The sequence below is a fragment of the Thrips palmi genome, unplaced genomic scaffold (assembly GCF_012932325.1).
Source record: "Thrips palmi isolate BJ-2018 unplaced genomic scaffold, TpBJ-2018v1 HiC_scaffold_18, whole genome shotgun sequence".
NCBI classification, from domain to species: domain Eukaryota; kingdom Metazoa; phylum Arthropoda; class Insecta; order Thysanoptera; family Thripidae; genus Thrips; species Thrips palmi.
In genome coordinates, this window is record NW_023144627.1 from 14,637,696 (window position 1) to 14,899,596 (window position 261,901).

A 261,901-nucleotide genomic window follows, 5' to 3' on the forward strand; every position below is an offset into this window, starting at 1 on the left:
CGCCATATGATTCTCAAAGCGCGGCAGCGTCCTCCCACGCTCGGATTCTTTGCCACTCCGACAGCGGCGAGGGTAAGGCTGAAGCGGCAGCAGGGCCCGAGAAGCACACAGACACAGACACACACACAGACACACCTCTCGGCACCAGTTGTTCCTTCCTTATGAATAAAGAAAAATTGCCCCATCCGTCAGCAAGTTTTGAGTAAACCCCTGCAGAGAGCGCGCCGAGCGGTCCACAGAGAAGGCTTCTGCCGGCAACGCGGCAAGCTTATCCCGCTTCGACTTTGCCGCTTCAAATCTCCATTTTTTTAATTCCGTTTCGGTTCCTCGTTGCTTCTTTTTCGCTCGGCCTTGTATGGGCACTGTGAAAATTTGAAACCACGCAAAGCAGCGGATAACATTTTTACCGCTCTATGACGGTCATAGTTTTATATTTTGTAGCGAACTGAAAAACTTTTCTTGTTTCTTTTTTAATTACCTTTTTTCAAACTATTTTTAAAATTTTGTCGTGTCAAAGTTAATTTTTTTTTCTTATAACAAACAAGAAAATGAAAAAATGCCATTTTTCTGGACGTGCATGGGCATGGGCGCATCATCTAGTTTGATCAATTTCTTGTCAGGAGAATTGGCCTTTGAAGCCCTGAAAATCTGGTCTTGAGCTGACGGCAACAATTTTTTTCACAGTGCTGTTCTGGTCCATTTGTTTGTTTTATGAGTTCGCTGCTCCACCAGCCCCCCCCCCCCCCCCCCCCCCCCCCCCCTTTGCTGCGGTCCACCTCCATCGCGGCATCCGCGGACCCTATCCGTCTCGCCTTATCTGTATCTCTGACCGGCTTTCCGTTTTATAGCGTGCCAGAAGCGCAACAGGACCCTTTCCTCCCCTCAGCTCCCTCCCAGGCCTTCCAGTGTCCCCGACAGGTATGACGCGATTAGCTCGACAGTCGAGATCTCGATCCTCCAGGCCCCGCGTCGCTCTGTCTCTCTCCCACTCACGGGGAGTCCCGCGAAGGTGCGAGAGAGACAGAGCGACGAAAACAACTCTCAGAATGAATCTGCTTGCCCTGGCCTGGTGGTTCCCCACTTCCGACTGCCACGTTGCTGTCTCTCTCGCACTCACGGGGCTCTCCGTAAGCGTGCGAGAGAGACAGATCGGTGGAACAACGAGGTCGGCGGGGAGCAGCCAGACAAACTTCCATCAAAGGAAGAAAACGGATCAATCTTCGCGAGCAGCAACAACGACCCTCACCGGAGCGAAAATCGGAGAAAAGTCCGTATTCGCACAAAGGAGATTGGCTTCTTAGAAAAACGCGGTGCAAAATATCGGCAGCTGGTTGTCTGTGGCGCTCGGAAACATATTAGCTTGGCAGTGGCGGAACCAGAGGCGGCCTACACTCTAAATGTCTTACATTGAAATTTGCCCTATGTATTCGTATGTTACAGTGAAATCGGCGCAAGCATAATACGAAGCAATATTCCTTCGTAATACGAATCTTTTTAGCTTTTTCATTGTAAGATACAAAGAAAAACCTTCGTAATACGAAGAAAAACCACCTTCGTATTATGCTTGCGCCATTTCCTTCGTATTATGGGAAATTTCTTCGTAAGACATTTAGAGTGTACGGACTGGACCGTTCGGGCTGATTTCGATGAGTAAGACGAGTAGCTTAAAAACAAAACAGACAAAAACAAAAAAAGACGCGGCTTTTCAAGTTTTCAGAAGTCGTGACGTGCTTTCGTGGAAGCCGTCTGCGCAGTCGATGTGAAAAATGCATCCGGTGGCGGGTAGCACTGAAGTATGACGACTTGACAGGACCGCGAGTTCAAACTCACTGACAAATTCCCGGGTTCTCGGTAGTAGTTCCTCGAGTCGCCGCGCTGGCGTCCGGAGGAGCGCGCTGGTGGAGAGCGACCGACGCGTCCACTCGGACCCCAGCCCAGCGGAGCGCGGCGCGGCGCGCGGCGAGCGTGCGCGTTCTGAGATATTCCCTTCCCGCGGCCTCAAAGTTTCTCCGAAGGCATTGCTGCAGCGTTCCGCGCGCTCAGCCGTTTCCGTCCAGGCTGTTGCTGCTGCGCTGGGCAATACGCAGCGAGGCCCGGCGCCTCGGCCGCCGCCCCGCTCGCCGCCTCGCTCGCCGCACAGCGCCGCACAGAGGCTGTCCTGGCCAGCGCCGCCACGCCGCCCGTATATCAGCGCCAGCCACGGCGGCAGCCGCGCCGCCAGGCGCCGCCAGGCCGCCAGGATGAGGGCCATAACGGGGACGCTCAAGCACAAGGTAGATCTCGCGCTGCGTCGCGCGGCCCACAGTGGGCCAGAAGACCGGCGCAGGCGGCCACAAACTCCAGCCGCGTTATGAGCTCCAGCGTCGCTAAACAGGACTCGAAGCGAGCGTGTGGCCCCACCAATGGATTCCTCGTTTGGAGAGCAATCCATTGGTGAGGTCAGACGTTTGGTTCGACTCTGGGGCTCAAAACGCGGTCGGGATTTCCCACCGCCTCCGCCGGTCTTCTGCGGCCCACCGTGCGGCCGCCCTAGGTCTCTCGTTTGTACTGTTCATAAAACTCTTCGCGCTCTCTGTCTCTCTCTCTTGCCTTGTCCTTTCATCATCCCACTGTCTCTCTCTGTCTCTGTGGGACGACACGCGCGGAGCGGCGGGCCACCGTCGATAATGCAGGTGGAATATCGTTAAAACTTGTAACCCGCACATCAGCGCGCGTGGGCCCGCAAGGCTGGGTCGTAACGCGGGGATTTAGCGCGCATGCTTATCCCAGGTAAGTGCGGCAGAGAGAGAGAGAGAGAGAGAGAGAGAGAGAGAGAGAGAGAGAGAGAGAAGAGGAGCGGTGCGTCTCCCGGCAGGGCGTCGTCGTAAAAAAGCCAGTGGGACATTGCCTCGGCCAACCCCGCGGCAAAAAGATAATAATATTTTTTCGGCGCGGGAATTCAAAAAGAAAATATAATCTTTTCGAAGCAGTGGCTGGCTACCCCGTTACCCTTCTCCATCACCAGGCACCTGGACACCTGGACGGTTAAAGGAACCAAGGGGGAAATAGCAGTGGAGGCACAAAAGAAACGGGCAAAAGTTGAAAAACGATTATTTCACCCAAATTGGCTGCCTGGCAGGAAGGCAGCCCCCACAACGCCCCACAGTGGGCCAGAAGATCGGTGGAGGTGGAGAAAATTATAGACGCGTTTTGAGCTCCATAGTCGCCAAACAGGACTCGAACCCAACGTGTGACCCCATCAATGGATAGCTCTCCGAACGAGGAATCCATTTAGCCCCATTTAGCGACTCCGGACCTCACAACGTGGCTCGAATTTCTGCCGCCTCCACACCGGTCTTCTGGCCCACTGTGCGCCCCAACGCACTGAGGGCAGCCAAGGCCGGGATCGAGTCCATCACGGCAATCCCCACACGCGTTAGAGGCGGTGCGTTTTTGGCCGTCGGGAACCTTGCCGGGAACGGCGGCCCACCTCCAGCACGGCCTCCGCCACGACCTCCACCACCACGACCCGGCCTCAGTCCGTGGGGCGCCGTGGGGCTTAGGGCCGAGGCGGTGCGAGTCCCGGGACGTCCCGGTCCTTGCCGGAGGTCGGCCTTTCAGCGCGTTCAATTTAGCCGCTCGCGCAGTGAGAAAGTTAGAGCCTCTAATTTTGAGTGTGTGGAGTTGCGGTAACACCCCCCTCCCTCCCCCTCGACGCGTCGCGTCGCCATTGCAACCGACCGCGAACAGAATGCAGCGTGATGCCGGTCGGCGGGGGATTAGCCGGACTGTTTGTCAATGGCGCCCTCGGCGGGCAGAGGGACCCCCGGCAGCACCCTCGGGGGGCTGTAAGGACCACAGGGAGAGGGGTGAAGGCGTCGGTGGTGTCTGACACGGAAGAAAACCGGAGGAGAAAGTGTGGGGGGTGAAAGGGACGGAGCAGCTAGTCAGTAGGCGGGCCGTGGCGCGGCCGCTGGGCCGTAGGCTGCCCACGGGGGCGCCCTTCCCCACGGGGGGCCGCCCCGCATCGCCAGGCCTGCCCCCGCCTCGCCTCGGCCCCGCCGACTCCCAGTGAACCTCATATAATGGATGGTGTTCGGATAATATGACGGCGGGGGCTGCGGGATGGACGGCTGCGTGGCGGGGCGGGGCGGGGCGGGGCGGGGCGGGGCGTCGGGGTGCCGTTAGGGCCGTCAGTATTCGAGTCATGCAGCGCGGGTTCGGCCAGGCTGCAGGACGCGGTGGGGTGGGGCGGGGCGGGCAGCAGAAGGGCGCAAGGTTGGGTCAGAAAAGAAGGGCATGAAGAGAGACAGGGATGCAAAATAGGGATCGATGAAGGCCGCCGCGCGAGCTCCGCGGTATTGACAGCCCGCTCAGGCAGACAGAATTGTCGGCGAGAAACGAGTGGCGGACGAGTCTTTTGCAGTGGTGCGCAGTGGACAAGGAGACCCGTTCAATGTAAACACAACAAATCTAAAAAAAATGGCCACGCAAAAAAAATAATTCTAAGTGAGTGCTGTAATGGGATTGTGCAGGTCAAAGAGAGCCCGTCCCTTTCCCTCGGCTGTGCACATACCACGTAACGCGCTACTCCCTCGAGAAACAACTCTTTCGTCGCGTGGCACGGGCCGGGCTTAGGCTAAATGACAGACACGGCTCAGCCCTCGTGCCACAGACGGGGCGGGGCGGGGCAGCCGGAAGGCTAAATGTGCGCTCCCTGCTCCGTAACACAAACTCGGACCGGTCGGGCTAAATCCCCTGACGGACACCACAGGCGCCAGCAGCAGAAGCGGGTCAGAAAAAAAAGCTTTCAAAACAAGCGAAAGCAACGAGGAAAACAGCGGGTGACCGCCGGAGGATTTTCGGATGTGCATTGCGCTGTCCCCGCCCGGTCTAGGCAGCGTGGCTGGCGAGGGGCCCCAGCGGCTATGCCCCGGAATTAGGATGTGGCTAACGAAGACAAAGCAGGCGGCAAGCGACCGCAAAATGGATGCCATCACACGCACGCTTGTCCGCCGTCAAAAGGTGCACCAACTCGCGCAACCTCCCGCCGGGGTCGGGCCCCAGTCACAACTCTCTCTTCTCTGTCTCTCTCCGTCTGTCTCTGACCTCACCCGTACTCCTCCCTCCGCCCACCCCCCTCTCTCTCTCTCTCTCTCTCTCTCTCTCTCTCTCTCTCTCTCTCTCTTACTCTCACTCTCTCCGAGAACAACGTGGTCCCAAAACGGTTTCAAAAGGCGGTCCTGTGGAGCGGTCCGTCACAAGCCGGTTCGTTCCGTCCAGTTCCGTCGCCGCGCCTCTCTCGCACTCTAACGAGACACCCAACGAGCCAGAGAGAGACAGGCTGGCTGCCAACGCCGCTTCTTTTCCCACCTTTCGCGTTACTGAAATTTCCGGCGCCGGCGTTCCGCGCTGGCCGTGGTGATTCAGCAGGTGCCGGTTCACAAAGAAGGCCGTGTTTGCCTCGTCTCTGAATGGCGAGCAGGTCTTTCTCGGGCCCTTCCTGCCCACAGCAGGCAGGCAACCCTTCGAACCCTGGTGCACGGCGATGCCCGGCAAGCGTATAATACCAAAAAAAAAAAAAAGAAAAAAAAGCCGGTGCCACTGCACTGGCGGTGAATGCTCGGAATGAAGCGCTGCTTAATTTCTCATGAGCGGCGCTGTCGCGGCGACGCCGTGCGAATAACGCGATGCGGCCGGAATAAGGAATGGCGGCGCTTCGGCTGGATTTTTCATGGCGGTCGTAAAACGGACAAATTTGCAGGCGCGATCCCGCGCACGTGAAGGCGGAGAGAGAGAGAGAGAGAGAGAGAGAGAGAGAGAGAGAGAGAGAGAGAAGGGGAGAAAAAACAGCTTTCGCCGGCGGCTGCGCGCTGCTGCTGCTGCCCCTATTCGCACGGCCGGCCTATCGGCGGGGAGATTATTCACAGTTCAATTTTTAAAGCGGTATTTTATTAACAAGATTGACCGTCCGATCCGCCGCCGCGGCGCCTTACCGTTGCCATGGCGACGCCTCGGCGCCGCGGTGATGGATGCGGTGGCCGTCGCCGAAAGGGAAGGAGGGATCACCGGGGTACAAATCCCGCGGTAAAATGTAAACGTGTCTCATAGTGTAAAGTTACTTAAAAAAAAAACAAGCTTTTATAGATCATAAAAGACCTGTTTTCTTTTTCTAACTCAATGGATTAAAAAAAAAATGATCACAAAAATCTTAAACAAAAGACCTGTTTTTTTTTTACCCTCACTCGGAAAAAAAATGTTTGGAAAAGTGACGGACCCCGAAGTTTTAAAATTGAATGTAGATGCGTGAATCTTATTTTCGGGGTCGTCGTCTCCGAGGCGGGCTGCTTGAATTCTCGCCAGGGACTAGACAACTGGAATCGGAGAATATGGCAGGGGCGTAGCGGAAGCCGGGGCAAGAAAAAAAAAACTTTTCCCGAGGAAGAAGTTACGCGTCAACCAGTACAGGCAGCGCGGTGGGCTTACAAGCGGCGCCCCGCCCCGTCCCGCCCCGCCTTGATTTGAATTAATGCACGTGACTCGAATCCGTCTTTTCCGCGCGCACCGCCGAAATTATATAAAACGTATTTTTTCAAGGAGTAAGAAAAGGAGGCGGGCGCAGGTTGCGCAGAGCGGCGCAGAGCGATACAAGGTACGAGGCTTCCAGAATGGAGCGCTGGAAATCCATGCCCTGGAATATGGGCGAGGCTCCAAGGCCCGACTGGAGAGCCCCGCTATCCCAACAGGTGAGGGGAGGGGGGCAGGGGCTGGCGGTTTCACTCACAGCTACTCCCCTCGTGCTTTAAGATGAAAGACAAACCACCTTGGCCGCTAAGGAACACAGAGTGAGTGAGAGCGGGCCGCAAGGAGGAGCGGCAGAGGGCGATAGAGTGAGACGGACGACGGAAGGAGAGAGAGAGAGAGAGAGAGAGAGAGAGAGAGAGAGAGAGAGAGAGAGAGAGAGAGAGAGAGAGAGAGAGAGCATCGCGAGGCGCAGCCTCAGCGCAGCCTTGGCAGTTGGTCTGGCCAAGGCTTGGGCCAAGGTGCCCGCATAACGGGCCGCTACACCAGTAGAAAGAGGGGGAGCTTATATGGCGGCTGCGGGAAATGACAGCGGTATCCGCGACAGGGGGAGGAGCCAGCGAATATGGGCGCGCGCCTCGACTGGGTAAGATGCGGTCTACTCAGACACACACGCACGCTCGCACACACACTCGCACACTTATGCACGCACACACGTCTCACTGTCCTTCTCTCTGTCTCTGTCTCTCTCTCTCTCTCTCACACACACACACACGCTGCTTTGTCACTCGCTGAGTTGTTCGAGTGCCCTGCGAGGGTTGCTTTGCGCCGCACTTTCCCCCCGCTACCCCTCCCCTTTTCCACCGTGATTCGATTACTGCGAGGTGAGATGCACAGGCGCCAGTGTACGTGTGAACAAACAGCCTCCCCCCCCCTCTCTCTCACACACACACACACACACATGCACGCGCGTGTCCGCACGCATTATCGCGTTCATGTTCCATTTGCCCAGTCTTTCGACACTCATTGGGATTGATGGTGGGCCTCGCAGGGCGGGCGGACGGGGTGCAGGTGCAGTGAGAAAGGGAGAGAGAGAGAGGGGGGGAGTGGAAAAGGGAGCAGTGTGTCAAACAGATGCACTGCCAAAGAATGAAAACAGTAGCCAGACAAGAATAATTATGCACTCGCGAGGAGTTGCGTTTGTCAGGGTCGTGAGTAATGCAACCGTGAACTGCACTGTATGATAGCGGTGCAGGGAGCACTGTGCACTGCACTGTCAGCCTGGCGCCGGACCACGCCCGGCCGTACCGCGGCGCGCTCTTGCAAGGTGCGCCGGGAATCACTGGCGAAGGGGCGGCGGCGAAATTAACTTTCATGTTTGTGTTTGCCTCGCGAATGTACTTTACCCGGGAGGCCGATGGGATGGGAGGTGGCGAGATGTTATTGCTTCACTCGGGCCTGTTTTCGCTCAACCCAAACAACGTCGAATTAAAATTTGAAAGTTTCGGAGTAGTGGCGCGAGTGGTGGGAGCAGAGGATGCGTGCTCGACTCACTGTGAAACGACGAGTCAAGTTAGCTTTATAATGTTTTTGACCGGCTTTCACTCAGCAAGAAAGCTGTTTCAATTCAATTTGAAAAAAAAAATTGTAGCATTGATTTTAAGTTTGATCAAAGGCGCAAATTTAGCAATGCCATTATGCCGTTTTCTGAGATCAGAGATTTTTCATCAGCTCAATAAAAACGTGTCTAAAGGCTGTATTTCATCAACAAAAGAAAGAAATAAAACTCGATGTTCGGAAGATAGTTTTGTTTTTGTTACTTCCGCGTGGTGAGATCCGGCCTCGCATCCAAGCCGGGACCCTTGCAACCACCGAGCATAATGGGGCCCCCGTCAATTATACTCGGAAACAAGTTCGACCTTAATGGCGGCAAACTTGAACACGGCGCGGATGAATGGAAACAATACCTTTCGCAGGGCGCGGCGGGGAAAGGCGGGAACAGTGAATGCCACCGCCAACACAGCGTCTTGTTATTTTTCACGTCCAAGTTTTCTTTCGAAATCGCGACTAACTCGCAAAATGAATCGTAGGGAAAATACACATTTTCCCGTTGACGCGTTTCGGCCGGTTCGCGCGCGAAAAATAGCCGGACGAAGACTGCAGTGGCCCTGTTGTCGTTAGTAGGGGATCATCCCCCCTCCACTCCCCCTTTTCACGGCACAGTGCACAACAAACCATAAATCAGGCCAGGGAATCAGGATCGGAGCTTACTAATGATCTACGAATCGGTTTTGTCTCCCTTGTCCCCCCTTTCCCCACCCCTCACTCTCTCCCCCACACGCTCTCGGCGGGGCCGGCTGAGGGATGACTGTGGCGAGTTGCCCCGTCCCCCACCCCCTCTCAAACCATTCAAATGGACGCACGAGTCCGCCGGTTGGGCCGGAGAGGAGAGGCTGCCGGGCCAGTCTCCACTCCTACACTAGTTTCGAAAATCACCAACTAATTTAACCGTGGGCTTAAAAATGCTTAAAATACTTATTGTATTTTTCTTTCCAAGGATTCATTGTTGATGGCGTTCAGACTGTGAAGGATGGAAGAGAAGTACCAGTCACCGCACCAAAGCCCTTTAGCTCCCTTTGGGGATGGCCAATTTTGTTGTTGTTTTCAGGAAGTCTCCACATTGACCCGTGAAACCACTCAGACGGTCGCAACGAGGCGACGGCGTCCGATTGCAGCAGAAACGTTTTGATTCCATTCCCGTGACACACTTGGACCCATACACATACATACTTTTTTTTTCGCGTGCTGTCTCTCACATCACGCGATATAGCGTCTCATTGTGCAGAAGGGATACTACATGAATCTCCACTCCACGTTCTTTATACTTCCTATCCCCCCAGCGTCGCACGCTCATTCTCGCGCCAACACACACACATGCACACGGACACACACACACACACACACACACACGCGCGCGCGCCGCCAGCACATACCAGCACACTGACACACAAGCGGCACCACGCGCGCCCATACACGCAGACTCAAGCACACACACACACGCACAAACACATACACACACACACACACACGCACAGACGCACACACGCACACACACCTGCTGACAGCTTCCTCACCGCTATCGCCGGCATGCAGGCTCCCTTTGGGCCCCCTGAAGGGCTGCTTCGAGCCTGGCGTCGCCTTCCCCGCCAGCCGATTGGTTCAATGATTGCGCCCCTCTCTGTATTCACCACTTGCGCCTCTCGTCACTTTCACCCCCCTCTATCCCTCCCATACCTCCTACCCCCCACCCCCTGTCTCGCTCTCTCTCACGCAGGTCCTTCCTTCCTTGTGCTGCGCCTTACTCATGCACTCTCTTTCTCCTCATCCCCTCCCTACCCCTCCTTCCCTCCCCCTCTCTCCTTCTCTCCCTCTCTCCTTTTCTCTCTCTCTCTCTCTCTCTCTCTCTCTCTCTCTCTCTCTCTCTCTCTCTCTCTCTCTCTCTCTCTCCCTCCCGCTCTATATTCCGCCTCCTTCCCCAGTGCCGCGGTGTTCTGCTCGAATTGAATCAAGGCGAGGATGGCCTCGGCGGGTTCATCCCGGTTCATCCGAGGACAGAAGGAGGCAGCGGATCGACGCGCGACGCGGAAGACGGCGGCCGGATTCGCGGACTTTCCCGTCACTTCAAATTTCGCCGCGGTTGCCAAAGTCTAATTGGGTGGCCGAAAAAAAAGGACGAGCACCAGCCGGCGGTGGGAGTAGAACCCGCGACCCTTACCCCTCCAAAACGCGGCCGCCTCCACCGGTCGTCCAGCCCACTGTGCGCCGCCACGCGAAAATTTTCGCCTACCCGAGGCGGGACTGGCTCCCGTGCAGCCCAGTAACTTCCACCCGCTCACGAAACAAGCGCGGTGACTTGAAACTTTGAACGCGAGGGGTGTGCGTTCAACAGCAGTCTCGCGTTCGGGAACCGCTTCGGGAACCGCTTCGGCGGCCATGTTGCCGCCAAGATCCGGCGCGGCGAGTACTCATCTAAACCAATTTAGCTCCGCCGTCCCCGAAGTGCGACGGCGCTCCGAGACTCCTCCAGAGTCTTCTTCGTCGCTCTGTCTCTCTCGCACCCCTATGGGTCTTCCCATGAGTGCGAGAGAGAGGGAGCGACGAAGACGACTCTCGGAATCAGTCTGCTTCCAGAGCCAGTCATGTGGTCGGCGCGGGAGCCGCCAGCCCTCCACCGCGCAATGGGATCACAGCGCGCTGCCTGACATCTGACAATGAGGATGAAGCCCCTGAGACACTGGCAGATTGCTGTTTACGCCAGTGCTTTGCCTCCGCGTGTGTGTCGCACTGTGTGGCAATGTGTGCGCGCGCTGCCGAGCAGAGACACTGCCAAATAACAGTAGCTGGCTCTGTGTGTGTGTGTGTGTGTGTATGTGTGTGTGTGCGAGTGTGCATGCATGAAATAGAGTCAAGGAGGAAGATGTTCCTTTGTGAGCAACACAGCTATTTCAATACTGCCTGCCAAATTAGCAAGACAGGAATACTGCCTCCTCTCTCTCTCTCTCTCTCTCTCTCTCCCTCTCTCTCTGTCTGGTGGCGGGGACGAGTAGGAAGCGGAGAAGCTGGACAGGAAAGCGAACTGTGTGCCGCTAGTTGCAGCGAAATACGAAAGACGGGGTAACGACCATTATGGTGTTCGAGGTGCAGGCTTGGGGGTTACCACACGCCCCTGTACTTATCCGCGTGCACTCACACGTACTCTCTCTCTCTCTCTCTCTCTCTCTCTCTCTCTCTCTCTCTCTCTCTCTCTCTCTCTCACGCACATCACCGGTTGACTCAAAGGTGGGGAGATTTCAACATCAACTCTCATCAGAAAAAGAAAGGGAAGGGTATACGCGAAAAGAAATCCGGGCCCCACGCGCATTCGGCTTTGCGAGGCTGAGGGCACCTTGAAACTGAATCGCGCAAGGCAGGTAGGCCTGCGTGGGGAGCAGTGGGATGGCCAAAGACGAAAGGAAAGTCTGTGCCAGGCGGTCTGCAGCAGACTCGAAACTGGGCGCAATTTGGGGCACCGGGCATCGAACTCGGGCGCAAGGTAGAGTTAATCGAAAAAAAGGAACAAAAAAGGAAACAGAAAGTGAAATTACAGCTGCCTTTGTATCGAGAAACAGTCCAGCTTGCGAGGCGCGCTTGGACCGGTCCGCCCGCTTCGCGGGCAGTACGACAAATTTTTAAGGCTTACAGTGGCACCGCTTGGAGGACGCCTCAAGAGCGCCGTCGCGAGGCACTCGGTCCCCTATTTTCAATCTAGACGAGGTCACTGGCCAGCGGACTCGTTCTGAGAGTCGTTTTCGTCGCTCTGTCTCCCTCGCTCATAAAGGGGACGCCCCGCGAGTGCGAGAGAGACGGCGCACATATATACGGTTCTCCGAATCGGTCTGCAGCGAGCACGAAGACTTGGCGGTGATCACGCGAACCGTCGCACGAACCATGGGCCGCAGGCCGCAGGATGCCTGCCTGCCAAGCCGTTTCAGGACGTTTTTCAAAACTTTTCCTCGCTAAAAAAAATCCTCCATAACCATTTCCACTTCAAACCCTTTATTAAATTGTGTTAGTATTCATGTAATTTTTAAAACTCTCAAAGTGTTAAAGATTCCAGCAACATTTTTTACTTACTACGAAACAATCTTTTTAAAAATTTTCCTTTTTTAGCAGATTTATTTCTACTGGCACTTTTTTCTGTCCTTCCGGATTTTCCAGGATTTCTGGATTTTTTTGGTTTTTCGGGTTGTCCAGCCGAGGGGAGCGTGTAGAGGTCTGCGTCCGCGAGAACACTCGACCTCTCGACGCTCAACGGGCCGTGCGTACAAAGCGAAGCGAGGCGACGCGAGGCGTGGCAAAGAGCGACAAAGCAGTTTAATTAATTTAGAGCAAACGACTCGCATCATTAAGGAGAATGAATTGGGAGCGGCGTGCCGACACACCAAGTTCTAAGAAACCTGCAGGCTGAGAGTCGTTTTCCGCTCTCTCTCTCTCTCTCTCTCTCTCTCTCTCTCTCTCTCTCTCTCTCTCTCTCTCTCTCTCTCTCTCTCTCTCTCTAAACCTTACGGGACGGCGCGATGGCCACGTTACACTCCAAACGACTAATAAGGAACCGGACGTTGAAAAACGCCTTATTTTCCAGTGTGTGAATTCACGGGGCTCCGACCACTGCATTACAACTTCGCACTCAAAATAATGTTTCTTTTCTACGAGTATTGTGTGAGTGCTTGTTGAAAATACATTTTAGTTCGACGAGTAAGGCTGAGATCAGACAATCGCTTTTTGGAGACGTTACACGTTTCCTACTTTTGCATTTTCCATGTGGCGCCGAAAAATATCAGGAGGGGAAAAGGGCCATTTTTCCGGCAGTCACTTGCACGCGTGGCACCCCACTGTAAGGGGTGGTCCGAGCGATGGGGCCGCAGATTGCAGCAGGTTCGAAGCGGAATGCGGTCAGGTCCGCCAGGCCAGCCGATCCCGAGAGTCGTTTTCCTCGCTCTGTCGTCCTCGCACTACACGGCGCGCCCAACGAGTGCGGGAGAGAGAGAGACAGAGCGACGAAAACGACTCTCGGAATCAGCCTGCTGGGCCGGCCAAACGAGATAACGGTAATCAAGCAGAAGGAAACTAATTCGACAAAGAACTGCACATACAACACGCTGCCGCGGCTGGCTGGGCACGCCGCACCCCAGCGCCAGCCAGGCCATAACTCTGGACCATCCGATGCTGCTGCCGCTGCTGCTACTGCTGCTTCATGCGGCTAACCGGACCGACCAAAGCGTGGGGCCCGCGACCTGCTTGGCCTTGACCAAGTGTGTGTGTGTGTGTGTGAGCAAAACACGCTTGTTCCTGCTGTGGTTTTGCTACTCATCTCACGTCAGAGTGATGCCGGTGGCGAAGGGGATGCACACGGGAAGTTTCGGATTCACAAACATCGGCACATGTGCAGTCGGGCCAGCTTACTCTGACTCGGGGACGTTTTTAATTCTCTCATGTTATTTTTTAACGTGTAATGGTGACTGTTTCGTGCGGACAAGGCAGCAAAAAAAAAAATTTGAATAGGAACGAGCTGGTTTTTGACCCCGCGACCTTTCGCCCGGCAGTCAGGTGCGGAGACCACTCGGCTGAGGCGGCGACGGCGCACGAGTGTGCTCCGTGAGGGTACGTAGCAGACTGCCGGCACTCGGCGAAGAGAGGCGCTCCGTGCGCGCGTGTGTAGGGATGCAAAAATACCGGTAAGATTCAAAGTTACGTAAAATACGGTAAAATACGGTATTTTACCGTATTATACGGTAAAATAGGGTAAAATTGATTTTTCTTGACTTTGAAGGGTAATTGTGGTACCTCTGTGAATATAGGGGGGAAAAGGTACATTTGGGTGAGGGTGTATCGGTTACATCGTTTCATACATACTTCCAAGCCAACATGACTCAAGAACAACGTCGCATTTTGAAAGACATGGACCCAACACAGTGTGGGTTAAAGATATGAACTATTCTCCGACTTACTGACCCCTCCCCCTAATGTCTGAATTTTGTGTACTTTCCCTGTTAGTAAATAAATTTTGATTCTGCCTGGTTCTTTTGACCGTAAATTAACAGCCCAAATATACTGAAGTGCAAAAATGGCTTCTTTTTTCTTGTTGTCCATGTAAGTTGGCTCAATTTCATGAAGACTCTATTTCCTGAAAGGCACCGGCGGCCCTATGGTGTCCAATCATGTCAATGTTTATTGCATTTTTCAGCTCAAATAACTAACAAGTATCTACCCCTATTTTTTCCTATTTTCTGTTTTAAGTTAGTTTACATTATACTTATCTTGGCAACAAAGAAGTTTCTGGTTTGGCTCGTGTAGTTAGATTTTAATATCCACAAGTTTTGCAAAAGAAGAGAACATTGACTTCTTGCTTTGTTTTAAGTGCCCAGAGATGACGTCTTACACGTACATGGGGCGGCGCGAGGGGCAGATACAAACCAAGAGTTCTCAAGAGGCGCTGTTTTCAGTCCCTACGTCCCAATTCATCGTGTGGAAGCAAAAGAAGGGCAAATAAGTCAATATTTCAAAATTACCGAAAAATACCAATTTTACCGGGGTCTCCGTAAAATACCGTATTTTACCGTATTATACCGTTCTTTACCGGTAATATTACCGGCCTTTACATCCCTACGCGTGTGTCCCCTCGAGTCGTGTTCGGCACATCTTGCGGTGTATCGTCAGCGCGTACATCAACGAGCCGAGGGAGGAGACAGGGGGAGAAAGGCGAGCGGAGAAGTGGAGGGAGGTGGAATAGTGGAGGCGGAGAAGTGGAAGTGGAGGACGAGAAGTGGAGGCGAAAAAGTGGAGGTGTAGAAGTAGAGGTGGAGAAGTGGAGGTGGAGAAGTGGAGGAGGACGAGTAGCAGGGTGGCGAAGCGGGGGCAGAGAAGTGGCGGCGAAGAAGTGGAGGCGAAGGGTTCGCGGCGTCGCGTCGCCGAAGTGCAGCGCCCGCGGTGCGTCACACGGCCGTTCCCCCATCCCGCGAGGGTCATTCCGCCGCGGCGGACACGCAGCGCGTGACTACCCCCCCCCCCCCCCCCCCTCTACCGACCCCCTTTCCCCAGCCCAGCAACGTGCTGCCAAGGAAGGAGCTTCCCCGCCACGCAGCGGCCAAGCTTCCGAAAAGACCGCACGGACATGCTTTGTAACGTAACGCCATTTTATTCCCATCACACTGCTAAAAGGTGCATCACCGTCAAAGAAAAATACGCGTCGAAGAATTTTGAGTGAGGCCGCGAGAGCGGCAAAGAGTCGCCGAGGTAGCCTGATCCCATAGCGCGTTCGCGCTCCGTCTCTCTCGCACTGTGGCGTCACGGGAGTGCGAGAGAGAGAGGCAGAGCGACGAATGTGCGGCATCAGCCGGCAGGTTGACTTGCACACGTCGACCGCTGTCGTTTTCCGACAGCGTGTCTGGGCACGGCGGCACCCAGCGTGTGGGAAGGGAAGCCGGTTCAGGAACCAAACCCGAGCAGCAAAGGACGGGGAAATATGTCGCGACTTTGTTTGCTCTCGTTCTGCAGACACACATCAGTCCGTTTACCGTCCCCTGCCAGTCTGTCTGTCCTGCCTGCCTGTCTGTCTGTTCGTCCACCTGCCCGCCGTGCACTAGCGTGGCTCAAGTGCACTTGCCCGAGATGTCTCCATTCCAGGCAGGCAGGCAGGCAGGCAGGCAGATCCATCGTGTTCCCGGGAAAACAAACCGCGCCGGCGACGGTCCGGACGCCCAGACAACATGGCACACACTCCACGCCATCGGCCCGCTAGTGGTGGGGTGAATAACACCCCGGACTCCGGAATCCTGGAGGCGGGGAGTGATGGCCGCCATCTGGGCAGCACGCTGAGCCCCGGCAGCGCTCTCTCTCGCACGCGGGCCACAGACAGACGAGTCCTTACCATTGTGAAGGACGATGAAGCCCAACACGGCCAGAAGCACCGTCCAAGTCATATTGGCGCTCGGCGGCCGGCGGGGCCAGGGGCGTAGCCAGGGGCGGAGCCAGAGGCGAGAGCGGCGGGGCCGGCCGGTCCCTCAGGGGGCCTCGGGACGGACAGCCCGGGGACCGCCATGGGGCCGCCTGTGAACAAAAACAAAACAGATTAAAACAAAAAGAAAACTGTTACGAAAAAAAAAACGGGGGCACAGCCGCCACAGCCGCCTGTGAAGTCGAAGATAGGCAGCCGGGTGGCCTGCCGTGTTCGGCGGGCTGGCCTGGCCGAGACCCATTACCATTAAGGGCTAGACCACACATGATCGTATGCCATTCGGGCCCGACACATGCCGCCTGCACTGCAAAACGAGACATGGCCGTCCTTACCCCGCAGGCGGTGAGGTGTCTCTCTCGCACTCATTGCGCGTTCGGACCGGTGCGAGAGAGACAGCGCTACGCCTATTGGTCAGGTTTTCACCGCCGCCGGCTTGAAACCCGTTTACGTTTTCCCGGCGCGCTCTTTTCCAGCGTAGTGACCCACGGCACATTCCTCCACTCGCGGAGCCTATAACTCACAAATAATTAATTACGATTACGGCCTTGATGCGGCCATGAAGGCCGTGGAGGCCGTGGAGGCCGTGAAGGCCATGAACGAGAAACAGATTGCGGCACGGCCACCTCGTTAGGGCGGGACTCCCATAAGGCGGTGTAGCCAGCGTCAGACCGATTCCGAGAGTCGTCGCTCTGTCTCTCTCGCACTCGTGGGGCGACCCGTGAGGGTGCGAGAGAGACAGAGTGAGGAAATCAGTCTGCTATGCGAAGCAGCCTCCACGCTCAGTGACGCGACATGCAGCAGCGCCGCGGAGGGAAACCACTCCGGAAGAACGCCAAGAAAGTGGGTGGGTACGCCGTTAAAAATGTCTTTGACTTTCTTGGCACAAAACAAAGCCAGAGTCTGAATTGTTTTAAATTCGCGTGAGTACAGTACAATTTTTTTTTTTCGAAAATCGAAATTTTGGGGAAATACTTGACAGAGTTTCAAGGCACATTTTTAGGCATATTCGAAATTATTTTTAACAAACGCAAAACAAGTATATTTGGTTCATATTTTTGGAGAGGATGGCTGGTCCTGCTACCAAGCCTTTTTTTTTCGCCGGGTGCATTGCGCTGCTACTATCGCTCGCTGTCGAGGCAGAACGGACGGCACACCGACAACGCGCTAATTTATGGAGCGCGCGGACGAACGGGGCAAAGTATGAGAAATAACAGCACGATTTGGCGGTGATCGCGGCAATCGCGCGTAAAGCAGTGTAGGGGGCCCGGGGCCGGCGCCATAAAGCAAACTCGCGCCGCAAATTTGTCGAGATAACGCCCTGGATAACGGTCTTGTAACGAAACACAAAGGGGCTAAGCCCGGCGAACGGCATCCGTACCGCACACGCCACGCCCGCCCGGCACTCACAATGGGCTCTGGGTTTGGCAGATTCGACTATAGTGGCTCCAATCCACACTCAGCTGGAAGGATAAAGTTGTGATAGGGTGACTGGGCAACAGGCCTTTATTGCAACACTGAAGTGTGTTCACTCCAAATTTGGATTGCCCTGAAACTGGCCGCATTTGATTGTAGTCCGCTCTAGTTTTTGGAGCGCCAAATGGCACCAACTTTTAGTGTGCAAATACCCCTTTTCGGGTTTTGCAGTGCACGCTGCACGCTGCTCACTGCACAGTGGGCCAGAAGACCGGTGGAGGCGGACAAAACTCTAAACACGTTTTGAGCTCCAGAGTCGCTAAACAGGACTCGAACTGAACGTGTGACCCCAGCAATGGATTCCTCGTTCGGAGAGCAATCCATTGGTGGGGTCACACGTTCGGTTCGAGTCCCATTTAACGGCTCTGGAGCTCAAAATGCGTCTAGAGATTTGGCCGCCACCGGTCTCCTGGCCCACTGTACGCTGCGCCCCCCTGTGTGCAGTGCAGTGCACACCCTTTGTCGACTGCAGGCACAATACACCTCCGCACCGTGCCCCACTGAATCCTAACCCGTTTATTCCTTGTTTGGCCCCATGATCACGGCAGCGTCCAAAAGGACTCGCTGTCTCTCTCGCACTCGTCGGGGACGTCGCCACACTGCGCTGCTCGCCACGGCCAATCCCACGAGGGCCATTCAAAGAACGCGCCAAACCGATGGTGCGCCGGCCAGCAGACTCACCATTTTCGTCTCTCTCTCTCTCTCTCTCTCTCTCTCTCTCTCTCTCTCTCTCTCTCTCTCTCTCTCTCTCGCACCTACCGTATCGGTACGAGAGAGGCGGAGCGACGAAAACGACCCTCGGCCTGCTGCGTTCGGCCGGCGCGGAGCGTACAGCCGCCCCGCACGCAGCCTGATGGGTTGGGTTGGGTCAGCACGATAAATCGCCCACCAAACACCCATTGGGGTAGCCGAGGCCTGCATTGCTGAGGCGCGAGGCTCGGCCGAGGCAAACACGGGGACATTTTCGGGCGCGCTCTCGGCCGGGCCGGGGCGCGTTTGACGAGTTCACATCCCCTTTCGGCATCGGTGCTACATTGTAGCAGCGCGACCCAATCGAACTATTTACGGAGGATAAAATGTTGCTTGGCGTTTGACGCGCGCCTCGCCAGACTGGCCGCGAGTGGCATTCCCTGCAGCGAGGCTTTAAGGGGCCCGTTTCTCGAGAGCGGCAAGGCGAGCTACACGTAGTTGGCTACTCCTCGAAAATGGCGGGAGATACAAGCAGTCGAGCTATTCCTTCAAAATGGCGGGGGATAGAGGTCAGCTTGCATACAGGACTACTTTGTGTCCAGATCGATTTTCGTTGTTATTACTTGGACACCGTGCTGTGACCGCGGGGCGTAGCTCTAGCGTGTAAAAGTTGAGACGGGTCCTAAAATATTTTCCGCGGCTACTGCGTGAGTACAGTCACGCAAGTCTGGATTTGAAACACAGTCAAATCAACGCGAAGTAAACGTTTTCCCCGCGTCGCGGGCGTCACCGCCGTCAGATTGCTAAACGGCGCGTCGTTACAGTAAATTTCCCCGGGAAGCGGCATTCGACTCCATTACAACAACAATCTTGGCATGAAACTTCGACAGTCCCCCTTGCCGCGCAATTAGTCATGGCGAGAATTAAGACGCGTGCTTAATGATATGGGACGAGCCAATGGGCCGTGCGGCGCGGGGGAGAGAGAGAGAGAGAGATGGGGAGGGGAAACCTGTCTACCCACGGCGGGAGCCCAACTCTTCTTCAAGCAATTACCGTGAAATCAAAGCTGCGGATGGATGGCCGGCAGGAGGAGGGGGGGAGGGGGGAAGCAGTGGCTATGCGGAGGGGCAGTTGGAACGTACAAGACGAAAAAGGGGTAACCGAGACTGCTAAAAATAAGTTGGAAAGTCACAAAATGTGCAATCTTCCAGGAATTTCCAGGGTTAAAAATTACCTTATTTAAAATTGAAACGTGGGGAACGTGAAATTAAGAAATCAAACACCCGAAAATCAGATGGAAAACGTTACCTATGCATCGAAAAAGAATCAATACTTTCGCAAAACTGTAAGAATCTTTGCGAAATCCCACAGCAAGCTTTCTAGAGTTGAAGTTGTTATGAGTGAACGGGACGAAACTCGCCACAGATGACCGTTCTTCCTCGTCGGCCCGGAGTGGCCGCCGTCTTCGACGGACGCCCTCGGACATAAAGGAGGAGGTTTTTCCGGAAGGCCCCGTCTTTGAGGAGGTCCTCTGGCCAGTTTCTCATCACCGTGGTCGACGACGGGGCCTGATGGGGCCCGATGGGGCCGATGCGCCGTGGGGGGCTGCCCTTGGTCTGCCACCCGCAGGGCCGCAGGGCGCGCCCGGCCTCGGCCTCGGCCAGACTCCGTGCCCTACTTCACCGCGGTCCTGTAGGCCACTGGACCAGGCCGGCCAGGTGGGGCCTGGCACAGCCACTGGCACTGGCCTTGGAAAGCCAGGAGTGTTGGCGAGTCGTCCCCACTTATGGCTGAGTTGTGTCCCGCTCTCTCTCCCTCTATCATCCTTTATTTTCTCCCACCCAATGTCCTCTCCCTCATTTTCCCCCTCCCCCTTTCTCCATACATTTCGCACCTCGGTCAGTCCGCATCCCGCGCAGCTCAACGCCCCCCCCCCTCCCGTCCTCTTGACCCGCCCCTTTCCGCCACCACTCTGGTTTTATGGCAGCATTTTTCAACACAGTTGTTAAAATGAAACTTTATGGCAGGTGCACCGGGACAGCTGTCTCCCCTGCGAACCGCACAGTGCAGCAGCCGCCGTCTTGCTCAACGTGCGTGGCGGGGCGGGGCGTGGTGGGGCGTAGTCGGAGTGGGGTGGGGCGTGGTTACCGCGGACAGAGCTTTCCGTCGCAAACCGGGAAAAATTTCAGAGCGTGCGCTCGTCGAAAAAAAAGGGTGGAAATTCTGGTGCAGCCGCTGGCGTGCTTTTTTCCTCCTGGCTCTCCACCTCACACGTGTGTTTGTGGTGTGTGTGTGTGTGTGTGTGTGTGTGTGTGTGATAGTGGAGGAGGTGGGTGCTTATGTATACATGTAGAGAGTAGGTACGTTCACTCACATGTGTGAGTGTGAGTCTGTGAGAGCTAGAGAGAGAGAGAGGGAGAGAGAGAGAGAGAGGGAGAGAGGGAGAGGGAGAGATGTGTAACCACGACTTCAAGGAGCTGAGGAGCCGCTCTCGCCTGCCGCTGCCTTCTGCGCGCTCACTGCTAAAAGTCAACACGACATCCCACCTGGAACCGCAGGCACCGCAGGCGCCACTGGAACCGCGGCACAGCCGCAGTCCGATTCAGCACTGCCGGCGGGGCGGCCGAGGCGGCCAGGGCGGTCGGGCGGTGGTCGGGGTGGCCCTATCAAGCCACCGACCCTCTCCATTACGTTGAAGCCACTCCTCCACTCCACTCTAGGATATGAAAGAAGACCCGGTGGTGGGGGCAGGATGGGGTGCGGATATGAGCGGCAACTTCCCCCTGCTGTTGCTGCTGCTGCTGGCTTGGGGTGCCCCCCCCCCTCCCCCGCCGGTGGAAATGTCAGCAGGCACCTGGTCTTCGTGTCTGCAGGTGCTCCAGCTGGAACGCCGTGGAACGCCGTGGAACGGGGGGTGTCCCTGGGTCGGGTCGCCTGCAGTCGCCTCGAGATGTCAACACGGGCCCTCCGGCCTTGATGTGCTGGAGGGACAAGTGCCTGGCGCAGTTGTCAAAGTCGGAGTGCTGGAAAAGATTCGCAGAGCAGGGACCGGCCCGGGAAAAACGGGGTGACCAATTGGCTGGCTTTCTCGCGGGTTTCCCCCGGGCTTTCTCCGGCCTTCCCTTGCAGCGCGGCTTCGGCCGCCGAGCGGCGCGTCCGCGGGTACACATTGCATATTGCATAACCTCCCGCCGTTCCCCCCACCGCGCGCACATACTCGTGAAGCGCCACTGCGATTCTGACCCGAAATGGGAAAACTTGGCCTGGTCTTCCTTCCTCCCCCCACCTGCTGTTGCCTCTTTTCTTGTCTCATTCGCTGCAACCGAGGCGGAACACCACTCCTGTCAGGTCAGTGTGCGTGCATTACGCAGTCACAAACCGAGACGGGGAACACACACTCACACTCACACACACACTCACACACTCACACACACACACACAAAACACAAGACACACACACGAACACATGCCAACGACGCGGCTCTAATGCACGACGGCAAACATGCATTAATATGATTGGGCACACACTAACACACTCGCACACAGTCATTGTGGCGGTCCATTCACCACGGGAATCGCCGCCGAATCGAGTCCACCAGCTCGCGAGTACACTGTGTGAGTGACCTTCTTTTTTTTTGTCGGGTGAGTTTGGCTGGAGCAGATGGGACAAGCAGGTGAAGACGGCGGGGACCAGCATTATCCACGGCACTCGTAAAACTCGAAATTGGGCTTCGATAAAGTGGACATCCTGCGCTGGGGATCGGGACCCCTGTTTTCGCTTCGGGTTCGGATCAAGCAGAGTGCCGCTGTCCGTCACAGGGACGGGTCGGGCGCGGGTCAGACGGCCGCTCGGCAGGTCACAGGTGCAGGGACTTCTTGCGACGAAAACCGAAAAAGACACAACGAGGGGGAAAATGGCGAGTGAAGTTGGGTATTTGAACCCACGTTTCACAGTTTGCAAAACTGGTGCCCTCATGGTGTGCCTACCCCTTACTGTGGCCATGAAGATCGGGCTCACTACTAGGGAAGGCTGAGATTCTGTTTCGTTTCACAAAGCGCGCAAAAAAAAAAAAATTGTGGAGTATTTGAACCCGTGTTTTGTAGATCACAAACCGGTGCCTTTAACCATGCGGCCACCGAGGAAAAATTCTTTCGCTTTCCTTGACCACGCACGCGGTGCGCCACCAGGCAGACAGAAAGATCGATACACCGTGCTGCCGTACCGCGGCGTGCAGCGGCTTGGCAAATCTGCCAATCGCACGGAAGAACGCAGTGAATACACCCTGAATTGCCCGGAACCGCGCGGCGCCATCAAGGATGTCGACGAGACTGGCGGTCGGATACCACCTGCCAGTCATTTACCTATTCCACCTCTCGCTCTCTCTCTCTCTCCTCGTGGAACGAAACAAGGAGAAACTTTGCCCTCAATCCGGACAGTGTCAGTTTTCTTTCTTTCTTTTTCTCTCTCTCTCTCTCTCTGGTCGAAAAGAAGTGTCGAACGCTGACCTTCCCCTTCATTTTCCTTGATTCCCACAATGGCGCTCCCCCTTCCCCTTTTCTCCGCTTCAATCCTTCCCAGCCGCCGCGGGCCACTGCAGGGGCGGAAGGGGGAGGGGGGAGGGGGGGGGTGATCCTCGGGGCACTGGGATAAAGCGGGGGCGCGTGGATTGGGGGAGGGGTGGCTGATGCAGTAGCGTGATGGACTGAGGCGGCCCACATATCATTGTTGGCCGGGGGGCATATCAGAAGGCGGGCCCGGCGAAGGGTCTCGGAAACTCCGGCAGGGCAGGCGGGCTTCAGCTTCCACCAGCTCGTTGCCCCTGCAGGCCAGCCCACCCGCAGCAGACTGTCGTCGCTCTGTCTCTCTCGCACCCATGGAGCGTCCCGCATCGGTGCGAGCGAGACAGAGCGAGGAAGTCTCCCGGATCGGATCCCAGTGTGCTGCGCGGCTAGCGGCTCGGGGAGTACTTCGGCGAGGCAATGGTGATGAATGGACGGGACTCGAAGGATTGATTCGGCAGACTGATTCCCAGAGTCGCTCTGTCTCTCTTGCACCTGCACGGGACGCCCCACGAGTGCGAGAGAGACAGAGCGACGAACACTCAGTCTGCAGAGCCGCAAGTCACGAGGGGAGGCCCTAGTGGCAGCACCGGGCGGCGGTGACCGGTCGGGCCAGACTGCCCCTCAAAGCCAGTGCTCTCCGCCCGCAGTGGTTTCGGCGAGAAAACGGGCCTCCAGACGCTCTAAGTGCTTCCCCCTGCATTCCTGCCGTCTCTCCAGGAAGGCCGGGAAGGCCGAAGGATTGACAGCCACAGGATGCGCTGCGTGGCGGGGCGGGGCGTGGCGGGGCGGGGCGGGGCGTGGCGGGGCGGGACGTGGGTCGCATGAGGAGGCCGTGTTTCGGCAAGAGTCGGAAGCCGACGGCAGGCCGCCAGTCAGTCAGTCGAGCGGTTCGTCGCTGTCTCTCTCGCACCTCCATGGAGAGCCCCATGAGTGCGAGAGAGACAGAGCGACGAAACGATTCTGCGGAATCGCTCGGCAGGCAGTCAGTCAGCAGCAGGCGAAAGCCTCGGCGAAAGCGCTCCGCCGAAAGCATGCAGAGCAGACGACGCTACGAAAGCCGGATTAAGGTGGCAAGCGCGGCGAGAGAGGCAAGCCTTTAAAAAATAAGAAAACAAAGAAGGAGGCGCCCGAGAAATGCCAACAAAAATGTGGGAGTGCGCTGAATATTTCTGAGAGCGCTGCCGCGCGCAGTGGGCCAGAAGACCGGTGGAGGCGGCCAAAACTCTAGGAGCTCCAGAGTCGCTAAACAGGCCTCGAACCGAACGTGTGACCCTACCAATGGATTCCTCGTTCGGAGAGCAATCCATTGGTGGGGTCACACGTTCGTTTCGAGTCCCATTTAGCGACTCTGGAGCTCAAAACGTCAGGGATTTGGACCGCCTCCACCGGTCTTCTGGCCCACTGTGCCGTGGGGAAGCTCGCGCGTCGCGTCGCGTCCGAGACTCGGACTGCGAGTCGCCGTGTTTTGGCGGCCAATTTTCGCCCCTCGGATAACCCGGGCCACTTTTTTCCCCGAGGGTTGTTGATGAATTTCTGCGCGCCACTTCCACAAGCAAGCCACCCCGCCGCCTCGCCCTCGCCCCCGGGATAACAGAGGGTTTGGACGGTGAAGTGTATAGCCAGCAGCCAGGAAGTCAGAGGGGCGGGGAGGGGGATGCTCTCCTCTTCTGAAAGCCCTTGAGCGCGCGAGGCGTGGTGAGGCGTGGTGAGGCGGGGCGGGGCGGGGCGTGGCGGGGCGGGGCGGGGCGTGGCGGGGCGGGGCGGGGCGCCGAGCGCATTTACCGTTACCGATGCGATATTGAGGGTTGCCTTCGGCGGCTATACGGAACACAATAATGTGAAGAGGCGCGTTGAAGACGTTGAACGGAATTCGTATAAAAGGGGAATAATGATAATGGCAATAAGAGGGGCGGACTCTGCAGCGCAACAAGGAAACAGTGGAGGGCCGGGCCGGGCCCCGGGGGCCGAAGGCAGGCCCGCCCGGCCCGACGGAGACGGACTACCGTCTGCCAGGCAAATGGTGGGGGGCGGGCCTAGCCAGAGTCACAGACCACTTGTTCTGCAGAGACAACTATTTCCGCCACCGCTACCCGCTGCGAAGGACAGCGGGGTGGGGTGGGGCGCGGCGGGGCTAGGCACGGCAGGGCGGGGCGCCAGATAAATTGAAGACAACTAACTGCCACAAAAGACTGGCCCAGTCGGGTCCAACTTGAGACAAGGGACACCGGGCGAGACGGGCAGCGTGGCACAGCGCGTCGACCCGGCCGTACTAGTTCACATTAGCAGACTACAAGACGAGCATTCCGGAGTAGCCGCGCGGACAAAGGCGCCCGTTTCCCACTCCACGAGCGCGGGTTCGAATCCCCCTCCTGGACCTCGTTTGGACCCAAGGTCGATGGAGACGCATAATCTCGCAGCAGGCACTTGCTTTTTTCATCGCCGCCAACTTCCCGGCAGCATTCTAAACGGTCCAGCCACTTAATTATCCGTCCCCTCTCTCTCTCTCTCTCTCTCTCTCTCTCTCTCTCTCTCTCTCTCTCTCTCTCTCTCTCTCTCTCTCTCTCTCTCTCTCTCTCTCTCTCTCGCTCGCTCTCTCTCTCTCTCTTGGAATGCCCAAACTAGCACGGCAGTCCGTCTGTCTCTGTCTAGTCCGCATTGTGGTCAGTAATGACCGTCTGCCGACGGCGCCTCAGTGATAATGGCTATCGATCCGCGTTCGAGACTCTCGAAGGCGGCCGGACGTCCGGTCACTTGCTGCCACTTCCGTTGCGGGGGCAATAGTTCCGCTGTCACACTGTGAAACCAAACCACGCGGCACAGTGGGCCAGAAGACCGGTGGAGGTGGTTGAAATCCCGGACGCGTTTCGACCTCCAGAGTCGCTAAATGGGACTCGAACCGAACGTGTGACCCCACCAATGGATTGCTCTCCGAACGAGGAATCTATTGGTGGGGTCACACGGTCAGTTCGAGTCCTGTTTAGCGACTCTGGAGCTGCAAACGCGTCTAGAATTTCGGCCGCCACTAGCCCACTGTGCGCCGCGCGCCGGTGGGGTCAGTTTTCAATCCGGCTGATAGTTTGAGAGTCGATCGACAGGTCTGAACTAACTGTCTGGCGTGGGATTCGTGTTGCCCGCCGGCCCGCCGGCTGCCCGAGGCGTGCCAGCACCACTGTAAGAAAAAAGTCATAACATTTTCATAACATGTTATGAAACTATTTTCATAACATTGTTGTGAAATTGTTATGAAAAAGTCATAACACATATGTTATGAAAACTTATAACGCTGTTATGAAAAAACGTGAAATGAATAACAAAAATGATTTCGTCATACTGGTAGCCATTTGATGCCATTGGTTGGACGGAATCATTCCGAAACTGGCTTTTGTCGATGCTCTACTACCGGGATTCGAACCTCCACTCTTGTGGTTCGGAGTCGAAGGCTGAACCACTGAGCTACACCAAGTGCGTTGGAGGAAGAAGGATGGTGCAGGTATATGAAACCCCGCCGCGGCGGGCGAGTGTGTTATGAAAATTCATAACAAAATCATAACTATGTTATGAAAACTCATTACAAGCGACTTGTTATGATGGCGTTATGAAAAAGTTATGAATCGGTCCATGTTATGACTTTTCACATCAATGTTATAAAATTTCATAAAAAAATCGTTATAAAAAGTCATAACCGTTTTTACAGTGACACTGCGAGTCGTTTCCGTCGCTCAGTCTTGCTCGCACTCATGAGGCGTCCCGTACAGGTGTGAGAGAGAACAGCTCCCAAAAGGCGACTCTGAATTAGTCTACTGCGCACTGACTGACACACAGCAGCCGGCCGGGGCCACGGACCGGTAATCGACCAACAGAAATTAACCGTGCCAAAAGGAATAAAATAGTTTGTAAGGTTTTAAAAGTGTAGTGCCATTTCCGGGTACGGGCGACCCCGTTACGCCGCGTCGCGTCACAGTGCAGTGTGGAGGCTCATTTTTCGCCGCCCACGTCCTCGCGGACTCGACCACCTGGGCTCGCTGAGCCTCGCTCGGCAATCACCGAGGTGCTCTACGCTGATTGTGGCAGGGAAGTCCCGCCTCCGTCTCTCTCGCACTGCCGGGGCGCCGTGGTGGTTCGAGAGAGACAGAGCGACGCCGGCCCGCGGATCTAGCCAGAGAGCGGCCCGCACAGGTGCGCTGCTGGGACGCTCCACCCACCGGCACACTGATTCCGAGACACGTTTTCGTCGCTCTGTCTCTCCAGCCAGTGTGGGAGAGAGACAGAGCGACGCCTGCTCCAAGCACACAATTTCGCCTCCGTTTTACCAGTATATGAAGCTCGATAAAACACGAGTCTCGCTACATAGGCTTTTGATGGTGCATGCCGCTCGGTTTCGCTCTCTTTTTCCGGTGTGGTTTTCGCTCGGTTCACTTTGCAGCGGCCTTGTTCGGCGACGTCGCCGCGCCTCGCCGGGCCGCGGCACCAACGCGGTGACGCCGCCCTCTCTTTTAAAAGCAAATGGAGTAGCAAGGATTTATCGGCCCGTACATCAGCGCCTTGCATCGCCAAATGAAATCCATCCGTGGCGGGGCGGGGCGGGGCGGGGCGGGGCGGGGCGGGGCGGGGCGGGGCGGGGCGGGGCGGGGCGGGGCGGGGCGGGGCGGGGCAGGGGGGCGGGGCGGGGCGGGGTGCAGTGCCGGGCCGCGGCCCGGGCGAAACGCAAACGGCGGAAAGATGGTTCGATTCCGCGAGTACCGCGTGACTCTAATGGCGCTTTCACGCCGAGGGCGGGGCGGGGCGGGCTGCACTCGCACACGAGCAAAATGGAGCCGAGTTTAAGTGGCGACCCGCGGCGCCCCCTTGCGGCCAGAAGCGTGAAATAACGGAGTGGCGCGCCGAACCAAATCGGAAGACGACGAGGGGGCGAAAAACCGAGAGACGCCAGACCGATCCGTCTTGTGGCGGGGAGGCCGACGTCGGCTGGCCTCCCCTCCCCCACCCCTTCCACCCCCAGCCCAGGCCGGACACATATCTTAACGGGGGTCGAGCAGGAGGGCATGTCACGCAAGAGGGGGTGATACCAGAGTCAAGCAGGCGTGACCACCTTATCAAAAGCATTCAACAAAAATATTGAAATTTTTTTTTTTTTTTGAAAATGAAAATTTTAAAATTTTTAGCCAACAACATACCCTTTCCCTACATCCCCCCCCCCCCCCCCCCCCCTCCCCGTCTGGCGCTGGCTGGCGCTGGTCCACGCACCTGGACCGCGGCCAGCATCCGCCGCAGCAAAGATTACCCTCGTCCTGTTACCCTTAACCCCTTATCCCGCTCCTTCCTTGGCATTGCCCGGCGCGGCCTGGCAATGCCGGCCCGATAGCCAACCTTATGATCACGAATAATTTGACAAGGGGCGGGGCTGGCGGGGCTGGCGGGGCTGGCGGGGCTGGCGGGGCGCGGCGGGTGCAGTCAAGAGGAAACGTCCCAGGCCAGTGCACTAGGAATCCGGCCCGACGGTTCGAGTCTGGCGACACGCCTAACTGCATCGCAACGTTCGAGCCGCGTTCGTTCTACCTCTCGCACCGTCGACTCCCCCTCCCCCTTCTAACTCTTTCTCCCTTTCCTTTCCTTATTTTAATTTCTGACATGCTGCTGGAGCCTGCTGGAGCCTGCTGGAGCTGTGCGTGCTGGAATGCCGCTCTCCTGCGGGCCGATTCCGAGGGTCCTCGCTCTGTCTCTCTCGCACCTTCACGGGCCGCCCGCGAGTGCGAGAGAGACAGAGCGAAGGACTCTCGCAACGGCGCCCTCCAGGTGCTCCCTCTTCTGCTCCCCAGGGACCTCGTTGACCAGTCCCGGCGGGGTCCTTAATATTCCGCGGCGAATAAAACGAACTAAATTCCCCAGCCGTCGCAGCCTCCAGCCACCCCAGCCGCTCCACTGGCAAACGCGCCATGTCTTTCCGGCCAGAAACTCATAACAGGGACGCCGACGCTGGAACTATTTTCTTTGCGAACCGAACGGAGGGCAGGCTGGATTCATCTTCTTCAGGAACCACACTGATAAAAAAGGCGTAGTGTCACAGGATTCGCCTCAGCTCCTATCGCGCGGTGTCTTACAGTGTGCCGAAAAATGCTCGAAAAATCAGTACTTCGCTGGGTTTTTTTTGCCGTGCTCGGAGCGCAAAGAAAACATCGGACACTTAACCTCAGCACTGCGGCGTGCCCATCCACACACTCACGTCTGTTTTGACACAGCTCCTTCCCTATACCGCAACCACCCCACTGGCGACGCGGCGGCCGCAGCCCTTCTTCATTATAACGCCAAGCGGGCGCAACGACGCGCATGGCTGCACCCCCACTTCATGCTCCCCCACCCCTCGTCCGGCCTGGACGCCCGGCCTAGGCTTAGGCACGGTGCCGGCTGGGGCGGCGGCGTGCAGCCGGTCCACTCTCCGAATGACCGCCTGTCTCTCTCGCACTCACGGCGAACCCCGTAGCGGTGCGAGAGAGACGGAGCGACGAATTGACCCTTTCGGACCCGGACGGCAGCCAGTGAGGTTAGACGTCGCACGACGTGCACTGAATGGTTCACGAATTCGTCCCGCGAGCAGTAGGTGGCGCCGGGGACACGCAGAATCGAAGGGGTGGAGCAGGGGAGGGGGAGTTGGGGGGAGGGGAGCCGAGTGGATTTTTCGACCTAAAGCGCCCAGCCGTGCGACTTTACGGTGCCTTCACGTTCCCTTCGAGACGCGACGCGGCGCCGTGAAAATATTACCCGGACCGACCCGACCCAAAAGCCACGCGCCGCCGGGTTCCCCGTGTCTCAAAAAAAAAAAGAATAAAATAAAAATAGAGGGCGCACTTGTCGTGGGGACCATACCGTGGGTGCTTTCGTTTGGGCTGGGGAAAATGTGCCCTTTCCTGACTAACTTTTAGTTTCTACTTGCTTTTCCTCAATGCTTTTCTTGATTTTTTTTAAAACCTTGATAGATTTTTAAGAGTAGTATCCGAGTATTTCACTTGAAGCCTCACACTCTTAATTGCTTACCTGCGATAAGTATACCCTTTAAGAGCATACTTGGCTTTGTAAAGACTTAAAACTGAATTTCGTTTCATTCAACTTTGCATTTTCTGTCCATACTTTGTTCCCAGGTCCTCCACTTCGAGGTCGTTTGTGGGGCAGTGCAAGGGGCAAGTGGGGTCCGGATTCCGGTCCGTCACTTTTCCTTTACACGCCCATTGCCCTGTTTGGGTTCGCAGCGCACGCTCCGTTTGGCTCGAGTAATTCCTTCATTGGGCGTGCACAAAATACTCTGCAAAAAAGGAAAGAAGAAAGAGGGAAGGGAAAAGGGGCCAGCCTTGAGAGAGCTCCTCTGGCATGCACAAACGAGTCGAAAAGACGAGAGGAAGGAAACGCGACCCGGGCCGAGGATCAGGGCGAGAGTGTGTTGACAAAGCTTGGCACAGTCAGGCAGCCACCGAGGGCCAAGCAGGTCGCCTAGCAAGTCGGCTAGGAGGTCGCATAGCAGGCCGCCGAGCAGGTCACCTCTGATCTCAGACATTCCGCACCTGTGGACTGCGTGTGGAAAGGCTAAAAGTCAGCAAGCAAAAAAAAATTTATACGGCGTCAATCTCAATTTTCAACTTTTTTTTTTTTTTGGAAACATTGAAACAATGAATCATGGGTGCACTTTTTTTTTTGGACGGCGTGGAGCGTTTGGGAAACAGTTGGGTGGAGCGCGTATGACGATGCCTCCCCGTGCCTGCTGCTGTTGTTCTGTGCAAACCAACTGTACAGTGGTGCTGGCGCTAAACCACGGTGGGGCTCGATACCCATCTCCCGGCACGTTCGCAGTGCAGTGCCGTGCCTTGCCCCACTCGAAGCGTGAAATACACCGCCCTTTGTGTCGTAGGGTGTGGATTGCCGTTCACTGTGACTGATTTTCAGCGCTCCCGTGCAGCGAAACGCTCGCTGCCCAGCTCACGCCCTGACTAGCTGCTAGCTTGCTGGCTGCTGGCTGGCTGGGCCGCGGTGGCCTCTTATTATTCCAGTCAGTTCAGCTCAGCAGGTACTCCACTTCTGACGGGCATATTGAACAGGCTGTGTGATCGTCCACCGCATGGGCTCAGTTTCTTTTTTTGTTTTATGAAAAGCGTTCCACGAGTTTTTTTTTTAAGGTGTTACAGTCCTGTGTGCAGAAGGCTAGTGCAGTGTTTCCTCCAGACGACCACATAGTGGTAATCGCCGTTTAGGACATATTCACACCTGTCGTTCGGTTAAAACTCTATACGAGCAACTATTTTCTCGGTTTTTCGTAAATCTGTTGGGTCCAAGACTAGATTAAAACCGTCACTTTTATCGCTCTGAACTCGAGACTCTGCTTCTCTTTTTCGCAACATCTTTTCGCTGATGATGACCAGGTCTTCGGGGGGCGCTCAAGACTGGCCAGCCAGCCCGCTGCTCCGCCTACGGCCACGGCGCCACGGCCAGGCCGGGCCTCGCCCATCCATCACAGGATCCATGACTTGCCTCCATCAATTTCCCGGACGCGAATTTGTCGGGCCTCCCCGTCAGCAGGGAGGCGATCAACATGTTGTGCATCTCAAGCGTCCAAACAGCCACCAGCAATCCCCGGCCTGGCTGGCCTGGCTGGGTCAACTCAATTAGCAAGGCACTTGAAAAAGCGCGTGCTTCGGCCGCCACAGGGACGCTCAGTGGGCCGGAGGACCGGTGGAGGCAGCCAAAGCTCTAGACGTGTTTTGAGCTCCAGAGTCGCCAAACAGGACTCGAACTGACCGTGTGACCCCACCAATAGATTCCTCGTTCGGAGATGGGGTCACACGATTGGTTCGACTACCATTTAGCGACTCTGGAGCTCAAAACACGTCTTTAATTTTGACCGCCTCCACCGATATTTTGGCTCACTGAGGGACGATGACCTGTGTTTGGTCAGCCGCCAATGACCGTATCCCCTTCAGCACTCCACGCTGTCTGCTTCAAAAGCTGATCGGAACACGGCGATTCATTAACTCAATTTGACTGCCGCTAATAAGCAAAGGGTTTGAAACAACACGCTGAGTGCAAACAGTATCGATCACGACTCACAGTGCACGCCCATTCATTATGCCATCAATAATTCACCAACTTAATGGACCGAACGCGAAACAGTTTACTCATCGACGAAACGGCAAATTCCATCCGACCGGACTAGAACGGACCAGAAGGTCTCCCAGCTCGCCCACAACTATGCTAGCTGCTGAAGCAACGTCACCAAAATTTTTGTTTTTGGGTCTCTCTTTTGGGGCGTTTGTGTGTCGCTCTCTGTGCTTTGTTTCCGAGGGGTAGGTCTCTCAGCGGGAAATGCATACGTTTATTCAAGTTTCAGGTCCCGACGTGATAAAAAAAGCCCCACTTGCATGTTTATGTTTATTCTTCTGTCCTGTCAACATTGTCTCGCGCGGCCGCGACGCGTCACCGCCACGCGACCAGGTGCGGATCCAGGGAGGTGTGCAAAGGTAGCCTCCCCTTCAATCTGTAGGAGCGAAGCCTGGCAGGTAGGCAACAAGCACTACTATCCCTGTTCCTTCTCAGAGAAACCCTGAATCCACCCGTAGCCTCAAAAGCAACCCGGAACGCAGTGCGTACTCTAGTGGAGGCGCGCACAGAATGCACGCGAACTTCCTGGCAACAAGTTCGGAGTGAGTCGGAATCGCCCTTTCCAATTTCAGGGTGCCGAAGCAGGGCGGGGCGCGGCTAGCCTCGCAGAGGGGGCGGGGTGTCACACACGACGCGCTAGGAGGAAATAACAACTTGGGGAAATTGACTTACAGGTTCATGGGAGAGAGAGGTGGTGCCCGGGCCAGTCCACTGGGCGTGGGCTGTGGGGCGTCCGGCGGCTTGTATCCGTTTCGAAACGACGAACGGGGTCACCACAAAAACACAGTCACTGGACGGGTATCAACAGGACGCACTCCAACTGCTGGAAACGCGCACCAAAAAAAGTTGTGGTGGTGGGGACGAGTGGGGAGCGTAGAAGCTAGAGAGGAGAGCGAACTGTGTGCCGCTAGTTGCAGCGAAATACGATAGACGGGGTAACGACCATTATGGTGTTCGAGGTGCAGGCTCGGGGGATGCCACACGCCCCTGCACTTATCCGCGTGCACTCACACGTACACTCTCTCTCTCCCTCTCTCTCTCTCTCCACGAAATGCCTGGGCGCACACCTTCACGCGCCCGCTACTTCCATTGTGGCCCACGGGACGGGGCCTCCCCGCTCTCCTGCAGGAAACAAAAGGCAGCGAGCCTGGAGGGTGGAGAGGCTGTCGAAAACTAAATTTTGAATCCCGCGGGAAATACGCACAATTATATTATTCTGTGCGGGCTCGCGGCAGTCCCTCCGTGGGGCCTGGCGCTGGGCCTACTATGTAGGGCAGGACGTGCCTGGCGCAGGGCGCGCAGGGCGAGCGGGGCCACGGGAAGGTGGACGTCGATTTGGCGAGGAGGCACGAACGTCCCCTGCAAAGCGTTTCCATAACGCGACTGGTGTCGTCCCCACCACCACCGGCTGAAAACCACACTGTACTGCTGACACACCTACGGGACGGAGGGTATGCACTGTACGAGGAAACTAGCACACTAACACAGACACACGCGAGGGCGCGGTGGCAAACGCGCTATGGCGGAAGGGCGCGGACCGCCAGAATGGGGCGTGCGTCGTGCCCCACGGGGTGCTCGCGGTGGGTCTCGCCGGCTCGACTCGCGCCGTCGCTCGGCTCGGCTCGCGCTGCTCGCGCCACGTGCGACCGCTCGCTGCTGCTGCCGTGCCCCGACTGCGCGGAGACTGAGACGCCGCCGCCGTCGCCGCCCCCACCCTGCCGCCCCCACCAGCGGCGGGTGGCGGGCCACCACCACCAGGCCAGCGCTGGGCCAGCGCAACCCGATCTCCAGGATGTTGATATGATAGTCGACGCGTTCGCGGGGTCCCTGTAAGGACGCGTGATGGGGAACGACTGGGAATGCTCCAGCAGCGGCATGTGGCGGCCGTCTGGCTGGAGTGATATGGCTCGGAGAGGCTTCCGGCGGACTGATTACGAGAGCCGTTCTCGCCGCTGTGGCTCTCTCGCAGCTCTGCGGGACTACCCATGAGTATGAGAAGGCGTTCAGGACCTTCAGAACTTTTTTGGAACACTGTCTGGCTGTGGAGTCGTCGCTACGGTCAGGTTCCGTCGCCATTCGAGGGAGGTAAGCGGGCCTGGCATGGCGGTCACCGGTCGAGCTGCCGCCTGATTGGTCCGGGCGGACGAGGCTCTCGAGAGCAACCCCTGTTGCCTGCCGTTGACTGCTGTTGACCGGCCGTCGGCTTGGTCGGCACCTTGCGAAGGTCGGAGCGTCGTTCGGAACAGTTCGGGATTTCAAGGGACTGCCCTAATGGAGGTGTCAGAAGCGATGAACGCCGGACTGGCGGGCAAAGTGAACGGCCCGCCATTGTGGCGATCACGCCGCGTAGAGGCCGTGGCGTTGCGCTGGAGGGCAGTGCGTAGAGGGCGGACGGAGGACGCCGATGACACTCTGAGGACGCCGACGACGTGCTAAGGACGCCGATGACATCTAGAGGACGCTGATGACACCTCGAGGACGCTGACGACGCACCGAGGACGCCGATGATGACACTTGGAGGACGCCGATGACGCTCTGAGGATCATCATGCCGGCGACGCACTGAGGACGCCGACGACACTTGGAGAACGCCGACGACGTACCGAGGACGCTGACGACGCGGATGAACGACAATGGTGACTTCTGTCGGGCTTGAACCTACGGCGCGCACGCATCCATGCGAATGTTGTGCGTGGGCTGGCCCCGGGCTGGCCCCGGCGTGTCGGGCGGTACAAGCCAACAACTCTCATCCATCATGTCGGGATGTCGGCCCTCCACCGCGGCATCGCGGCCCGGGCTGCAGTGCCGTCAATCTATTCAGGCGAAAGTTTCCCCCCAGGTGCGGCTGGAGATGCGTCGTTACACCGGCGGTAATTTCGGGAGTGGGTTTCGGACGCAGTCGCTGCTAAGGGTCGGTCGTCGGGGCGGTCTCGCTCACGGCATTGTCTTCTAGTGCGATGACGCGCCGGCGGCTCCCATCAACCACAACATTTCCCGAACTCTGAATCTTAAACTCTGAACCGCGAACCTTCCACTACACCTTGCACCCTCGAAATTCCACTCAGCGCCGCCGCCACGGAGAGCCGCAGCTGGCCGGCCGGTCGCAAAAACTCCCCTTAACAGAAAATCATTCCTCCTCACCGCGCGCACCGCCATAAATCGCGATGCGCGTTGCATGCTGGACGGCAATTCGACCGCGGCGTCGACACCGTGTTTCGCCCCTAAGGTTGATTATAATATTATGCACGCCGCCCCGTCCCGGACACATATTTCTCCCGAGATATCCCGGTTTTATCACGCTATTACTTGGTGGCCGCACACGAAGGGGCCGTGCCTCGGCCGTGCCGGTGGATGGCCGACCCGGGCTTCGGGCCTGGGGCTTCGGGCCAGGGGCTTCGGGCCTGGGGCTTCGGGCCTGGGGCTTCGGGCCTGGGGCTTCGGGCCTGGGGCCGCGGCCGGGCGGGGCTGCGGGCTCCCAGGAGCCATCCACTGCGCCGTCTAGCGGCCGTTCCTCTGACCAGAGGCGTAAACACGGGCGTGCTCAGACGCACGCCGCATCGCGGCCAGCGAGCACACTGTCGAAAAAGGATTGCTGCAGCATTGCAACCAAAGGCACCCGAGCGCCGAGGCACATAGTGGGCCAGAAGAGCGGTGGCGGTGACCTGAACTGTAAACTCGTTTTGAGCTCCAGAACCGCTAAATGAGACTCTACCCGGACGTGTGACCCCATCAATGGATTGCCCTTCGAACGAGGAATCCATTGGTGGGGTCACACGGTTAGTTCGAGTGCTGTTTAGCGACTGTGGAGCTTGAAACGCGTTTGGAGTTTCGGCCGCCTCCGCCGGTCTTCTGATCCACCGTGCCACGGGGTTCCGCCCGCCTCACAAGGCGGCATGGAGTGCCGGTCGCCACGGCTCCTCGAATGAAGGAGGAAGGTCCTGGGGGTCCTTTGAGGGCGCGATGAGTAGGGAACAAGATTTCAGTTGGGCTAGGGTAGGGAGGGCAGCAGTGCAAATGGCCTGGGGGCGAGACTTCCGACGAATACCGCAAGGAACCACCCCCAGGGGGGCGGGGGAGGGGGATGGGCAGTAGCTGCCTGCGGGGTTATCACCCCATCTGATTTGTAGCACTCGGAGCATCCACCAGCAAATCACCCGGCCGCACTTCGCGTTCCGCGCCCTTCCGAACCAGACCAGCCTTCGGGCTGGCCTTCGGGCTCGCCTTCGGGGTCGCCTTCAGGTCGGTCAGCAGGGCCTCGGGGGCGAGCCGCGTCAGAGATGTTGTCCGCCCTGCCAGGCACTGCCACCCCACTGCGAAAGTAGCACTGGAGTTGGGAGCACTGTGCGTGGCAGGACATCTGGCAATTCGTTCATCACGCGCTACAGTGTTTCACCCCCCTCCGCCGATTGCCCAGACGGGCACAATCAATGCGCCTCCTTGATTGCGTTGACTGCTCGCTAACCGTTCATGTTTTATCGCATTTTATTCCAATAACCAGAAAGGGGGTGGGAGGGGGGATTCCAGGGAGCAAGCGCTCCAGCAGCAGACAAGATGCCGCAGCGTGTTGTGCCCATGAGAAATGTTCGGGTGAGGGATGACCAGGGACCGAGCCAGGGACCGCAGGACATGGGAGCACCAAGGGCACGGCTCAAGGACGGTCAAGAGCCAAGGCCGACAGACGCCCTTCGTTTGCTGGACCCTTGTCATCATGGCGGGAGCGGCAAGATGAAATCGGCTGCAAAAATCAGCAGCGTTTCCCTGCCGCTTTTTCGAGCCGATGTTGATTTGTTTACATTTGTGGCGGAGAGTAGTAATGACCGTTCCATACTACTGAGGAGTTGCTGCATCTTCATCGCCGCGTCGCCCGCAAAGTTTCCTAGTCTGAACGGAGCGAGATGAAACGATCTGGCGAAGCAGTCTCGGGAAACATGCCGGAGTGTTTGTGGTACAGAACGGACATAAACAAGGCAGTGGACAAAACTCATCAATTACTGGCCGAGCGGGAGGGAACTTTTGAGCGGCGATTCAAGTCAAATATTGGCGCGAAAAGTGCGGACCGCAATCACGATCCCTCTTCTTCCTTCATCGATTTTCCCCGCTTCCCTGTTTACACTTTAATTTGGGCTCGCCTCACCTCCCGGGCCTTGTTGCCCCGGCGTTGCCGTCAGTCCGATACTGTTTAATGAAATATTTCGCTGCGATGGGCTCCTTCTCGCGGCTCCCGCTGGGGTAATTTCGAGCACAGGTTGTTCGGGCTCCGCAGGAAAAAAAAGGAAAGAATTAATCGAGAGAAGGAATGTATGCGAGGAACCGCTGCCGGCCCGGCCCACCCGCTCCCCGCAGACTTGAAAAAATGTCATTTAGGCGCGTGGCTCGTCGCTCTGCGGTATGCAAAGACGATTCCAACGGCGCAAAAAAAGAAAAAAAGAGAATTAATAAAATCTGAGACCTGACATGGCCACGGCCTGGAGGAATGGAATCCAAACCTTTCCAGAATTCAGGAGTCAACTTCCTCCTCCTCCTCCTCCTCCTCCTCCTCCTCCTCCTTCTTCTTCTTCTTCTTCTTCTTCTTCTTCTTCTTCTTCTTCTTCTTCTTCTTCTTCTTCTTCTTCTTCTTCTTCTTCTTCTTCTTCTCCTCCCCCACGTCGTGGAGGCGCGGTTTCATTACACGTTGGCGTCACACCAGGGCCCCACCTGGTCTTGGTGAGATCAGCGCGTCGCGAGCTGTCACTCAGTTCGTCTCGGCGGTTGCGGCGAAGGCTGCTGCTCCACTGCCTGTCTTCATCCGCCCCTCCCTGTTGCTCCGCCGCTCTGCCGTGCTCCGCTGTGCTCTGCCGCTCCGACGTCAAAGTAAACAAACCCCCACGATAAATCCGGCCTGTTTCCTGCCGCGCAAGCGGCTTGCTACGCCACTGAGCTTTGAGGGAGGCGGCGCTGCGTGGGTTGAGTGGGCCGGCTACGCCACTGTCATGGCGTTTGCAAGGTCACTGTCGTGGTGTTAAGTGGGCCGCTGTCCTCGGCGGGCTCGACGTGGGTTAAAGTTTGCCAGCCGCTGTGCCAGTGCCCCAGCAAGCCCCAGCCACGCGGGGCCACGGCGCCCAATGCTGCCCGCGCAACACACATGCGCGCGGGGTGGCCCGCCCCGCGCTCCGCAGGCGTCGCTTGGTGGGGTCAGGCGGCCGCCTCGCCAGGCCGCCACCGGTGCGAGGCAGTGCGAGGCAGTGCGAGGCAGTGCGAGGCGGGCATGCGCGCCGTGCCGAGCCGCGCCATGCCTCACCCTCCGGACGGCATTACAGTAAATTTGGCCGCCGTGCCCGACATTATTGGCGGTGCGAACAATGCTTCCAAAGTGGCGGCGCGGGTCGCGTATGAGAAATTCCTCCTTGGCCCATTACGACGTCGGTGGGGAAGGGGGAGAGGACCGAAGCGGACCACCGGTCGGCAAGGGCTATTTAGTATTTAGCGTTACCCCAACGTGGCCGGGCGGACCGCACCACTAGAGCGGGGACGATTTGCCCGCATTGAGTGCTCTGTAACCAGGTTACTGTGCCTTCACCGCTCGGACCAAGGACCCAAGTGGTTAACGACATTCATCGCCAACGCAAAATAAAAATTTTAAATATAATGAATCTTGTTACAAAAGTGCACTTTTTTTAAAAAAAATTTCAAAGCCAATTTTTTTTGTAAGCACCATCCTAACAGGAATCCAACACCGAGTACTGTTAGCGTGTCCAAGGTCAGCGGGTTGGGTGGAGCCTTAATAAGGCCCTGCTTCGACGCAACGGCACGCCCCCGGGCACGCGCCCCACCCCGCCCCGCCCCGCCCCGCCGCGTCCATCGTGTTCGTCACGCTTGTCGCGTTATTGATAGGAGACTCGCGCCCGCCTCTCTGGACCCGTCCCAGCACCATTTCATTTTTTATCTCCCTTTCCTTATTTCCCACCTTCTTTTTTGCGGTGACCCTTTCCACCTCACCCTTGCGCGCATTCATCGAATCGGTCGCGTTGAAATGCGCATTTTGTGCTCTTTTCTCTCGATTCTGTTTTTTTCCCAATCCGTTCTTCACGTCCTTTCTTTTTTTTCGCCGTTGCCCCCCCCCCCTCCCGCGTACCGGTCAATCCTTTATTTGGCGGTGCATTCCTTCTCTAACCGAATCAGCTTGCCGAGGCCAGGTGGAATTCTGGCCCCCCGATTTTTATTTCTGAGAGGTCCTTTCTGAGAGACTGGCTGTAATTTTAACGCATGTCGCTACGGAGGGCTCCTCTTGGAACGAGGAATCCATCATTGGCACCATCACCCGTCCGATTCGGATCTTTTTTTTTTTCGAGGACGCTGGGACGTGCTCAGAGCCCTGCCCGGCCAAACAGGCCAAACAGGCCTCCAGCAGTTCGAGAGTCGTCGCTCTGTCTCTCTCACAGGGGACGCCCTATGAGTGCGAGAGAGACAGAGCGACGACTGTCGGAAGCAGTCTGCCGAGTGGGGTGGCTCTGATCCGAGGTGGGGACAATCCGTGTGACCAGCGAGATGCAATTACAGCCCGATAATGGGGCGGATTGCTTTTAATTGCGATTTCATTACGAGAGTGAGAAGGAGGGGGGGGACAGGCAAAGGGGCAGGGTGGTTAGCCTGTCTGTGTGACGCTACGCACCGTGCGTCCCGTGATAAAACCCCTGCAGCCGCTAATAAAAGCCCCCCTCGCCGAACGAGAGCGAGAGAGAGGGAGCGAGAGGGGGAAATCAACGGCAACGAAAAGAAAGCACGTCTTTTTAGTGTCTTGCATGAAACATGAACACATTAAAAGCGGCGTAAAAAGCGGCGCAAGTTTGCGTGCTCTTCGAATATGATTCTTCGGCCCTCACGGCCCATCCCACTTTTATGCCTTGTTCCATCGCGCTACAGTCTGTACCCCCGCCCCACGTATGGCCCCCGGATCCAGCCCCGGCTGATGATTCTGTCTCTCTCGCACCGCAACGGGACCCGCTGTGCGTGCGAGAGAGACGGAGCTACGCTCAGCCTGCAGGGCGGCGCCGCTGACCTCGTGGCGATGAGAAATGAGTAGCTAATTGCTTCCTGGTCCTTTCCCTACCTCAGCCCCAAATAGCACCGCACCTCACAGAGAGAGCGAAAGAGAGAGAGAGGGAGAGAGAGAGAGGGGGGGGGGACCACGTTAAGGGGTTAGGGGATTGTTGCTGGGCCGTTTGGTGCGCCGAGCTCTGAATCGGGAATGGGTACCATCCGTATTCTGGCTGCCACCGCTCGGCACCAAAAAAAAAAAAACAAAAAGAAAACAACAGTGCGAAAAAACAACAACAAAAAGAGGGCCTCCCGGGCTCTATACTACTTGTATAATGTGACGCGAGGGGGGAACAGAAAGGGTGCCTCCGGAACACGATTAACTAATTTGAGGGGCGCAACGGTGCAAACGCAGTTTAAGGGGCTGCAGCGGCGCCAGCAACGGCAGCCAGACGGAGACACTGCATCAAGCGTGCCCGACAATGAGCTCGAATTGTTGAACGAGAACATAGAGGATGGTTCTTGTCTCTCTCTTTCCCTTCGCCTTCTAAGTGCAAGAGAGTCACAGCGACAAACGCGCCTTTCGGAAACAGGCTGTGGGTCAACATCACTGTTTGCGCCTGGAACACTGTAACCAGTTTCACACCCCAATCAAAATTTTCAGAGTGTAGTTCCACTGGGACGTTAGTTTGAGTACACCGGTGCACTCTCCCTGAGGTTCGACCCACTCTTACGCGCATTCCCAACCCGAAAACAAGATGGCTGAGCCAAATTTGGGCAGCGCCTCCTCGCCCTCTTCGCGAAAGGAGACGATGATGTCGGAGAGGATAGGGCGGGCGAGTGAGAACAGTCGGCGTAAGCGGAGGAAGGAGGGTAAAGGGAATAAGCATAGCAGTGGAGGAATCACACACGAAAGATCGGTGAACGCACGTGATCAGCATATTCCCTGGGTGTCTTTCACCTCCCAGCGTCCCTGCGCCAAGCCACGCCCTCTGCGTCCACGCCACTGCCTTCGCTCCGCTCCCGGCGCCTCGATCCTCGCTGTGCTGCAGCACGCTTCACGCCGCATGGCACCCACCACACCGCCAGCCACCACACCGCCAGCCACCACACCGCCAGCCACCACACCGCCAGCCACCACACCGCCAGCCACCACACCGTGCAGCGCACTGCACGGAAGCACGCAGCAGCGCGGCAGCCGCCAGATGCCGTCCTGTCGCACCAAAGGACGTCCCACAGCGGTGCGAGAGAGACAGAGCGACCAAGCGACCCTTCGGGCTCGGGCGGCTGCACACCTCGGGCCCGGTTTTGCACCGCTTCTCTGAAGGCTGATTCCGAGAGTCGTTTTCGTCGCTGTCTCTCTCTCCCACACCGATACGGGACGCCCCATTTTTGTGCCGAAAAGAAAGGATCTTCGAGACATTTGCAGGCTGTGCGTAAAATAAACATAAAACTAAAAAGTAGTTTTCTCCTTTCTTGGAAAGCGCATTCCCGGAGCCATGCTCCGGAGGCCGGATATGGCGGGGAAGGTACGCCTTTCCGGTAAACAGCCGCCCGATCCGAGGTCCCGCGGTCGTTTCCGCGCGGCCGGCCTGCCTATCTCGCTCGCCAAAGAGGTGATGGCTACGGACTCAGAGTCGTCAAGTGGCACGGCAGGAAGGCGGGCGGGGTGGGGCGGCGTGCGCGCGGCGCTGGGTCGAAATCACGTGCTCGGCCGAACGCATCACAGCATTCAATGAGTGAGTGTGGGGAGGCCCAGGGAGGCCCCGGGAGGCCATGGCCCCGGCCAGGTCGTTCTGCGGCGGGCTAACACGGCCGCCCTTGAGGCCTGGATGTCCTCCGCCAGGACGTCCTCCGTCAGTGTGTCCTCCGCCACACACGCGCCGTCCAACAGTAACTTGGCGGCGAGTTTGAAAAGGCGGCAGATTGGTGGCGGCCAGCGCGAATACAATTCCGTATCGCGGCAGCGGCGGACTGACGCTCCGCCTCTCTCGCACTCGTGGGGCGTCCCGTGTGGGTGCGAGAGAGACGGAGAGCTGAAAACGACTCTCGGAATCAGTCTGCAGGCGGGCGGCGGCGGGCGGCAGCCTGCACAAGAGGCGCTCATCGAAAAGGGTGGCGCTGGGGGCAAGGGGAGGGGGAAGGGGGGGGGAGGTGCATCGCGAGGCCAGCGGTGAATATCAATGAAGGCGGGAGACTCCCGAGAGCCCGCCGCGCTGCCCGCTGCCGCCCCGACGGCCCCGAAGGCCCTGACGGCGCTAATGGAAAAGCACCGGCGCGGATGAACGGATCAAAAATGCACCGCCGCCCAAATGCATCCTCACCCGATTACGGCGACGGCTCATTCTGGAGATGTGGGCCACGGCCGGGCGATATCTCACCCCGGGGAGTTCCTTTCCAGTGCGGTGGCCGGGGCCGCGAAAGAAAAAAGGGACGGGAGGAAAAAAAGGGCAGACGACGCCGGTCCCACTCCAGCGCACAATCCGCACAAGAGACAACCAATCGTATTCGTCGTGTGAGCGCGCTTGGAAAGTAGTCAGGGGCTGGTTCGCGCCGAGGCGTGACTCTCTCCGGGGAGCTCTGCCACTTGAGGACGGCCCTAAATGTCACCGACAACAACAACAACAACTGCGGTGGCAACGTAGCCAAGACAAACAACAATAACATGACATTGGCGCGTCGAACGGTCGCGGTACTTTTTGCACACACAACAGCCTCCATGTTTGCCCAAGAGGAGGCAGGAGATGCAAAGGCAGTGGAGGAGCGGCCTTGGCCGCGGACGCCGGAGTACCAGGCGATCTCATGCAGTAGTATAGGATGCCCACTTTCACGGGTCGCTATTGCCTATTACCAACCCGCGGGGTCACTCGCATACTGGCCTGTGAGAACGAGCTACGAAGAAGATAGCAGTATGGATACCGGGACGAAAACGAGCTTCCAAGATGGGTGCCCGCGGCAATGGGCCGCCCGTACTACTGACGCCGACCAGGTTGCTCGTTGCCTGCTTGGGTGCCTCTTCCTCCACGAACCTCCACCTGGCCCTGGCAGCCGAGGGGGTAGACGAACAGGTGCCTGCGACGCCCGCGACGCGCCGGCTGCCTACCCGCCGCTCCGCAGGCGCAGGCACCACCAGCAGGCTGGAGTCGTCGCTCTGTCTCTCTCTCACCCTCACGTGGCGCCCCGTGCTGGCGCGAGAGAGACAGAGCGACGAAAAGGACTCCCGGAATCAGTCCCAGCCGCCCCAGGCCTGCCAATCGCCTGTCAGCCTCGGATTGCTTATATTCCACATGAGGGGAGCGGTTGCCACCGCGGAGGTGTATGCAACCTTCATTGGGTGCCAGCCGGGTTTGGCTGACAGCGACCTCGGAGGGCCCGCCGGGCCCGCCAGGCCCGCCACGCCCGCCACGCCCGCTAGGCCCGCAGTGACACGTGAGTGAGAGAGAAAGGGGGGCTTCCCCGCGCGGCCGGCCGTCTATCCATACGATCCATTCTCTGCCCGTCCGTGCGCATTACGGGCCCGAGGCAGAGAGAGAGTGAGAGGGAAAGTGAGAGAGAGAGAGAGAGGGGGGGGGACGTGACGCAAGCCTAGGTCACCACCAAGGGCCCGTTTTAACCCCGTTTTCTTACTCCGGAGACTCCAGGTACAAGCGGCAGTCCCCAGGTACTGCCACCCGTTCGATTGAGCGGCGTGTCAGGGCGAGGGGGTAACCACTCGCGTAATACCCTGTACACCAAAACCGTGTATTACGCGTAATACACGTGATCGTAATACCATTTTTGGGTCAAATGTGCCAAATTTTGGTATTTTAAGGCCGTAATACACGTGTAATACACCGTGACAGCGTAATACCGAGTAGTCTGTACACGATTTCTTGAAGTGTTTACCCCCTCGTGTCAGGGCTCTCGAGCTCAGAGCCCGTCACCACTGCGAACAAGGAAGCGAAATGCAGCTGTCGGCGGACAAGTTCGGATTCGGGTCGAGGTGCCCAGCACACTGATTTCCGAGTGTCGTTTTCGTCACTCTGTCCCTCTCGCTCCGGTAAGAGACGCCCGGTGAGTGCGAGAGAGACAGAGCGACGAAAAGGACTCTCGGAGCCAGTGTGCTGCCCGCATCGAACCGCCGTGATCGGTGCGAGGTGCCCGGGGCCGCGCCTGGGAGGGGCGAGGGGTGAAGGGGGGAGGCTAGGAGGTGCTGCGCTCTGCGCTGCTGGGCTCTGTCCACTGCGGGGGGCTTTTTATTTTGTGACGTGTCGATTTGGGCAGTTGCCAATTTTCTTTTATTGTTCTCGGCAGGGCTATTAAAACCACGGACGCGATGCGGGCTGCGTGGAAGGGGCGGAGAACAGAGAGGGGGGAGGGGGAGGGAGGGTCCCGCGCGTGATAAAATGTGTGCAGCACGGTGAGATGGGTCTGCGAGATGCACTTTATCAGGGGAAAGGGCGCGTCGGCTGATAGAGCATCGCAAAAGAAAGTGTGTGTGTGTGAAGGTGTGTGTGTGTGCTTCTACTCATTGCACCTACAGTGTAAACGCAACCGAACCGACTCCCTCCCCTCCCCTCCTTGGAGGCCAGCATGCCCCTCCTCGAGGTAAGCACGAAGGCGATCCGGCGCGCCGCCCTCCCCGGCACGAGTTTGGTGTCGGGCTGTGGGGCCCACACTGTGGGGCCTACACAGTGGGGGTGACACAACGAACAAGGCGAAGGCGGTGAGCAGGACGAGGCGTGCTAACGGGCCTAACGGGCCTAGCGGGCCTAACGGGCCTAGCGGAGGGACGGGGCGGTGACATCTCTGGCGTCGCGGCGGCGGAGGGCGGGCGCGGCCGGCGGGTCGGCGGGTCGGGGACGGGGCATTCCAGCTCAAAATCCAGTTTATTGGAATACCAGGCCGCGGATGTGACCAGCCGAAAGCCGACGAGCGGCGAGGACGTGTGACGTCACACTCGTTTCTCGCAATTTCGGCCCCCGTTCCCTTTCAATCAGATTGGTCCTCCCTCCCGTTTGTATCGTCCCCTCGCAAGGCGCAACAATGTCGTAAATGTCTGTGCAGCCAAGCACCCTGGTTCGAGTCCCCCTCGGTCCTTAATTTTCATGTCAGCGAAAATTTTAGTGTACCAACCATCTGTCTCCAGACTTAAAAAAAAAAAAAAAACACAATCAGCAAACGGCTTGTTAACTTCCCTCAAGATAAAGTGATTTGTGATTCTTGGTTTTGGCATTTTTTGTTGCAGTGTGCTCGCTTTCCTGCACACCCTCGCTCTAGAATCCGGGAGGTTTTTCTCGAAGGCTGTCCCTGACCGGGTCGATCCAGGCTGCTGCCTTTCTCCTATCCTATCAGATGTGGCTGGCTGCTGGCCTGTCTCAATTCGTGTGGTGAGGCGGGGGAGCCGGGGGCAAGGTCCTACCTGCACGGCCAGTTTTTTCTCAAACCAGGCTAAAAATAAACCCTGCACTGCTGCATTGGAAAGAGGATGGATTTACAGCAAAATAAAAGCCAGGAAGAAAATTTGATTTTCCGTTTTAATTTGTCGTATGTTTGCAACGTTTCTGTTGTCAGATGGTTACTGATGAACACTCATACAAATAACAACTGAACCAATGGTCTAAGCGTCAAGGAAACGTATCATAAATAAGTTTAAGACTAAAATAAGGCTCTATGTACAGTACAAACAGAGTTACAGTTTCTTTGCAATTATTTACAAACAACAGGCAGAGAGCACTCAGTTCAACACTAAAGTTTAAAGCTCCTAAAGGTTTAATTAATAGTCAATTAACTCGTCTTGTAGCCAACCCTATGCGTGTTTTAAAAAATATATAATTTAACATTATTGATCCCCTGTTAGGTTTTTGTAAAAAAATATATATATATATATACACATCAAGATTTAATTAGGAATAATTATCACATATTTACAATCGACACTGGTGCCTTTACGTATGTTCAGACTTTGGTCACAGCAAGTACAGCAGACGACAGGGATGCGGCAAAGGAATTTCGTTGTTTACTGCCGTGTACACTGGAAAAAAAACGACACTCCTTGAAGTTGGCCTTATCTCACATCAGAGACGACATGTATAGTCCGATCCAGTCAGCTGGGACTGGTCAGAGTTCAGCCACCGCACAAAAAAGGAGGGGGACGGGGCGGCTCGAGTTGAATCAGCCTTGACTCATCGTACCCCCGAATAAACAGAGACAGACAGAGTTCCAGAGGGACAAGGAAAGTTGAGGGAGTCAATCCATCCACGTCGCCTCGGCAGCATTTCTCATTTTAAAGCGGCCACGTTGAGTCCGGCATTTAGGCCGACGGTTAAACACATCTGCTGGACAATAAATAGGCAAGGCGCGAGCATCCGCCCACCAGATGCTGGGGATTACAGGTGCAGGAACAAACCCCCCCAACGAGACAAGAACGCCTGCTCTGCTACGGCTTTTACTTAGTGCGTAGCCCCATTTTCGAAATTTTTTAATACATAAATTATTACTACACTGATATGGGAATCCGTCACAAATAAATAGTGAAACAAAGTTTACTCGTCAGACGGGGTTCGAAACCAGGGGCGGTCGCATACGGAAGCCGCTACCGTTTGGCACGACACTGTACATCGTCTGAGCAGAGGAGCGGGACTTCCCTGCGACCGCCGATGGTTCAACCACCGGGCATCACAAGGCGCATTCTTAAATCCTTTCAAAGTGTTTCAGACTCGCGAAGTAGAAAATTGCACGTTTTTACAAAGTATTTTGAGCACGCGTGCGTTTGCGAAGAAAATTGTTGTCAAATTTAAGAACGAAGCAGGACGGCATAAGCGGTTACTGGTTTTCGTAGCAAAGACATGGGTGGTTTCTAAGAGATACCTGGGAAAAACCAGAAACTGGTTTCTTTCGGGAGTTATTTGTGATACAAAAGAAATGGTGTGACGTCATGCTTGTCGGCGAAGGCCTTGGCAGTGTGGGCCGCGCCTAGATGAAGTCGGACACGAACACGCGGTGCAGGTCGGGCTGGCTGAGGTGGTGGCTGCACACGTCGCCGGTGTCCAGGTAGGACACGGCCGCGTCCTGCAGCGCCAGGTGCAGCGAGTCCAGGGACAGCACGCGCGTGACGGCGGCCTTGCGCTGGGCGTGCGTCACGCGGCGCCGGCTGGGCGGCGTGGCGTTGGCGGCGTTGTTGCGACCCGCCGCGGCGTGGCGCTGGTAGCCGTGGTGGCGCTGCGAGCCGCGCTGCTCGGCCCGCCGGTGGTGGTCGTGCCCGATGAGCGGGTCCCTGCTGCCGCTGGCCGACGGCACGGACGACATGGAGGACATGGACACGCTGTGCGGCGGCGGGCGCGCGCCGGACGGGTAGTACCGGCGGCCCGGCGCGTCGTCCTCAGCGTCGTCGTCCAGGCCCACCGAGCTGCTGCTGGACGCGGCGCGCCGGTGGTACGCGTCCCGGGCGTCCTGGTGCGCCGGCGCCTGCCAGCCGCGCTCCAGCTGCTGGACAAGAAAGGGGAGGTTCAGGACAGAGTATCACACATCGCGCAGTGGGCCAGAAGACCGGTGGAGGTGGTCGAAATCCCGGAGGCGTTTTGAGCTCCAGAGTCGCTAAATAGGTCTCGGACCGGACGTGTGACCCCACCAATGGATTGCTTTCAGAACGAGGAATCCGTTGGTGGGGTCACACGTTTGGTTCGAGTTCTGTTCAGCGACTCTCCAGCTCAAAACGCGTCTGGAGTTTTTGCCGCCCGCGTCGGTCTGCTGACCTACTCTCTCGCACTCACGGGACGTTCCGTCCACGCGTGAGAGAGACAGAGCAATAAAACACCGATCGGAGCCCACCAAAAATAACTCTCTGGGCCGAGATTGGAAATTTGGCGCCGCTAAACGGGGCGGTGGGGCGTCGCTGAAGCTGCGCCGAGGCGGGCGTGGAGCGGCGTGGAGGCGGGCGCTACCGGACACTGACAAATCTTGGCGCTCTGGCGGCAGTGCCCGGACCACTCCCCGCCGCCCACACCTCGGCCTCCGCGCCTGTCCATCTCCACAGCCTGGCCGACGCTGGTACACCGCTAAATCGATAATGGGACGAATCCAGGGCCACTCCCCCATCCCCTCTGCGCCACCAAAAGTCCCCATCCAAATTAGAGCCAAATAACATTTTTCCTCTCCGTCCTCCCTTCCCCCCCCCCTCTCTCTCTCTCTTCCCCCCCCCTTCCCCCTTCCCCGCTGCAACAGATGGCCTTGTCTGCCGTCCGGCCCCGAGCAGAGGGGTAATCATTATTAAGCTTCAGGTTGCCCAGGTGAGAAAAGAAAAAAAAAGGGGGCGGGATACTGAAGGGGATCATCGACGCTAACGCGGTCATCAGCCGCATACACTGCGATCCGTCTCTGCCTCACTCTCCCTCTCTCTCTCTCCCTCTCCCTCTCCATCCCTCTCTCTCTCTCTCTCTCTCTCTCTCTCTCTCTCTCTCTCTCTCTCTCTCTCTCTCTCTCTCTCTCTCTCTCTCTCTCTCCCTCTCCCTCTCCCTCTCTCTCTCTCTCTCGCCGGCCTCTGGAAGGGTTGACGGCCTCGGGCGACTCTGACTGCGACACATATTCTTTCGTTTTCACAGCGGACTGCCCCCCTCCCCCCCCCACTCCGCGCCCTTTTCTCTTAATTGAAAGCATTTCCGTTATTCTTCCGGCGCCACAAAGGGAATGCCCCCGTGCATTCTCATTCATACACTCCAAAAGAAAAGGGAGAGGGCTTTAAAGGGCTGCGCGGCGGGCCGACGGCGGGCTGTACAGGGACAAAGGGAAGGAAGGGTGACTTTGACTGTGCACGCCCAGCCTGTGGCGGCGCCGCCCTGAGAACCTGGTCCGTGACCCGCCCCTGAGACGCACTCTCAGAAACAGACACAGACAGACTGACAGACAGGCAGACGGACAGACTGTCAGAAAGACATGCAGGCAGACAGAAAAGGCCCGGGTTCGTGTAAGCGCTTCCCAAGCTGGGTAGTTCCCCCCCCCCACTTGGATTCATTTTCCTGCTCGTCCAGTGTGTTGACGGGACGGGGGCGGCGGCGACGGCGGTCCCCGCACAGCCGCGCCCACAAATTACAAAAAGCAACCCGAACACATAAATATTTGAGCGGGCATCTCAATTTTAAAACAAACCGCGAGCACAGTGTGCACACAGCCCCGGGCGTAGCGGGCGCCCCGCCTGGCGGCCTGCAAAGGCGGCGGGGCCCGGGGGCGGCAGGGGGCGGCCGGGGGCGGCGAGGCGAGGCCGCCTCGGAGGCGGCGGGGCGCGGGCAGCCCATGGACGCCCCGCCGGGTCCCTGCCTAACTTTCTGTCCACCCTGGAGGCCCGGCGGCCCGGCGGCCCGGTGTGCCGGGCGCCCTCCATGTCCCCTCCCAGGGAGCGGCCCGCCCCTGCCCGCGCTACAATGGGACTGCCCCCGACCCACCACGATGCAGGCAGCCCCACGCTTCGCCTGCGCGTCTTTTGTAACCCCATCAGCCGGCATCAGCCCCGTCGGCCGTTAGGTAGCCCTCCCTCACCATTTTCCGCGTCGTCTGCAAACAGGCGGGCGGACGGACAGGAAGACAGACCGACCAACAGACAGATAGGCCGACCAGGTTAGCCAGTAGACAAGCAAGGAGGCATGCAGTCGAGCAGGCAGACAGACAGACAGACAGATAGACAGACAGATAGACAGGCGGACGGACAGACAGACAGACAGGCGGGTTGCATATCCCTCGCCATTCATCGCCTCAGCGAAGGCGGCTGCCACGCGACACCGCGCCGCGCCACGCTCCGTCATGATTATTTTTCAAGTAGTCGCCGAACGCAGCGCGCGCCGTGAAATATGAAATCCACTCGAGCTGCGCGAGGCTGCCGAGGCCGCCGAGGCGGCGCGGACCCCAAAGCCGCTGCTGCGCGCTGCACCGCCCGGCAGACCTTGATGGTCCTTATTGCCTCAATAAATTGCGGGGAGGGGGAGGGGGTGCGCGAGAGAGAACGAGGCAGAACGAGAACGCCGCCCCCGACGTAGGCAACCCTTCGACCGCTGGCCGCAGCCAGCACGTCTCGAGCCCCTCAATGCGACCTTCATGCCCGGAGCAGCAGACTGATTCCGAGAGTCATTTTCGTCGCTCTGTTTCTATCACACCTATACGGGACGCCCCATGAGTGCGAGAGAGACAGAGCGACGGAAACGACTCTCGGAATCAGTCTGCAGTGCACGGTGGAACCAACGGGCGACGAATCTATCGATATCCTCATACGTGAGATTCCGCGGGCCTGTTTGATGACCATGCAGCTCGTAAAGTGCCCAGGGTGTCCGGTTAAACGGGCCCTCTGGGCACCCTAGACGAGCGTGAATGGACACTTAGCACTGCCTAGCCCGGCCCCATCCAGAATGCCGAGAAGAACGTGGCGCCGGCGCGGCGGCAGTGCAGACCGCGCCGGCGGTTGCTTAATTGCTTACACAACTAATTGCCCAAACATTTACCCCCTCCACACCCTTTAAACCATGGATAACCAGACCAGGCTGCGGCCGGCCCTGCGACGCTTAGCGCCGAGGCCCCCCCTCCCTCCCCCCGTCGCCATCTCACACGCAAGTAGTACGACAACTATCTCCTCCAGGCTGGAGTGTCGTCATCATTGCCGGCCGGGCCGCTTTTTTCCAGTGGCTGGAATGGCAGACGAGCTGGAAGTGGTGTTAGTGGGGCCGCGCGGGGCCGCGAGGGTGGCCCCCACACTTTGTGGCGCTGATACGGCCAGCCCGTGTCCCCGCGAGGGGGGCGGGGGAGAGGGGGCAAGCACGGCGTCCTGGCAGCCTTCCATCCCAGCCCCCCTCCCCGACGACGCCACGACGCACACCCCGCGCGCGGGCTTCATGACCACAACCGAAAATCATTTGGCCTCTTTCATTATTATTGGGCTTGTGTCTGCCAAAATGTAATTGGAAGAAGAGCAAGCGTCCCCTCGATCACGTCGCGTCCCCCCTCCCCTTCCTCTTCCTTTTTCCGTGGCCGCCCGAGCTAAATCAGAGAGCCCGGCCGCCGCCGCCGTGCTTTTGTCGTGACAGGTCGCTCTGTGGCGGCGGGGCGGCGGGGCGGCGGGGCGGCGGGGCGGCAAAGAAAAACATCCGACTTAAAAACGAGGGGAGAAGGCGTCGAAGAAGGCGGTGGCGCGAGGACTCGCAAAAAGCGGAGGCCTTGACGTGACACCGCGGGCCGCGGCGCCGAACAGCGAGACGCAGGATTCGGTTTGGAGCCCCAGCCACCTGGACGGCCGAGCGCGATAAGATAAAACCTACAACCGCTCGATTTGCAAATCGGAAATTTCGTGGGGGGATTTTTTCAAGAGTGTAGAACAGGTCCTATTTTCTCCATGCTTAGCATACTATGCGTGACAAAAGTAAGCGACCCCTCCGGCCGGGCCTGGCGATACCCCGCGCCCAGGCCGCTGCCGAGACAGGCGGACTCCTCGGCAGATGGACCGACGCAGGGCTGCACTGTTGTCAAACTATCACTGCAGGTGCCGTGAGGGGGAGGGGGGCAGCATGTGCCAAAGTGCAGAGGCAGAGGACCCGGCCTGTGGCCTGGGAAGTCCGATGCGCAGGCCACTGGACTTGGCCTGGAATTTCGGTTCAAATAGTCGTAGAACAAAATTTCAAGATATCACTGGACTCGCAGCTTCGCAAGGAACCCATTTCCACTCAATTCGAAATCCAAAAATAAGTTGTTTGAAAATTTTTATTTTGAGTCAAGGGGCAATAAATCAGCTTGTCAGCACCCTCACGCCGGTGCAGCCAGGCAGTGAATGAGACCCGCGACACAATACGTAGCCTGCAGGCAACCCGGCTAATTCTAGAATGCAAATTTTCTAGGGCGTTATTTTGACAAGTTGGGAATGTTGGCCACTGTATTGAGGACTCAATTTCCGACTTATACATGTAAAAATTAATTTTCTAAGATCATTTTGATGAAGTAAGAAAAAGTTTACTAGATACCTTACAATGAAATAATCAGCTCAGATGAGACGCACTTGGGAGCTATGCCGAAAATCATTTGGCCTCTTTCATTATTATTGGCTTGTGTCTGCCAAAATGTAATTGGAAGAAGAGCAAGCGTCCCCTCGATCACGTCGCGTCCCCCTCCCCTTCCTCTTCCTTTTTCCGTGGCCGCCCGAGCTAAATCAGAGAGCCCGGCCGCCGCCGCCGTGCTTTTGTCGTGACAGGTCGCTCTGTGGCGGCGGGGCGGCGGGCGCGGCGCGGGCGGCAAAGAAAAACATCCGACTTAAAAACGAGGGGAGAAGGCGTCGAAGAAGGCGGTGGCGCGAGGACTCGCAAAAAGCGGAGGCCTTGACGTGACACCGCGGGCCGCGGCGCCGAACAGCGAGACGCAGGATTCGGTTTGGAGCCCCAGCCACCTGGACGGCCGAGCGCGATAAGATAAAACCTACAACCGCTCGATTTGCAAATCGGAAATTTCGTGGGGGGATTTTTTCAAGAGTGTAGAACAGGTCCTATTTTCTCCATGCTTAGCATACAAGGGTCCGTAACGCGCCAAATCCCAGGGCCGGCCGAAGCCATTGCTCTATCTCTGCTTACGTGCTGGTGCAGTGTCGGGGCAGAGCGGTGCGGCCCCGAGGGGTGTCCCGTAGGGTGGCCCGTGGGGTGGGTCGTAGGGTGGCCCGTAGGGTGTCCCGTAGGGTGTCCCAGGGCGTGCCCCGAGGCCGGTCCCGGACCGTGGCCCGGCGCGTGGCTCGGAAGGTGGCCCTGAGGGTGTGCTTGGAGCTGGCCCGGGTGAGGGCGTCCTTGCGGGTGCCCGTTCGGGTGACGCGAACGCCGAGGCCCGTGCTGGCCGTGCTGGCCGTGCTGGCCGTGCGGCGGCCCGGGGGGTTGGTGCTGGAGGTTGCGGTGGCCGTGGTGCCGGTGGCTGCCGTGGTGGTGGTGCGAGGGGTGCCCCTGCCGTCGGCCGGGCGGTGCGGCGGGCGGCGGGTGCCGGCCGGTGTCCAGGTCGTCGAGTTGGCAGCCGCGGATGACGTCGTGGTAGCTGTAGATACCTCTGCCGTCGTCGTCCGAGTCCAGGGTCCGGCCCGATGCCGTCTTCTTGAGCTGCTGCTTGGGCTGCTTGGGCGGCTCGGCGCGTGCCGCGCTGTCATCGAGTGGCGGCGCGGTGCTGTAGAACTCGAGCAAGTCCGCCGTGGTCAGGTGGTCGCGGAGGTCCACCTCGTGGAACCCCTGTCGCTTCTTGTACGCGGGGGGCGGCGGCGGGGGCGGCGGTGGCGGCGGTGGCGGGCGGAAGCATCCTCGGCTCACCGCCTCCAGGGCGGCCTGCTGCGCCGCGGGCAGTGGGGGCGGCGGGGGCGGCGCGGTGCTGAGGTCGGGTCCGCGCGGCTTCTTGCTGAGCTTGTGGTAGCCCTGCACGCCCTGCGCGGCCTGCGCGGAGTGCTGGTAGAACTCGAAGTCGTCGTTGGCGGCGGTCGTCACGGAGCAGCCCGACGACAGCGTGGCGTAGATGGGCTCCTCGTCGTCGTCGTCCTCGTCGTCGTCATCGTCGTCGTCGCCCGCCTCGTCCATGGACGGCTCCGTGGCCTCGGCGTCGGCCTCGTCGGCCAGGTTGCGCCGCAGGTGCGCCAGGTCGTCAGAGCCGAAGCGACGCCGGAGGAGGCCATCCTTGCCGTCGCGGACCTCCCTGGCGTCCAGCTGCTCGCAGCTGGCGGACTGCCCCGCCGAGTGGCTCAGCGGCACGGCCTCCTCGTCCTGCGGGGGCGTGGCGGCGGCCGCGGGGGCCACGGGGGCGGCGAAGTGCTGGTGCGGCAGGGGTGGCGAGTGCAGAGTGCCTTCGTCGGGAACGGACGGGCCCTGCGCGCGGAAGAAGCCCCCGTTGTGCACGATGACGGGCTGGTTGGAGTGCACCGGCACGTAGGTCGTGCCCATCTGCATGTCTGCAACACGACCGGGGGGAGAGAGGTGTCACTACACTGTACTTCACTGTCGTTGCTACGGGAAATAACTCTCTCTCTCTCAAAAAAAAAATCTTACGTAAGGTACAAAATATAGAGCTTGGTACACGCGGGATTAGTTCGAAAATTTCAAACTAATTTTTATTCAAAAATTTTTGTATGCTCAAATTTTTACATAAGACCAAAAATAGTTTGTCAGATTTTGATAGTGTGCGCGCCAAACCCAAGCCGGAAGGCTGTCAGATAAGCGAATAAACTGTGCACGTACCACGCCGCCGTCGGTAGTTGTGCACGATGGGGATGTGGCCGTCCAGGCTGGTAAACAGCGACCCATTCGTGATGGGGAACTTTGGGTGGTGAACGTTCTGGTTCTGCAGCTCGGCCTGCTGCTGCTGCTGCGGTGGCTGCAGGAGGTTGTCCGCCTGCTGCTGCAGCTGCTCCTGCACGGCGTGCCCCATTAGGTGTACCTGCGACTGTGACTGGTACAATTGTTGCGGGGACGGCGGGGGCAGTTTCGGGGGCGGTAGGTGGTGGTGGCTGTTAGCCGCCGCCCCCGACTGCTGCTGCTGCTGGAATTGCTGCTGCTGCCGCAGGGCCTGCGTGACGCCCTCCAGGTCGTAGGGCCGGAATTTCCCTCCGTGGGCTGTAACAGTGTAGCAGTGGAAAAGAGAATTAGCGGACGAAACGGCGCGAGATTTACTCTGGCTGCGCTTACGGCGGGCCGCACAGTGGGCCAGAAGACCGCCTCGGTCAAAATCGCGGATGCGTTTTGAGCTCCAGTGTTGCTAAATGGGACTTGAACCGAACGAGTGACCTCACCAATGGATTCCTCGTTCGGAGAGCAATGCATTGGTGGGGTCACACGTTCGGTTCGAGTCCTGTTTAGCGACTGTGGAGCTCCAAACGCGTCCAGAGTTTTAGCCGCTGGCGCCGGCCTTCAGGCCCACTGAGCACCCCCTCCGTCTCCCGCCTCCCCCACGCATTTGATTCCGCGACAAAAAGGAGCAGTCGGAGATTGACAGACTGTTAATAGCGGTGGGAGGCGGGGGATGCTAACGGGGTCCTTGAGGTACGCGTCCCCCCCCCCTCTTTTCCCCAGGGGCGGACCACCACGACGATGGAGAGGGTTAAGACAAGGCCAGCGAGGGAGTCACGGAGGGAGGGCCGGGGTGACAGAGGGTGACTGGAGAAATGTGTGGGGGCCGGGGTTGGCCCGGGTTGAGCCGGGCGTGCGTCCTGCTACGCGGCGGCGTGGCGGCGGGGCTGCGGGGGCTGCCGGGGCTGCGGGGGCTCTACGCAGCGCGCATCCCAGAGCGACCTCTTCAGGGACGCGTTGCGCGCACCGCCATTTTCTTCGACTTTGAATACGGAACGGTTACCCTGCCCGTACTCTTCAAGATGACGACGCTGCTGCGGCGATCATCACCGTTCGGATTTTACTTGGAGGCAAATTTTGAGCGTTTTGAATTAAAGGACGGCGGGAAGAGAATTCAATTTTGAAACGACGCCACACGAGATAAGCGACCAGTTCCTCTCGAGTTTCATTAGATTTCGGCCCCCCGGTGCTTCCGTGCGGGGCCCAGATAATCTCGCATGTTCCGTTGTGTTGAATTTCTACTCGCAGCAGGGAAAAAAAAGGACTACGGGGGAGAGCGGCGCGGCGCTGTGTTGCGCTGTCAGATGGGATTGCTGTGGAAGCGGACCTTTGAGTGGCCGGTGACCCCCGCCCCTCCCCCACCCCTTCCAGGCCATCCGTCGGGTTCTAAAGCCTGCGACGCACTCGGACGGATAAAAAGTTAAGCAGAGGACAGGAATGTCCGATATATCTGATGCTGGGGCGCCCGCTCCGTCGCTGACTCTCTGACCCTCTCCTTGTAGGGCTCGGGGCCGGACAGAAGGACGGCGGCGCGCAGCCTGCGCGGCAAGGTGCGGACCGGACCGTTTCGGCGCAATTTCGCGCCCGGCCAACCGTACTTGTCGCGAAGCGCCATGGCGCTGACGTAGACCGGAGCGGGCTCACAGTGGGCCAGAAGACCGGCGCGGGTGGCGAAAACTCCAGACGCGTTTTGAGCTGCAGAGTCGCTAGGCAGGACTCGAACCGAACGTGTGACCCCACCAATGGATTCCTCGTTCGCAGAGCAATCCATTGGTGGGGTCACACGTTCGGTTCGAGTCCTGCCTAGCGACTCTGGAGCTCAAAACGCGTCTAGGGTTTCGGCCGCCTGCGCCGGCCTTCCGGCCCACTGTGGGGCGGCGGAGAGGGGCGCTAAGCGGGGCCGCCCGGACGGCGAGGCCGGCCGGCTGAAGGCAGGCTGAAGGATGGGGAAGCTCGGGGCGCGCTGCAGCGTCACGGAGGTTTGGGAGGTGTGTTAGGGAGACTTGACGGATGGCGAGGTGCGTGGCCGTGCCTGGCCGGGCGGGGGGAGGGGAGGGGTGAAGGATGGGTCGCGCTTCCGTCGCGTCAAGTGCACTGCCAGCATGGCGGCGCGGCGCGCCAGGCCACCGCCAGCACCGCCAGCACCGCCGCGGGGACGACCAGACGACGCCATCCCTTGTGCGTCAATTTCTCTGAGTGCAGTTTTATGCCCGGCCCGCTTGGTTCGCCTGCTCTTTCCTTGGACACGGCAGAACGACCTGCCTGTCCCGCTTCGCCTCCGGGGCGCGTTGCCTCCACGGCCCCTTTGGGCAGCAAAAACCCCGGCCAGTGATCCGAGGAGACCCCGGGTCCCGCTTTTCGAAGCGCATCTGTGTACCTTCCCAGGCGGGGAATCCGCCGCAAACGGCAGGGGAAAAAGCGGATCATTTAACGTCATCTCTGCAACTGTTTTGGTGCGGCGAGCACAGCAGTGCCGGTCGTTGGCTCGACGCGACAGACCTGACCTTTTCTACTCGCGTCATGTAGAGTGTGGGGCCCACAATAACGGCTGGATTTATCGCCAGAAATTTGGCCGAGCGATCCACGCCACTGCAATCTGGGCCTCGGGGCGGAGGGCCTGGGCGGCCTGGCCGGGGGCAGCGCCACGCCACGCCACGCCAAGCCAGGCCTTTGGAACGGCCTCACGTCGCGACCAGCACGACCGCCATGCCACTGTCATTTCGGCAGACAGCTGCCGGGCTACAGATGTTTGAATATGTGCTTTTGATAGCGTACGTGGCGCTGCTGGGCCTGGTGGCCCTGGTGGCTCTCGTGGTCCTGGTGCACAGTGGGCCAGAAGACTGGCGGAGGCGGACAAAACTCAAAATGCGTTTTGAGCTCCAGAGTCGCTAAACAGGACTCGAACCGAACGTGTGACCCCACCAATGGATTGCTCTCCGCACGAGGAATCAATTGATGGGGTCACACGTCCGGTTCTAGGCCCATTCAGCGACTCTGGAGCTCAAAACGCGTCCGGGATTTTGACCGCCTCCACCGGTCGTCCGGCTCACTGTGCGAAGCGGTGCTCAGACGCGAGGAGACAGCGATGGGAAGGAAAGGGGGGAGTTGGGGGTGAATATTGATTAATGGCATTAATTTTATTACTTTGGCCGTGACGGGGAGGCCCCAATTTGAAGGGCCGACCGCAGGCTTGGCTGGACCTTCGCCCTTTGGTGCTGGAAGGGGTTGACGGCCGTCCGACACAGTGGGCCAGAAGACCGGTGGAGGCGGCCAAAACTCTAGATGCGTTTTGAGCTCCAGAGTCGCTAAATGGGGACTCGAAGCGAACGTGTGACCACACCAATGGATTGCTCTTCGAACGAGGAAGCCATTGGTGGGGTCACACGTTCGGTTCGAGTACTGCTTAGCGACTCTGGAGCTCAAAACGCATTTTGAGTTTTGGCCGCCTCCACTGGTCTTCTGGCCCACTGTCCGACGGCACTCCATCTCGGCCAGCAGGCCTGCTAGGGAAAGGGACGGGCCTCCGCCGAGTTGGCTAACTGGACTTGATGGAGGTGTAAAGAATTTTTATGACTCCGGAGAAGCCTCAGCGGGTCTTGACGCGGGCGGGCGCGTCGCGGTGGTTCCCTCCGGGGTCCTGGCGGCGTCCTGAGCCTGCGGGGTGCGCCCAACAGGACCTCCAGATCACGAAAACCACCTCGTTACAGTGGGCCAGAAGACGAGACGAGAAGTCTAGAGTTTTGGCCGCCTGCGCCGGTTATCTGGCCCACTGCGCGTCGTCAGCACGCTTCATCCATGGAGGTGCAAAGTGTTACAGTTATTACGACTTTATCGCGCTGGAATCTGTCATTGTTCGTGTCTGTGTGCGAGTTTCAACCCCGTGTGCATGTGAGTGTGGGTGCGTGCGTGTGTGTGAATAGGGGCGTAGTGTTAGTGCCGGCGTGAATCACGCTTTCATGTCTCGCACGTCCAACGAGATAATGACGAGTGATCCGAGGTCGCTCTGCTTCCCTCTCTATCCCTTTCGCTGCATCTCTCTCCCTGTCTCTCTCTCTGTCCCTCTCTGCTCGCACCTCGGAGAGACGCCCTCCTGAGTGCAGCGACACTGCTCGGAATCATCCTGCAGGAGGTACGTAGACCGGGGACCGATTTCGGATTTGAGCCGGAGCGACCGCCTGCGTGTCAGGCAAACCCGGCGGCAGGCGCGCGCCGCGGGCTGGCCTACCAGCTTGTTCGCAGGCGCTTGCCGGCCGCCTGAGAGGTAGTCAAACCTTGCACCAAGCGTGCGCGGCGGGCTGGCCTATCCACTCGTTCACAGGCGCTCAGCTCCAACGCCAGACGCGTTTCAAGCTCCAGAGTCGCTAAAGAGAACTCGAACCGAACGTGTGACCCCACCAATAGATTCCTCCTTCGGAGAGCGATCCATTGGTGGGGTCACACGTTCGGTTCGAGGACTGTTTAGCGGCTCTGGAGTTCAATACGCGACTGGAGTTTCGGCCGCCCACGCCGGTCTTCTGGCCCACTGCGCGTGTTGGGAAGTTGAAGGAATACTCACGCAGAGCGCGCTGGCGACGGTGGTTGGCAGCCCTGGCGGAGCGGGCGGCGGCGCTGCCAGCGCGCGCGTACAGCTGGGCCACCCAGGGCCCGAAGCGGTTGTCGAAGACGGCCAGCACGACGGGCAGCAGGCACGCCTGCACCTCGCCGCCCCACAGCGCCAGGCCGTGCAGCGGCCACGAGGCCGGCACCGAGCCGGGCCGGATCAGCAGCGCGCAGCTCGCACCCTGCAACAACAACAACGCCGTCAAGCTGGGCGCAAAGGTCACTGTAAGAAAGTGGAGCGCAGAAAAATACACAAATTTTTTGTCGATTTGATTGTTTTTCTTTTTTACAGATGTGGTACGAATCGGAGGGCGTGGTGGAGAGCGTGTTGCGGTACAGAGTCGGTGATGGATACGGCGGATGGTGGATCTGAGATCCCGGATCTGAGTGATGATTCCTCGCCAGGTGAATGGTGTGTGCTGCGCCGCGTGCCACGCTGTGTGCACGCTGTGGGCGGGCACACTGTGGGGCCGGCGCGCCGCGGCGGTCGGGACGGATGGAAGCATGATGGCAGGTGAGGGAAGGAAACGGGTACGATGACGACGTCCGTAACGTTCGCGTGGGGGCGGGCTGCAGGCGGTCGCTCTGTCTCTCTCGCACCCGAGCGGGACGCGCCGTGGGTGCGAGAGAGACGGCCTCTCGGTCGGAATGAGTCTGCTGGCGGGGCAGGCTGGCTGCGGCAGGTTAGTTTGGGGCGGCTGGTGCTGCTGCTGCGATCCCGGAGGGGCCGCCGGGGGCTAAGCGGATAGAGAAGAGAGGCTAAGCGTGGAGCCGCGCCCCGCCCCGCCCCGCCCCGCCCACTCCGTCGCGCTTCGGACCTATCTAGGCCCGCCCCTCCCTCCCTGCGTGCGCGCTGCGCGTCTTATCGGCCGCTGATGGAAAAATCCATTTCGGTCGGAACATCTGCCGTCTGGCTGCCTGGCTGCTCAGTGCGCGCGCGGCCGGGTCACGTGGTGTGCACCCCCCCACCCCTAACAGTGGAGGCACCACTCGGATCGCTCATTTGCAAAGCCAATGCAGCCTCTTCCTGGCACGCTGCCGGCCGCCATGTCCTTGGCGAGGGCCTCGTTGACGGCCTCGACGACGACCTCGGCGACGACCTCGGCGACGTCCGCCTTGGCCATCGACGTCAAGGTGCACGGCCGCTGCAGTCGGTCCGTCTTTCCCGTCGGTCACGCTGAGGTGAGCTGAGGCCAGCGGGGCCCCCCCCCCCTTCACACTATTCGCACGTCATTTCCACAGTGGCGCGACCGGCCCTTTCGCTGCGGGGTCTTCTTGTCCCACAGGATTGAATCCCCGCCCTTTCCTACACCGCCAGACTCCCTGCCGTCCTGCCCCGGGACACCATGATATACACACAGGAGCGCACACGGCCCTGGCCCTGGCGCCGGTCACCCGCGGCGTCCCGCGTCGCGCGTCCCGCAGCCAAGCGGCGAACGGCACGCCACTGCTAAACCTGCAAAGCGTACAACTACGCCGGAAGACCGCTCGCACGAAATCCAAAACGGCCAAGCCGCAATTTTTTCCCTCTTTTCATTTGTTTTTGTTTCGCCTATAAGCAGAAACGAAAAGCACCGATAATTGAGACGGATGCTCGATACGCGTGGTTTAACCATCCGGGCCGCGTCCGCTCCCCGACCAAACACGCCGCGCCGCCCCCAACTTTCTGGAGGGGCGTTCAAATTAGTCAGCCGTCTCGCGTGGACAGGCTTTCGCATCGGCTTTCGCGCACACCCGCCTCCCACCCGAGGCACGCGGCAGCTACCGTCGTTAGGTCGGACAGATTCGTTGATGAATAAGAGGAAAGACTCCCGACGGACGCAAAGTACGGAGTTCGTTATCATGTTTTGCGATGAAACTCAAATTTTACAGCGCAGTTCACCTGTCCTGGGCAGAGCACACCACTCGGGGTGCAGCGCAGATTAAAACCGGAGGCGACCTTCTCTGCGGACTACCCCCATCCCCCTTTCTCTCTCTCTCTCTCTCTCTCTCTCTCTCTCTCTCTCTCTCCTCTCTCTCTCTCTCTCTCTCTGTCCGAATCTCTGCATCGTCGGACGCGCCAAAGCCACCGAGCGCCCCAAAGCCCTGCATTTGCAAAGCCCGGCGAGGTGTACAGTGTACACGCCACCACTGCAGACGCTGCAGCCCCCCCCCCTCTCCAGGGGTTGCGCCACGTGCCGGCTCTCCATAGAGAGACGAGACAAGGACGGAGAATCGGAAATCTCGAACGTCGCTTCGAGTCCAGTGGGTCTTTGGCGCGCCGCCGCCACTGTAGGGACTCGGCGCGCTCGCGTCACTTTGACGTGGATGTGTTAGCCGCCCTTTTAATTTTGAATGAAGCGCCGTGCCCTTCGAACGGGAGGCGGAGAGAGATAGAGAGAGAGAGAGAGAGAGAGAGAGAGAGAGAGAGAGAGAGAGAGAGAGAGAGAGAGAGGGGGGGGGGGGGCAGTGGAGGAAGGACCGAGCGTGTGTGCAGGCTCCGCCATCCTCAAGCCCAAGCCGAGGGACCCAAGCCGCCCCTGCCTCCGCGGGGGTCCCGCCCGGTCCCGCCCGGTTCAGCATTAGCCTAGACGTTAGGTCGTAAAAGACGGAGTGGAGTGGGCCGGTTTTGCGGCCGCCCCCGCGGGGCCCCGGACCAGCCCGGCCCGGCCAGCCCGAACACGGTACGAGGGGCCGTGGCGTGGCGGGCCGCGGAGGTGGGTGTGGTGGTGGCCGGGGACGGGAAGAGGCCACGCAAGGGTTTAAATCTAATTCATCGAGAACATACCGCGACGGGACTAGGGGCCCCCAATCCGCACACAACGGGGACCGGGGTTACTTGGGTTTGCGCTTGCCTAAAAATGTGCGTGTGTGTGTGTGTGTGTGTGTGTGAGAGAGAGTGTGTGTGTGTGTGTGCGCGCGCGCGCGTCTGTGTGTGTGTGTGTGTGGGGGGGGGGGATGCGCCCGCTCTTTCATCCCCGCCTCGCTGCCGCCTTTGTGAGTCAGTCTGCACGATATGTCCACCTGGACTGCTGTTGCTGTTGTGTGTGCAGCCCGGGAGGGACCTACCCCCACCCCCTCTCCTCCGTCCTCCCCCAGGCCGCTTAGCCTCGCAGCCAGCCAGACGGCCTGCCGAGCGATCCCGCGGAGCTTTTCTCGCTCTGTCTCTCTCGCACTTCCAGGGTGTCCCGCGGGGGTGCGAGAGAGACAGAGCGACGCGAAGGTTTTTCGGACCCGGCTCGCGGCATGGAAGTCTGCCCGCCTTCCTCATTCGCATTCACAGCTAGACGCGCCGACGAAATGACGTCGTCTCAAACAAAACAAAGGGCGGGCGGGGCGGGGCGGGCCTTTCAGTGTAGGGACGCGCCGTTTTTCTCTCTTCGTTTCACTCCACGTGTCCGTCGCTGCTCCCCCCCCCTTTCTTTCTCTCTTTCTCTCTCTCTCTATCTCTCTCTCTCTCTCGCCCTCCCTCCCTCGCACACACAGCTACCTTGGCCTTGGCCCTTCCCTCTTCGCATCGAAAAATTCATCACTTTGCTTCGAAACAAAACACTAGAGCCAGTAAATTTCAAGGAGAAACAAAAACAGAGGGTAAAATGTAGATCAACAGGTGAAAGTTTACATCATTTCGTTTTGAACTGAATTGACACACCGCGAAAACGTCGACGAGGGTCGTTTGGAGTCTGGAGCCGATCAGAACTTTATTTTTCATCGAATGCGGCCGTGAAGAGGGAGTCCTGCAGGAAAGCGTCCTGCACCTCCCGGACTTGAATAAGCGAGGCGAGGAGACGAAAAAGAGGGAAATAAGAAAGAGAGAGCGCTGGTCGTTAAGACGGCTGGGCTAATACCGATGACATGGTAATTCCTCGTGGGCTGACACATTTTTCAGGTCCCCGGCTGCGGCTCCAGGCGCCCTTAGGCCCTTCCAGCATGCTAATCTGGAGCGTCCGTCTTGCCCTGAAGGCCTAAAGGACCTAAACCACCGCGAGCCCAATGATTATTCACTTCTGTAATTGCCGGAATCAGTCGCTACTTCCGCTGCCGGCTTTCTCAATGATTACCCAGGTCTAAAAATCCGCTCTGTTGACAGCGGATCCGGTTTGGTTGGAGCGGATCCGCTGCGACTTTACGGGATCCACTGCGGCCGTAGTGGATCCTCTAAGTGCTTAGTGGATCCTCTATGGGGTCACAGCGGATCCGCTTGGGCCACACCGGATCCTCTACGATCCGCAGAGGAGAGGATCCGGTGAGTACAGGATCCATTAAGCCATACCGGATCCAATGAGCGCTTACCGGATCCACTAACCTAAGCGGATCCACTGTGAGTTTTCCAAAATGAAGTGGCTATAAACTCCAAAGTTTTAGGAATTTTGACCTCAAAATTTATACAGGGTATATTGAAGAGAATTCACTAGGGCCATTTGAATTTCATTGCAATCGAACAACTTGATATCGCTATCTTGTAAACCGCTGATGATAGCGAGAAACGGATTGCAGATTTGGATCGGACTCGGTTTCATTATGCAGGAGTTCACTTTTCAAAATTCAAATCCCTTTGGTAGTTTTCCAAATAAAGATTTCATGTTTGTTTAGAGGATCCACTAAGATCATAATAGATCCGCTTAGGCCATCCGCTGTGGTGACCGCATCCGCTTTGGTGACACCGGATCCGCTGTGGTGACAACCGGATCCGCTGTAATGACAGTGGATCCGCTACTAAGGGGTAGAATTCGCGTCCGCTTAGAACGGGATCCGCTACCACTCACCGGATCCGCTTCGATACCGGATCCTGTATAAAAGCGGATCCGGTGTGCGGTAGCGGATCCCGTTCTAAGCGGACGCGAATTCTACCCCTAAGTAGCGGATTTTTAGACCTGGGTACAGCACACTGTGGAGTGGGCCGGAAGACCAGCGCAGGCGGCCGAAACTCTCGACGCGTTTTGAGCTCCAGAGTCGATAAACAGGGCTCGAACCGAGCGTGTGACCCCACCAATGGATTCCTCGTTCGGAGAGCAATCCATTGGTGGGGTCACGCGGTCGTTTCGAGTCCCATTTAGCGATTCTAGAGCTCAAAACACGTCTGGGATTTTGACCGCCTTCACCGGTCTTCTAGCGCACTGTGCACTGGCAGTGTACCTTGCGTTTTTCTCGTGTTTCCTTTTTAAAAAAATAAAACTTTTTTTTCTTTTCCTACTTTATCCTCTTATCCGATTAAAATTGGGGCCCGGCTCCCTGCTGTGTGGGGCCCGGCCCTGCTCTGCCCCCAGCCGCCCACGGCGTTTGGAATCCTGCACGATCGGCCCATATGCAGAGTTTATTAGAAGACCTGCCGCTGGGGGCAGGGCGGCCAGGGCGGCCAGGCCGGCGGGGTTCGGCTGCGTGCGGAGCCGTGCCTTCATCTAGGCCCTCATCTGCAGGCTGTTTCCGAGAGTCGTCGCTCTGTCTCTCTCACACCCACAGGGGCCGCCTGCGAGTGCGAGAGAGACAGAGCGACTGCGGACGCCCTCGGCCGGCCCCACTCCAGTGGAGGCGCAGAGAGGGAAAAATGCGGGCCGCCCCATTTAGCGAGGCGGCAGGCCGATTCCGGGACGTCGTTTCATCGCTCTGTCTCTCTCGCACTCACGGGGCGCCCCGCAGCGGTGCGAGAGAGACAGACGCTTCCTCGGAAGCGCTAGCCGGCCGAATGCTGCCCGTGCGATATTCGCCTCACTTCGGGGAAACACTTCGGGTCCGTGGAGCCATCGCGACAAGCCGGCGATCCGCGCGTCTTTTCGTCGCGCGGCGAGCCTACCACACTGAAAAAATATTCAAATCGCGAGATGTTAATTAAAACAACAGCACAAACGACCTGGAGGAGGGCCGCCGCCGTGCTCCGGCAGTATTTCCGCCCCGTTTTTGCGTTTACGGTTCTGCAAGCCAATATGGCGCGCAATATTTTTCCGGCGCCGCGTGCCTCAAATCGTGCGTGTTAATCCCGGTTTATGCACAGGTGGCACACAAAGGGATAAGCACGGCCGAGCCGAGCCGAGCCGAGCCGAGCCGAGCCGAGCCGAGCCGAGCCGGGCCGAGCCGAGCCGAGCCGAGCCGAGCCGGGCCGAGCCGGACTGGGTGCGGATTAATCCACGCGGCATGAGGCGTAATTCGGACGCAGCTAGGAATGAGAGCGTGAGCACTGCACGCACAGTGGGGCAGAAAACCGGTGGAGGTGGCCAAAACTCCAGACGCGTTCGAGTCCCATTCAGCGACTCTGGAGCTCAAAACGCGTCCGGGATTTCGACCGCCGGTCACCTCGCCCACTGTAAGCGCACGGCGTGCCGGATTGGCTGGATGCACGACGAGCACTCGGGACGTCACCTCCCCGAAAAGCTCGAAGCTCGAAGCGGCGGCGGCGGTCCCGGCCTCATGAAATTCAATGCGGCAGAATGTCCCGCCTCTGACTGGCGTTGTTTTATTCGCACGATAAAATATTGCCCGGGCGTGTGTTAGGGAAGGTGTTTGTGCCGCACGCCTGTTCAAGCCGCCCGCCTGCCCGCCTGCCCGCCTGCCTGGCGGGGACTCATCGGATGCCATTTTTCCAGCAGGCTGCACTGCTCCCTCTTCTGTCTCACTCGCACCCTTGCGCCCATCCGAGACGCCCAACGAGAGGGAGAGAGAGGGGGAGAGAGAAGGTTGTGGCAGCAGCCTGCAGTCGGGTCGCTAGGCCGCGGCGCGGCGCGCGGGCACGTTGGGTGGCCTACCTCCCAGGCGTGGAGCGCCGACGCGCGGCCAGTGGGCGGCCTACCTCCGCGGGAAGCTGCGTCTCCGAAGCTGACAAAGGATGCGCCACGGTGTGGTGGCACACTGCGATCTGAGGGCCGCAACAAGAAAGCGCGGAAGTGCACCGCAGCCGTTGTCCTCGCGTTTCCGCCACGCCAAGCCACGACGCGACGCGCGAGGCGATTCGAGATCCGCTCCCATTCATTGACAATGTATCTCCGTGTCGGCGTAAACTTTTTCAATCCGCCAAGTTTTGTCATAGGTCCCGGAGGCAAGCGCCCTGCCCTAGTCCCGCGAGCCTCGCCGAGGGGGGGGGGGGGCCTCCCCGGAGGAGGAGGAGGAGGAGAAGTTGTTGAGACGGTCGTGCACCGTGGTTGTGGTGGTGATGTTGCACCTCGTGTTGTTGTTGTTGTGGTGGTGGTGGTGGTGGCTAAAGGGACGGGAGGGGGGCGTGGTGGCCGTGGTGGCGGTAGGCCCGCGAAAAATGATAAATTCGCCAAGCAATTTAAATCAGACATGAGAGATGAAGGACGAGAAAAGATGAATCCAGGATGGTGTGCTGCAGGCGAGGCTGGCAGGGCAGGCAGGGCAGGCAAGCTGCAAGGGAGAGGAATGGTGCCCTGGAGGGGCCGCCTCGGCCGCGCCGCCCCGCACGCACGTCGCTGTGTTGTCGTATGGTAATGCGTTTCGAATAGTCCGAGACGGAGGCGAGGGGGGGGGGGGGCTAAGGGAATTACGTACAGTGTACCGCCACCCCCGCACAAGGTGCGCGCAGGGCAAGGTTATACTTATCGTTTGGTAATTCCGCCCCGGGCCCTCCGCACGCTGCACACACACGCACACACACACACACACACACACACACACACACACACCAACACACCTGCAACGAGAAAATAAACGCGGCGTGAGACAAGCCAGGCGAGCGTCTGCGCAGCGCGCTGCGGCGTCCTCCTAGGGCGTCTGAGGCGGTGGTGGGGCGGGCAGGGCTTGCCCTCGCCGCAGCACCCTTCCGAACCCATCTCGTCTGCGTGGATTCGCCGGGACAGGGGCAAGGCAGCACGCGGCGCAAGCAGCAAGCAGCAAGCACGGGGCAGCACCCCAGGGCCTGGGCCGGGCCGCGCGCCGCCGCCGACCCAAAGTCTACTTTAGGTCCGCGGCCCGCTGCCGCTGCGCCCTGCATCCCCGCCACCCTCCCGTCTCTCTCTCTCTCTCTCTCTCTCTCTCTCTCTCTCTCTCTCTCTCTCTCTCTCTCTCTCTCTCTCTCTCCCCTCCCGAGATGAAAAAGAATGCCCTCCATTGTGCCGCTGCGCTGCTTGCATGGACCCCACTGCAGCTACGTGTAATATCAGTGATTAAGTGCTGGTGTAGTCTCGAGAGGTGAGGGGGAGGGGGAAGGGGTCGACGCTGCGCCACGCAGTGGGTCAGCAGGTGGGTCGTGCCCATCTCCCTGCCAAAATAAAAGAGTCCGTCCCTTTGAGGGGCGTCGCGGCTGTCCTGAAGGGTCGAAAGTTCCACCTGACTTCAAAGCGACGAGTCCTTCGCGGAAGTCCCAGTCTTTGTCCCGAGTCGCAGTCCTTCGTGGGGCCCCGACCACCCCGGCGTCTCGCGGCGGCAGTGGCGTCGCCTCGACGTAGTCCGGTTACAGTTTGACGGTCGAGGAAATCATTAGTGTGCTGTGACCGAATTCATTTGGCGAACGGCGACTTCCCGCCACCCTTTTTCAACATTCTCTTCTTTCCTGCTGACCTCCTCCTCTCTCCCCCGCCTCTCCCTCACTCGTTTTTTTCGGTCCTCACTGCTGCCAACTTTGAGGAAAGTGAAAATAGGAGTTTGGACAGTTTTGCGCCCTAATGTTTATTCCGGGGCTTTTGCTTTAACCGCACGTGAAGGGCACCGTTTCCTGATGGGACGACGGGCCAGGCAGCCCTTGCCAAGGTCCGAGGGTGGCCTAAGGGGGGGGGGGGGGATGGGAGAGAGGGGGTGAGCCCGGGACACTTCATTGCAGTTCGCGAAGCCAAAGAGCCAATACTGTAGCCGTCTCAATCATTGTTCCCCCGACCAGCTGACTGATTCCGAGGGTCGTTTTCATCGCTCTGTCTTTCTCGCACTCACGCAGCGTGCCGTGTGGGTGCGAGAGAGACAGAGCGACTGCAGCACAGCGTTCATCGCCATGAAAAAGAAAAGAATCGCGGAGGGGTTTTGAACCCAGGAACCTCGAGCCGCGATCCATTCTAGCGCGTAATAGCGGCTATGCAGCGGCTCGCAGGTACACTGCACGTAGCCGATCAATCTTTATGCTAATACTGCCACTGCCGGATGGCCGGGTGCCAGCGGGGCGGCCGGGCCTGTGCCGCGCCATCCCAGTGTAAGGCCATGCAGGGCTGGCTTCTGGTAGGGGGTGGGCGGCCCCGCAGCCGCTGCCGCCAGGCGCTGCCCTGCCCACACTCGTATCAAAACGGCTTGTGCCAGGCCCCGCCGCCCCCGGCCCCAGCCGCCCCCAGGCCCCGCCGCCCCCTCGCGACGACGCCCGCCCACCCTAAGCGCCCGCCGCCCCCACCCTGCGACGCCCCTGTTTCCGAGGCGAGCGCTTCTCTGCACAATTCATGCGTTAATTCTCCGCTGAATGGCTGCGGGGCGGGGCGGTCGGCGCGTGGATGCATTAGAAGGCGTTTAAAGGGCATGTATCATTAGCAGAGACACAATCTCGCGTCTTATCGGTGTGGGCTCGGCTCGGCTCCGCTCGGCTCGGCCGAGGCGTGGCGGATGCGGCTGCGGCGCCGCATCTGCGACGCACGCCGTCCTGAATCCGACCGATAGCCAATAAACTTTTCTTCGACATTCTTTTTTTCCCCTCATGTTTCCTGTTAAAAAACTCGAAGCATAAGGATGTCAACCGCGAAACAGCAGTGCAGACACCAACTGTTTTCTCCTTCACCTTTTTTTCTGCCACTGCTTCCGAACAGATGTTATTAATGTTTGCACCTGTTCGGTTCGCTTTGTCTTTCACACCAACAATTTATAACTCGACGAATCAAGGACCGGGTTCCGAATCGCCAAGTGCGCGAAGTGGGTCACGGTTGCCGTGCGACCGCAGCTCCCCGTCATCGCCGTGGTGCCGCCGTGGTGCCGCGTCGGTGGCTTCCGAGTGAAAAGACCACCGTTTCGGTGGCGAATCCGGAAGCCCGGTGGTGTGAGCGCAGCCCCGCCGCGCGGTGCCGAGCTGTGGTGAGCCCAGCCAGCTCGGAGGGCTCGGTTGTCATTTTTTCGGGGTGGAGGCGGCGTTGGGTGCCCGCCGGACAGTCCATTGTGCGCTCCAGGTCGCTAACTCGATGTTCCAGGTGCTCTAGGACGTTCCAGGCAGCTCCAGGACGCTCTAACTGAAGAACGCTCCCCAGGACGTTCCAGGAGGGCACTCGAATCGCCCCACTGGCCGAAAAGAGTCAACTGGGACGCGGGGAGGTCAAACTCGATGTAATCCGGGCCAAATCCAATCCGGGCCCAGCCCATGGCGCCGGTGCGTGTGGTGGGCCGCGCCGTGCCGCGCCGCGCCATGGCCGCCGGGCCGTGGCGAGCCGCGCTGATTTATCGCGCGCCGTGGCGGGCTGCGTTATTTGGCGCGGGGTATCAGTCTTTCTCCATCGATTCGTGACGCGTGGCCAGCGCCCGCCCAATTCAGAAATTCGCCGCATAAAAAGAAGGAGTTGTCTGCCTGTATTGATGTTGACCCCCTCCCCCACCCCCTCCCCCCACCCAGATTCGATCACCTGGCAATTATTCACCTTGTGAATTGGTCGGCCCACATGGCGTTAGAATTGATTGCACCGTTTCGAACACCGGCTGGCCGGCTGTTCGTCATGCGAGAGGCGACCCGGCGTCGCGGCCGCCGCTGCGACATACGACCTGCCAATTCCTCATACACACTCGACCCCCCGCAGCGTAAGCAAAATAACCTTGCGCCACGACCGACCCAACAAAGCGTGTGAACTCGCGTGGCGGTGACTTTCGGGCTGATATTATCGGTCCACACTGTAAGGGACGGCTCCATCTTCCGAATGAACGACGCACAGTGGGCCAGAAGACCGGTGGAGGCGGCCAAAAATCTAGACGCGTTTTAGACTTGATCTAGACTTGAGCGCTCCCTGGGCACGAAGTCGTATACTTAGGCGTCATTATCATTGGTGTATTTAGTTTTGAGCTCCAGAGTCGCTAAGCAGGACTCGAACCGAGCGTGTGACCCCACCAATGGATTGCTGTCCGAACGAGGAATACAATGGTGGGGTCACACGCTCGGTTCGAGCCCCGTTTTGCGACTCTGGAGCTCTAAACGCGTCCACCGGTCTTCTGTGGCCCACTGTGCGCGGCGTGGCGTGGCGCGGCGTGCACGAGTTGTACGGTATGTGGCGGTTATGCCGGTCGGGGCGTATTCATTGCGACTCGCAAACCCGCCCGTTTCATTATGGAAAGCAGTCCCTGCAGGCTATGCCTGGCTATGCCGGGCCGGGCCCCGCGTCGGCACTCTCTCTCGCACGCACGGGGCGTCCCGCACGGGTGCGAGAGAGACAGAGCGATGGGGCCTCACCCGCCTCGGCCGGGGCCGTGAGGAACAACCCTTCCACCAGAGTAGGCCAGGGAGGGCCGGGCCCGGCGGCCGGGGCTGGCGCGGGGGTGGGGGCTGTCTAGTCATTCGATCCCCCTCCATTTCCCAGGCCTGCCTCCACCGCCCTCTCCAAAATAATCGGAACAAATAGCGAGTAAAAAAAGAGGAGACAATAGTCGTCGTATCGAATGAGTGGAATCCAGTTGGCGGAAATTCCCACGATGCACCAGGGTTGCCAACTATCGCCCTGCCAGCTAGGCAATGCCTGGGCTGGACGCTCGAGACATTGCCTAGTAGGCACGCAGAGGTTGGCAACCCTAGGGGATTTTCACCTGGCTACGCGGCCGTTGATAGAATCAATGCAACCGAAGTCAGCCCTCAAAAAATCAATTTGTTTAACCGGGGCCTTTTCCAGGTACGGAAACTAGTTTCGAGCCTCCGCACTCGGCGCCCCAGCCCCAACCCCTCAGTGGCCGTCGGGCCGGGCCGGCCGGGCGGGCGGGACTTTGGCGGCTAGAGCATAGTTCAACGCCCACGGAGGGCGGGCGGCGCAGTAACCAAGCCGCGGGCTGGGCGCCGCCAGCACACTGCTTCCGAGAGTAGTCGCTCTGTCTCTCTCGCACCGACACGGAACGCCCCGTGAGTGCGACAGAGAGAGCGACGACGGAGCTCGTTCCGATCGGGGTGGTCCCTCTCACACTCGCGCGGGACGCGCTGTGAGTGCGAGAGAGAGGAAGCGAAGCGGCTCGGAGGAAGGACGCGGCGCACAGTGGGCCAGAAGACCGGTGGAGGCGGCCAAAACTCTACACGCGTTTTGAGCTCCAGAGTCGCTAAACAGGGCTCGAACCGAGCGTGTGACCCCACCAATGGATTGCTCTCCGAACGAGGAATCCATTGGTGGGGTCACACTTTTGGTTGAGGCCTGCTTAGCGACTCTGGAGCTCGAAACGCGGGTAGAGTTTCGGCCGCCTCCACCGGTCTTCTGGCCCACTGTGCGGCGAGGCGCGCAGTCAGCTGGGAAATTTTCTGGTGCACACGCACGCCGGCGGCAGCGTGGCCTCCAACAAGGGTGTGGCTGGGCGTGGCTTCGATTTCAGCTTCCAGATAAATTGGACCGCCACTTTTTCTCTGACAGACCAATTTCCCGGGCGCCTCGCGTTGCCGTGCGTCGCCGTGCGTTGCCAGCACGCGTCGGGGTCGGCAGGGAGGTGAGGCCCAGCGAGACGGTCCCAGTCATCGGTGGTTGGTCGCACTTCCTCCACAGACTAACGAGTGAGTCAGGAGCAAGCAGGTTATTGACACCGTCGCTTTCAATTTTCAGTTGTCAGGCTGCCTGCCCGAATGACATTTCTGTCTGAACTGCACAAAGAGACTCTTTATTTTTTTGTTTGAGCGCGAGTTTTCCTCTTCCGGGACTTGAAGCGAGTGCCCCGTGTAAACGCGTCGGGGGATAGACCCGCTCCAGTCACGGCGAGTCGCCCCCTTACAGTGTGTCGCCCCACTTTACGTCATCGGCCGCGCTATCCACTTTCCGCGGGGAAGAAGGATAAATAAAATGGGGAAACAAGCCGTTTGAAATATTCATGAGCAGCGTGTGTCGTCATTTCGGTGAAGATTCCTCCGCCTCGGCCTTGGCGCCCTTGTCGTCGCGCTGGGAGTGGCACAGTGGGCCAGAAGGCCGGCGCAGGCGCAGGCGGCACAAACTCCAGAGCTCCAGAGCCGCTAAACTGGCCTCGAACCGAACGTGTGACCCGACCAATGGATTCCTCGTTCGGATAGCAATCCATTGGTGGGGTCACACGTTCGGTTCGAGTGGTGTTTATAGTCTCTGTAGCTCGAAACGCGTCTAGAGTTCTGGCCGCCTGCGCCGGTCTTCTGGCCCACTGCAAGCGGCCCTCCACGCGTGGGGCGTGTACTGCGAGGCGAGGCGACACTCGAGCATCCTGATTCCAAACGTCCTTCCCGTTGCTCTGTCTCTCTCGCACCTATCCAAGACACGCCGTGAGTGCGAGAGAGACAGAGCGACGACTCTTGGAGTCGTCGGTCCTGAAGCAAGCTGCTGACTTGGTTGACCCTGCGGCCCGTTCAATGAAACATTACAGCGCCCTGGCAGTGCAGTGCTCTGCAGCGCGGCGCACTGCAAAATTTCCTCGCCGGCAACTGTGACTGCTGGCACTGCCGAAGACGCTACACTGGAGCAGTGCGCGCGTTTCGCGTGAATAGCGGAACTATTTGCGAGCGTCCGTCCGCTCGAGAGGGCGGGGAGGAGGAGGACGAAGACGACTGTGCCGGCCGACGAAAAGCAAAGGAAAAGGGAACGCACACGAAGCAGCAGGCGAAGCTGGCCTAGTTCCCTCCGTCCTGCCCCGCCCGCCAGCCGGCTCGGTCGCCACCTGACCCCTGGCTGCGGCACGGCGGGGCACGGCACTGTCATCTGACAGGTGGGTTGTGTGCACGTCTCTGCATGTGTGCGAGAGAGAGAGAGAGAGAGAGAGAGAGAGAGAGAGAGAGAGAGAGAGAGAGAGAGAGAGAGAGAGAGCTAGCTTGCGTGAGACCACGCTGGGTCGTGGGCAGCCAGGGCATGTCCCCACCAAAGTATGAGGAATCGTTTCGAACCCGCATCACCCGCATTGGAAAAATATGTATGGGAAATATGGACCTGTTGCGACGCGGCTTCTCGTGGTCGACCGCAACCAAGAAGGAAAGAAGAAGCAGCGCCATCGCCCCTACCCCTCCGGCGCACACACACACACACACACACACACACACGCCACCCCGTGCACAATAAGGCCCCTAAGTGCCGCATGGTTTGCCGGCGCTATCTCCCAAATGGGATAATGGGCCACACAAGCTTGATTATGGACTGAACGGCCTGGTTAAACACAAGCCCATAATTTACACACGGTCACGACGGAGACGAAGGAAGGGCAGAAGGAGCCGGGCACACCGGCTGGGACCCATTCGGGCAGCGTGCAGTGTGGTACCGCGTTGTGGACGCGTTTTGAGCTCCAGAGTTGCTGAGCAGGACTTGAACCGAACGTGTGACCCCACCAATGGATTGCTCTCCGAATGAGGAATTCAGTGGTGAGGTCACACGTTCGGTTCGAGGCCTGCTTAGCGACTCCGGAGCTCAAAACGCGCCTGGAGTTTCAGCCGCCTGCGCCGATCTCCCAGCCCGTTGCGCGGGTGGCCGGCGGCGCCACCCACCTCAGCCGCATGGCCAAGCATGGCCGAGCTTGGCCAAGCATACGCTCGCGGGCGGCCCGTCTGAACCGCAACAGGCACTTGATGAAGCCGAGGACGCAAAAAGCAGAGCGGGCAGTGCGGCGGCGTGGCAGCCTGCACACACGGCGGGGCGAGTCATCTCCGGCTCACGGTGATGAGGGTCTGGTGGGGCGGTCAGGCAGGCAGGCAGGCGGCGGGGCCAGAAGAATCATTTGCCATGCATTGCTAGCTCGCCCCGCCCGGCTCACCACCACCTTAAACCCACAAGAGCGGTCAGCCGGGCAGCCCTGCTTTTTCCAGGTTTTGTTTTGCAGGCGGGACGGCAGAAAAACGTGGCAGCTCCGTGTAGTCGCACTACTTGGCGGTGTGGGTTTCACGACGGCCTGCAGTGGGCCTTTTAACGGCTGTCGCCCTCAGGGATAGACGGAGAGGGGGATATGTACGGGACGGCCGCCGGGCCGGGCGCGAGAGGAGGAAGGAGAATTTCAATCTGGAGCGGCAAATTAATGCTTTCATCTGCGAGCGCGCGTCCTAATCCAGCGGTGCTATTAAGGAAGTTTATCGGAGCACAAGAGGGGAGGGGAGGGGGCGGCGCTCGGAGGACGGCGGGGAGGGAGGGGAGGGGACCCTCTCCCTGCATGCCCCACGTGCCAAACCTACGCGCCGCCGCCCAGCTTCTCCTGCCTCGCCTTGCTGTGGTTGAGCGTCCGAAAGTCTGGCACGGCCTTCGGGCCGCCTTGCCGCCTTGCCGCCTTGCCGCCTTCTGGGCGAGCGTCCCCGTTGGTCGTCCTGCCGTCCGGGCCGGGCGGCACGAAGACGCCGCGCTTTGAGGCACTCCCAACGCGGCGTTAATTCACCAACTATTTCCTCGTGCGACGTCCTAAACAAAGTGACTATAGACAGGCAGGCGGCGGACCGCGCGCGATAGTTGCAACCCCAGGTACTTATCGCGGGGCTTGAATAATCACCAGGCTGGTATGAGGAAAATGGGTTAGCTGCGTGTTGTGCTACAGATTTTCCCCTGTTTTTTTGCAAACGTCTGCGCCGGCCAAGACCGCCAGGACGGACGCGACTGCCTGCTCGGTCTGCCCGGCGGCGTGGCGCCCCGCCCTCTCCGCCTGGGCTGGCTGGCCTGGCTGGCAGAGACAAGGAGACGAGGCCCGCGCACCGTAGTCAGCCTAGTCGGAACCAGTCGGGCAAAAAATTGGTATCAGCGGGAAAGTTGAGTGTATATATAGGCTGGGCGGGCACTCCGGGGCACTTCGATGTGGGTCCCTTGGCAGTGTGCCGCCGTGCCCACCCCGCCCCGCCCCACCCCGCCCCGCCCCAACCCGCCCCACCCCACCCCGCCCCGCCCCACCTCGCTTCGCCTCGCCGGACACGGACACAAATATACAGCCGAATGCACCGGCCAGACTGAGATCTGATCATTCCCGTGTCACTCTGTCCGCTTCAAGCACCGCTAACAGGAAAAAGCGATGCACCGGAGTCATGAAGCAGGCTTGCTGAAGTTTGCAAACCTTTTCGACACTGGCGCGTCGCGGGATTTTCGCCTTTTTCTTTTCGGCGACACTTCCGCCAGTGAGGGTCTTTCCTCTATCTCGGCGTGTGGGGCCCACTGTGGGCCGCGGCAGGTATTTCCCTCGGACCTTCCGTGCAGCGCCACTGCACTATCTTTTGGAAAGGGCGCTGACGCTGAGCCGCGAGTGCCCTTCCTATCGCAATAAGCCCTTCGAAAAGTGGCGCGAATCCTCTTTGCGCTGCCTGGCGTGGCGTGGCGTGGCGTGGCGTGGCGTGGCATGGCGTGCCTCGGCCCCGCGGGGCCATCCCACCGGAGGCCAGGCCGGGGTCGGAGGTCCGTCAGGGGCCCCGCCCAGGACTATGCTGATTTACCGCTCGGATTTGTTACTAGCGTCGTCTAGGTGTGCGTCGCCCTATCTCTGTCACTCCACCGTCCGCCCGTCTGTCTGTCTGTCTGTCCGACTGCCGGCCCGCCTGTCCGTTCGCCCGCCGCGACACTGTAGGCGGCCAAAGGTCAATCCTTGCAGTGCCACTGCACGCGTCCACACACAACGCGCGCGCTACTGAGCGCGCTCCACCCGTAAGACGTTCCTCGCCTCAACACCGTGAGACCTCTCTCTGCGGTCGCGGGTTCAAAACCCGCCGCCGCCGGCGCGTTTTATATTTGCGTGCCGCGCATCATCAGCGCGGTCGACGACTCTTAATAAGTGCTGTCGGCGCCAACACACACACACACACACACCACACACACACACAAACACACACACACACGCGCCATTACCACTTCGCGTGTCGCTAATGCCGAACGAGCGCGCCGAATCCGTGCGAAAAACGTCCTAACGACTCGCGCGCCAATCTCTTTGTAGCCGCCGGTATGAAAAATTGGACAGCACCGCCGCTGTTCTTTCGGCGAGTTTGCAGTGTGTTTGTTGCCGGTCTCCCCCCTCCCCTCCTCACCCCTCCACGGCCTGGCCTGCAGGACGCCCTGAGCCCCACAGGAGATCAGCCGCCGTCCCCGGAGCCCCCAATGTTGCAGCCTGCGGTGGCACTGTGGGCCTCCCTCTCCCCTGGGCAGGACAAGGAATAGATCCAAAGGGCTGGATAGAGAGAGAGAGAGAGAGAGAGAGAGAGAGAGAGAGAGAGAGAGAGAGAGAGAGAGAGAGAGAGAGGCCTTTAGAGAGGCTGTCGGATGCGTCCGGAGAAATCGGGGCCTTGTCTACGCGGCCTTGGAGTCGAGGAAGAATGGTGCATCCTTTTCTGCCAATATTGACGACACGCGTGATGAGTGATGAGTTTCGAAAGCTCTCAGTAAATTGGACCGCCGGTTCTGTGTAAAAGTAGATAGCAGATATTTTTTTTGGCAAGTGAAGCAATGCAAAGTCAAGTCAAAGTAAAGACTTTATTGAGACTGGCTTCATTTTCCGAGTGCATATCTCCGCGAAACTGGATCTTCAACAACCCACGCCGCGGAGACTAAGTGAAGCCCGCCCGAGTTACAAATTCGTCGCAAACGCACAAGCCGCCACGCTAGTTTAGCGGGACAGCGCGCGGGAGCGTAGAGGCACAGTTAGCCTGCCAGGCCGCCTGCCTGCCTGCCTGCCTGCCCCGCCAGGACGGTCACATTTCTCATACGAGCCATCCCGACACGGACTGACCCGGGCCGGCCAGTGTGTTACCGGGTGCACACCTCTCTCTCTCTCTCTCTCTCTCTCTCTCTCTCTCTCTCTCTCTCTCTCCGCATATTTATAGCCAGCTCAAAAGCGCGACAGTTATGGAGTCGGTGGGCGAATCCCAGGTCGTGATTAACCTCCGAATTTCGCTGTCCGTTTCAATGATGCCCTCCCCAGGGCGCTGCCGTGCCATGGCGCTGCAGGGCGCAGCGGCCAGCCAGCGACCCGAACGGCAACCCGATGGAAGGTTTTTCTACAGCAAACGGGGCTATTAGATGAGCATAAAGAAGTGGGCTCCGAAATGGCGGAGCCGACACACTCGCCCACGCACGCTACGCACGCTCCCAGAGCCGAACATGATCCCGCGGGCTTATTTACTTGATGTTGTTTACCTCTTGTTGTTGTTGGAGTTGGTCCCTCTGAAAAACGCGTATAGACGCTCCAGTCTCTGACCGGCTGGCTGCGGCCGTCTACGCCTCTGCTGGCTTTTTTCTGGCCTTTCAAATCCCACCGAACAAGCCCAGTACTCTTGAACTCGATAGGCCGGGATGGGCCGGGACTTGTCTGTGTGTGTGTGTGTGTGTGTGTGTGTGTGTGTGTGTGTGTGTGTGTGTGTGTGTGTGTGTGTGTTAGTCGCGGACCCACCGCCCCATCCGACCAAGATTTACGCGCTCCCCACCGCCATATTGATGTACTTGGGCGACACACATTTCTGGCGAATCCCAGAAACGGCCAATGAATGACCGTCCGAGAGACTTATGAATACGATAAATAACGCCGTCTCGCTCTACGCGGCGGCGACGACCGCGTCGTCATGTCTCTGTCCATCGCCGCGGCTGGAACGTCTCCATGCCGCCTCATTAGCTCTCTCTCTCTCTCTCTCTCTCTCTCTCTCTCTCTCTCTCTCTCTCTCTCTCTCTCTCTCTCTCTGATGAGACTTTGCGTGGGAGGCCTCAAGTGAGTAGAATGAGGCACGGAGGAGGAACAAGTGCAGAGTGGAAGAACATAAGATTAAGGATGAGGAAGGGGGGTAAAGAATGAAAGAAAAGGGAAAAAAAGGAAAAATAGAAAATAGAAAAGGAGGGATAAAGCGCCTGCGAGCGGCGGGATGGGCCAGCCCGCAACACAGCAGTGTCACGCGGTGTTGCCTATCCCACCATTCGCAGGCGCTTGCAATGTAGGCAAGCCGAAGAAGAAGAAGAAGAAGAAGAAGAAGAAGAAGAAGAAGAAGAAGAAGAAGAAGAAGAAGAAGAAGAAGAAGAAGAAGAAGAAGAAGAAAAAGAAGAAAAAGAAGAAGGAGAAGGAAGAGTGCCAGGTCGAGAGGGATGTGGCGTCCGATCGTGCCCCACCAGGACCTAATGACCTAATGGGTGGAGTCATTAAGTGGGAATCGCGGCATGCAAAGTGGAGCGGAGTTAAAAGACGGGGCACTGATGGAATCAAGTGCGGGGCAGCCGGTGCAGCGTCGCACGCAGTCACTCCGTTCCATTTTTAAAGCAGTAAAATGGGCGAAAATTTTGCGCTGCGCTTTCGGTGACCGGAGTGGCGGCTCGCCCGCAGACTGACTCCGAGAGTCAGTCTCTCTCTCGCACCCGATGCGGGACGCCCCCATGTGTGCGAGAGAGACAGAGCGACGAAAACGACTCTCGGAATCAGTCTGCAGAGAGGGCACCTCGGAGGGCCCCGTGCAGATACTAGGGGCCCGCTGCATATGAATGAGTGGGCACCGCGGCCCTGTTGTTGGGACGATACACACGCCTGATAACGCCGTCATACGGCTGTCTCTCTCTCTCACGGGGAGAGGGGGGGGGGAGGAGATTTAGGGATGGGAGTGGGGTGGAGCGTTTATTACAGGCGCGATGCGACTATGTACCCCGGTAGTCAACACTGCTACGAAAACAAAATTAAATCTCGTTTCGTTTTTTGGTTGCAGAATTTTCGAATGAATGGTGAGGCTTTTTCGTACCGCGGTACGTAGGGCAATGGCTTCCATGCCAAAAGCAACCAGAGGTGAAGGAAGTCTCTCCCCCCCCCCTCTCTCTCTCCAGCTAGAGTAATCAAATTAGGGAAGATGACTCAGGAAAACCCAGCGGGCCCTGCATGGCACCTGCAGAGGCAGCGATTGATGGCTGCGCAGCTGTTCATTCACTGGATCGCTGGAGGCATCACTGAAAGCATCGCTGAAAAGCATCGCCGAAAGCACGGCTGAAAAGCATCGCGCAAAGCATCGCTGGGGGCATCACTGGAAACGTTCTGTTAAAAAAATAATAGAAAAGTCGTGAAAAATGCGTTGGAAAATTACGGAGGCTTCGAAGTTCAAAAAATATTTTTTGCGTCCTCGCTGCAAGAAATATTCGAGATGCTGGATTATTTCCCGATGATCGGATGCTTATTATTCCTTACAAACTATCCATGAATTTCCAATGGAAATATTTTTTTTTCTAGCCGTGTAATTAGCCTTATTCGCTTCTTACTCTCATTTCTCTCGAGGCCGGCGGCGCGATCGTCGGGGAATAAAATAGGGAGCGGCTCGGCTCCGGAATTAAAGGGTGGATTAATTAGGGCAAACAGGCTGCACTTACTTCGCAGATTTGTGGATTTGTGGATTGCGCGTCTCAATTCATTATCCCGGCCTCCGCGCTCGGTGGGGAGAAACATTCCCGGCTCGATGCAAATCGAATTAAAATTCCCTGCAGGCCAGGCGGAGTTGTCCGGGATGGATTCCTCTCGCTCGCTCTCGAAAAGTGGGCCAGAAGATCGGCGCAGGCGGCCAAAACTCTAGACGCGTTTTGAGCTCCAGAGTCGCTAAGCAGGGCTCAAACCGGACGTGTGACCCCACCAATGGATTCCTCGTGCGAAAAGCAATCCATTGGTGGGGTCACAAGTTCGATTCGAGTCCCATTTAGCGGCTCTGGAGCTCAAAACGCGTCTAGTGTTTTGGCCGCCTGCGCCGATCCTCTAGCCCACTGTGCGCTGCCGTCTCAGGTAAACTCTTTTACCGGATTTGGCTCGGAGATGCTGCCGAAAGGACCGAAAGGGGTGTGCTGTACAACACGGAGGGCGAGTCCGAGGTGAGCAACAAAGACGCCCTGATCCATATTCATTCTCATTAGGGAATTCGACAAAGTAGGATGAGGAAGGCCGCGGCATGGAGATGAGCCTTCCTATTGTTTTCTCTGTCCCCCTCTTGATCCCAAGCGATTTTCTCTCTTTTTTTTTTATTTCCGAGCCCTTTCCGAGGGCCGATGCAAAAGGGCTGGCCGGTCAATGCGGAGTGGTTTGATCAGCGAGCGGGAGTCGCAGCGGCAGCCGAAGATCGGTTTGTGGCTCTGTCTCTCTCGCTTCCTTAGGGAGAGCCCCGTGAGTGCGACGGAGACAGAGCCACGGAACGACTCTTGGCTGGTGCCATGATAAAATTTGCACTGTCTGCGTGGTAGCTGTGTAGCCGTGTAGTAGCCGGCAGAAGAGTCGAGTTTTGAGCACCCGGACTCGGGTTCGAATCCCCGTTTGAGAACACATATTTCAACGGATTCACCACACCATGGTGTATGTATACGACGTTTTCAAGGCTTGTGAAAACTTTCAACACTCTGTTAAAAAAAAGAAAAAAAAAACTATTTTGCCTGAAATAGTTTATGTGGATTTATGAGTGTTGCTACTGAACCCTTTCCCATCCCAGGCTGTAATTGGCTGTTGGTGGCTGGAGTGTACTCCCACATACCCACACAACCCCTTTCTTTTCGTAACAAAAGTTTTTTTTTTTTTTTAGCAGAGTGCAGCCGGGCTGGAAAAGGTCACTGCGCCACGCCCTCCCAGCCCATGCACACGCAACTTTGTACGAACACACTCCTTGAACCGCGCCGGCCAACTTTGCTGATTACCCTCCGAATATAACAAAACTCTAAGCTGGCCCATTTTTAGCAAAAGCTGCGGCGGCGTCCAAGTTTTAAGGACCGCGGCTGGCTGCTGCACCAGCCAGACAGGCAGACAGGCTGGCAGGCAACACAGACCTTGACTTGAGGTGTGGGTCGCGTTCCAATCGGCGTGCCAAGCCAACAGCGTCCACCAGCAGACCCATTCCAAACAGTGCTCTGTCTCTCTCGCACCCGAGAGACATGAAAAAACCATAGAGAAAGCGTTTGAACTGCAAATCGCATCCAGCTACCTGGCGTTGAGTTCATTTTTCTGGCTTCAACTTAACTTCAGCGCGTCGCATTCCGACAGTGGGTGCTCCGAGAAGTCGACTCCGCTGGTTCGATCCTCTGCGCCGCGCCGACCGGCCACAGGAGCTCCCTGTGGTCGGCGACGTCACTGGACAACAATTGTGACTACTTGAGAGGAAGTAGCGGTACCGCAAGCCACTACCCCTCCGCCGCAATTGCGGCCGGCGCCCTCCGAGGTCAGGACACGAACGATAGTGTTTTCGTGCGACCCAAACCGGGCGACGCTGGAGCAATCATGGTCCGGCCGAACGGACGAGACGGACTCTGCCTCGCTGGACTCGCAGTGGAGGCGCCGTGATGAGGGGCCGTCTGCAAGCCACCAGGGAAAATCGAAAGGGCACACTGATTCCGAGAGTCGTCGCTCTGTCTCTCTCGCACCGGTACGGGGCGCCCCGTGAGTGCGAGAGAGACGACTCTCGGAATCAGCCTGCCGGGCAGGAAGAAGGTTAAATAGAGGGGCGTCCCTCCACCCCAAACCCGCGCATCTCCCATCTCCCGCGGGGCGCGGTGCGGCCGCTGCCCGGTCCCCGATGGCCCGATGGCCCGATGGCGACCCTGCGGCTTGCAGGCTTTTAGCATTGCCGCAATCGGGGAGCCAAATGAGGGGGCGGGCTGTCGCGTGTCTCTGCGCATCTGTCTGCCTGTCTGTCTGCTGCCTGTCTGTCTGTCTGTCTGTCTGTCTGTCTGCCTTTCTGTCTGTCTGTCTTCCTGCCTGTCCGTCTGTGTGTCTGCCTGCCTGCCTGTCTGCCCACCCGCCCGTCTTTTTCGCGGCGCTCGTCAACCAATTCCTATCTGGCTCGCATCCCATCGCTTCGCAATAAAACCCGGCTGCTCCTGCAGCAGCTGCAGAAGCAGATGCGACCGCCGCGGCGGAACGCGAGGGCAGCAGACTGATTCCGAGCGTCGTCGCTCCGTCTCTCTCGCACTCACGGGGCGTCCCGCATCGGTGCGAGAGAGACAGAGCGACGACTCTCGGAATCCGTCGAGGCGGGGGTGCGCTCCGAGGCGCCGCCGCGTTTCTCGGCACGAATTGTTATGAGGCGACCGAGCTATCAATCATAGTGCAGCGACCTGCTCGGGCAGAATGATGAGAGCTGGCGGGGCGGGCGGGGCGGGGCGGGGCGGGGCGGGGCGGGGCGGGGCGGGGCGGGGCGTGGCATTGGCACAGACCGACGGCCTAGCCGGGGTGTGAATGGCGAGTGATGACCGCTCCGAATGTGTCCGACATGGAGATAGGCCCTATCGGCCCCAACGGCCTGCCTACACTGCAAGGGAAAAGGACGCCGCGACCTAGCCAAGTCCGTTGCGAAGGCACTTCCCGGCGCACTACGCTTGCACTCGCACCCGCACGGGACGCGCCACGAGTGCGAGAGAGACAGAGCGACGACTCTCGGCATCGGTCTACAGTCCTCGACTTTTCCGCCAGTCACAGCGTCGACGCTCGGCGGCGGTAACGGTGCCCGCTGTGAGAAGAGCAGCGCGGAGCGGCGGACTCTGTCTCTCTCGCACTCACGGGGCGTGCCGGACAAGCGCGAGAGAGACGGAGCGACGAAAACGGCTCTCGGAATCGGTCTGCAGTGGAGTGGCGGCGTAGCGGATAGCGCTCCGCGGATTCAGCGTGACACGCGAGGCACGGCCCGGTGCGTGCGTGGGCGAGGAGGGAGAGAGGGAGAGAGAGAGAGAGAGAGAGAGAGAGAGAGAGAGAGAGAGAGAGATGAGCACCTCGCCGATGGCCTCCACAGGTTGGCCCGCGCCGCTCCGCTGCTCTGATTGGTGTCGTGATATCCTTGCAAGGGTCCGAACAGAAAACTAATCTCGCGGCGCGGCGACTCTCCCTGTGTGGCGCTCCCTCCACTGGGCGTGGCGTGGCGGGGCGTGGCGGGGCGGGGCGGGGCGGGGCGCCCAGGGCAGCCCAGTGCGGCGATTGATGAAAAAAGTTGACGTTCACGCCCTCTGAAAAAAGGAAGTGGCATAGCCTCACCACCGCCGCCCCCTGGTGGGACTCTGCTCGGCTTCAGCCCTGAAACCTCGAACCTCGAGCCTCGAACCTCGAACCTCGAACCTCCCGCCTCGCGCCTCGTCAGCAGCCCCGCCGCCGCGGCCTGCGAGGTTTCGACGGTTCCACGGGGTTTCCGTGCCGCAGAGTCTTTAGCGAGTAATTGGCTTCTTACAAAATGTTTGTTGATTAAGGAGGGCAGAGCCGCGCTGGCGTGGAGGCCGTGCCGGCGAGTTTGGTGAGGGGGGGGGGGATACTCGCGCAAAGTTGGCTGGGACGCAGCGAGCGCGCGATGGAGGTGTTGACGGAGGCCGCTGATTGGTAGTTGGTTGTTGGCTTGTTTAGGGCAAGGTGAATCGACAGGCCTCGGTAAGTATCCCAGCCCGCGCAGCCGCCGGGCCTCGTTGTGCAAAAGCAAAATCTCCAAATATTACTATCAGACTCTTTTAAAAAAAAAAAAAAAAGATTGAGTACTTTATTGTGAAACATGTTTTTAAAAAAATGTTTGAGGAAAGTGAGTGAAACGTGCTGTTGAAATGAGACGTGACAGTGTAAAAATTCGTCAGAGTGAACGGCAAAAAAAAACGTCCTGCCAGACGAATAAGAGTGTGGTCGCTACCCGTCGCTGTAATGACTGCACTGTCTGGCTGACGCGGTTGCGGCCGGACGGGCCCTATGCTTCCCACCCTCCCCTTCAGCCCTCTTCGGATCCAATAACTAGGCTGTTGGCCGAGCTATGTGGTGGCGCGATGCGAGCCATCGCCCCCTCTTTACAACCCCAGACCCCCATTTTTTCCCCACTCAATTTTTTTTGTCCTTATTCATTTTCATTCGAAATGCCCGCCGTGCGGGAGAGCTGGCTGACCTGCTGATGCACACACGGCCCCGTGATTCCAGAAAAAACAACAAAAACAAAATCAGCATCCCCCGGGATCTTGTTGTTGTTGTTTTTGTAGGGGAGGACGAGTGGCTGGCAGCCACGAAAAAGAGCGAGGCGCGTTCCGAACGCGCCTAATGAGGCCGTCACCTGCGTGCGATCAAAGGCAGTGCGGACGCACGGGCAAACAGACAGACAGACCCACAGACAGACACACAGACAGACAGACAGACAGACAGACAAACAGACAGACGGGCAAACAGACAGACAGACAGGCAGACAGGCAGACAGACGGGCAAACAGACAAATAGACAGACGGACGGACAGACGAACGGACGGACGGACCGCGACGCGAGAGCACGGAGCCGTGCTGCGCTATACGCCATAGGACGAGCCCGGCCAAGCAAGCCGCAAATTACTGGTCAGGGCTGAGCTGCGGCATGGCGCCCCGTGATAGCGCGGGGGGAGGGGGGAGGGGGGAGGGAAGCCCACGAATGCACAAGTGCAGCGGCGGGGATTCCGATTCACCACGGGGATTATCCGATGCATCTCTCAGTCAAGATTACACCGAAAAAAGACTCGTGGAGACAAAAGAGGATAGTAACACGCTGCAGCTCTGCGTGTGACACCAACCAGTGTGCTATTTTGTGCGATTTTGTGATATTTTCAATCCCCAAAAAGAGAGGTTACAGGTTACTCTCTTTGTGAAAACCGTGTTATTAAGACTAAAACCCTTCTAAATCCTTTTTTTTTTTTTTTTTGCAGTGCTGTCACGGATCATTTGCGAGGCGGACATCGCGGCGCTCCGCCGAGACGCGGCAGGACGGCCTCCACAAAGGGTCCAAATGTATGCAGATTTCTGCACGCGCCGGGGCAGGGCGAGGCAGGGCAAGGCAGGGCAAGGCAGGGCAAGGCAGGGCAAGGCAGGGCAAGGCAGGGCAGGGCAAGGCAGGGCAAGGCAGGGCAAGGCAGGGCAAGGCAGGGCAAGGCAGGGCAAGGCAGGGCAAGGCAGGGCGAGGCAGGGCAAGGCAGGGCAGGCAGGGCAAGGGCAGGCAGGCAGCAGGGCAGAGGCAAGGCAGGGCAAGGCAGGGCAAGGCAGGGCAAGGCAGGGCGAGGCAGGGCAAGGCAGGGCAAGGCAGGGCAAGGCAGGGCAGGCAGGCAGGGCAAGGCAGGGCAAGGCAGGGCAGCGCGCGGCTCGCTGCGCAGATTGCCGCTCCACGCGAAGACGTGCCAACATTATCACCGGCACGCCCCCGCGGCCTGCGGCAGGCAGGCGGCCAGGCAGGCAGGCCAAAGGTTTCCCCGGTCACTCCGCGGGATGCGTTTTCATAAACGCTGATTCGTGCCGAGCCGAGCCGCGCCGAGCGGAGCCGAGTCGGGTCACACTCCTGCCTCCCCCGCGCTCAGTGCGCCTGGACTTTCCCACGCGGCTAGAGCACTGCAAAAGAGCCGGCGGATTGAGCGATACACCTCGAGAAGAACAGCGCACAGTGGGCCGGAGGGCCGGCGTTCGCTGCTGAAACTCTCGACGCGTTTTGAGCTCCAGAGTCGCTAAACAGGCCTCGAATCGAACGTGTGACCCCACCAATAGATTCTTCGTTCGGAGAGCAATCCATCGGTGGGGGCACACATTCGGTTCGAGTACCCCTTAGCGACTCTAGAGCTCAAAACGCGTTCGGGATTACGACCACCTCCACCGGTCTTCGGGCCCACTGTGCCGCTGGCTTCGAGTACAGTCCACTAGAAACCCCCTCAGCCGCTGTTCTTGGCAGTGTACTACTCGGCCGACGCGGGGAGCGGCTCTTCTCCAGGCTCTCCATAGTCACTCCAGGAAGGAGGCCGACGAGCGCCAAAGGCAAGCCGAGCCAGGCCGAGCCAGAGGCCACCCGCCTCGCCGCTTATTGGCTGTCCAGTAGAGCACGCCTGGACGAGCCAAGCCCGACAGCCCGGCCCACCACGACCCGGCCCACCGCGGGCCTGGTGGGCCACTTAGATACCTGGAGTGGCCCGTCGTTCTGCCCCGAGTGGGCCAGTGAACGTGCAGTACACCCAAAAACAACGTCGTGTCTCGAACCGAGAAAAGTTCCTTGCAATCTGTGTCCCTGTAGGTGTATTTTCTCGGTTGAAGGAACGTCTTTCTGGCGCCTTCTGCAGGTGCTTGTAGGTCCAGGACGGACGGTGGGGCTCCCCGGAGGTGGCCCACAGGTGTGCTGCCGAGGTGGTCAGCCCAGGCGGTCCGTCGGAACGACTAGGCGAGTATCGCCATCACCACCGGTTCGTAGTGTGGTGCTCTTTCTCCTTCGCCGCGGCGGATCGCCAATTTATGTGTCTGAATTCATAACGAGGTTTCCGGGCCGTCTTCGTGTTTGGCGCTTAGTCACGCACGGCCCCACGGACAAAAAAAAAAAAGTTGGCGTCTTGCTTCCAGTGTGCTTCCGGCTGGAGCGGCTACTTTCGTCGGCCCGTGACAACAGAGTGTGCTTTACGGTGTGCCGAGCCCCTCGAAAACAAGATGAGATTCACTCTTTTGGACCTTCGGAGGTACAAAAGCGGGGATTATCACGGACGAGGCGGAGTTGAATTTACTGCGCGATTCTGCTAAATAATAACACCCTGCGCTCCCCTTGCCTGGCCGCGGTAGATACTCCTCGCAGGGCGGCGCGCGGGGTATCGCCGCGGAAGGGCGTATGCCCCGCGTACGCGCGTTCAACAGGTGGCGGCGGACATACTCCGCGCCGCCGTCGGTGGGGCCGCGAAGGGATCAGTCATGGGTTTCAAACACACTGATATTTGACTTACGTAGATTTTGAGGTTCCAGAGTCGCTAAAAAGGACTCGAACTGAACGTGTCACCCACCAATAGACTCCTCGTTCGGAGAGCAATCCAGTGGTGGGGTCACACGTTCGGTTCGAGTGCCCTTAAGCGACTCTGGAGCTCGAAACGCGTCCGAGATTTCAGCCGCCTCCGCCGGTCTTCTGGCCCACTGCGCGCTCCCAGGGCTTTTGCTGCCTTTGATCCGTTCCGCGTTTCCGTTTTGATGGACGCCAGTAATTGGTCTGGCGTTCCATTTCCCGTATAAAGGTTGCAGGCTAATCCCCCCCTCTCCCCCAGCCGCCCCCTCCCCTTTCCCCCTCCCCCCCCCCTCTGTGCGGTGTTCTTGTGCGGCTTTGCGGTCTCGCCTTCCGTTAGGTGAGCAACATGTGTGTAACTGCCTGATGCCTCGCTGCGGCGCGCCGCGGCGGCTAGACCACTGCCGGAGCATGTTCCTCAGCCTGGGGATGCCCTTTTTTTGCACTCCTGTTTGTGTTTAATTAATATTCTCTCTCTGCTCTTTTTTGTCGTACCCACAAGCAGCAGGGGAAAGACACTGTGAAAGAGACTGTGAGGCGCTGCTACTGGTGTTACATGAAGGACTACAAGGAGAAAATATCAATGCAAATCCTAAGTGCCCTTTAAAAAAAAAAAAAATTACCGTAATTTGACCTAATGTTACTCAATCTGAGCCACGTTTCATTGAATTGGGATGAAACAAATAAGGTTGAAATAAACCGCTAAAGAGAGTTACGTGCAGGAACCAGTCACAAAACAAGTTAATGAACGGGAGAAAAGCAGAAAGAACAGACCACCAAACGAGTAAGAAAAACAGAAAAATCCGAAAGCGAGAGGATGAGTCGATTCGTCTTCGCCAGAGACAGCCCGCCAGCTTCATCGATAGCACATTCACTTTGCTCTATTTCTTATTTTCATTCCCGGAAAACGGGTCAGGCGCGCCATTTGCATACGCGGCTCCCAGCAGTCCGGCCGGAAGAAAGTGAAGCAGCGAAAGGGACGAGAGGGTGGCTGGGAACCGAGTGACGACATAATGACACAGTTAATTTGTTTTCGTCAGTGAATGTAATATTGTGCCTGAAGTTCCTCGGTTCACCATAGTCACCGGTAGTATAGACACTCCATAGTCACAGCTCACTTCTTCAGATCCCCAAAGTCACCAGTAGTATAGACACTTCATAGTCACAGCTCAGTTCTTCAGCTTCGCTAAGTCGCCAGAAGTATAGACACTCCAACTCCATAGTCACAGCTCAGTGCTTCAGATCCCCAAAGCCAGCAGTAGTATAGACACTTCATAGTCACAACTCAGTTCTTCAGATCTGCATAGTCAACACGAGTCAACTGCAGTAAAGACAGACACCCCAAAATCGCGGCTCAGTTCGTCAAATCTCCCCAGTCGCCAGTAGTAAAGGTCCCTCCAGAACCTCAGTTCCCCGAAGCCAGCCGCAACTAAGAAGCACCTCTCCAACTGGCGCCCGCCTTTCTAACAGGGTCAATCATTTCTATCGGGCGGCGGGCGGGCCGGCCAAACGAAGCGTTGGACAGGTAGAGGAACTGGGACGCGACCCGCCGCAGAGATTGACAGATACAAACAGGTGGCGGTGGGGGGAACCTCTGAATGGGGCAGGGCAACATACGACGGTGGCACACGGAAATGGGGATCAAGGCCAGCGCCTACCCGATGGCTACTCGGTTTTGAATTTCGGCGCGGTGCGCGTAAGTGCTCCGCCCGGCGGGTCAAGTTGCGAGGCTTTGGAGAGAGGATCGCCCTGGCCGTGGCAAGCCGGCCACGCCGGGACCCTCGGGCAAGCGAACGAGTTTGGAATATCGCGGGGAGCGATCGGTCGTGGCGCGGCGTGGCGTGGCGTGGCGAGGCGTGGCGTGGTGAGGCGTGGCGTGGCTTTACTAGGGCGGCGGCGGTCCGCTACAGTCCGGCCGGACTCCGGCTGCCCCAACAACATCCAGCCAGACCGCCATCAACAACATCGCGGCAGCTGCAGGCCCTTCCACTGCACCTGCCGCGCGTGCCGCATGTTTGCTGGCCGCCCAAAAGGAGGAGAGATCCCTTACAGTGGGCCAGAAGACCGGCGCCGGCGGCCGAAACTGCAGACGCGTTTTGAGCTCCAGAGTCGCTAAACAGGACTCGAACCCACTTGTGACCCCATCAATGAACTCCTCGTTCGAAGAGGAATCCATTGGTGGGGTCACACGTTCGGTACGAGTGCCGTTTAGCGACTCTGGAGCTCAAAACGCGTCCTGGATTTTGACCAACTCACCGGTCTTCTTGCCCACTGTGCGGTGCGCTGGCTCGCCGCTCGGAATTGGGTTAGCCGTGTCGTATGAAAAGCACGCGGAAATGGGAGTCGAGTTTAACACGCGCTCGGCGCAACCGGCGGTAACCAGAAACCGGGAGAGGGTATCCGAGTAGCCGTGTGGACACGTAAGTCTGCGAAATCGATACCAAGGGAGTTGTGGTTCAAATCCTCACCTTGTGCTTTTGGTTTCTGCTTGCTCTAATTTTTTTCCGGAAGACTTATTTTTCTTCGAAGGAATTTCAATAATCCCAACCATCTCCAAAGCGAAAGAAACATTTCTAATTTTGGCACTGGAAGTCACAGAGCTGCTCCCTCAAACTAGGGTGCCCAGGACACTCCTGGACGTCGTACAGTGCACCGCACCCCCTCGTTGCCTCTTTACGACCCCACCGCCTTCCATCAGCGCCGCGGTCGGCGGGGAATGTGCTAATCGGAGGGCGGTGGTCGCGCGGCCTTCAAAGAGCGCGCCAAGAAAGCAGAACCGAACGACGTCCTTCAGCCACTTGGTGGGACTCCCTCCGCGGCGCCGGACTCCGACACCGCGGCGCCGCCCAACCGGATGCCGTGCCGATGGTGCAGACACGGAGGAAGTCCGACCGATCACAGGGCGCCGTACTGGGGCCCCTAGTTCAGCGGCTCTCAACCTTTCTCGGCTCGCGACCCCAAATTTGAAGCCAAAAATTTCCGCGACCCCCAGGAAAAATTTCGCGACCCCACGGGACCCCTCCTTTAACATGCCACGGCGTCTGATCCGAGGCGGGCATTTTGCTCCCTCAACGGGCAGTTGGTCTTTGGACCTTCCTTTAGCATGCCTTTGTTACGGAGTGCAATTATCAGTCTTAGTTTGGGAGCAGTATTGTCTCAAAGTTGGCCAAAACGCTCAGAAATGTCTGTGAAAAATCGTGTTTTGGGCTGATTTTAAGCAGCCACAGCGTCTGATCTGAGGCGGGCATTTTGCTCCCTCAACGGGCAGTTGGTCTTTGGACCTTCCTTTAGCATGCCTCTGTTACGGAGTGCAATTATCAGTCTTAGTTTGGGAGCAGTATTGTCTCAAAGTTGACCAAAATAGTCACAACGGTTTTTCAAAGACACTTGCGACCGTTTTGATCGACTTTGAGACAATACTGCTCCCAAACTAAGACTGACAATCGCACTCCGTAACAAAGGCATGCTAAAGGAAGGTCCAAAGACCGATTGCCCGTTGAGGGAGCAAAATGCCCGCCTCGGATCAGACGCAGTGGCTGCTTAAAATCGGCCTAAAACACGACCCCAGCATCGCCGCGACCCCTTAAAAAAATTTCGCGACCCCGCTTGGGGTCGCGACCCTAAGGTTGAGAACCACTGCCCTAGTTTCACACAGCGCACAGAGGGCCAGGCGGCCGAAACTCCAGACGCGTTTTGAGCTCTAGAGACGCTAAATGACACTCAAACCGAACGTGTGACCCGACCAATCGACTGCTCTCCGAACGAGGAATCCATTGGTGGGGTCACACGTTCGGTTCGAGTCATGTTCAGCGACTCTGGAGCTCAAAACGCTGTGCCGACCACCCATTTCCCCGGCATAGCGGGATGGTGGTAATTGCGGCAGCCTACTTTTTTCTTTCTTTTTTCTTCCAGCAGCTCGTCTCGGCGATGTCTCGGGCGCATTCCTGAGGCTCTCTATGGTCTGCGAGGAGGTCGCCCGCCAGGAGGTCGCGGTGGCACGCATCCCTTTGCACCTGCCGACGCGGGGACTAATGACCCAAGGACTCCTCCCCCCTCCCCCTTCCCCTTCCCGCGCCGCTGGAAGCAAGGCTGGAAGCCCCCTGGGCGTGATGCAGGCAGCGGACGGAGAAAGTGGCGGTGCAATGCCAAGCTCACGTGGGGCTACTGCAGGAGTGCATCGGGTTGCCGCGGAGCCACAGTCAGGCTTAGCTTGGCGACACACTGTGGGACAAAACTCCAGACGCGTTTTGAGCTCCAGACTTGCTTAGCAGGCCTCGAACCGAACGTGTGACCCCACCAATGGATTCCTCGTTCGGAGAGCAATCCATTGGTGGGGTCACACGTTCGGTTCGAGTCCCATTTAGCGGCTGTGGAGCTCCAAACGCGTCCGGGATTTTGACCGCCTCCGCCGGTCTTCTGGCCCACTGTGCGACAGATAGCGGCCGCCAGACGAATAATGGGGAGCCAGTTAGCCACGCCAAGATTTTTAGAGCAGACATTCCCACTAGCCTCGTCCGCGTTTTGATGAAGTGGTTTCTTCGGCGGCGAAAAGAAACCGGAAAATTGGTCCCCGCGGGGCGGATCGACCCTCTGGCGGCCGGGAAATGCACTTGGCCGATTACCAGTGCGGGGCCGTCGCCAAGCCACGCAGGGCTTCCGGTGAAAGCAAATATAGAAGGGCGCGGCAAATGATCCCGGGGCGCTTACGCGTGGCCACTCTGTCTCTCTCTGTCTCTCTCGCACCCGCAGCCCGCGGCCCGCGACGCCCCGCGAGTGCGAGAGAGACGGAGCGGCCGGTCCGCGACGTGTGCTGCCCCATCATGGCGCCAACGGGGCCCACAGTGGCCCCGCGAGGGGTCGTGACTGGCCAACAAATGGTTATCTATCCCGGCCGCTACTCACCGCTTTGGCGAATAATAGAAACACGACCCGACCTATCTCGCCTCGCCTCTCGCCACGGCGTCCTATGGCCTTCCCCGGAGGAGGGGCCGTTGGGTTTCCTTTTGCAGGGAGAGCGCGATTTAAACAGATGTGCCCCCGATGAAGCCGCGAGCGAATTAACGGTCCAGTGTACAACTTAAATCGCAAAAAAAAAACAGCAACATAAAAACGCTGCAAAAAAAAAAATTGACCTGCGATATTTGCTTTCCTTTTTTGCCATTATTTTTTCGGTGGTGAAGGAGTATGAAAGCCCATGGAGGCACTTCTCGCAGGGTGCCGCTATTTCGTTTTTTTTTTTTTGTTCGAGTGTCACGTGACCTGCCCCGTTACCGCCGGCATTGCGTTCCTTCCTAAATGTCACTGCTTTCACGTCCGGTGCCCCCTCCCCTCCCCTCTCGGCGGCGAGCAGGGCGAGCAGGCAGGCCGCCGCACTGGACTCGCGGGGCACTTTTGCCGCTTTCCGCGCCGCGATGACAGAATCTGCAGGCGTCGCTCCCTCTCTCTCGCACTCACGGGGGCGTTCCGTGCGGGTGCGAGAGAGACGGAGCGAAGGAAGGAGGAAGGCGGCGGAGAGGAAGCGCGGCTTTGGGCGAGTGGGCGCGCGGAGCGAAGGGAGCAGGGCGCCCGGCATGACCGTCTAGTTTAGCCGGCATAACCATCCGTAACCTGCCGCCTTTGCACGGACACACTGCTCTCGGGGCAGAGCGGAGAGGAAAAGAAACTAGCAGAAATGACTTGCTGGACACGGCGGCGCTCTAGGAGGACCCTTGCTCTTGCCCGGCCTGTCCGCTGGGTGCATTAGCACGGCGCGAATTTTGACCGACTGCTTTCTGTGCGGCGATCTTCGTGCCTTTGCTTTTCCATGCCACTTCACGCGTCTATTAACGCTGTATGCAAGCGACCCGGCCCGAAAAAAAAATCCTCCTCTCACCAAAATTTAAATTTATGAATCATTTCGACTTTGAACGCCTACCCACGGCCTGTTGTCAGCATAACCCTTCCCGGAAGGCCGGCTCGTCTGCTTGAAATGCGCGCGCCGCGTGGCACCGCGCGGCAACGCCTCATATTTGCCCGCATTATCCGATCCCGTTCCGCGGGGCTTTCATATCCGGTCCTAACGCCGCCATCGGGGCGAACGCGGCTGGCCGACGCTTTCTCCCAGTGCCGTAACGAGTGCCCCAAGTGCGGCGCATCTTTTGCTCGAGTATCACGCAGCCTTGGCTCTGCCTTGGCTCTGCCTCGGTCGAGCCGGACCCGCCCGGGCCTACAGTGCAGCCCCACTGCGCACGGAATACCGAAAATGACGCCGGCATACTTGGGATTGTGTAAGGACCGGTGGTGGTGGTGCGTGGCGCGAAGCGAGCGGACGGACAGACGGACACACACACATATACCCCCCCCCCCCCACACACACACACTCACGGCCCGACGCACTGGATCGCGAAACAGCACCGGTAATGAATGAAAGACTCGGAAACGCAGCACCACCACACCAGAAGCCCAGAAAGACGGACACGGCGGATCAAGGTGCTTTTCACGCAGAGCCGACTCTCCGGACTCGGGGAGGTCCGCCTCCCGGACGCGCGGCACACTGTGAGGTGCGTGCGCTTGCAAAGAATACGTCATAAAATAATGACTAAAATTTTGGCAAAGTGGAATGATTTTTTTCTTGCATTTCCGGCTAACAATCCATGTGAAAATTGTGGTGATGTCAATTCTTATAGTGTTGTCAGGAAAATCCGGGAAAATCTTCACCAGACAACACTTTTCCAGCAAACTTCTTCTTCTTCTTCTTCTTCTTCTTCTTTTTTTTTTGGCCTCTGTTGTGCATGGTTTGGATTTTGGATCATAGTGATTCCATTCCTCTGGTGGTAACACAGGGGCATTGGCATCAGATACCGTTGCCTCTGCCACAGATTGAGTGTGTTACTGTGCAGTGCGTGCGCGTGTGCGTGTGTGTGTGTGCGTGCGTGCGTGTGTGTGTGTGTGTGTGTGCGTGCTGGGGCCGAGGCGGCGCGAATCGCTACATGTGAGCTCATCACGGCCGCCACGCACGGTGGCTGCCGAACAGACAGCAGTTCCACCACGCCCTGCTCTGCCCTGCTCCAGTATGTGCCCGGCCAGTGCACCGCGGTGCGCCCACGCCGTAACCGTGCCGGCCGCGCGCGTGCTTCTGCGCAGCCAGAACGAGCTAGACGCGTTTTGAGCTCCAGAGTCGCTGAAAAGGGCTCGAACTGAACGTGTGACCCCACCGATGGATTGCTCTCCGAACGAGGAATCCATTGGTGGGGTCTCACGTTCGGTTCGAGTCCTGCTTAGCGACTCTGGAGCTCAAAACGCGTCCGGGGTTTTGACCGCCTGCACCGGTCTTCTGGCCCACTGTGCGCCCCGTGCGCCGCCGCGACCGCAAGGCTCGGTACGGACACGACGCGGTTGCCCGCCAGTGCAGTGGCCAGCGCGGTTCGCGGTCGTGACTAAAATCCGTTTAGGGTTTCGTTAAAGTGCCATTATCTCGAGAGCGGTGCGTTTTACAGCCGCGGAGAGCACTCGGTGAAAAACGCACGAAATTCATTTCAGAGTTATTTAATGCATGACGCTCGTGGCTCGCACCGTACACGCCTCGTTCGGCGAGGCGCTTTTTCGGTGTTTACGGTGTGCTGGCTCGTTCTGTTGCGCGGACCAGGAAGGCCACGGTGCGCCGCGCCTTGCCGCGGATCGGGGGCAAATTCAATGAGACGCTTTGAGAATAAATAATAATGCGATCCGCGTGCGGCTCCAGCCTTCCAGACGGGTGCTTTCGTCGCTCCGTCTCTCTCGCACTCACGGGGCGTCCCGTACGAGTGCGAGAGAGACAGAGCGCCGCCCGGAATCGCTCCACAGTCCGCAGTGCCAGTGGCACAGTGAACGGGCAGACCGGCAAAAAAGCGGCGCAGGCTGCGCAGGCGGTGAGTCGGGACAGAGCATTCCTGGGATGGCTAGCGCTGCCTTCGCCAAGCCTTCGACGGACCGGTACCCTGCCGCCGCCTGGCCGTAGCCGCACCGGTAAGATGATGCGATTCCCACTTCAAAATTCCTGGTTCAAATACTGAGAATGTTTTCGTTTTCGATGATTGATTTTCGTTTTTGAGTTAGATCTTTTGTGTTTTTCTTTGCTGTGGTTATTTTTGAATCTTTCTTTCTCTTAGTTTTCATTTTTATTTTTTTGCAGCGGTTCTGCCAGGTTGTCGGCCCTGGATGGATGGAGGCAGCGACTGCTGGAGCCGCAACACACTCCGCAGGCTTGGCACTTGGGCACGACTCGAGTCCCATTGTGGCTGTTTGAAGCACGGTGCTGGGCCGGGCCGTACCGCGCCGGGCCGCGCCGTGCAACGCGATGTCCGTCCACTTTGCCATCATCATCCTTTATGCCAGGCCTAATGCCTCTGCGGCGCGGTGGCACCAGGGTGGAGCTAAAGGAAAGGGGGAGGGGAGGGGGGCGAAGCGAAAGGACGCCCCACTGCAAACCAAGCGCGTCCGATCGGCACCCGGCTCTGCGCGCTCCCGTTGGGCCCCTCTCTCTCTCTCTCTGTCGCACAGCCCGGCGTGGCGTGGCAAGAGCGACGAGGACGGAGCGACGCCCGGCGACGTGATGACAGAAAAATGAGTTTGGATCTCGGGACGAGCCGAGCGCCGGCGGGGCGGATCACGCCCGAGCCGAGTCCAGCGGACCGTGGCGCTGGAGAGCGTGGACCTCACGAGGCGCCACTGATTACGCCTCTGTCTCTGTCACACTCGTAGGGGGCTCCGTCGGGTGACGTGTGACCCCACCAATGGATTCGTCGTTCGGAGAGGAATCCATTGGTGGGGTCACACGTTCGGTTCGAGTCCCACTTAGCGACTCTGGAGCTCAAAATGCGTCTAGCGTTATGGCCGCCTCCATCACGGTCTTCCGACCCACTGTGCTTCCTTGAAAGGCTGTGGCTCACCAGGATGGGGATGTGGTTGGTGAGGTAGCAGAGCGCCAGCACGGCCAGGGCGGTGGGCAGGCGGAGGTCCTCGTCGTCGTCCACCTCCTCGGGCACGGCGCACGGCAGCTGCAGCGGCGGGCCCAGCGGGCGCAGCGGCTGGCGGCTCAGGCAGGGCGCCCGGCTGTTGGTGGACGTCGGCGACGTGGTGGTGGACATGTACGAGTTGTCCGACGTCCAGTTGTTGGCGCGCAGGCCGAAGTCCCTGTTGAGGGTCGAGTCGCTGTAGTCGCCGCCGCACAGCTCCCGGTACCTGCAGCAGGGCGTCGTGGGTCAGCTCGCTGGTGGAGTGCTACTGTTGGGCCAGAAGACGGCACAGGCGGCCGAAACTCCCGACGCGTTTTGAGCTCCAGAGTCGCTAAACGGAACTCGAACCGGGCGTGTGACCCCTCGTTCCCTGATTCCTCGTTCGGAGAGCAATCCATTAGTGAGGTCACACGTTCGGTTCGAGTGCTGTTTGGCGACTCTGGAGCTCAAAACAACGCGTCTAGAGTTTTGATCGTCCGGCCCACGGTGCTCGGTGACGGCTTACCTGTGCTCCATGGAGTTGTCCAGCGCGCGCAGGGCGCTGAGCGGGCTGCCGAGGCCACTACCCAGCGGCCCGGGCCGGCCCAGCGTGGACTCGGCGCTGTAGGGCCCCACGTTGTTGAGGTTGAGGGGGCCGAGGGCCTTCTCCAGGGTGTCCGACGGGTAGCCGGGCGGCAGGCCGTTGAGGAACGTGATGGAGGGCGGGTCGTCCTTGCCGAGGGTGCTGGGGTTGGAGCGGCTCGGCACGGCGTAGTTCCAGAACGTCTTGCTGCCCTGCGGCCCGTTGCCCAGCGTGCCCATGGCGGAGGCGGACACCGAGGAGAAGTCGGACAGCGCGGAGGACAGGTCGGACGACGACGTGAACAGGGCCTGGTTCTTGTGCTGGCGGCGGCGGTGGCGGCCGGGCAGCGGCAGCCCCTGCAGGCACATGCGGCGCGCCACGGTGGAGTTGTCGAAGGCGTGCTTGTCGTGCTGCGGCGCCTTGAGGCAGCAGCAGACGCCGGCCACCAGCACGGCGGCCAGCATGAAGGCGGAGTGCAGGGCCAGCGACAGCACGGCGTAGCGCGGGTCCAGCTCGTGCGGCAGGAACGCGCAGGTCACGTCGGCGGCGACGTCCTCCTCGCGCGCCAGCACCGCCGTGATGCCCACGCACGCCGACAGCAGCGTCAGCGAGATGAGGTGGTAGATGACGTGGGTGCGCGTGACCGCCGTCACCCGGCGGAGCCGCAGCAGTCTGGTGACGGCCAGCGTCACGAGCGTGCCCGCCTGCAGCGTCTGCCCCGAGGCCAGCAGCCAGGTCGCCGCCGAGCACCACTGCAAGGGCCCCAGCAGCGACATGGCCAGCATGGAGTAGAGCAGCGCGGCGGCCTGCTGCACCAGGCCCTGCCACGCCAGCGCGGCCAGCAGCACGTCCAGGGGCAGCCAGGCCGCGCGGTGGCGGTGCAGCACCAGCAGCGTCCAGCACAGCGGCACCGCGGCCAGCGCCGCCCCCACCGCCGTGCCCAGCCACGACGACATCACTGCGGCATTCCTGCAACAATCACGTTCACCAGTTAGCGGCAGCACAACACAATCACCCACAAAAGTGCAAGAAAAAAGACCCTGTCAAATTCCGCACCAGACCAAAAGGAATTTGGGCGCTCCCAACATGTGCTAAGCCCTCCACGGCCAGAAAAGTTGGTTGTTCTACATGGCTCGTCGTTGACGAGGTACAACCACTTGCAGTGTGGCGGTCGTTGTTCTGGTTTCGCACAGTGGGGTGGTGCGGCGACATTAGCATGCGGTTGCCCAAGGGATGGCCTCGCCTTCCACGGCGCGCCCGCTAATGCTAAATCGTGACAACGACGGTGCGTGGGCGGCGGACTTGATGATTCCGAGAGAGTCGACTTTTCGTCGCTCTGTCTCTCTCGCACTCGTGGGGCGTCACTTATTGGTGTGAGAGAGACAACGACGAATCAGTCTGCCGGTGGGGCGGACGGTGAGAATTAGGCTGCGTGCTGCAGTGTGCTGCAAGCGCGTCGTCCGTCACGGCGGCCTTGACGACGACCAGCACAACAACAACAACAACAACAACAACAACAACAAAAGGACCCGGAATCTACATGCTATTGGCCCCTCTGTATCACGACCCACGCATGGGGCTAGAAGAATTGGCCCGAGTGATAGGACCGAAAGATTAATTTGATTTCTTTTTCTATTTGGGACTAGCCCGTTAGGTGGTAGGCCTGGTGTTTTCACGCGCCTTGCTTCGCCTTGCCTCGCCCCCTCAAGTCCGCGCGAGCGGCGAGGCGAGGCGGACCGGACCAGGCGTGCCGGGGAGGGGGGGGGGGGGGGGCAATGCCGGACCAGGGCCTTTCGCTACCACTAGGCAGGTCCCGTTGCGGCGTGCGGTCGGTCGGCCCTTCGGTGCCGCACTCCTCCAAAAGGGACACTTTTTGCCGGGGAGGTACGGCCAGCGCCCCAAAGTAGTACAGTCACTGCAAAAAGCGAAGCTGCGTGTAATCTCCAGGATAGGCTGGTGCGGTCCAGCGTGCAGCAGACTGCAGGCGATGAAAACTCTAGACGCGTTTTGAGCTCCAGAGTCGCTAAATGGGACGCGAACCGAGCGTGTGACCCTACCAATGGATTCCTCGTTCGCAGAGCAATCCATTGGTGGGGTCACACGTTCGGTTCGAGTCCCATTTAGCGACTCTGGAGCTCAAAACGCGCCTAGAGTTTTGGCCACCTCCGCCGGTCTTCTGGCCCACTGTGCGTCGTAAAGACGGAGATGTCCGCCCAGAGAGCGGCGAGCGCGGGAAGCGGCGGCCACAAGCATCGCGGCCGCGCCGGCTTGGAGGCCGCGACGCGTGCATCATCCCCAAAGCACTATTGCATGAAAAAGCGACCGGCGCAGCTTTACGGCCGCGGCTTCCGAGGCACGCAGCACAGTGTGCAGCACGCAAGCCTCGCAGGCAAAGGCCACCGCGAGATGAGTCGCGGAACGCGCGGAACGGCCGGAGAAAGCATGGAGAAGGACACCGAGAGCGTCGGGCAGTGCCAACTCACTCCGTCTCTCTCGCACCCATACGGGACGCCGCATGAGTGCGAGAGAGACAGAGCGACCGCGCCATGCCATCGCCGGACCGACCGAGAGGCGAGGAAGAATAGAATTCGCTGAGAGCCGCGGCGGCGGCATGGGAGAGTGCGGGGTGCTCGCCTGTCGCCATCCTGGCGGACTTTCCAGCAGAAAGGGTACAGCCCTGCCTGCAGCCTGCGGGGCACTTCCCTGGTTTTGTTCCACGGCGCGGCTGGTCCAGGACGTCTCTCTCTCTCTCCCACGCGCATCCCGACGCTGACCCGTGCGCGCACCGCCCGGTCCATTGTGCGACCTGGCTCTGTCTCTCTCCCACTCACGAGGCCTTCCATACGGGTGCGAGGGAGACAAGCTCTCCCTCTCTGGATCAGTCTTGCAGATCACCTTGAAGAAGAAGAAGAACGAGATCGAGTCGATAATTACCTCTCAACGTGGAAAAACAAAAATGAGCTAAAGGCGCGATGGGTTCGTGGTTGCGGGCTTTCGGCACCGCCCACGCACTGCAGCGTGGTGACGCAAGTTGTTGGTGAGCACATCCTTTTGTGGCCGGCCTGCCCCGGTACCGCACTGCCGTGCCGTTTTACAGTGCTCCGTCTCTCTCGAGCGCACGGGCCGTGCGGTGGGGGCGCGAGGGAGACGGAGGCATTGTGGCCGGTACCGTCTTGGGTGCCGCACAGTGGGCCAGAAGACCGGTGGAGGCGGCCGAAACTCTAGACGCGTTTTGAGCTGCAGAGTCGCTAAGCAGGACTCGAACCGAACGTGTGATCCCACCAATGGGTTGCTCTCCGCACGAGGAATCCATTGGTGGGGTCACACGTTCGGTTCGAGCCCAGTGTAGCGACTCTGGAGCTCAAAACGCGTCCAGAGCTTCGGCCGCCTCCACCGGTCTTCTGGCCCACTGTGTGCCGTGCCGGGACGCCGTAACGCCGAAGCCTCGCGGACCGCGGCGGACGCGGCAACGTCCTCGCGTTGCGCCGATGGTGTATGTAACCGCGCACGCCCAGGTTCAACACCCCACCATTGTTCTGTTTTCGTTGAAAAATGATTTTTCGTAAGTTCTTTGTTGGCATTGAGTCGGTGGCCGTCGCTGAGCTTCAGGTTCGTTCCGTCTTGGAGCCCCGTTGAGTTAAGTCATGACAGCGGGTCCAAAGAGACGCGTCTCTCTCGCACCTCTCCGAGACGCCCTGTGAGTGCGACAGAGGGAGCTACAGGCGTTCCGGAGCGAGTCCGCGCCGCGCGGTGAGCCCTGCACAGTGGGCCAGAAGACCGGTGCAGGCGGCCAAAACTTTTGACGCGTTTTGAGCTCCAGAGTCGCTAAATGGGACTCGAACCGAACGTGTGACCCCACCAATGGATTCCTCGTTCGGAGAGCAATCCATTGGTGGGGTCACACGTTGGGTTCGAGTCGCATTCAGCGACTCTGGAGCTCAAAACGCGTCTAGAGTTTCGGCCGCCTCCACCGGTCTTCTGGCCCACTGTGCGTCTGGAAATGACTGAATGAATGAATGGAATGACTGATCCGCGCGGCCTGGTCCAGACCGCGGGTGGTCCAGTCCCTGAGCTGCCTGCCCGAAGGCCGCCGCGTCCGAGGCACGACAGTAAGCCGACGAAGGGGCCGAAGGGGCCCGCATTGGGGGCCCAAAGGGGCCGCAGAAGGACTATTTCTCGTTGTGTCAACATTTCGACCAACTTTGCGGCAAAGTTGCTCCCAAACTAAGGCGGGAAATCGCACTCCGTAGGAAAGGCGTGCTATGGGTCCACAGACGACCTACCCTTTAAGGGAGTGCCATTTTCCGCCTTGGATTAGACGCTGTGGTCGCTGAAAGTCAGCAAAAACCACGATTTCTATACATTTGTCCCCGTTTTGACCAATGCCTTAAGCACACAGTTCTTGGTACAGTGTGCACAAGCGTACGTCCGCATCCTCTCCGTTCGGCGTGCAGCTTGGTGCCCTCCGCTCTCCTCTCCTCCCCGATTCAATAATAATAATTTCGTTTCCCCGTGTTGAAAAAAAAAACCGCGGCAGCCTGATTGGAAGTTTCTTCCCGCGCCGGGTGAAAACGACGGTGACGGACGGGCTGGCTGCGCTGGCTTCGCTGGCTTCTCATCGCGGGGGCGTCGGGCGTCCGTCCGGCGACGATGTCCGTGCGAAAGGTGTGACGAACAATCAGAACAATCAAGCAATCATGTCGTGGCGAGAGAAATCGGACCAGTTTGGACGTCATCGATAAACTAGCAGAGGCGCTCTCGTGGGGCCGCGCGTTTGAGTCACCGGCCGCGACTTTCTGCGTCGAAAAAAAAAATGAAGTTGAGAAAAGATTCCCATGCCGTCGGGTTTCGAACCTTGAACACCAAGTTTAGAAGTCAACGCCCCTGACCGCTCGGCTATACGAGAGGCTCATTAACCAAGGTGCGTTTCTGGGCTCCGGCGGCGGCGTGCTCAGACTCCAGAGCGGCCTGCGTGGACTGCGGGTACCGAGAACAGGCAGGACTAACTCACGACTGTATTTGGTCCGATGGGTTACGCAAGCGGCAAGCCGGCGCGCCACGCCACGGCACGACGCTGCAGGGGAGCTATAGCGGTGTCAAATCGCAAGCGATAGGCGATAGCGCCGGCTGCCTTGCCCTCTCTAAAGACCTTGGACCCAAAGCCTTGCCCCGCCGGGCACGGCTTACATTAGAAGAGAATTATTTCTGTCCCGTTCCTTTTGCCGCGCCGCGAGCGATCGGTGCCGTGACGACCCCTCTCGCAATAGTCGGTGAGGAGCGTCGCCTTGGAAACGGGAGACATGTGACAGTGTGGCTGCGTGTGGTTTGCTGGGATTGGGTGAAGGGCGGCCGGCGAGCGCCGCAGCGTAGAGGGGCTTCCTGACCGCCGACGTGCAAGCTGCACGGAAAGGGGGCACAATGTCAAAGTTCCGTGTGGTTTGCGCGGGGGCAACTCTTACTCCGCCAGCAGCGGTTCAACCAGGTACGCGAAGCCCGTGACCGTCAGCTACCCTGCTGCTACCTTTTTCGAACTTTTTCTTTTAACGCGTCGCGACCTTATATTGTGACTCTCTATGCCCGCAGAGTAAAACGCAGACACGGTGTCGAACCATGATCCTTGACTACGAAACCCGCGGTCCATGAGCCGTTTACCTGTTCTCAGGCGAGCCACACACCGGCGCTACAACGATAAGGTTCCCCAAATCGAAGGCCCCGCACGTTGACTTGTACCCGGGCACCAATTAAAAAAAGCACTCTCTCGGGAGGGTCCTTGCGGAGGCCCTTCGCTGATAGACCCTTTCCCGCTCGATCGGGAGGCAGGCCCTTCGACCTTTCGAGTGCCTTGTCTGTGGCGAGGCGCAGGGCGCGGCGAGGAGAGGAGAGGATGGTCATTTGGAGGGCCCAGCGCAGCCCAGGGCAGCCCAGGGCAGACCAGTGCCCCGCCGCCTTGCCCGCCGCCTTGGGAAAGTGTCCTGGACAAGTCCTCGGTTCCGTTTCCAACTCGTTGCACCGGCCGGGCCGGGCCAGCCGCGGAAACGTGACGAGGCGTTCATACTCAAGTGGAGTGTCCTGCAGAATGTCCTGCAGAGTGTCCTGCAGAATATTCTGCAGATTGTCCTGCAAAGTGTCCTGCAAAGTTTCGAGCAAAGTGTCCTTAAAGTTTCCTGCAGAGTGTCCTACAGAGTGTCCTACAGAGTGTCCTGCAGAGTGTCCAGCAGAGTGTCCTGCAAAGTGTCCTGCAAAGTGTCCTGCAAAGTGTCCTGCAGAGTGTCCTGCAAAGTGTCCTGCAGAGTGTCCTACAAAGTGTCCTCCAGAGTGACCGGCCCCAACGTGACGCGGCGTGTCGCGGAGTGTCCTGCAGAGTGTCCTGCCGGAGTGGCCCGCTGGCGGAGGTCCTTATTCCGTCTTCCTCCATGAGCCTGCTGTCACCACGTCACGAAATTAACGGAGCCCGCCTCCGTCTGTCCGTCTATCTGTCCGCCAGCTGTCTGTCGGCCCGCTGTCCGCCCGTTAGCTTCCGGTCCGAGTTTAAAGTAAGCAATTACAGTCGTTATTAAGAGCGCGGTAATCTGGGCGCGTTTCTTTGGGAAACGACAGAGTTTTTCGTTTTGCCGCTGAGGCTTGAAACGCGATAGCAGGACGACGGCGCCAGCGTCCGCACGAGAGACCGCGCACTTCCTCGCAGTGTCGCTCTGTCTCTCTCGCACCTGCGGGGCGTCCCCTGGGTGCGAGAGAGACAGAGCGATGAAAGGCAGCCAGAGGGCGGCAGCGGGTCAAGGTAACGAGCGAAAGTGACGCACACAAACCGACAATTTTTATCGCGGGGCCGGAGTGGGGGTCGCGGTGAGGGCACGTCCCGCAGGGGGGTCATTTGTAAACGGTTTTAGAACAAGTGTCCGGTTTCGAGGTTTCGAGGTTTCGAGGTTCAGCCCGCACGAGACGAACCGCAATGGTGGCGGGGCCGTTTCAAAACCGAAGGGCCGCCATCACTCTGACGTTTCGTGAGCGGCTTTGGGCGGACGTCGCGTCTGGACGAACAAAGTGCTGCCCTTCGCGAAACGACGGGGTTCGTCTCTGCGTTCGAACCTTCAATTCGGCACTGATTATTTTTTTTTACCGAAACTTTTCTTGCTCTCCAGGTTATTTAAAGCTAAATACACAACAAAACATCCATTTTCCCCGCGTTGCGTTATTTCGGCATCACCGAAAATGGTCGGCGCAGACAGCGCCAGGCGCGTCGTGTTACGGCTGGCCGGCTGCGCTCGCTGCGCTCAGCTCGGCTCAGCTCCGCGGCGCCTGTGCGATCCGCCTGCGATCCGCCGCACCGCCGTCAAGTCGTTTGTCAGCGGTCCTTTCATGGCTGCTCGCACCATTAGGCCCGAGAGGCGTTTTCGTCGCTCTGTCTCTCTCGCACTCACGGCGCGCCCCGTGGTGGAGCGAGAGAGACGGACACGACTCACGGAATCAGTCCGCCGGCGCGACCGCGACCACGACCACGCCGCTCGAGGTGCGTCGCTCTGTCCCGACGCAGCAGGGCACAGGCGTCGCGCTCTGTCTCTCTCGCACCCACGGGGCGTCTCGTGCGCGTGCGAGAGAGACAGAGCGACGAGGCGCGGCGTGGATGGACAATTAGCGACGTTGTTTGCGGGGCGTGTCCTGCCGGTCCTGCTGGGCCCTGCTCAACGCCCGCCCCCTTGCACAATGAGCATCGCAGTCGCTTCTCTCTCTCTCTCTCTCTCTCTCTCTCTCTCTCTCTCTCTCTCTCTCTCTCTCTCTGCTTCTCTCACGCCCCTCACGCTCAGTACGTCTCAATAACGTGCCCACATGTTACTCAAAGATTATTTTAAAACCGACAAAAAAAAAACATTTGCCTCTTTGGATTTTTAATTATTTTTTTAAACACAGCTGTATTTGCGCAATTTTATTTACTAATCTTCATAGAGGTTTTTCACTTGCACACAAAAAAAAAATTGTGCTAAATTTTTGCCACGGATTTGTTTAAAGAGGAAGCATGCGCAAAATTGTGTGAGTCCTCGGATAAAATTTTTGACAAAAGAATACGGTTTTTTTTGTTCCTTAATGTTCTCCTTGGGCCTATAAGTCTGTCCGTCCCGAGGAACCACCACTACTCCGTTGTTGTGGTTGTTGCACGCTATCCGTCCGTGTTCGGAACGCGTCGGCCGACCCGAAAAAGGCACACCGAGTCGCGGCGAGCTGTTGGCCAACGAAGCAACACGTGTTTCAAATCTCACCGCCGCCCGTGCCCGGCCTGTGCTTGGACGGCCTCGTGATCGCAGCGCCAAGTGGTTGATTAAACCTAGAGAGGGAAAAGAGGGGGCGGGGCAATTAGGACCGTGCGTGCCGAAAACGCTCTCTCTCTCTCTCTCTCTCTCTCTCTCTCTCTCTCTCTCTCTCTCTCTCTCTCTCTCTCTCTCTCTCTCTCTCTTTTTACAGAGTACTTAAACGTTCCCCCCTCCGAGTGCATCATGGGTACAGCACACACAGAGCGACACGCCCCAAAGACACGCCGAACGTGCACTGTGACCTCTAAATGCAATGGCAAACACACCGTGGCATCGTAAAACTAACGCACTTCCAGACGGTCTCACTCAGAGCACACACGAACGCTGGGCACACACACACACACAGTCACAATAAAAAGTGTACGCACCCAATAGATGCCGCGATGGCCGTGCCGGTCCCTGCCGGTCCCAGCGGGTGTCAACAAGACGCGCCTGCAGCGACCCAGCCGGCATTCCAAGCGACAGGCTGAAAAAAAACAGAAAACAATTAACAATGTTACAATTTCTTTTTTTTAAAAAATTTAAACATGTTCTGAGAGAGAATGAAGCCACTTCGGCTCTTGTTTTTAAAAAAAATCATGATCTGATAGAGAGCCTATCTGTTGCAGCAACAATTTCAGGAACGCCCGGCCAAGTCTGGCAGAGCGGCGTGTGTATGGTAATAAACTTAGAGGAAAAAGTTTGATAGTTCGAATACCGCGGGCATCCGCCGTTTTTTTTTTTTGTCGGTCGTTACCCACTTCCCAGCGCTTGTACCTCAATTATTCCCGGAGCCTCTTACCAGAACTGGTCCGTCGAAAAGGCGTCATTGCTAAACTCCTGACGCAGACGAGTCGCCAAGGCTGCTTGCGGCCCTAGACGAAGATGTCCTATCTCGCCCTCCATCATCGACTGACAAAACGGCGCCCCAGTTCGGCGAGGCGACGGGGCGGTGGCGGTGCGAGAGAGACAGGGAGAGGCGGCGGGGCATTGCGCGGGCCGCTCGCCCGGCCAATCAGATCAGCGGCCCACGGTGCGAATTCGTTTTCGTTAGGGCGATGAGAACGCTGGACCACGGCGCGGCTCAGCTCCGGAAACGACCCCCTCCCCTCCCCTTCCCCCCCCCTTTTTTCCCCCCCCCTCCCCCCCCTCCCCCCCCCTCCCCCTCCCCCCCCTCGCCTCCCCCTCCCCCCCCCCCCCCCTTTCCCCCGCCAGCCCCCCCGCGACCCCCCCGGGGTTTTTAGCCCGGGAGAGGCCGGAGTGCCTTTGCCCCTTTGGCCCGCGTCCTGCACCGGTTTCCCACTAGCCCCCTTTTTGGAGCGGTCAATGTAAGAAAGACAACCCAAACCCCCCACATACACACACCTCGCACCGGCCTTCCCCTTTTTGTTTCCGCCAGGACTCCCATACAGAATGGGTCACGCCACTGAGGAAGGGGGGCTTTAAAGTGGCGGTGTCATTTTACTTTACCGCTTTTAAAAAAAAGCAAAAAAAAAAAAAAAAAAGTAGAAAAAACTGAAGTGTCAATCTCTGTGACACATGGGGGAAGAAGTCAAAAAAAAGTGCGCGGGGTTTCGAAGTCGAATCTCACCAACGCAAATAAACGAATTCTGCAGTTGGTGAAAGTTTTTTTTTTTTTCTTGTGTGTTGTTTTTTTTGCTGCTGTTGCTGTTTTGATGTTGGTTTTCTGAAAGAAACGATCCTGATTCCTATGGGCCCCCGCCGTGGCAAATGAATGTAATAAATAATGGCGCGCGTTTGCCCTGATGGACAATGATCTCTCTGCCTGGCTGCGTTTGCTCTCCGCTGGCTAGGCCCTGGTGGGCGGCTGGCTAGGCGCCGCATAAACTCGCCAAAGTATAGGTGGGCGACGGGACACTCGCATTCCCCTCAGATGAAATCGCACCAGCCAAGCAAGGCCCCCGTGGGGGACTCGGACTCAGTGGGGAACTCCCTCGACCCGCGGCCAGCACACCGCGACATCATCGCACTTGGGTACCCCGCCCTGCATCCTGCAGACACGACTGGGGTGCTGCACTCTAAAAATGGTACCCGCAAATGAAATTTGAACTATCTTCAAGACTTTTGATTCGAGCAAAAAAATTTTCCTGTGGGCCTGGTGACAAAACGTATCTCCACAGTGTGCCGCGACCCGGGGAGTGTTGTCCTCCGGGAGGTCCTTGGCGTCGCCATGGAGTCGCGGGTCACCATTACTCCCGACAGCACACTGCAGTCGCTCTGTCTCTCTCGTACGGGTGCGACGTGAGTGCGAGAGAGACAGAGCGACTCTCAGACTGCAGGCCGTCAGGGACTGCGTCCGTCCGGCGCGGCGCCGCGTGAGGGGTGGGCAGAGGGAGGGGTAGCAGGCGGAATGCAGCTGGACCCGGGCCCCGGGTATTCGGACGCCCTAACGCCACCTAACGCTCACAAAAAAAACAACAAAACAACAACAACACACAACGTGTTTTATGCATCGACATATTTTTCGAAGGGACACACCTTGTTGCGGTAGCGCATAGCAGCAGCAAAGGCTGATTCCGAACAATGCTGTGCGTTGGTCGCTCTGTCTCTCTCGCACTCGTGGGGCGGCGATCCCTTTGGGGGGCGAGAGAGACAGAGCGAAGAGTTTCACGGTTCGGGATCTGCGTGCGAAAAATTTTTGAGGGGTTTTCGCGTCGCTTCCTCGCGGTCCCTCGCGGGTGGAGCGTTCCCACCGAAAAGGTGTAACCGCTCTATCAGTCTCGCGCTTGGCCGCCTGGCCCCCTTGCCGGCTTGGGCGCGACCCGCGGAGGGGGACCATTCACTGTCGAGAGCGAATCGCGAATCCCTAACGAAATGAAAAGAGAAAAAAAACGGAATGCGTTTTAAATTAGTTCGACGAATTGGCGCGGCAGCGGTCGTGCCAAGGAATTATACTCGAAAAGTGAAGATTATGCGAGTACACGTCTAAAGCATGCGGCTCGGCGCGCGCGGGTGTGCGGGGGTGGGTGTGTGTTCGTGCGTTTTTTATTCGCCTCGGTCCAATGATGGCGATGACCACGCCGCCCCGACACCAGACTGATTCCGAGAGTCGTTTTTGTCGCTCTGTTTTCTCGCACCTATCGGGGACGCCCGCGTGATGCGAGAGGGACAAGCGACGAAAAACGACTCTCGGAATCGTCTGCTGCAGTGCAGGAGACTTGATGCAGAGGCACGGAGACCGCGACGCGCGAGGAGCCTTGGCCTTTGGCAGAAATTAGCGCAGCTGGAAGGAATGCCGGCCCAATGAAAATAAATGAGCAAGTGCCAAAACAATAATAGTAAAAGTTTTACCCGCGGCGGGACTCGAACCTCCGTCCCGAGCGCCCAAGGCTGTCTGTGCGTGGGGGAAATGTGCTGCTCGACCTGTGTCCCGAAAGCAAAAAAAAGAAATCTAAGGCTTCGTTCAACGCAAGACCGCCTTTTTTCGGGCGCAAACATTTCCTCCTCCCGACAGTGTATCGCACCGCGCTCCATTTTGCCCGTTTTTTCCCTGTCGTGACATTTCCCACGGTGTAGTGGGGGGCTCGGGGGGCCTGCCCCGTAATCCAGGTAATCTGCTGTCCTCCCCTTGACAAATCGCAATAACTCCGCGCGGAGTGGAGGCAGGGGCAGCACGTCCTGAAAGCGGGGCACGCAAACCCCGCGCTGTCTCTCTCGCACTTGAAGAACAATCCAGGTGGGGCACCGTTCGGTTTGGGCCTGCTTAGCGCTCTACTAAAACGCGGGAGAGGTTTTTTGGCCGCCTCCACCCCCAACCGGCTTCTGGACGTCACCGCAGCGCCGCGGAGTGGCTGTCAGCCCGGCGAGCTTTCAGAGCACTGCTCGTCGCTCTGTCTCCCTTGCTCTCGCGGCGCGTCCCTGAGCGGTGCGAGAGAGACAGAGCGACGCAAAGGATGAGAAGGCCGTTCTTGCTCAAACAGTGCCGCGCAATGCACACCGCGAGGCACGCCGAACACAGCCCCAGTCCCAATCGGACGCGGGTTCTGTTTTCATTTTCTTTTTTGTTTGTTTTTTTTTGTTTTTTTTTTTGGGGTCGATAAGAGGAATCCCCCGAGGCATTTCCCCGAACGGGCGCACAGTGGGCCAGAAGACCGGTGAGGCGGCCAACTTTTAGACGCTTTTGAGCTATAGAGTCGCTAAATGGGGCTCGAACCGAACGTGTGACCCCCCTCCCCCCCTCCCCCCCTCCCCCCCTCCTGCCTAAAATTTCCCCTCCCGCCTTTGTGGCCAAGTATAACCCACCCCCCTTTTTGCAACTGTAACACTGGGCGGGTCAGACCGCGCCGGAGTGCCGTTTCGCCGCCTTGGCCCGCGTCCAGTGCACCGGATTCCTCACATCCAGATCCCTTTTCGGATTGCCCGCTCACATGTACACACGTAAACGCACACAAACAAACACACACACATACACACACACTCGCACCTGGATCCGTTTCCCCTTTCGTTTCCGCCATGGACTCCCATACAGAATGCGGTCACGCCACTGAGGAAGAGGAGCTTTAAAAGTGGCGGTAGTCATTTTACATAAATTACTCGACATAATTTAAAAAAGAGACAAAAAAAACAAACAAAAAAAACAACGATAGCAAATAAAACATAGAAGTGTCAATCTACTGTGACTTTTTAGCATGAGGGCAGAGAGAGCTGCAAAATAAAAGTGCGTTCTGGGTTGTCGAAGTCGAATCTGCACACAACGCAAATAAAACAGAATTCTGACGAGTGTGGTGACAAGTACTTTTTTTTTCATTGTGTGTTGTTGTTTTTGCTGCTGTTGCTGTTGTTGATGTTGGTTTTCTGAAAGAAACGATCCTGATTCCTATCGGCCCCCGCCGTGGCAAATGAATGTAAATAAATAATGGCGCGCGATTGCCCTGATGGACAATGATCTCTCTGCCTGGCTGCGCTATGCTCTCCGCTGGCTAGGCCGGCTGGCTAGGCAGGCTGGCTAGGCGCCGCATAAACTCGCCAAAGTATAGGTTGGCGACGGGACACTCGCATTCCCCGTCAGATGAAATCGCACCAGCCAAGCAAGCGACTCCACTGTGGGTGACTCGGACTCAGTGGGGAACTCCCTCGACCCGCGGCCAGCACACCGCGACATCATCGCACTTGGGTACCCTGCCCTGCATCCTGCACGACACGACTCGGGCTGCTGCACTCTAAAAATGGTACCCGCGAAATGAAATTTGAACTATCTTACTAAGACTTTCGATTCGAGCAAAAATTTCTCCTGTGGTCCTGGTGACAACACGTATCTCCACAGTGTGCCGCGACCGGGCAGTGTTGTCCTCCGGGAGGTCCTTGGCGTCGCCATGAGAGTCGCGGCGTCACCATTACTCCCGACAGCACACTGCAGTCGCTCTGTCTCTCTCGTACGAGGTGCGACGTGAGTGCGAGAGAGACAGAGCGACTCTCAGACTGCAGGCCGTCAGGGACGTGCGTCCGTCCGGCGCGGCGCCGCGTGAGGCGTGGGCAGTAGGCAGGGCTAGCAGGCGGAATGCAGCTGGACCGGCCCGGCTATTCGGACGCCCTAACGCCACCTAACGCTCACAAACAACAACAACAACAACAACAACAACAACAACAACGTGTTTTATGCATCGACATATTTTTCGAAGGGACACACCTTGTTGCGGTAGCGCATAGCAGCAGCAAAGGCTGATTCCGAACAATGCTGTGCGTTGGTCGCTCTGTCTCTCTCGCACTCGTGGGGGCGGCGATCCCTTGGGGTGCGAGAGAGACAGAGCGAAGAGTTGCAGCGGTTCGGGATCTGCGTGCGAAAAATGTTTTGAGGGTTTGCGCGTCGCTTCCTCGCGGTCCCTCGCGGGTGGAGCGTTCCCACCGAACAGGTGTAACCGCTCTATCAGTCTCGCGCTTGGCCGCCTGGCCGCCTTGCCGGCTTGGACGCGACCCGCGGAGGGGGACCATTCACTGTCGAGAGCGAATCGCGAATCCCTAACGAAATGAAAAAGAGAAAAAAAACGGAATGCGTTTTAAATTAGTTCGACGAATTGGCGCGGCAGCGGTCGTGCCAAGGAATTATACTCGAAAAGTGAAGATTATGCGAGTACACGTCTAATGCATGCGGCTCGGCGCGCGCGGGTGTGCGTGTGTGTGTGCCTGTGTGTTCGTGCGTTTTATTATTCGCCTCGGTCCAATGATGGCGATGACCACGCCGCCCCGACACCAGACTGATTCCGAGAGTCGTTTTCGTCGCTCTGTCTCTCTCGCACCTATCGGGGACGCCCGCGTGAGTGCGAGAGGGACACAGCGACGAAAAACGACTCTCGGAATCAGTCTGCTGCAGTGCAGGAGACTTGATGCAGAGGCACGGAGACCGCGACGCGCGACGGAGCCTTGGCCTTTGGCAGAAATTAGCGCAGCTGTGAAGGAATGCCGGCCCAATGAAAATAAATGAGCAAGTGCCAAAACAATAATAGTAAAAGTTTTACCCGCGGCGGGACTCGAACCTCCGTCCCGAGCGCCCAAGGCTGTCTGTGCGTGGGGAACTGTGCCTGCTCGACCTTGTGTCCCGAACAGCAAAGAAAGAACTCTAAGGCTTCGTTCAACGCAAGACCGCACTTTTTTCGGGCGCAAACATTTCCTCCTCCCGACAGTGTATCGCACCGCGCTCCATTTTGCCCGTTTTTGCCGTGTCGTGACATTTCCGACGGTGTAGTGGGGCGGCTCGGCGTGGCCTGCCCCGTAATCCAGGTAATCTGCTGTCCTCCCCTTGACAAATCGCAATAACTCCGCGCGGAGTGGAGGCAGGCGCAGCACGTCCTGAAAGCGGAGCACGCAAACCTCGCGCTGTCTCTCTCGCACTTGAACGAACAATCCATTGGTGGGGTCACACGTTCGGTTCGAGGCCTGCTTAGCGACTCTGGAGCTCAAAACGCGTGGAGAGTAGTTTTGGCCGCCTCCACCACCACCGGTCTTCTGGCCCACTGTGCACCGCAGCGCCGCGGAGTGGCTGTCAGCCCGGCTGAGTCTTTCAGAGCACTGCTCGTCGCTCTGTCTCCCTTGCTCTCGCGGCGCGTCCCTGAGCGGTGCGAGAGAGACAGAGCGACGCAAAGGATGAGAAGGCCGTTCTTGCTCAAACAGTGCCGCGCAATGCACACCGCGAGGCACGCCGAACACAGCCCCAGTCCCAATCGGACGCGGGTTCTGTTTTCATTTTCTTTTTTGTTTGTTTTTGTTGTTTTTTTTTTCGGCGTCGATAAGAGGAATCCCGCGAGGCATTCCGCGAACGGGCGCACAGTGGGCCAGAAGACCGGTGCAGGCGGCCAAACTTCTAGACGCGTTTTGAGCTATAGAGTCGCTAAATGGGACTCGAACCGAACGTGTGACCCCACCAATGGATTCATCGTCCAGAGAGCAATCCATTGGTGGGGTCACTCGTTCTTTTTGAGGCCTGTTTAGCGACTCTGGAGCTCAGAACGCGTCAAGAGTTCGGCCGCCTCCACCGGTCTTCTGGCCCACTGTGGACCGGCGGTCCTCGACGTCCGTCGACTCCGAAAGTCGCTTTCGCCGCTCTGTCTCTCTCACACTCACGCGGCGTCCAGCACAAGTGCGAGGGAGACAGAGCGACGAAAACGACTCACCTCGAAGTCAGTCCGCTGATGGCGAACCCGGGCACAATGGCGATGAAGTTGCCGGCGCGGCTGGCGCGGCTCAGACGGCCCAGGTCGGGTCATCGACATATGACTTGCCCCTCGCTCAAGGCCACGCCCGTCTTGTTGTTGCTGGCGAGTTTTTGCCCGCGTTGTTGTTGTTGCTGCAACGCCCGTCTGGTATGCAACTTCGCGTCACGCGGCCCAATGGACCCATACATCAGTCTTGTCATGTTGGCATACCGCGTGGCGTACCGCACCGCCGTGCGCTTTGTGTCTCACCGGACATTGTTCTCAGGATTGGCGAGCCAAAGTACACCGCCGCTGGAAAACAAGTTCCATTGGTTGAATTTTTTTTTTAAGACGCTTTTCAGGTTGAAATTCGGTCGAGCCTCGTCGATTGATTCGAGATTCCTCGTCCGTCCGATTCCCACGCGGCCGTCTCGGCGGCGACAAGAACGGCCGACGCAGACCGACAGGTTCCCTTTTTGCTTACAGGTGAAATAAAAAAAGAAAAAAAAAATCAAGCTCCACTCGGCCGATATAAAAGAGCAGCGAAAGAGACGTCAAAGAAGCTTTGGCAGCCCCGGGCCTCTCGCCTTTGAACGTGTCAGACAAGTGAAATGGAAACAGAAGCAAACCACTTTCCAGGCGGCCCTCTGCAAGACTGATTCCGAAGACGTCGCTCTGTCTCTCTCGCAATCACGGGGCATCCCGTAAAGGTGGGAGAGAGACAGAGGGACGAGAACGACTCTGAGTCTGCAGTGCGACGCGCGGCGACCCCCCCCCCCCCCCCCCCCCTTCTCTCACCGCGACGGCGGCGCCTCGACGCACGAGTGCTTTACTGTGCCACTGCAGCCACGCCGAGGCAAACCGAGTCACACTCCGCGCGAAATGAGGAAAAAAGAGGGAAAAGCCACTCTCACATCCTTATTTGTCCATGATTCAATTCGCGCTAGCTTCCAGTACATAAGATTATGTGTTTGGGACGCAGCAAGACAACCTCGGCGATTCGAAAAATAACAAATTTCGCAAAGATCGCATTGCCGGACGTCCCCCAGGGCGTCGCCGTCTACGCTGGAGGCGCTGGAGCGGTCGCTGGAGCCTGACACTCGAGACAGGAAACGCACTTGAGGACTCTCGGTGTCAATGGCAACGAGTGTCACGCACCGGGAGCACCTCCTCCAGGACGCCCGCGCCGCCCCCGCCGCGCGCGCGTGCCCTCAGCAGGCCCGCCACCCAGGAGGGCCCCGACGCCGGTTCACGCCCCAGACCGTGACGAGAGGATGACTGCCCGGACCGCCTGTACGGGTACACCCCACCAAAATGAGCGGCCCGGTGCCCGTGGTTAAAACAACACAAGCGACACCGGGAAACCCCCGCCTGCAAGCCGAAAGACGGTGCCGCGTTAAAGACGCGCCCGCCCACCCGACCGGATGAATGGGTATTACTCTTTAAAACTCATGGCCTTGGGTGGGACGCTGAACAATACAGACGGTACGCATATAAATAGACGCACACACACACGCACGCACGCTGGCCTGGCCGAGCCCACATCAGATTCCCACGGCAGTGGGAAGAAACCAGCATTGCATCTTCGTTTTCATCGCTCGATATGAAAAAGAAGAGCGAAAGGAATCAAAAGATGCGTGTGTGTGTGTGTGGTGTGTGTGTGTGTGTGTGTGTGTGTGTGTGTGTGTGTGAAGTGAAGGGCCCGCGCTGCGGCCGGCTGCTGAGCACAGTAGCGTGCCGTGTGGGTGGGGGCGAGTGTGTTTGTGTGTGTGCGTGTGTGGTGCATGTGTAATGTCTAGGTGAATGTTTACGCATGTGTGTGGTATATTTCTGGGTGTGCTTCTGTGTGCACTGGCACGCAAAGCAGCAGCAGTGAGAAAGCAGAAGACTTCTCCTCAATCCTTCGCCCCGATATGGTTCTTTTCAACTTCGAGTTTAAATACAATACGCCACTTTTGAAATAATAGCCCAGTTAATTGGCCTCTCGTTTTTTTACCCTTTTTTAGCAGATGATACCTTCACCACACTTGAAACATACTTAAAAATACTGTACACATGAAGGTGTCAGCGTGCTTACTCTCGAGTCCTGAAACCAAGCGCGTATCCAAACAATATAATAGGGGCTGGCCGCCGGGGCGGGCTGGTGTGTCTGGCTAGCTGGCTGGCGGTGAGGCGCAGCCTGCGCGGACAATGGCACCCCCTACCCCCTCCTCGCGCGCGACGGCCCGCGCGCAACATTGACAATCCCTCTCCGCCTGCCACGTCTCAAAGGGTGGGTGACTCGGGCAGACCTCGGCTCTGCTCAGCTCGAGCCGGCTTCGGCGCCAGCTCGGCCTCGTTCGTTGAATGAGATTTTAAGAACTATCTTTGGAATGAGCCCATGAGCCCAGAAGAAAACCAAACGAGTATCATCTGCTTTCATTAACGTTCGTTGAATGAGATTTTTTGTTTGCCGTATACGGCTTTTGGTCTGCCTCATACGGTTTTTGATTTGCCGCATACGGTTTTTTGTTTGCCGTATACGGCTTTTGGTCTGCCTCATACGGTTTTTGATTTGCCGCATACGGTTTTTTGTTTGCCGTATACGGCTTTTGGTCTGCCTCATACGGTTTTTGATTTTCCGCATACGGTTTTTTGTTTGCCGTATACGGCTTTTGGTCTGCCTCATACGGTTTTGATTTGCCGCATACGTTTTTTGTTTGCGGATACGGCTTTTGGTCTGCCTCATACGGTTTTTGATTTGCCGCATACGGTTTTTTGTTTGCCGTATACGGCTTTTGGTCTGCCTCATACGGGTTTTGATTTGCCGCATACGGTTTTTTGTTTGCCGTATACGGCTTTTGGCCTGCCTCATACGGTTTTTGATTTGCCGCATACGGTTTTTGTTTGCCGTATACGGCTTTTGGTCTGCCTCATACGGTTTTTGATTTGCCGCATACGTTTTTGTTTGCCGTATACGGCTTTCGTCTGCCTCATACGGTTTTTGATTTGCCGCATACGGTTTTTTGTTTGCCGTATACGGCTTTGGTCTGCCTCTTACGGTTTTTGATTTGCCGCATACGGTTTTTTGTTTGCCGTATACGGCTTTTGGTCTGCCTCATACGGTTTTGATTTGCCGCATACGGTTTTTTGTTTGCGTATACGGCTTTTGGTCTGCCTCATACGGTTTTTGATTTGCCGCATACGGTTTTTTGTTTGCCGTATACGGCTTTTGGTCTGCCTCATACGGTTTTTGATTTGCCGCATACGGTTTTTTGTTTGCCGTATACGGCTTTTGGTCTGCCTCATACGGTTTTTGATTTGCCGCATACGGTTTTTTGTTTGCCCTATACGGCTTTTGGTCTGCCTCATACGGTTTTTGATTTGCCGCATACGGTTTTTTGTTTGCCGTATACGGCTTTTGGTCTGCCTCATACGGTTTTTGATTTGCCGCATACGGTTTTTTGTTTGCCGTATACGGCTTTTGGTCTGCCTCATACGGTTTTTGATTTGCCGCATACGGTTTTTTGTTTGCCGTATACGGCTTTTGGTCTGCCTCATACGGTTTTTGATTTGCCGCATACGGTTTTTTGTTTGCCGTATACGGCTTTTGGTCTGCCTCATACGGTTTTTGATTTGCCGCATACGGTTTTTTGTTTGCCGTATACGGCTTTTGGTCTGCCTCATACGGTTTTTGATTTGCCGCATACGGTTTTTTGTTTGCCGTATACGGCTTTTGGTCTGCCTCATACGGTTTTTGATTTGCCGCATACGGTTTTTTGTTTGCCGTATACGGCTTTTGGTCTGCCTCATACGGTTTTTGATTTGCCGCATACGGTTTTTTGTTTGCCGTATACGGCTTTTGGTCTGCCTCATACGGTTTTTGATTTGCCGCATACGGTTTTTTGTTTGCCGTATACGGCTTTTGGTCTGCCTCATACGGTTTTTGATTTGCCGCATACGGTTTTTTGTTTGCCGTATACGGCTTTTGGTCTGCCTCATACGGTTTTTGATTTGCCGCATACGGTTTTTTGTTTGCCGTATACGGCTTTTTTGGTCTGCCTCATACGGTTTTTGATTTGCCGCATACGGTTTTTTGTTTGCCCTATACGGCTTTTGGTCTGCCTCATACGGTTTTTGATTTGCCGCATACGGTTTTTTGTTTGCCGTATACGGCTTTTGGTCTGCCTCATACGGTTTTTGATTTGCCGCATACGGTTTTTTGTTTGCCGTATACGGCTTTTGGTCTGCCTCATACGGTTTTTGATTTGCCGCATACGGTTTTTTGTTTGCCGTATACGGCTTTTGGTCTGCCTCATACGGTTTTTGATTTGCCGCATACGGTTTTTTGTTTGCCGTATACGGCTTTTGGTCTGCCTCATACGGTTTTTGATTTGCCGCATACGGTTTTTTGTTTGCCGTATACGGCTTTTGGCCTGCCTCATACGGTTTTTTTATACCCCTTTTAGTCTGCCTCATACGGTTTTTGATTTGCCGCATACGGTTTTTTGTTTGCGTATACGGCTTTTGGTCTGCCTCATACGGTTTTTGATTTGCCGCATACGGTTTTTTGTTTGCCGTATACGGCTTTTGGTCTGCCTCATACGGTTTTTGATTTGCCGCATACGGTTTTTTGTTTGCCGTATACGGCTTTTGGTCTGCCTCATACGGTTTTTGATTTGCCGCATACGGTTTTAGCTTGTCTGCCTCATACGGTTTTGATTTGCCGCATACGGTTTTTTGTTTGCGTATACGGCTTTTGGTCTGCCTCATACGGTTTTTGATTTGCCGCATACGGTTTTTTGTTTGCGTATACGGCTTTTGGTCTGCCTCATACGGTTTTTGATTTGCCGCATACGGTTTTTTGTTTGCCGTATACGGCTTTTGGTCTGCCTCATACGGTTTTTGATTTGCCGCATACGGTTTTTTGTTTGCCGTATACGGCTTTTGGTCTGCCTCATACGGTTTTTGATTTGCCGCATACGGTTTTTTGTTTGCCGTATACGTCTTTTGGTCTGCCTCATACGGTTTTTGATTTGCCGCATACGGATTTTTTGTTTGCCGTATACGGCTTTTGGTCTGCCTCATACGGTTTTTGATTTGCCGCATACGGTTTTTTGTTTGCCGTATACGGCTTTTGGTCTGCCTCATACGGTTTTTGATTTGCCGCATACGGTTTTTAGCAGATGATACCTTCACCACACTTGAAACATACTTAAAAATACTGTACACATGAAGGTGTCAGCGTGCTTTAACTCTCGAGTCCAGAAACCAAGCGCGTATCCTAACAATATAATAGGGGCTGGCCGCCGGGGCGGGCTGGTGTGTCTGGCTGGCTGGCGGGCGGTGAGGCGCAGCCTGCGCGGTCGTCTCAAAGGGTGGGTGACTCGGGCAGACCTCGGCTCTGCTCAGCTCGTGCCGGCTTCGGCGCCAGCTCGGCCTCGTTCGTTGAATGAGATTTTAAGAACTATCTTTGGAATGAGCCCATACTAATGAGCCCAGAAGAAAACCAAACGAGTATCATCTGCTTTCATTAACGTTCGTTGAATGAGATTTTTTTTTTCTTCGCTGGGCAATTTTCCTCGCCAGGGTCGGCAGGGCGGCGTGTTTTACATTGCAGAACAGACACTTTGCTCTCGGCGAGCCAAATTGTTTTGGGGGTCTCGTTGGAGCCGTTGGGGCCGGCAACGCGTGGGAAACGCCGATCCAAGGCGGCACGCTGCTAAGCGAAGAAAAAATGAAAAAAAATCGGAGGCCACCGCACTTTACTTTCAAACGCGGCATTTGCTACAGCTTTGCAAAAAGATACACACAACTTCTATTTGCTACTGATAAATTTTGCATAAATTACTAACCTACTTGTCCACATGATTTTTCTGGGCAAGCATGCTATCTGTAAAAGTGTGACCATGAGGAAACTGGTTTCCTGAAGAACCCTTCATCGTAACGCTACCTAGTGATAATCATTGCAGCTTTTTTTCGTTGAATTTTCAAGAACTTTGCAAAAGAGTCAAGCCTGTCCTCAAGTTGAGGTGGGAAGTACGTTGAGCATTAAGGCGAGTAGGTCCAATCTTCACGACTGGCCGACCACGTCCAAGTCGGGAGAGGCTGGCGCAAGTTTCAGCGAGGCTTTACATTTATACATTTCCAGTGCCATCGTCATACCGACGCGCGAATGGCCTCCAATCACACTGTAAAGCAAATGGCGAAAGCCGAACCAAGGATGGCACGACTAGGGCCAGAGCGCCTTGGACGTCCTGGCAGAGAGAGAGAGAGAGAGAGAGAGAGAGAGAGAGAGAGAGAGAGAGAGAGAGAGAGGCTAGCCTGGGAAGAAGGTCAGTCCAGACGCCCAGACAATCCCATGTGTCTGCCCCCTCCCCCTTCTTCCTCCTCCCGCGCATGGCTCCAGGCGACACACCAGACACACCGGCCTACGCCATTCAGAGCCGTACGGAGCCGTACGGAGCCGCGCGGAGCTGCGCGGGCAGTCAGTACCCTGCCAAGTCAGTTCGAAACACCACATCAGTCGCAACGCACCCACCCTGTACGCTGGCAAATTCGAACAAGGTGATACTTTTTTCTAGTACGCAAGTCTACGAATAATTTTTTTCTAGTCCGCAACAGCACTGGTGTAAATCAACTCAGAAATTTTCTGATAAACGGTGGATTTTCTGATAACTTGACAAAAAACATCAGATTTCGAGTATTTTCTGATAACATCAATGATTTATCAGAAAGAGGTCATCAGAAATGTTTTTTTCTGATACTTTCATAGGTTATCAGAATAGAGACATCAGAAAAAGAGGCCTTTCTGATAAGTCGATCTGATTTCTGATAACTGCTACTTATCAGAAATATAACCGTCAGGAATGTTTCTGATGTCTGATGTTCAAAAAAATGAGATCCCTGTATAATAGAAAGTTTACGTAATTTCAATTTCAAATTCGGTGAGTGTCTTGTTTGCAAGATTTGGCTAGGCCAGTTTTTATCTCAATGAGATCGGATCACATTTACTGTCTTTTTGAGAGTTGATGGCGAGCTAGCTCAATTTGGACTGCAGATTTGGATCGGACTCGGTTTCGATCCCCTGAAGACGTTTTTCCCGTTTCCGAGTCTCATGTAGATCAAAATATATATCTAGAAAAGAAAATGATTGTTCTGATATATTTCTTTATGAGTCCAGCCAATGTTATCAGAACTAAAGTCATCAGAAAATTGAGGCATCAGAATCACAAACATCAGAAATAGGTGTCCGAAAAAACATCAGAACTCAGACATGAGATATGTTCTGATATGCAAAAGTATCAGAAAATTTCTAAGTTGATTTACACCAGTGAGGTTTACGAATATTTCTTTTCTAGTCCAAAGCAACAGATCTTCTAATATTATTTTTGCTCGACCGCAAGAGCTTTTCTAATACTTCAATTTTTTTGCTAGTTTTAAGGAGGCAGGACTTATCCTAGCCTTGTTTCTATCAGAAACTTCCAGTCTCAGGAAGCGAGCGATCGATATAACGCTGGGCTAGTCGATCCGCAAAATAGACTATAATCACGCACCGCATGGAGCTCGGCATGATGGCTGTTTCGACGTCTCGGACGTCCGCTTGGGGCCCGATGAGGCAAATCCGTTATAACTAGGAGCCCCGCTTTTCAGGATCGTGCTCGGGGACCGCCGCGGCGGATTCGTCGAGAGAGCGCCGCAGTTGCTCCTACTCCTCGTTCGCGGGTAATTATTTGTCGTGGGGCACTTAAACGCGCTCACTGGTTCCCAACCAAGCAGAGAGGAGTTCAGAAACAGGATGTATACAAAAGAAATGTTTTTCCAGGATGGGTTTGCAGACTAGGCCTTGAAGGCGAAACAAGCATGAGGTCCTCTGCAGTCCCGAAGCGCGAGGAGAGCGCACCGCACCAATTCCAACGGTCCGTTAATCCGGCGATGCAACTTTGCCGCTCGGTTTCACCTTCACTGCTTGAATAATGCAGAACTGCAAAGTGTCAAAATGACGTTCCGTCGAACATTACGGACTTTCTCTGCTACGGTCGGGCACGCACACACAGACACACACACACACAAACACACCTCGGTGAGAAAATGAAGACACAGCTCCCTCACCTTTACTTTCATCCCGTTCTTCTCAGATTCAGCTACTGACGATGCCTTTGTGTGCCCCAGGATCATTCTCACGAGGCTCACACAGACATACACACACAGTGCTTTACACACACACACTAGAAATGAAAGTGCTGGGTGCATCTCTGCAATGATCAGAACGGCGACAGTCGGACAGACATGCGGACAGACGGACGAACGGACGGACGCAGACGACTATGAGAACGCCGGTTCGGCCTCCTTCGACTTGTGAAGCCTTCTACTCCAGTCCAGTCGGAGAGATTTATGGCTAGCGAAGAGGCTCCGCGAGCTAAGCAAGCCCTAAGCCTTTACACAAGGATGGACAAACAGACGAATGGACACACAGACGGACAGACGGACAGAGTCGGCATTCCTCTTTGCTGCAGGGCGCTATGCTGCACTCGCCAGTCAGACAGACAGGCAGGCAGGCAGGCCGCTATGAAACGCAGCAGTGCCGTGTAAAGTCAGGGGCAGTGGCAAGAACTGCCCGGCAATGGCATGCGCAAGATGATTGGTTCCGCGGAGCAGTCCGCCGGCACCCCTCCGCGCGGTGAGGGATTCTCCAGACGATCTATGCACTTTTTATTCACTTTTGTTTCATTCTTGTTTTGCTTTTTACCTGGCGTGTCTTTTATCCGAGCGGCCGGGAGGGACGGACGGGGGTGTCTCTTGACGGAATCCGCGGTGCAACAGGCAACCGCCACCCCACTGGGGAATCCTTTTCGAGCCGCGCGGTCCACATCCGGAACGTCTCCCTGCTTGGCACCGGGGTTAATCCAACACTATGGCACACACACTGACAAACACACACACACGCGCGCGCGCGCGACACCGGGTGGCGTGGATCGCACTGAACGCGGCGGCGGGCGCGCGCCGGCCGGCCGCGGGAGGCCGACGAGGAACCAACGGGCGCGACGTACACGCGGCGCGGCTGCGGGCGGAGCACTGGAGGACGCCTACCCTACCCGGGCCGCCGGCTGAGCGCCGCCGAGCCAGCGCCGCCGAGCCGAGCCGGTCCATGGGCATTCCCCCTCCCGTCCCCGCCGCACACCTTTCTCCAGGCCAAGCGGCCCGCCGCCAAAGAGGACGGCAAGGCGAGGCAGAAAGCAGCACGCGGCGCCTGCACTGTGGGCCTGCCCGCCGAGCAGGCCGTCTCGCAGTGCAAGAGTTTGAATCGAAATCCGTTTCCCGCCAAAACAGCTAACCTAACCTAACCAAAGGAATTCACCGACCGAACACGTCAGGAAATATTGCCGAACTTAGCGTTAAATCGTGATCGACCCAGGCCAACCTCATCCTGGGTTCGGCGGTCCACTAGCTGGCCATGAGGAGAGTGGTCACGCAGGCGGCCGTTCAGGCCTGCCTGCGGAAGTCCGGCGTGGAGTAGCGACGGCGCGGAGCGTCGTCTGCTGCGGAGTGCTCCGGCCGAGCAGCGCGCGGAGTAGCTCCAAGCAGCGAAGTGGTGGCGCGGGGTAGCGCCGAGCAACGGAGCAACGGCGGCGCGGGGTAACGACGCGCCAGTTACGTCTCCCTTTCAGTATTCTGAGAAGTCCTGCGGTTCTCAACCTCCTTCGGCTGGCGACCTCAAATTTGTAGCCAAAAACTTCCGCGACCCCCAGGAAAAATTTCGCAACGCCAAGGGGACCCTCCTTTATCATGCCTTTGTTACGGAGTATGCGATTATCTGCGTCAGTCACAAAGTTGATGAAAACGGTCAAAAATGCCTTTGAAAAATCGTGTTTTGTACCGACTTTAAGCATCACTACGTCCAAAACGGTTCGTACCTTGCTGGACCCTTTTTCGGCGATAGATTGGAGAAGCTCCCATTGAACATGGGAATGGGAATAAAAATAAGATGGCACCGTTGCTGAATCGCCTCGCGTGCAGAGCCGCGCATCCGGTGGCTGTCACGCTCGGCGGTGTCGGTCACAGCCTGCGCCTGGGCCTGCCCGTGACTGCCTGCGGCGGCCGGCCGCAGTTCACCAGGAGCGACGCGCCAAGACCATGCACCTGGGAGTCGCACTGCTGGCAGCCACCGCGCTGGTGGTGAGTCGCGGACCGCTGCACAGTGGGCCAGAAGACCGGAGGAGGCGGTCAAAAACTTGGACGGTTTCAAAAACTAATCGGTCTGCCTTCGTACTAAAGTAACCCATTCATTGTTTAACCAGGTTGCCTGCCACGGTGTCAATGCCGCTGGGGATGGTGAGTTTCGAAATTTCAATCATTAGAATTACCATAACTACCAAAAGTGGTGCTTCTCTGAAATCCAACTTTGTTCAGGAGAAACTTCGGGCCTTCTGTCAAAACTACACCGGGTGAGCTTGAGTGGTCGGCAATTCATTCTACACGAGCTATTAGTCGGTAGAAGAGTTTGACAGTTTGAATTTTATTTCATTTCCAGGTAGCCCGCTCGCCGCAGGTGATGAGTCCGCAAGAGATGGCGGAGCGCGCTCGCGAGGCGGCGAACATGGCCAGGGATGCCGCCAAGCAGCACGTGGCGGAGAGGGTAAGCCTCGTCCGGGCATCGGGACAGCACTGTAAAAAAAAATGTGGAGCACTTTGGAATTGTTCAAGGGGGCTTTGACGGGAATCGTTTTTGCCGTGGATCGTGATGGCAGGTCGTGGGTTCAAATCCTTCCAGAAGCTTACCCCCTGTACATAAAATACCCCCGCTGGAACACTGTAAGAATGGTTGAGCACCGTTTTGTTTTCGAGCATATGATCTCTGAACCGCATGCCTACCTGAGGTGGATCAGGAAGTGCCCGCTGGACCATTCTTGCGCTGTTCTGTTCCAGGTGGCGACCTTTAAGGAGCATGTGGAGCAGGCTAAGCAGACCATGGGCGCAATGCAGTCCCCATCCGGGTCGTTGCCTTCCAGCATCACTTCTATGGCCAACAACTCTTAGAAGTGAGCAGGGTGCGGATTAACATTATTTCGCAGTTTTTGGAGTTTCATTTCGGGGACGGTTACACTGTTCTTCCAAGAACGCGTTGAAGCCAGTGTGACAAGATGTCACGTTTCTTTGACCAATGTACCACATTAATTCCGAATTCGTGTAAAGGTGAAAAAGTTAATATTTGGCCGATTATCATTGCGCGCCCTGGAAGTGAGAGAACACGCATTTAAAATATATAAATTGAATGATACGCGACAGTATTTTTCTGCAAGTGTTTGAACTCGCGACGGCCTGTCGCCGGGTGCGGACGGGAGCGCCGGGCGGGCCCGAAAGCCAGACGATCATTTGTGGTCCAGGCATTAATCGCAATCGCAATCGCCTGTGGGATACCGTCCCGTAAGACACGTTTGTCTCCCTGTTGCCTACCCTCCAGGCGCTCCGACCGCCTGTCGGATACCGTCCCGTAGACACGTGTGTATCACCATTGCCTACCCAAACATAACCTCTTACGGGGAGCAGATTTTTCGGTACAGTCTCTTTTAGTAACCGCCAGGAACGGTCTGCTAACCGTACCCTCTTTCAGTGGCTAGTGCGGCTTAACAGTGTACCGCCTCACAGGGGAGGAACGCCCAGCGCGACGGCAACATGCTGGGCCCGCTGGGCGACGTCCTGAACGGCATCGCCGAGACGGTGGGGGGCATCATCGGCGTGGACATCCCTCCGATCGGCGGCGGAGACGCGGACACGGAGCCCATGGACACGGTGTCGTCCAACCCGTCGCCCCCCACCACCGCCGCCCCCGCCGCCGCCAGGGCCAGCCGCACCGTCTCGTCCGGGTAGCAGCCCGTTTGCGCGATGCCGAGGAAGGCACAAAGTTGGTACACTGTGTTAAAGAAAACCTTGAAAAACTCCCGGAGACGTCGCACGGAAGAAAAATGCCTACGTTCTTCGGAAAATTCCTAGACCTCCGTTGTTTTCATCTTGAATGAGTGTGAAAAAAAATTCTTCAAAAATCGAAGCTTCTAGAAATTATCGACGAAGCCTCAGGAACGCACTCCGTGGGATTTTCCAACTTATTTTTTAACCGTGTACGAGATGTTGAAAATATATGGTTGTCATCCTCCAAGGCAACAATAAAAAGCTTTTGCAAGCACCTCCCTGCCTTTATTTCTCATACCCAACGCGATGCTTCCCCGTGAGTGAGCCGTCGCTACCGCGCGGCCTCAGACTGAAGTACGCTAGGGACGTCACTAAACGAGGAATCCATTGGTGAGGTCACACGGGTGGTTCAAATCCTGTTCAGCGACGCTGCAGCTCAAAACGCGTCTAGAGTTTTGGCCGCCGCGCCGGTCTCCTGGCCCACTGCGTCGCCTCTTGTTTTCGCGACGGTGGCACCCTCTGCCGCGGGTCCCCGTCACTGCCCGCGCGCGGTAGTTGGGCCGCCCCCCGCTGCGGCCCGGAGAGCGCTGGTGTCGCCACGCCCCCTGCTATCGACCGGGCAGGGCCGAGGCACGGCCCGCTGGAAGCGCGCGGTCCACCTGCATCCCAGCCGCAGCATCCGCCCTGGACGTGCTGTATTTGTTTACATCGCGAAAAAACGCACAAATTGGGACGTGCGTTGCTGCCCCGACGTGCCAGTGATGAGGATCTAGCTCACAGAGATGGCGGGCCACGCTGCGCGTCGCATGGCGACGCTCAAGCGGAGGTTAAAGCTCTGCGGGCGCCTCACGCTCCTCCTGGTCGTCTTCTCCGTCGCCCGGCCCCCCAACGGTGAGTTTCCTGCTTCGCTGTTTCACTCCGAATCGACACCAAAGTCGTCCAACGACGTCGACCGTCACAAATCTACAGGCATTTCTCGGTAGATTTTGAAATTGCTCCGTTTTCTTCGTGCTACAAAGCGATGCTTCGTTGACTTTTATCTTTGTTTCTACCTTTGGTCCTGCAACGATTCTTCTTTTTCCAGTGGACGGGCTGAAGCAGATTGAAGCGAATCCCGACGCCAAACGGCTCTACGACGATCTCCTCAGTCACTACAACAGACTCATCCGACCAGTGATTAACAACACGGAAACGCTTACTGTCCACCTGGGCCTTCGACTGACGCAGCTCATTGAAGTGGTAAGTGGACGGAAGTCATGTTTGTGCACAAGTTTTCTACGAGACGCAGCAGTTTACAGTGAAGATGGACCGATTTTTTTAAGAAGACATTTTTCTTTACTTCGGTGCAAAATCACTAGAAACTCGAGCAGAAAGTTCATCTATGAATAAAGAAACTGTAACCTCTCGTACAAAGTTTTTACTGGCACATTTATAGCGTAGTACACGTCTTGCCCTGGCTCATGAAAGTGTTTTCCGTTTCTAGAACATGAAGAATCAAGTCATGACTACCAACTTATGGGTGGAGCAGGTAAGTGTCACCAGCACAGGAGTATCTGCGCTTTTCTACGCAGGGAAAAGTCTACGAGGCATCGCTTCGTATTACAAGACAGGACTTTGTCAGAAGGGATGGAAACCTTGGCAGGTTGGATTAGAGACATCCAACACTAGTTGAAGTACTAGTTTCGGTATTTCTACTTTCCAGAAATGGGTCGACTACAAGTTGCGGTGGAGCCCCGAGCACTACGGCGGCGTGGAGGAGCTGTACGTTCCGTCCGAACACATCTGGCTGCCCGACATCGTGCTGTACAACAAGTAAGTCTGCCACACTCTATGTCTTACGAAGAAAATCTATAAAGAAGGAACCGTTTTTACCGTGTACTTCGAGTTTACAGTTAGGTTTGTAGTGAAAGTCTTTTTTTCTCATGCACCCAGTTTTTGATAGGGTGACTGATGGACAGTGCGCGGTCCGAGCGTGCGCGTGACTGGCCTCGATCACGATATCTCGATCTTGATGTTGATCTCGGTGTTGCAGCGCTGACGGCAACTACGAGGTCACCCTGATGACCAGGGCCACCGTCAAGTACACTGGCGAGGTTTACTGGAAGCCACCCGCCATTTACAAGTCGTCCTGCAAGATCAACGTGCTGTACTTCCCCTTCGACGAGCAGAGCTGTGACATGAAGTTTGGGTCGTGGACGTACAACGGATTCCAGGTAGTCACGGAAGAGCAAGCATGTGCACAGAAAAAAAAACGTCTTCTGCTCAGACAAAACTCTACTGAGCATCACTTCATAACACGATGACGACGAAGGCATTATAAAACCTACGAATAGCTTTCGTTCATAGCACGAAGCAATTCTACAATCCCTTCCTTTTCTTTGCAATAATGAAGCAAATGCTTTTTTTCAGTACGTTGCAGTGATCTCATTGAATTGTTTCTCTGAAGGTGGACCTGAAGCACATCGACCAGGACACGGGCAGCAACCTGGTGCACCACGGCATCAACCTCAAGGAGTTCTACCTGTCGGTGGAGTGGGACATCCTGGACGCCCCAGCCAGACGCAACGAGGAGTACGAACCGTCGACGTGCTGCGCCAACAACGACACCACGTGCTGCGTGCCTTTCTCGGGTAAAACACTCCGTTTGATTGGAAAAGAAGGGAATGAAGGGAGCAGAAGTAGCACTTTATGCACGTTTTTTATTGTTTGTTGAACTTTTTGTTTGGACCCAAATGAACAGATTGGCACACTTGTCGGATACTTATGTGACTGGCGTTGTTGTTTCCAGACATTACATTCAACCTGACGATGCGCCGCAAGACGCTGTTCTACACCATCAACCTGATAGTCCCCTGCGTCGGCATCACCTTCCTCACCGTCCTCGTCTTCTACCTGCCATCCGCCTCCGGTGAAAAGGTGAAAAAAAGCAAGACAAAACTGGGTATTTGATCCCAGGCATCCTGGTTTCAGAGTCCGGTATCGTTACGCCTGCGGCTAACGAGGCAATTGTTTCCAGGTGTCACTCTGCATCTCCATCCTGCTGTCACTCACCGTGTTCTTCTTGCTGCTGGCGGAGATCATCCCGCCCACCTCTCTGGCCGTGCCGCTCCTCGGCAAGTACCTGCTCTTCACCATGATCCTCGTCACGCTGTCCATCTTCGTCACCGTCTGCGTGCTCAACGTGCACTTCCGGTTAGTAAAAAGCATTTTTTTAAAAGTTTGGTATGAACTCTAAATGTCGTTCGGTGAAAGGCAATCATCATTTTCAAGTGAGCTATCATCATTTTCAAGTGATGAAACTGTAATCAGTTTAAAGTGATGCAACTGTCATCATTTTCAAGTGATGCAACTCTCATAATTTTCAAATGATGAAACTGTCATCATTTTCAAGTGATGAAAATGTTACTGTTTTTTTTTCATCAAATGACAACAAATTTTCCCAGTGTAGCGTGGTAGTGTTCTGCAATGACGGCTGGCGGTCTGATCCAGGTCGCCGTCGACGCACCGCATGTCGCCGTGGGTGCAGCGCGTCTTCCTGGACATCATGCCCCGCTTCCTGCTGATGCGCCGGCCGCCCTACTCGTCCAGGGAGCCCTTCATCGAGGACCAGTACCCGGACAACGGCTACACCAACGAGATGGACTGCTTCCGGTGAGTCGGAACGAAACAACACGTTCGACTAAGACTTCCGTCAGACTTTCTTCTCATTGAAAATGCATTCGTTTTAAGCGAGGGTGATGCTTAGTGTTTTCTTATGAAATATGACTCATTTCCAAAGTAAAATTATTGACACCATAGTCTCATGTTGACACTTGGTGCTTTGTGGTTGACTCCCAGGCGGAGCATGTCATGCACTCCCTAGCGTTTCCAGAGAAGTCGGAAGAAAAACAGAAAATAAGAGCTCAAGATCTGATTGACTTGACCCAAAACATCGCATTGAATTGAGAAAGACAGGCAGTCGACGACTGATATGCCTTGGTCACAAAGTCATCTGTCGTCCGGCTCTTCCCGCACCCTTTCCTTTCCCAGCAGGGAGGCTAGCAGACACGATCCCGACGGGATAGGTGTGGTGGGGCGGGGTGCACTGGGGCTGGGCTGAAGCGGGGTGGGGTGGGCTGTGTTGAAGCGGAGCGGGGTGGGTTGAGGCGGGGTGGGCTGAAGCGGGCCGGCGGATAGGCTGAGGCGGGGTAGGGTGGGCTGAGGCGGGGCGGGGGGGGCTGAAACGAGGTGGGATGTGGTGGGGGGGGGGGGGCTGAAGCGGGGCGAAGTGGGCTGAGGCAGGGCGCTTCGTTTGCGGACACGCTTCTCGCTGATTGCCACCCTTTGGGGACGCGGCGGCTGCGTGGAAGGGCAGATGTGGTGGGGCGGGGCGGGGCGGGGCGGCCTGCAGGGGGCAAACACGGCGAGGTGTGTTTGAAGGTGTGCCAGACGGCGGAGGACGGCCGGGCAGTCAATCACTCAGCCAGACGAGCAGCCAGACAGACCAAAAACAAACAGAAATACCTTTTCCCTTTGAATGTTTATTGGGAGACGCGACGCCCGCGCGGCCGCGGTAAAAAGTTGTTTCCTAACATGTTCAGCCGTTTTGCCCGAAATTCATCGTAATTCAACTGATATTCATTTGATTTGTACACCGGAAATTCACAGTGATTTCCCCTTGCGCTCAATGTTACGCCTTACCAGTGAGGCTTTGGTCGGCCAGAGTCAAGTCGGTGACATGGGGAAGTTTCATGTCACAGCGACGGGACCACTGCGCAAGTCTGTGAATGGTGACCTGGTGCGTGCGGCTGGGCAAAGGCGGTAAAAGCGAAGGGAGGGAGTCGGTTGTCAACTTCCGTCCAGGATCTGCGGACTTCCTTGTAGCCCCGCGTCGCCCCGCCACGCCACGCCACGCCACGCCCGCCCCGCCCCGCCCCGGCTGTCTCCATCCCTCTCGCAGGGTGTTCCACACAGGTACGAGCGACGAAACAGCGACGTAAGCGACTCCCGGAATCAGTCTGCTGGGCCGGCCGGAGCCGCTGGCAGTGTGTGGGCGGACGGGGCGGACAGACGCTGGCTTGGCCGTCGGCGGTGATACCTATCATGCAAACACACAGTGTGCCCCGCCCGGCAGGCCCGACAGGCCCGGTAGGCCGTACCTGGACCAGCCAAGCGTAAGCGGGGTGTGGGAAGGGTGAGGGGGGCTCCGGGCCAAATCCCCATACACCGTAGCCTCCCTGGTTCGGCCATACGTCGTAGCGCGGCTGCGGTCATGCCGGCCTCGGCCATGTTGGTCATTGGTCAGTGTTTGTAGACCCTCTGTGTGTGTGCGTATGTGTGTATGTGTGAATGTGCGAATGTGTGTATGTGTGTGCGCGCGCGCCTAAGCCGAGTTTGTCTTTGGTGAAGGGCGGGTCCGGTTGGCTGGCAACCAGCCCAAAATAATGTGGATGACAATGTGTCGTATTGGGAAAAGCGGAGGAGGCCCGGCGCGCCCCCTTTTGGGGCCCTTTCGGGGCCCTTTGTGGGGACGGCACGACGGAGCGCGCTGCAGCCCCCTTTGCCGCCTTTTCCCGTTAAATACGCCCCGCGCCTATGTTTGTGCGTCTCGCATTTCAGTCCCATAAACACAAAAGCGGCGCAAAAAAAGTCGCCCTTGTTGTTGTTGTTGATGCTGCTATCCTTTATCGCAAAGCAACAATGCCGCGTGTGTTACGATATGGCCTCACGCATTGTGAAAGGCCGGCGAAGGCAGCAGGACGCGGGCCGGGACGAAGGGCGGAAGGAAGGGCGGAGGTAAAGGGCTGGACGAAGGGTCGGAGGAAGAGCAGGTCACAGTGTAGGGTGAAGGGCAGGGCCAAGGAGAGGGTGAAGCAGCGCGGAGGGAAGCGGGGAACAGTGGGCCAGAGGTCAAAATCCCGGACACGTTGAGAGCTCCAGAGTCGCTGAATGGGACTCAAACCAAACAGTTGAACCCAGCACGGATACCTCTCCGAACGGAATCCATTGGTGGGGTCACGTTCAGTTCGAGACCTGCTTAGCGACTCTGGGGTTTTGGCCGGCCGCGCCGGTCTTCTGGCCCACTGTGCGGGGTCGCGGAGTTTACTGTTCACACAATACGAGTGATGCGCGGACCCTGGCTGGCCCGGTGCCAGCGCAGGAGGAGTCCAGGCCCCGGGGCACTGCTGGAGGAAGCCATGGCAGCGCTGCAGAGAGAGCAACGATTCAAGCAGAAGGAAATATGGGGCCAACTTTGGTTGATTGCAAGCAATACAGTGCCACTCGACGAGTTTTGTGTTTTTGCGCTGTCTGTGCTTACGGCTGCATATGGACTTGATATGATTCATGGTGGCCAATTTTCAAAGGCAAGGCCCGGGACAACTGGTCTTCAGACAAGGTTTCAGCGCCGGCGGACGAGGCCGCCTGTCTTTGATCGGGTCCGGTGACAACCGACTGAATTTTCGCCTGGCAAACTCAACCTTCTCTCCATAAAACGAGCTGATATTAAAAATTTGTCGCGGCGCAGGTTAGGTGGTATTTGCTTTTGAATCACGCGCACTTGCTGTTTATCGCTTAATGAGATCGGCCCTTCTTTGTTTTGGCTTGGCTTATCCTCTGCAAACGGGGGAGAGCTGGGAATGACTTCCATTCTGGGCGGGATTTTGGTGGTCACTGCGTGTATACCGTTGCGAATGTAACAAATCTCTAGTGTGTTCTTTTATTCCTCGACCCATTTTTGAGTGGGAAAGAGTAACCGTGGGTCATCGTGACGTAGCATTAAAATTTGACAGGGGACCCTACGAGTGTAAAATTAGAACTATGTTTGCAAACCCATTTTGTGACCCCCCCCCCACACACACACACCGTCACCCACACCCACACGAACACACACACACACACACACACACACACTCTGTCAATACCACTTCGCCAGGCCCGCGATAAAGCAGACCACCGCAGAGAGGGGAAAAAAAGAGTAAAAATCTTAGCTGTCAGCGAGCATGGCAGTAAAAAGATGTATTGCAGTTGTTGTTGGCTGAGCGACACATAAAAGTGACCCACAATAAAGCTGCAACACGCGTCCAGCGCTGATACGAATGCAAACAATTGACAGTGGGGGCTCAGGTCCCGCGTGGCGGGCCGCCCTGGCCGAGCTGGCAGCGGCCTTATGCTGATACGTCGAGGTCCATCTCGATAAGGTGGAGTCGATGGATCGTTTGAGGGCAGAAAGTGGGCGAAAGGAAGAAACAGAGGAGAGGGCGATAACAGCCTCGAATTTACGACGGACCCCTTTCACTTTTTTTTATTCATTTGTGTCGCGTCCCGGTCTAGCGTGTTGCTGATAAACGGCATATTGCAGATGGAAGACGAAGACGAAATTCAAATTTTTGAACCGCAACCAGGACACGATTTGACAGTCCGCGGCAGGTCGGCATCGTCCGAAGCAATTCATCGTAGAATTTACATTGCTTCGTAGACTTTTTATTGTGAATAGTGAGCGTTTTGTGTGACCGTTAGTGAGCTCGGTTTCCTAGACTGCGCCGACGCTCGGCAGCGATCAGTCCGTGCATTCAGAGTGTCCTGTCAACGCGCTGGCGGCCTGGCGCAGGCCTGCCCCTCCACTCTGAGTCGACAAGATGAGATCTGCAAGACGTTTGGGGGGGACCGTCAGCGGGCTGATGAGGAAAACAGATCACCGGCATGGTAATTTGAAGCGTCAGTCACAGCTGGTCCCGCTCGACCTTGGCCACGCAATACCTGTCACGATGACCAATCGGGGCGCAGATTGTTTTAAGAAGGAGCCGAGCGGGACAGACAAGCGGAGCGTTTGCGAGCGAAAAGATTGAACACAGGTAAAGCTTCACTGGTGAACTTCGGGAGAGTGTTTTGAATAAACGCGGCTTTGTTCTTTTCGCAGCGGCGACAACGAGGCATGTGCCCCGGGCTGTGGCCTGCAGCGTCCCGCAGGGGCGGGTCCGGGGAAGGGTCCTGAAGGGAGGGGGGGCTTTGTGACGACAGGCCGACGCCTCGGGTACGGCCAAGGAGGGAGCGACACACACCAAGTCAGCTGCTCTTTCTCTGTCTCTGCCTCCGTGCGGCTCCCCGTCCGCCTGTCCGTCCGTTCGTCACTGTGTCGAGAGGCCTCTGCCCGGCCTGCCGGGGACGGATGGGTGGCAGACACTATAAATTTACGTGTGCATTGGGAGAGTGGTGCCGTAGGGGGCGCCGCCGGCGTGGCAGGCCCCGCCTCCACAATACTCCCCCGCATAGTCCCCCCCTGCTGGTCATGCGACGCTGTGCGGGGTGCTTTGGCTAGACACCGCGATGTGGGCGGGTCGACCCCCGGTCGCCCCGCGTGACAGACAACAGGCGGCGCTCTCAGTATATTAGCGACCGGACAATACGCTGCCGCCATGCCTCGCCCCGCTTTGCCGCTTTGCTGGGCTTCGCTGGCGACCGATGAACTGCGCGGCATGCGTGCTGCCGGCAGCACTGCCAACGCCACCGCGCCAAAATTATCTTTGAAAAATAAAGAAAAAAAGAAAAGGAAAAGGATAAGACCTGTACATAAGATAGGTACACAATTTAATGAATTCTGAAGCACGTCCATTTCCGTGTCCGAGTGCGCCTCTTCTGGGGCCTGCACTCAGCGACGCCGAAACCGCGGAGAAATTCAGACATAAGTTGGCTGCAGCAGTCTGACTCCAAACCCCGGGAGTGGTTTGGCCGTCCCCTTCCTCGGCCATGAGTGCGAGAGAGACAGGCGTTTGTTCGGAGTCAGCCTGGCAGGGCGCCGTGGCCGCACCGTGGCCGCGGAGAGATCGCTTTGTCAAAAACTTCCGCCGCTAAATCCGTTTCCTCTTTCCAGGGACAGCGTGAGCGACCCTTTCTCGCCCGACTTCAAATCCTCCGGCTTCGAGTCGGGTACTGGCTTACTGCAGCAGCAGCAGCACTCCGCTGGTAAGTCCCCTCGAGGCCTCCGCGGCCTCTGTCGCTGAATAGCAACCGTCACGTTTCTGTTACACCTCCGTCTAAGACTTACAAAAAGTCGGTTGAACTCACAATAATACCCTGAAACCACTAAAAGTCGACAGATTTAAAATGTAGGATTAAGTTGGGGAAGAGAGTGGAGTACATCCACCTTATGAGCCACTGGACAGACCTCAACATTCATTTAACGGAGAGTTTACTCTCAGATTTCCATATTGAGCTGAAATAAGTGGTCGAAGGATGGCTTGAAGTCGAGCTCCATGAAGGGTATAGTTTTCTTGCAGGAGTGTCTTCCAGCTTTCTTCTCACCATCACAGGTCTGCGCTCCAGAGCTGTTTCAGGAAAGCCTGCAAAGACGTAGGAGAGCGCGGTTTTCTAAACAAAAAACTCCAGCTCAACATTACCGCACTAGCATGTTAAAACCAAAAACATAGACACACTTATGAGTTACTCGCGTGATTTCTAAAAGTTTTGAGCTCAGCTGGGAAATAACACCAAGCCAATAATAACAGTGTACAAGCCGTGTCTTGGCACGGTGGGGCAGCCTACCTGCAGAGGTGAGGCCGTAGTCGTATTATCGCCTCGAAACTTTGCCGTTTTACGGGCGACGCCCGATTTTCATCACGAAAGGAAATGATTTCGGCTTTATGGCTCGTAACTTTAATCGCTTTAATCGCAACCTTTACTGCAGTTATTTTGCGCGTTGCCACGGCGACGAGGAAGACAGCAATAATAACAAAGTCGGCGAAAAAGGGAGAAAGTAATGTTCCCGTATGTACAGAAACACGGAAAACACATCACTCCGGAGGAGCTTGACGCCGTCTGGGATGTTCGCGGCGTGAGCCGTACGTCGCGCGGCCGGCAAACTGCGGCAGTAAGAACACCACTTCTCCAAAGACAGCCAACTGGGTCACTCCGCCGAAAGTATACGGGCTTCGGCCGCCATGACTTCGGGTAGGGTGCGCCCCGTACCGGGTCGGGTCTTTTGTTCGAACTTTTTCCTTTCAATCCCGTGCGCGCCAGATTTTGGCCGGGCCGCCGGTGGCCTCGACGCTGCACAGTGGGCCAGAAGACCGGTTTAGTGAGCTCAAAAGGCTTCTAGAGTTTTGGCCGCTTCCATAGCGGCCTCCTGGCCCACTCTGCTTGGCTCGTGATGCATTTCAACGACGGAGCAGCAGGCCCTTGTCGAACTCTTGAAACACACAGTTAGTCGCTTGCGTGGAATTTGACGCAGGCATGCGCGGGCGACTTGCACACAATCACCCCCTACAATGCCACCCCTCAGACACAATGCTCGACACAGACTGACACGCACACGGACGCACCTCAAAACACACACACACACACACACACACACACACACACACACACACACACACACACACACAGACACACACACACACACACACACGCGGCCAACTGTTGCGCTGTGTTTGAGTGATGAGTGTTGCGTTGCAGGCTACAGCCCCGTCCTGGACAGAGGCTGTGGCGCCGGCGTGGGCGACGCCTGGGATCACCACCCCGACCTCAGCCCCTTCACAGGTACCTCGTGCCGCTGTGGCACTCCTTTGGTACACTTTTGGTACACTTTTGGTACACCTTTCAGTACGCGGCTACGCGGCACGGCCTCATTCTATCTCGAACGGGGGCAACGTGCGGGTCTCTGATTTTGTTTTGACTCGGCTTGAGCCTCTGTCCCTCGCGCTGTATTATAACTGTGAAGCACCTCTAGTTGGTAGGTAGTCGTTTGTTTTTCTCTCTCTGCCTTACTTGCGGCGTGTCCCGTCACTGCTGCAGCGGTACCCGCCCCCTTTTTTTGGAGCAACGCTTTGTCTGTTCCGATTACCACTCTCGTCTTTAGAGCATCTAGCGTCGCCTAGCGTAGTTGGCATAGTCCGGCTGGCCGCTCTGGCCGGCGGCTGTGGCGACACGGCGTCTCTCTCGCACACTCTGGCGTCGTCCGGCATCTCTCTCTGGCACCTTATGGAGTCTTCGGTATGGCATCTATGGCACTGTATGGCTCGCAGTGTTGCCGCGCTTCCTCGCTGCGACGTGGCAACACTGCCATGGCCTTTTCCTGCTCCTTCTTCGTATTTATTATTACTATTTCACCATCACCTCTTTTGCGTATTCTCTTGCCCGGCATTCGCATTTTCTCTTGTCTTTTGTGTACAGTGTATAATGTCGCACCTTAATACGTACAAACTCTTTTTCATTATGTCTCTCTCTTCCCTTTCTATCTCGCCTGTCTTTTCTTGTATTCGATTTTTTTCGTGCCGTTCATGGCGTATTTGTTCTTACAGTTTCTTGTTGGTCACCGCATTTGTTTTTCTCTCGTAGTGTATGACAGTGCCAATGTGTTGTTGCTGTTGAACTACTTGTGAAGCATGCTTTTGTTATCAACCTGTAATTGCTCCACTGCCAAACCACGAACGAGCGTGGTTTGCACGGAGTGGACGCCAGGGAGGGAAACATGGGTTCGAGTTTTGCTCCACAGCGAAACGTCAATTTTGGGAGCTCCTGCCGCAGGCCCCGTGTGGGTCCGGGGTCCGGTACCAGTGGCGATGTTCCCAGAGAGTACGTCCTGGTATCTCGCCACGCCTGGCATCACTGATGCGAGGGGTGCGCCCCAGATGGGGCTCGGGGTGGTAAGAGGGGGGGGGGGGGGGGGGGGGGCGATACCATCCGGCCAATTTAGGTACTGGTTAGTGCGCAAGCAGGCCAACTTCGTACGATTCAAGGGTTTTTGAGGCCAGCCGAAAGGTTACCCACTCAGCACCCCTTCAAATTCCCACCATGAAGATTCCTTTAATTTTATTTTGATGAAAATTTGATTTTTAGCGGAAGGACAACATATATCATTTAACGATTCAGAAGGATTTTCGGTAGAAATTTACATGAATGTAAGGCGACTGTTATTTGACTCAATATCGAGATAGCAGACAGCGTGCTGTAAAAGGGTGCGATCGAGAGGTGCTGAAGTTATTATTACGTAACACCCTCCTGCCATTTTTAAGGTATCTGCAAGAACAAACTTCATTCCCTTCCGTGAATACATAGCCAATTTTCACAACTCCCCCATCTCCCTGGAGTAGGGTGGAGAGGGGGGGGGGGGTGTCTTCTCGGAACCGCTCCGGATCCGCCATCGGTACGGCGAGGGCTGCCCGGCAGCGACCTTGTTTGCGAGCTGCGCCTGGCTGCTCCTACACTCCGAGAGTCGTTCTCGTCGCGCTTGTCTCTCTCGCACTCGTGGGACGGCCCTTCTGGGTGCGAGAGAGACAGAGCGACGAATTCCCGGAATCATTCTGCAGGCGTGCAGGCTGGCTGCAGTGTGGGCTCTCACCCGGATGCCCCCATACAGCGTGACATAGGTGGCAGCGGCCCGGTCTCATCTTCAGGGTTATCCGCATACTTCGCCGGCTACGCCCCCCCCCCCTCCTTTCCGGACAAGCGGAGACCCTCACGTTCGTGGCGAGGAGTCTAGCGTGTCCCGCTGCTGTCCTCGGGGACCTTCTAAACGCAGCCACCCAAAAAGGCGTCTGTAAATTTTTCCTGCTGCCGGCTGCCTTGGTCGTGGTGCATAGCACTGTAAAAATACGCAGCTGGAATTTACGAACCTAACCTCCAGAAGACACCCCACTTTCCATTCCCGGAGAAACACGGAACACTGCATAGATGACCCGCCCGACCCAAATTTTTGCACCACTTGCCCCTGTCTTATCAACGGCCCGACTTTCTTTTATGCCCCCCCCCCGTGTCACACGCGCGCGCCCCTCTGTATGTGTGTGTGTGTGTGTGTGTGTGTGTGTTTGTGGGTTTGCGTGGGTGCGGAGGCAAGGGGGAGGCAAGTGTTTAAGCCCCATTGCCTTTGTACGGATCCCCCTCCTCATACCGGAAATGGTGGAGGAAACCCCGGGGCCCCACACGGCCCCGCACCCTGAATGGGGCCTACCCCGCCCCTCGCCCCATCTCGCTGCGATGAATTAATAATTTATTGGCTGAGCGATAGCGAAGCCCTTGCCGTGTTTGGGCGCTCCGAAAAGTGACTGGTCGTGCGTCTGTCTGTCTGTCTGTATGTAATCACTCACGTTTCTCAGCAACTACTGAACGAATAGTATCCAAATTTCACACCTGATGTCTCCTAAACATCCTACAGGGGGAGTTTATCTCAGATTAACAATTATCATCGTTTGAAATATTCAAAACATCATTTTGAACTAGGTAATTAGCCTGTTTAGGTTGGTAGCAGTGTGTGGCTGACCAAATTCTCATACCGGCTGCCGCGCTTGCAAGCCGTCTGCAAGACGAGACGGCACTTATGCAAATAAACAAACTAAAGAGCAAAGGGGTTCTCAAATAGGTACTGAGATAGTTTTTTAACATTCTAGAATGATTGAAACCCTTCCGGGGTGTCAACAGAGGAAAATACGAAAAGTAAATGTGAGAATGGTTTACGTGTTTCGTTCCCCTCTTCCCCCTCCCCCGTCACAGGGGAACAGGTCAGTGCACTGAGTGTAGTTGTGGATTGTAAATAGAATGTTTTCTTTGCCTTTGTGTGCATCTACTGATTTTATTCTCTCTGATACTATCCTAATTTTTAAATTTCATAGTAAATAAAATCAGGTAAATGCATGAATAACTTCTGTTGAAATTTGAAGACATGTTAATTGTCTTGGTTTGTCTCGGGGAAATGACACTCTATTGCAATGCTGCAAGCTAACATAAATATTCTTACTTACATCTATTGATTAAAAGAATCCATAAATAGATGTATTTTGTGCAATAAATAGTCCATATATTTAGTGCTAACAGATTTTGAACTGATATTGGGTTCAATGAGACGATTCAGGTTTTGAGCGGTGGGTGACTTGGTAATTGCTTTTAATGGGACGATTCCTTTCACTTCACCAAAGCTTGTGTCCGACAACTGGAACCAAGTATTGGTAATGATTTAAAAGCTGGCTTTCTGAATGTAAGCCCAATGTTAATACTATACTGTATTCTTTTACTCTAAAGATAAAATATCACGAGGCATGAATAAGGTAAATTAAGTTGGCGTATTGAGCAACAAGTGGCCTCTGCATTTGACTTCATGAGACGATTCACTGAATTTGACAAAACTTGTTCTCCGTCGAATGCTTCAGATGAGCCTGCCCTAAACTGAGTCACTTAATAAAAACTATGATTACATATTCCAGTCTATATTGTTTAATTCACTGGTTTTAAATGAAAGAATGACAAAAGGCTTCTCAGATATAACTAATAAATTTGTGAATTCATTAGTTTGAAGAAAAAGATGTATCGAATAGTGAGTCAAGCAGACGAGTAGCTAATTAAGCGATTCAATGCTGGCAATGGAATGTTACTCGACTGAAGGAATCGCATTGGTGTGGCATTAGGGTATTGGTGACGACAAAGGGTGATCCATGAAGACCAAGCCAGACCCATTCTTTACCCATTATTGATCAATTTGATATGAATATTTTTCAATCGAATCTCATATTGATTCTTGGAGTTTTTGGAGTGCTGATTATGAAAACCACTTCCATCTCTACTCCAGACTTATATTTTCATCTCAAATGTCATTTCGGACCAAAATTTGCAGGTTGAGTTTTATATTGTTTCCTGCAGTGTTTGATGAGCTGAACTCAAAAATAACTTCCAAATTTTTCCCAGACTCACGCCATACCCAATTTCGACCAAATTTGGACCAAAATTTTTGAATAGAGTTTGATGTTGATCCCAACAGTTTTTTGTGTGCTGATAACGAAAATCACCTCCATTTCGACTCCACACTTATATTTTCATCCCAAGTTAGGTCATTTTGGACCAAAATTTTCAAATCAAGTTTTTTATTGTTTCCTGCAGTTTTTGGTGCGCTGAGCTCAAAAATGACTTCCAAATTTTTCACAGACTCACGCATTACCGAATTTTGACCAATTTTGGACCAAAATTTTGGAACCGAGTTTGACGTTGATCCCAGCAGTTTTTTTGTGTGCCGATAACAAAAATCACTCCCATTTATACCCCAGACCTACATTTCACTCAATATGAGCCCACAAGCTGCAGTCCGAAGTGCACAAATTCGCATCGCTCAGCCACACTACGCGCCCACACAAAACGGCGCGTACCCCTAGTTTCAACAGTGTAGCTTCTAGCGCTACAGCGTGTCACGGAACTCCTTCTTCCCCTCCATTCTCTCTGTTCGCCTTGTCCCCGACACCTCCGCCTCGGCGTGCCGTGGGTCGGGTCCATTTTCCCCTCCCCCCCCCCCCTCCTCCCTGCCTCCTTCGCTTATCTGGTTCCAATCTCGCAGCTCCGTTCCTTCTGAATGGCCTCTACTTTGCATTCCCCATTTTGGCCCCATCCGCCTTGTCGACAATGTCATTTTTCTCGTCATGTGGTGGATCCAGCCCCCTCCCCTCACCTCATTGGCCCACATCGCCGAGGCCCTGCACTCTGCGCTTTGTTTCATTAAAACGTCATTCCTAGCGACGTGCAGCACAAACGGTCATGCCTTAGGCACTGCGAAAGAAATAAGTTCAAAATGTGGAAGCATAAGTCTCACATCAAGAGATGACATTGCAATAGTTGAGAGCAATTCCATCTGATGAAAATGCGTTCGAACTGTACCTTCCATGTACTCAAAATATTTCGTCAGGTTTTAATCGTGCACAGCTCGGACGCAGTGAAAGAACAAGGAGAGGTCACAAAACTGGCTCCCCATGAAATGGCGAATGTTCTCGGCGCAGCCGGCCGCCAGGTGGAGGCCGAAGGACTCCCCGTCAGTCCCACCCAGGTCTGAAAACCGCTACAAAGGGGGTAAATTTCACATCCGGTAAGAACGGGATCCGCTCCCACACACCGGATCCGATTTCATACAGGATCCTGTATCGAACCGGATCCGGGGGGTTGGCGCGGATCCTTTTCTTACCGGATTAAAATTTCCCCCTTTAAAGCGGATCCGGTGTGCCCAAAGTGGATCCGTTTTCACTATAGCGGATCCGGTGGTCACCACAGCGGACCCGGGTGTCAACATAGCGGATCCGGTTCAAATAGCGGATACGGTAACCACAGAGGATGGCCTTAGCGGATTTGTATGATCTTAGTGGATCCTTTAAAAAATTTTAACTCTAAAAAGGGGGTTTCGGGTTAATGAAACCGAGTCCGATCCGAATCTGCAATCCGTTTTTCGCTATCATCGGCGGTTTTTAAAAATAGCGAAGTTATGTTGTTGAATTTCAAAGATATTGAAATGGCCCTAGTGAATTCTCATCAATAAAACCCCGTACCAATTTTTAGGTCAAAATACCAAAAAATTTCGATTTATAGCCGCTTTTTTTGGAAAACCGAGAGGATCCGCTGAGGTTAGTGGATCCGGTAGAGCTGGCGGATCCGGTATGGGTAGTGGATCCGGTATGGCTTTTGAGGCCTGTACAGAGCGGATCCTGAATAGCCTCAGCGGATCCTTCCTTAGCGGATCGTAGAGGGTCCGGTGCGGCCAAAGCGGATCCACTGTGCCCCCTAGAGGATCCCTAAGAGCATAGCGGTCCCCTACGACCTTAGTGGATCCCGAAAGACTAAGCGGATCCGCTGTGGGCAAGGGTTTTAGACCTGGGCAATCGAAGTGAGTTTGTCGTTTTGCAGCGAGAGGAAGGAAAGGAACACGCGAGCCGAGGTGGTCAAAGAGCCTTCCGCTCGCACTTTAGCTGCACGGATTGATCCTGCCCCCACTTTCGCGGAATTGATTGGCTTCCGCTAACTTTTGTTCCGCAACAAAAAAAAAGTTGGTCGGCGAGGCCAAAAGAAATCTCACGGATGAACGGGCGCTTGTCAAGCAAAACCCACGCGGCTCTGCGCGCCGTCGCTTCCCCGCTTCGCCCGCAGCCACTCTGTTGGCCAAAAGTCTCGACGTGTTTTGAGCTCCAGAGTCCCTGAACAGCACTTGAAAGAAGCGTGTGACCCCCACCAATGGATTCATCGCTCGCAGAGCAATCCATTGGTGGGGTCACACGTTCGTTTGGAGTCCCATTTGGCGACGCTGGAGCCCAAAACGCGTCTCGGATTTTCAACCACCTGCACCGGTCTTCTGGGCCACTCTGTTTCGGCACGCGTTTTGCAGTGCTGCAGTTTGAGGCGCGAGGGGCACCGAGCGCAGAGCGGCGCAGAGCGGCGCAGAGCGGCCCAGAGCACGCGGGCGACCAATTCCACTTCCCGCAAGTCCCATTCCCAGGGCCGTCGACACTCCTTTAAATCTCTCTCGAGGGGGAAGGACGGGGGCGGGGAGGGTGCTCCGGAGACTTGGCTTGCGGTTCAAGAGCCTCGCTTAGCTCGGTGATGGCGAGTGCGTCTGAAATAACGCGAGATGAGAACTACTGAGCTCGAGGGAGGCGGCATGATCGCATCACGGGGCCGCCGCTGCCGCCGCGTAGGGTTGCCACTTGTCGGGAGCCGTCTGCTGATGTGGATCGCCTCTTGGACGGCCGTGTGGCTGCTCGCGCTACGGGGAGGTGGCAACTTTATAAACCGAAAGCGGCGGCATGGTGACGGACAACGCCCCGATCTTTCTTCCATTCGGTCGTTCGTTACGATATCGTTTTTTTAAACTCGTGACGCGAGGGTCCCTTCCCGGGCGTCTTTACATCTCGCTCTCCTCCGCGTCCGAGCGGGGCCGGCGGCAGCGCCAAGGTGGAAAACTGGAGAATGATGGGCCTGACGGCTCGCGTCCGAGCGGGGCCGGCGGCAGCGCCAAGGTGGAAAACTGGAGAATGATGGGCCTGACGGCTGTTTGATAGCCCCGCCACACTTTGTTGCAGTGACCGACTCGGACAACATCATCCCCCGCACCATGTCGCCGGACGTCCTGTCCGCGCTGCAAGGGGTCTGCTTCATCGCGCAGCACATCAAGGACGCCGACAAGGATAACGAGGTGAGTGGCCCTCCCTCCCTCCCTACCTCTCTCTCTTGTCTCTGTGTCCCACTATTCTTCCTTCCTTCCAGAGGAACGAAAACGCGAAAACGAAAACGCGAAAACGAAAACGCGAAAACGAAAACGCGAAAACGAAAACGCGAAAACGAAAACGCAAAAACAAAAACGCGAAAACGAAAACGCGAAAACGAAAACGCGAAAACAAAAACGCGAAAACGAAAACGCTTAGACGAAAACGCGAAAACAAAACGAAAACGAGAAAACGAAAACCTCTCACCTCGTTTCTTCGCATCAACAAACGTAAAAAAAAAGAAAATGTAAAAAACAATACAAAATGTGCCGGCTGTATAGGCAGTTCGGCTGTTCCGCCGAGCGCTGATAGGTCCCTTCTTTTTTTTGTGTCTTTGGCCGGTGCGGTTGTTTTTGTGCGGCCGACCGGTGATTCCGGAACGGTGTCCTGGATATCGATTAGCAGTGCAGGTGGCTGTGAATCCCCGGACAATTAGTGCCAAGTCCAGGACAACGGGAACAAGCCCCGTTTAAAATCCCCTCGAATCGGTAACGCCCCGGGATCGCCTACGTTCACATCACACGTCGGGGACGACAGCGTCGGGCTGTACGGCCTCTTCGTCTCTCTGTCTCTCTCGCGACCCAACGGTTTTTACGGCGGGCTTCATGAAGTGCGAGAGAGACAGTTGCGCCGAATCGCGCTTGCAGCCCGCCAAAGTGGCCTCTTTACCTGCTCGTCAAGATGAGGAGGAAAAACGGCGGGAAAAAGGAGCGGGGGGAAGGGGGGGCTGCTGCCTTCAGGGCGTAACTGCTTTTCGGACAGGGGAATTTAATTTATCGCTTCTTCCGCGCGCTGCCGCCATGGCCAAGCCACGCCACGCTGCCCCGGGACATGCACCAGTACCGTCCCCACCGTATTTTTTACGCCCCCACCCCCCTGCCCCCCGGAGCGGCGGCGGGGGTCGGGCTTAGGTAGGCAGGGATTGGGCCTCGGGGCTGAAACAGTGGCCTTCTCTGGGAAAGGGGGAGGGAGGGGGAAAGGGAGGGGGGGGGGGGGGCGTCGCATCGCCTGCCCGGCGGGCGGCCCCGCCAAAAGCAGCCAGTTCCTTTTAAACGGCCCGCCGCCAAGCGGGGCCCGAATGCAGGTGCCGCTGCTTTGAAGCGCTGCAGAAAGCGGCAGAGAGTGACAACTTGGTCGGGCCTCCGCCGCCGTCACACAGTGGGCCAGAAGACCGGTTGGGGTGGCAAAAACCGCTTTTAGCGACCCCATTTAGCGACTCTGGAGCTCAAAACGCGCTCTACTAGAGTTTTGGCCGTCTGCGCCGGTCTCGTGGCCCACTGTGCGAAAGCACTGGTTGGAATCACGCCGCTGACGGGCGAAGGCGGCCAAGGTGGCCAAGGCCACGGGGCCGTCGCGGGCCGCCCGGCTCAGCACTAGTCTTTGGCAGCGTCCAAACTTTTTCACCCTCGTCAAGTCGTCGTCGCCTTGGCTGCAAAGTCTACCTGAGCCCCATTTCGCTCTCTCTCTCTCTCTCTCTCTCTCTCTCTCTCTCTCTCTCTCTCTCTCTCTCTCTCTCTCTCTCTCTCTCTTTATCTCGTCGCTCCCGGTCTGTATATATACATTGACGAGGCATCCTCATCGCCCCCGAGATAGGCCCCAGGGTCGGGGCCGTCAAGGTGGGGCGGGCCGCGCCACACTATACCTGTCTGCAGCCATCCGACTCCGCGAAGGATCGCTCGGTCTCTCTCGCACTCGTGGGAGCGCCCCGTGAGTGCGAGAGAGACCGAGTGAGTCCTTCGGAATCAGAGGGCCGAGCGGGGCCCGGCCCGTCCGGAGGTGTGGAGGCGAGGATGTCAGAATTGGCTGAAACCTGATTCGGGGGCACTTCGCAAGCTCTCCCCGGAAGACGAGGGGAGGGGCGGCTAGGAGAGAGGGGGGGGGGACAGACACAGACAGAAAAAGTGTGTGTGAGGGAGAGAGGAGGAGAGGGTCTGCGCCCCACAGTGTAGGTGGCCAGGCGCCCCTCGAGGTGCATGCTGTGCAAGGGCGGAGGCCCCGGCCCCATCACCACGGATCGGCCGGCACCTTTCAATCATGCACTCAAAATTGGACGGGCGAGCTGATGGACTGAGAGGACAGGTGTCCAGACGGACAACCCTAGTCGAGCAGACAGAGAGATAGACAGACAGACAGACAGACAAGCAGGCAGACAGACAGACGGATAAGAAAGGGCGGGCGGGCGGACGCGAATGTGGCTGCATGAAAGGTCATTCCATTCGGCAGCCGTCATGCCACGCTAAAGCGCGCTAAAGCGACCCGGTCGGCGCGGCTGCTTTGCCGATCTGCATAATACACGCCGTGTGTGGGGGCGTGCGGGCCAATATTGGCAAAGTGGCCCACGCCGCACCGCGCCGTGAAGGGGGCAGAGAGGGACCCGCCATTACAACGGCTGTGATTGGCTAGGAGTGCGGGGCACACCCACACAGTGGGCCAGAAGACTGGCGCACGCGGGAAAATTTCTAGACGCGTTTTGAGCTCCAGAGTCGATAAACTGCACTCGAACCGAGCGTGTGACCCCACCAATTGATTCCTCGTTGAGAGAGCAATCCATTGGTGGGGTCACGCGTTCAGTTCGAGTGCAGTTTAGTGACTCTGGAGCTCAGAAACGCTCAGACCGCCTCCACCGGTCTTCTGGCCCACTGCGGGGCGAGCAGGCCACCCGGCTGGCAGCCCCGTGTGGCGGGCGTGCCCACCCCGTCGATCACAGACCGCTGAGCGACAGGACTGGCGACACGCGACTCGCCCCGACCGGAATCTTTGACGCGCTCAAAGTGGTGATTTATCAAAGGCCACTCCCGTGACATGGCTCGTGACACGGCTCGTGACACGTTCCGTGACCACGTGACGTGATGGTCACGCAGCGCGTCGTCACGACACGGCCAATCATTTCGGCGCCGTTTGGAGCTCGAGGCGGACGGAGTGCGCCGCGCTGTCAAGACTGCTTTATTAGATCCCCATCTAGTGACGGCTCCGATATCACTCCCTGTCACGGCGGGGATGCGGGCCGTGCCGTGGCCGTGCCATGGCCGTGCCGAGCGGGGCTTGGGCCGGCGCCGAGCCGCGCTGAGCCAACCACCCTCGCCATAAATTGCAGTCTTCTTGATCAGCCAGTCAGTTTTCGCCGGTTCCCTTCGCCGTTTCCTCATATTGCCCGCCTTTCTGGCGGTTTTTTACTTTGCCCGGCCCACTTTGACCTCCGCTCCACTCCGGCCCTCTCTGGCCGCCAGGACGGAGAGCTCCGCCTCGCGGGGAACGGACGCCGGGAATGGATGTTAGTGGCTGCGTCTCGCCACAAAAAGTTGAATCGGAAAGGAGCCTACCGCGTTCAAACGGGTGCAGGACTTTCGCTCTGTGCTGTGGCAAGCAAGGAGAGGGCAGAAGTGAGAAGACGCAGACGTCAAGAAGAAAAGAGGGGGGGGGGGGCCCTCAGCGAGGACTTGGTTCAGTACTAAGGCATGTCTCAGCTAGCCGTTAAAACCAGCCATTTCTTTGCAAACAGGAGATTCTCTGCAAACAGGCCTCTGGGGCGCGCGGCGCGCAGTGCTGGCCGGGCCTGAGCCGCCGTTCTCGCCGCGGTCCTCAATTTGTGTCGCCGCAAGAGCCCCGAACGGTTGGGGGGCGGGCAGGGGGCCGGCAGGGGGCCAGCAGGGGGCGGCGGCAAAATGAGATGTGAAGAATTGCTTTGGCGTGCCCACAGAAAACCGCAACTTCGGCCAATCCTGGCGGCGGAGTCTAGATCTTGTCAAGGCGCCGTCCCCTATAGCACAACACGGCAAAGTCACCTTCAGGGAACAAAAAAAAATGACAGCTAAAAGTGGCTTCCTAAATGAATTTATTTGTGAACTTTGAGGCTGGATACTCCGTTTTCTTTTCTATGATGGTGAAATTGTCAACAATGTCACGTGATGTCTCTTAAAGGGAGTAATGGGAGGCAGTGTTCAACACGATTTGAGTCTGAGCGGAGAGACAAAACTATCAGAAAAGTCACAAATTTTAAATAGTCTAGAAGAAAAATGTTTAAATTGTTGCTTCCTCTGTTTTCCGGGTGCAGGTGGTTGAGGACTGGAAGTACATCTCCATGGTGCTGGACCGTCTGTTCCTCATCATCTTCACCATGGCCTGCGTCGGCGGCACGGCCGGCATCATCTTCCAGGCGCCGTCCCTCTACGACACGCGCATCCCCATCGACCAGATCCAGTCCAGCATCCCGCTGAGGAAGCACTACTTCCAGGTGCCGGAGGACGCCCCCAGGCCGCCCACCATCATGTCGGAGTAGGCGGCTATGTCGAGGTGGCCAACACCATTTCAAGGTGACCACCACCGTCAAGGTGGCCAACACCATTTCAAGGTGGCCACCACCATGTCAAGGTAGCCACCATGTGTGCACTGAGTTCGTTCGGGTCTGCTGTCGAAGTGCCCAGCATTACTGCGGCAAAGACGAGCAGACAAAAAGACTGACTGGATGGTCAGGCCGACTGACCGTGGATTGAAAACTGGGATGACAACGTCCTGGAGATTCATGTTCGATGTTCGTTGAAAAGAAAAACATGTTCCTGTGCATGCTGGGACTTACTAGGTGAACCGTTGAGGGGGAATGGGTGAGAGCTTGAAAGAACAAGGCGTTCGGCGGCGAAGTCGCATGGTTACTACTTGCGACGACGCTGTAGAGACACAAGAGAGAGACGCAGAGGAAATAAGAGGAAGTTGGTGATGGCTGGCCCATCATCTCGTTAGGGTGCATGTGACACGCGCTCCGAGGCGGAATCCGCAGATAACACACCGTGGTGGGCAAGTGGGTTCAGCAGCGCCGCCCCACAGTGGGCCACACGCTAAGACTTTTTTCGAAAAGTTCTTTCGTATTCACGACGGAAATCGCCCCCTTCGACGGAAAACTGCAACGCCACGTCGAAGTTCGAAAGCAATTCCGTCGAAGCTTCGTCGTAGATCGAAGCATAGCTCCCCACCAGTGCAGACACGTCGAGCTTCGACGAGCGTCGACCTTCGACGAGCGTCGACCTTCGAAAGTGGCGGACTTTCGCAGGACAGCGCCTGGAGTGAATTTTTAAACTTAACCAAACACACATTACTTTATAGATTTGGATTCGTCTCAAGAAGACAAACAAAAAGTGTCAACACATGTTATGGGTTAAAATGAAAAATGAAAGAGTTATTAAACTTCAAATGTCTTTTTGACCATTTTAGCACTCTAAAAATCCAATAACTCTTTTATTTTCAACTTTAACCCATAACATGTATTGGCATTTTTTGTTTGTTTTCTTGAGACAAATCTAAATCTGTAAGGTGATGCCTATTTGATTGAGTTTGAAAATTGACTGAACTCAGCGAAGTTACAACGAAGCCTACAAAGCTGAAAATTGAATCCTCATCTTGTCAGAATATCTACCGTAGAAACAAATTATTTCACTTAATTCCTAGTAGGTAAGGAGAAAATGCAAGTGGAGAAAGGATACAATTCAACTTGACACCTTTTACAGTCTCAATTTAGCGCAAAATAGAATCAACTCAACCAAAGCCAACATGACTGCGTTGAATATATTGTCGATAGGAGATAACTCAACTTGTGTTTTTATGAACCTATTGTGAAAAGAATCAAGTCAACTTAAGCCCCCTTCATTTTAACAACTTAAATGGAAAAAAGATCCAAGTCTAAAAATTACATCCGAGTAACAAACACTTTATGCTGAGTTCCAGTTGACGGGTCTATTCCACTTCATTTAAAAAATATAGGTTGAGATGACTATGTTTTCCATTTTAGCGGAAAGTGATAAGTCACAAAAATCCTCTGCGGAGTGACCTGACAGCAGATTAGTCCAATCGTGACCATTTTAATGTAATTTGGGTATCGTACAGTATAAGCATATGAGATATTTTCCTAGGAGAACCACCTTTTTTCTTTGGATTTCACTTCATGTTGTAGCACTTTGTTTGATTGACTACTTTTACGCCAACAAACTTCTTTCAAGATCTGAGGCAAATGAAAAACCGCATTATTCATCAAAATGCAAAAGTTTTTATTTATCGAGCTCATTTTTGTTTTCACAACACTATCACTTCGGACTTTTCAAAGCTTTCCCAAGAGCTAATCTTACTTATTTAGAAACGCAATTGCAGCCTTTGGAAACCGTAAGCCTTCCTCCCTTTTTTGCATGAAAAAGATTCAATACCTAGAATAGGTACATCTTGGCCAAATGCTCAGAAGCTTGAAAATCCGAAAGTTGTCCGAATTGACATCACTTTACAAAAATAGGTAGGCGTTGACAAGACAAATATAAAATGTTTACTCATGTCATAGATTTGGATGAGAAATGGAATTTTTTAAGTGACAAATGGTTCTTTTTGGCCATTTTAGTACTTTAAAATTCAAAAACTTTTTCATTGTGCATCCAAACCTATGAAATGTGTTGACCTTTTTAGTTTGTCTTGTTGAAACAAATCCGTTTCTGTAATGCAAAGTCAATTTTAACAGTTTTGAAAATACACTGATCCTTCGTCGCCGCTGGCTGGCTCGTTCGTCACGCCAGCGCCTATAGTTCCAAAATGTGACGCAAGGAGCGCCACTGCTCGTCGATCAACGACGTGCTACACGTCGTAGATCGACGGATATGTTGACATGTCGTATCTTCGACGGAATTCCGTCGTGGTTTTGAAAAAAGTCTTAGCGTGCAGACGCGTGGTAGAGCCCAGCTCAGTCCTCCTGGGCGCACTCTGACCAGAACCCCTGCACTGAGAACATGGTGCAATCATGATTCCACATATTGTTAAAAACCCTTAAAGATTTTTCGATACTCCCCTGCAACAAGCAGCTATCTACGCTCACTGTCTCGATAACCGACTATCTACGGGCGCTCTCCCGACAACCGGCTATCTACATGGGCTGTCTGGATAACCGACTATCCAACATCGTAGCGAGGTTAGGGTTGTCGTATAACGAAGTATTTTTCTCCATGACACTTAAAGCGACCCGTTTAAACCATACTTAATCTTGCTTTGACAAACTTTTGACAAGTTTTGGTAAAGGTTTTGAAAGGGCAACTTAATTGGTTGGATAAATAAAAGCATTCAATCTCGCGAGGTGGAGAAAGCAGATAGTCGTTTATCCAGAAAGCCCGTGTAGATAGCCGGTTGTCGGGAGAGCGCGCGTAGATAGTCGGTTATCGAGACAGTGGGCGTAGATAGTTGCTTGTTGCAGGGGGGTATCGATTTTTTTTCAATGTTTCTGTATATGCCCATGAAGGTGCTCTTCTTTCTTTAGCTTTACTTGGGAGGGGTGAGGTAGGGTTTAATTGTAATTTCTGCGGATACCCAAGTACCTACCATTTTAACCAGAGTCGGTGGAATGTGTTTCGTACGAAAATAAGTACTGTGCTCAACATTGTTCTTAATAATTCATACACTCAATCATCGTTTTAAGTCACTGCTGATACTTTTTGCTGTGTAATACTCATTTACCGTAACTGCCAATGAGTTCGTACTTGTTTCATTCAACAGTATTGTTGTCATTTCTTGTTGCTAGTTTTTAAGATAATTACAATAAGTCCAAGAACGGTCCTCCAGTACTTTCACCATGTGATTCTTCTAGGACTACTATATCTAGTGACATGTATAATTATTTGTTTCTGCCGATTTTATCACTCTTATCTTCTATATATCGCTCTGTTAATTAGATGTGTAGTCTTCCATAATTACTTTCCAATAACAACCGGCGGCTGCCGGACGGCCATCGAACCGGAACCGTGTTGTCCTTCACTACTTTAAGATAAATTATTATTGAATAAACCTTACTGAAACGAAAAAAATCAAAGTGTTGTCTTGTTTTCCGCCCTTTTATTTGCCTGGCGGCCAGCAGGCCTGGCAGTCAGTCGAGCCCCCGGCGAGCCGAGCAAGCCCTCCAGTATCCCTAATCGGGCACCCCCTGTTTGCGTGCGCTGTTTATCCAAGCGGCCGGCCTGGGAAGATTGACGGAGGGAGACGACAGTCTGGCCTGGGAAGGCTGAGGGAGAGAGACAACAGTCCGGCCTGGGAGGGCTGAGGGAGAGAGACGCACAGTGGGTCAGAAGACCGGTGGAGGAGGCCAAGATTCTAGACGCGCTTTGATCTCCAGAGTCGCTAAACAGGACTCAAACCGAACGTGTGACCCCATCAATGCATTGCTCTCCGAATGAGGAATCCATTGGTGGAGTCACGCGGTAGGTTCGAGTCCGATTTAGCGACTCTGTACCTAAAAACGCGTCTGGAGTTTTGGCCGCCTCCACCGGTCTTCTGGCCCACTGTGGCGGGCTGCGAAGTTGCGAAGCAGCCCCTCGACGGCGGCTCTCCACGGGGGGCCACCCGGTGCATGTGTTGCCCTCAATAGCCGCCTCGCCCGCCACGCCGCCGCGAGCCATGCAGCATGGCCATGCCAGCCAGCTGCGCACAACACTGCAAACTCAATTACGGGAATTACCACTTTCGCATGTTAAAATGACTGCGAGTGCGCGGGAATGTCTTTTGCTCGTGTGCTGCCGCGCACTGGCCAGACGGTTTGCTCGAGCTGCTGTGTTATTGTGGCGGTTTGAAGGTGGAGTGGGTGACCACTCGCAGTGGGCCAGAAGATCGGTGACCGCGTTCAAAATCCCGGGTGAGTTTTGAGCTCCAGCCTGCGAGGTAGGCCAACCTTCGCTTCGGTGTGTGGCGGGTTGGCCTATCCTCGCATTCACAGGCGTCCAGCGCACAGGACACCAGAAGACCAGCGGAGGCCCACCACCACCACCCGATTTTCATTTTGGACTCCAACAAAGTCGCACAGGGAAGCCGGCGACACTATCGGGCTGCAGAGCAAGCACGGCTTCCAAAAAATAGAACGAGCAAGGGGAGCCGAAAATGAATTTGACTGCTAATTCCGGCCATGTTTATGGATAAGTCTTGACGCTCGCGTGTGTAAACTTGCGCCCCATGTATAAAAAAAAGTCTCTTGGACGCTGCAGCGCGACTGGCTGGCACAACCCCTTTGCAACGAACGCAGGGCCGCCTCGTGGACGCCACGCCGAGTTGTGTGTCAACTCCCAGAAATAAAGAGGGAATATCTGGGAATATTGAGGAAGAGGCAGAGGGGGCTGCAGGGAGGGGCGGGGTATGTTTATGTATGAGCAAAACTCATGGGTTAGGGTCGGCCGCTCTGAGGGCCCGAACGACGCTGCCCTCCCTCAAGTGTGGTGGCGAGGCGACAGGGGGGGGGGGGGGGGGGGGGAGCTGGGCAAGACACACGCCGAGGGACGACTTTTGGAGCATACAACATCCCCACCCCAAACACCATGGGCCGCAACAAAAGAAAAATATTAGATGTCAAATAATGTTTCAATACGAAAGTGGACTTCCACCCCTTTCCCCCTTCTTTTTTCCATTCTCCCTTCCACTATTAGGGGCACGTGCATGAAACCGGGGCATTCCGTGATTCTGGCGCCCTCGGTCTCTTCCGGGTCTTGCAAACGGCGGAAAAATGTTACTGCGTTGAAAAAAAAGGGCTCCCGATTGCAGTTACACGCTCGCTCGCGTAGCACGGACAGGTCTAGCGCCCAGGCCGGGCCGAGCCGGGCCGAGCTGAGCCGAAAGGCGGGGGCTGGGCCGAGTGGGGCCGCCGAGGCGAACACGTTTCTCACAGACACGCAGTTTGTGCGTGCTCGCACATAAATCAGTCACTCCCTGCTCACATCACAGTGGGCTAATGCGCCACTATGCGCCACCATGTGGGACCCATCCGGCGCGCCGCACACAAACATATGTCACGCACACTTATACACTCCCGCTCACACACACGCACACACGCAGCGCTACCACGCACACACCCACGCTGTGCAACAACGGGGGCCGAAATAATATTGTAAATGAATTGAATTCAAGGGCGGTTAACACGTTACGGTTTGAGACCCACTTAGCGACACTGGAGCTCAAAACGCGCCTAGAGTTTAAGCCGCCGCCACCGGTCTTCTGGCCCACTGTGCGCACGGTGCCCTCCAGCCGCGTGTCGCCTGGGACAGACAGCGAAAGAATGGGAATTAAGAGCAATAAATAATATTTTGTCGGCACCCAGCAGGGTGGGCGCCTACCCCGCCCCCTTTTTGCACGCCGGGCCAGAGGTCTCCAGAGTGCAGGCGGAGGGTGGGCCGGGGTCCTTAGAGGCCGCTACCGTCTGCATCAAATATTGAAATGCAATCTACGGCTGGCCCTCGGCTCGGCCTGGCCCGGACTGACGCGGCTCGACACGGCGGACACGGCTGCTCGGCTCGGCACCCTGCACAGGTCCCCGTCGGAAGCAGGTGGAGGAAGTGGAGCCCGGCTTGTAGTCCTGGACCTCGACGGGCACGACGCGCACGTGGTGGCTGGTCTCTCTCTCTCTCTCTCTCTCTCTCTCTCTCTCTCTCTCTCTCTCTCTCTCTCTCTCTCTCTCTCTCCGCCCTCTCCCAGCCGCTCCTTGAGGGTATTGGTCGTCACGCACGCACCAGGGAGCGCTGGGGAGTGTAGTGTCTGCCGGCATCCGCTCGTTCTAGCTCCACGCCTTGGACTCTGGTGCAGGATAAGCTTTGATTTGGACGCGTTTTGAGCTCCAGGGTTGCTAAATGGGACTCGAAACGAACTTGTGACCCCACCAATGGATTCCTCTCTGAACGAGGAATCCATTGGTGGGGTCACACGCCCAGTTCAAGTCTCATTTAGCGACTCTGGATCTCAAGACGCGTCTAGAGTTTCGGCCGCCTCCACCGGTCTGCGCGTGGTGCGTTGTCTCATGGAGAAGCCTGCCATGGTATTGCGCGTGTGGCCTTTCATGGCGTGGCGCGTGGCGTCATGGAGTGGCCTCCCATGGCCTCGCGGCGCAGACTCGTGGCAAGGCCAGCCCCAATCCCCCATCCCCTACCCTTCTCGAAATAAAGTGGTTTACGCTCCTTCACCGTCCTCGGAGAGGACTCCGCTCCCTCTCCCTGCTCATCGCAGAGACAACGAAAAACTGCGTCGGCGCGGCCGGGCCGGGCGCGGCAGGGCGGCGCGGGGCCGCGGGCCCTGGCTCGCTTCTTGAGTGATGGCCCGGTCGGACGAGATACAGGCAGGGATCTTGTCGGACGAGCACGACGAGCAGCACGCGTCAACAACAACAACAACAACAACAACAACACCCTTGTTGTTCAAATAAGTTACGCATCACCCAAGGAGACACAGGGGTGCACTCCAAACGTCTTACGAAAGAAAAGGAAGGAAAACCAGGAAAAACCTGGACGTTTTTAGTTTTGTTCGATTCATTGAGCGGATCGCCCGTCAGGAGAGAGGAGGGAGTCTGTGTGCGGCTGAGTAGCTTAGCCCTTGGGTCGTGGATGACCCCACAGGAGGCCACTAAACGCTCTCAGTTCGCGTGCGCCAACACCGGGGAGAAGGAGAGAGAAAGAAAAGCCAGGAGACTTTGAAGCTTTGAGGAGCCCCAACGAAAGAGAGCGGGGTAGGGTAGGCAAACCCACCCAGGCGTGCGGCGGGCTGCTACTCGCCCACAGCGCCCGGACGGGCTGACGGGCCGGCGAGGGGCGACACCCGTGAAGAGGGCCGAAGAGGGAGAGATTTCGGGAGGGCAAGGTTAAACAAACGGCCGTGTGGGGATCGCCACATCAAATGAGCGAGAGAGAGGGAGATAAAGGCTGATGGTGGCGTATAAACAGTGGCGAATGGAACGGGCGAGGTGGCGGCCATTGGCGTAGTTATTGGGAGGCCATTGAGACTGGCACCGATCTGCTGGCACTTTCCCAGCAAGAGAGGAATACTTAACGGATTGGATTTCCAGGCACGCTGGCCCAATCAAGGGTGCTTACCGCCGCCTTTTATTGGGGCCTTATTCCCCTGGCCTGCATTTCACTTAAAGGCGGCGATGAAAAAAAAAAAGACAACCACAGCCACCAGTATTAGAACCTCGGCGGATTAAATGGCACCCGGAAAGAGACTTCAACCCCTCTCAAAAAAACCATCTCAACTCGCCAGCTGCTCGAAAAAAGAGTACAACTCATCGTTTGCTGTACTGATTTATAACCTTCCTGTCACGGTCTCCTGTTACCGCACATGTTTTGTTTACATCTTGATTATATTTCGCTTGCATTGTTGGGAGTAATGGAGACGACTCGCCAGTGCTGCCGACAAGTGCACCGATCGTTGTCACGACAGGACGGTGCCGTGTGAGCGCGCAGCGGGGCGCGGCGCTGTTCGTTTGGAGAGCGTACTCGCGGTCCTTTCTGGTCACACTGGCTGAAGCTGAAGTCGGGTCACCAGAATGCACCCCGTGGCGCCGGCAAGAGCCCCACAAGAGCCCCGTTTCCCTGGCCTTTGTGAGTGGGGGGCCTAACAGGCTGTGGGGAGCCGAGCCAGGGGCAGGGCGGGGGCGAGTCCAAGAAAAAAAAGACTGTCTGAAAAGAACATTTATTACACGCCTTGGATGATACATACTCTGTGCATTGGCGTATCACGACCGTGTGGGCGAGTGGCTCGGCCACAGCCGCTAAATTCCGAAAAAAAAAATCAACAATAAAAACATAACAAAACAATCAGAGCACCGTAATCAGTCTAAAACATTATGCTCTAAAATTTTGTTCTTTTTACATATGTACAAAGATGAGCAGTCGGCGTCCTCTTCAAACGGGCCAAAACAATTTTTCGATTGGGGTTCTGCCCCTGTGTTAAACGTTCCACACCTACGTATCATTAAGTTTAAGGCTAGACTTGCTAATTGATGTTTTAAGTTTAAACATGAATATCACTGTTTTACCATTTTCTAACGCCAGAAAAGTGTAAAGGAAAAGAAAAGAATGCAGCAAAAAGTACAGAATGCTTTAGTTATCAATGCGTAAATTTACCTAAGTTTGGCATGAGATTTATATTTGACAACATTAAAAGCAAATTCATTTAAATTTATTTAAAAAGTCTTAAGGCGATTAGACGCTAAGGCGTACCACTTTAATTTTACATTTTATTTTCGGTCTATCATAAAAGATTAAAGTTTATATATTTCAAAGCTATTTGAGCTTATTCATTCTTTTTTATGCCTTAGTCCCAGCACAAAGTTTCTGGGAAGCAAAACTTTTTCATTATTTTCACCCTTGACTCGAAATTTAACATGCCTTCTGCATTATTTGGCACACTTTAGGATTGAGCTCCACTTAAAGCAGGGAAAATGAAATTGATGATTACGATATGGCGTGAGCGAAATCCTTGATTGTCCCTGCATCGCAAGGGGAAGGGACAGAGAGGAAAAAGTGGGGGCGTGGAAGGCGGGAGAAGAAGAGGGAGGGGGGCGCACCTTGGTGGGGGCAATTTCGGGGTAGAGGGAGAAGGTGGGTGGCTGAAAGCGCCGCGGTACGTCGGTGGAGGGGGAACATGTGACGTGGAGGGGATAGCTCGGCGTAGAGGGAGGCATATCACTAAAAACATTTTTAAGGTAGGGGAATCGCGATTCGGAGGGGGGGGGGGAGGAGACGAAACATAAAGGGGGAAGCACTATTACTCAATGCCCGCCGTGGCGTGCGACATGTCGTTGGCGAAGTTGGGCAGGTACTGCTGCTGGGCGACGTTGGAGAGTTCCGTGTCGATGGGCTTGGTGTCGTCCCAGAGCGACGGCGCCTCGCACAAGATGATGACGGTCCCGGCCAGCGACACAACCGTGAAGATCCACAGGAAGAGGCGGTCCATCACCATGGCGACGAAACGCCAGTCCTGGTCCTCCTGCAATCAACATTACCACCACGTCAACAAACGGATTTTTGTTTTTCTTGAAGTATGCGAAGGAGTGTAGTAATGGTTCTCGCAAAAAACAGTTCTTGATGCAGGTATGGACTACCAGTGAGTGCGAGAGCGACAGAAGACGTTACGCAATATGTGAATGAACCCTTGCAGAGCACGCTTTACCGATTCTCTGCGTGTATCGCGGCGAGAAGAAGTCAAACTTTTATCGCGCTGCGTACGCAATGCAAATCGAAAGAGGAAAGTTGTTTGTTGAGCCATTCCCGCGGAGCGTCGCCGTCCGTTGTGGCGCGAAGGGCCTAATTTGACTTTTTCTCCGAGACGCGCTTCGTACAAACTACCCCTCGCAGCAATAGAGGTGCGGGTCAGGTTCGGGCAAAAAAAAGGAGAGAACGAAACACTTTGCTGTCTTTCTCACCCGGAGAGGAGTGCTCTGAACAAAACAAGACAGAGACTGAGAAGCGGGCTCGACGGAGGCCTTCTTCGCAAACAAAGGTTGAAAGGCCGAGAAAACATTTGAAACTTCCCTCTCAAAACAGACCTCTTTCTTAAATAAATAATAAATAACGTTATGATCAACATGGCACCCTTTCGCACATCCCCTCCTCCCCGAACTGGCAGGCGTGGCAAACATGCCACGTGGCAGGCTTTTCGACGCTTCTTTTGAATTTGCGCGGGAAAGTTTCTCCGTATTGGAAATGCTTGCGGTAGCAGCGGCGGGATGTGTAGTGGAGACGGGGTGGCAAACTTTGACTGATGCTGCAACGAATTTAATGGCTTTAGTTGAGGTGGCGGTGTGGGGGGGACTCGAACCCGGAGCCCCGGACAGAGAACCCTTTTCTAAAACGTGCTTCGTGGTGGTCCCGTGGAGGCACGTCCGCCCCGCTGTGACCCTTTTGCAAATAACAATAATAATAGTTGTCCGGGATTTTACTTGGGCTGCCTGGCCTCACGTCCCAGTCCAGTTTCGCTCCACGTCTGGGCAGTAAATCAGGATGGCGAGCTCGGCAACTTGGTTCCGAACTATTTTCGTTGTTTTTTGGCAGTGTGATCCGCGTTACCAGCTGGTGCAAGTCACCGAGCGATGCGGAGCACCCCTAGCGTGTCCAATGCGCACTTCTAACGTCAAAGCAGTCATCAAGAAGGACCAAATTGAATAAATTTACAAAGGCCTTTTCAAAAGTCCTGTGTTTTTAGTCAAAAGTTCAAGACAGTTCTGCATCAGTTGTTACTGCGATCGACCTTTCCCACGACACAGTCGCATTCGGGCATTCGTATGTTTCGAAGCCCCCTTGACTGCCTCGAAATTGGCAAAAAGACACCTTTCCGGAAGTCGAGGTTATTTCCACCTGGACTTCCACCCCGTTCCGTGACACTGCCAGTCGCACAATTTACCATACGCGACAAAAAAAGGAGAAACATGGTTGTGAATCGGCAGACAGATTGTGTGCGCAGTACCTGCTTGCCCCAAACTGGCGGAAAACTTATTCCTTCCTCCACAACAACTTTCCTTGTTCCACTTTCGCGAGGGGAGGGAAAAAAAGAAACAGGGAAAACGATTTTCTTTATTCGCGTGCTTGGAGGCGCACTGAGGGCTCCTGCCTCGCGGAGATACCGGGCGAGCATTTTTCTGGTGCTTTTTGCCTCGTTTATTTCGGCAGGGCACTCGAATCAGCAGGTGTTGCGTTTTACAGTTTCACCGCCGACGGTGGCGGCGCTACCAGTTCGAAGCGTGCGTCTCCGACGGCAGACAGCAGGCTGCTGCAATTTGTCATCCCCTCAGGAAATGCTACGATGCCTTCAATTCTGGGATAAGTTCAGTTTTCTTTTGAATTGTTCAAAAAGCAAAAAAGATTGCTGTGTTTGGAAACAGACCCGACCAGGTCAAGGACCTGCGACTCTAAACTCGGCAGAATCCGTCGCCCCACTGGGAAACCGAAAGTACATGAGGACCCTAATGCATGGCGGGGCGGTGACGACACGGCGAAAGTGTTTCACTCGGAGACAAGTGCTTTCCTCGCCATAAAACGGATCTTGGCGCGCGCCTGCCGTACAACCGCATAAAATATGTGCTCGGCGGGATGCACATGTAGAGGTCCCCTAAAAAAGGAGCGGGCGTCCGTACGTGCCTGGAGACCCATTTTCGCAGTGGTGCGCTCTCAAGCGGCGAAGCGGCGGGAACCTGTACGGCGTAATTCAGCCCGCTTTTGTGCTTATGCGGCCTAAGCGCTACGCCGCGCCATTTTCCCACTCCTAGCCCACCTAGGCGCGCAGCCGCGGCAGCCGCGCACTCGTCTGGAGCGAAGGGACTCCACGCACAGTGGGCCAGAAGGCCGGTGGAGGCGGACAAAACTCGAGACGCGTTTTGAGCTCCAGAGTCGCTAAATGGGACTCGAACCGAACGTGTGATCCCACCAATGGATTGCTCTCCGAACGAGGAATCCATTGGTGGGGTCACACGTGCGGTACGAGTCCCATTTAGCGACTCTGGAGCCCAAAACGCGTGTAGATTTTTGGCCGCTCCACCGGTCTCCTGGCCCACTGTGCCACGTGAGCTCGGCGCCCTGGACTTGCCCTGGGGCTCGGCGTAAAAGGGGGTCAGGAATTCCATAAACTCTTTCTCCGCCACTTTGCGCGCTTTGCGCACTTTGCGCCGTGCAGCGGGAAGTGAGGCGAGACTGGCAGCGCCAGGAGAGTGACCCGCCAGCGCAGCGGGCACCAAAAAAAAAGCCTTTGTTTGATCAACTTTGTTGGATAGCCACAATAGGAAATCAAGTACCAAAGAGAAATAACACAAAAAAATTGCACACTAAAATTCGTGGTCAATCTTAACTTTTACTCAAATTTCTTCGAACTTCTAAAAGTTTATTCTAAGTTTAAAGAAATTCTTCAGACAACAGTGAAGTTCATAGCGAAATTCATGAAATTTGGTCGCAAAGGTCATCCAAAATTCACCTATAGAATAAAAAAAAACTTGAAGGATGAACAAACTTACCGCGTCGAACTCGTCCTGCCGCTGCATGTGGTGCTTGATGAAGAGCACGTTGTGGATGGCCTTCTCCAGCTCGAAGGGGTACTTCTTGCGCACCGCCACGTCGGAGAGGCTGTCGTCCAGGCCCGCCAGCACGGACGACAGGCCTGCAAAACGGAGAATCTCAAAAATAACAACAACAAAAAAAATTACTGCCGATGGTTTGCCGTCTGGACGCTCCCCCGATCCCGAAGCCGTAAGCCGCATCTGGTTCGCAGGACAACGGCGCACCAAGGATGAAAAAAAAGGAGGAAAAAAATATTTGATAATTACCATCCTCGAGCCACTTTTCGTCTGCCGGGCGCCCCGTTTTTATCACGTTAACCATGAAAGACAATAATGGGGAAACAAATGGAGCACTGCGGGGTGTTCTGGACACACACTGCCAAGGCCCAGCCCTCCCCCACCCCCTCGGTCGTGCTGATCGGACCGACAATGTCCCAAAAAGAGCCGATATCGGCGCTACATTTTTACCGATGCATTCGGATCGATCCCCGATGGCGTCGAGTGGCGTTAGCACGGCCTGTCATGTGCGACACAGCGACCGCCGTTGTAAAAGAAAAAAAGTCAAAAAAAGAGAGGAGAAAAATTGGGCTGTCGATACGGCTTGAAAATGTTTGAAGAACCGCCGAGCCTGAGGGTGCTGGGTCATCCAGATAATTTTTTTTAAATGACGGAGAATGAAAGAATAGAAAACAAATGAAAGAATGGAAAAAAGTGCACGAAGCATGAAAAAAAAGGGAAAAAAAGGGGGAGGAAGATAAAAAAATGATATAAGAAAAGAAAAAAATGAAAAAAAAATTGAAGATGAAAGAAAAAATAATGAGAAATTTAAAAAAAAATCAAAAAAAAATGAAAAAGGAATAAAAAAGAAAGCGGAAACTTTTTTTTTCTTTTTGCAGTGAAGCACTGAACACTTGCCTGCGAATCGGTTGGTGGGGCCCGTGTGCAGCCCGTTGCAGCCCCCTGGCCGGCCGGGCGGCAGGCGGAACGAATCGGGCGACGAGGCCGTGGAGGACGAGGCCACCACCTGCGAGGCCGAGGTCTGCATCTGGCGGGCCTTTTTCGTTGACAGTCGGAACAGCCGCCTGGGAACGGGCAAAAAAGGCACCGGGAAAAAAAGTTAAAGAGATGCAAACCGTGGATACGAGCCGCACGTGTGGGGAGAGGTAGCAGGAAGAGGTAGCGGCGGGGTGAAAATCTTTTCGATTCGAGGACGGCGTGCACGAGGGACACCTGTGTTGCTCTCCACCGCACGGGGCGGGGCCCGGAGGGAGACTGATTCCGAACAGGACTTCTGTCACCCTGTCTCTCTCATGACATGGGCAGAAGTAAGACGAGTAAGACGAAAAGCTCAGTTCGGCATGACCGCGCAGGCGGAGGTCCCGTGAGGACGGCGAGGGCAACAGCCCCAAGCTGCTGAGGTCGGACTAGTTGAGGTGCATGCAAGGACGGGCGGTGCACCTTGGGCCGGGAGACCGGCACAGGCGGTCCAAATCCCGGACGCATTTTGAGCTCCAGAGTCGCTCGACAGGACTTCGAACAGGTGACCCCACCAATGGTTTCCTAGTTCGGAGAGCAGCCCATTGGTGGGATCACAAGCTGGGTTCGATTCCCATTTAGCTACTCCGGAGCTAAAGGCGCGTCTGGAGAGTTTCCCTCGTGCGAGGAAAAGAACATGATCCGCGGAGATTCCGCGAGCGGTGTGTATGGACCCAGAGAAAAAGTCAAACACGCGTCGCAAAGGGAGGGCCGCCCCCGGCCGCCCCCGGCCGCCCCGCACTCGAAGCTCCGAGAGGACAGTAAAAGGGGGATCTGCGTCGCTAAGTGGCCCTTACCGCAGAAGGGCTCATGGCTCGACAACGTCGCGTCCAACAGAATTCCCTACCCGCCTGGCGCGCACCTCGCTAGCACACTGTCCTGGCGACGAGTGAGCGGAGGAAACACACAGGGAGTGAGTTGGTGAGCGTGATTGAGTGAGTATCGGAAAGGGTATACGAGTGGAGGGTGAGTAAGAAGAAGAGAATTCCTCACCCAGATTTTTAGTCGTGTGTGTGTGTGGCCATGACCGATAGTGGGACGACTTGTATCATGCTAAACCGACTCAAGAAACCCGCGCCTTGTCCAGACGTGCTCCGAGCCCACCGCGCCGCCCGGTCGCCCTGCCCAGGCATAATCCCGCCATTACTTGCAGGCACGAATAGTCAACCCCCTCCCCCTCCACTCTCCCCCTCCGGAAGGAGGGGGGGGGAGGGGGCGCCTGTCTGGCGAGCTGGGCTTTGCTTCGGACTTGGGACCTCGCCGCCAGCTAGTCGTTTGGAGAACACAACCCGGCCGCTGCCGTCAAGTCCGGTGGTAGCCTCCACCCCCCTCCCCCCCTACTGCATATCGGCGCTGGGCAGCGCACTTAAGCCCTGCGGTGACTCCGTGACTGCGGATCCAGCCGGCTCTCCGAGTTAATCTGGATAACCTGGAGCTAAGTTGGCCCATGGTTGGCCGGGGAGTCGCAGGCAGTTTGCGAATGAGGGATGGGAGTCCAGGGCCCGTTCCGCCGACCCCGTACCAGCGAGCGTCGGGTCTCTCTCTCTCTCGCACTCGTAGGCCGACCCGGCAGGGTGCGAGAGGGACAGACAGTTGCCGCCCGGGGAGGCTGGCGCCGTGGACCCTGGGGCGAAGACGGCCGAGATCTTGGCGGCCACCGCCTTGCCGGTCTCTCCACCTTGCCGGTCTCTCCAGAGTCTCGCCACCTTGCCTTGGCGCTCCCCGCGCCCGCGCCAGAAGCCCGGCCAGGTGCGCAAAGTATGAGAAATGGCGCTGCCCCCGCTGAAGTATACGCAGTTTGGAAGTGAGCTGCCCTGCGTCGGCGTTGCGTGAACTACGAACGGTTGGGCCGGAACTGGGGAAAACAGTCGTTGCCTAACACCTATTTTTCATTGAACGGCCGTTTACACGGTAAACACATTTTGATGTACTTCGTCCAACATGTAAGGCACGTGTTTTTGCCACGAAGAAAAGACGAGACGACAGGTTCTGCCCCAAAACAAGTTTTTGCTCGTCATACCTAAAGTAGAGAAGCGTCTATGACGGCACCGCTTTGAACTCACCGGTTGCCCACGAGGTCGGCCAGCATGGTGTCGGGCACTCGCATGAGGAGCACCTTGGGCAGCCACCGGATGAAGAGCTTCCGCACCCAGGAGGCCATCTTGTGCGTGGAGGGCTTGCGGTAGTGCACGTTGAGCACGATGATGGTGATGACGACGGACACGCCCACCAGGAACATGGTGAAGAGCAGGTACTTGCCGAGCAGCGGCAGCGCCAGCGACGTCGAGGGTATGATTTCGGATATGAGGAGGAAGAACATGGTCTGGGACAGCAGGATGTTGATGCACAGGGCGATCTTCTCGCCGGAGTCGGCGGGCAGGTAGAACACGAGCACCGTCAGGTAGCTGATGCCCACGCACGGCACGATCAGGTTGACGGTGTAGAAGAGCGTCTTCCGGCGCAGCGTGATGTTGAAGAAGATGTCTGCGGACAGAGAGGCGGCGGAGAGTGAGCGTGGGGAGTGTTACAGGATAGAGGAGGAGTGGAGAGAGGTATCACTTTGTGCATACTGTTTTTCGAAATTTTAGTCTTTTTTTTCACCACTCTGGAGTTCAAACCGCGTCCGGGATTTCAACCACCACCTCCACCGGTCTTCTGGTCCACTGTGCGGCGCGAGGGCAGGGCAGGACCCAGGGAGGCAGGCAACAGGGGGAGCACGTCGGCAACGCGGTCGGCCTCCACACCTACACTGTGCACGCCGGGTGAGGCGGGAACATGCAGCCCGACGAGCGCACGCCTAATAATTTAATTGCCCAAATCGTTCAGGCTCGGCTCGGATAAAAGGTGGAAAAAGTACAAAAAAAGAGAAAAGAGAAGAAAAAGGACGGTTTTGCCGGCAATCACGGGAGCGCATCCATCGAAAGAAGCGCGTACGCTGGCAGCGATTTCAATTTCAAAAAGAGTTGCACGCGGCTTGCACGATGATAACGCTTCGGGAGGGCAGCGAGTAAAAAGCGGGAGGGGCAGAATTGAACGCACATTTCCTGGAGTCGAACCGGGATGCTCCAGTTGCCTGCGATTTTCCCCCTCCCTCCCCCTTCCCCCCTCTACGCCACGCCACTGTACACCGCGCCGCGGAGCGTCACGCCCCCCAGTTAATTGGAGCCGTGCGAACAAACGAAAAGCAATCAGCCTTGATTTCGCTGATGTGGTGCGGGGAGAAAAAAGGGGAGGGGGACACGGCGACAAGAGGAGCAGAAAAGAGCGAACGGAGGGCTTTGAAAGAGGCGGTGCGACAGGTTAAGAGTGTGTAGTGCAGAGGTGGAAAAGCTGCCGTGGAAGAGGGGGTGGGGAGTGTTCGACACCTCTAATAGACACTCGAGGCCTACACGCTGACGCGCCTGTGTTCCACGCGTCTCCGATCAACTTGAGTGTCTCTTTCTTTCGAGGTGACGCTACTGTTGACAAAGCTGAAGTTTTCTGCATAGATAAAACCTTACGAAGTATTTTTTGAGCATTTGATTACAAGCCACACACTAGTTTGTTATACAAATATATATATATTATTTTTTTTTTAAATTTTATAAATTTCGATTGGTTGAAAACCATACTCCACAAAGTTGAAAAAAAAGTACACGTGACCTTTCACAGTTTCCGACAAATGAGCGATGTGAAATTCTATCCACAGCGCAAATATTGCATAGTAATGATTCGCGCAGCGGTTCCATTCCACAAGATTATTTCAGCGAGCCATTTGCCTATGGCAATAACCCTAGCACCCCACCGGTGTTATTTTCCTATGGAAATCTAAGCATTTCCGAGGAAAATCTCTCGGGCAACACGCGCTGTCCCTGACTCCCGAGTGCATGTGTACACTTCGCATCACTCGTTCCAACCTCCGCTTCGCCTGCGCACACTGCTAAAGGCGCCAGGTGCCAAGTTTTTTTCCCCTCCCTATTTGTATTTTTTTTGTCCAAAACAGTTTCCTGTTCCGGTTATTCGCCAACTTTTCTTCCCTTCGCGAGTCGCGGCGATGGGCGCAACGAGGCAGTTTTATGCAGCTCCTCCTCGCCGAGCCGAGCCGGCGAGACGCGTTTAAACTTTGGCGCGCGCGCACTTTCAGACGGAAATAAACTAATTTGGAAAAGCGCGGGAAAGGCGTCGTGGATTATCGCGGCGCGTAATTGGCGGGAGCAGCCAATCACAGCGCAGACTGACTCTGTCTCTCTCGCACTCACGGGGCGTCCCGCGAGGCGCGAGAGAGCACGGCGCGGCAGACCGGAAGGCACCACGGCGCCTGGCCGAGGCGGCCGAGGCCTCCAAGGAGGTCCGAGAGGAGAATAACCAGCATTAAGGACTCGTAAACGGACGAGAATAATGAGGGGTAAACCGAGACTTTATTTACATCGGCGGAGAGGGAGGGAGAGAGACGGAGAGCACCGCTCTCGGGTTGCTCCCTTCAGATCTGCACGGACGTTAATTAAATGTGAGGAGTCCCTTTTCTCGCCACAAGCCACCCCCTTCCCCTCATTTCCCTTCCTGGACCGAGCCGAGCCGAGCCGAGCCGAAGTCGACGACGCGGGACGGGACGCTGGACCGACACCTGAGACCGTCCTCCCGTTTGCGTCCGCCCCGCTTCCCCCTCTCCTTCCTCCGTATCGGAACGTTCAAATATTCCCTCGCTGCAGGAGCGAGATTGACCGAGACAGCGAGCGAGAAAAAGCGAGGCAAACGACCGGTAAATGAGACTCGAACGCAACGGGTGACCCCATCAATGGAACGAGGAATCCATTGGTGGGGTCACACGCATGGTCCGAGTCCTGTTTAGAGACTCTGGAGGTAGAGCTGGAGGCTGCCGTCAGCGAGCAAGACAGAAACTCACCCGGGTACGGCTCGTTGCAGCAGGGGTAGTAGCGCTCGTGCCGCTCGGCGGGGACGCCCAGGATGTCCCACTCCACGGACGGGTAGTACTCCTTGAGGTCGATGCCCACCTCCACCATGTTCTCGTTCACCTTCTGGTTGATGTGCTGCAGATCAATCTGTCGGAAGCAGAAGCAGACATTCACAAAAAATCTTCGTAGAGTTTTTGTTGGGTACACTACTGTGACTGTGTTGCCGTTTGCACCGACCTGGAATCCGTCGTACGTCCACGACCCGAACTTCATGAAGCACGTCTGCTGGTCGAAGGGGAAGTACCGCACGTCGATCTCGCAGGAAGACTTGAAGATGGCGGGCGGCGTCCACAGGACTTTGCCGGTGTAGTGCAGCACGGCCTTGGTCATGGTGGTCACCACGTACTCGCCGTCCGCACTGCAACAAAGCAACACATGTTTCCTTTTGTCAGTGTATGCAACTGTAAGGGTGTACTAGCCAAGTTTGCATTTGTAAAAAGGCACTTGGCCAAGTATGCAGCTATAAGTGAGCAACTTGGCCAAGCATGTATGCACTTGTAAGTGTGCACTTGTCCAAGGATGCATTTGTAAAAGTGTGTTCTAGCAGTTATGCATTTGCAAGTGTGTACTTAGTCGGGTTCGTAGCGCAAATGCAGCGCGATCTCAGTTTTTGCAGTGTCCCCCTTGCAAGGACACCCTCGCCGGCAATCCTCACTCGCTCCTGTTTATGAGAGAGAATCGTTTGGGCGGCGCAACATGGCCGGTCGAGCCCAGGTGTGCAAAATGTGGGAAGGAGGGGAGGATGCGACAGAGGGAGAGACGGAGAGAGAGAGAGAGAGAGAGAGAGAGAGAGAGAGAGAGAGAGAGAGAGAGAGAGAGAGAGATCCCGGCCGCCCTAGTGCCCCCAGGGAGGTCAGAGGCCCCCCAGTACAGTCCCCCTCGTTCCCCCTTGGCCTCCCTCTGGGGGGCACATCTCATATCTCAGGCTGTCCGTGCCCCCTGGGCCCCCCGAAGACACCCCCACCCCATCCCCCTTCCCCTCTCGCCTGGCCTCAGCCCACTACCGAACTCCCGCCTTTATTTATGTGCCCGTATCTGCACATCGCAAGACTATTACTCTCTTGCAGGTCAAACGCGCGCCAGGAGCGGATCCAGGACCGGGCTGAAAAAGAGAGGGAGAGGGGAAACTCTCTGAAGTTGCGCAATTTGCCTATTGCCGGGGGTTCCTCGCCCTCAGCTCTCGTCGAGGTACGGCGTTTCAGGGCGAATGCTTGGGTCCTAGCGTTACTGATTTTTTTCCAGCAATAAGAATGTTGCGTTATGTCCGTTTCTAACGAAACATAAAATAACTTGGCCTGAAATTTTAGTTGAAACTTTTTTTTTGTGGGTACTTTGCGCTGCGCACGTAGCGGGTGATTCAGTCCTCAGGACTCTTCCCACGGCTATTTCTCTTCGAGCGGCACTGAAGACGGCACGCAACCCGTTCTAGGTAATGCCGTCCAAACGCAGGTTGCCAACCATCCGGGCACGACCGCCCCCCCTCCTGTCTCCTCTGTGCCCTGTCCTCCTCTGTGCCTCCCACTTTTCGACACGAGCGTAAGAGAAGAAACGAGGAGACACAAAGGGCTGCGAAACCGTTTTGCACTTGTGGATGGTATCGACCTCCACTCGGCTGCGCGACACGCCGAGCACTAATGCCGTGAATGGGAGTCCAAACACGGTGCTATGATGGATTTCCACGCTCACACACACAGGCACACACACACAAACTCTCTGTCAGCCAGCTCGGTCGGTAGCAGCAGTCACAGCGGGGATATATACGCCCGTGTGCTGTCAGCAAACATACATGCACACACACACACACACTCGCAACCCCCCCCCCCCCCCCCACACACACACACACCTACGAGCGGTGCTCTGCTATTCAAAACGGCCCAAGAGGGCCGAGCCAATTTCGAAACGATGATTCTTGCCCTCCAATTCCCCGCGCTTACTCCGACACAGGCGTCGGTTTCCGGCCCTTCCTTCACATTTGGCACTTCCGGTTGTAACGCGCCTATTTCCGGCCTGGCTCGCTTCCCTCTTTGACGCGGCCTAGCTGAAATCACACGCGGCAAGCTCCCACCTTCCTTTTCCCTTCGACGTCACGGTGTAGGTCCATGAGAAACACATACGGAATTCTGTCCGTTAACCGCTTGTATGACAGAAACTCCGGTTTTACCCCAAACTGAGAGAACATTTTTTTCATTGTTTCTTTTTTTTACCGTTCTAATGCGTTTGGGCCGGCCCGTCCGGGAGCAGTCTGTGGAATAAAGACCACGCTGCTCCCGGGGACGCCCCGCCCCAACCCACCTCACCCCGCCCCGCCCCGCCCCGCCCCGCCCCGCCCCGCCCGCCCCGGGGGACTGGGAATGAACCATTGCCGATCGTGACCGGACTTTGCACTCGCCCCGTGCGGCCGCGGCGGACACGGCGGCCACGGCGGTCACAACGGTCACGGCGGAGCACGGCGTCGGGGGATTAGGCCCAGGTGCTGGCAAAAGTCTTCATGAACGCCTCCGCAACAGAAAAAAATTAAAAAGAAGAAAAAACAACAACAAAAATTGTTTAAATACGACAGACTGTTGTGAAGGTTGTTGCGAGGGTGCTTTCGATCGCTTAGGGTTAGAAATCTTCGCCATCCAAATTTAGGTGATTACATAAACCTCATCTAAACTTGGATGATAAAGCACACCTCGCTCAAAATGTGGCATTGATCAAGACTCTCTCATTCTGAGTGCACTCGCCTCCATACCAGAAAAAGGAGTGTTGTCGACATTCCGTCTAAATTAGTATTCCTCACAGTGTATCCTTCGCCACTTGAAAAATGACAGTGTCGATACATTTAGTACCCCTCCCCCTCCCCCTCCAGTTCGTACGCACACCCGGCCCTCACCACGCACTCCCGATTCGCACAGACAAGGCAACGGGCAATTTTTCCTTTCGTTTTGTTCTGTTGTCTCCCCCCCCCTTCTGCCATTTTGCGACATAGCAATACTTCATATCACTGGCGGGGCGTGGGGGCCCTGCGAGTCGGCATCGCGCAGTAAAACGCGGACTTGAGTGGAATACAAACACTGCAACGAGGGCCTGGGGAGGAGAGGGGGAGGGGGCGCCTCCGCCGTCGACGCATTGTTTTATACGCCGCGGAACTTTTTTTCTGTTTTTTTACTATTATCGTTATTCGGTGAATGTTTCGGCTTGTAACGCGGCTGGCGGGCACAGCGTGTTGCTGCTGCGGTGGCGGTGCGTCGGTGCATCGCGTTAAGAGCGCCTCGGCACACCTGTTGTGCGTGCACCTGGCCGTTCCCCCGCCCCGGGGCCCGCGCTGGCAAAAACAATCTTGGTGGAATGACTCATCGCGATCAAGGTCCACGGCTGGGTTATCTCAACCAGTTTGGCAGTTATTGAAATTTCCGTCACGTCAGCGGGGCGCATATTAACAACACGGTTCCTGGTTTTGCCAGGAAACTCCCTGGAAATCGTCCATGTCTTTACCATAGGCTTCCCGGGAAAACAAGGAACCTTTTTTACCGTGTCCGAAGAGCAATCCATTCGGTGCGAGTCTCATTAAGCGACTCCGGAGCTCAAAACGCGTCCGGCATTTCGACTGCCTGCGCCGGTCTTCTGGCCCACTGTGCAGTGTGCCAGTCCCAGAATGCCAGCGCCGGGGCTCGGCTGTTGATGCCGGCTCTGCTTTTATTTGCGGCGGTTTGGGGCGTGGCGCGGCCTTCCGTCCGACCAATGTTCTACCACCAGCATCACCCTGGATGGCGGGGCACTGGATGCACACGCGGGGTTTGGAGACGAGCCAAGTCCGCGCCCCAATGAGCGCCCACGCACGTCCGCGGTCTCTCTCTCTCTCTCTCTCTCTCTCTCTCTCTCTCTCTCTCCTCTCTCTCTCCCTCCCACACTCTTCCCAACCTCCCCCCCCCCCAAGCACACTCAGATACACTCTCCATTTTTCCTACCCACAGGAACGCACACACACACACACAGACATACACACAGACAGGCGCGCGCGCGCGGCGGCCACTGCGGGGCCAAGACGTGTCCCCCGGCGGGGCGCACGCGTGCCGCGGGGCGCGCGGTGGGGCGCGACGCGGCCGAGACCCCGGTCCGAATCGCCCTCGTAAAAGCGAGTCGTCAAAGGAGCGGAGTTCCCGGATTAGCGGGAATATAGCCAAGTCACAAGTCATAAAAGAGAGAGAAGCTTTGTCCCGCGCGATCGCCCGCCCGGCCGCAGCCGCCCGCCGGTGCCGCCAGGGCAGCGGCGCGCCCCTGGGGAGGCCGCCACATCCAGGTGGGGCCCTTGCACTGCCCGTGCAACCAGTGCTGCACTGTTGCACTCAACTAGAGAAAATCCACGAAAATGCGCTTCACGGCTCAGTCAAAACATTGTGGAATTTTCAATTTTCAAAACAGATGTGTACTGTGCTGACCGGAACCTTCATCACAATAGGAACGTTTCAAGGTTTGGAACTTTTACGAAGATCGGAGGCAATTTTTTGCACGCGCTTAACAAATCCTCTGGAAATTTGAAATTTGTTATTTTTTTCAACAGTGTGCTAAACTTAAGCCCTCACTTGTTGTACAGCACGATGTCGGGCAGCCAGATGTGCTCGGACGGGACGTAGAGCTCCGTGACGCCGCCGTACTCCTGCGGGTCCCACTTGAATTTGTGATCCTGCCACTCCTGGAAGCAAACAAACAAACAAACAAAAGGGTATTACTGGCGACGTCACCGCCGCCGCTCTGCTTTTTCCTCTCGTTTTTATCATTCGATTCCGTCCGTTAATATATTTCCACAACAAAGACGCGAAATAAAAGCGCCGCGAAAATAAGAAGATAAGAGTGGCGGGGTGTTTTGGTAGCAGAGCGTAGCAAAGCGTGGCAAAGCCACAGAGAGACGGTCGGTACTCTCCAGAGCACTCCCCCCCCCCTCCCCTATCCACAGCCCCGCCGCAATCCACAAGGAACATCAGCAGCAGACTGATTCCGAGAGCCCTTCCCCGTCGCTCTGTCTCTCTCGCCCCCAAGGAGACGCCCCACGAGAGCGAGAGAGACAGAGCGACGAAAGCGACTCGCAGTCTGGCAGCAGCCTCGCGGCTCAATTATGGCCGGGCGTTTTCAGAATTTGAAGGACGGAGGTTGAACCGGCTCTGCGAGGCGCTCGGCCCTGCGAGGCAATTTCGCCGGGGCGCGGCTTGCGTTACATCGGAATGCCGAGTCTGGTTCCAGCCAAACTTGTTTGCTCGACGCACTTAACAATATTTCGTCTGCATAGTTGGCAACAATCGGGACGGGCGTAAGAAATAAAGTTTTGGCGGAGCGAGTTTTTGGTCGCCAGCATGTGACGGGGCCGTCGCCTCGTCGCGAACTTCTCGATTTCAGTCCAAGTGCGGCAAAGCCGCGGACTAGAAGGGTACTTTCAGATATGAGGTCTAAGCCTGAGCTAAGTAAGCTTGAAACAAACTTTCGGGAGAGGTCTCCAAAAAAGCCCCTCCATAGGCAGAAACTTAAAAAAAAAATTACAGCTTTGAAAAAATAATACGGAGGTCTGTCTGTCGGGTGATCACGTGTGTTATGGCGCGCCACAGACGGTGCTTGGGGGCTAACCACTTTGCCGGCGGGTAGAGCGCTGCCGGGGTTTGTGTCCGACTGAATCAAGTTGTTCCCGACTGCAGTAATTCTCGCACCTTACAAATAAGGCCCTATCTCCCCTGGCGCTGCCCCCCTCCCCCCTCCCCTCCCTTTCCCCTCCAGGAGGGCGCCTGGCGGGGCGGGGCGCCAAGATCCGACTTCCGATCTCGAGCAGCGCAAAGCCAAACGGTATCTGCCGGAACAGCCGGATTACCAGTGTGGGAGACTCGCCGATAAATTGAGGCGGCACCAGTGTAGCGCCCAACACCCCGCTGGTCGATCCACTCGGCTGATAGCTCTGACTGAGCGGTATTTAGCCGACGCGCTGCCCGGCCCCGCCCAGGGCCCGGGGCCCAGGCTGCCCAGGCGCAGCGCGGAGCCCCGCCGCTCCTGATTTTCTCTTTTCAGATTAGTCGACATTGATAGCCGCCGGAAGGGAGAGGCTTGCAAGTGCCAGGCCGGATAGAGGAGAAACAACTCCTACACCGCAAACCCTCACCGCAGTGTGAGTGCATGCTTCGGTCTTACTGGAGTAATTTACTGAATTTCATCAAGATTCGACGAAATTCTTCTCGAAATTCAGTTATTTTTGCCTGAAATTAATCGAAATTCGACTGAAATTCTTTGAAATTTGACTGAAAATCACCGAAATTCGACTGAAATTCATAGTGATTTCCCATTGTCCAGAAGGCATTGAGAGTGTAGGCCTCCTGGCGCAGACCGCCCTGCTCGCATTCGCACCCTCACGGCAGGACAGGCACTCCGGTGTGGCGGTCGGATTCCGCAGTGGACCCACCCACCTGCCCTGCACTGCTTTTGTTTCCAGATTATAAATACGGCAGCACAATATCACCCTCGTCAAGGCCCGCCGCCCCTGTCGTGCTGTCGCCGGATGAAATATTCATTGGGTTAATAAGTCACAGGCGGTCGTCGAAAGCGTGTCCGAGATGGACAGCCTCGTACTAATTGCTCCGTGTTTTCGTTCCTCGCCCATTTCCAATTCAAATGCCCATTTTTGGAGAGGGCGACGCGCGCCGTGGCGGCCGCGGAGTGATCACACCGGCCGGTCTTGGACACCTCGTTCTGTCTCCCCCACACCCTTTCGGACCGCCACGTGAGGGCGAGAGAGAAGGGCTGCAAACCACTGCGCGGAATCAGTCCGAGCGGCCCGACGGGTTGCCTACGCAACACAATCCGGCCATCCAGTGCGGCTAGTCAAGACGCGCTGGTTGATTTGCCCGCATTCATCCTTCCGTTGCCTCGCGCTCCGGCCGTCCGACCTTTTGCCACGAAGGTCGGCGAGCCCTTCCTAGATTACCGCGTCGCTTACAAATGGCCGGGTGTTTGTTTCAGTCGCCGCGCCGCATTCCGAAGCTCCAGGGGGCAGCCTAAGTGCTCGCTGTGGCCGATGCCGGACCAATCCTGACAGTGGGCCAGGGAACCGGTGCAGGCGTTCAAAATCCCGGACGCGTTTTGAGCTGCACAGTCACTGAACAGGCCTCGAACAGAACGTGTGACCCCACCAATGGATTGCTCTCCGCACGAGGAATCCATTGGTGGGGTCACACGTTTGGTTTGGGTCCTGTTTAGCGACTCTGGATCTCGAAAAGCGTCTGAGTTTTGGCCGCCGGCGCCAGTCTTCTAGCCCACTGTCCACTTCTCTGACGGGACGTGGAGGGAAGGGCCGCAGAAGTTGGTCTCTATTCGCGTGCTATCGAAGTGGAGTAGGCTGCCGACTCGGATAGCAAAATATGTATCTCTTCCCTTGGCCGCTCGGTTTTCTTTCTCAACACTCCAACTTCTCGACTGTTTGTTGACTCGCACCAAGTGCTGCCCTGGGTTGTGCTTACGGACTGAGTGCCTCGTCCCGCTTTGCACTTCCCCGCTTTTCTCCACTTTCCTCGCTTTCCCTGCCTTTCGCCGCGCCCGTTTTTTTAAGCTCTTCTCGTGGAAATTGAAAAGAAACCCCCCCCCCCCAAAAAAAGTACAGAAACAAAACAAATATAGATCGCGAACACCACCCCTGCAGTGTACTTACATGTTCCAGCCAGACGTTGGTTGTCAGGATCTGATCTTTCAAGTTCTGCAACATAAAAAGGCGACAAAAGAGAGTGAGCTGCGGGTCAAGGGTTCATTTTCGCGTGCCTCGTTTAGTGCAAACTTATAATAAGCGCCCCAGCTGTCGGTGGCAGCCCGTCCGTCCGATCCATCAACAGCGAGAGCGAGCGAGAGGGTGCTGTCTCGCCCAGAAAACGAGTCCAACAAGCCGTGGCCGAACGCGCGGCCCGCACAGTGGGCCAGAAGACCGGGAGAGGCGGCCAAAAACCCTGGGCGCGTTTAGAGCTCTAGAGTCGCTAAACAGGACTCGAACCGAACGTGTGACCCCACCAATGGATTCCTCGTTCGAAGAGCAATCCATTGGTGGGGTCACACGTTCGATTCGAGTCATGTTTAGTGACTCTAGAGCTCAAAACCCATTCGGGACTTTGACCGCCTCCGCCGGCCTTCTGGCCCACTGTGGTACGCCCCCACTTCCTTTCTGTTTTACCGGCCACACACGCACTGCGCATTTCCTGTCTAACTCTGCCCATCGGCGATGCAACCCCTCTGCCACGCCCCCCCCTTTTTTACTCACTGTCCCTACCCAGCCCCCCTCCCTCTTTCTTTCCGACCCCAGCCACCTTCACCGCTCGCGGCGGCCGCCAAAAAAGACCGTCTGCTTTCCTTTTGCTCGCTCCTTCCGATTGGCCATCATCCGCCTGTCTCTCTTCATCACCGGTCGTGAATGGCTGCACCGCATTGGCCTTTTCATTAATGCATTGAGTTGTAATTCACAAGGCGCGCAAATGAATGCCTTAATAGATCCGCTTCCCTCCGCTCTGCTTTGTCCCGGACGGGGAGAGGAATATCCAAGAGGCGAGGCGGCCGGTTCCATTGACAGTGTCTGCTCGCCTCGGGGCGCACTGCAAAATATTCTGTAGTTTTGGTGCGAGACAAGTCATTTTGGTACAAAGTATGGACCTTTTAAACCCTGCCAACTGCAGAGGTTTACTACATGTTTACATGAGATCCTTGTAGGGACTGCCGCGAACCAGGCCCGTACATTTTCCAAACCAAACTAGATTTCTTTTTCGCTGTGGCTGTTGAGGATGGCGCCTTGCCCTGTCCGAAGCGCGTCTCTCGCCACCTTAAATTATTGCACCTTGAGGTGGTGGATAATGGGGCCCGGAAACGGCGGCCGGTAACTGGATCCTTCCGTCATGAGTTGGCGCGGTGTGGCGCGGCGCGGCGGGGCGGGGTGGGGCGGGGCGCGGCGGGGCGGGGCCCGCCAAACGCGCGGGACCCTTCGGGGATGAACGGCGGGTTCGGGGGTCGGCGAGGTAATCAAATTATGCCCGAATAATTGGGTGTGCGAACAGGGCACCCCGCTGGACGCGAAACCCGACGCCGCCACGCCGTGCCACGCCACAAGGAGGAACACTGAGGCATATCGACTGTGAAAAGGGGTGGGGGAGGGGGGGAGGGAGCAAATGGGAGGGTTTAGCCCGACACACCTGATTCACGACCGCGGGGCAACCGGCCTCGTCACGTAACGTGATAACTCGTGTGTGTCTGTGTGTGAGAGAGAGAGTGTGTGTGTGTGTGTGTGGGGGGGGGGGGTATGGGTGCCGGGGTGTGCCGTGCGAGAGAGCGACTGTGAGTGGCACGACGCAATGCTGTTTTACTAATGTGTCAAGTGAATTACTTTGATAGAAACCGAATGCGAATCACGAATTCAATAATACAGACAGACATAAAAGTAGATTGGAATGAAGCATTTGTTTAAAGCGTTCCTCATTTACACGGGGAAGTGCCGAACACGTCAGAGTTAAGAACTATATTACTGTCGACGACATTCTGCAGGGTTGGTTGCCCATTCTTTTCTCGCAGTGAAAGGTTTTGCTTCGTGCTTTTTCCTGTGAATTTTGCCCGCTCGAGTCCGTCCACCCTTAAGAGCCCGAGTGTTGTCGACGTCTGGGGCGGGAACTCATTTGCCCAAGTTTCGAGTGTCTGCGATTCCAAGGTGTCGGCCGGGGGGCGCGAGGGGCGGCGCGGCTCGCTATTTACTTTGGCCCGTCCCAACTTTGCGGTCGGTCGAGAGGTTGCTTCTGATTATTATGCATTGGAAAGTATGTTGGAACCGACTCGGCTTATTAGCAAATCAAATAGCAAAGTTGGAGAGCGGGCATCGCAGACGTGTGGCGCCAAAACTTTGAAATAATGTCAAGTTTTGGAGGCCGCAGATTTCGCGTGTCGCCTGTGCGTTGGATCAATACGTTTTCTGATTCTGACTTTTGGTTTTGTGTTTCAGAGTGGACGGAACACCTCGTCAAAGTCTGAACAAGCGGTTTTATTGTCGTTGGTGTTTTTAGAGTTATAATAGAAGGTTGACATTTGGTCACGCTCGTGTCAACGTGACGTCATTTTCCTGGAATGAAGTGTGACGTCACAGTGCTTGAACATTGTGTCGTCATGAGCGCCACTTTTGGAAATGGTTTGCTGGGCCGGCGCCTAGGACTGCGTCCCCAACTTTTGGGGACGTCCAACCGAAGGGGAGGCTGAGTGTCTTTCGGAGACATAATTAAAGCCAACTGTTTAAGGAGGCACGAGTACTTAGCAGCAAGTTGTGCAATGAATATGGAATGAGGAAAAGGGCGCCGAACAAAACAGGTGTTGCACTAAAGATAGACCTTTCAAAGATTTCGTTAAAGTTTCCCAGACACGCGTTTTTCCATAATGCAGAAAGAAGTTTCAAAGGACGGATATCGAATAAAAATGAATGGAGTATCAACTCAGTTCTGGACCCTTTTCCATAGTGGCAGTCTCAACCTCTTCTCCATCAGGAATTTTCGCAAATTTCCCCTCTTTTTAAAAAAATATTTTGGTTTGAGTCGTTGTTGAGAGGCCATGCACTAGCTCTAGCTCTGCATAACGCGCACGCGAACGTGATACTATTTGGATATCAAATGTGGCAAAATTGTATAGCATTTCGAAGCCATGGTACACTTTTCATACCTCCGTAACACAGCGTAACATCGAGTTGTCAGTACAAAATATCTTGTAGTGTCTACCCTCCCGGTCGTTGTTCAAATTAACTATTGGGGTTCCAATGCCGCAGATGTTCATACCTTTTACGTTGGTGAAAACTGCAACCCCCCTTTTGAGGTTATGAGACCCACCCTACTTAATTTGACCTGATTTTATGTGTTTCTAGACAAGACGTTCCTGCCGTGCCTCTACACGTTGTCAACGGCATATCCGAACTACAACAACGCACATTAAAAATATTAAGAAATTTTTGAAAAAATGCAACATGTTTACCAATTCAATGAGCTGCGACAGTCGGAGGCCCAGCTTGACGAGCACGGTGTGGGTGTTGTTGGACACGGGCCGGATGAGGCGGTTGTACGTGCTGAGCAGGTCGTCGTAGAGACGCTTGGCGTCCGGGTTGGCCACCGCGGGCTGCAGCAGGGCGACGGCGGCCACCAGGACGACGAGCACCTTGACCGCCATCACGGACTTCACCATCGCGCCGAATCACCAGTCACCAGGCCGCCGGTCAACGACGCTGGTGAAGGTCATCACCGTCCCAGTCACTCACATCTCACTTCGAGCATCACTCGGTTCACAAACCAAAACACTCGCCCACGGACACAGCTAGCAGCGGCAAAAGAGCGGGAAGAAGAAAGGGAGCAGTGGCGCCTCGGTGCGGCCGTGGGGGAAAACTCGCAGCTCCGTGGCTTGGTGCTTCAGCGCGAGGGTCTTCATCGTCGTCCTCAGGCAGCGGAAAACTCGCGAGCACTCCGGAGGCGGTCGCAGGGTTGCCTCCAGCCGAAAGCAGTCACTTTTCACAACACTCACAATGCGGTTTGCAGCTGGGGAGAGAGGTTAGGACGCCCCGAACGGGACCACACGGACGGGGCGCTCGGGCAGCCCACGGCCCTGGCAGTGAGTCTGGCCCCTGCGCAGCGCCGCCCCGCCACCCCGCCACGCCCCACCGCGCCCCACCGCGCCCCACCGCGCCCCACCACGCCCCTGCACCCCCACTCCCAGCGGCTCCAGCGCGTCTTCTTATCGATCCGAGGCTGCGTGGCGGTGGAGGCAGGCTGGAGGCAGGCTGGAAGCAGGCTGGCCGGGACGCAGTGCGGGCGGCACAGGGCGGCATTACTGACTGATGTGGTTATGTCCCGCTGTAGTACGCGGCCACGCGGCTGCGCGCTCAAGGGCTTGTGGTAGGCCGCCTGGTCAGAAGAGTGGCCGGCTGAGGGCGCGCCGGGGCCGGGCCTGCAGGCCAGCCGACACGGCTGTTGCGTTGGAAAATCACTTTTGGTCTACAAATCTAGTGTATTTCAGCCAAAATTAAATGAATTTCAGTCGAATTCTGATGAATTTCAGTCTAAATTCGAAGAGTTTTAGCCACAATCCGATGAATTTTAGTCGAAAGTCGATAAATTTCAGTGAATGTAACTTTTTTGATGAATTTTGGTGTACAAATTTGATACAAAGCTAGTCAATGACAGCCCCGTGGCGACGCCATGGCTACCTGAGTGGCAGCCCCTAGCAACCCCATGCCACCAAAAAATTTAAGCCGCATGGCATCCAATGGCATTATGGTAACCAATGACACTCTATGGAAACGCATGGCAAGTCGGACACCCCCTTGGCAGGATGGGCTACTTGATGGGCTACAAAAAAGATCCTCTGTCAGAGCCCCGGGAAGGAGCGCGGACCCGAAAGCGGGTTATGCAAAAGGAAGGAGAGGAGCACCCACGCAGAATTTGTTCACTCGAGCCAATAAACTCGCTACCTGCAGCCGTGCCGGCGTCCCCGAGGCGGTGGCGGTGGCTCACGGGGCTTCCCGCGGAAAAGAGGGACTCAAAAAATGGAAATAATACCCACTGCACTTCGATTGGCACCGCGATTGCTTTATTTTCCTTTGTCTTGTTAAGGAGCCTTTTCCGTCCTCAATCTAATTTCCCTAATGTGGAGATGCAGCCTCAGTCCGGGAATTCATTTCGGAGAGGAGGCACCGTGCCCTGCATGCGCAGTGGGCGGACGAAACAGCGAGGCAAAGAGGAAAAGAGGTAGCACGTTTCAGTCGGGCTCTAAAATTCGAAGGGAAGACGGCCACTGGACTCGCAGTTGCTTTTATTTTTTTGCAGTGCCTTTCAAATTGAATCAGGACACTCCTAGTCTGCGGCGCTCTGTGGGTTACGGTTACTGCAAGTCACCCTCCGGCGGCCGCGCCTCCCCGGCAAGGTCCTGCTGCCCGGGTACTTCCGCGAATCTCCCACGCGACAACCCGATCTGCAAGGGAACCTTTTTTCAAAGAACAAGAATGTCTCAGAGCGGAATGCACAGCAGTTAATTTGTTTTCAGCCCCAGTGGGGTAAAAACGGACGCTATTTCAAACCACATTTGGATGCGGCCCCTTCCAAATTTGATACCATTCGATGAATCGACTGAAAGTTCAGCGTGAAGACAGTGGACCGAAACCAATTAGCTACTTCCTAAGGACAAAGTATTCCAATTTGAAAAATAAAACTAATTGGCAATACCGTCTTTGGCACGGTCCACCAGACGAGACGTACAGTTGAGACGATTAAGCAAAAAGCATCGAATTCCAAAGACCTAGGTCATCCCGACTGTTGTTTCAAATGGGCCAAGCTTTGGTCCCACCCAGAGAAAACAATTCCAGAAGAAAGGTGTCCGCCTCTCTCCAGGGTCCTTTCTCTCCACGGGTAGAAAAGGGTGGGAGAAGCAGCCAATTCACGACGCAGTGCCTCGCGATGTGCCTGTCCGAGGCATCCATTACCGCCAATAAAGAAGGGCATCCATTGGCTCTGGAATCTGAGATAAAATGTTATTTCCGGGTCCCGGAGCCTCGGGTTTCCGGTTTATTTCCGGTCGTCGGTGAGAAGCATCCCGTATCCCTGCTATGCGAGAGGGGTCCGTGGCGCGGTGGCCCGGAGAACGGAGGGAGAGAGTGAATGTTAAAAAAAGGGTCGCGAGACAGAGGGAAGACGAGGACGGGTAGGATGGGTCGGAGGACCTAATGTCTCGGAAGGGTCAGAGGTTGGGGAGGGGGCGGTGGGGTTTTGCAGGGTTGGGGTGTCCAAGTGTTATAGTCGTTCAGACCCCGTTTTTTTTTTTTTAATTAAGTGATAACACATTTGTTCAAAGGAGTGCAAATCACAAGCTTAGAAGGAGAAATGCTGGTCAATTTGCCACGTGGCAGTCGTTTACCTCAGCAGCGGACACGGTTAAAAAGCAAGCACCCACTTTCTGGGTGCTGCTCCCTCTACTCCCTGCTCCACTCCAGCCGGGGCTCCAGCCCCCGGGTAACGCGCAGTGGAAATGCAGTCAACTGCCGTGACTGCGACCAAGGGCGGGACTAAGGGAAGGGATAGGCAGCAGCCCCTTGTGTTTATTTTCAGCAGTTCGGCGCTCCGCAGAGCAGTCCTCGCCCTCCAAAGAACTAATTACGGATAATGGAGGCAAGGCCAGGCAAGGCGCGCTCAACAGGGGCTGCCTGCTCGGTCTGTGCGACGGCCTGCCTGCCTGGCTGCCTGCCTGCCTGCCTGCCTGCCTGCGCCCTCCGCCTGTCTTTCGGCTGTAAGAAAGTAACCGGTTTTCTACGCCCGTTCGGATTCACAACATCCGCGTCCCTCTCTGTCCTTCTGCAGCTCCCCTTTACCCTTGTCTCGCCCTTTCTGTCCCCCCTCCCCCCCCCTCTCTCTCCAGCCGCCCAGCCGGTGCGTCTGATGCAGGTCGCCGATACTCTCCCGGGGCAAAGAACCCTGCTGCTGTTGCTGCAGAAACCAAGATGAAGGGGGAAAAAGCACTAAAAAAAACTTTCCCCCGGATTTTGTACGTCTTTTTCCTCCCACCATTCTCTCATCTACTTTATAACTCAAAACGAGAGGCGTGTCGATCAAACATTCTCATCTCTCTTTCGGGGAGAAAAAGGGCCCATTCTGTTGCAGACTATCCGCCTTTTTTTTCCTTCCAAGTCTCCCCCGCTTCTTCTTCCTTTTTCACCGAGACGCATAGGCGAATCCGGTGCCGGCACGTGTTCGCTGTTAGAAAGTGCTTAGAACGCGCACGCGTGCGCGGCGTGATCCACATAAAAATGTTGTTCGCTCTCTCGCTCTCATTGGACGCGAACGTCCATACGGCCGCGCGCGGCTCGGCGCCTTATTTGAAAACTTGCCCTCTTTGGAAAAGGGAAGGGTGGCCCGGGGGGCGGCGGGTACCTGGGATGGAAAGATAGTGGGCGAGATGGGGTCGAACGGGAGTGGTGGGGGGAAGGGGTTGCAGCTGGCAGTGGCCTCCGAAGGGGAGGAGCAGCAGAAAAATCAGATGGGCGTGAACTGGAGCGGTGTCAATAGTGGGGATCACGGTTGAGAAAACGATTGATAGTTCGAAAACTGAACATCCAAGAAAGTCAACAAGGACAGAATTTCAACTAAAATCACTCATTTTGTGATCATATGGCCTCAAGGGTGATTTTGGGACCTGTTACCCGGACAAGATTCGTAATTTTAGGACTCGTCATTTTCACAATTAAAAAACATCACATTTGGTATAATATGCTTTCTAGTTCGTCAAATTTTATTTAAAAAAATAAATAGCTATCCCGTTTTATCTCCGTGTTCCAAGATATACCTAAATGACCCTGACTTTTTAGTTTTCCCCAGCGCGATGGTGACTTTTATTCTCGGTGACACAGGCACGCTTGCAGCCGAGCGCGGCAACCACGCTGGAAGAAAGGCGTTTACGCTTCAATCCTACCAGTGCACCGCCGTCGCTGCGCCAGTGCGCCCCAAACTACCCGGCAGTAACCGCGAGACCGCGGGGCTACAGCGGTCGCGCCGCCAGCGCCGCCGCCGGCGCTCCGATACGGAAAAACGGTTTGGCGAATCCTTGGCCGAAATGGCGCCGGCATCTGCTGGTTAATGGCGCGCCGCGATGGTCCTTTAAAAAGAAGGGGTTGTTTTGGAGCGACCGGTCATAAAGAGTCGCGTAATTAAATTACCAGCGGTCCGGACAGATAAGGCGAAGGAGCCGCGACCCGCTGCAGCGCGCTGGCTGCCGGAGGTGCAGGGGCACCGGCCAGCAAAAAAAAAAAAACATCACACACGTCCAAAAATAAGAACTTGCAAAAAAAAATTGTGATTTTCTACGATGATTGGGAGTGCGAATATGACTGCCCAAAATATCGTAATTGCACAACAAAGTTCGTGAGGGAAAATCACTTTCAGTGTTCAAATTTTTGTACCACACAATTCCGACCGAATTTCATGAGTTCTGGACAACAGTGACTTTTATGAATTTCGGTCCTTCCTCACCCTCTTTGCACGGTGTAGCAGCACCTTGTTCTGAGAAGGTGGAATCAATGCCGACTAAGTGGTACCTCACCCTGCCGCCCTCTGACTGAGTAACGCAATCGGGACTAGACCGACGGTTCACATGAACGCCGTCAGCGCGTTGGCAGTGGCGTGACGGTGCGTGGCTTGGCGTGGCACGGCGTGGCACGGCATGGCGTGGCGTGGAGCAGTGTGGTGGCGCGGCACGCACGCGGTGAGCTTGCTGAGAGGCGAGGCCACATGCTGGCTCCGCTGCTCCACCGCTCCGCTCCGCTCAGCCCGAGTCGGCTTGAGGCTTCGCCAATTGAATTATCTTCACTCCTGACAGGCTGGCACTAACGCACTAGCGCTCCGCACGCATTCTGAGGCTGCTCGGCTTTGGTTGGCTGCCCACATCGTGGCCCGCGGAAGGGCAGCACAGTGTGCCGGCACACGCACGGCTCCGATGACGGGCAAGATAGACTTCCAGAACATTCAACGAAAAAAATAAACAAAAAGTAGCAACAGCACATAAAATTAAAAGTCCCTTTTTTGTTTCAGAAAATCTTATGCATACTTCATTGTTTATAATACGGTGGTTGGTGGTGTAGCTGATGTTAAAACTTACCTCTCAAAATTTGTTGCTCATTACTTGTGTCAAGTTTGTTTGTTTGTTTGTTTGTTTGTTTGTTTGTTTGTTTGTTTGTTTGTTTGTTTGTTTGTTTGTTTGTTTGTTTGTTTGTTTGTTTGTTTGTTTGTTTGGGTTTTTTTTTCATGAAGAAATTTTTGTTTCCATAATATGTAAGTGGAGCATTGAGTGTCGTTTTGCGAATTTTGAGCTCAAAACGCGTCAGGGATTTTGTCAGGGAACGCCTCGACCCGTCTTCGGGCCCACTGTGCGCCGAGTGCGCCTGATTCCGGCTCCTCCGCCTCGCTGCACCCGCCAGGCTGCAGAACGTCGCCGGCCGTCGGCGTCCACCGCGCCACGGCGTGCCGCATTCCACCTGACTGCGCTGAGCGTCTTGAGTCAACTCCATTGGCACTCTTCATGTCCTCCGCCCTTGATTGGAGGAGTCCCCGCGCACCCCCTCCCCGCGTCCAACACCCCCCTCACCAACATTCCCCCACAGCCCGCCCCCCTCTACTTTCCTCTGCCCTTTCATCTGTCCCGGCCCCTCTCTACCTACCTCACTTCTGTCCCCCCCCCCCTCCCGCTTGGCGTGGCGTCAAGTGGTCTCGGGTGGAAGGGCCACATCACGGCGCCAGGCTCGCCTTGCCCCGCCCCGCCAAGGTGTGGCCGTGTGGCCGTGAGGCCGTGAGGGCGTGAGGGCGATACAGAGCGCTGGCCGGCCAGCCTCGCGCAGACGGAAGGGAGGAACCGGAGGCGAGTGCCATTTTTTGTAGACTAATGCGGCCGTGTTGGTGGATAAAAAAAAACTAGAGCGTCTTTTTACCCTGTGTTTACAGGCGCAAGGAGTTTCACGCTTGATATTTCTTTGATTTTGATTTTTTGAAGATGCTGCTTGGAACGCCCGACAGGTAGGCAAGGCTCCAGCCACGCCACCCACGCCCAGCCACCGCGTTGCCTACCCGGCCGTCCGCGGGCGCTCACGTCCCCGCTCGTTTGAAGCTGAGCCGGGCTGCCACGCACAGTGGGCCAGAAGACTGGTGCCGGCGGCCACAACTCTAGACGCGATTGAAGTTCCACAGTCGCTGAATGGGACTCGAACCGAACGTGTGACCCAACCAATGGATTCCTCGTTTCGAGAAAAATCCATTAAAGGGGTCACAAGATCGGTTCGAGTCCCACTAAGCGACCCTGGAGCTCAAAACGCGTCTAGAGTTGCGGCAGCCTCCAGCGGTCGTCCCGCCCACTGTGCCACGCAACGCGCGGCTGCTTTTCCTCTTCCTCGCTGTTCTCCTGTTCCTCCCTGTTTTCCTCTCCCGGGTGCCACTCGACTCCACTCCCATTTGCATCGCGTGTTCCTGTTCGGACAGTGCGCTCTGTTCTGACTGCTCCTCCGTTCTGACCGTCTCTCTAATGTCTATCGATTTCAACTGAATTTTTTGCAGTATAGGGCTTTTTCGGGGTGCACGTTTTCTTAGCCGTACACGTTTTTTTTTTTTTTTTTTTTTGCAGTATACGGTTTTTGGGGCTGTTATTTCGGACTCTCCCTCCGTCGGTCTGCCTAACGGACTTTCCCCCATCGGGCTGTCCTTTCGGACTGTCCCGCCGTCGGCGCCGTTGGTCGCGGGGCGGCAATTCCTCTAATGTGGCGCGATTGTCGCAAGTTTGTCGAGGAGTCGTTCCAGGCGCCGTCATCAACCGTCGGTGGCAGCAAGGGGAAAGGGGAGGGGGGCGCTGAGGGGAGCGGACAGAGGGGCGACTCGTCACTCCCACGCCGAGTGTTCTTCCATCTTCGTCACCCCCATTGTCCGCGGGAGGGAGACGGCGAGAGAGATGGAGCGCGACTCCCGACGCGCCGCGCCCCGTAGGGCCTGCAGACATCCCCTTCCCCCCTCGGCGGCGGCAGGGAAGGCCAGGCCGGCGGGGTGACAAAAAGCGTCGGACTTGGCCAACTTGACAAGTGTGATGTGAATGTGGAGTAGGCCGCAAGAAGAAAGGGACGCGAAGGAATACAGTAAGGACAATGAGGGGGAAGGGGAGGCCCTTAATCGTGATTGCTAACGCGCCCTTTTGCAGCGCTGTCGTACTGCGATGCGGGTAGCGCCAGCCGCTCGCCTTGGACTTGGACTTCAAGCGCACCCTCACGACATCATCCAATAAAATCACTTTCAACTCAAAGGTGATGATGACTTCTTACGTCATACAGTGTGATGAAACAATCCGTACGAAAATTTGGTGACATTGTGGGCTCTCGCCCCAAGGACGATAAGACATTTTTCTTGCCAAAAATGTGCTGGACCCTTGGACCCTTCAATTTTCAGTAATGCCTGTGGAAGAAGGAAACTTCTTTTATTCAAGTTTTTTGTTGTTTCATTGATTTAATCCGAAGGCGCCGGGGCACTGGAGAGCGCTGCCACAGGTGGCAGGATACGCTCCGGTGACGAGTCCAGGGACGCCGCGCCCGTTTTGGCGGGAAAGCTTGGTGAGGGGATTCGGGCTCCTTTCGGCGGTTGTCTCTTTATTGCGCGTCTCTAATGGCACTTTCCTCCATCTCCACTTCCCCCACCCCTTTCTTTTTGCCACTTTGACATTCAGCTTGAGCGATAACAGTTTGTCATCACCAACCGATCAACGGGCCGCAGTGGCCGAGGCGGGCGCCGCCATGCCACGCCGGCACGCCGGGCAGATTTGCGCCAAAGTTACCCTCGCCGAACAAGGGGGTGAGTCCCTCTTCGGTCTGCCTCCCTCGATGACTTTCAAGAGGCACGCGGCCCGAGAGGAGCGCGCAAGAAAATTAGGCCGAAGCTTGTCCAAACACTGGTGATTGGTGGACAAGAAGCGCACTGTGGGCCAGATGACAGGAGGAGGTGGTCAAAACTCCACCCGCTGTTGAGCTTTTGCACCTTACAAAGAAATGCCAAAAAACATTCGCAATGCATACAAATTTGGTAAGTATGATGTTTGCACAAATTTCCTCGTTCCTTCAGCCAAAGTGTTTGGAATTTTGAGTGTAGCGTGTGCGACAGGGTGGAGCCCAGGTCTACCGAAAGTCTGCCTTGGCCACTGCAAAAGACACCCGACGCAACTTTGTTGCAGTCCTGCTGCAGTCGCCATTCGCCCCGGTCTATCTCGGCTGCTTTTTTGGTCCCTTCTGCCCCCGCCTCGTCCCGTCCGCACGGCCCTTTTGTTTTCTGTCCGAGGATTCAGCGGCCCATTCCGGGACGAGAAGGCCTTGCCAGCCCTTACCTCTATCATTATTTCTTTCCTTGTTAGCCGCACTGTGAAGCGGCGTATCAATTTTCTCTTTCTTTTTTTTTGGAGGGGAAATGTAATTATCCTTATCTGATGGTCGACGCCCTCGCTTCAAGAAAAGTCACACTTCCACGGGGTGACAAAGTCGAGTCGCGACGCACTTTAATGGTAACATTGAACGCTTAACTCGAAGACAAAGTGGCGAGGAAAAACTTTTTTCATTTCTTTTTTTTGTCTGTTCTCATCTCTCTCTCTTTTTTTCGCAGTGCCTTTTGCAGGGCCTCCCTTTTCCACTTGATGCCGTGCTATTCAGTTTGACGAGTCGCGTAGTCACGTTCGCTGTTTAATTGGAGAGAGAACGGGACGAGCCGTCCTGGCTGCCAGAACACAGCGCCGCAGCCAGGCGGCGAAGTGGCGAAGCGGCGGCGACGGCCGGAAGTGGAAGAGGCTGTGTTGCCTGTCCAGCGGCAGCCAGAGGCACTGCAAAAAAAAAAGAAACGAAAAAAAATATGTTTTAATACAAAATTTCAAAATTTGGGTAGAATGAAAAAGATTTCTTGTAATCTGAGCAAACTTCTTAGTGTGCGTACCACAAGATATTCCCAGTCTAAACGAAAGGGTCCAAACAACTGGGCTCAGCTCGGCTTGACTCAGCGCGCCTGTCGGTTTGGCTCGGATTGACTCAGCTTGTCTCGATGAATCAGCTCGGCTTGTGAACGTCCCCGCAGGTCAGGCTCACGGACTCCCATTGACTCAACGTCTCAAGGATTTGCATCACTCTCCACGCCCCGCCGCCTGCCTCCAGGCGTCTGGGCTGAAATCCGGTTGGAATCCGGACGGAATCAGGCCGAAATCCGGTCGGAGTCAAGTGGCGATCCAGACGGATTCGGCAGCAGCTGGATTCCAGCTCAGAAGGATTAGCACTACAGCAACGCGCTCGGTGAAAGAATAACGCATATAGTTTGAATTTTTGGAGTTGTAGTTAATTCTGTCGAATTTCACCAAACCTCCCTGCGATGGTTCGTGTAATATTATATTTCAAAATTTCTTTTCTCACTACACAGATAGCAGTTAATTTTTTTTTCACCTCCTAGTGCAACTAAATTTCTCACGCTTAAGTTTTCAGTGTAGGGCCTGCTTGCTTCCCCGTCAACCCCCTCCCCCCTCTCCCGCCCCTGGCCGCACCTCTGGGGCGGGAGACTTGAGCCTAGGTGATGAATCGGGCTCTTGGCGTGCGTCTGGCTTAGCCGATCGAAGATCGCACGGCCGGGGGTATCGAGTCTTAAGACCGCCGCCCAGTGCCCTTGGGCCTGCCGACTGATTCCGGGAGTCGTTTTCTGCCTCGCTCGCACCGCGGCGTCCCCGTATCGGTGCGAGCGAGACAGAGAAACGGCTCTTGGAATCAGTCTACTGGCGGCGTGGACCGATCCGGCTCCCGATCCGCGGTCCGACGCCGTGCCACGCCGTGCCACGCCGAGCCGCGCCAGCCAGCCGTATATTGGCTACCCGACCGTCGAGCGCGGGGCGGCTGCTCGCTCCAGATGTGCACTCGATCCCCCTCCCCGCCCCTCTCTCCGGCACGCCCGCGGCGCCTCGCCCCACCCCACCTCACCCCGCCCCACCCCACCCCGCCCCACCCCGCCACGCCCCGCCACGCCTCGGGCCGCAGCAGGCTGCCAACTCCGACTCGGCAAGTTGTTATTAACACTTTGAGCGTCGTGTCGTGTGTGTGTGTGCGTGTGTGGACACCACTGTAAATGTGTGTGTGTGTGTGAAAAGGCGCCGCCGCGCCGCAGTGACACTAGAATGCGTGGGGCGGAATAGGGCGCGTTTAGAAAGAAAACCGCAACCGGGCAGAATGGAAGGGTGAAGCGCGATTGGGTGGCGCGCGGCGGCGGCCAGCCAGGGCTGGCAGGCAGGGCGGGACGGCTGGAGCGGCCAGCCAGGGCTGGCAGGCAGGGCGGGCCGGCTAGAGCGGCCAGCCAGGGCTGGCAGGCAGGGCGGGACGGCTGGAGCGGCCAGCCAGGGCTGGCAGGCAGGGCGGGCCGGCTGGAGCGGCCAGCCAGGGCTGGCAGGCAGGGCGGGACGGCTGGAGCGGCCAGCCAGGGCTGGCAGGCAGGGCGGGCCGGCTGGAGCGGCCAGCCAGGGCTGGCAGGCAGGGCGGGACGGCGTGGGTGTCGAGGCAGGCAGCCGGGCGGGCCCGGCCCTAGGCCAGGGTGGCAGGCATGACAGGGGGCTGGGCCGGCTGGGTCGAGGTTTCGGCCGGCCCGGCTCAGCCCGAGGCCCGCCCGGTAGCCGGTGTAGAAGCGCCGACAGCTGGCCCGCTGGCTGGCGGTGGTGTGCTGCCCTGTTGACTGAATACGAGAGTCGTTTTCGTCGCTCTGTCTCTCTCACACCAGCACGGGATGCCGCAAGAATGCGAGAGAGACAGAGCGAAGACTCTCGGAATCAACCTACTGCGGCGCGTTTTCGGAACCCTACTCGGCAACAACGTGACTGGATGCAGAGCACGCAACCGAGACTCGCTATTCGGAGAATTTGAACAACTTCCATTGGAAAGGTGCTGTATTAAAAATACTGAATATTCCCTTGCCGTTTTAGGACCGTTGTCCAATTTTGAAAGCAGCGTTGTGTACATGTTTTCCCCAGTTTCCGCCGTATAGTGCAGAGCGTGCCAGCTCTCTCTCTCTCTCTCTCTGTGCGTGTGTTGGCGTGGAGGCCCCGCGACCAGAGGTGGAGTACGGGACGGCTGGTCACACTCGTTTCTTGGCGCGGCACAGCGCGGCATAGCGGGGCGGCTTGCGCTAAAAGTTATGGAACGCAGCGAGCGGGTCGGGGGGGGGGGGGGGGGGGGGCGCTCAGGCAGACGAGGTATTTTGTTGGAATTCTCCAATACTCGGGCTAGTTGGCCACACTGAGGGCGCGAGTGAGCCTTTTTCCTTTATCCAGCTCCACCTCCTCGCCTCCCCGTCCTGCGGGCCGGCAGTCTCATTCTGCAAAGTCGTTCCGTCTCTCTCGCACCTCAAGGCTGGGCCCAGTGGGTTCGAGAGAGACAGACGGCCCTGAGGATGGGTCGGCCGAGCCCTGGCCGAGCGGCCCGGCCGCACGCAGCGTACTTCCCTTTCAATCATTGCTCCTTTCGTTGGCAAGTTGTTCTGAAAGAAGTTACAGGGGCCGGCCGGCCGGGCCAGACCTAAGTGCCTGCGGCCCTGATGCCCGGCCGCCTCGCCTCGCCAGCGGGGCCGAGAAATCAAGAATCCGAAGAAAACCTCGGTGTTGGGCTGGACGACTAGGTCATCGTTAGCTTTTGTTGAAATCAACGGTTTCCGCCAAAAAAAGAGTTGGGAGGGAACCTCACTCAAAAAAGTAACCATGATGAAAATAAAAGCATTGTAGAATTGCTTCGTACTGTGGAGAATCGCTGACTTTTTTCTCTGATCCTTGACAACTTACACATAAGTTTTGTCCAAAACAAAATTTAAAAAAATTGATTGACATCAGTATTATTTTGTTTTACAGAGAACATGTTGTCATGTTACGAGAAAAGTAGAATCGCTGTGTCGCGATGGTCAGCCCCGCACTTTACCTCATCAGATGAAAGGGGTAGGAATGAGCCGAAGCGAAGCCGAAATTAACTGTGGTTGACCTCTGATATATTCCCAAACACGGTTTTCGATCGGACGGCAGTGCTATTGCCCACACGTTTAAAACTTGGTCCTTGACGCATTCATGATGCATGGCAGCGAGGGGCCCGGTGGAGCCGGCGTTTGCACAGCAGTCTCCACGTCCTCCAGCGCGCCGTGTTTCTGTCCGTTTTTCTCGTGGAGGGAAAGTGACGTCACCACACTGGTCTTTGTTTTGCCCTGGAGAACAGACTCTGGTCCGAAAGCAGACAAGCGAAGGCGGTCAAATCTCTAGACGCGTTTTGAGCTCCAGAGTCACTAAGCAGGACACCAATCCAAAGTGTGACCCCATCATTGGATTCTTCTTTCAGAGAACAATCCATTGATGGGGTCACACGTTCAGTTTGTGTCCTGTTTAGCGACTCTGGAGTTCAAAACACGTCCAGAATTCTGGCTGCCGGCGCCGGTCTTCTGGCCCAATGCGCGACGTTTCGGGGTGTTTGAATTTGGGCGCGTGCACCCAGCCGTTCTGACCTCTGATGAGCCCCCCGCCCGGAGATGCTATCGCCTAGCCGGAGTGACTGCTCGGGCGCCTTTGTCCCGCCCCGACAATGAAGCATTATTGGTGCAGTGAGCACGGAGCGGCACGCGGCGCGGGTCCGGCCCCCACACTGGACAAGGGCCATAACCCTCCTGCTTCTTCTCGCCCCCTTCCCCCGGATGCGTTGTTCCGACACCCCTGAGGGGGAAGCAGGGGGAGGGGGAAACCGAGAGGGGGGGGGGCGGTATTGTGAATCCCGGCTCTGATGACTTGCTTTACGTTGATGGGTCTCTCCTTAGGCCTAGCGTGCGGTGGCAGGGAGACACTAGCCGGCTCGCCTGCACACAGAGTCTCTAACGACCTTGGCTACTCAGAAGCGCGAGAGCCGATGAAGAAGGGAGTTGGAGGAGGGGAGGACGTCGAGGTGGGAGACGACGAGGAGAGAGACTGAGAGGAGGACAGAAGGAAATGGATGAGCAGGAGGAGGACCAGGGGGGCCAGGAAGAAAGGGAAGACTAAGAAGACCAGGAGGAAATGGGAGATAAAAGAGAGGACAAGGTAGAAATGGAAGGAGATGCAGGACGGGGGAAGGAAGTAAAGGAGAGGAGGTGAAAGAGAATGAAGAGAAGATGAGGACTCGAAGAGAGGAACGCGAAAGAAAGCCAACCAAAAATAAAACAATACGACATGCATAAAGTGGCCGACAAGTGAAGGCTGGGGCGGTCAGTAGGCCTCCTTCTGCGCCGCCGGGCATAAGCATATAAATCACCTGAACCTTGCAGGCCAAAAGGCTTATATGAAGATAAATGGATTTGAGGACCAAGATGTGTGAGTTGTCTGTCTAGGCCGGCCAGAGGCAGCCAGAAGCTCCGCTCGCAATCTCTTCCCCTGCTTCCACTTCTCCTCTGCTTCCCTCCTTCCCCATGCAAAGCGTGTATCGCGAGCCCCAATCCTGGTGTGGCCCCGTATTATTTATCCGCTCTCGACGCGGTGGGGCTCTTTGTTTTTATTCGGGTGACACAAATTCTCATACTTGCGAGATACCCCCTCAAGGCCCCTGGGCCCCACCACGGCCCTTGGGCCGCCGGTCTCTGTGCCGCTATTGTGCTTGTCACATACCGCCTCGCGTACACCGTGCAGAGCCTGCGCACCACGCTTGCGTGTGGAATGTTCTTCAATGTCAAAAACGCTGGGAACGTATAGCTTCTTGCAACAAATAACTCGTTTTCCCATCACTTGGAATAGAAGCCACGTAGAAGACTCCTAAGACGCAAACAAAATCTCTTGAGTTGCTTTACCCAATCGTTTCTTTGGGCAACAAATTTTTTTAATTCGTCAACTAAAGTGTTCTTTAAGGGCATCTGGCAAAGAATCTGTTTGTTTTTTTCGTGTAGGAGACGTCATTCGCGCTGCGTGATGACTGTCACGTTTTAAGGTGCGATGCATTCCTCCTGCACGGCATCACGCGCGCCTTTACACACTATGCGACACGCGGTACTCTTCGCGCAACTTCCCCCTTTCCAGTGTCGCTGCACTTTTATTGCCGTCGTTTCGCTCTGTCTCGCTCTGTCTAGTAAATCCATCCATTTCCGTCCGGCGCACGCCTCGCGCACGCGTGCGGCGCAGTCACGTCCCTTCAAAGGACTTCTCGGCTCCGGCGGCGCGACAGCATGTGCACCCAACAACAACAACAAAACAAAAGCAAACAGCTGCAGCAACACCAAAACAAGAGAAATCAGCTGCAACAACAACAACAAAACAAGAGCAATCAGCCGCAACAACAAATAAGGTCACTCAGCAGCAACGTCAGTTCAAGAGCAAAACAGCTGCAGCAACACCGAAAGGCAGTTAGCTTCAACACCAACAACTACACAAACGGCTCCAGCAACAACAACAAACCTCGGGCAGACACCTGCAACAGGAAAAACAAAGCTGTGAGCAGCAACAATAACAACTTAGCTAACTGATGCAACAACACATGGGTCAACCAGCCGCAACAACAACAAACAAGATCCATCCGCTCCTACATCAACAAAACGAGAGTGAACGGCTGAAACAGCAACACCAACAACAACAACAAGAACAAAACAAGATCAAACCGCTGCAACAACGCTGCTGACGAAACTGGGCTATACATCATGATGGTTGTACGCGCAGCCTCTGCGCCATGAACCTTCAATGGCCGGCCGGGGCGGGGCTGCGCGGGGCTGTTTTCGGTAACGGCCGAAACCCCGGCCGATCTGCCCCTGTCTCCCTCGGACACATTGGCGCAGCCAGCACGAACGACAAAGACGGACGATGCGCCCCAACGGCCTGGCCAAAGCCAGCAGCGGAAACTAGTGGAATTTTAATTGTGTGATGTTTTGCTGGCGGTCTGGGGGGGCTTGGAGTCCATCCCCCACCACGTTGGATGCCTCCCCCTCCTCTCATCTGTCCGCTTGGCCTAGTCTCCCTTTCATACGGGATAATTCAACCCTCACTGCACGATTCAATCGAACGTTTCACACGTAATCGTGTCCCTACAGAACAGATCCCTTGACCAGCCTCCCCACCCATTCGCTCTAAACCCACCCCCTCCCTCTAGCCCCCGCCCCTCCCCACCGGTTTCCCCAACGCGGAGCGTCAGATGCCACCTGGGCAGAGATTAGGTCGTATTACAGATTGCCCAACGAGTCCACGCTAGTTGTCCTGTACTGGGAAAGGTAGAAATACGCACCGGACCGTGCACATTTGACTTTTCGAGTTGCAGCTGACCTGTCCGCCCACACAGGGCCAAACAAATTGCAACTATTTAAAGCGACCTCAGAAGGGGAGTCGTCCGCTGCACGGGGACAGGGACAGGGCCCCTTGTATTGGTTTACCTAATAGCGCTACAGTCAATTAAAACTTTTTAATTCGGGACGCTGGAACTCGGTGGGGCGGGGGCAGCGCGTGGCATTCTCCAGCAGGCCGTTCGTCGCTCTGTCTCTCTCGCAGCCCCTCGGAACGCCGCTCGGGTGCGAGAGAGACAGAGCGACGAAAGCCCGGGCCGAGGGACTGCAGCGCTACGGAAGCGGTCGCTTAGAGTTGGGGCGACTTGGCCGCGACTTTGCACCGTCTCGAGAGTCTCGAAGGAGTCTCGAAGGAGCCTCGAACCCTTCCGCGTCGCTCAGCGTCGCGCCGACAACCTTTTCGGCCCTTTTGTTCTGATTGATTAAAAAGTCCCCGCCGCGTGTGGCGTGCCGTGGTGTTGGCGTTGGCCGCCGAGTTTCATCAAGCAGGTACCGTGCGGGTACTCCTTTGTGCGGCTCCCGGTCCACAGTGGGCCAGAAGACCCGTGAAGGCGGTCAACGTCTCGGACGCGTTTTGATTTCCAGAGTCGCTGAGTGACTTGAACCGAGAGTGTGACCCCACCAACGGATTCCTCGTTCGGAGAGCAATCCATTGGTTCGGTTCGATTTTCATTTCGCGACTCGAGCTCAAACCTCGTCCGGGATTTGGACGGCCTCCACCGGTCTTCTGGCCCACCGTGCGGTCCCACGGCGCGAGTCAAGAAAACGATTCGGAGTGTGTGCTCCCTGGCAAGCCCTGCAAGCTCTGCTAGCCCTTGAGAGGCGGTGCTCTCCACTTAAGGTGTGGGAGGCTTGTGGGGAAGGGAGTGGGGGTCCAAAAGAGTATGGCGCAGTATGTGGGAGCGGTGCGTGTATAGTGGGAACGGGGCGGAAGGGGGGCGGGTGGGCTGCGCGTCCCTTTGCTGCGTTGTCACGGGCCTGACGCCTTTGATGTCCCGGTCCTACGCACCCGGGCTAGCTTCCACGCTGGAACTCTCCCACACACATAGTCACACACCTAAACTCTCACGCACATGTACAAACACACACAAAGTAGCCCCCTCCCTCTTTTCTCTCTCTGTTGCTCTGCTCTCTCTCTCTCTCCACGCGAACGCACAGAATACAACACGGTTCGTTCTTAAATCGAGAAACTCTACGAATAAAGAAGGGTGGTTCCGGGCGGTCCACTGGTCGGCAGAACTGGGGAGGACGGTCATTGGAGAGTCCGAACTATAGACACTGCCACCCGAAGGGCATCCCAGTACAACTAAACACTCACTCGCACACAGACACAACATAAACCACGAAACTCACAACAAACTTAATCACACCACAACAACACACCAGGGAGAGACTGGCTACGCCACCGAGTGGTCAGCGGCAATCACAAAACTTTAGTCCATTTTCCTCCCTCGCCCCGCGGAAAGGCCCCATTCGCCGGGCGGGTCTTGTCTAGCACTAAAGTACACCTGGGTGTCACTTAAATTACTGCAAAGGCCGTCCGGATGGGCTTTCGGAGGCAGAAGACAGAAGCAGTGAAGACAACGTGAAGACTGGGCACTACTGTACTGGTTTGTGAGCTATGGGCTCAATAAAGAACTGATTAGTCACAGTACTGTTTAGATTTATTTATAGAAACCTATGATTTGAAAGTGAATCCTCGTGCACTAGAATCGCAATCTCTGCACTCGCTAATACTCCTGAGGTACAGATACCTTTGATTGTTTTTGTATTAATTGTGTGTTTACACTACAGGCACATTTTTCCTTAAACTGAAATTGAAAATTCAATAAAACTGTACTCTAACTGTAGTAGGAACAGAGTGGGGAACTAGGCGGGGGAAATGCTGGGGAACTGCAGTTGTCAGAAACTATAGTCACCAAAAACTATAGTTTTCCGAAATAACTGGTACTTTTCCTACAGTTTAACTACAGTTTTTCCCGGAACTTTAACTGCAGTGTAAGAATAGCTTATCAACAAACGAACTATTGAAATATCTAAGAAACAACTGAAGTCTGAGATGCAGAAAAACACATGTTTCTTGATGTAGTGCAAACTACAGATCCTTCCGCCCGGGCGGTCCTACGCACCCGGGCTAGCTTCCACGCTGGAACTCTCCCACACACATAGTCACACACCTAAACTCTCACGCACATGTACAAACACACACAAAGTAGCCGCCCTCCCTCTTTTTCTCTCTCTGTTTGTCTCTCTCTCTCTCTCTCCACGCGAACGCACAGGTACAACACGGTTCGTGATCTCTGAAAATCGAGAAACTCTACGAATAAAGAAGGGTGGTTCCGGGCGGTCCACTGGTCGGCAGAACTGGGTGAGGACGGTCATTGGAGAGTCCGAACTATAGACACTGCCACCCGAAGGGCATCCCAGTACAACTAAACACTCACACGCACACAGACACACACAAACACACACACACACACACAAACACAAACACAAAACACACACACACACACACACACAGGGAGAGACTGGCTACGCCACCGAGTGGTCAGCGGCAATCACAAAACTTTAGTCCATTTTCCTCCCTCGAGCCGCCGGCCGGAAAGGCCCCATTCGCCGGGCGGGTTCTTGTCTAGCACTAAAGTACACCTGGGTGTCACTTAAATTACTGCAAAGGCCGTCCGGATGGGCTTTCGGACGGACAGACAGACAGACAGACAGACAGACAGACAGACAGACAGACAGACAGACAGACAGACAGACAGACAGACAGACAGACAGACAGACAGACCGGCAGGCAGTCCGCTGCTTGAGAGGGACGAACAGACAGACTGCCAGACAACCGCTCTCTCTGTCCCCTTATCAAAGACGAACAACATGTAGGTCCAGAGGAGCGCACTCTGTGGCTCAAAACGCGTCTAGAGTGTTGGCAGCCTCCACCGGTCTTCTGGCCCACTGTGCGGGGCTGGGCCGAATGAGCGCGGGCTGCGAGGGTGCGACGCGTGAGGCCGGGCCCCGACGGCGCTGCGCTCGTGACCACACAGGAGGTAATTAGCTTCGATGCAGTGCCTCTGGCGACGTCACGCAGTGTCACACAGTGTCACGGCAGCGGGGACCCGTAATGGCGTGAGGGTAACGCTGTGTCTCTTTTATTCTCCTAATCCGGTTGCTTTCGCAATGAAAGGGGGGAGAAAGGCCGTACAGTCCGCACCCCTTCGGAAATCTGTGAGCACGCCATTGTGCGTGTTTAGTGTGAGTGCGTGTGTGTGTAATTTTCTGTACGTGGAAGCATTTGAGTGGGAGTATGAGTGTGGGTGCGCTGTTATGCCTTCAGTAACCATTCAAATGATCGTGAGCTGTCTGGAAACTGAAAATGCAACGCCTGCACTTCTCTGAGGAAAACAAGGCGACCCGCTTATTATTCGAATTGAAAAGCAATTCTTCTAAAAACAATTCCGGGAACCGAGATGCGGCGGCTGCGTCCCTGCTGCAGCGTGTCGGCGGTCGTAGAGTCAATCTAGGAGACGAGAGCACAGTGGGGTGGAAAGGGGGGGGGGGCATCGCCGGCCATTCTGTCCCCAGTCCGGGACCCGCCCGGTTTCAGTTCCAAGGTCCCCCACCCCCTCTCCCCCATCCCCTTCCCATCCCTCCCTTGCTGAAACTTTAACTGAGCGGGCCACAGACAAGTAACGCAAGCGGAGGACTGAGCGTCCCTTCCCTCTGCCCGTCTTTGTCAATCCTATTCCATTGGTAATGAGACCGAGGGAGACGGAGCGATGAATCTCATGCACCGAACCGCTCGGACCGGCCGCGCGGTCGAAACTTGCAACTTCCAAGGCGTGTTTAGCTTGAACCGATCCGGTTTCATGGCTGCCGCGCGCCCTCTGCACACTGAGGAGCCTTTTTAAAAAGTGGACCTAAAGGTTTGGCAGTTACTCAGGACTTACAGCTTGCAGTAATCGTCAACCATTCGGTTGACTCTTTAAAAGAGACAATCATGAACACTCTTCAGTTTCGCAAGAGCCGTTTTGGCGGCGATGGCGACGGACGCACCGAAAATCGGAAAAATCAGAACGGACGGCGTGGAGAGGGGAGGGGGAGTGGCGTGGCGCGGCATGGCATGTCGCCCGCCAAAGTAAATCTGCTTCCTCGTCTTTCGGAGCCAAAAAAGTAAGGCACGGGAAGGCCGAGTCGAGTCGAGGACCAGGGAGTCCGGCCGGGCTGACAGCGACGAGGCAGAGGAGGGGCTTCTTCCTTTGGCTTCTGCTGGTATCGCCTGCCTCATCTCTACACTTGGAAATATTTCTTGTAGAAATAAGCTTTTACTCTCCTGTTCCCTCTCGCGTTCCTTCATAATCCTAACAAATTGGCTCTCGATTTTTCTTGCGCTTCTTCTTCCCGGCGCCCCGAGCCACGCCCCCTCCTAACTCCTTCGGCCGCTTCCACCTGGAGCGGGACTTCATTAGCCGGCACTACGTTCGAATCCCCTGTAGCAGCGCCCCCCACCCCTCCTACCACCGCCGCCTCCACCACCAGCACCAGCACGACCACTACCACCCCTACCACCACCCTCGCAGCTATTGCTACTACCAATACCACCACCACCACTACCACTACTACCACCACCACTACAACCATCACCACCACGACCACCAGTACCACGACCACCATCACCACTGAGGCCCCCCCCCCCCCCCCGGTCATCAGGAGGCCGCTCTCCTCGAAGGCAGTGCGGTGCCGACTGCACCGTGCATGCAAACAGACCTTGGACTCAATTAAGAGGGGCGGGGCGGAGCGGCGGCGTTGGGACCCGCAAGGCCGCGCGCCAGATTCAAACGCGCCACGTCCACAAAGTTTGCGGTTCCCTCCTGTCTGCCTCGGGGGGCGGCCACACACGATGCGAGCTCAGTCGTTCCTCTGCGGCGAGACGGACTCCTCTCGAGACAATGAATGCGTATGCGACACGAGGACGTGACGTTTATTTCTGGAAAAAAGTTTCGCTACTTCAAATGTTTTTCTCCCCAATAGTAAGATTAACCCTGAGGGGAATAATTTATACTGTGATGTATCCGGATTGTTTGTACACCACCAACTTCCGAAAGTTGCATTCATCCTTTTCGCACAGCGCGCTATAAGATCCCGTACCTTTCCCATACGCGTTGAGATTGCCCGCCTGAACGCCAGCCAATTGACGTTCTTCTCCGCCGGCATAACGTGTCACCCTAAGGACGACCACGTCTCGTTTTGCAGTGCAGGCGAGCCTGTGTCGGGCCCGAAACGGCATACGATCATGTGTGGTCTAGCCCTTAATGGTTATGGTAATGGTGGGTAGGCAACGCACGACACGGGAACCTGCCGCATTGCCTATCCCGTGGTTCGCAGGCGTTCGTTCGGAATCCTACCGCCACCGCAATGTGCCATAGCCTGGTCTGCCTATCCGTGTAAAGGCTGCTGCTTCTTCTTCTTCTTCTTCTTCTTCTTCTTCTTCTTCTTCTTCTTCTTCTTCTTCTTCTTCTTCTTCCCATCCCACGAAGGTCCAACCCGTTCTCTTTCTTTCTTCCCTTCTTCCTTCTCTCTTCCACCGCTTCGTGCCGTGAATCACAAATCGTTTTCTCTCCCCCCCCCTCTTCCCCCTCCACCCCTTCCTTCCCGCCTCGCCGGTCCCCGCTGTCGTTCCTCTTTATGCCCCTCTGGGTTTCTTAATTTCACCGCAGAGTTTGCTTTGCTGTCTCAGCAGCGCACCGCACGACTGTGTCGGAAGAGCGGACGCAGCGCTACGCCCTGGCGACGCCCTCGCGACGCCCTGCAGGCCGCACAGCGCTCCGTCGCTCCGTCTCTCTCGCACTCGTGCGGGACGCCGACGCCGTGCGCGAGTGCGATGTAATTTAGTCAGCACTTTCGTGACTTTTTCATTAATTTTTCAACAGTGCAGACGCAATTATTGGTGCTATTGATCGCCGGCCGGCAGGACGACGCTGGATTCCTCCGAAACTAAGCACTCTCCAAGGCACCGTCGTTACGAGTCGCCGCCAGATCTATGCCGCCACTGTTAGTTTGTCCTTGTCCTCCCTTTCCAGCTATTTGTCTCGACCGAGGGCCTGTTAAATAAAAGCTACACTGAAACCGACACTGGCAGAGGAGAGGGGGTGGTTGAGAAGTAGGAAGGAATGGAAAGAGGGGGGGGGGGGAGAATGGGGTGAGGTGGGAGTGGGGGCTTCCTGCCAGCTGTGCCGTAGTGGATCTGACCCATTCGCTTTGTCTAATAATACAAGTTGTAAATCCACGGCTTCCCATATTCAGCTTTCATTATTTTCGCAGGTATTGCACAAGCGTGGCGGCTTTAATGACGAAATCAGTTGTACGAGCTGATTGCATCAAGCACCCCTGCTCCGAATAACGCAATTCGGAAGCGATTATAACCACCACTGCTCTGTAGAAATTGGTTGTCACTTACCCACAACATTTTCGAAAGCATTTCCCATTGGATAGGTTTTTTCACAAAGGTGATGACATTTTCCTCGAAGATTCAAGGCTTATTGCGTGGGCATGGCAACAATGTCATCAGTCCCCTTGAAAGTGTCATGAATTGACAATCATAGAACAGTGCTCGCGGCCCGGGAAAGGTCCGAGGGTCCGTGTTACCGGGGTTCAAAGTTCACAGAGAAGCTGAGTTTGATCTGGCCGCTCGGCAAGACAACTTGATAGCGGTCGTCTCGGGAGACGCTCCGTCTCTTTCCCCTCCTTATTCATGTTTGTTTCTTCTTTTCTCCAGGTGACCTTCCTTTCACTGCGCGGCCCTGGCTGCAGATGACGCCGTGATAAATAGAGGGGGCGCCGCCAAGGTGAGACGCCAAAGAACGTCCTCCGTTTTCGGAAGGCGCCGCTCAAGGATAGCGCTCGCGCGGTTACCGACATTTCTTTTTTACACTCGCAAGGCCGTTTTTTCTTCAAAGTCAAGATGTGCAGAGAGGAGCTACAGAGCAGTGGCAATCAAGTCTTTATTAATCACCGTCACTTGGTGTCAATTTGGTACTCCGAATCTTTACCGCAGCTGCAGCAAAGGTACTTTTGGCACACCGCAGATTGAGTTCTTTCGCACATCAGTTCAGAAAAATCTCCTGGGACCCTCTAAAAATATTGATCAGTTTCCAGGAGATGGTTTTACCGTGTTAAGGATTTAACAGTGCCTGGACTAACTGGCGGGCGCCCCTCCCGGTCACTAGATTACTGGGCCGTTTGAGCAGTGTCGTGCCGTCATGAGCTCATGCAGTGCCGGCCGCCTATTTGTCTGGGGCTGCTCTCGGTGTGTTTCAGGTCATGCGTTACAGCCAGAGCGAGGCAGCCATGACTGCTGAAGCGCAGCGCGAGTGAGTGAGAGAGTGTGCCAGAGTGAGTAAATGAGTGAGCGAATGAGTGAGACTACATGAGTGAGTAAATGAGTGAGTAAATGAGTGAGTAAATGAGTGAGTAAATGTGTGAGTAAATGAGTGACTAAATTTGTGAGAAAATAAGCGAATGAATTTGTTATGAGTGGGGGGTAAATGAGTGAGTCAATGAGTGAGTAAATGAGTGAGTGAGTAAATGAGTGGGGCTGAATGAGTGAGTGAATGAATGAGTGAGTAATTGAGTGAGAATGTGGTACGAGTGGTGCTGCACCTCGGTACCATCTGATGGACTCGACAACCTGTCGACACACCAACAAAGATGCCATCTAGGAGAGTCGGGGTGGCTGCGACGGGGGGCAGTCGGTGTGCTGGAAGGTAGGACGAATTGTTCGAGGAAAAAGGGAGAGAAAGAGAGAGACGGAGAGCGAGAGAGAGAGAGCAAAAAGATACTGAGTCGGCCCCCCTCCACTTGACTGATACGTTGGCATCCCACGGGGCGGCGCCTTGGCGGTGGCCTGCCCTCGCGCCCCGCGGCTGCCGTTGGCAACTTTCTATTGTTGACCCGAGTGAGGGCAGAACATTTTCCTCTCACCTCGTTTGGAGCAACCACTTCCCCCGTTTATCTCTTTTTTTGCAGTTTATCCGCCTTGTTTCTCTTTTCTTTTTATTCGCCATTATTTTGTGTGTGTGTGTCGTCTTTTGTCTCAGCGGCTTGGCTGGCTCGTCCGCGCAGCCTGGAGTTGTGGTCTCACCTGGCCGCGACGCACTCTATCTTTAAATTCGATTTCACTGTCGCTTTATCAATGGAGGCCTGTCCGTCCATTTCTCTTGCTGTCCGCCTGGACGTCGGCCTGGGCGTCGGCCTGGGCGTCGGCCTGGGCGTCGGCCTGGGCGTCCGTCGACGCTCGCCCGCCTGTCCATCTGTCTCCACTACCCACGGACCGCGTAATCCGCCATCTAGGCAACCACAAGTCCCCCCCCCCTCCCCCTCTGCAACTTCCCCCTCCTCGCCGCCTCCTATCCGAAATGGACGTACATTATTCACTTGGCGATCGGCAGCAGGTGTGCGAGTCGTCACCGCACCTGTCCACCCACCACGTGCATAAATTCACAAATTCCTCCCGGACCTACCGCGACGCTCGCTGCCAACAAGCACCCGACCGGCGTGGTGGCTAGCGCCCGAGTACCACCGCTCCGAACCACGGTCCTCGTCCCCGATCGGCCGTCATGCAATCGTGGCATTGTTTCAAGGATGAAAACCTTGAATGCACGTGTGATTCTCAGGATATGTGTAATGGACGTTGTGGGTTGCGTCAACGATTTCAACTAGCTGTGTTAACAGAACCTGTTTCTCAACTGCGGTTGTGGTTAGACAATGCGTTGGGTGCTATCTGCCGCTTCCCACTGGCAGCTTGTGTTTCTGCAGGGGCCGGTCGGGAGGGACCGTGACGCCCCCTATCAGAAGACACCGCAGCTTGACCTCCTCCCCCCCCCCTCTCCTCCTCTGATGTCCAGGCGGGTGAGTGCCCCTTGCGGAGTGCACGCGGTAACGATACCACCCGACCCGGCCACTGCAGCAGCCTGATTCAGAATTGCCGGTTTCGTCGCCTCTCTCTCTCTCTCTCTCTCTCTCTCTCTCTCTCTCTCTCTCTCTCTCTCTCCTCTCTCTCTCTCCCTCTCTCTCTCTCTCAAACGCTCAGCAAGGGACGACTCAATTGGAAGCCTCGCCGCCCGCGAACTGCGGGATAGGCCACGGGTCGCGCAGTGCTTCGCGCGGGTTGCCTACTCCCGGCCCGACAGGCGCTCCACCTCTTCGGACCCGACGTCTGGCCAAGCCATTTTGCTGCGAGTCTTTTTCGTCCCTGTGTTTCCTTCCTTCGGACTACCATATTCCATTGATATGTTTGCTTGCCGCTCCTGTGGGGATCCAATTTGAATGCCGAATTCCGGGTCGCTAAATGGCACTCAAACAAAACGTGTGACCCCACCGATGAACGGTTCTCCGAACGAGGAATCCATTGGTGGGGTCACATGTGCGGGTCGAGTCCTGTTTAGCGACTCTGGAGCTCAAAACGCGTCCGGGATTTTCACCACCTCCGCCGGTCTTCTGGCCCACTGTGTGCCTCTTCGGAACGCCTCCAGCGTGGTGCAAAGACTGCAACCAGCCTGCCCTCCACGCGGCCTCCTCGCCCCAGCTTACCCCGCTTCACCTTGAAGACGGCGGCACGGTGGCCCTGGCCAAGGCCCTGGGCAAGGCCTCGGCGACCTCGGCGTCGCGGCGCCGCGCCCCGCATACTCGAATTTACGGTGGCGCGCTGAGCGCTATCGCGAATATGTAACGCCCTGCAGCCCTTTAGCGTGCCGCCTTGTTTCTTTAGGGGTTTTCGATACAGCCTTGGCTGGCTCGGCGTGGCGCGCCACACGGGCTGCTTCCGAGAGGCGTCCCATCGGGCTGTTTCACTCGCACCCCTACGAGACGCTCCATGAGTGCGAGAGTGAGCCCCGACGTCGCACAGTGGGCCAGACGACCGGTAGAGGAGGTCAAAACTCCACACGCTTTTTGAGCTCCAGAGTCGCTAAACAGGACTCGAACGGAACGTGTGACCCCACCAATGGATTCCTCGTTCGGAGAGCAATCCATTGGTGGGGTCACACGCTTGGTTCGAGTCCCATTTAGCGACTCTGGAGCTAAAAACGCGTCTGGAGTTTTGGCCGCCTCCGCCGGTCTTCTGGCCCACTGTGCGTCGTACGGGCGCCGCGGCCAAATCCTCGGGGCGTGCCGGTCCGATCCAGCTCATCAAAGCCCGGGGCTGCCTCTGCCCCAACTCCTTCCCCTCCCCAAGCCGAACCTCACTCCTCGTATACCCTGGTCGAGGTGTCTCTTTCTCGCTCCTCTCAGACGTTGCTTTCTCTTTCTCGCCCCTCGAGCTCCAAGCTGTTCATTTCACGGGCGCGAAGAGGGGCCGGCAAACAGCAAGGCGGGCTGCGCCTTGGCCGCGCCTCGGCTGCACGCGTCTCACCTGTTTCGTTTTCCACATAAGGCGGCGCCGCGAGTGCGAGGAACATTGTTTGCCGTGACACTGTAAACAAAAGGTGTTTCTCGACGGGAGAAAAAAAAAAGCAACTCGAAATTTTCGTGAGCGCATTTCTTTGCAACTTTTTCGTTAAGTTAATGTAGTGTTTTCTTTTTCTAAAAAGTTGTAAATAACCCATTTTTTGCATGATTTATTTTTTCTAAATTTGTGTGTGGTTTTCTTTCCGAGAATTTCGCACACAAATGACATTTTTCATTTTAGGCAGGACCCGACATTATTAGTGCGGGAGGGAAGATTTTTAGAGCGATTTAAAGCTGTCTTGCATTTTGCAAATGCATCCAGCCAGGTGCACCGAGTCGCGTCTGCGTGAGATTCATCCGCCTTCGCGCTCCAGTCGTTTCGCTAATGAGTGGCGCATCTTGTAGCGAGTCTGACGCCCCCCTCCCCTCCTTGCACGAATCTGTGCACCTCCACCTCCGTGCACGACTATGCACAACCGGCAAGGCTTGTGCAACACCTCCAGCCTCTCGGCTTATTCGAGTTTACCCAAAGGTACGCACGAAATCGCAGGCATCGGGAGTTAGTGTGCGTGAGGGGAGCCGATGAAGAATGGCCTCTTTCCGATCCTGGTGGGGCGGGGCGCGGTGGGGCGGGGCGCGGTGGGGCGGGGCGGGGAGGGGCGCGAAAACAGCCCGGGTTTGTTGGCACGTGAGATATGCGTTTATAAATAGACCACTTCCGTGCTGTCTCCAGACGGAAGGCACCGCGCCGCGACGCCCTGACGGCGCGCAACTTTCCGAGTGGGACTTATCAATCACGAAAGGGCGCCTTACAAGGGCAGAGAGATACGTAGGTGAGCCGGAGGGCACAAGGGCGCAGGACCTCGGGGCCGAAGGACGTGCCGAGGGGCGGGGCGCGGCGGGGCGGGGCGGGGCGGCGCGGGGCGGCGCGGGGCACGGGAGGATCTTCCAATCCACGTCCGGGTGTTATTTATGGCCCCCTGTTTATCAGTACTTATACACACTTGACACCTCTCACCCCCTCATGTGTCTTCGTTGGCCGCGCTGCCACTGCGTGCCGCCGGGCCGGGCCTGGCCCAGGACGGGCCGGGGAGGCACACGCGGAGGAAGGCAGACGCGGTGGACAGCGCGCACGAGGCGACCGACGAGAATACACACAAAGTGCATCCACAGTGGGCCAGAAGGACGGTGGAGGCGGCCAGAATTCCAGACGCCGTTTGAGCTAGAAGAAGAAGAAGAAGAAGAAGAAGAAGAAGGAAAAGAAGATGAAGAAGAAGAAGAAGAAGAAGAAGAAGAAGAAGAAGAAGAAGAAGAAGAAGAAGAAGAAGAAGAAGAAGAAGAAGAAGAAGAAGAAGAAGAAGAAGAAGGATGACGAGGACAAGAAAGACAAGGAAATATTCAGGAAGCCGAGAGCGAGATACTGACATTGGTTCGGACATATGATCGCTCTGCACATCCCCTTACCCCCTCACTGCACAGACAGCCCTCGGCTATCCCTCTCACTCACAGCTACACCCTCTCAAACGCTCTCCCCCTTCTCTCTCTCTCTCCCACAAGTACACACACACACACACACACACACACACGCACACTCCCGGCTCTCAATGCCCCCCCCCCCCCCCACACACACACACACACACAGACATACACACATCCCTCTCCCTGCCCCCCAACACGCACACGCACCACGCACACACACTCAAAAAGGGAGAAGAGAAATGCAAACAGGGAGGTGGTGTCTGGACTGACTGACGATTCGACGCGGCGCCCTTCGCGCAGCCACGGCACAGCCATGGCGCTGCCGCGACCAAGCAAACCGCGTGACAGTGATTATATAGAGGGGCGCGCGTGGAGATTGGAAAGTGGGGATTTAGGGGAGGGGAGGGGGCAGGGGGTGAAGGAGACAGGAAAAGGGGGGGGGATGGGAAGGGCACACAGAGTTCACCTGTCCTGCGGGGAGGGGACCCATCACTTCCAGACCGAACTTTATTCCTCTTCCCCTTCACACACACACACACACACACACACACACACACACACACACACACACGAAATGGGAAGCGGCGCTAGATCAAGCCCAACCTTTTCCCCATGATAGAAGAATGGCGCGCGTATTACATTCGCCCCGTCAATATTTCCCAGCGGATGTGAAGGAGAGAGACAAAACCACTCAGAAGTTCTCCCAGGAGGCCAACGCCTATTTCATCTGGTATCAAATCTCACCCAAGAGCAGCGGCAGCATGGCAGAAACACGGTGGCCTTTCCTCTCTCTCTCTCTCTCTCTCTCTCTCTCTCTCTCTCTCTCTCTCTCTCCCTCCCTCTCTCTCTCTCTCTCTCTCTCTCTCCCTCTCTTTCTGCCTCTGCCTTTCTCTCTCAGCGTGGCGGCTCGCACACTAGCCATACCCCACCCGTCGTATCACCCAACATCACGTTTCCACAAGTAACGACCTCGGAAGCTCACAATCAACCTTTCAAACTAAACAGGCTCGCCGTCTGACGGATGGGGCTGAGTGCAGTGGAGTGGGAGGGTGCGAGGACGTGCGAGGAAAGGGCGGGCGAACGGACAGGCCGACAGACAGACAGACAGACAGACAGACAGACAGACGGACTGAGCGGTGGGCGAGCCAACGGACGGCCGGGTGAGAAACACGGATACACGCAGATGGGGGCACACGACGGGAGGCTGAATGGGCAAACGAAAGAGATCTATAGAACAATGTCATTTCGATAGTCGGATATTTTATTTTTATTTTTCGGTACGTCCTCTGAAATCTGTGTACCACTATCTGAAAAGCCGGGCGAGTGCTGTCAACGCGTACCGCCCCTGCGACGCAGAACTTTGTCAAGTTTAGCCGATAGACGCGCGAAGGTGAGACCGCGGGCGTTAATGTGTGCGGCGCCGGCGAGGCACACCGCCAAACCAAAGCACACACAGAAAAAGGCATAATATTTTGGCTGAATGAGCAGCTTATGGGGGACTCCACAGCACTCGAGGACAAAGAGAGAGGAGCGAGGATAAAGGGAAAGGGTTAGTACACTGGCGGGCAGGGCAGTCGAAGTGAATGGCGTGGAAGAGGATGGAAGGAGGATAGAGAGACTGGAGGAGGGACGGACAAGGACAAGATGGACGTCTTTGTACCTCGGAATTTAAATAGAGCGAAGCCAAGCTCGGTCGGACCCAGACCAACAGATCCACAAAACGGAAATAACACCGTAGCTACGCAGCCACGCTGCCCTGCCCCCCAGTGGGCCAGAAGACCGGCGGAGGAGGCAGTAAAAATCTCGGACTGATTTTTTTGAGGCCGAGAGTCGCTAAATGGGACTCAAACCGAACGTGATCGACCCCAACAATTGATGTCTCTTCAAAGGAGGAATCCATTGGTGGGGCCAGACGTTTGGTTCTAGACCTGCTAAGCGACTCTCAAACTCAAAACACGTCTATTTTCGGCCGCCTGCATCGGTCTTCTGGCCCACTGTGTGCCTCGAATGGCCTGCGAGTTGGTTATCATTGGGCTTTTATCTTTGGTCCGGCGGCACCGGCCGGTGGGGCAGATAAGATCGCCTAGATCCGCCATTCGAAGATTGACTACCTAGGAGGGACAACGAAGCACGCGCGCAGGTTGGTTTGTTTTGGAGACACGCTTTTAGGTTAGGTCTGACACTGAAGCCCCGGTCTTGACGTGCTTTGGCTGAGTTTGAACCCACCATGTTGGAGCTATTGTGTTGTCAGGAATTTGCTTCGGTCTCTCCATCAGATCTTAAATTTGTTGCAACAAACAGCCAGATTTTTGACAAGTTTAAAGTTTTCAACAAACTAATTCTTCATTATTGGTTTTTCTTATTTGTTCTTATGCCGTGCAGCGAGCTTATCGAAAGTCAATAAACCATTGATTAAATGGTTTACGAAAGAAGAACTTGAGCGTGTGTGAGTACGAGGAACCATGAATTGGGAACCCTGAGTGATTAACTGATGATTCTTGTGATAGCCTTATCTTCGTGCACCACGCATCCACACTGAATATCAAAAGATCAGACCTCTCGCCGCTCCGTAGGCGAAACAAAATATAACTGCTTAGATTAGGGTTTTTCTGTGAGTTCTGGACCGGAAGTAAGAAGAACAAAAGTAAGCCCTAAAACGGAAACTGCTCGGGCAGGTTATTTCAAGGGAAACTTACACCAACATTCATGTTGTTTCCCCTTCGGAACTAGCTTAGTATTATCTCCACACGGCTTAGTAAGAAATTCCGAGTGTACGGAGAATACTGTAAGTCCTACGGTGAATTCTTTAAGTCCTACGGAGAATACTGCGAGTCCTACTGAGAAGACCGATAAGAGGCTATGCTGAGAGTGCTGGGTGTTGGGTACGGAGAATCCCGGCAGCAAATCAACTGACTTGTCCGTACCATTTTGCAGGGGTGTTCCTCGCCGTCGCTGCAGGGCGCCCACACTCACCGCGATGGAGTTCGAGTGCCTGTCGGACGACGTGCTGCTGCACATCTTCTCCTTCCTGGAGGACGGCCTGTTCCTGCTGGACGTGGTGCCGCTGGTGTGCAAGCGCTGGCACCGCCTGGCCCGCGAGCCGGACGCGTGGCGCGGCGTGGAGGTCAAGGAGGAGGACCTGTACAACTACGACGACCACGACATGGCGCGGCTGGTGCTGCACGCGCCGTTCCTCCGCCACGCCATCCGGTACTCGTTCCCGGAGGGCTCGGCCGCGAGCGAGGCCCTGCGCCGCAGCGGTGTCGTGGCGCGAGAGTTCCACTGCTGCTGCGTCGGCATGGACCACGACTTCCGCGACGACCGCACCGCCGTGCTGGACCTCCTGTACCGCAGCCGCCACTACTGCCGACGCGTCTCCGTGTCAGTGACCGGCCCCGGCGGCGAGGACACCTCGGACAGCCAGGGGCGCTCCGCTCTGCAGGTCCTCGCCTCGCTCCGCGCGCTGGAGGACCTCGACCTCTACAACTGCAGGCAAGTGTGCTTGGCGTTCGCAGTGGTCGAACCAACACACATTCTGAAAAGCCTACCCAGCATTCGCTTCATAACCACGAAGAAAATGATGGCATTGTAGAATTGCCTCCTGACATGGAGAAATGCTTCGTGTTACGAAGGATTTCGCTTCGTAATACGAAGCATTTCTTCGCAGATTTTACAAATGCATTCATTTTCTCTTGTAGAGTGTTTACTGTGTGCTTATAGACTTTTAGTGCACTGACTGGAGTCTTCGACTGCCCATTCAGCAATGGGATGTTCCCCTACGCCGGCGAGCTGGCCGCCGGTCTGCCGCGGCTCCGCTACCTGGGCTTCTTCATGGACGTATTCCCGGAGGCCCTCATGGCGGACCTGATCCGCGGCTCGTCGGCCACGCTGCGCGCCCTGGTGCTCTTCGGCATCGAGTCCCTGGCGCCCTCGGTGGAGGAGAGCCTGTCGCGCTGCACGGAGCTGGCGGACCTGCGCATCTGGGAGGGCTGCCTGTCGCAAGTGTGCCGGTGCTGGCTGCCGTCGCTGCGCCGCCTGTCCGTCACCTTCACCGTGGACGGCGAGGACGACGACGACGCCCTGGACAACGCGGCGCTCTTCGGCAGCATCCTGGACCGGTGCACCCGCCTCCCCGACTCGCTCCGGAAGATCACCGTCAAGGCCCTCGGCAACACCGGCAACGGGCGCCTCTTCCGCGAGAAGTGCGAACGGCTCGTGTCCTCCTTCCAGAGGCGGAGGCCTCGCGTGGCCGTGTGCGTGCCGTGAGGTCGGAGCGGAGTCGTTCTCACCGCGCACAGCGCGTCGGGGAAAGATGAGGAGCCGAGTCGGAACAAAAAACGGAAAGAGCACGCTCAGAACCGTCAAATGGGGAAACTGGGGCAACTTGAGACGCGCGTGAAACGACGTGTTTGGTCACAAAGAAGGCTGCATGGAAAACCAATGCTCTTTACGCACTGAAAATCTATCGGCGTGACTTCGTGCCGCTGCAGGGGCGTGAATTAAGTGTCACGCCATTTAACGGCATGACAGAAAAGTCACGCCAAAAGTCGGTGTGACTGAAAAATTCACGCCAATTTTTGGCGTGAATATCTTGTCATGCCGCTTTTTGGCGTGATTTGTCTCATAAAACGCGTTGTCATTCACGCCAAATGAGGGCGTGACTCACGTGTCACGCCGTTTTTCGGCGTGAATTTCGTGTCACGCCAATTTTTGGCGTGACTTTTTGTCACGCCATAATTTGGCCATGTGTCCGACCATTACGTTTTCAGTGCGTTTTTATACTAGTATTTTTATATTTGCGGTTGAACAACTTTAACTAGAATTAGATTGGGATCAAGTGTCTGAAGTTCTTCTTTGATTGTCACTGTACTTTCGTCCAGAAGCACCTCGCAAATAATCCCATCGTGCTAGACGTGAGAAATGAAAAAAACAAAAAACAAATAGCGCTTTGGGCAACCAAAATTATCTCAAGCAATGTCTTGCTTTTGAGGTTAAAGCGGCAGCGCCGCGCTTTGAAGGCCTTGGTGCGGGAAAAGACAATGAAAGAAAAATTCCAAAGTCGAGGGCACACCGCCCGCCAGAGCGCCAACTTGTAAAGCTGTCCAACTTTTCATTCAGTTATTTCACAATACGAAATCCACTCCTGCGGAGCGAGGCCGCTTTCTCGTCAACAGCTGATTGAGTTAAGGGGAAATAAATTAGTTGAGTGTCTCCGGTGCGCGAGGGGTCGGCGGAGCACCGCCTCTCACTCTTTCTGCCCGGCCACGCCCAAGCCACGCCGCGCTTCAGCGGGCCCTGCTTGTACACGGCCTTGGTGTGAAACTAGTTCATATTGAAATTGAAGTTGAAACGCGAATTGTATAAAGGAGGGCGCGCGGGGGTGAAGATGCGTGTTGCCAGGGCTCGCGCTGAAAATGCGTAACCGAATTTCAGGTTCGCTCGAAACCTTCTTCGCCCAGCCGTCCCTTTGAACCTGGTTACGATCTGAAGTGGGGCAACGCTACGCCGTGGTGACGTCACCTACGAACAGAATGGGTCCCGCCGTTTCGTTGCGTCGGCTGGAGAGAAGACAGTCGGTCTCTGACAAGAGACAGACAGAAAAACTGCAGAGGAAAACTAGGCGAACAAGGGAAAATAGTTATGCCGCGCGGCGGTCCGCAGACGGGCCTGCGTCTGACGCGGCGCGCACACCAGAACCCTCGAAAGTGAAGCCAAGACCGCGAAAAAGTTTACCAATTACCGCAGGACGTCTTCGGAAGAGTGTTTCCGCAAATCAGTTCCCGACTTTGGATCCGCCGGTCGGTCCCCTTTGTCGTGACCCCTACAAGTTTTTCCCAGTGTACGCCGCGTCAATGCCTTTCCGGGAAGTAAAGGCAGCCTGTCTGCGGCGGGGCCGAGGCGTTGTAACTACGGAACTTTACTGCTCCGCCTGTATGTGGGGCAAGCCGTGATGCGGAAATGTATTAGGCGAAGTTCATCTTTGAGGATAGCATTGGGACCGACGTATAGGTGTTTGGAGTCCTTCCTCCCTCCAGGGTTTGCATTGTGGCTGGCACACTGTGCACGCCCTGCGTCGCCCTCATCCCTGCGTGCCCTGGCACTGCCCTGGCACAGCCTGCCTCGGTAGTTTGAGCCTATCTATATGCAAAGGCCGCCCCGGGTCTATGGCAGCACTGAGGAATGCGCGCCGCTTGACGTACGCCGCCATTTTGTCCTCTTTCGTCGACCTTGAACTTTCCACCCGATGCGAGCGGTTACGTTCTGAGTCTCTGCTATTTTACATTTGCATGATCCTGACGTTCGTCTGTCCTTTTTGTCATTGTTGTCGCCCGCCGAGCGAAACAAGACAGCAGCGTCTCTCGGCTCCGAGGCAGACGCAAGTTCGAGACATAAGTCAGTGCGGATGAACGAAGTTTCGCGCTAAATAATTGTGCCTCTGATGGCTTTCTACAATTTATCACCGCCACTGATGCATTGGCTACGGGCAAGTTTCTTGTTTGAACGGGCGGGTGTGTCATGACACTGTGTCACCTTTGGGAAGTTTTGGGTGAGACTGCCAACGAAGCAATTCCCTGAAATTTCCTTCAAAATTATCTGTGTACGTCGTATCAAATGTTTTTTTTTTCTTTTTTTCAAAACATTGCTTATGTGAAATCTGAACAATAAACCTTTGCGATGAAAACCACAAGTATAACTTTTTGTTGCACAGAGTGTAACGAAGCTGCAACAGATTGTTCCAGGTGAGCAAAAACGGGTTGTCTCCGTTTTTGGCGCAAGGGACTACCAAAGCTAATTCCTTCCTTCCCGTGCAGTCGTCCCTATGTTTCCGCTTCCTGCCTGAAAGATGGCGCCAAGATTCTCGTGACGTAAGAGGCCCGGTCCTCTAAGCCTGCGCAAACAAGCAGCGTGTGTCTGAGGTGCACCGCGGGGCCGGATTTGGCAGCGCAACGTTCCCCTACCTGGCAAAGACGCATATATCAAAACTCTTTTCCGTTTCCGTTTCGCGAAAAAAAAAATTCTACTTTCTACCTTTAGAAATTTATTCTACATTCTGAACTGCCCAAATTTCAGCAAATTTTAAACACAGAGACGAGTTAACGTTAAAAATGTAGGTAAAAAGCCATACTTTGTCCCTGTAAGAAATCCAAAGGTGCTTTTCCCCTCCGTAAGGCCGCCCCTGGATCCGCCGCTCAAAAGTAGACGTCCTTCGCGTTTGGCGCAAATAACCGTCGTGCCCCTTCGTCACTTTCAATCCTTATTTCCCACTTATTTTCCTCTCCTCCCTGCTCCGATCTTCTCTTTCCTCTGCGACCCCAAAACCACCTCCTTCCGCCACGAATTCCGGCAAATTGAAAGAAATTGCTCGGGCCGGGCCGTCCTAGGCCTGCTGTGCGCCTCGGTACGTCGCTGTTTACTTGTGCCCCCCCCCCTCCCACTTTGCACGAATGCGACCAACAGACCCGACGGATGCGGCTTGGCTCTGCCATCGCTCACGACTTGGCTCTGTGGTGCGGAGCGTCTTCGAGTCCTGCAGTTTCGGACGAGAGAGGAAAAAAAGATGGAAATTTGTCTCTCCAGCGCCGTCTTTCCGAGGAACCGAATTTATTTACTTTTCGCATCCACTCGCGGAGGACGAATTCGCACAACGGAGCAGTGCACATTGGGCCAGAAGACCGGCGCAGGCGGCCACTACTTTAGTCACGTTTTGAGCTCCACAGCCGCTAAACAGGGCTCCAACCCGACCAATGGATTGCCCTTCGAACGGTGAATCCGTAGGTGGGGTCGACAAAGCTCCACCAAAGAAAAACCTTGAATAAACAACTGTGTATCATGCTGTGCGTAAGCAGTCTTCCATACAGAACAGGCGGATAAGATAAAAAAGAGAACAAAATTCAAAGCGCGGCTGATTTTATCTCACTACCCTTACTCCCGATGATGGGTCGTAAAACTTAATACTGTCTGCTGGAGGCGAGGTGCGTCGTACGATCCAGAACATCGCGTGGAGGTTCAAAAAGACTCCCCCCTCTTTGGGGGTGTTTGTTTTTGTTGTGCTTTTTTCTTGAAGATGGTGCCAGCGGTAAAACGCAACAATTTATATTCCAGTGCTCGTAACTTGTGGCTACTTAGACCGAGCGCTAACCTCTCAGCGGGCCCTCGTCTTGAAAAGGAAGCAGAAAAGACAGGAGTGAAAAAGAACGTGCTTTCTTCTCTGCATTTTTCGTTGGGCACGTCCCTGTACTCACAGGTGATTTTCAGAGTTTCTGTCAGGCGCTGACACTGTGCAAGAATAACACAGTAAGGTATCAAAACGCAGCTTCCGTGGGTTTTTCCTTTCTTGCGGCACACTTTTTCATGATCAATAAACATAGCAAAAAAGAAGGCTGGACCTTTTTTGCAAAAACAAAGGGAAAAATAAGTATCAGTTCAACTGTCATGACAGACATTCCTAGTAAACGGTACATAGAATTCGTTAGAAACCGACTCACGTTGAAATATCAAGATCCCCTGACCTCGGAAGTAAAGAGTTGCGTCTCCATTCTGTACCAGTGGAAAATACCAATTAAGGAGAATTAAGGTAAGGAGAGAATTTTGCTGGGAGGAAGAGACGAAAATGGGAAAGGGAACGAAGAAGAAAAAGAGCGATGTGTGCGTAGGGATTTGGACCCCGCCTCAGCCTGCCCCTTTTCCCGCGCTGCCAGCCCCGCCTCGCCCCGCCCCGCCCCGCCCCGCCTGGCCATCCCTGGAGCCTTGAGCCGCTCCGGGCTCAGCGGCGCGGAGCGTGCCGAGTCGTTTATGACCTCTTAAATCTGCGCCGGACAAATTTCCAGCTGTCGAAGCGCCACGTGACGTCGCCTCACGCACGCCGCGACTTGGCAAAAAAGAAACCGAAACTGCATTGCGTGTGCCTGTTTCGGTTTTGTATGTTCTCGGTAGAAATCCATCCAAAAACTGAGGCGTGTAACATAGCGCTTAAGCCTACACAAGAGACCATTCACTCCTTTCCCCAGGCGGGCATTACCATGAAGCTTACTTGAAGAAAGACGCAAGGTCTTCAAGTGTAAATGCATGCTTGAATGAAGCGTAGAACTACTCTTTAGTTATGCCAGTGCACAGTGCGTCAGGCGTCTGACTCCACCAATGGATCCCTCGTTCGGAGACAAATCCATTTGTCTGGTCACGCGTTAGGATCGGGTCCCATTAAGCAAGTCTGGAGGTCAAATCCCGTGTGGGATTTCGACCGCCTCCTCCGGTCTTCTGGCCCACTGTGGAGTGCCGAGCGGGGTTGAATGCACGCACCGCGGGGTCAGCAAGGGCTCGAACTGCGGGAATGCGAGCCGCGAAAAAAATGGGCAGTGAGGAGTGATGGCTGTGTGGATGAGGGGTTGAGGGGCGGGGCACAGCCATGGCACAGCCATGGCACAGCCAGGGGCTTAGAAAGGCTTAGGCCCGAATAAAAACCTGGTCCACTGGGCCACAGCCTTCTCTCGCCGTGTCGTGGCCTTCTGCCGGCCCTCCCCCTCCCCTTCTACCCCCTCTACCCCCTGCCCTTCCCCCCCCTTTCCCCTTTCCTTCTTCACCCCTTCTCCCCTCTCCTCCGCTCGCTAGATTTTTCTCCCACCGTAATGCTTGTTTCATTTCCTACAAGCTCACCGGCTGAGTGTGTCCTTGAAAACCAACGCCCCTCTTTGTTTTCACCATACCACAAAAAAAAAGTGAAAAAAGTGTTGTTTCTTTTTTACAAAAGTGTGTAGAATTTTCACTTTTTTAGGAACCAAAAGGACCCACAATTCTGGCAACTGGCCATAAAATGGGCGCCGAAACCGAGGAAATCCATTAGTGGGGTCATAAAGTAGTTTTGTGCGAGTCCTGTAAGCGATTCTGGAGTTCAAAACGCGTCTAGAGTTTTGGCCACCTGCGCCGGACTGGTGGCCCACTGTGGTAAAGATAGTCCTCGTTAAAAATTGACGAGACATGTACCACACTCGCTCTGTGCTTTTTATTCCCCGTGAAACCGGCGGTCCGGCGGAGGCTGCAGCCGACAGGCAACTGACAACACGATAGTGTGTGGCGCACATGCAGTCGTGAAGGGTTCCGTGCTCGGCGGCTCTTTCTCTCTTTCTCTTTCGAGATTGCCGCCCCCACACGGTCGTTAATGGAGTGCAGCGCGCTCTGTTTTCTCACTCACGCAATCGGCGAAGGGTTTGCTTTAAGGGAAATGGAGCGCTGGATTTAGGCCGCTGCCAGATTTTTTTTGGCTCTCATTCTTTCTTTTTCTCCCCTCTTTTCCGGGGCCACTATACCAGATTGGTCCTTACCACGAGTTGACCCAGAATTCCACCTCATGCAGGTCATTGTGCTGATGATTGTGCAGCGGGTGGAAGGGAGAGAGAGAGAGAGAGAGAGAGAGAGAGAGAGAGAGAGAGAGAGAGAGAGAGAGAGAGAGAGAGAGAAAGAGAGATTGTACAAAATAATGCCGGGCTGGAGGGGCTGGTTAATTAAACAAAGACAGATATGTTTAGATAAATAATAAAGTAGATAAAGCGAGCGGGCGCATCACGCTGAATTGGGAGTAAAGGCTGAACGTGGGAGGGGGAGGTCAGTTCCCCAGCACATTGGGATTATTGCATTGAAACCCACGTCTCCCAAACCCACCACTGACTCGCCAGCACACCCTGCCCCTTCCTCTCCATCTCTCCCTCTGTGTGTGTGTGTGGGGGGGGGGGGGGAGAGAGAGAGAGAGAGAGAGAGAGAGAGAGAGAGAGAGAGAGAAAGAGAGAGAATGTGTATGTGTGTGTGTCGCCTCTCCCCTCCCCCGCTTGCCCACCCTGAATGAACTCCGATCGGGCCTCGCGGTGGGATGGGGCTGTCCCTTTATGCCAAGAGTAATGCGCGTGTACTTATGTGGGGTCAGTGTCCGAGAATAAAATGCAAATAATATGAAAACGGAACGCCAAACTGCCAAGAAGCGGATCGTTGGGAATCTTTTGCGGGTTAAACCCGCCGCGTGTACAGCTCCGCTGGGGGTTAGCCGCTCTGGCCGCTATAGCCGGGGGAGAAAATTCGACAGTGATTCTGGTGCGGCTTTTCGCCTTGAGCGCTGAAAAAAAATAGTTAATAGCGCACGCACACAGACGGCACACCTAAAGAAGAGTAAAGCAAATCCGGGGTGGGCGTTTACTTTCCCCTCCTTCCTCTTTCACTTTTTCTTTTTGAATGAACCACAATTTCCCGCCAATCTTTTTGTCCGGGCGGCCGGGGCGGTGCCTTTGCGAAAGACGTTTCACATTTCAGCGACCTATTGAGTATCAGCGGGGCGGGGTGCGGCCTGCCCGACAGGCCAGCAGGGTGGTTCCGGCACGGGGTCTGAGCCGCGCTAGCCGCGCTGCCCGCGCCAGCCTCCGGGCCTGCCGAGCGAGAGTCGTTTCGTCGCCCTGTCTCTCTCGCACTCATGGGGCTCGCCGCAAGGGTGCGAGAGAGACGGAGCGACAAAGCGATCTTCTCGGCTGGGCCTCCGGGTCGCTATCCGGCCCTCCGGCTCCGGGGCCCTCCGGGTCTTGGGCACTGGTTCCGGTGAGAGGGTCTCTCTTCCGGCGACGGCGGGAAGGCCAGGGGCGGGCCAGGGCGTGCTGGGGACAAGCAGGCCGAGGGGGGCGTGCAGTGTGGGAAGGGCCCACGCGTTTTTCTGGCGTTGAGGCCGTATTCAGATAAGGAGGTTTTATGGCGACGGCAGCTCCGAAGGTGCCTGATGTACAATTGTTGTAGCCGGAGTACTATGCAGGGATATGCAAGGGGAAACAACTCCAAAAAATTGTACTCCGAAATTCATCAACGATTTCGAATTTCAGTCAATTCTTTCGAAATTCAAGAAATTTAGTCAAAATTCAAAGAAATTCTTCGAAAATCAGTGATATACTGAAATCCAAGGATATCTAAGGAAATTCATTGAAAATCATCCCAAATTCATGTAGAATTCAAAACTTTGTAACACTGCAATTTTCCCTTGGGGATGTGTTACTCTTTTGAGACTGAATCAAATGCAAGCTGCTTTGATTCGTTTCGTAAACAAACCTAAAGTGTCACGAATTTCATCAAAGTTTTTTTTCCTTAAGTCTTTACAAAATCAGGTTCTTGTTTTCGCTGTTTTCTTCTTTCTGGCGAAAGCAACCCTTCACCGGACCTTGTTTTGCCCAGGTCATCGCATGACGTCACTCGAACGCCACGCCGCGGCCATCGGTGTGATTAAGCGGGCGATGAAAGAGAACGCCCTTTCCGCTAACCTTTACCCGCACGGTCTGCAGACGCCAGCCAGCCCAGGACAGAGACACGCTCAAAGACGGGCGGGGTGGGGCGGGGCGGTTGAGGTGGGAGGACACTCGAAGGGCGTCCCCGTCAAAGCGGCGTAGTGTAAGACGCCGTATATCACACCTACATCAAAGCGCCAAGTACGACGGATCTGCTTACACACACACACACACACCACACACACACACACACACACACCACACACACACACACACACACACACACACAGACAGAGAGAGAGAGAGACGGACAGACAGGAAGAGGGGGGGGGGGTTTCTGTGTCGAGCGCCCGAGGTCACAAGACACCTGTTACCATCGACACCCGAATTATCAATTACGTCCGGAGTGACAGGCAGGTGGCACCAAATCCGGGCGGCGCGAAACCCGTCAACGGCGGCAACATTTGAAACAGAAAATCAAGCGCGCATTAAAAAGACTTTTCTTTAAAAAGAAACGAGAAAATTCACTTGGAACATAATTTGTTCATGGTGATGTAAATTTTTATTGCTCGAGTGAGGGAGACTTATCGTGTGTACTTGCAAGCCTACATTTGCAAGTGTGTTCTAATTTATGAGACAATTGCCAGTTAAGTTTCAAGTGTGTTCTCTCATTTCAAGATTCTTTTTTTTTTTTTTTTGAGAGCTCAATAGTGTTTAAAATTCAGTAAGAACCGGCTGACGAAGAGAACGGATGACGCAATGGAATGACGCGAGCCACCGCCTGTTTGCACTCCACGTTTGTTTTGGGCGGCCGGCCCCAGGATGATCGCGGCCGTCCTGACGCGTCGTGGCCCGAACACAAGTCGTGCGTCCGGGCGTAGCTGGGGCGTAGCTGGGGCGTAGCGGCACAGGGATTTCGAGGGCTGAAACACAAGCCGGCCCGAAAGAGGCAGGGGGGGGGGGGGCATCGCGGCCAGTATCCCAACGCAACTAACACCACCGCCCTCTTGTAATGTTTGTCCTCGTCCCCTCGGCACCAACTTCCCTTCCCTTCCGTCCCCGACCAGGGATCTCAACACATACCACCATACTTAGATTCCCCCACCCCGTCTCTCTCTCTCTCTCTCTCTCTCTCTCTCTCTCTCTCTCTCTCCTCTCTCTCTCACGGTGAAAAGCTTTTGTTTGGGGTAAGCTCTGAAAACCTGTCCCGCACTTCACTGCGACACTGAAAGTTCAAATGTTAATCGATTCGTTGGGTGGGATGACACTCTCCCTGAAATGGGTAATCGTGGACAATGTGCAATTTGGTTTTTAGCTATTTGAAGCAATTCCGTTGCAATGAAACTTTTTTCCGGTAGCCTTTGTGTGCGTTTCTCTTTCTCCCTCTATTCTTTTTTTTCCGCTGCTGGCAAGGCCCGGCTTCTCCCAAGCCAGGGCTCGGCTAAGCTCGGCTCGGCAGCCTGTCCGGATCACAAGCAGATAAATGGCAGTTCGCCTCTGATTGGCACAAACTCCTCTGGCGGGAACTCAGTTGAACCAGTCGGCCTATCCTACTGGCATCCTTAATACTCCCGGAAGGACGAAGGGGCGAAAATCTCAATTAGCGGCACAAGTGAAATTATCTCTCCAACAACGTCTGGGAGAGGGGTGTTGAGAGGAGAGAGGTGTTGAGAGGAGAGAGAGAGAGAGAGAGAGAGAGAGAGAGAGAGAGAGAGAGTTTTGCATGGGACGTGACATGTGACCCCACCAATGGATTCCTCGTTCGAAAGGGAATTCAATGGTGGGGTCACAAGTTCGGTTCAAGACCCATTTAGCGACGCTGGATATCTCGAAACGCGTCGGGAGTTTTGACCACCCGCGCTGGTCTTGCAGCGTAAGGAGGCCTGCCGGATGCGGCGAAGGCGCGCTCGCGCGAGCGGAGGCCTCGATGCTCTGATCGAAAGCCCTAGATTAAACGGTTATTGAACGGTGCTTGAGGGCCATCCGCTGCCGGTTGTCGCGTCGCCTGCAGTCAAGGGGGCGCTGATTGCATCTCTGAGTTGTGTTCGTTCAAGTAGTGATCGAGGCCCTAATCAAGGGCCCTTGATGCAACAATGTAAGACGGCGCTGTCGGCGCCCCGGTGGCAGTGGCGCGGCGGTGCCGGTGGCGCGGCGGTGGCGGTGACCTCCCCGAGAACGGGCCGAATTGTCTCACCCTGCAGGTTATTGTAAAGCGTCTTTCTTTGTCTCTCGACCTCAAAGACTCTGCTCCTCCTCTCCCGCTCGAACAGACGCAACAGAAGACGAGTGTCCGAGGAGAGGAAGCGAGTGTCCGAAGGCAGAAAACGAGCGTCAAAACTTAGAAAAAGAGAGTCTTAAGAGCGAAAACGAGTGTCCGAAAAGAGAAATCAAGTATTCGAAGAGAGAAAACGAGTGGCCAAAAGAGAGAAATATGTGTCCAAAGACAGAAGGTTGCCATTTTTTTCTTTTTTTGCTTTTCGACAGCTCTAGCAGACGTTTTCGGTCCTTTGGCTTGCCTTCGTTCGCCGCGCCCTGAGAATTGAGCAAACACGAGTACTTTCTCACTCGCGACGTGGAGGGGGTGGCGGAATGCGGGAGAGGGGGTGGGGGTGGGGGGCTGAAAGGGGGATAACAGGCGGGCACTGCCGCGCAGAGCACAAACCTCCAGATTCCAGCCTGCCTGCAGCCGCCTTCGCTACCCCCTCCCCCCCGGGCTGCGCCGTGCCGCGCCCTGCCGCGCCGCCCCGCCCACCCACTGCCCCCTCCCTCCCCGCTCGGGGCCGCAGGGTGGCAGCCGTGGCAGCGCCGGGCAGGCAGCGCGCGCCAGGGGGGTGGCGGGGCGTGGCGGGGCGTGGGGGGCGTGGCGGGGCGTGGCGGGGCGGGGCGTGGCGGCTCTGGTCCAGGGCTGCCGCTAGCGGCGCTCCCAGTCTGCACCGAGCAGCGACAGCGAGGGGAGCCCCATCGCGCAGGGCGGCTTGGCTCGGCACGGCACGGCAAGGCACGGCAGCCCACGGCGAACAGGCCGCCGCCCCGGCCTGGCCCGGCCTGGCCCGCGCAGCCTGCGTGCCACCCGAGCGTGCGTGCGTGCGCGCGTCCGCGTGTGGCCGTGCGTGCGGCCCGAGTGCCTCGTTCGTGTGCGTGTGGGGCGGGAGGGCGTGCGTCAAGATGTGTGTGTCAGTGCTTGTGTCTCTGCGGCGCGAGTGTGTCTAGTGCGTCGTATGGCATTCAGGAGTCTCAAGTGAAGTGGATCCCCGTGATGAGTGGTGGCAGTGCGCGGCGTCGTGGAGATGGGGCAAGGGCGGCGGCCCGCCTCACCCGCCCTAGCCCGCCCTGCCCGTGCCCCTCCTGCCCCCGCCCCCGCCAAGGCCCCTGCCAAGGCCCCCGCCAAGGCCCCTGCCCCCGCAGCCGCCGCAGCCGCACGGAATGCAGCCCCTGCGGCCCCAACAGGCCGCCCAACGTGAGCAAGACCGCGCGGTGCCCCGCGGACCCCGTGGACCCCGAGTACCAGCAGCACGGCCCAGCAGGTCAGTCTCGGCCGCGGACCGCCGCCCGCCCGGGCACCCCGTCCGGGCACGCCGCCTGGGCAACCCGCCTGGGCACGCTGCCTGGTCACCCCGCCTGGCCGCCCCGCCTGGCCGCCCCGCCTGGCCGCCCCGCCTGGCCGCCCCGCCTGGCCGCCCCGCCTGGCCGCCCCGCCTGGCCGCCCCGCCTGGCCGCCCCGCCTGGCGCCGCCCCGCCTGGCCGCCCCGCCTGGCCGCCCCGCCTGGCCGCCCCGCCTGGCCACCCCGGCGTCATTTTCACTTTGCCAAAGTTTGCAAACGTTGCTCACGACTCAAGGGTTGTGCCACGCCCCGCCGCACCCCGCCGCGCCCCGCCGCGCCCCGCCACGCCGCGCCCCGCCACGCCGCGCCACGCCGCGCCCCCGCCGCGCCCCGCCACGCCCCCTTGAGCTGTTGACGCAGCAGCGTTTGGCGGTGGGTGGGTGTGGCGGCATGGCATGGTGCGGCATGGTGCGGCATGGTGCGGTGTGGTGGTGTGCAACGAGGGTCTGCTGGCGGTCCCTGGCTGCCGTTGGCGCAACTCGAACACTTTGGAAAGGAGGTCACCTTCGTCCGCACCCTCAAAAGGGAAACTGCATGCCCACTGTTTACGTCGTCGACGTGTGTGTGTGTGTGTGTGTGTGTGTGTGTGTGTGTGTGTGTGTGTGTGGTGTGTGGGGGTTGTGAGAGAGGAGAGAGAGAGGGGAGAGAGAGAGAGAGGGAGAGAGAGAGAGAGAGAGAGAGAGAGAGAGGGTGTGAGCCTGTGTGTGTGTGTCACTCTTCGAGTGTGTGTGTGTTTGAGCAGCGCCGACCCTTTTTATGAATGACTAGCCGGCCGTTGAGTTTTCAGTTTCAGTTTTCAGTGTTGAAGCGCGCGCTTTATGTTTGTTTTTTTATGTTTCGTCAGATTGTGTTTCGCTGGACGGTGGCTAGGGCGGGGTAAACTGCCATGAGTGGGTGGGGGGACGGGGAGGGGGTCAGTGTAGGGGTGGGGGGAAGCGCGGCTCATCTGGGCAAGCATAACCTCAAAATGTCGCTCGCCTCTCAAATTGAGGCCGACGTCGTAACAGATGACTCTCGCTGTCGAGTTATGGCTTTTTAGGTGGCGGGATTGTCTCTAAAATGCGCTGGGCGGCGACCGGCCAGCCAGCCGACTAAAATAAGGCCCATTAATGCCCTTCTATTCTCCCTCCTCTCATCTTCTTGCATCTGTCCTTCACTGTCTTCGCTCTCTTTGCAACGCCGCTCCTTCCCTTTTTCTGCCGTATCTCTTTTCCTTTTCTCTTTTGGAAAATTTTATTTCATTTCATTTTTTTTGTCTTCTGCTGAGTTGTTAGTTTTTTTGGTTTTCGCCGAGCCATCTTTATTTACCTTCATTCCCCCTGCTACGACACGTTCTTTTCACGAGATTTTCTTCCACCAAAAGCGCCTGCCATCGGCGGGGCAGGCCACACGGTGAACATGCGAGCAGCTGGCCTGCCTACCCATTACCATTAAGGGCTAGACCACATAAGATCGTATGCCATTTCGGGCCCGACACATGCCCGCCTGCACTGCCAACTCGCCACCAAGCCACCCACTCTCAGCCCACCGCCTTGCCCGCGTCCTCAATGGTCCAACCTCAAGCAAGTCTGCCTAAAGTTGAAAGACGCTCCAAATAATTTAGGCATCGCCGCAAAGTTGTTTAAAAAGTTGTAAACATCCGCGACAGTGTAGGGCACGCCGTTCGGTTTTAAGTGGAGGCCCTTCGGCACCCTTCGGCGGCCCTCGGTGGCTCCGGGCCGCGCCACAAAGGATCCCCTCGATGGTGTCGTTGTGGCGTTTTCTGCCTTGTTAGGCGGCTGGAGGCTGCGATCCGATTGCGGAATCGGTAAACAACTCTTTGAACTTGGCCGTCAGGTGTGTGGGCCGTCTCGCTGGGTGGTCCCACTAATGAGCCTAACCTAACCAGCGCACTGAATTAGTTACCGGGAGCAAGTTTGTTTTCGTCTGGCTTGATTAACAAACACTTGCCACTCTGCAGGTAAACAATCAATATTCAGTTCGTCGCCTGCCGGGCCTAGGGCTGTGTTCCCGAGTTGATAAAGTTTGGCTCTTAAGATAGCATACCCTCTTCCATTCGGTGGTAATACAAGCAAATGGATTCTACCGTGCCAAGTAAACCTAGTGCAGCAGCGCTTCTCCATCTTGTCCAACGTTTTCACACAACTGAAAAAAGTGTTGTTAAAGCTACCACTCTGATCCTAAATAAATTTGCACAATGTTCCAAGGTATTGGAGTTTCACATACTACTGCGAAGAAATCAGTTGTTTGTACAAAATGCTGACATTGTGTTCAAAAATATCCCTTTTCATCTTATTTTGAACTTTTTTGAACTTGAGTTTAACTTGTTCAGACCGTTCCGATTCCGTTTCATTAGCAAGGTCATTACCCCGTGCAACAGTCGAATTTGGTTACGGCCGTCGTCAACACATCAGGATCATGTTTTTATTCAGTCCTAATTTGCAAACTGAAATGCTGATGGCACGTCACGTCACTAATATAAACACATCCTGTCAGACAGCAGACAGACAGACTGACGAGCAGCGGGGTGAAAGCGTCATCGACGGGAGAGCCGCACTGGAACCCGACCAACTAGTTCAGCAAGCACACACGCAACACGGACAGCGGACCGTTGCACAGTGTGCCCGGCAAAAATGCTAGACGCATTTGGAGCTCCAGAGTCGCTAAACAAGACTCGAACCGTTCGTGTGACCCCACCAATGGGTTCCTTGTTCGAAGAGCAATCCATTCGTAGGGTCACTCGTTCGGTTCTAGCCCCATTTATCGACTCCGGAGCTCAAAACGCGTCTTGAATTCTGGCCGCTTCCACCGGTCTTCTGGCCCACTGTGCGCCGGCGTGGTTTGGCGTGGCGCCCTATGCGATTGCGTGCGTCATTCAGTGGGCAGGCTAACGCCCCCGACCGCACGCCAGAACCCACGGCAGCCCTTAACCACGCGTCAATCAAACTACAGCCGGATAGTTGCCCGGTTATTCAAAGTGAGGTTTTGCTCCAATTCATTCGACGGTCAAGTACGAAACTATCTCACTCAAGTGCGATCAAGCTCACTCGCTAAAAGTGTTCTAAATAGGCAACCTTTCAGCGCAAATCAGCCCACTTTCATTTAAATCACAAGTCCTTTCGAAATCTGTTGAGTTTTTTCCTTCTTAATTTGCGAAGAAAAATGACGACAGCAGGGTGAGGGAAACTTACACCAACAGCAAGTACGGTTCACATGGAAAGTCTCTCTGCTCTCTCGCACGCACAAACACACACAAGCTTGCGCGCAAACACACACACACACACACGCACATACACCCATACACACACACACACACACACAGCGAGACACGTTCCCCTGGGAATCAGTTTGCCTCACTGTGACGTGACGCGAGCTCCGCTGGAACACATGTAGGCTGCATGTAGATCAAGCCGAACCCTTGCGCCCTGCACGTCATGGTGAAAGGGGGCGGGCGGGACGGAGAGAGAGAGAGAGAGAGAGAGAGAGAGAGAGAGAGAGAGAGAGAGAGAGAGAGAGAGAGAGGGGGTTGCGTGTGGAGCTGCCAACTCGCGGTGACGTGGCAAAACTCCTTCCATGACATCCCGCCGCGCTGCACCACACCAGTCCCTCACACTCTGTCTTCTCTCTCTCTCTCTCTCTCTCTCTCTCTCTCTCTCTCTCTCTCTCTCTCTCTCTCTCTCTCTGTGCCTCGCTTCCCCGGCGCCTCTCGAGATGACGTCTCGTCCACGTACGTGTATCTCCATCAGACTGGCCCTTGCCCATTGATTCTCCTTGACGCCCCTCCCCCTGCCACAACTTTCCCTTTCCGGCCCATTGTGCGCTCGGCCCTGGTCGGCCTTTCCCTGCAGGTTCACTCTTGGGATGTCACGGACGCGAAAAATTGGTTACAAAGCGGCCGTTTCCTGGCAAGTTGTCATCCTTGTCTCGCGGGGTCGTCCCTCTCCCTCTCTTCTTCTTGGCGCGTCCCCGCCGCCGCGTCTCGCTCCCACCCGCCGCCCCGCCGCGCTGTCTCTCTCTTCCTGACCACTTTATGACTCGCCATTGTGTGGTGACATGAATCGCCGCCGAGAAGATTGTTTTCGACGGGTTCGCGGGAGAATGAGGAAGGGAGAAAGGACGGGGACATGCACCGTGCGTGCCGCAGTGGGCCAGAAGACCAGCAGAGGCGGCCAAAACTCAAAACGCGGCAAAGGCTCCAGCGTCGTTGGACAGGACTCGAACCACACGTGTGACCCCATCGACGGATTCTTCGTTCGGAGAGCAATCCATTGGTCGGGTCACACGTTCGGTTCGAGTACCATTTAGCGACTCTGGAGCTCAAAACCCGTCTCGTATTCTGACCGTCTCCACCGGCCTCATGGCCCACTGTGCATGTGTGTCGGAGACAGCCAGACACGAGGAGGGGGTGAAGGACACGGCGGTCCTGGCCGTACGCACGCATAACGGCGGACGATAAATCACTGTTTGCGACCGGACACTTTAGGGCGCGTTCGAGGCCCCCCCCCCCCCCTCCCCCCGCGGCCTCCGAGCCCCGGACCGCGAGGTAAGTCCGCGGTGACGGTGCCTGTCCGCCCGCCTGTCCGCCCGCCTGTCCTGCGGATGGCGGCCGCTGTCAAGCCGCCTCTGCTGCCGATAACGTGTTGAGGGTAAGGGCGTCCCTGATTTTTACACACTACTCCGAACAGATAAAAAAAAACTGCGAAGAAAACGAAGACATTGTTAATTCTCACGTGCGTAGAACGCTTGCGCAATTTCCTTTCGTATTAATGGAAATTTCTCCGAACGACTTGTCGAGTGCACGAAACATCGGCCCGCGTTTCTGTCTCTTGTAACCCGATCCCGATTTCGTTTTACGTGCTGTCCTCCATGCCGGCGGAATGCCCGTGCGGAAAGTTTCATCCCGCCTTTGCTGGATTCTGGATTTCCCCTGCTGACCGAACGGAACTAGACTGGGGTCCGTTTGCCTGCACCCCGCCTCGCCCCGCCTCTGTGGACTGCCAACTTCACCGTCATCCTCGTTGCACAAACTAGGCGCCCTGCAAGTTAAGCGACTGGCTCGTGTTTTTCTTTTCCTTCGCCTCATCGGACGGGTCGGACCGCCACGGGTCGAACACCCCGGAGGGGAGGGAGGGAAGGAAACTCGCCACACGACACGAAGGTCGGCGGACCAAACTTTGCGACCTTTTCAATCATTCAACGGCTACTGAAGAAATTTCTAGGATTTCTGGGAGCGTATGTTAAAATTATTCTTTTCTTTTTTTTTCAATTGCACCTTGTTATGTCCATTTATCTCGTTCCAATGTGGCATCATTCCCTTCAACCCTATCATCGATGAGGCACGTTTCTGGCTGTAGTTTCAAAAGCACCAAATCTGAAGTATTTTCGACAGGAGTAGCGGTGATGACACTGATTGAGAGTGTATCTGCTCTGCTCCGACGGAATGTTCGGCAAGAGTCAATCTCTCGGCAGTAACGTGTGAAGCGTTTAGCCTCACCAGAGAACACCCTGCAAAGTACATAGAACTGCACAGCAGAGGTTGCATATTTTGTAATCCCGGAAGCGAAGGCTGCACTGCATAATAAAGCGACTACAAACCCAGCGTTTTACGCTAGTTCGGGCAACAGTGTGTGTGTGTGTGTGTGTGTGTGAGAGAGAGAGAGAGAGAGAGAGAGAGAGAGAGAGAGAGAGAGAGAGAGAGAGAGAGAGAGAGAGAGAGAGAGAGAGAGAGAGAGAGAGAGTGAGTGAGAGAGGAGAGAGAGAGAGAGAGAGAGAGAGAGAGAGAGAGAGAGAGAGAGAGAGAGAGAGCGTGTTTGCGTGTTCAAGCGAGTGGAATCCCTCTTCCGTCTTCGTCTGCTAAATCCCCCAAGCTGCGATGCGTGCTCCGGGCCATCGTGGCGCGCGTTGTCGTTGCGTTGCCTATCCTGCCTACGTGGAAGGACGTAGGCAATCCCAGGCGACACGTCTGCGTCGGCCCCCAGCGTGGCGCGAGATCTGTCTTCGTCTTTCCTTTTGGTGTTTCTGCCCCAGAGTCGCTAAACAGGGCTCGAACCGAACGTGTGACCCCCACCAATGGATTCCTCGTTCGGAGAGCAATCCATTGATGGGGCTACTTGCCCGTTTAGCGACTCTGGAGCTCGAAAACGCGTCCGGTATCTTTGGCCGCCTCCACCGGTCTTCTGGCCCCTGTGCACCGGCCCTCCCTTCGGCCCTCCCTTCGGCCCTCCCTTCGGCCCTGCCCTGTTCACGCGTCGTAAAGCGTAACCGGGATTGAGTGCGGCCGCCACGTGCGTGGCGCTGCGTGTCGCCGTCCGGGTCGCGGCGCCATAACTTGAGCCCAGTCGTCTAGCAAATACCCAGCGGCCTGCAGCGCGCCGGCCCGGAGGCGGGCGGGCCGTTATGCTCCCCCGACTATCCCGGGCCCGATTACCCGCGAGGCCTTCCACGCCGCCCCGCCCCGCCCGCCCCGCCCCGCCCCCCCGCCCCGCCCCGCCCGTCGCGTCGGCTAATCGCTCGGCTCATGATATCCGCCACGGGCCGCCGCGCCCTGCTTCACCCCGCCGCGCGGCGCCACGCCCTCAGTCCCCATAATATAGTTAAGCAAGGCGGCGGCGCACAAGAGCCGGAAGACCGGCGCCGTCGGTCAAAACTCCAGACGCGTTTTGAGCTCCAGAGTCGCTAAACAGGACTCGAACCGACCGAGTGACCTCACCAATGGATTCCTCGTTCGGGGAGTAATTTGTTGTTGGGCTCGCACGCTTGGTTTGAGTCTTATTTAGTGACTCTGAAGCTCGAAACTCCTCCGGCCGTGCACGATTGACCACCTCCACCGGTCTTCTAGCCCACTGAGTGGCTTTAAAGGGTTTGAAGAGGCGCGTGAATGTAGTTTTTGATTGTTGTTTGTGTTGCGCGGTTAAAGGTCTGCACGCCAAATCGTTTCTTACTGAAGGGCGAACCGACCTAACTTACCGAATGGCGTCTCTATGTGCCTGTCGCTTTTTTTCCGGCGTGGCTCGGTTAGTGGATGTGGCTGTTGTGCGTGCAGATACTTGGTACTGGGGCGTGTGTTTGTGTTTGGAGGGCAGAGTGGCAGGGCGCCGGGTTTACAACGACGCCATGCCGGCCGTGTGGTGCAGGCACCACGTTCGTTAAGCCCTTCAGTGAATTGTACTTTTTGTGGTCACGAGCTCTTAAAAGCAATGGCGACTACTCGGGTGAAATATTTGCTGGCCTTTTTTTTGCACCATGTGATTGTCATCCACTGTAACGCCGCTGACGTATTTTTCGTTTGTGTTGCAGATTTCCCGTGCTGGTCCAGAGTTCTCCAATGACGTCACGGCGAAGCCTATAAAAGCCACCCCCTCGCCTCCCCCAAAACAAGCTCCCCCAAAACGCAAGCCGCCCCTCCCTAAACACCAACGCCCCCCAAAAACGTGTCCCCAAAACGAAAAACTAATAAACCTAAACTCCCCCAAAACTTTCGCCCCACGCCGTCTGCTCCTCTCCTACACCGCAACCAAACAAGTCTCCGCACCGGTCGGCCCTCCAAATTTGATTAAACGCGTTCGTAGTGCGATGAGAAAGAGGGAAAAGAGAAAAAACCTGCCAACGCAAGTTAAATAATAAACTAAAACATCAAAAATTATCATAAAATTATCGTGAAGTGAGAGGGTGATGACCACGCCCTGCCACCGTTGCACCCACTGCCGCAGCACGGCTGCCGACCAACACACGCAGCCACCTCCAGGCGATGTACCGACCACCACACCCTGCCCTACGGTAAGTACCACCACTTCATTCTTTTTCAGTGTACAAATATGTGAATTCCACATGAATTTCGTATCTACGCTTGTCTTGAAGCGTAAAGTCTTCAAGCGCAGTTACTTCAATGAAGCGTTCATCTAGACTTCAGTTGTACCCGTGCACGCTTGTGGGGCTTGCGGCGTTGGGTGAACCGAACCTGCACTTATTAATAACGTCCTTCAGAATACTCGAGTAATGAAGCACACCTTGCAGCGCAGCTGATGCTTCAGCAACAAGTAAGCATGCCAACCTGCACTGGGGATGCACTAGCAGGCGTGTGCTGAGTTCATTGCAGAGTTTTCACACCTGCTGTACTCTCAAGAAATCCGTGGAAAGACGAGCCGGCTAGCTCTTTGCGACAGAACGGCGTAGTTCCACAAACATTTTGTGGACAGAGTCGAGTTTAAAGCCTCCGAGGCGCACGGCCTCCTGGAGGTGCTAACTCGACTATGTGTGTTCTTAGGCAGGGATCCGTTTCGGTCTGCGTGCTAAGTCAGTGCCCTCAAGTTTAGCCCGTTATCAAGCTAACTTTTGAGCGCAGGCACGGGAGTCACCCTGCACGGCTCTGGGAGTCCTGGTGGGACTAGGCCTCCACACACGAAAACACCTCGATCTCGTCTATTTCGTGCTTAACTTTCATTTCCTTTCTTTGCTGGGAGACTGTCCGACTTTCTGCCTTCTTGTCGTCAACCTGCACCTCACATCACGGGACATATGAGCTCCCCTCGTGTGTTTTGAATTCCCTTCTCCCCCCAATGAGCTTTGTTCCTTTTGACGAGCAAGCCAGCGCAACGAAAAAAACAAAACTCGAAACTCTATTGGAAAAAGTGGGTTTGTGTTCGCGTCGCTGTGGATAATGACTCCGGTGCGTCCCGCTTCTGTCTCTGTCCCCCCCCCTCTCTCTCTCTCTCTCTCTCTCTCTCTCTCTCTCTCTCTTGGCGCGACGCGTGGAGAATCCTACCTTTCATTTCGCGTTTCCCTGTCATCCCACTGCCACACACGCACGGTGCTCCGCTCGGCTCCACCTCCCCCGCGGATTTCCTGCCCCAGCCTTCCTTCCCGGCCGTTCCCGGCAGCGCGAATTATTGAGCAGACGAAGACTGTCAACAAAACCACTCCACTGCCGAGGTGGGTCTGGGAGGGCACCACGTCTGCACGGGGTGGAGAAAAGTCCAGGAGGTGCGGTCAAAATCCCGGACGCGTTTTGAGCTCCATAGTCGCTAAATGGGACTCGCACCGAACTGTTACCCCACCCATTGATTGCTATCCGAATGAGAAATCTATTGGTGGGGTAACACGTTCGGTTCAAGTACTTTCTAGTGACTTTAGAGCCCAAAACGCGCCTAGGATTTCAGCCGCCTGCGCCGCTCTGCTGGCCCACTGTGCGCTGTGTACTTTGACAAATGAGATAGACACACAAAACTGGGATGTCCGCAGCGGCGGTCTGGAGGTGTGTGCTAGCCGCTTCTATCTTTATGTGGCGCGCTTTCCGAGTCTCGTCCGCTCCTCCTTCTTTTTCTTTTTTTCCCTCAAACTCAGCCACGCCGCATCGCTGTGTTGACTCAAAACTTACCCGCTACTTCAATTCGAGCTCGGGCAGCGCCGCCGGTGCAGCGCCCCGATATTTGCTGAAGCAGTGCTGCTTTTTTGTGTTGGTCTTTTCAAGAACAAGTAGCCTGCAGCTCAGTTGGAACTATATTCGACAAACAATAATCCACCCTGGCTGGACTTTTGAAAAACTTACAAAGTATTTTAGGCCTTACAAAGAAGAGACACTTGTCATAACGAAGTAGTTCCACCAAAATATGTTGGTGCAGCCTTTCGCCGTAAGACATTTACAGTGTGGTGTTCGGAGTGGCTCGGCAGATGGACTCGCTCTTGAGCGCGCGAGGTAAACGTCGTCAAAAGCCGTGGCGCCATCATGCGCACTGGAGCGGCAGTAACGCCCCTTCGGCCGCCACGGCGCGCCACCACACCGTCTCATTCCGAGAGATCGTTTCGTCTCCGTCGCACTCACGAGGCGTCCCGTGGAGGTGGGAGAGAGACCGGGCGACTCCCCTTCGAGCGCCGCCGCCGCACCGGCACACCGTCAGACGATCGGCGTCATCTCCCGCCTCATTTCGGAAAGTCGTTTCTGTCTCCGTCGCACTCACGGGGCGGCGCGAGGGTCCGTGGGGGTCCGTAGGGGTGCGAGAGAGACAGAGCGTCTGGTAATGAAGACGGGCTCGATAAGGCAAGGCGCTCCTCCCTCCGGCGGGGCCTTCGGGGCCTTCAGCGCCTTCGCCAGGTCGCAGCAACAGGTAAAGCATTGCGGAAAATATGTTTTCCCGTTCGTCGTCGTCGACGGCCTCGTCTTTTGTTGTGCGTCTGTCACCCCTTTCCCTCCACCTCCTCCCCCCTCCCCCACCCCCCGCGGCGCCTCATTGCGAGGGGCTCGACTGGCGGGGAAATGCCTGCCGTGCGTGGCCCCGCCGCCGCGTCAACGGATTCCGATCGTGTTCTCCGCGACACGTTTTCGATTAAATTCCTGCTAAGCGGGGGGAGCTACGTGTATGAGTGGTTTCCGCGTACAAATTTGTACGCGGAATCGCTCAAATTCATGTGAAATCGCGTACAAATTTAAAGCCGAATGCGAGTATGCGCTAAATCGTCCGAAACCTCGTGCGAAAATTATTCCAGGAAATTTAGCCTGTGGTGAAAAAATTTACTCAATGGAGTGTAGTCTGAGCCTGAGGCAAGATCAGTGCTCCCTGACGCCGGCCGGCCGCAGTGGCCACAGACACGTGGCGTGCGCGGAAGCCGCTTCTTTGAGGACCGGTCTCCAAATAAGGGCCTCACGCAGTGTTTACGCGACGCCCCGCGCGCCCCGCGCGCCCTGCGTGGGGTACAGGACCGGAGGCGCAGGGCTGCGCAGGGCTGCGCAGGGCAAGGGTCGAAGGGAGGGGCGGGAAGGGCCACACTGCTGCTGCTGTTGCTGCTGCTGTGACGTCAGCGCGCTACGCGGGGGAACGTTGGTCGATAGCCTGAGCCGCGCCGCCCGCCGCCGCGCCGTACCGCGCCACGCCCCGCCACGTCCCGCCACGCCACGCCCTGCGACCACGAGCGTACCGCAGCGCGGTGGTCCACCGGCTTGAACCGGTCTTGTTGCAAAATGAATTTTCCATTTGATGTTTGACCGGTGTCGATGCGTTTTCCGCTTGCGGAGCTTCCACGGTAGAAACGGTTCCTGGTTTTCCCAGGAACTCCCTGGAAATCGCCTATGTCTCTACCATAGGATTCCTGGGAAAACCAGGTACCGTTTTTACCGTGTCGCCCGGTGCTCAACATCATCTCCTGGAGAATATTTTTATCAGGAAAATATTGTTCTTTCAAATAATGTTGTGCAAAATGAAATGGAACTGGCATGACGAGTGCGGTCTAGTCCAGGCCTCGTTGAATTTCGTACAGTCCTCCTTGGACTTTCTACAACCTTGGTTGAACTTTTTTTCACAGTTTTCTTTATACTTTTGCTACACAATTCGCGAATTTTCTTGCAGTGTGTGTCATTCCTCGCAGTTGCACCTTTTTTACTGGTGGTCCGACCGGCAAAGAGCGCTGCCGCCAACACACAGCTAATTGGCAGACTTGTATTTTCCGTATTCTCATTAAAATGCAAATGGGAATGATATTCGAGACCGGCCAGCTGGCCAATTGCTCGTTACCACATAACCTACGCGTGGCAGCCAGTTGCGCTCGTCACTTTGATCGTGACACCGGCCGTAGGGAATAGGAGGAACATAATTCCCGATTCTTTTGAAGTCGACAAGATTGTAAACAACAAAAGACCATCAAGTTCGGTGGTGTGCGAAGTGGCATTTTCAACCTCGAATCGAATGCGGGAAAATCTCCCGGAATCGAATGTGGCCACATTCGATTCGTAAATTAATGTCTTCAAAAGTGAGCACTTTCTTCTCGTTTTGGTCCCAAAAAATTCGATTCAGAAATTTTCCACTTCCGTTTTGTTATCGAATCGAGTTCAATTCGGTTTCGAAGCATTCGCACACCGGTTGTAAAGGCACAAATCAATTTCAAAGTACTGACAAAAGTCACAGTTTGAAAAGAGTGCACCTATTTCAGAGTCTGCCTTTCTTTTTGTTTTAAAACATGGTTTGTGCTGGTCCACTTGTTCTCTTACTTTCAGTAGTACCATTCGATCTGTCCTCGGCAGGCCCACCCCAGCCCCCTCTCCACGCCAATTGAGAGTCAATGCGATCGGGACAGGCCGAGCGGTGTGATGTGGTGTGGCTGTGTTGCGGCACGGAGTGGGCTGGGGCCCGCCCGGGGGGGGGGGGGGGGGGGGGGGTTCGTGGTCACCACTGTGCCGAGCCAATCCGAGCCGAGCTGCATCACATTGACGTGTTTGGCTCCTAAGCTTTCACGAACGCTTCTATACATCAGGCGAAACACTAACAACACACAGCGCTCTGTTCGCACAGTGCCCCCGCGCGTTCTCCCGCGCCTATCGCCGCATTCACGGTGGACAATGTCGCGCAGCGCGCGATTTCACAGCGCCGCAATACACTGCAAAACAAGCCGTCTACTAACGCTTCAAAATCCAGACCTGCGTGGACTTACGTACAAAGGCGTAGATAAAGTACACTCTTACAAAGCCATGCTTGTTTGAAACTTATCGTGTGACCCCACCAATGGATTCCTCATTCGGAGAGCAATGCGTTGGTGGGGTCACACGTCGGGTTCCAAATCCAACGAAGCGACTCTGGAGCTAAAACGCGTCTAGGATTTTCGCCACCCCCACCCTTCTTCTGGCCCACTGTGGAACGCCCCCTTATTTAAATCTGTGTATACACGTCTAATTTGTTAAATCCAAAGAAATCTCCCGCTCGTCGTGAAGAATGGTTATGACGGTCGAGGGGGCAATATAATACATAATTCATCCCCCCTTTTTTTAAGCCGAGGCCTACCTTGCCGGGGTGGGTGGGCTCAGCCTATTGGAGCCTAGCGTCCCGGCTGTGAGGAGCCTAGCCGCGGCGGGTAACTGCGAGTCAATTCGTCTATGACACACTATTTCGTGTATTTATGGCGGGAACTGCACTGCTGGCGGGGGGAGGCCAGCATATTCACCAGTGTGACATCAGCGCATTCTGGCGGTCGTTCCGGTCGCAAGCAGAAACATAAACGCAGTCGAGGTATGTGGCTCTCGGGACGACGACCCCTTTCGCTCTGCAGGGCACGGCCCTGGCGGCCTGGCGGTGCAGGGCCGCGCCTGGGCCTTCCCTCTCCCTCGCACTCATTCCGCGGGGCCTAACAGCTCTGGGAATCCATTATCTTGCCGCGGCGTGTCGCGGGCACCTGAGGACGGGGGCAGGGGGAGGGGAGGAGGCAGTGCGGCCTGGCACTCCCGGGGCAAGGAACCCACTATGGATGATACCGCCCCCTCCACTCGCGCTGCTTCTTTGCGGGCCGTTCCAGCCCTCAGACAGTTCGTCTGCGCTCAACTTATTCCCCCGGACACTTTTCACACCGCCCCCACCCCCCGCCTCCACCTCCGGCCCGGCTCAGCACTTTTCGCCCTGCGCGGAATATACTTATCACGCCTTTTCTTTATATTCGGAGACAGGAAGTGCCGTAAAAGGGCGAGGAGGCGTCGCGGCGTTTAAGGCGCCGTCGGCTTGCTTGTCGTTACAGAGGAGGCCAGGCGGGCCGCGGACGCCTCGGCGACGCCGCGCCGGGATGGGCCGCGCACCTGTCTTGGGGACTCACTTTCGGCGGGGCTGTTTTAGAATTTTCGAGGCTGGACTGGGTCGACGAGTTTGAAAATATCAACATTCTGAATGTGTCACAGTGAAATCTGAGCGGTGTTACAGTGAATTCATCGCAAGCATAGTGTGGAACAATCCCGTCATAATGTGAGTTATTTCGACCGTTTCCTCTACATTGTCGAAAATTTCAACGCAAGACATTTAAAGCGCATCGTGTGAAAACTACCTCGAAACTTCAGCAACTATTCTTATCTGTAAATCAACAAATATGTTTTTTTTTTCAAATTAGCACAACAATTTTTTTTTGTTTCTTATTTTTCCTTTTTCAACGTACTATAAACTCATGAGTATCCCATTTAGTGGCTTTTCTTGCACGGTGCGAGGTGGAAAATTGGTTTCGCAGAAACAGTCTCTGGTCTCTCTATATCGTGGTGGGTGCGGCTGGATTGGCCATGCTCCCCCACCGCGGTCACCATGTGGCTAGTCCCGCCCTGCCTGAGACACTTCAATATTTCACTTTCGGTTCGTCCGCGAAATTGCGGTGGGGTGGCTTTTGCGTATGGCTTGTGGTGTGGGGAGGGGCGCTGACCTGTGGGACTGGGCGGGCTGAAGGGACCTCGACGGGGAATAGCAGGAAGAGTGGAACCTTTGGCCCACCCCATACGTTGGAAACATTAGCGAATTTTGTTCGGAATTCACCCTTGAATTCACCTCCTTGTGATGATTCAGGGTCAAAATTGATGTCATTCTTGTCTTTGAGGCGTGTGAAACCGTGTTGAGTTTCGAAATGTGAATTGCAATCTTAATTTACCTGGGGACTCAAAACGGGCCTCCTATCCCCCCCTCCCAAAAAAAGTTACGCACTTAGAGTGATGAGATGGCAGGAAGCAGGGCAGAGAAAACGAACCTGAGAAGGGGCCTTGGTCTCAATTACTTCTTTATGGAAAATTCGACTGACCTCGAAGTGATATCAGTTAAAAATTTGCAAAGAGTCAAAAGACACTATCATTGCAAAAGCGTGACATCACGTTGAAACGACCAAGACAAAACGTCACGTTCCTTTGAGCAGTGTGTCACGTTCATTTGAATAGAAGCTGATTAAAGGCTGAATCACACCCAAACGGGCGAGACATTTTGTCACGCTCGTTCCGACTTGATATCGCGGAATGAGATGCACCGTTGGCTGTGCTTTGATTCGGTGGCCTCTATCAGTGCAGGCTCGCGGTGTCTACCAGGAAGCAGAACACGAAGGGGCGGACGGGGCCGAAGGCCTGAAATAGGAAGTAGGGGGCGACGCCGCTAGGCCGGGAACAAACCCTCCAAGTATTCCCCTTTGCTCGGCCTCGGCGTGCGGCGGCAGGGCGGCTGCCTCCATGCCTGGTCCGTGGCTGGGGCCGTGGCCGGGGCCGTGGCTGGGGCCATGCCCAGGGCTGTGCCCGGCCCGTATCTAGCGTAATTTATATCTCATGCATTATGCATTACTTTTATTTGTGCGGCTGAACGGGTGGGAGGGATGCGAAGAGGATCTGTGTGCTTCCAGGCGAGCGGAGAGAGAGAAAGGCGTACAAAAAGGGCGCAAGGAAGTCACGACGAGGACAGAGAGGGGGAGAGAGAGAGAGAGAGAGAGAGAGAGAGAGAAGCAAGAAAGCACACATTAGTGGTGGTGTCAGTGCCTTCCAGGTAGGCAAACCGTTCATCAACAGTGGAGTTGTGGGCACTCAGCAACACGCGTTGTGGAAAAGCGAACCGAAACACGCTCAGAAATGTAAGTCGCGAAACTGAGTAGGGTGAAGAGTGTTGGATTCCCTTTCAAAAATTAAAATCAGGACGGTGTTTCGTAGTGGAAAATCAGTACTTAGTCCTTCAGCAGGAACAAACTGAAGTGAACTAGAAGCTTTATTTGCCTATCTCTGTAGTGAAACGACAGGTCTCGTTCTCTCGGGAACCTCATGACAGCTACTTTCAAAATAGGTCACTGTTTCGCTAATTATCTACATAGAGTCTATGCAAAAAAAACAACGAATAAACCACATCTTATGTCTCGTGTGTTCAGCTGTTTACGAGCGGGTGCTTTCCAGCAGTGAGCGAAAGGAGGGGGATGGTTTGAGCCGCGCCACTCGCCACCTACACTGCAAACAGTGGTCTTATTGGCCCTAATACCCCGGCGAGACTGTTTGAGTTGTCACGCCACTGGGTCCTCGGCAGCATCGGGGCGTGCCACGCTGTGCCACGCGGTGCCACGCTGTGCCGTGAGGGGCACTCTCGGCCCTCTTACCCTCTTTTTCTTTTGCCCTCTCTTCCCCCGCCACTACGCCACGCCCCTTTACCCTCATTCATCTTGGTGGCCTGGCGTGGCGTGGCGCCGCCGCGCCGCCGCGCCCATCCCGATCAGTGACGCTTTTAGTGCCACGCCACGCCCCGCGGCCCTGCGCCTCGAATGCGAACGTGAATGTGGCGCCGCGCAGACAGATGTCTATAATGAGTACAGCAGTGCACTTTTGTCCCCGCTGCTCGAATGTGAATGTGACGCTGTGACACGCCGTGCATGTGACGCTCGTGCACTGAACCCTGTGGCCCCACGCACAGTGGACCAGAAGACCGGTGGAGGCGGCCAAAACTCCGGACGCGTTTTCAGCTTGTGCAACGTCAGCGCCGCATGTAAGAATGCGAATATGAAGATTGGCACCGCGCAGAGAGATGCTAACCAATGAGTTCAGCTGTGGCTTCTGGTCGTCGAGTACGAATGTGAATGTGGTGCTACTGAGACGACTAACCATCGTGGGTTTACGCTTCGTGCGCTGAACCTCTTGTCAGCGCCTCGTGCTGCGTACGGATGTGAATGTGAATGTAGAAACAGCTGCCCATAATGAGTTAGGCCCGTGCTGAGCCCCTTGAATGGCGCCGTCGTGTGAATATGCAAACGCTGCTTATGCGACCGCCATGGCGTGCCACCGCCCTTTCCCTAGGAGCAAACAAAGTTCCTATTTTTTTTGCGTGCGGTGAAATGGCAACAAAAATGGCGAACTGCCATCATCAAAATTCAAACAACACGAGAAGAGAGAAAAATTGCGGATGAAAATGATATGAATAATTCAAAATGCACGATCACGTGATTAGCAGTGTAGGACGAGCCTTGCGCGAAATGGGTGATGAATGGGGCCCGCCTGTATGGGCCGCGATGCCGGGACTTGAACCCGAGCCAGACGCGGAGCCAACCTGTCGAGCCATTTTTGCTGCGCCGTGAATGCGTCGAAGCCGGCTACTTCAACGTTAGCGGCGAGAGAAAACTTATACTGCCACACTTTTAAGCTGGTTTTCTCAAACCTTTCTCTCAATATTTAAGCAACCCACTCCGTTGCTGCTCTTTGGACTTTGCACCCGGTAGAATGATCACAACCGTTCTAGAAAATCCAATGAGCTTTTCACCAATCCCCTGCTTTTCCAAAATGCCCCACCAGTTTGCCTTCAGGCAGCAGTGAATCGAATCAGCGCTTTATCCAATTTAACCAGCAACTACTTGCTCAGCCCTGCAGGGACACCCATGTACAGCAATTAGAGTAAACCCGATGCCGAGGTGCACCGGGAACTCACCTTTTTTTTGAGTTTCCTTTATTTTTCTGGCCGGGCTGCGCCGCCCTCGTTAGGGGAAGTGCTGCCATTGTGCACCGACTGCATTTATCTTGGCATTCCTCATATTCGTTAACCCTTCCCCTCGTTGTTGCCTCTTCAATGTGTCCACTGCCCCTTTTGTCCGTGCTTGCCTCCTTTCACCTTGGTCTTTTCAGGTCGCGGACTCGGCCCCGGCTGCGTTCAGAACACGGCGCTCGCGGTCCGGTTCGGTCAGACGGAAACTTAACGTGCCAGCTCAGCTTGAAGCGAGGCGTGGTCTACCTGCGGGCCGACGATACGCGTTTTGAGCTCCAGAGTCGCTAAAGAGGACTCGAACTCGACGTGTGACCCCACCAATTGATTCCTCGTTCGGAGAGCAATCCATTGGTGGGGTCACACGGTCGTTTCGAGGCCCATTCAGCGACTCTGGAGCTCAAAACGCGTCGGGCTTTTGACCGCCTCCACCGGTCTTCTGGCGCACTGCGCGGCGTGCATGCGAGATTCACCCAGGAGTGAAACTGGCACTGTTGCTTCCGTCAACGTACCTACCTGCCAGCAGCAGCCCCTCGCTGCAGCCGCCGGAGCGAGGTGTGACATGCACACTGGCAGTGGAAGCCAAACTCAACTTCCTGCCTGCCTGGCCCGCTTGCGATGCGATAGACACGGTAGCGGAGCCGTGCCCCAGCCAACCGGAAACGAAGCCCTGGCCGGTGCTAATAGGCGTATCCTGCCCGAAGCCGGCCCGAGCCCCGCACCGGAAGTGGCGCTCAGCGAGGCTCAGAGACTCTGCGAATAAGAGGGCGCAGCTTGTTGGCAGATTCTGGTGCGAATAAACCAATTAAAGACTGGGCGGAATATAATCCGATTCAAAGGGCGGCTCCGGCGCCAATTTTCAGAATAAAGGACACCTTTTCCTTTGAGGGAAAAACCTGCGGTGCCCGTGAATGAGTTTCGCATAATGAAAAGTTGTTGGAAGCGAGCAGCTTTTCGCTCCGCCGCGGCGCGCCGTGAGCCGCAGGGGTACTTCGGCCGGGCTGGTACTTTGATTCTGGAAATAAGATTGTCGCTGTGGGTACGGGGAGGGGGTTCTGCTGAGGCGAGGCCCGCTGCAGCCCACTCTGCCCCAAGGTCCCAAAGGTCCCACGACCAAAGTTTGGATTACCTAAGAATAAGGGAGATGATGAGGACGAGCTGGGGGTACTTTGTGGAGGGGCGGCCGCGTTGCCGACGCTGCGGACGCTCTATTGAATGATCGCCGTCGTCATGACGAGATGGAGACTGGCTTTCGTCCGACGGTCGAAAGACAAAGGGTATCGTAAGCCGGAACGGAGCGAACCTTGAGGTAATGTTCAAAAGCTGACAGGTGAGATAAATCAGATATCCAGGAGCTGTCTTTTTGAACTTCCTCTAAAAATGGCGTCAACACACTTCAACACACTGCTCCAGCGCAATGATGACAATTTTAATCCAACAGATTCTATATTATTTAAGTCCATTGTTTTAAGAAAATAGCCACATAGACTGCGAAAAGGAATCTATTCACAACAGCCACACAGAAAAAAACTGTCAGCACAACACGACAGCCTAACCTCACTTTTGAGTGGATTTTTACTCTTCTTTGGATCGCTTTGACTTTGAACCATCCAGGAGGCAACGACTCTGTCGGTGACACATTTGTTGTCCAGGAGTGCGGCACTCTGTAATGTTTGCGGCGGGCGGAGTGGCCGGTGGGTAGCGGCGGCCCGGCACGGCCCGGCACGGCCCGGCACAGGCCGGCACAGCCCGGCAGAGGGAGCGACATGGAATATGCATGTCGGGAAGCACCTGGGCTTCTTGCCCCTCCCTCCCCCGCCCCCCGCTCTTTTATATCGACCCCGCTGCCCCCCTCCCCGTCTTCTCGACATTGTTTGGAATAGGCGGACGTGTTCAAGATAGGGCGCGAGTCTGCGCAGATCTCCGCCGAAATTATTGAATATTTGAGCCGCTCTTTCCTCGTTACAGGAAGGCAATCCCGAGCTGTGTTAGTACAAGACAGTGTTCTGACTCTCATCTAGCGCACTGGCTATGGATTCGGCAGACTAAAGGCTTAGAAATAAGGTTATTTAAGCACAATTTGGAAACAGTTTTCATATTAATTTATCAGCACATAGCTTACATGTGTACAAATGTGGCATTAGTTATGGACAGTAAAAGTAAATAAGAGTTTAGTGTGTATGTAAAAATGTAAACATTGTAGGCTATGTGTTCGACGTTTTCAGTCCAAGTGGTGCACGGACAAGTGACAAGGACTTGCTGGCACCTTGAGTTGGTGGGTCGAAAAATCTGAGAAGTTCCTTTTGTCCTTCCTTTCGCTTTGCGACGTTGAACGCTGCGCGGCACACGGTCAGACAGTGGCGCGACGCAACTAGTGCTGCCGAGTGGTGCTCATGGCCTCACGTTGGGCGTCAGATTTATGCGTCCTGCTGTGAGGTGGCGTGGCGAGGCGTGCAGGCTGAATCATTAAGACCGCCACGGCCATAAACATGCTGATTCGCCGCATGTGCGCACACGGCCCCCACCCTCACACACACGCACAAAACACACACACACACACACACACACGCACACGGTGATGGCGGTGGGTGCAGGGCGTTTGTATGCAGCCCATAGCGCTGCCAACGGAGAGCCAAGTACGGTTCGCGGAAACGCCTCGCAAAAAGCGTCCTAATTCGGGCCCACGCACCAGACAATTGAGTTTCCGCATCCCACGCAGTGAAGCGCCATGGGCAACGAAAAACAAGGCCCTGCCGCTTTGGCCGCACATCGGCCGAAACAGCATGCGACACCCAGGTCACAGTGGACCGGCGGGGCCAAAATTCTTTGATCTTTTGTTTTGATCTCCAGAGTCGGTAAGCAGCACTTGAACCGTGCGTGTGAACCCACCAATGGATTGCTCTTCGAACGAGGAATCCATTGGTGGGGTCACACGTTCGGTTCCAGTCCTGTTTTGCGATTCGGCGCGCCTTTTTCGAAAGTGGCTCCACCTAGGAGTCCGTGCCTAACGCCGCGGCGCGGTGCGGCGCGGTGTGGCTCCTGCATATCAACAGGCAGCTACTGCAACGGGGGGCCTTTCTTTTTGCCGCCGAGTTTCCTCTTGTCTTTTGATTTCATTCTTCCTCTTTGTCTTCTTCGCTTCCGTTCCGCGCGAACAATGAACACGCCCCGCAACTTTGAATCACTTTTGGCCGAAGAAAGGTGCGGCGTTTTCGCTTCGTCCGTTTGGCCCCAAAACGCGAAAAGGATGTAATTAATTTATTCTGGATATTATTCCCCCGAGGCGTGACACAGTGTCATGCTGAGACTTGTAATTGCGTTGACTTAGCCAAGTCGCTCTTTGCTGCCGTCGCTTTTCGATCTCATCAGGCCGGCGCTCGCGACTTAAATTTCGCAGTGCCTCTTGAATTCAAATTTGGCGCCGCAAAGTCGTGCCGGGCGGTCGTTGTCGAGGGTCACCCCGCCCCGCGCGTCGTCTGCTTCATCCCTTTCATTCTCCGTTTAGTTGGCGATTCCTATTTGCATCACACTTTGAGCTCATCCCAGCTAATGCCGCGCCAATCTGGAGGCATCTATGTGGCGCCGCGTCACCGTCTGGGAGAAGCAGGGCTCACTGGAGGTGGCCTCTGTGCCCGTTATGAGTAAATTATGTTAAGTGATTTGTTGACGACACTATTAATGCAGCCAACATAAATACGTTGCTGACGAAATAATGGGTACCGGTGTGAGAGTTCGAACGGTTCACTGGTAAAAGTGAAGCGCAGTTTTACGAATTACTCAAGCATGCAACTATGCTTGAAGTGAAGGTCAAAGCCGAAGGTTCAAGGCTTGCGTGTGGGAAAAGCTCGACCGTGCATTTAGATAGGCAAGAAGAGGACGGACTACTCCGCGTGAAGCCGAGCGAGGAGCACTGCGCTTGAAGTAAGGCGTAATCAAGGGGTACCCAACTCAAGACAATCATTGCACGTCTAGTTGGTAATCAGTGAAATAATCAACATCATCCAATGAAATGACAATCATACTTTCGGGGATTCAATCACTTTTGACCATTTTTGCGAGACCACTGCTCCCAAATTATCAGCGGTCAAAGCCTTCCCGAGGCGGGGCATGAAAGAGTAGGGTCTTCATAATAGTAAGGCGTCGAGGGAGGCCTTTGACCGCAACAAAATTGGACGCAGTAACCGCTCAAAGTCAGCAAAAACGGTAATTTTCTGAAATTCATTCACTTTTTGACCATTTTTGCGAGACCACTGCTCCCAAACTATCAGTGGTCAAAGCCTTCCCGAGGCGGGGCATGAAAGAGTAGGGTCTTCATAATAGTAAGCCGTCGAGGAAGGCCTATGACCGCAACTAAATTTGACGCAGTGGCTGCCCAAAGTCACCAATATTGAATTTCTGACACTTTAACAGCTTTCCGAGGTCGGCGCTCAAATAATCCCCAATATTTCCCAATAATCAACATAATAACCTCCTACAATCAGTGATAAATAATAAAATAATCAAAATAAATCACATGTAATCATACTCTAAATATAATCAGTGTACATGAAAATCTTGAGTTGGTTACCCCTTGGGCGTAATAGAGCGCTTTGGTTCCGCCAGTGTCGAATTAATGCTGGGCAAAACAAAACAAGAGCGGAAAGCGAGAGAGAGAGTGAAGAAAGGAAGAATGTTAAGAAAGGAAAAGAGCGGGACACAGAAAGTGAAGAAAGAGAAAGGAGGAACAAGACACGGCGAGCACGTTATCTGCTCCGACATTCGGACGGGCCTAAGTCACAAGAAAAATGCTGTCCTTTTGCCGAGGCCCCCATTGTCCCCTTTCACCCTGGGCCCTTCTAAAGGACAGATTGATGAGAGTTCGATACAGCTTTCTCGCCCAGGGGCTTAACGAATCATTAGACCCGGTGCAGGCGTCCCCAAGACGGTCCCCAAGACGCCACGCAGGTAGCAACAGGGCGAAGACAGGAACTAAGCAGGAGGGGCAATCGACAAGGAAGCTCCGCAAGGTCTCCCACACCCTTTTTCTGCGTCACTTCCTCTCCAACAACGTCGCTGGTTCCGCGGAAGCCTGCTCTATGCGTGTTCTCCGTATCCGTCCGGCATCTCCCATGAGGGGAAGTTGTTACATTACCCTTATTCAGCATTGTTGGATGACGTTTAGGTGGCGAAAGGCGAGAGAGAGTATTCAGCCGGTAAACGTGTCACGTCACAGCTTCTAATGGAAGGTTTCGGTTGAACTGATTTTTGTGATGGTGTTTCTTACATCTACAGTTTCGTCGCGCAGCACTCCGCGAAGTGTAGTTCACAAGCCACCCACTATTACCTTGCCTATTGGGTTTGGAAAAGGAGGAAGAGGAGGGGCAGAGATTGCTCATCAAACAGCAAACTGCGCATGCGTTTGACAAGGACACCGACGTTTCGACACACTCGTTTTAAACTTCCCATGTGTTCCAAGCCTCGTGCGCAAGGCTGCACGTTTGACGACACTCTAAATTCCTCTTCCGTATCCCGGCAGAAAATCACCGTCCACGGCAAAGCCGTCGAAGGGAAACGTGTCGAGCAGTGTGGGCGCGGCGCGGCGGCCCCCGAGGCGCTCTCCCCGTCCTTTGTGCGTTGCATTGTGGGGCTACATCTTTTTTTCTGCGGTGCCGTCCTTGCACTTAGTCCTCTAGTGCGTCGTCGCCCTTATTCTGGTTTCCCTCCCGCGAGGAACAAAATAACAAATTTTATTTCCCTTTATTGTCATTTGCCGTGAGAGAAATATATATATATTTTCCCTGTGCACTTCAGTTAGGTGTCGCTGACAGGACGTTGTTCACAGCCTTCATGGCATAGCGACAAACGGGATGTGTCACGAACGCCGTGCCCCTGCCCGGCAGCCCGAGCTGGCAGCCGGGGCCCTGGCAGTGCCGGCAGTGGCCCGGCAGGGCCCCGGCAGGGGGCGGCGGTGCGTTACGGCACGCCAAGGCCACTGCCAAAAAGGCGGCCGACGGGAACAATACGCGCGACTACCGGCGTCAAATCTCGTTTTTCTAGCGGGCTGTTGGGAGAGAATGAAGTAAAGGACTCCCCGAAGAGATGGCCTCTGAATTGGCCATCAAAAGGTCAAAGTAGGGTGGGAGAGACGCACAATGAAAGCGAGAGCCGTGTGGGCGTGTGGGTGGGCGTGTGGGTGCGGGCGTGCCTGTATGGGCGTGAGCGTGCGTGAGCGGCTGCGTCTGTGTGCGTGAGAGAGACGAGCAAAATAGAGGGCCAGAGTGAGACCTAGAAAGCGAGCGAGAAGAGAGACAGAAGGAGAAGGGGGCGAGAGAGAGGGGGCGGGTCCAGGGTGGAAGGGCTGGGCAGGGCTGGGCTGCGGAGGCTGCGGAGGCTAGTCGTGGATCGATGCTTGGTAGCGAGCTTCGCGCTGGCTGCTGCCAGTGGCTGCTGGCTGGCATGCCTGGAGCCCCAACGGCCCCAACGGCCCCAACGGCCCCAACGGCCCGCCGTCCCCTACGGCCCGGCGCTTCCAACCACGTTTCCAACCAACACGCTTCCGGTCAACACGCTCCGACCAACACGCTTCCAACCAACACGTTTACAACCAACACGCTTCCAACCAACACGCTTCCAACCAACACGTTTACAACCAACACGCTTCCAACCAACACGCTTCCAACCAACACGTTTACAACCAACACGCTTCCAACCAACACGCTTCCAACCAACACGTTTACAACCAACACGCTTCCAACCAACACGCTTCCAGCCAACACGCTGCCGACCAAAGTGATTTCAACCAATAAGCTTCAGCAGCACCCACAACACTCTTTCATTTGCTCAAACCGTCTGACTTCGCCCACTAGCGCAAGCAGTCTAGCGTCTGTAACGTCTGGAGGATTTCAAGGCCTCCTACTACCACTTCCCAACCCCTTTAACTGCCACTTTCAGCGAAACGATTTCCGACAAGTCAACGGTCCTAAGTGCATCAAAGGCTGTACCGGCCCGGACGGTAAACCAACGCACTGAAGTACTCTGTTCAAATCATAAATAAGTCTTTGGACACTATTTTTCCACGTTTCGACATTTCTTCCAACATTTCTTCCATTTTCGTCGCGTCCCTCGGCGCTACTGCGTGTTCTCTGAGGGTGTCGCGACAAAGAGAAGGCCCCTTCGCTTTGTTGGGGGCACGCTGCACACCCACGCGCGTGCGGCCCCGTCCAGGGAATGGCAACGAGCAGTTTGGCGTGCGACACATTTTAATTTCTCGTTCGTTCACATCCTGTCCCCCCTATTTTTTTTTTTTTTAGGAAGCTATTTTAATTGTATTCATCCGCCTTTGTGCTTGGAGTATAGTTTTTTTTTAGAGTCAAACCGGTTTTTATCTAGTTTCATTGCTGTAAAAGTTGGGAAATTCTATGCGTCTGGACCAAGTCTATCCGTGTACCAGCGAAATTAGTCAAAATATCTAAAATGTACAGTGAACTTCTCAATGGTATGTTATGAAGTCAGCTTCAGCTGCACGACCAAAATATGGAACATTTTCACCATAGTGTGAAGAATCTTCACTGTGCAACATTTAGAGTGTGTTGATGCAGCCTTTCACCGCGAGCCTCTCCGAGAGTGCCGCTTTCGCCGCTTTTCGGAGTAGTATTGAGACCGTGGGTTGGGCGCACCAGTTGGCGGCGTGTTGTAGGATTCACTCGCGCAGCCGAACTAGGTCGGCCGAGGTGCGACTGCTCGCAGTCACGGGGCGCGACGCCGCGACGCCGCGAGGCTGCGACGCGGAAGGGTAGCGGCGCGCCGGCCTGGGCGCCGTTTTCAAACAGGAGTCACGGTTGCTTTATCCAACCCGGCAAACTTTCGCTATTGCTCGTTATCTCTACGCCTCCCTACCACGCCCTGCCGCGCCCTGCTACGCCCTGCCACGCCACGCCCCGCCCCGCCAAGCCGACCCACTGTGTGCGCTCGGTCCCATCAGCTTGCCTTCTCTCTCCTTCCGCAGCACTTTCCGTTTCGCTGCGTGCGCCCCCCCCCCCTCTCTCTCTCTCTCTCTCTCTCTCTCTCTCTCTCTCACCACTCCTGCAGCCAGCAACACGTATATGCCAACACGCCAATAAGGTGGAGTGAGCCAGACTACTTCTCCGGCGCGGCTGTTCTCCGTTTCGTATTTTTGCCCGCCGCACAGTGGGCCAGGAGACCGCTAGCGGCGGTCAAAATCGCGGACGCGTTTTGAGCTCCAGAGTCACCAAATAGGACTCGAACCGAACGTGTGACCCCACCAATGGATTCCTCGTTCGGAGAGCAATCCATTGGTGGGGTCACACGTTCGGTTCGAGCCCTGATAGCCACTCTGGAGCTCAAAACGCGCGGCGTGTTACGGCCGCCTCCACTGTGCCCACTGTGCGCTGTCAGTTTGTAATGACAAACAACCGCCGCTGCAGCGCGTCAAACTTCGCCCACTGCCGGCGGGAAATGATTCCAAACAGATGGACTTGTGGCCGGCGCGGCGGCAGAGCAGCGCCCCTCCCCTTGAAAAAACAAAGAAGGAAAAAAAGCCCCCCCCCCTCCCCCTCGGGCGCGCTGTATCGTTTTCCTCCCCGCCCCCTCACCCCGATTGTTTCTCTTGCACTCGTGCGCGCCAAGTTCAAGTGTTTGCCTTGTAGGCACTGCTGCTGATGCTGACCCCGATGTGTGCGCAGCGGGCTTGCCGATGTCCCAGGGGCAGCGCACCTCCGGGGGGAGGGGGGGGGGCGTCGCTCTGGATGCGCCCCGCACGAGACGGCAGAACATACAATCAGGTCTGATTCAGAATATGTAAAGCGGGCCAGAGAGTTCCCCGCACCCCCTTCCCTTCACCTGCCCGCCGCAGTGCTTTAGCAGCGCCTCAGCCACTCGGCCGCGGGGCCAGACTTGCGTCCACCTTGGGTCTGCACAGTGGGTCAGAAGACCGGTGGAGGCGGCCACAACCCCGGACGCGTTTTGAGCTCCAGAGTCGCTAAATAAAACTCGAACCGAACGTGTGACCCCACTAATGGATTGCGCTTCGAACGCGGAATCCATTGGTGGGGGTCACACGATCGGTTCGAGTGTCATTTGATCCAAAAAAGACACTTCCTCTGGTTAGAAAGCAAGACCTCTCAATACGTAAGAGCACCTTCAAAATTTTAACCAATTGTGACTGCAGTTGTGTGTTTTAAACTGTGGGCAGTCAAATCGACCAAAGGGAGGGAGAATTGACGAATGAATGAGAGTGGGTTCGGATCGTCTTTCTAAATGTTGTCGCCTGTCGTCGGCATTGGCGTATCTGTCATAAGCGGTGGGCCCGCTGTTTGCCACCTGTGGTGATGAGATGATTCATGAAATTGACAGAATTCCCTTTGTGAATGCGATTCAGGCTTCCAGACGAGATGAATCGAATCGGGCGCACCAGATTTCACGCTCAGCTTGACAATGGCTTCTCCCAGGATGGATGGGCTAATCCGCGAGGCACGCCGCCGCTGCGCACAGTGGGTCAGAAGACCGGTGGAGGCGGCCAAAACTCTAGACGCGTTTTGAGCTCCAGAGTCGCTAAACAGGACTCGAATCTAACCTGTGACCCCACTAATGGATTCCTCGTTCGGAGAACAATCTATTGGTGGGGTCACACGTTCGGTTCGACCACCATTTAGCGACTCCGGAGCTCAAAACGCGTCCCGGAACGTGAAAAGCGCCCCAACAGCGAGCTGCGAGAGGGTGACGTAGCCGAGTGTTTCCCGATTCAATGCCGTCGTGCTGTTGTGCCCCTTTGCCGCGCCGCCGCGCCACACCTGCCTTATCAGTGTGACTGGGCTCGCGCGACAATTAGCTTCGCCAAAGTTTTCGCAAATTAATTTGGAGCCATCGATCTGGCCGACTCCTCGCTGGCCTTGCGAGCCGCTGGGCCCCGCTGGGCCGCTGGGCCTAGGCGGGCCGGCCCCGGCCGCGGCGAGTCTGGCGGGGAAGTCTGGCAAGTTCCAGGATAATCCCTGCCCCAATCCACATCCCCATCCCCACCTAATCCCACTCCACCGCAAGGCGCGCAAGCCGCGCGAGGCTGCAGGCGGGCCAACTTGGGCAGGGCGGCAGGGCACCCTCGCTGACTTCCTCTCCTTCGCTCCGACCCATCCCTCTGCGTCTCCCGCATCCCAGCCCCCCCCCCCCCTTTTTCCCTCCCTCTCCCCTTCGCCTCACTCTTCCAGTTTCCACTCCCTTCACCCCTTCACCCTCCCTTTCCTTTCTACCCCTCTGCACACCCCTTCCCCACATCACATCCCCTTCCCCACAATCCACCCCCTTCCCCCCATCCCACCCCCATCCCCACCATCCCATCCCATCCCAGCCCTTCTTTCCGCGATTCCCCCCCCCCCCCCCCCCCCCCCGTCTTCTTCACCCTCGGATCGCGGCCCGGCCTAAACCCTCGGGATAACACGCGCTCCCAGTCGCTGATAAGAATTCCCGCGCGAAAAGTCGCGAGTGATCATACGCAACTTTTTACTACACCACAAAATGCAGCAACGGAAGTTGCCTCGCCTCCCCCTTGTCCTCCTACCTCCCCCCGCCCTCTCTCTCTCTTCCGCTTTATCTTGTCGCCCACAGCTCTTCTCTCTCCTCCTTGTGTAAACCACGAACCTGTCCATCTGATAGATGGAGATTGATGGAGTGCGCCGCTCTATGCGTAACGCCGCGCCTCGGATCGCCACGCTGGGGGCGCACCGCCACACCGTGCCGCAAATAATAGATCCATCCAGTCTGCGCGATTCAAATTGCTTTCCGCGGCGCAATGCCGATGCGGCGTGCGGTGCAGCGCCGAGTGGCAGGCTCGTCCAGAACAACATCGATGGTTTGCTCAATTAATTTTTGTTGCTCCATTACCAGGGCTGGCGGCCCGAAGGCTGCCGCGCGCTGTGGCCTTCTGGCCGCCCCCGGCTTGCCCAGGGCCCCGGGCCCCGGGCGGGGCCCAGCCCAGGGCGACCCCAATGGAATTAAAATGTTGATGTGCTGCGGCTAGCCCGGCCAGCGGCCAGGCGGCAGGCAGCGGCCGGGGACCACGGACCGACCGGGGCCGCCAGGGGCGGAGGCGGGGAAAGAGGTGGACGCAACCCACGCGGCCGGCTGCTGCCTGCCTGCCTGCCTGCCTGGCCGGGCCGGGCTGGGCCAGACACCCACACGCGGACCGCGGTGTGGCGCGGCGCCCCTGGTGACCCCGCGTATGCATTTTGCATCACCCGATGCCACCAAGCCTATGGCTTCTGCCGCGGCGTGGCGTGCGTGTGTGTGTGGTGGAGGTGGTGGCGGCGGCGAGTGATGCCACCCAAAAAAGCCCATTCTTGAAGCAAGATGATGCACATGGTAAATCCGGAGTTCAGTTTCTGAAAAAGGGGGGGGGGGTACTTACCGATTGCTAGGGGTTTTTTCCAGGGTTCCATTGCCCAGGAAGTACAGTTAATATTTCCAGTAAACTCACTTGCATATTTCAAGTAAATTCACTTGTATATTTCAAGTTAATTCACTTGTAAATTTCAAGTTAATTCACTTGTATATTTCAAGTTGATTCACTTCAGTGAATCCACTTTAATATTTTCCGAGAAATTGATTTAAAATTTTTCAGTGAATTCACTTGAATACTTCTAGTAAATTCACTGATGGCAAGTCGAAGAAACGGCTTTTTGGGATGTGTCACTAGGGCAGGGCGCGTCCCTCCCGTTTCGGTGCGGCCCTTCGGCCCTTGGTGACGGCCTCGGTGGTCCGCTGCTCATGAATTCATCCTTTCCGTATTTCTAAATTGATGCCCCGCTGACAGAGCCTCTCCCTCTCTCGTCAACAGTGGCAGTCAACAACCACACCGCCGGGGGCGGCCGGGGGCGGCCGAGGGACAGAAGGCAGAACCAGCGTCCCCCCGCGGGGCCCCGGCAGCCACGTATGGCCGATGCCATCTTGGCGAGGCACTCACTAGCATGGTGAGCAGCCACCCCCCGCAGCCTAGTCCCCTTTTCCCCGTCACTCAGCTGTCATCTCTCTCTCTCTCTCTCTCTCTCTCTCTCTCTCTCTCTCTCTCTCTCTCTCTCCCCACACACTTGCACCGGGAAGTTGTGCTCGTTCCTGCAGGTGATATGCAGCCCCACTTGTACACACTCTCCCTTGCACATCATTTCTCCGCCTTTCCTCGCCTGTCCCCGTTAAATTGAATTCAAGGGGAAAGTGGGGGAGGGGGGGGAGTTGCCGCAGTTTAGTTGGTTTGCGGTTGCTGCACGTTGGCTGCAGAGGGCCCCTTTCATCATCAGTAAAGGCCAATCATTTGATTGGATGATTAGGCGGCTAATGACGGCCGGACTTCAATCAGCGATGTCGCCCCTACCTCCGATCGGACCACAGAGGGCCAGGAGACCGGTGCAGGCGGCCAAAATTCGAGACGCGTTTGGAGCTCCAGAGTCGCAACACAGGACTCGAACCGAAAGTTCTTCAAAAATTTAGTACCACCGTGAAATAAGGACGGCCTTCTTCACAAGCCAGAAAGGCGTTGTTTCCTTTGTCGCTACGGGCAAACATTCCTCTAGCGTCGACGTTGTGTACCGTTTTTCCCATGTTCACATGGCCATCGTACAAAGTTCACCCCTGTGTAATGCCAGTGCAACAGCTCTCTCTCTCTCTCTCTCTCTCTCTCTCCCCTCCTCCCCTCCTCCCCCCTCTCTCTCTCTCTGTGTGTGTTAGCGTGCAAGGAGGCGCCGGATTCCAAATTTTTCATGCGGCCCACTTTTGTCTCCCTCCCCCTGCGGGCACGTAAAAGCCCTCACCTGGTTACGAGGGCCGACAGGGGGTGGTGGTGGGGGGAGGGGCTGTGGGACTCTTTACGTCGCATCCGCGCGTTTAGCCTCGATCAGAAAAAGGGGCAGTCGAAGGGGACCCGAATTGGATTGCCCTTCGCCTTGCCTTGATTAAATATTGACAAAAGTCGACAGTTTTACTGTCAACGCCTCGTCCGGCCCGCTTGACGCGCTGCGCAAAGCGGGCTGCTGACGTGGGTTCGACTCCCGCCGTCGTCGCAGCGATTGTTCTTTGGTAAAATAATTGCTTTCGCAGACTGTTTACTTTTTCCCGCAGAACATAACGTCACGATACGGTGCGGGCCAGTGACTGCAAGGGATGGACCGGTGGGGCAAAGGGGGAGGGGGATGTCTGGACCGGGAGGGAAGGGGGGGGGGGTGATGGTTGTGGAGGGGGTGGGGGGGGGGGACTTGGCAAATGTCGGCGGCGCTGGTTTATGCCTACTGCCACTCCACCTCAGCATTACTCAACTTCTTGCAGCACTTCTTCCCCACCCCAGCCGGGGCCTGGTCACCACACCGCACCTACAAGCCAAAGGGCCGACGGACCGAAGGGAGCCCGCCCAACGTCGTGGCCAAAAACCCCAGCGTAGCGGGCACAGTGTGGGCGACGACCGCAGTGCCCACTCAGCCGGATCCGCTGTCCTCATCACGTCTTCACAGGCTCTCTTTAGAGCGCCGTGATACATTCAGCCTGCGACAAAACAAAAAAAAAAGCCGCACACGGCGCGCCCCACATCCGTTCCGTTTTTACATCAACCGCAATGTTTCGCTTTTTCGCTTTTTTCGATGTTTTTTTCAGTGGTTTTTTTCCTGTGTTTTGTTTTTGAGAGAGTGTAATTTACCTTTACTCCCCCCCCCCCCCACACACACACACAAGCGCGCGAGCCGCTGAATTTGCACGTTCAGCATCGTGGGGCTGCTTGTTGGCCCGCGCTACTGCACGCCATGCCGCACACAGAGGTCGGTCGCATCGCCCGCGGCACATCCAAACTGTCACTGCGTTTGCGCTGCACCCAGTGCACACACTGTATCTTGTCGCGAGGAGTGTGTTTCTCCTACACACGCTGCGCAGTGGGCCACAGTGGAGGCGGTCATAATCCTAGACGCGTTTTTGAGTGAAAGGGGACTCAAAGCAAACGTGTCACCCCACCAACAGAGCCCTCGTTCGAAGAGCAATCCATCGGTGCGTTCACACGTTCAGCTTGAGTCTCATTTAGCGACTCTGGAGCTGAAAACCCGTTCGGGATTTTGACCACGTCCACAGCTCCACTTCACGGGTGAGAGTTTTGAGAGTGTGATACACTGCTGCAGCATCCGCGCTCATGCAGAGAGACCCGCATGCTTGCGAGTGCGTTCGCCTCTGCACCAGTATCGAGCAGACAGACAGACAGACAGACAGACAGACAGACAGACAGACAGACAGACAGACAGACAGATGGATGGCCGTACACCCAGACGGTCGGACATGCAGATGGACAGTTGGACTTACAGACAGAAAGCGGCAGACGGTCGGACGCAAAGACAGGCTGACGTGCATACACCTAGCCAGACACACTGACAGGCAGAAGGACAGACACGCTGACAGGGTGACGGTCGGACAGACAGGCGGACACACTGGCAGGGACGCGGACGGTCGGACAGAGAGGCGCGAAACGGGAGCAAAGCTGCGATGTTGCGGATATATTGGGTGCTTTTCGGGGCTCCGTACTTTCCCACACGGCGTCTGGAGAGGCGGGCTGGCTCATTTTTCATTCGGTAAATGACTTTCCTTTTCTGTGTCGTGAACACGCGACTGTCTTATTCCGTCTACTCCCCCCCCCTCTCTCTCTCTCTTTCTGCTCTCTCCGGCTTTCCCCTTTTTTGTCGTTATTCTTGCGGAATGAGAATCCACGAGGAGGAATGCCAGAGAGCTCCTTTTTTTGCCCGTCTTGTAATTGCTCACGCACCGAAGCGTCGTCATCTCGTTTCGTCTTATTGCAGTTCGCCTGCTCACTTCGGATTGAGATACGGATTGCGAGTTGGTCTGTTCTCGTGATTCGTCATTTAAGAGGGCACGGAGAGCAAACCGAATAGCCAACATCCCAACATGACCTATCTATTAGTTCTCAATTTCTAAGTTAGGGTGATCAACGCGTGTGGACGGTTTCTAATTTTCATTTTGATCGTCTATATATGTTAATTTCTTCGTGTTGCAGGTATGTACCACTGCTTCGCCTCGTCACAAACGAGAGTTCTGTAAGTCAACTGATTCGTTCAGAGCATGCTAGCCAATAAGAGGACTATCCCGGGCTTCCAGCCTATCATCGCTGTAACGAATCTACTCCCGTTTGGCGTCTCGAAATAATGGAATGTAGAGGAGATGCAAGCCTGCCGGGCAAGCTGCATCGCATCCGGCGGGAAGGGGGAGAGGGCCCGAGAGGTGTGAGCTAGAAAGCAAATGCGTCGCAGGGTTTTGCTGTTCAAAGCCGCCGCGTGGCGAAGGGGGAGGGGGGCAGAGGCAGAAGTTACACTACTCTCTGGCTTAAAGGAAGCCCGCATTCTGAACGAAGCGCAATGCCCCCCCCCCCCCCCCCCCAGCCGGGCCATGTCGGTCTGCATCTGTCGCAACGCTGCCGCAGTTGTGAGCATACAGTGTGCCCGGTCTCGTTTAGGCTCAAGGGCTGCTTGGTCGGGCCACCCGGCCGGTCCGGGAAGGTTCGCCAGGCAAACTTAGTTGGTGTTTGTAGTCGCCCGGCGCTGAGGAAGCCGTGCTGTGCCGTGCCGTGCCGTGCTCGTGCGTCAACATTTAACGAACCCCCCTAAAAAAAGTACGCGCTGCCTCTTGTCATGGCTTGCTGCAACGTGTCTCAAAGTTGGCCTCGTTGCCTGACTGGAAAACGCGCATCGTTAGTGGTTGCCATGTGTGCACTTGGCCTTCAAAAATAAATGAACGAGTAAACAAATTGTGCAGCCAAGGCTGCAGTTGCGTCCTCGGCCAAGTATACATTTGTGTGTTTTGAAGACTGACTACTGGGGCACCGGAAAGAAGCGAGGTGCAAGTATGTCACGTCACTTCAAAAAAAATGGGCTAGCGTTAAAAGATCAGTCAGCTGACCAACCGATTCTCGAGAAAGCAAGAAAGCGACTGAAAATAATGGGCTAACCTTGTCAGGTTTGTCGTATCCAGAAGCCGCGTGGCGCGCCGCCTGCAAAGTTTCAGCAGAATGTGACTCCGGGGTGACCATTAACACTAAAGGCAGGGGGGAGGGTCCCGAAGAGGACGGGGCGGGGGTATCGTAAAGATCCGACGCAAAAACTTTTTCCCTCCCCTTTGTCTTATTTTTTCACTTTTTTCGAGGTGTGCTTGCTTGACCCACCAGCTGTGAAATGCAACGTTTTGGCCCTATCTGCACGCACCGCATCCTGACAGAACTTTACGAACCCCTTGAAAAACCGCGGCAGAAAATCCGCACCTGCGGAGCTAGTTTGCCTTTACTTTTCCCTCCTCGTTCGTTCCCTCCCCGGAAAAAATCTGTCCTTTTTTCTTTGTTGCGCGTGGTTTCTCTGGCGCAGCCTAAGCAATACTTCACTGGGTCGGAAGGGCTGAGCCGAGCCATCTTCCCCAATTTATATAATTGCAAGGAACGCCTCCAGAGTTTCGCCCCAAAATAAAATCAACAACAAGACCGGACTCTTTTTTTCTTCTTGGGCCTTCCCGCGTCGCTACCCTTCCCTTCCTTCCTCCTCCCTCTCGTCCTCTCTCCCCCCCCCTCCCCTCCCTGGTGTCGTGGACCATTATAACAGGTGTGCGGAAGGTGTGCCGCGGTGGTGGCGGTGCTGGTGGCATCAATACAAAGCTGCCAAATTATCCTTCCCGCCGTCCTCGGCGCGCCTGCCCCCCCCCCTTTCCCCGCACACACACACACACACACCACACACACACACACACACACACACGGTGCACGCACGTCTCCCCCACCTTGGAGATGAATCCGATTAAGAGACACGCAATTATGCCGCGGAAAGGGAGAACGGCGCGTCCCGGACGGGGAGGAGAGAGAGAGACATAGAGAGAGACAGAGACGGGGAGAGGGGAATAGAGAAAGGGAGAGAGGACAGAGGGTTAGAGAAGCAAGGAAGAGCACAGACAAAGGGACCGTGGCATCAACTGCGTACCAAGTTACAGACCGGTGACTTGGTACGTGCATATCTGGTGGGTTAAGAAGCGCACGCCAATGCTCCCAAATACACGCCACACAGACACTCAAAGTGTAGGCTGGTGTCAAACTATATAACCTAATCACAATTGTGATTAGGTTATAACACGCTCGAATGAGAACCCAAGTAAAATGGGGAGTGTTTAACAGGAATTTGCGTCGGTCTCCGAGGTCGCGTCCACTTTCCTTTTGTAGGGACGCTACCGGGGTGGGGAGGACGAAAAGGGGGTGGGAGGGGGCGGGGGGGGAGGGGGGTAGAGTCCGGGACGTGTTGGGGCCGGTAGGGTCGGCCGGCTTGGTGACAGGGTTAGGGCAGCCCGGACCCACGCCCTCTCCCACCTCTCCCCCCTCCTTCACGGCCCGTTCCCCGTTTGCATTCACCAGCAAAGAGTAGAACAGAGTATAGAAAATGCGCGTTCGTTCCGTAGGGAACTGAACGTTATGTGTCTGAGCGAAGCACCCAGCCATATTCAACGAATTTATTTTTTATTTTCTAAAATAAATCTGTCTTCTGGTGACTCATGCATGCGAAAAGTCTAGCCAATTGTTCCGTGTACTCGCCGTTGAAAACGCCTGTGAAGTCGCGAGTAGGCCAGCCCGCCAAACGCGGTCGCGTGCCGATTGCCTACCTTCAGGCGCTCCCCTGCGAGGAGGTGGTCAAAATCTTGGACACGTTTTGAGCTCCAGAGTCGCAAAACAGGACTCAAACTGAATGTGTGACCCCACTAACGGATTGCTTTCTGAATGAGGAATCCGTTTGTGGGGTCACCGGTTTGGTTCGAGGCCTGCTTAGCGACGTCTGGAGCTGAAACGCGTCGAGGGTTTCGGCCTCCTCCGCCGGTCTTCTGGCCCACTGTGCAGTCCCCGCGCCTCCGTGGTCACCTAGAGCTTTGGGGTGGCAAGGCAGCAGCAGCGGCGGCCTTGGCCACCCCGGTCCAGCCTCTCTGCATTGAGATGCGGCCCAAAACGAGGCAGCGGGAATAAAGGCGAGGACGGTCTGTTTTGGGGCGATCGCACGCCCTTGAGGGAACTGTTTTTTCCATCCCCTCCACCTACTATCAACCCCCCCCCCCTCCTCTTTCCCTCTTTCCACCGCCTCCCCGTGTTTGGACGGCCGGCACGGTGTTGCGAGGTGACAGCTACTGCATTGCGAATGTCTGAATAGCGAGAGCGTTACATTTTTTTCCTTCCCTTGGTTCGCTATACTCTGTCACGCCACCGGCGCGACCTCATCCCTTCTCGCTTGCTCTTGTCTCACGTCCCCCTTCCTGCTCTCTCTCATTTTGACTTTCAAATACGGGTTCGGAAGCCGGCCGACAGGGTGCAGCGGCACAAGTGACGTAGTGGCCTTGAGCATATTCGCACTGAGAATGAAAGAGTCACCACCATCACCCTTTCATTGGGTAACGCACGCACCGTTGCCCAAATTTGGGTGACGAGCCCGCGGTGACCAAATTTTGGGCAGTCATAAAATCGTCGCCCAAATTTGGGTAACGCCGTCGGCGACGCCGTAAGGTCCCCGATGACGCTCTTCCGGGGCCACCACGATGACCGCCATGTGGCGTTGAAGCCTCCGGTCATCGTGGTGGCCCCGGAAGGACGTCATCGGGAACCTCGCGGCGTCGCCGACGGCGTTACCCAAATTTGGCCGACCAAACGCCCGTTACCCAATTTCGGGTAATGAATTTTTCGTCACCAAAATTTGGGCAACGAAGTTGCATCACCCATTTAAAGGGTGATGGTGGTGACCAATTCATTCTCAGTGCGGATTAATACCGCGGGTGGAGACTCGAAGGGCCGTTTCCAAAGGGGTAGCGGGCGGTACACCGTGGGTCACAGGACCGGTGGAGGCGATCAGAATATCGGACGCCCTATCAGCTCCAGAGTCTTTAAATGGGACTTGAACCGTACATGTGGCCGCACCAATGGATTGCTCTTCGTACTGTTTGACGGTAGTACACAACGCACACAAGGGCGCCTACACACCCACGTGCACTCGCTCTTTCTCACTCACACACTGACACGCACGAAGCCAGCGAGGTGTCATTAACAGCGCTGCAGTCATCACGGCGACCATTGTGCCACACGGCGGGTGCTGATTTGCCATAGAGGAGAGGCTGGCCGGCTCAATGCAGTGGAACCTGATGGCCTAATGTGCCGTGCCGCCTCTGGTGATGAATCAGGAGTCCTTCCCGAGTCTCTCCCCCCTTCTCTATTCGTTTACGGCAGTAATAATAATAATAATAATAATAATAATAATAATAATAATAATAATAATAATAATAATAATAATAATAATAATAATAATAATAATTATTATTATAATAATAATAATAATAATAATAACAACAACAACAACAACAACAACAACAAACGCCATCTCGACTGTCAGTCAACCTGCACCAAACGGTACGGTATTGGACCTCGGAGGCCCGTTTCCCGAACGGCAAAATTAGGCTAATGAACGGTCGTCTGTGTGTGTGTGTGTGTGTGTGTGTGTGTGTGTGTGTGTTGTGTGTGTGATAGAGAGAGAGGGGTGGGGGCGAACTACTTTGTCAAAGCGTCTTTCGCGGGCAGCAAAAGCCGGCCAAGGACACAACTATCTTTCTCCTCCCCTCTTCACTTCCCGTCCCCTCGTTACCAAGCTCTCTGAACCACACGCTGCCCCCCTCCGACCCCTATTTCCTCCTCTCCCACCGAAACTTGAGTGCCATTTTCTGAAATTGTGAATGTGTCGTGACCGTTACATCAAGTAGCGGGAATATTGAACATAATTAGATCTCCAGAGCTCTAAGAGAGACGGGCCAAGCGAGCTACGTTACAGTTTAAAGCAGTCATGCGTCGAAAATGGTTCATTTCGATCGGAACCAACTGTTCACACAATCTGCGGTTTCTGGATCTAGACCCAGTTCAAATCATCAGAGAGTGCCTCTGCTGAGACAAATTAATGCAAAGTCTCTGTTTGGACGGAACCCTCTAAAGGAACATTGACTCGGGCCTGCGAAGTCTCTCGAGAAAAGACCCCGCGCCGGAACCCCGGCGCCACAATCAGTTGGGCCGCAAACACCTCGCATCCCCTGCAAACACACGCCCGGCACCGACCCGCCAGGCCCCGCCAGGCCCCGCCAGGCCCCGCCAGGCCGGGCCGCCAGGCCCCGCCAGGCCCCGCCAGGCCCCGCCAGGCCCCGCCAGGCCCCGCCAGGCACCCGCCAGGCCCCGCCAGGACGCCCCGCCAGGCCCCGCCAGGCCCCGCCAGGCCCCGCCAGGCCCCAGCGCCAGGCCCCGCCAGGCCCCGCCAGGCCCCGCCAGGCCCCGCCAGGCCCGCCAGGCCCGCAGGCCCCGCCAGGCCCCGCCAGGCCCCGCCAGGCCCCGCCAGGCCCCGCCAGGCCCGCCAGGCCCCGCCAGGCCCCCGCCAGGCCCTCTGCAGCGTGGCGGCGGGGCGGCGGGGCGGCGGGGCTGCCTGCCCCGAACCGCACGCAGACCCACCCCCTAGGCCGCTGTGCCGCTGTGGGTCGGTCCTATGGGTCGGCCCTGTGGGTCGGCCCTGTGGGTGTCGGCGCTGAGGGTCGCACCGTGGGTCGCACAGGGGGCTAGAAGACCGGTGTGGAGGTGGTTCAAATCCCGGACGCGTCCCTTTCGATCCTCCGTGAAGTTCCATGTGCACATCTTGTACAGCAATTGGCGTGAATTTCAGAGTCTTGGCGTTCGTCCCCCTCCCTTCTCGTGAGGTGCAGCTTTAGCGGCCGGTTGGCCTTCCCGGATTTCTCCCAACACGTGATAAAAAATAAACGAGTGTGGCGGGGCAGACTCGGCCAGAACAAACGTGCCGCCAGCGGGCGGGTCCGCCTGGCCGAGCGATTCCAGAAAATCGTTTCCGCGTCTCTCTCGCACCTCCAAGCGCCCCGCGAGTGCGACAGAGACGAAACGACTCGAGAATCGGTCTGCACTGCTCCTCCAAGACGGATTCCGCCCGCTGCAGCGTGAAAGGGGCGCCGACAAGCGCCGCGCAATGAGAGGAATGCGCGCAGGAATCTCAACCCAGCGGGCTGCCTCCGGCCGTCGTCGCTCTGTCTCTCTCGCACCCACACAGGACGCCCCATGAGTGCGAGAGAGACAGAGCGACGACCCTCGGAATCAGTCTGCAGTCTGAGTCGCTGCCGGCAGTGCGAGCTTCCACGCAGTTCCGCGTTCCCCCCAGGGATCGCAGCCACATTGAAACGAATATTTCCTGACACATTAACAACGAAATTAAGAATTTCAGACTTTTTTGCGCCCGTGAAGCTTGAACCACCATTTGTTTACTGCAAATCAAACTTGAACCAATCGTGTGACCCCACCAATGGATTGCTCTCCGGACGAGGAATCCATTGGTGGGATCACAACAGTCGGTTCGAGTCCTGTTCTGCGACTCTGGAGTTGAAAACGCGTCGGGAGTTCTGGCCGTCCCCACCGGTCTTCTGGCCCACTGTGTGCCGGTTGTTGTCGGGGAAGCCCGGCAAAGGGCTGGCAGTTGACTGCCGCAGCGGGGCGGTGTCGGTGTCGGCCCACCTGTCTACTCCTTTCCACTTTAAGAGAGCACGCCGCGGGTCGCGGGCTTGCCATTCAAACGGCTGCCCCCTCGCCCCACCCTCTCCTCTCGATTCCCTCCACTCCTGTCTCTCCAGGGCGACGCACAGCAAGCAGAGCTTTATGACCACAATAAGGGACCGACCATAAATTACCTAACTCCAGTGGGCTCTAACCGAGGCCGGCCCGGCCGGGGCGACGGGAGGGGATGGCCCTTGTAGTACCTATGGGACAAAGGGAGGGATCAGGGTCCGAATAAACATGGCTGGGCGTGGAAAGGGTCAAGGCGAGCTTTGTGTGCCAGACCCACTGGCACCGTGCTTGCCCTAGGAATGGAAAAAAAAACTCTTAAATTTGATTGAAGAATAGTTGCATGTGAGTTGTTTTTTTGTTGTTTTTTTTGTGTGTGTCTGTGAGAGAGAGAGAGAGAGAGAGAGAGAGAGAGAGAGAGAGAGAGAGAGAGAGAGAGAGATGCTCTCTGTTGCCGCCTCGTTTGGAGCCTCGGCCACCGCGTATCCTCCTCGTCGTCGTCCACGGACGATGAAAAATGGAAGCGGCAAGAAGTGTGTGCGAGATGACCCTCCCTGAAGACTGCGACGACCCGAGCGATTTTTCCGTCGCAAAGGATGATGACCCAACACTGGTGCGGAGATGAATGGGGCTGGGACCACGAAGAAAGAAACGGGTGAGGCGGTTGGCTATAGCAACAGATGTGTTCGAAATATTCGCAAGTCTCTAGCTTCCAAAAATTTTGTACGAAGTTATTTCAAATTCAAGTTATTCCACGTTATTTCGACGTTATTTCAGCGTTAGTTTACGTTGTTTCAAGAGAAACGTACACCAGGATTCTAGTTGTTTTCCTCGGTTTACACGCTTCGGCTTTAGACGCCCTTGCACGAAGCAAAGTCCGCCGGGGGTATCATAGATCTGGGCGATGCCCAACTGCCACCGTGACAAATGTGTCGGAATCAGTCTGCCGCCGCGCCGCCGCGCTGCGCCAATCTGGCGGGCTGGTCCATTAAGCAGTCCGCCAATCCGCTGCAGTCCGCTGGATCCGGGATCCGACATTAAAAAGTCCTCGCGAAATCCACTGGGGTCTTCTGGATCTTACTGGGTTGGCCGCCCTTGGCCCGGAAATGCTTTCTTCTGGCCGAGAAGAGGGAATTTCCTCCGCGCTGCTCCGCGCGCACGGGACGGCATGGGATCTGACGCCCGGCCACGCTCGGGTCCCGGCCGTCCCGTCCCGTCCCGGCCTCTGGGTGGGGCTTTGGGAGAGGCCCGGGCCCGGGGGAGGGGAGGGGGCAGTGGGCGAGGGTCGCAGGGCCGCGTAGCTTTACCGCGGAGGCCGCGCGCTGGGGTGCAGGGGGAAGGGGGTTGCTTCGAGGGCGTGGCGCTACGCCGCGCCCCACCCAGGGATGTTAGCCCTAACCCAACCCCCTCCCTTATCGGAGCCAGAGGATGGGCGTGGCAGGGCGTGGCGTGGCGTGGTGGTGTACGGCCACGGTGCGCCGCATCCACCTGCCAGCTCGCCCTGCCCGGCCCTGCCCGGCCCTGCCCGGCCCTGCCCGGCCTCGGTGACGGATACAGCGGGTCGTGCGATCAGCCCAGACGCAGCGGGGTGGCGGCGTCCTCCGTGTCGCAGGGCCACCCCCTTGCCCCCCTTGCCCCCCTTGCCCCCCTTGCCCCCCTTGCCCTCCTTGGCCGCCTCGGCCGCCCCGCCCCGAAAACGAATTCATTTCACCCACTTTGCTCCACTATGTAGGTGATCCTTGCGGGATGGCGCGGTGCCCCCTCCCCCTGGCCTTCAGCGCCGTTGCCAACATTACCTCCATCTACCCCCTCATCACGCTGTCGCCTCGCTGCCTCTTCCCCCTCCTCTCTCTCCCTCTCTCTCTCCCTCTCTCTCTCTCTCTCTCTCCCTCTCTCCCTCTCTCTCTCTCTCTCTCTCTCTCTCTCTCTCTCTCTCTCTCTCTCTCTCTCTCTCTCGCACGCTGACGACGATCCGAGGGAAGCGGTGGCCGCCGCGGAAACCTCTCCCGTTTTATCTAAGAGCTCTAACGGGGCAGCGGGGCACCTTAATACCTTCGAGATCCGTCTATAAAGTGCCCCGAAAGGAGGGGAGGGGGGATGGGCAGCGAGACCACCCCGACGCCGAGAATATTGCGTTATGCACTGCGTGTCTCACTGTAAAAACGCAGCATGCGCTTGTCACTTTAAATGGTCCCCGCCGGGCTCGCCTAACGTCGATGCCATCAGAGCTATTTGCCTACCTGCTCGGTCTCATTTTGCCCGAGAGCGCCAGAAAAAAAAGGAAACGAAATAAAAGAAAATGCCGTCCGTTCGCCTTCCCCTCGGCCTCCTCCCGCTCCTCCTTCCGGACCCTTTTCGCTGTCTTCCTCCTGCTGCCCCGTGGACCGCAAGCAGAAGCCAAGGAGGTCCTCACTTGATGCCAGGTCATCCGCATAATCCCGTGATTTTCACCCTCGAGCGGCCGAGCCGTGTCGAGCCGCACCCGGCCAGCCGGGCCAGCCGGCCAGCCAGCCCGGCCAGCGCATCGCCAAACTGTTAAAAACTCATTTTCCCTGCAGGCCGACCCGACCCCCACGCCACGTCAGCGAAAGTTGCGGGGCCTTTTGTGATAAACCGAGTTTGCTTGCGATTTCGGAGGCGTTATTGCAAAGCGGCGGTGAAGGAGGCCGCCTTCGCTTCGTGTCAACGCATCAAGACCGCTCTGAAGCTGCCAACGACAATTTTTCCGCCCGCGCTAAAGCACAAAAAAAAAAGGGAAGTGAAACGAAAATAAATTAAAACCGCTCCGAAGAGGATCAGTGGCGGACGGCACACTTTGACAAGGCGGTGTCATTAGCGGAGTAATTTAGTCGATATTGGAAGGCATCCTTGAGTAATCTTGCGTCGCTGGGTGCGGAATCCTGCCGCGTTAGTTCAACACAAACAAAATTATCATGGGCCCGAACGGGCGCAGCGCTCAGTGGGCCAGAAGACCGGTGGGGGCGGCCAAAACTCTAGACGCGTTTTGAGCTCCAGAGTCGCTAAACGGGACTCGAAACGAACGTGTGACCCCACCAATGGATTGCTCTCAGGACGAGGAATCCATTGGTGGGGTCACACGTTCGGATCGAGGCCTGTTCAGCGACTCTGGAGCTGAAAACGCGTTTAGAGTTTTGTCCGCCTCCACCGGTCTTCTGGCCCACTGCCCGGCCGCCGCGGCGGGTCAGACCTGCACACCCTGTCAGACGAACGGCCAATAGGCGGCGCACTTTGCCGATATCGGAATACGATGAGGGCAGATCTAATTTGCAGTCCGCGGAACGAGATACGTCACCGCGCCGCGCCGCGCGCCATCAGCCCGGACAACGCACCGCGTCTGGCGGCCTCTTTCTCTCTTTTTGATTCCGTTCGCCCGGCGGTCCAGGCGGCGGTCCAGGCGGCGGTCCAGGCGGCGGTGGCCGGGCACGGCCACCACGGATGGGAAAAAAAGGGATCCTTTAACCCCACGAAGAGAAAACCATAAAAACGTTGATTCCGTAATGACCGAAAAAAGAGTTCGCGTAACGGAACAATTCGTTGGGACGATCCGTTAGCGCAACAAGAAGACAAGATTTTGTCTCTTCGACTCGGTCGGAGAGCAATGCATTCGTCGGGTCACACGCCAAGTCCTATTTGGCGACTCTGGATCTCCAAACGCGTCAAGAGTTTTTGCCGCCTCCTATTGCCATCTAGCCCACTGCGCTATGTGTACGGCGAAAAATGGGTACGAATCATTTCCGATCATTTTCCGGAAAACTTATTGCTGTGCAAAATTGGCGGGTGAGGCTGCGGGGGCGGCCTGCCGGACCGGGCCACCGCAAAGCCCGCCACAGGCACGCCGTGAGGCA

General features: G+C 56.1%; 8 protein-coding genes and 1 long non-coding RNA gene across 17 annotated transcripts in view; 4 read left to right on the forward strand and 5 right to left on the reverse strand.

Moving 5' to 3' along the window:
• Positions 1-33,537, reverse strand: part of LOC117644500 (SPEG neighbor protein-like) — an 84,775-nt gene extending 51,238 nt beyond the window's left edge. The window contains exons 1-3 of one of the 6 annotated variants that reach the window (XM_034384027.1): positions 33,403-33,537; positions 32,591-32,741; positions 15,968-16,146 (exon numbers count right to left, since the gene is read on the reverse strand). In XM_034384027.1, the coding sequence (XP_034239918.1) occupies positions 15,968-16,019 (52 nt within the window). In that variant the 5' untranslated portion in view covers positions 16,020-16,146; positions 32,591-32,741; positions 33,403-33,537. Of the gene's footprint in view, positions 1-15,967; positions 16,147-32,590 lie in introns of all 6 variants that reach the window. The other 5 variants (XM_034384026.1, XM_034384025.1, XM_034384024.1 and 2 more) reach the window with 5 other exon arrangements.
• An 11,950-nt stretch (positions 33,538-45,487) lies between these two features.
• Positions 45,488-58,839, reverse strand: LOC117644734. Its single transcript, XM_034384347.1, has 4 exons — positions 58,789-58,839; positions 54,126-54,500; positions 53,688-53,839; positions 45,488-45,529 (listed from the first exon to the last, which is right to left on the reverse strand). Exons 2-4 carry the CDS (start codon positions 54,313-54,315, stop codon positions 45,488-45,490), a joined length of 384 nt encoding a protein of 127 aa, XP_034240238.1. The 5' UTR covers positions 54,316-54,500; positions 58,789-58,839.
• A 28,974-nt stretch (positions 58,840-87,813) lies between these two features.
• Positions 87,814-96,847, reverse strand: LOC117644735. Its single transcript, XM_034384348.1, has 3 exons — positions 96,006-96,847; positions 95,557-95,726; positions 87,814-87,827 (listed from the first exon to the last, which is right to left on the reverse strand). Exons 1-3 carry the CDS (start codon positions 96,845-96,847, stop codon positions 87,814-87,816), a joined length of 1,026 nt encoding a protein of 341 aa, XP_034240239.1.
• Positions 96,848-96,945: 98 nt separating this feature from the next.
• On the reverse strand, positions 96,946-120,927 carry LOC117645414. Its single transcript, XR_004587726.1, has 3 exons — positions 120,719-120,927; positions 104,734-104,831; positions 96,946-97,031 (listed from the first exon to the last, which is right to left on the reverse strand). It is a non-coding gene; the product is annotated as an uncharacterized LOC117645414 (long non-coding RNA).
• Positions 120,928-122,043: 1,116 nt separating this feature from the next.
• Positions 122,044-124,152, forward strand: LOC117645413. 3 transcript variants are annotated; one of them, XM_034385605.1, is made up of 6 exons: positions 122,044-122,145; positions 122,268-122,301; positions 122,380-122,414; positions 122,501-122,605; positions 122,896-123,017; positions 123,616-123,753. In XM_034385605.1, the coding sequence occupies exons 1-5, from the start codon at positions 122,104-122,106 to the stop codon at positions 123,004-123,006; spliced, it is 327 nt and encodes a 108-aa protein (XP_034241496.1). In that variant the 5' UTR covers positions 122,044-122,103; the 3' UTR covers positions 123,007-123,017; positions 123,616-123,753. The 3 variants fall into 3 exon arrangements, with proteins under 3 accessions (XP_034241496.1, XP_034241495.1, XP_034241494.1); XM_034385604.1 differs by having other exon boundaries at positions 122,896-123,008; XM_034385603.1 differs by lacking the exon at positions 122,896-123,017 and having other exon boundaries at positions 123,616-124,152.
• A 359-nt stretch (positions 124,153-124,511) lies between these two features.
• Positions 124,512-148,642, forward strand: LOC117645410 (acetylcholine receptor subunit beta-like 2). Of its 2 annotated transcripts, XM_034385600.1 has the most exons (13): positions 124,512-124,767; positions 124,961-125,115; positions 125,360-125,404; positions 125,579-125,688; positions 125,909-126,089; positions 126,323-126,506; positions 126,665-126,792; positions 126,893-127,068; positions 127,366-127,527; positions 132,725-132,816; positions 134,305-134,388; positions 141,663-141,775; positions 145,897-148,642. In XM_034385600.1, exons 1-13 carry the CDS (start codon positions 124,659-124,661, stop codon positions 146,119-146,121), a joined length of 1,764 nt encoding a protein of 587 aa, XP_034241491.1. In that variant the 5' UTR covers positions 124,512-124,658; the 3' UTR covers positions 146,122-148,642. The 2 variants fall into 2 exon arrangements, with proteins under 2 accessions (XP_034241491.1, XP_034241492.1); XM_034385601.1 differs by lacking the exon at positions 134,305-134,388.
• Positions 148,643-154,270: 5,628 nt separating this feature from the next.
• Positions 154,271-176,245, reverse strand: LOC117645411 (acetylcholine receptor subunit alpha-L1). Its single transcript, XM_034385602.1, has 9 exons — positions 175,614-176,245; positions 172,291-172,335; positions 169,196-169,305; positions 164,808-164,988; positions 164,561-164,717; positions 161,742-162,162; positions 159,559-159,725; positions 158,602-158,744; positions 154,271-155,588 (listed from the first exon to the last, which is right to left on the reverse strand). The coding sequence occupies exons 1-9, from the start codon at positions 175,818-175,820 to the stop codon at positions 155,367-155,369; spliced, it is 1,653 nt and encodes a 550-aa protein (XP_034241493.1). The 5' UTR covers positions 175,821-176,245; the 3' UTR covers positions 154,271-155,366.
• Positions 176,246-205,477: 29,232 nt separating this feature from the next.
• On the forward strand, positions 205,478-207,951 carry LOC117645047. Its single transcript, XM_034384940.1, has 3 exons — positions 205,478-205,514; positions 206,309-206,866; positions 207,136-207,951. The coding sequence occupies exons 2-3, from the start codon at positions 206,352-206,354 to the stop codon at positions 207,638-207,640; spliced, it is 1,020 nt and encodes a 339-aa protein (XP_034240831.1). The 5' UTR covers positions 205,478-205,514; positions 206,309-206,351; the 3' UTR covers positions 207,641-207,951.
• Positions 207,952-219,011: 11,060 nt separating this feature from the next.
• The window catches only part of LOC117644736 (acetylcholine receptor subunit alpha-like 1), an 80,715-nt gene continuing 37,825 nt past the window's right edge, over positions 219,012-261,901 (forward strand). Inside the window, exons 1-2 of the mRNA XM_034384350.1 lie at positions 219,012-219,140; positions 226,515-226,994. The gene's annotated coding sequence lies outside the window, so the exon portion shown is untranslated. The remainder of the gene's footprint in view (positions 219,141-226,514; positions 226,995-261,901) is intronic.

Excerpts from the sequence above, each read along its gene's own strand:
- LOC117644734 (XM_034384347.1), bottom strand. The coding sequence starts at position 54,315 with ATGGGGCACGCCGTGCAGGAGCAGCTGCAGCAGCAGGCGGACAACCTC. Across the intron at positions 53,840-54,125 it reads CAACTACCGACGGCGGCGTG|ACATGCAGATGGGCACGACC; the intron begins GTACGTGCACAG and ends GTCGTGTTGCAG. Across the intron at positions 45,530-53,687 it reads ACCAGCACTTCGCCGCCCCC|ACCATTGGTTCAGTTGTTAT; the intron begins GTGGCCCCCGCG and ends CTTGACGCTTAG.
- LOC117644735 (XM_034384348.1), bottom strand. The coding sequence starts at position 96,847 with ATGCTGGCCATGTCGCTGCTGGGGCCCTTGCAGTGGTGCTCGGCGGCG. Across the intron at positions 95,727-96,005 it reads GACAACTCCATGGAGCACAG|GTACCGGGAGCTGTGCGGCG; the intron begins GTAAGCCGTCAC and ends GCCCTGCTGCAG.
- LOC117645413 (XM_034385603.1), top strand. The coding sequence starts at position 122,104 with ATGCACCTGGGAGTCGCACTGCTGGCAGCCACCGCGCTGGTG. Across the intron at positions 122,302-122,379 it reads TGTCAATGCCGCTGGGGATG|GAGAAACTTCGGGCCTTCTG; the intron begins GTGAGTTTCGAA and ends AACTTTGTTCAG. Across the intron at positions 122,415-122,500 it reads TTCTGTCAAAACTACACCGG|GTAGCCCGCTCGCCGCAGGT; the intron begins GTGAGCTTGAGT and ends TTTCATTTCCAG.
- LOC117645410 (XM_034385600.1), top strand. The coding sequence starts at position 124,659 with ATGGCGGGCCACGCTGCGCGTCGCATGGCGACGCTCAAGCGGAGGTTA. Across the intron at positions 124,768-124,960 it reads CGTCGCCCGGCCCCCCAACG|TGGACGGGCTGAAGCAGATT; the intron begins GTGAGTTTCCTG and ends TTCTTTTTCCAG. Across the intron at positions 132,817-134,304 it reads GCAGCAGCAGCACTCCGCTG|GCTACAGCCCCGTCCTGGAC; the intron begins GTAAGTCCCCTC and ends GTTGCGTTGCAG.
- LOC117645411 (XM_034385602.1), bottom strand. The coding sequence starts at position 175,820 with ATGGTGAAGTCCGTGATGGCGGTCAAGGTGCTCGTCGTCCTGGTGGCC. Across the intron at positions 169,306-172,290 it reads CCAACGTCTGGCTGGAACAT|GAGTGGCAGGATCACAAATT; the intron begins GTAAGTACACTG and ends GTTTGCTTCCAG. Across the intron at positions 159,726-161,741 it reads GCCGACCTCGTGGGCAACCG|GCGGCTGTTCCGACTGTCAA; the intron begins GTGAGTTCAAAG and ends GCCCGTTCCCAG.
- LOC117645047 (XM_034384940.1), top strand. The coding sequence starts at position 206,352 with ATGGAGTTCGAGTGCCTGTCGGACGACGTGCTGCTGCACATCTTCTCC. Across the intron at positions 206,867-207,135 it reads CTCGACCTCTACAACTGCAG|CAATGGGATGTTCCCCTACG; the intron begins GCAAGTGTGCTT and ends CTGCCCATTCAG.